Source organism: Kogia breviceps, chromosome 6, assembly GCF_026419965.1.
Source record: "Kogia breviceps isolate mKogBre1 chromosome 6, mKogBre1 haplotype 1, whole genome shotgun sequence".
Classification (NCBI taxonomy): domain Eukaryota; kingdom Metazoa; phylum Chordata; class Mammalia; order Artiodactyla; family Physeteridae; genus Kogia; species Kogia breviceps.
In genome coordinates this window covers 72,048,087-72,336,444 of record NC_081315.1, presented here as the reverse complement: position 1 = coordinate 72,336,444, position 288,358 = coordinate 72,048,087, and the positions used below count along the sequence as shown (strand labels likewise).

At 35.7% G+C, this 288,358-nt stretch overlaps 1 protein-coding gene across 2 annotated transcripts; it reads left to right on the top strand.

Moving 5' to 3' along the window:
- The first annotated feature begins 119,701 nt into the window (after positions 1-119,701).
- On the top strand, positions 119,702-258,186 carry GABRA2 (gamma-aminobutyric acid type A receptor subunit alpha2). 2 transcript variants are annotated; one of them, XM_067036042.1, is made up of 11 exons: positions 119,702-120,196; positions 121,186-121,263; positions 124,008-124,123; positions 181,577-181,644; positions 201,417-201,637; positions 203,682-203,764; positions 208,279-208,422; positions 209,456-209,608; positions 241,028-241,230; positions 246,806-246,985; positions 251,387-258,180. In XM_067036042.1, the coding sequence occupies exons 2-11, from the start codon at positions 121,193-121,195 to the stop codon at positions 251,681-251,683; spliced, it is 1,536 nt and encodes a 511-aa protein (XP_066892143.1). In that variant the 5' UTR covers positions 119,702-120,196; positions 121,186-121,192; the 3' UTR covers positions 251,684-258,180. The 2 variants fall into 2 exon arrangements, with proteins under 2 accessions (XP_066892143.1, XP_058922292.1); XM_059066309.2 differs by lacking the exon at positions 246,806-246,985 and having other exon boundaries at positions 119,707-120,196; positions 251,387-258,186.
- The last annotated feature ends 30,172 nt before the right edge of the window (positions 258,187-288,358 follow it).

Genomic DNA, 288,358 nt, shown 5'->3' with positions numbered 1-288,358 from the left:
AGGCCCTGGTTTCTTTTGCTCAATGTTGTATTTGTAGGATCTTGGCATTATAAATCCATCTCCAATGCATCTTCATTTTCTATCTTATTAATGCATCTTATCATTAGTATTTTCCCTCTATATTCTTTTAAGTTTTCTTTTTAATGTCAGAAGGTCTATTTCCTTTTCTCTCTCATTCCTAAAGTGTAGTCCTTTTGGATCCTGAACTAAATCCTGGAGCGCCTATCACAGCCTCTCATCCTTAGTGGGCTCTGGAGTCCAAGTTTTGTCCTTGCTGTACATGAACCTGTCAAATGCTCTGCTTGGCTTCTCAGTCTCTCAGTAATCTCCTCTCTAATTGTCATTTGCCCCTGGGAAATACATAGCCCCATAGTCTGGGCTTATCTCCATAGTACTTCCTTTTCTTCTCTCCTAGATCTTGGCCTTGCAATTCCTCTCTATCTTGGGAACTCTTTGGTATCACCAAACAGATTATTTTTTTGTTCCAAATTTTCTCATTCTCCTTAACGAGAATGTAGATATGAACAAGTGGGTTCACCTTTACCACCATATTTTGATAAAGTTTTGATCATTTTTTAAGGTAGCTAATATTCTGAATGCCTTGAATTTACTGTAATTATTGTAATCAATTTAAAATTCTATAGATTATTTTAAAATGGAAACCTCTTCATTCACAAATGTAGTAGCCCTACCAAACAATTAAAAACTAAACAAAGAATAAATTATAAAGGTTTATTTCACTAATTCTTTTCCAGAAAAGCTCTAGGAAATCACATATAGGATTTTTAAATGCTGAATTTAAAATTATATTTCCTTGAAAAGAAATGCAGACTTTTAGCATAATTACTGCAAAGTATTTTTTATCACTCAGAAAGAAACCAGATACTCTAAAGCAATGTGACTTGAAGAAAGGTAAATCTTATACCCTAAGAACTGAGAAAAGATCTTGGAGAAATTACTCCAATTTAGATGAATTGTGTTTGCAATGTTATTTTACTTCCATTATTAAAATTTTTTCTAACTTCATAACTAAAGGAAGATAAGTGACTTCCCCATCTCACACAGCAAACAAGTAACAGAGACGGACCTCAAACTCTCCTTCCTGCTATAAGTGTTCTCAAGTGTCTCACACCTTCCCCAGCCCTTCTTTAACTCTTAGTTCATGTCTAGTTACTATGTTCTCCCCTCCCTATATTTCCTAACAAAATTTCTTGAAAGTGAAATAACAACAATTATTTTTGAACTTCTTCAATCCCTGTGTTCACAGTCTGAATGACTAAGGATTGTTCATATTTCCAAGTTTTTGGAATTTTGTAAAACTAAACAAACTAATAATAAATAACTTAAGTCAATGGGTCAAGATATTAAAAAATGAATTTCTATATTAGCTGAATGGTTGTATGGAATTACTTCAAAATTACCTTCCAAGTTCACTACTGTGAAATGTTATAACTATCTTCAAATTGTCTTATTATTTAAAAACAACTTAAAAAATAATTTTAAAACATTCAAAATATTTTTATAATAGTGACTATTTTATTCAAAAATATGTAATGTTAATGTGAAAACTACTGTCAAACCTTTTTCAAGATGAATATAAAGACACCACAAAGCTCTATGACTAGTGTCTCTATTTGTCACTTACATTTCTCTTTCAAAATATATGTAATTTGTTTTTCTATAAATAGTCCATCTTTTGAGTCCAGCCAATATGGTATCTAACAATGGCTCTCTGACATCAATCAGCAGTGCATTTCTCTGAAGGAAATGATGTAGTCTATGTGCAATGCCTATTGTCTCTTTGTGGTGCATAGTGTATATGTGGTAATTAAAGCAAGCAGCTAGTGTAATCATGGGTTATTAGGAGGAAATGCTTGTGACTAGAATAAAAGATGATTGTTGTATTAATATTTCAGGTGGCAGAATCTGTCTGAAAGGAAGCTATTTCTGGAAGGATTCTGGGACTCCGCATTTTAGATGCATATGCTAATCCCAAACCCCGTGACTAAAAACCAGACTATATTTATCCAGTATGAACCTGAATGACTTTTCCTACAGACTACTTGAGACTCATTGAATATTGAGAGAAGAAGGAGAAAGGGTAGAGTATGATACTGTAAGAGGAGCATCGGATCAATCAAATAAATACTGAACCCTTCTCACTATACACAAAGCAACATACTAGATGCTATTTGATATAGACAGAGATATTGAAAGCTCTGTCTGACCTCAGTGGGCCTGTATTAGCAAGGAGGCAAGACTATGCATATGTTTTTAAATTGAATATCACAGTATAATGCTGTATTAGTTTTCTAATGCTGCTGTGACAAATTACCACCAACAGTGGCTTAAAACAACACTAATATATTATCTTACAGGTCTGTAGCTTTGAAGTCTCAACAGACTAAAATAAAGAAATCTCCAAGGCTGCATTCATTTTTGGAAGTTCTAGTGTAGAATTTGTTTCCTTGCTTTTTCCAGTTTTCAAAGCTGTCCATATTCATCTGCTGGGAGCAACGTTAATCTATCTTCAAAGTTTACAACATTGGATTTCTCTCTCACCCTTCCCCCATCATTGCATTTCCATCTGCCATCAGAGGAGAAAGGTTCTTCACTTTTAAGGACTCATGTGGTAAAATTGCACTCACCTGGATAATCCAAAGTAATCTTTCTCAATGTTCTTAACCTTTATTATAATTGCAAAGTCCCTTTTGCTGTGTATGGTGACATATTCACAAGTTTTGGGGGTTAGTTCATGGACATCTTTGGGGACCATTATTCTGCCTACCATAACTACTGAAAAAGTAGTTTAAAAACTAAAACTTAAATTAAGATTCAGAGAAAGAAGAGAGATTATGTGGGCAGGTGCTAAGGGAAGGGTTTATCAAGAAGGCGGGGAATAAATTGATCTTTGAAAAGTAGGTTATTTGTTTCTTGATGTTTTCTTCCAGAAAATCAATTATTTCATCAAGATTAGCCAAGTTATTTGCATAGATGATAATATTATTCATGTTATCTCAATTTATCCTCAAAACAACCTCATCAGGGAGGTATTATTATTATCCCTGTTATATAGTTGAAGAAAAATTAGGTTAAGAAAATTACCCCAAATCACATTCTTTGTATAAATTGAAACTACATGGAAACCTACATAATTGGCACCCATATCAACATTTAACCACCATACTCTATACCTCTTGTTTTATATTTTCCTTCAAATGTCTTTTGTTGTAGTATTTTCCTTCTTAAAACCAGGTTTATGTTTATATTTTACAACTGAAATTATACATTCTATACTTTTTGTTTGCTAATGTTTTGTTTGCTTTGTTTATGTTATTTTCAAATGTATTGATTTCTCCTTTCATGTTTATAATTTTCTTACTCATTTTTTCTTAAAAATATTTTTTCTTCTAACATCTTGTGTTGAATTCTTAATTATTTTCTTCAAAAAGTGTTAAGGCATGGGATTAGGTTCTAAATATAAATTTTACCATATCTCAAAAATATTGCAATTCAGTATTTTTGTTTTAATTGTTTTAAGAAAGTCAGTAATTGAGTTTTTGACAATGGTAATTCCCATGGCAGAAAAATAAAAATCAACAAAGAACTAAGAAAATAAATGATCTTTCCACCTAGACACCCAGAGATCTTGATAGTTCTGATGGTAAATAGCTTCTAAGACTCCAGGACTCTTTTATTTTTTTTGCATATATTTACAAAAATAAGTTAATAAGATGTAAAAAGTTTATAATTTTTAATTTTTCTTGTAGAAATATATTAAGGATATGTTATATCAACAAATCTATCTTTTTATGTCATCATTTTTGCTGATTGCATAGTAGGCTTTAAATGAGGATAGTATAATGTATTTGTCTAATCCTCTATAGTGAGGCTGTTTTTTTCCCAATTTTGGACTACTATAAACAACACAGCAATGAACATCTATATACTTCTAGCTCAACTATCTATCTATCAGTCTGTCTACGTGTTTATCTGTTCTCTCCATATATCTTATTCGCCTGTTTGATTATATCCTTTGTAAGGGAACATAGTATATATTGTTAAGTATGTGAGTTTTGGTCTCAGTTTTCCTGGAACTGAATCTCTCTCCACAACTTATTATGTGAGTTTTGGCTAGTTGTTTAACCCCACTGTGACTCAGTTTTCTCATGTATGGCCAAATAATAGGCTTGACCTCTTTTTTGGATTTCCTTCCCATTTAGGTCATCACAGTGCATTGAGTAGAGTTCCCTGTGCTATACAGTATGTTCTCATTAGTTACCTATTTTATACATAGTATCAATAGTGTATATGTGTCAATCCCAACCTCCCAATTTCTCTCATCCCCTCCTTCCCCCTTGGTATCCATATATTTGTTCTCTACATCTGTACCTCTATTTTTGCTTTGCAAATAAGGTCATCTATACCATTTTTCTAGATTTCACATATATGTGTTAATATATGATATTTGTTTTTCTCTTTCTGACTTCCTTCACTCTGTATGACACTCTCTAGGTTCATCCATGTCTCTACAAATGACCCATTTTCAGTCCTTTTTATGGTTGAGTAATATTCCATTGTATATATGTACCACATCTTCTTTATCCATTTCTCTGTTGATGGACATTTAGGTTGCTTCCATGGGACAATCACCTCTGAGCATCTCATTTGAACTGAATGGGTTCCAACCATGTTCTGGTTATTACGTTTTCATTAAAAAATGTGTCAGTGCTTAAAAGCTTGAAAAACATTTTATCATGCTTATGGATTCTGCATGTCAGGAATCCAGACAGAGGCCCTCACATTGAGACCCTAGCTGGAAAGTCTTAACAATAGTTTGAGGCACTCTATATCTGGGTGCTGAAATTATTGGCAGGCACCTTTATTATCAACTGACAGTTGCTGTCAGCTGTAGTCTGGGACCTCAGCTGGGCTTGTCAACTGAAGCATTTTCACAAGTTCTCTCCATGATGGCCTCAGGGTGGTCATAATTTTCATGTGGCCACTCAACGTGCCATAACATATGTCTCAAGGAAAAAGGCAGAAGTTTCACTGCTTTTCGGGACCTAGTAGTATATGACCTAGGAGTCAGATAACATCATCTCTGCCATATTCTATTGATTGAGTTAGTCACAAGGTCATTCAGCTTCAAGGGGAAAAGATAAAGACTCCATTTCTCAAAGGTAGGGTGGCAGCATTAACTATTTATTTATTTATTTTTTTATTTTTTATTTTTTTTTAAATTTTTTTTTTGTGGTACGTGGGCCTCTCACTGCTGCGGCCTCCCCCGCTGCAGAGCACAGGCTCCGGACGCGCAGGCCCAGCGGCCATGGCTCACGGGCCCAGCCGCTCCACGACACGTGGGATCCTCCCGGACCGGGGCATGAACCCGTGTCCCCTGCATCAGCAGGCGGACTCTCAACCACTGCGCCACCAGGGAAGCCCAGCATTAACTATTAATGTAGATGACCATGTGGATTGGGAGATGTTATAGTTACCTTTGGAAAATATTTTCTGTCAAATTTTCCTATTTATATGCAAGCACATATTTGACTCCAGGGGACATCTGAATGGATAGGTCTTATTTCTATATTTCTGACTGGGATCTCACCTTCTTCACCAGGAAGAAAGTACCTTGTGGAGAAGAGGGAAGAAGATGCATCTAAGGGAAATTGTTACTGGATGAAATACCAAAGAAGAAAGTTGGAGTCTAATGTGACTTATGGTATCATAAATGTCACAGCAGCAGGCAATATAGATCAGGGGCAGTGACTCTAAGAATGCCATAAGATTTCTTAAAACTTTGAATGTCTCTGTGTTTGTTGTTATGTTCTTCTGACTGTTTCCCCAGAAGGATTTGAAGTAAGAACCTTAAAACCAAAGAGGCAAGTATTTATCTTTGAACATACCAAGAAAACGTTGAACTGGAGAAATGATAAACCACTGAGGAGGCAAATGTGGGAAGGAAAGAAGCCCCAAGAGAAAGGCTGTGTAGCATCAGCTGCTAAAGAGGAAAAAAAAAAAAAAAAAAAAAAAAACCAGGCTGGGTCCACAGAGACTACACGGGGGAAAAGAAAAGCACAGGAAACTGGCCTTCACCTTAGGTGTGGCCCAGGGGATTTTACAATCTGAAATCCCTAGAAAGTTGATAGCAAACCTGCTGTTAACTATGCCAGCTAAATCAAGACGATCCAAAATTTTAAAAATGAAAAATACCAGGATGTAAACAAGAAACTGTTTGCAACGGCCAAAATTGATTATGATTCTTTTCTCTTGGGTTCTTCCATTGGTTTTATTTTCTCCGTTCCCTCTCTCTTTTCTAAACCCCTCACTATTTTTGTTTAGTCTTAAGTCATTTTTACTACCTGCTCTCCTTTTACACTTAGTGACGGTAGAAAGAAAAAGGAAAATATTAAAGATCATCTAATTCAACACTCTAACTTTAACAGAAAAAAGCAGCCCCAGGGAGGCAGTGACAGGCTCAGAGTCAACATGGATTATTGGTAGCAGCAGAGTTGTGGCTGCAAGCAGCTCTACTGACCCTTCATGTGTTTCTCTGTATATGAGACTGCCTCTCTGGCCTAGCTTGAGGCTGAAGTCCCAGACAAGGAAAACTGTCCCTGTGTCAATTTTAGTTCTCTGGAAAGCTGATGCCAAGACACAATGAAAAGGGCAAGGGATTTTTGAGGGGAGGTGCCATGAAGAATGAATAAGAATAAATGAGGGGGGTGTTGTTTGGATCACAGTGTCAACCTGGCACTGTGAAGGAGAGAGGGGAAAAGGAGGAAGAGACTCTGATTGCTATAGAGCTCTGGGAAAATGGCAATCAGGTTGATGGAGTGCCTTAGAGCAAAGATTAACCATTAGAGGAGTCCCACATTGGGCAGAAATGGCTCAGCTCTAATATTACCAGGCATTATTCAGCCATTGGCTGAGAACAGCCTGGGGTGACAGGGACTGGAAGAGTGGGGGTGTGTGGGGGGAGATGCGAAAGAGAAGAGTAGTGAGAGCAATGCAGTGGATCCCAAAAATGTGACAGCTGCAGGCTTTTGGTTAACTACACTCCTTTCAGCAGGTCTCTTTTTAAGCAGATCTGAGTCGTACCCTCCTATGACTGCCTCAGTTCCCTTCTATATAACTTACTTCAAATAGCACTATAGTAAGGTGGGTAGGTCAATTAGTTGTCTATTGCTGTGTAACAAATTACCACAAACAGTGGCTTAAAACAGCATGTATTTATATCTCATAGTTTCTGTGGGTTAGGAGTCTGTGCACAACTTACTTTGATCATCTGCAAGGCTGCAATCCAAGTGTTGGCTTGGGCTGGGTTCTCATCTGAGGCTCAAATGGGGAAAGACCTGCTTCCAAGTTCATATGATTGTTGGAAGAATCTAAATTCTTACAGGTTGTCAGAGTGAAAGCTTCATTTTCTTGCTGGCTGTTGACTGAAGACTATACCCTCAGGTCCTTCTTTGTGCCTTTTTCTACAAGGCAACTCTCAACAAGTCAGCTCACCTTTTCAAAGTTAGCAAGGGAGAAATTCTTGCAGCAAGATGGACGTTACAATCTTATATAAAGTAATGATGTACATATAATCACACATATTCCATTATCTTTGTTGTATTCTGGTCAGAAGCAAGTCACAGGTCCCACTCATACTCAAGGGGAGGGATACAGGAGGGCATGCGTATCAGGAGGTGGGGATAGTTGGGGCCATCTTAGAATCTTTCTGCTACAGTTGGAGGCTCTATCTATTGGGCCCAAAGGGCTGTTGAATATTTATATACATGAGCATTTGGGTTCTGTCCCAGAAGACTTAAACATTGAGAAATTCAAACATAGAGGTGTTCATGATCTCAAATTACTTTAAACATTCCTGTATAGGACTAGTTCATTCATATATATATATATATATATATATATATATGGAGGTTGGGAGACACTGAGTATGTCTGTCTGCTAAAGACTGAACATAGTTTTTCCAGACTGCAAGATACTCTTTCACTTAGATTCATCCAAACTTGAGCATGTCACTTAATGTTCCTTTTTATTTTTTTATTATTTTTTAATTTTTTTGCAGTACACGGGCCGCACACTGCTGTGACCTCTCCTGTTGCGGAGCACAGGCCCTGGATGCGCAGGCTCAGCGGCCATGGCTTATGAGCCCAGCTGCTCTGTGGCATGTGGATTCCTCCTGGACTGGGGCACGAACCTGTGTCCCCTGCATCGGCAGGCAGACTCTCAACCACTGCGCCATCAGGGAAGCCCTCCTTTTTATTTTTTTTAATGGTTTGGTTTGGGCCATGTCATCAGAAACACAAGCAATTTTAAGATGAAGTCACCTAAAAACGTGTCCTCCCTGAAGCTAACCATCAATAATCAGTCTCAACAGAGATGATATTTTTTTGAGTTTTATTTTACTTATTTTTTTATACAGCAGGTTCTTATTAGTCATCCATTTTATAAACATCAGTGTATACATGTCAATCTCAATCTCCCAATTCATCCCCCCCCCACCCCCACCTGCCACTGCTTTCCACCCTTGGTGTCCATACGTTTGTTCTCTACATCTGTGTCTCAATTTCTGCCCTGCAAAAAGGTTCATCTGTACCATTTTTCTAGAGTCCACATATATGCGTTAATATACAATATTTGTTTTTCTCTTTCTGACTTACTTCACTTTGTATGAAAGTCTCTAGATTCATCCATGTCTCTACAAATAAACGAATTTCATTACTTTTTATGGCTGAGTAATATTCCATTGAATATATGTACCACGTCTTCTTTATCCATTCATCTGTCGATGGGCATTTAGGATGTTTCCATGACCTGGCTATTGTAAATAGTGATGTAATGAACATTGGGGTAAATGTGTCTTTTTGAATTATGGTTTTCTCTGGGTATATGCCCAGTAGTGGGACTGCTGGGTCATATGGTAATTCTAGTGTTAGTTTTTTTAAGGAACCTCCATACTGTTCTCCATAGTGGCTGTATCAATTTACATTCCCACAAACAGTGCAACAGGATTCCCTTTTCTCCACACTCTCTCCAGCATTTGATGTTTGTAGATTTTCTGATGATGCCTATTCTAACTGGTGTGAGGTGATACCTCATTGTAGTTTTGATTTGCATTTCTCTAATAATTAGTGATGTAGAGCAGCTTTTCATGTGCTTCTTGGCCATCTGTAGGTCCTCTTTGGAGAAATGTTTATTTAGGTCTTGTGCCGAATTTTGGATTGGGTTGTTTGTTTTTTTAGTATTGAGCTGCATGACCTGTTTATATATTTTGGATTACTCCTTTGTCTGTTGATTCATTTGCAAATATTTTTTCCCATTCTCAGCATTGTCTTTTCGTCTTGCTTTTAGTTTCCTTTGCTTTGCAAAAGCTTTTAAGTTTCATTAGGTCCCATTTGTTTATTTTTGTTTTTATTTCCATTACTCTAGGAGGTGGATCAAAAAAGATCTTGCTGTGATTTATGTCAGAGTGTCCTTCTTATGTGTTCCTCTAAGAGTTTTATGGTGTCCGGTCTTACATATAGGTCACTAATCCATTTTGAGTTTATTTTTGTGTACAGTGTTAGGGAGTGTTCTAATTTCATTCTTTTACATGTAGCTGTCCAGTTTTCCCAGCACCACTTATTGAAGAGACTGTCTTTTCTCCATTGTACACCCTTGCCCCCTTTGTCATAGATTAGTTGACCATAGGTGTGTGGGTTTATCTCTGGACTTTCTATCCTGTTCCATTGATCTATGTTTCTGTTTTTGTGCCAGTACCATATTGTCTTGATTACTGTAACTTTGTAGTATAGTCTGAAGTCAGGGAGTCTGATTCCTCCAGCTCCATTTTTTTCCCTCAAGACTGCTTTGGCTATTCGGGGCCTTTTGTGTCTCTATATATATTTTAAGATTTTTTTACAGAACTCTTGATGAGTTCTGTATAAAATGCCATTGGTAATTTGATAGGAATTGCATTGAATCTGTAGATTGCTTTGGGTAGTATAGTCATTTTCACAATATTTATTCTTCCAATCCAAGAACATGGTATATCTCTCCATCTGTTGATGTCATCTTTAATTTCTTTCAGAGTGTCTTACAGTTTTCTGCATACAGGTCTTTTGTCTCCCTAGGTAGGTTTATTCCTAGGTATTTTATTCTTTTTGTTACAATGGTAAATGGGAGTGTTTCCTTAATTTCTCTTTCAAATTTTTCATCATTAGTGTACTGGAATGCAAGAGATTTCTGTGCATTAATTTTGTATCCTGGAACTTTACCAAATTCATTGATTAGCTCTAGTAGTTTTCTGGTGGCATCGTTAAGATTCTCTGTGTATAGTATAATGTCATCTGGAAACAGTGACAGTTTTACCTCTTCTTTTCCAATTGGTATTCCTTTTATTTCTTTTTCTTCTCTGATTGCCATGGCTAGGACTTCCAAAACTATGCTGAGTAATAGTGGCGAGATTCGACATCGTTGTCTTTTTCCTGAGCTTAGAGGAAATGCTTTCAGTTTTTCACCATTGAGAATGATGATTGCTGTGGATTTGTCATATATGGCCTTTATTAAGTTGAGGTAGGTTCCCTCTATGCCCACTTTCTGCAGAATTTTTATCATAAATGGGTGTTGAATTTTGTCAAAAGCTTTTTCGGCATCTATTGAGATGATCATATGGTTTTTATTCTTCAGTTTGTTAATATGGTGTATCACATTGATTGATTTGCATATATTGAAGAATCCTTGCATTCCTTGGATAAACCCCACTTGATCGTCATGGTGTATTATCATTTTAATGCGTTATTGGATTCTGTTTGCTAATTTGTTGTTGAGAATTTTTGCATCTATATTCATCAGTGATATTGGTCTGTAATTTTCTTTTTTTCTAGTATCTTTGTCTGGTTTTGGTATCAGGGTGAAGGAGGACTCATTGAATGAGTTTGGGAGTGTTCCTTCCTCTGCAATTTTTTGGAAGAGTTTAAGAAGGATGAGTGGGGCTTCCCTGGTGGTGCAGTGGTTGAGAATTCGCCTGCCAATGCAGGGGACACGGGTTCGTGCCCCGGTCCAGGAATATCCCGCATGCCGTGGAGTGGCTGAGCCTGTGAGACATGGCCGCTGAGCCTGTGCGTCCGGAGCCTGTGCTCTGCAATGGGAGAGGCCACAACAGTGAGAGGCTGGCATACCAAAAGAAAAAAAGAAGGATGGGTGTTAGCTCTTCTCTAAATGTTTGATTGAATTCACCTGTGAAGCCTGGACTTTTATTTTTTGGAAACTTTTTGATCACAGTTTCATTTTCATTACTTGTGATTGGTCTGTTCATATTTTCTTTTTCTTCCTGGTTCAGTTTTGGAAGGTTATACCTTTCTAAGAATTTGTCCATTTCTTCCAGGTTGTCCATTTTATTGGCATAGAGTTGCTTGTAGTAGTCTCTTAGGATGCTTTGTATTTCTGTGGTGTCTGTTGTAATTTCTCCTTTTTCATTTCTAATTTTATTGATTTGAGTCCTCTCCCTCTGTTTCTTGATAAGTCTGGCTAATGGTTTACCAATTTTATTTCTCAAAGAACCAGCTTTTAGTTTTATTGATCTTTGCTATTGTATTTTTGCTTCTATTTCATTTATTTCTGCTCTGATCTTTATGATTTCTTTCCTTCTTCTAACTTTGGGTTCTGTTTGTTCTTCTTTCTCTACTTCCTTTAGGTGTAAGGTTAGATTGTTTATTTGAGATTTTTTGTTGTTTCTTGAGGTAGGCTTGTATAGCTATAAACTTCCCTTTTAGAACTGCTTTTGCTGTATCCCATAGGTTTTGAAATATCGAGATTTCATTATCATTTGTGTCTAGGTATTTTTTGATTTCCTCTTTGATTTCTTCAGTGAGGTCTTGGCTATTTAGTAATGTATTGTTTAACCTCCATGTGTTTGTTTTTTTTACGTTTTTTTCCCTGTAACTGTTTTCTCATCTCATAGCGCTGTGGTCAGAAAAGATGCTTGATATGATTTCAATTTTCTTAAATTTACTGAGGCTTTATTTGTGACCCAAGATGTGATCTATCCTGGAGAATGTTCCGTGCACACTTGAGAAGAAAGTGTAATCTGCTGTTTTTGATGGCATGTCCTATAAATATCATTTAAGTCTATCTGGTCTATTGTGTCATTTAAAACTTGTGTTTCCCTATTAATTTTCTCTTTGGATGATATGTCCACTGGTGTAAGTAAGGTGTTAAAGTCCCCCACTATTATTGTGTTACTGTTGATTTCCTCTTTCGAGCTGTGAGCAGTTGCCTTATGTATTGAGGTACTCCTATGTTGGGTGCATATATATTTACAATTGTTATATCTTCTTCTTGGATTGATCCCTTGATCATTATGTAATGTCCTTCCTTGTCTCTTGTAACATTCTTTATTTTATTTTTTTTTTTAATTTTTTTTTTTTTTTTTGCGGTATGCGGGCCTCTCACTGTTGTGGCCTCTCCCGTTGCGGAGCACAGGCTCCGGACACGCAGGCCTAGCGGCCATGGCTCATGGGCTTAGTTGCTCCGCGGCATGTGGGATCTTCCCGGACCAGGGCACGAACCCGTGTCTCCTGCATCGGCAGGCGGACTCTCAACCACTGCGCCACCAGGGAAGCCCACATTCTTTATTTTAAAGTCTATTTTATCTTATATGAGTATTGCTACACCAGCTTTCTTTTGATTTCCATTTGGATGGAATATCTTTTTCCATCCCCTCACTTTCAGTCTGTATGTGTCCCTAGGTCTGAAGTGGGTCTATTGGAGACAGGATATACATGGGTCTTGTTTTTGTATCCATTCAGCAAGCCTGTGTCTTTTGGTTGGAGCATCTAATCCATTCATGTTTAAGGTAATTATCAATATGTATGTTCCTATTACCATTTTCTTAATTGTTTTAGGTTTCTTTTTGTAGGTCCTTTTCTTCTCTTGTGTTTCCCACTTAGAGAAATTCCTTTAGCATTTGTTGTAGAGCTGGTATTCTCTTAGCTTTTGCTTGTCTGTAAACCTTTTGATTTCTCCATCGAATCTGAATGAGATCCTTGTTAGTAGAGTGATCTTGGTTGTCGGTTCTTCCCTTTTATCACTTTAAATATATCATGTCACTCCCTTCTGGCTTGTAGAATTTCTGCTGAGAAATCAGCTGTTAACTTTATGGGAGTTCCCTTGTATGTTATTTGTTGTTTTTCCCTTGCTGCTTTCAATAATTTTTCTCTGTCTTTACTTTTTGCCAATTTGATTACTATGTGTCTCAACGTGTTTCTCCTTGGGTTTATCTTGTGTTGGACTTGCTGCACTTCCTGGACTTGGCTGGCTATTTCCTTTCCCATATTAGGGAAATTTTTGACTCCAATCTCTTCAGATATTTTTTCTGGTCCTTTCTCTCTCTCTTCTCCATCTGGGACCCCTATAATGCAAATGTTGTTACATTTAATGTTGTCCTAGAGGTCTCTTAGGCTGTCTTCATTTCTTTTCATTCTTTATCTAATTCTGTTCTGCAGCAGTGAATTCCACCATTCTGTTCTCCAGGTCACTTATCCATTCTTCTGCCTCAGTTATTCTGCTATTGATTCTCTCTAGTGTGTTTTTCATTTCAGTTATTGAGTTGTTCATCTCTGTTTGTTTGTTCTTTAATTCTTCTAGATCTTTATTAAACATTTCTTGCATCTTCTCGATCTTTGCCTCCATTCTTTTTCTGAAGTCCTTGATCATCTTCACTATCATTATTCTGAATTCTTTTTCTGGAAGGTTTCCTATCTGCACTTCATTTAGTTGTTTTTCTTAGCTTTATCTTACACCTTCACCTGGTACATAGCCCTCTGCTTTTTCATCTTGTCTATCTTTCTGTGAATGTCATTTTTATTCCACAGGTTGCAAGAGTGTTGTTCTTCCTGCTTTTGCTATCTGCCCTCTCCACTTAATGTTCTTGAGCTTCAGTTTCCACACTCTCATTAACTCCTGCTTCCATCTCAGGAGAATTATTCCCTGAAGTTTTTCCCTCAGCCATAAAAGATTTCCTCAGATATATGCATAACTTTGCAATCACCTTATTCAAGGCATTGCTCAAAAGGCACTTTCTCAATGAAGTGTATTCCACTAATTTATTTTAAATTGCAATCCACCCGTTCCTTTAACACTCTTTTTTAAAAATTTAAAAAAATTTTTTTATTTTTTGTGGTACACGGGCCTCTCATTGTTGTGGCCTCTCCTGTTGTGGAGCACAGGCTGCAGATGCCCAGGCTCAGTGGCCATGGCTCATGGGACGAGCCACTCTGTGGCATGTGGGATCTTCCCAGACCAGGGCACGAACCTGTGTCCCCTGCATCGGCAGGTGGACTCTCAACCACTGCGCCACCAGGGAAGGCAACACTCTTGATTCTATTTACCATGCTCAACTTTTGTTTGTTGCCATAATACCTATGGCTGAGTATACCAAATGTTACTCATTTATTAGGCTTCTTTTTTATTGTCTATCTATGCTCTAGAATATAAGCTCCACAATAGCATAGATCTTTGTCAGTTTCGTTCATTCATGTAGCTCAAGTACCTAGAGAAACAATGTCTGGAAGATAGTAGGCACTGAACAAAAATTACTCATGGAATGAATTAAAAACAACTCTCTGGGATCAGTATTATTATTACTACCTTTAGCTTGCAAGTGAGAAAACTGATGCACAAAGAGGTAAGCAATTTCCCCTTATTTTTCAATTAATAATTGACATAACTTAGGGTCAAGTGCATATAGTATGATTACAAAATCTGTGCTCAAAAAATAATGTGCAACAGTGCCTACACTGAGGAAAAGAAAAACTGATATGCAAAACTGTAACTGTCATATTACCTATAAAGACAAAGATATTTCTTAAAAATTTCAGTTTTTTATCCCATTATCAGTTTTCAAGAACCTTAAGCTCAGAATTTGTAGAAAAATGCAATATAACAGCAAATGATCCTGCCTGTCACATGGATGCATATTTTGCTTTTAAGTATTATTACATTTTCCATTCAAATTATATAAGCGATATTTCCCCTCAGAATTCTAACATTTTTTCCTTAGAAATTGAAAATCTGAATACTGGAAAGCAAGCAAATGTTATTAATAATGTTCCTTTTAATGCATCATTCTAGATGACTCCTTAGCAAGGAGAATGAGCAAATTTAAGTAAATGACTGTTCAGAGGTTCTCAGGCACTTTATAGATCTCAATATTTGTCCTGGTTCATTACATTTAATGGATCTTACTCTCTTTCACGAAAATACTCCTTTTAGTTAAGTTTGACATCAAAATCTGGGTCAAAGTTATCCAAGGTTGGGCTTCCCTGGTGGCACAGTGGTTGAGAGTCCGTCTGCCTATGCAGGGGACACGGGTTCCTGCTCTGGTCTGGGTGGATCCCACATGCTGCAGAGCAGCTGGGCCCGTGAGCCATGGCTGCTGAGTCTGCATGTCCAGAAAATGTGCTCTGCATCAGGAGAGGCCACAGCAGTGAGAGGCCAGTGTAGTGCAAAAAAACAAACAAACAAACAAAAAATATCCAAGATTGACCTTGAAGAAAACCATAAAAAGAATTGACATGATCTAATCAGGGAATTCCTGAGTAAGTTGGTTGCCATTATGAAAGCTTTCAATAAAAATGTTTCACAGCATAGTTTTCATAAACCTGAGAAATCATGATAGTCACAACAGAAGAATCCTGGGTTAGGAGACAAGACACCCAGTCCTGGAGCTGCTATTGTCTTGTAATGTGGCCTTATGTAAATAATTTTCCTCCCTGGGCCTCTGATATTTCATCTATTGGGATGAGTTACAGTATAATCTTTACTGTGACTTCTAGCCTTAATAAGATGTATGAATTTGTGAAAAATAAGAAATCCACCTTTAATAGTGAAAGTACATGAAGCAGCATTCCTTGCTGAGACTGTGATTTGAAGTCTGCTACCCTGGAATCCTGAATCTGAGTGTGTCTGAAGAACTGGTGAGATGTCCCTAAGTGTTTATTGACTTCATTTATGTTATATGAATAATGAAAGGACCTCAAGGAGGAAAATTTTGTGCACCATCCCTACATACTGTCTCAGTTGGCCATTATCAACAATAACTCCATATAATAAAATCCCAAAATACAGTGACTTACAATAATAAACATTTATTCACATGACCACAGGTCAAGAGGTTGAATGCAGTCTGAGCTGATCTAAGCTTCTCCATTAGGTGGTCTACTTCAGGCTGTGGATAAGCTGAACCCATCTCCAGGTTATCAGTTGGGCTCAGATCTATTCCATGTGGTTTGTTCTAGGGAACAGGTTGATGGGACATCAGTTACTAGGAAAAATTCTGCTCATGGCAAATTCCCAGAGCAAAACAGACAAGCCAGACTGTGCAAGGTCATTTAAGTCTTCTGCCTCTGCTACCTATGCCAATATCACATTGACCAATGCAAGTCAAGTGGTCAAGCCTAATGTGATCAGGATAAGAAATGTACTCTGTCCACCAGGAGATGGATTTAGATGTAGTGTAGAGTAGAGGGGTATAGATATAGGCTAGTAAAGAAATGACAACAGTAGTTCGATATATCACAGGGACAAAATGAAGGGGGGGGCACAAATTTCCTGGGCCAGCCTTGTGGACTGTTCTGAATCTTATAAAAGGACAAAAATTTCCCCAATTTTTGACAAATTACACAGGATTCAGTCCTCAGTAAGGGCTGGAGGACTATAGTGCTCTTTTGTGCATGAGAAGTATTTTATCTGTCGTGGAGCTATTTTGGTGGCACAACTGTGGGCTGGCCACGTGGGACAACAGCTGTAACAATGACACTGGTGGTATGCGGTTCTCAAGTGCTTCTTTAGGTGCTAGTGCTCACTGTGGAATGCAAGAACTTGAGTAGCTTTGTTCGTAAACAGATGCCTCATTTTCCTGGGAGCTCTCAAAATTACAATGGAAAGAATAGCAGGTGCTGAGGACTAAATTATGTCCCCTAAAATCATAAGTTGAAGATGTAACCTAAGTATATCTCAAAATGTGACTGTGTTTGGAGACAGAGCCTTTAAAGGGGTAATTAAGGTTAAATGGGGTCTTACGGGTGGGGCCTCAATCCAATAACATGAGCCTTCTTATTGGTTCTCCAAGCACCCAGTGCAGGGAGAAAAGTGAAGGCTCCTCTGCTGCTCTCTTCAACCCCGCAGGGAAGGTGAGAAAACAGAGCTGCAGAGATGTTAAGAAACCTGTACCAGGTCATTCAGCTGGAGATTCAGTACCAAGAATGAAACTTCTGGGAGCTCTGTTGCCAGAGTAACCCAGCCTTGCTGTTGGTGTTGGCTCCTTCCTGTTGCAAACATACCTGTTTCCTTGTGCTGAGATCCTGAGGTGGTGCTGTGTGGCTGACAGGGTCTTGGTGCTCCAGTGAGGTGTCAGGGCTGTGCCTCTGAGGTGGGAGAGACGAGATCAGGACATTTGAGCACCAGAGACCTCCCAGCCCCACGTAACATCGGACAGAGTAAGTTCTCCCAGAGATCTCCATCTCAATGCTAAGCCCCAGCTCCATTAAACAACCAGCAAGCTACAGTGCTGGACACCCTATGCCAAACAACTAGCAAGACAGTAACACAACCCCACCCATTAGCAGAAAGGCTGCCTAAAATCATAATAAGTTCACAGACACCCCAAAACACACCACTGGACATGGTCTTGCCCACAAGAATGACAAGATCTAGCCTCATCCACCAGAACACAGGCACCAGTACCCTCCACCAGGAAGCCTACACACCCGACTGAACCAAATGTACCCACTGGGAACAGACACCAATAACAACGAGAACTAAGAACCAGCAGCCTGCAAAACGGAGACCCCAAACACTGTAAGTTAAGCAAAATGAGAAGATAGAGAAATATGCAGCAGATGAAGGAGTAAGGTAAAAACCCACCAGACCAAACAAATGGAGAGGAAATAGGCAGTCTACCTGAAAAAGAATTCAGAGTAATGATAGTAAAGATGATCCACAATCTTGGAAATGGAATGGAGAAAATACAAGAAATGTTTAACAAGGACCTAGAAGAACTAAAGAGCAAACAAACGATGATGAAGAACACAATAGATGGAATTAAAAATGCTTTAGAAGAAATCAATGGCAGAATAACTGAGGCAGAAGAATGGAGAAGTGACCTGGAAGATAAAATAGTGGAAATAACTACTGCAGAGCAGAATAAGGATAAAAGAATGAAAAGAACTGAGGACAGTCTCAGAGACCTCTGGGACAACATTAAACACACCAACATTCGAATTATAGGGTCACAGAAGAAGAAGAGAAACAAAAAGGACTGAGAAAATATTTGAAGAGATTATAGTTGAAAACTTCCCTAATATGGAAAAGGAAATAGTTAATCAAGTACAGGAAGCACAGAGAGTCCCATACAGGATAAATCCAAGGAGAAACAGGGCAAGACACATATTAATCAAACTATCAAAAGTTAAACACAAAGAAAACATATTAAAAGCAGCAAGGGAAAAACAACAAATAACACACAAGGGAATCCCCATAAGGTTAACATCTGATCTTTCGGCAGAAACTCTGCAAGCCAGAAGGAAGTGGCAGGAAATATTTAAAGTGATGAAGGAGAAAAACCTACAACCAAGCTTACTCTACCCAGCAAGGATCTCATTCAGATTTGATGGAGAAATTAAAAACTTTACAGACAAGCAAAAGCTGAGAGAGTTCAGCACCACCAAACCAGCTTTACAACAAATGCTAAAAGAACTTCTCTAGGCAAGAAACACAAGAGAAGGAAAAGACCTACATGAACAAACTTGAAACAATTAAGTAAATAGTAATAGGAACATACATATCGATAATTACCTTAAATGTAAATGGATTAAATGCTCCCACCAAAAGACACCGACTGGCTGAATGGATACAAAAACAGGACCCATATATATGTTGTCTACAAGAGACCCACTTCAGACCTAGGGACACTTACAGACTGAAAGTGAGGGGATGGAAAAAGATATTCCATTCAAATGGAAATCAAAAGAAAGCTGGAGTAGCACTTCTCATATCAGACAAAATAGACTTTAAAATAAAAACTATTACAAGAGACAAAGAAGGACACTACATAATGATCAAGGGATCGATCCATGAAGAAGATATAACATTTGTAAATATTTATGCACCCAACATAGAAGCACCTCAATACATAAGGCAAATACTAACAGCCATAAAAGGGGAAATTAACAGTAACACAATCATAATAGGGGACCTTAACACCCCACTGTCACCAATGGACAAATCATCCAAAATGAAAATAAAGAAGGAAATACAAGTTTTAAATGATACATTAAACAAGATAGATTAATTGATATTTATAGAACATTGCATTCAAAAACAACAGAATAAAAATTCTTCTCAAGTGCTCATGGAACATTCTCCAGGATAGGTCATATCTTGGGTCACAAATCTAGCTTTGGTAAATTTAAGAAAATTGAAATCATATTAAGTATCTTTTCTGACCACAATGCTATGAGCCTAGATATCAATTACAGGAAAAGATTTGTAAAATATACAAACACATGGAGGCTAAACAATATACTACTTAATAACGAAGTGATCACTGAAGAAATCAAAGAGGAAATCAAAAAATACTTAGAAACAAATGACAATGGAGACACGACGACCCTAAAACTATGGGATACAGCAAAAGCAGTTCTTAGAGGGAAGTTTATAGCAATACAATCCTACCTTAAGAAACAGGAAACATCTCGAATAAACAACCTAAACTTGCACCTAAAGCAATTAGAGAAGGAAGAACAAAAAAACCCCAAATTTAGCAGAAGGAAAGAAATCATAAAGATCAGATCAGAAATAAATGAAAAAGAAATGAAGGAAATGATAGAAAAGATCAATAAAACTAAAAGCTGGTTCTTTGAGAAGATAAATAAAATTGATAAACCATTAGCCAGACTCATCAAGAAAAAAAAGGGAGAAGACTCAAATCAATAGAATTAGAAATGAAAAAGGAGATGTAACAACTGACACTGCAGAAATACAAAAGATTGTTAGAGATTACTACGAGCAACTGTATGCCAATAAAATGGACAACCTGGAAGAAATGGACAAATTCTTAGAAATGCACAAGTTGCCAAGACTGAACCAGGAAGAAATAGAAAATATGAACAGACCAATCACAAGCACTGAAATTGAAACTGTGATTAAAAATCTTCCAACAAACAAAAGCCCAGGACCAGATGGCTTCACAGGCGAATTCTATCAAACATTTAGAGAAGAGCTAACACCTATCCTTCTCAAACTCTTCCAAAAGATAGCAGAGGGAGGAACACTCCCAAACTCATTCTATGAGACCACCATCACCCTGATACCAAAACCAGACAAAGATGTCACAAAGAAAGAAAACTACAGACCAATATCACTGATGAACATAGATGCAAAAATCCTCAACAAAATTCTAGTAAACAGAATCCAGAAGCACATTAAAAGGATCTACAACATGATCAAGTGGGGTTTGATCAATACCCCATATACACATATATACGCATATCAATCAATGTGATACACCACATCAACAAACTGAAAGAGAAAAACCATATGATCATCTCAATAGATTCAGAGAAAGCTTTTGACAAAATTCAACACCCATTTATGATAAAAATCCTGCAGAAAGTAGTCATAGAGGGAACTTTCCTCAACATAATAAAGACCATATATGACAAACCCACAGCCAATATCTTTCTCAATGGTGAAAAACTGAACCTATTTCCACTAGGATCAGGAACAAGATAAAGTTGCCCACTCTCACCACTTTTTTTTTTTTTTTTTTTTTTTTTTTTTTTGTGGTACACGGGCCTCTCACTGTTGTGGCCTCTCCTGTTGTGGAGCACAGGCTCAGAGGCCATGGCTTATGGGCCCAGCCACTCTGTGGCATGTGGGATCTTCCAGACCGGGGCATGAACCCGTGTCCCCTGCTTCGGCAGGTGGACTCTCAATAACTGTGCCACCAGGGAAGCCCTCTCACCACTTTTATTCAACATAGTTTTGGAAGTTTTAGCCATAGCAATCAGAGAAGAAAAAGGAATAAAAGGAATACAAAGTGGAGAAGAAGACGTAAAACTGTCACTGCAGATGACATTATACTATACATAGAGAATCCTAAAGAGGCTACCAGAAACCTACTAGAGCTAATCATTTAATCTGGTAAAGTAGCAGGATACAAAATTAATACACAGAAATCTCTTGCATTCCTATACACTAATGATGAAAAATCTGAAACAGAAATTAAGGAAGCACTCCCATTTACCACTGCAACAAAAAGAAATAAAATAACTAAGAATAAACCTACCTAAGGAGACAAAAGAACTGTATGCATAAAACTATAAGACACTGATGAAAGAAATTAAAGATGATACAAACAGATGGAGAGATATACCATGTTCTTGGACTGGAAGAACCAACATTGTGAAAATGACTATACTACCCAAAGCAATCTACTGATTCAATACAATCTCTATGACTTACCAAGGGCATTTTTCACAAAACTAGAACAAAAAATTTCACAATTTGTTTGGAAACACAAAAGACCCCAAATAGCCACAGCAACCTTGAGAAAGAAAAATGGAGCTGGAGGAATAGGGGACCGGGACTTCAGAGTATACTACAAAGCTACAGTAATCAAGACAGTATGGTACTGGCACAAAAACAGAAATATAGATCAATGGAACAGTATAGAAAACCCAGAGTTAAACCCATGCATATATGGTCACCTTATCTTTGATAAAGGAGGCAAGAATATACAATGGGGAAAAGATAACCTCTTCAATAAGTGGTGCTGGGAAAATTGGACAGCTACATATAAGAGAATGAAATTAGAACACTCCCTAAAACCATACAGAAAAATAAACTGAAAATGGATTAAAGACCTAAATGTAAGGCCAGACAGTATAAAACTCTTAGAGGAAAATATAGGCAGAACACTCCATGACATAAATCATAGCAAGATCCTTTTTGACCCACCTCCTAGAGAAATGGAAATAAAAACGAAAATTAAAAAATGGGACCTAATGAAACTTAAAAGGTTTTGCACAACAAAGGAAACCACAAACAAAACAAAAAGACAACCCTCAGAATGGGAGATAATATTTGCAAATGAAACAACTGACTAAGGATTAATCCCCCAAATATACAGGCAACTCATGTTGCTCCATTTCAAATAAACAAACAATCCAATCCAAAAATGGGCAGAAGACCTAAACAGACATTTCTCCAAAGAAGATATACAGATTGCCAACAAACACATGAAAGGATGCTGAATATCACTAATCATTAGAGAAATGCAAATCAAAACTATAATGAGGTATCACCTCACACCAGTCAGAATGGCCATCATCAAAATCTCTACAAAGAATAAATGCTGGAGAGGGTGTGGAGAAAAGGGAACCGTCTTGCACTGTTGGTGGGAATGTAAATTGATACAGCCACTATGGAGAAGATTATGGCAGTACCTTAAAAAACTAAAAATAGAAGGACCAAATGACTCAGCAATCCCACTGCTGGGCATATACCCTGAGAAAACCATAATTCAAAAAGAGTCATGTACCACAATGTTCATTGCAGCTCTATTTACAACAGCCAGGACATGGAAGCAACCTAAGTGTCCATCAACAGATGAATGCATAAAGAAGATGTGGCACATATATACAATGCAATATTACTCAGCCATAAAGAGAAATTAAATTGAATTATTTGTAGTGAGGTGGATGGACCTAGAGTCTGTCATACAGAGTGAGGTGAGTCAGAAGGAGAAAAACTGATATCATATGCTATCACATACATATGGAATCTAAAAAAAAAAAAAAAAAAGGGTTCTGAAGAACCTAGGGGCAGGACAGGAATACAGATGTAGACATAGAGAATGGGCTTGAGGACTTAGGGAGGGGGAAGGGTAAGCTTGGACAAAGTGAGAGAGTGGCATGGACATACGTACACTATCACCTCCAAATTAGATAACAAGTGGGAAGCAGCTGCATAGCACAGGGAGATCAGCTCGGTGCTTTGTGACCACCTAGAGAGGTGGGATAGGGAAGGTGAGGGAGGAGACAATGTGATGTATGTACATGTATAACTGATTCACTTTGTTATACAGCCTCAACTAACACACTATTGTAAAGCAATTATACTCCAATAAAGATGTTAAAAAAGAATAAAAATAAAGCAGCTGAGACATCAATGATATACATACACAGAACAAGGCCATGTGAAGACACAGCAAGAAATTACCATCTACAAACCAGGAAGAAAGGCGTCAGGTGAAATCCAACCTGCTGACACCTTGATCTTACACTTTCAGCCTCCAGAACTAAGAGAAAATAAATTTCTGTTTTTTAAGCCACTCAGTCTGTGGCATTTTGTTATGGCAACCCTAGCAAACTAATACAAATTTTGGTATCTAGAAGTGGGTGTTGCTGTAACAAATACCTAACAGTGTGAAAGTGACTTTGTGGAAAAATGGGTAATGGGCAAAGGCTGGAAGAGTTTGGAGGTGCGTGTTAGAAAAAGCCTAGTAGAAATAAGAAATATGTTTTTGGAAACTGGAGAAAAGGTGATCTTGTTATAAAGTGGCAAAGTCCTTGGATGAATTGCATTTTAGTGTTTTGTGGAAAGTAGAGCCTATTTGAGATGAACTGGGATATTTACCTGAGGAAATTTCTAAGTAAAATGTTGAACATACAAGCTTGGGTTCTCCTTATTGTTTATAGTAAATGCAAGAGGAGAGAGATGAATTGAAGAAGGAATTGTTAAGCCTAAAGGAAACAGAATATGAATATTCAGAAAATTCTCAGCCTATCCATATTTAAGAATGCTAGAAAACACGTTCTGGAGAAAACATCAAGGATGTGGCTGAAAAAATCCTTTGGTGAAAAGATAATGAATATGACTCTTGGCCACAAAGATAGGAATGAGTGGCACCAGAATTTGAACGTAGCAATCCCAGGTCTAGTGACTCTTGGCCACAAAGATAGGAATGAGTGGCACCAGAATTTGAACGTAGCAATCCCAGGTCTAGAGTTTGAGTCCTTAACTCCAAGTCTCCCATAATTAGTATTTTAAAGACTTTGATAAGTTCTTTTGAAATCGTTTCATTTTTGTTTAAAATCTTCTCAAATTTATTTAAGTATCACACATTGTTATTCACAGAATGCATAAATATCTAATTCTATGGGATGCATACATGGGAACTTACCAACAGATTTTGGAAGACAGGACATGTGAAGTTTTTATGAGAAGTTACAAGATTATAAAATTAATAATACTAGTGCTAGGGGTGACTCATGTTGGAGGGACACTTTGTCAGCATTAAAATGTATCTACAGTCATAATGTGGAAGGGTTTGGTATCTTGTGTTTCCTGGAATGAGTCGAGCAGTAACTTATATTTGGTAAAAAGAAGAGAGAGGTCTCCATGTCCCATTGTGAAAATTCCACAAGAGTTTTAATGCATAGAAACTGAGTATCGTTGGAAAATACTGCAGATGTCTGAAATTAATTGAAAACTGGGAAGAAACCTTTGTTTTTGTCAGTAGTAAGCTCATTGGCAGCTAAGAAAGGCATTTTAGTAGAGTGGTAAGAAAGTTCCAGCTTATTATAGCCATGCTTTAAGAAAATGTACTCTTGCCAGATTTTCCTTTTATGGTTTGGTTTTGTTTTTGCTTTTTGAGATTTCATGCATCTGAATTTTTATGTAAATTGCCATTTTTTTAATGTTGGGAAGTACTTAAAAATTAAGCACCATAAAAGAAAAGAAAAATGCCTATGCATTGAATTAAGACCCAAGACCTCTAGTTTGCAATCTCTAGTCTGACAGTCAGTGAGGAAAATATTTAAAAAGAATAAGCAACAGTCTCATTATGGGCCAGCTAAGGCTGGGTAGCAGAAACCTTCAGTGTAGCCAAAAAACTTGGCCATATTTAGCAATATTGGAGGAAATATTGGAGGAAAGGAAACAGATAGCTCTAGCTAACATAGAAGTTTTGTTCTGTGGGTTTGGCAGGAGATCAAAAGAGGGAAAGGAATCCGTATACAGAAGGAGGGGCCTTCATGAAGTATATGGTTAACAAGTTGAGAGAACCTAGAGAGGCCCCTTTTGCTCCTTCGAAGATAGGTTTATAGAAAAAATAAATAGATCAATCACCAGAGCCACTAGGGCGAGACAAGTGACACCCCTGGAGTACAAAATTCAAGGGCGCATTCATTCCCAGCACCATGCGGGTTCAGGTTTGGGGTTTGCACCAGCCTGGGACTGAGTGTCTTCTTACACTGTGTGCCTTAGATGCCTCATTCACCTCACCCAAGTGCTGCTTCTGGTGCCGGCATTATTTCAAAAACATTTATGTATTCTTTTCTTATGTGATATAGCTATATTTCAGGTTTGAGGATAGTAAATCTCAATAAAATATAGTAAAAAGTGGTAAAAAGAAAAAAAATACTTGGACACCAGTGACCCATTTTGTGATGATAGAATTTGCAATCATATTTGTGTTTTGTCCCTGCAAATCGCTTTTTATTTTACACGATAGATTTTCAATTGTACCCTCAACCTATGTTACAATTTCATTTTCCTGGTTTATATATTTATTCAAAAATATTTATTGAGTGCTTAACCTAGTGTGCCAGTCATTGTACTAAGAAATGATTACATATTTGTGAATAAAACAGAAACAATCACCTCTCTCTTAGAGTTTATGGTAAGTGAAGAAGAAAGAGACCATTGACATGTATGTAAGTAAATAAATATATACTTATCATTGTGGTAGGACAGACAAAATGATGAAGTATCTACTGTGATTGGTTCATATGAAGTAGGACAGTCAAGGATCACCTCCAAGACCTGAATAATGGGGGAGATCAGTCATGTACAAAAAGTTTGGGGGTTGCAATGTGGTTGGAGAGCATTCCTGCTACAGGCCTTGGGAGACTTGAAGAAGTAAACTATGTAACATCTTTTCCTATTAAATATTAAAAATTAAATTAAATAATTCATGTATGCTGCAAAAAATTGGAAATTAATTTTTAAGTATATAGAATGAAAACCAAACACATATAATCATATCACTAAGATACTACTGTTAAAGATATTTTTATTTATTTCTAGTTTTTTTCCCATGTCAACACTAATAAAATACTTGTTACTCTGATTATTCCTTTCTCCTTCTTTTCCTCCTCCTCCTTTTTATTCTTATACATTTAGGATTTATCTAATTTTAACTTTAATTTTTTTCTCATTTAAACTACTCTTGGATACTTTGTTTTTGTTGCTGTTGTGAGCAATGTCTCATCTCTATATTTTGTTTTCATAATTTTCACCATCTACGTAGTCTAAATGTTTCACTGTGGAGAAATTTTAAAAACAGAGACAATTCTAAAGAAGGAAAAATCACACACAATGTGATATCGGGTTGATGTTTTCAGTATAATTTTCCAGGTCCATGTCTACATATATAAAATAGCATATTTTTGTTGGGCATATGTAATGAATATATTTTGCAGTTATTATTTACTTTATAAAAGAAAGCATGTATTTTTCTATATGTAGCTTGCATATGACATTATCCTATTTTACTTAATAGCTAAGATTTTATAATCAAATGCTTTATCTTCATTTATTGAAATAATCGTTATTTTTATATTCTACCAACTGATTAATACCAGAGTAGATTTATAGATTTTCTGAAACAGAAACGGCTTTGAGTTTCTGGGACAGAATTGATCTATTCTTGGTAGGTTATTTCTATTTAGTTTATGTAAATTTACATAGATACTTAAAATTTACAATTGCAAATTCCATATGCATTATATGCCAAAACACTGTTCTTCTTTAATTATGAGTGAATCTTCTGGTAGAACCTAATAATTCGTCTATTTTTGCTACTTTCATTCAAATACTATTATTTCTTTGACCTTTCAAAATTTCACTCTAAAGTCCATTTGTTTAAAATTAAAAACATAATTTTATATTTTTAGTTACATTAATAGTGGAATTGTATAGAATTTACTGTGTAGTGATGTGCTGGCAAATGTTTATCAACCGACTCCCCAGAAGGAAAAAAATCCCATAATTTGTAACATTTGCTCGTTTCCATGGTGCAAATACTCCCACCATGGCTGTTTTCAAACTACCAGTGTGACATCACTGAACATGGACTTGGGAAGCGATGCACATAATTGACTTTCATGAACTTGTAGGATCCAGCTCCAGCACAGTCCTGAAATTGATGGTGCAGGAATTAGTCATTGAGAGGCTGAATACAAGAAAAGTCTTAATATCTATAAATGGAAATGGCCTTATGCAATAAGACAGGATTGTCCATATTTTATATGAATAATTCAAGAAGCTTTTGAAGGCTTACTCATCCAACATATTGCAGTAGAAAAGTACTGAAACAGGAGCAGGAGACCAAGACAACAATTTGAGATTTACCACTGACTACTTGTGAAGTACCTGAGCAAGCAACATAAATTTTCTGGGTCTCTGTACTGGGGTGGGGCGGGGAATTGTGTATGTATATATCCTTAACTCCAAGTTTCTGTGAGTGAGACACAAATGTCTTTATTACTTCATAAATTATATAAAAGTACATTTTCCCAGCTGTTTATAGAAATTGTAACTACCTTTCAAGATCATAATTGAGTTCCTAAGTCCTTTATCAAGCCTTTCCTGACTATATTAAATTTTCATCTTTATCCATTTTCTTCTTTAATTCTGGTACATTCATTCTCTCTACCACACAATGCAACATGTGTATATCTAAGATTTGCATCATTCACACCTTCATGTTCTCTGATCTTTCCCTTTCAGATAGATGCAAATCCCTTAATGATTAGAATTGCAATGCACCCAAATATTTAGTGTATTGCCACACATATAGCAGTTGTCCAATTAATAACTGTTCACTAAATATAAAAATAAAATGTAACTGTGAACTTAAAAGAGCAAGAAAATTAAGACAAATCCTTATGCAGTGATAATTTAGACCTGTGTTGGTATTTTTGAACTTGAATAGTTGCCATGTTTATTGTTGATTGCTTAACGTAACAGTGTCTGGCAAATTATTATGGGCTTACTAAATGCCAAGAACCCTACTAGGAACTTTTATTATCTTCTCTCATCCTTACAATAACTCTAACTAGATAGGTCACTTCATCCCTTATTTCTGAAACAAAGAAAATGTGCCTTAGCAATAGTAACACTGTCAAGATTATGAAGCTTAAATGATAGATCCAGGAATCAAATCCAGGTGTGTCTGACTCCAAAGTCCATGTCTTAAAGTATTGCATTATAAATGCTAAAAGTATTTTCAGAAGTTAACATAGAAATTAAGAACATATTCAAATATATGGAAAAGAAAAATGAAATGCTCTGGATCTAAATAATACTAATGGTTGGTCATACAGGAAATCACAAGACAGCTACTTAAATTTAACCTTACCCTAGAAAGAACTCTAATTCTAGCCAGCAAAATTGAATCAGTCATTAATAATACAAGATTATGTGCAGAGACTCTATGCCCATAAAAGTGATTCATTCACCCTCTTTCCGGAAACAACATTCCATTGGGGCAAATCAATGCCACAAGCTGCTACTGAACACAGTATCTACACGAGCCAAAAATCACTGAGCATCACTTTTATTCTTTGATTGTGATTCTAAAAGGTATTTGGCAAATATTGCAGGATGTTCTGTGCAAGAAGGCAAATGGTAATACTTGGGGAGAATTGGGTATAGTACATGAATGGACTTCTGAAGGATCCCTGACATTGTTTTTCTTTTTATTCCCTTTTATAAATTTTAATTGAGGGTTAACAATAAAACATTTTATGGTAAAAAAAAAAGGCTTTTAATTCTAAACAAAAATACCTGGAAGAAAGATAAAATAAGAATTATAATAAGATACACATATAAAACAAAAACTTAAAACATTTAGATCTATATTAATGTTTAATTCCTTTGCATAAACAGAGATTTCCCTTACACATAAGATTAGCATTGAGATTTGTTGTTCCCAATTTTTGATAAAAATTTTGAGCTAACAGAAAGGATAGGGCCAGATTCACATTTGCAAGTCACTCAAGTTGCATACACCTATTAGTTATTCAATATGTATTTGTTAAATGAATAAATGTATTGGATTGGCAAAAAAGTTCGTTCGGGTTTTGGTAGGGGCATACCAAAAACCCGAACGAACTTTTTGGCCATTCCAATATATACACATATTTACATATATCTATGTATATATATATTTTCCCAGGAAGAGTTATAATCATACATATACTCCCAGGAGGGTATATACATATATATTGATATACAGAGAGACATATATAGATATATACACAGGCATAAATATATATATGTCTCTATGTGTACCTGTTATTAAAATATAGAACCTAAGTCAGAAGTATTCTAAACACTTGGCCACTGTGCTCCATGCTATAGGGGAAGAACAGATTTTATAGGCAAGCACACCTGGTTTTGAATCCTTGTTCTACCGTTACCCACTCTTTAACCTTGGGCAATTTATCCATTTCTATGTCCCAGTAGTTGTCTGTCAGTTCACATTATTGCCTACCGTTTCAGATTTGTTGAGATGAATGCAGCAGATAAGCCTAGCACAGTGTCTGATGCAGAAAAGTAAATACAAATAGCATTTTCCTTTTTTTCTTTCCCCCCTTTCATCATATAAGAAAACTACTCAGTACAATCTATCACATTTTAAATACATCAGTTTGATAATCCAGTTCTTCAAATAGCTAACTCACATTTTATCCTTTATACAAATTTGTAAATACTGCTTAATATCATCTCTACACTGAAGTATGCTAACATTCTATGAACATTTCCTGTTTATTTTTATACTGGAGACATCATTTATGCCTTTCCAATAACCAGGGAAGTAGATACTCTCATACCTGCCAAGTTAAATTTTCAACTTTTTCAAGGTCCATCTCAAATGTTATTTCAACTCAACATGACCAAAACATCTTTCTTTAAATTAATCCTCTCAGCATTGTGTCTCTACCTGGTTCTATATAAACTTCTAGTGTATTTTGGTGGTCTCTATATCTGGTAATTTTTTAATACATTTTGTTCCCCCATTTATCTAAGCTCATTCATCTAAGCTCTTCAAGGAGTTGAATGTGATCTTAAACTTCTTCAACACTCCTTAGAACCTAGGGGAATGCCATAATATGTGCAAAGAAACAAAATAAATAAGCAAAACACTCTCTTGACAATAACTGAGAACTTTGATAATGCATGGAATAAGTTTGCTCAAGCAGATACTTTCTAATTTCTTGGGTGCAGTCATCTCACACCTGCTGTCCTGGAACATGTGACTTTCAACCATCAGCTATGTCACTGCATCAGCCTAGCTGGGACTGAGGTGCAGAGGACACCCAGTGAGATTTTATTCTAACTGTTAGATTAGGGACTGACCCCTGAACTTGATCATTTAACACATATTCCTAAAACAATGTATGCCGTGAGCAAAATGTCTGTCATATGGGAAGAATTCAGTACATGTTATGAATTTTAGCTTTAATAAACTTTGGGCGATGATCTACACTCAGCATTTATGCTTCCCTTTTGTCACAACAAAAGAATTTCAAATATGAAATATAAAAGAATCCAGATGATCCCAACATTTTAATGTTATATGGTCTTGCATCTTTCAAGAAGGATATGGTGTTGTGTGATTCTTCCTATAATGGTATTTTTAATGAAACAAATATAATATCATGATGACAAGAAAAAGACAAATCCTGAATAGATCAATATAACTGAAATGTTATCTTCACTTCAGAATTTCAAACATAGATTATCACTTTATGGCCTAGATTTATATTGTTTGTGTTAATATACACAAACTCACTTGCTTGGTTCTTTGGTTTGCACACAACCCAGTAAGTTCAGATGCAATATCCTTTTTTAATATTCACGAATTAATTAAGTTGTTTTTCTTCTAGAGTTTAGGCTGCCTTTATTTTATTTTATAATAGAGTGTGATTCCAGACATTCTATTCAATTAAATGGATTTGGAGAGAAACCAAATGTATAATTCAATGGGAAAACAAATCTTTAAAGATAATGTAATAAGATCTTAGAATTTTACAAATAAGTAGCAGACGTTTAGAACCAATAAGTACCTACCATGATTTCCATTATAGAAAATTGGAAATAATATAATATAAAAATTAATTTTAATTTTAATTGGGCAGTAATAATTTTCTTTATCTCTTATTATGAATAAAGATAGCATTTATGAAGATCTGGTTCTCATCATATTTAATGAATCATTTCCAAGTGTATGTACAGTTTTCGTAAAATTTCTAATTCCAAAGTAGTAGACAGCATTCATGTTGCATTCTTCCCCACCCCCCATACCTTTCAAACTCAGAAACAATAGAACTATTATAAAAATAATTATGTATTAAACTGAAAGTAAGACAAGGGAAGTATCAATAAACAAGAAACTGAAATGAATCTCTGGCAAAAAGATAAAGTAGAAGAGAAGTAACATCTGTACTTCTTGACTACCATTAGAAAAAGACAACCAGTACAGGTAGATGATGTCACCTGGTGCTGCTTCAGAAAGCTGCAGTTCAAAAACTGTAGAAGATGCTGCAAAAATACGTTGCAATAAACTTAATCACCATATATTTAAGAAAATCCAAATTTATGAAAGAATAACAAATTCAACAAGTAGAATTTGCACTTGAAGAAACAGAGTTAATAGAACAATTAGACCCTGCCTTTACAACTAGTACATTTAATGTGTTAGTGAAATAAAGCGAGGATTTACACTCTTGGAAATAAAAACACGTGTGTAAAACATCGAAAAGATATATTCTGGTAAAGAAGTCAAGTCAGTGCATGTGTATAATTTTTGAAATGAATTCTTATTAGTTTTGAAGGAAATGTCACAGGAAATCATGGTAACTAGGCTTCATTCTCTTTCTTTTTATCCTTCTTCTAAATTCCATGTGCCTTTTTGTTATTTTGGTTTTGGGTTTTTTTTTTAAATTTTCATTATTATTTTTGCCTGAAACTTAAATCCTTTTTATTCATTCATTAGGGGATTCCATAAATTTGCATGATTACTTTGTCTCTGACAGTTATACAGATTTTGGCTCTGTTATTCTATATTCTGAATGTATAAATAAACAAATGCTAAATATAGAAAATTAAACTCAGATGCTTTAGGTTGAACATTCTACTTCCTGTGACTACAACACAATCATCTAACTCTTTGAGGTCAGCCTCAATTTTAGTAGTCATTATGTTTCTCTATTTCCTCCCCTTTGCTCTCCTGTGGACACTGCTTCCTCTGCAGTCCCATTAAGCAAGTAATTTACAAAACACAGACACCACTTCCGACTAATTCTCACCTGTGAGCTTGTGAAATCTTTTTCTATTTTCCTAGCTCAATGGCCTGAGAGACCTCCTTTTGGATAGTATTAACTCATCTTGTGGAATCCACATTCAGTGCAGACTTTGGTGCCTGGTCCCCAGGATCTTCCATTCCTACTGCATCTTCTCCAGTATCACTCATCCATCTAATCATACCCCCATACAGTCACACTGTGGCCTTGCAGTCACCCCAACTCACCCATTTCCAAAATTATTCATTGAAACGTCCCATTCTCCAGCCCATACTGCTTGCCTTCCAGACTATTCGTTTAACCATTTCCATAACAACTTTTCTTTCTTTGACCTTATTGGAAGTTTAAACTCTGATTTCTCAACTTTCTTATCACCCATCATTACCTCCTTTCTTCACTGCCTTCTGTTTTAGATTGCATCTTCCTCTACCTCAGTCAATCTTTTCCAAACCTGAAACTCTTTGCCTACATCATAATGATCCCAATGACTCTCTGCATCTCCACCTGGGCAAGTGAGCATTGCCAAAGGAATCTACACACTCAGATTGGAATGATACTATTGTCAATTTTTTTTCAACAATATAAACACTGCTTAAACATCAAAGGACATTTTCCTATTCAGGGAATTGTCTTGCTTTCCACAATAACAATTTCAGATCTTTCTATTCCACCCAGACTTCCAGCCTCTTCTGCTTCACCACAATCAGCAGAGTTTCAGAAGTCTCTTACTTCCTATAGAAAATAAAAGTCAGTATTTTGGAACTCCTTCAACCTCCCACCACTAAACATAAATACCTCCCTGAATGCTCAGCCATGCTCCTTTTTCCCATGTTTAAAATAGAGGAAAATTTTTTTTTCTCAAGAGCTGCCTAGAGCTTCCATTTTCTTCATATTTCCTGATTCTTTAACCCACTCCAGTCCAATTTAATGAATTGAAAGTGCCAGAGCCACTTCTGTAAAACTATGATGCCCGAGGAAACCTATGGGATCTCAATTCACTAAGTTAATTTTTCAACAGTATACGAGCGTTTGCTTTATAATACACTCCTCTTGGTTTTCTTCTTACATTTCTTTTCTACTCAGCCTTGTCTCTTGGCTCTTTTTTCCTTCAAGACCTAAGTATTTTCCTCTTCTCTTCTCAGCCTAGCAGCCTCATATGATCACATTGATTTCCAGGACTTTAGTCAATATCCACACGCTGAACATTTTTATATTTATATATCCAGGCAAGACTTTTTTCTGAGTTATAGATCCATACAATTATTTGCTTACTTGGCATTTATGCTTGGATTTTTCAGAAAGTTTCAAGTTTCACATGGCCAGAACTGAACTTAATGCTTCTTGCTTTCCACATTCTCCTGTTACCTCCAAACAGGTCCTTAAGTCAGAATTATGGAAGTCTTTCTTGATACTAATTCCCCAAACAACATTATTATGTCTCATCTCTTTTACTTCTCTTATCACTCACTGGAAGTCATCATGTCTCCCCATTTCCACCTTACTCATGTATCTTCTGAACTACTGCAATAGCCTTCCAACTAGCCTAGCTTCATTTACATATCTGTTCAATTAATGACTTAATAATTGAAAGAATGAATGAGTTCCAATTTTCCCTGTTGAAACAATTTACTCCCTACCTAGAAATTAACTCCTACTCTAAGATCTGGGACCAATTTATTTCTTCGAATGCTTAACAGATATTATCGCCTTAGGTCCTTCTTTTCTTCATATTATATATCCCTTGGGACCCCTTCTAGATTGATTCATGAAATTCTCTCTCATAACTTCACACAGTCTTTACAGTGTGAAATAAAGACCTTGAAAATATCCGTAGTACTAGGATGGGGGCATTTAATGCTTATCAAGGTCCACTGATCTAAACTTGAGAATAACCTCTTCTTATTTCAGAGAAGTGAGTTCTAAGACCAAGATTAGTGAATAGGTCTAGTGGAAATTGTTTAAGTGGAGCAAATAATATCCTCCCATATAAGTGCCAGTTTTCTCATCACTTCCAGGGTTTTTCTACATAGGTATATGGAACTCACGTTACTTATATTTTCTGTAGAGATTCGAATATGCTCGGTTAGAACATGATCCTGCCATTTGGTGATTTGGGATTTGTCTATCTCTAACAACTTGGAATTTATAAATGTTCTTCTCCTTCTCCATGCCCAGCTCCTATTACTGTCTGATTTTATTTTTTCCATCTTGATTGGGGTATGGTGTTGTGAGGTAATTCTTGAGACAAGGGACCTGCTTACCTAGTCCTCCCTCTCTCTGAGAAATGGAGTCATCTCGGAGACCCATTCTTGGTGTTGTGTCCGTGATTCCTGCTGCACCCTTCGGACACTAAGCTCTTGGTAGGCTGTTTTTATGTTCCACCATACTGCCTGATTTCTCTGCCTTTATTTACTGCTGGAAGCTTGCTTGAAACTTTTTTCCGGACCCAGGGAAGTTAATTTTGTTCCTTTCATCACTGAGCCCAGGTTCCAACATGCAGAGCCCATGTCATTTTATGTTTGTTTATTCTGATCAGATTAAGAAGATAATACTTATCTGATACAGAAAATTGTAAGGCCTAGAAAAACATTCAATCACAAGTCACACAACACAAATACACACATACTCACAGTCACTTGTTAAAGAACTAGCATTGAACTGAAGTCAAATTGTCAAAATCTTGTATTTTAAGAAGATTTTTGAATCACCTGATGCTTTGATACACTTTGAATATACTGACACACAGTCTGACACCTCATTATTATGGCTGTATATTGATCAAATGAATACTACGGTAGTAATTTAGTAGTAGTAATAAAGACTCACTTGGTGACCTAGTTAGTTAATAGATGGGATTATAGGGCTTCCCTGGTGGCGCAGTGGTTGAGAATCTGCCTGCCAATGCAGGGGACACGGGTTCAAGCACTGGTCTTGAACCCGAAGGTCCCACATGCTGCGGAGCAACTAGGCCCGTGAGCCACACTATTGCGCCTGCGTGTCTGGAGCTTGCGCTCCGCAACAAGAGAGACTGCGACAGTGAGAGGCCCACGTACCGCGATGAAGAGTGGGCCCCGCTCCTCGCAACTAGAAAAGCCCTCGCACAGAAACAAAGACCCAACACAGCCATAAATAAATAAATAAAATTTTTTTAAAAGAGAAAAGAAACTTATTTTAAAAAAATAGATGGGATTATAAAATTAGCACAAATATTGATTGTTTTATTTTATTCAAATATTTTTCAACGTTTTATTGTTTTTTCTTTTTGACTGAATACAAAAAAATCTATATCTTACAAAGATGGGCTTAATAGAGTATATATCAATAGAGTACAAAATTTAAGATGCATATAAAACAGAATAATAAAATCCAAAATGAAATAATACAGTGCCATATATACAAATTCAAATGATACAAATGTACGGTATGTGAAAGAGTCTAGCCAACATGTTGATATTGTGTTGTTATTTAAAGAATGAAATGATATTTTAACTGAATCCTGTGGTGGCATTTTAGGAAGAACTTTATGTTAAAATGGAATATTTGGTATTTGGAGAACTTATTTAAGGCCAAGGTTTATTTACTGAAAGAATGTTGATTCTCTTTTCAGTGCTGTCATATTCCTTAACTGACATGGCAAAAAATTACTGGTTTATTCCCTGCATTTTCCTATGGAGTAGAGAATCCATTTTTTATCCCACAAGGTTAGATTGCAAGTAGGTATCAGAGTCTAAGTGATGAAAAAGTCTGCTTTCTCATAGATGCAGCACATATTTTAGCAATCTAGCTTCTATTATATTTTTCTTCCAAGATCCTGCTTCCTCAAAATATTTTCTGGAACACTCTACTACTATATCTGCTCTACTTAAAATGACTCACCTATTTCTTGGGGTAAATTATATTGCCTTTCTCACTTCACAGATGAGAATAACTGAACAATGAGTAAAATATCCCAAATGGAGCTTTCAACTTGAACATTGCTTTGGAATTATGCCAGCTCTTCCTGAGTATTAACTGTTCTATTAATGGTTGTTTAATTCTTTAAATTGCCATTTGAGTTCTGGCTATTTTAGATCCACAGATGGAAAGATTCAGATGTTTCACAGGAATTTGGAGAATTAATTTTTCATGCTAATATGATTTGCTATGTCCTAGAAAAGGAAATAAGTGAATTATCATGTGTGGTTTAATAAAACTCAAAGAAGGGAAAGGGAATGAGTATCTTTATATTTACACAGAAACTTCTTATAATAGTCATTAAAAATGTGCTTTGATCCATTTTTGGATCCATGCCAAAAATGTAATTTTATCAATAGTTCAATTTGCCTTATCTTGCTTCCACTCACCATAAGAGTAATGTCTAATTCATTGGAGTTTGTCTTTGGGACCTGTTTAGTGGTGGGGAGAAAACACCAGCTCTGTCATCCCTGTGAATCTCAGAACAGCTTCATTTGAATTCAGTAATGGTTCCAAGTTCATTTTATTTCTTTAAGACATAGAGTACAATATAAAACGGGGCCATGCCTCTCTCTCAATGGAATTTTTAGCAGATAGTTTAAATACCACACTAATTTGAGTTTTCTTTCTACCCTTGGAGGAATGACCTAAGAACAGGGAAGAATCTGTAACTTGATCTCATTAAGTCCTGGAGAAGAGCTCATCATTGACTTCATCTTTCTTCTTTTTTTTTTTTTTTTTTTTTTTTTTTTGTTTTGTTTTGTTTTTTTTTGGCTCTCTGCTGATGCTCTGTGGATGAGTAGAGAGGTGCCAGCATTAAGTATGTTTTTAGACTTCATTTTCACTAATGGCTTAATTTCCCTATTTAAAAAAGTAACCAAATTGCTAGAAAAAAAACAAAAAAGTGCTGACCAAGATTTGTAGTATATTCAGCAAACTTTTCATTGATGTATGATAACATATGAAAGATGCTGAGTACATAAACCTGCATATTTCCTTTTTTGTAATGATAATATTAAACTTTAGTCAGACAGAGCATTTTCTTTCAAGAGCACTCAATGTGAACCTCACCTCTTCCCAGAAGCTCCATGCAGAGAAAGCCATTTTTCTAACTATCTTTCAGTTGCCTAACAGGCTACATATTTAAATAGGGTGACCATGTGATTTATTGCCAAAATATGGACACTTTGGAGAGGAAAACAGGATGCTATTAATAATTAAACCAAGTATAAATAAGGATGCCTCAAGAAAGGCAAGACTTAAAATGACACTAGAAATTGGGATAAAGTAGGACAAATAAATGACTGAACTTGGCTTTTGGTAAGTGAAACCTGACTTTTATGATTACCGCAACTCTGTATAGATTAGCTACATGAAGCCCCAATTTTACCATTCCACACTTTTGACCAATAAAAACTGTATTCTGAAGCTGTCAAGGAACATACCATACTTTTGCTTGACTCTCACGGGTTTCTCCATGCTCTTTTCCAATAAGTTTCTTTGTTCTGTTTGTTTGTTTTAAATCAGAATTGTGGAGATATAATTTACTTACAGGTAAATATATCCTTTTTAGGTATACAGTTGTATAAAGTTTCCCACCAACATCATCAAGATATAGAATATATCCATCACCCACAAAATTTTTTTATGCCCTTTTGTAGTCACTTTCCTCTGCCTAAAGTCAGAAGCTGACAACTACTTAGCTAAATTTCATAGAAATTAAATTTTACAGTATGCAACTTTTTGAGTCTGGCTTCTTTCTCTTTGTATAATGCATTTAAGATTTGTCTATATTGCATGGATCAGTAGTTTGTTGCTTTTTATTGATCTTTTTGCTAAGCAGTATTCCACTGTATAGTGGTACCACAGTTCACCATTCACCAATTAAAGGGTATTTGTGTTTTGGATAATTATGATTACAACCAGTATAACTCTTCCATACAAATCATTGAGTGCACACTGTTTTTGTTGTGTCAGATAAATACTTAGGAGCAGCATCATTGGGTTGGATGGTAAATGTATACTTGATTTTACAAGAACTACCAATTTGTTTTCCAGTTTGACTGTACTGTGCTTCATTCCCATCAGCAATGTATGAAAACTGCAGTTTTTCTGTACCCTCACAGCAACTGATACTGCCATTAAAATTTTTTTTTATCCATTCTTATAGATGTGTAGTGGTACTTTATCATGGTTTTAACTTGCTTTCTCTGTTGGTAGTAATGTTGAGCATCTTTGCATGTGCTTTTTTTTATCATGCATATATCTTCTTTTGTGACACATCTGTCTGAACCTTTTGCCTATTTTCCAGTTGTGACCTTATTTTCTTATTGTTGAATTAAGAGATTCTGTATATATTTTGGACACCAATCCTCTATAAGAGATGTGTTTTGCAAATATTTTCTTCCAGTCTATAGTTCGTCTTTTTATTTTCTTAATAGTGCCTTTTGAAGGGCAGGAACGTTAGCTTTGATGAAGTCTAATTTATTATTTTTTTCTTTATGATTCATGCTTGTGGTATCTTATCTACGAAATCTTAGCTTAACCCAAGGTTGAAAAAGTTTTTCTCATTATTTCTCAAGAAACCTTAGATTTTTACCTTTTACTTTTATGTCTATTTTCCAATGTATGTTAATTTTTGTATGTGGTACGAGGTATGAGTTGAAGTGGGTTGTTTTGCTACTGATGTCCAATTGGTCCAGCACCATTTGTTGAAAATACTATCTTTTCTCCATTTACTTGCCTTGGAATTTTAATCAAAAGTTAATTGACCATATATGTATCTATTTTTTGGACTCTCCTGTTCTTTTGATATATGAGTCTATGCTTTTGCCAGTACTACAATCCCTTACTTATAGTTAGTCTTAAAGTTAGGTAGTGTGGTTCTTCCTTCAACTTTATTTTTCTTCTCCTCTCCATCTTCTTTCTTCTTCTCCTCTTCCTCCTTTTTCTCCTCCTCCTTCTTCTGGCTATTCTAGTTCCTTTGCTTCTCCATATACATCTTAATGTCAGCTTAATTGATTTCTCCAAACCAACAAACCAAACAAAACTTTTGCTTGTGTTTCATTTAGAATTTTATTGAATTGTGTAAATAAATTTGGGGAGAACTGAAACATTAACAGCAATGAATCTTCCAGTTTTTGAACACAGTACATTTCTCCGTTTATCTATGTCTTTGATTTCTCTTCAACATTTTCAGGGTTTTAGCACTCAAGTCTTGAATATATTGCATAAATATATTTAGATGTGAAAGATACATCTAAGTGATTTTGGTGCCATTGTAAATGATAATTGCTATTCAATTTTTAATTCCCATTATTTATATGTGAAATAAAATCAATTTTTGCATATTGCCACTATACCTTGTTATACATGAATTCACTTATGGGCACTAGTTGCAGCTTTTCTGTAGTCTTTATGAGATATTTCTATGTAGACCACCATGTTGTATGTAAATGTAGTCACTTTTCTTTTTCTTTCTTTCCCTCTCTTCTTCCTTCCCCTCCTTCTTTCCTTTCTTCCTTCCTTCCCTCTTTCTTTCTCTTTCTTCTTTATATTTTTTGCGTTACTGCACTGGCTAGGACCACTAATATGATGATTAGGAGTGGTAAGAGAAGAAACTCTTGCTTTGGTCCTGATGTAAGAGGGGAAGCCCTTACACATTTACCATGAAGTATGATTTAGCTGTAGTTTGTTGTTTTTGTTGTTGTTGTTTGTTTTTGTTTTTATAGTTCCCTGTTATGAGGTTGAGAAAGTTTTTTTCTTTTCTTAGTTTGTGAAGATATTTTTATCAGAAATGAATTCTTGAAGTATATCAAAGATATTATCTGTTTCCATCCATATGGTTATATGTTTTTCTTCTTCACTTTATTAAAGGACAAATTTAATTGATTTACATATTTTTGAATGTGGAAGAGCCCTGAATTCCTGAGATAATGCCCACTTATGATGTTAATATATTTCTGGATTTGATTTGTAGTATTTTCAAAAACTTTTTATGTCTATATTCATGAGAGATGTTGGTCTGTAGTTTTCTTTTCTTGCAGTATCTTTGTCTGGCTTATGTATCAGTGTAATCATGTACTTGTAAAATGCATTGAGACTTTTTCTCTACACCTCTACTTTCTGGAGTAGTTTATAATGTAGATGTTATGTTTTTTAAATGTTTGGTATAATCCACTGGGCCTAAAATCATTTCTGGTTGTTTTGTTGTTGTTGTTGGCTGTTGTGGTAGAAAATTATTAACTAACAATTCAATTTCTTTAATAAATACTGGATTATTCTGCTAATGTATATCTTCTGGTAACATATATGTTCTTAAGTAATCTTTGGTAGATTGTATCATTTAATAAATTTGTCTATTTTATCTAAATTTCAGAATTTATTGTCATGAAATGATTCATAATATTCCCTTATTAATTTATTAATATTAGGGTGACCTGTAGGAATATCACACTCTTTCTGCTAATACTGATATTTTTGCATTCTTTTTTTCTTAAGCAATGTGTCTAATGTTTATTAATTATATTGAAATTTTAAAAAATAATCAACATTTGGTTTCATTAATTTTATATGCTGCTTTTCTGTTTTCAACTTCATTGTTTCTACTTTTGTCTTAATACTATCTTCCTTTTGTTTGGTTTGAGTTTTGTTTGCTCTTCTCATTCCAGTTTAAGATGGAAGTTAATATCATTGTTTTGAAACTTATAATACCAGCTTTTAATAGTATAGTTTTAAAATTTATTAGCCATATTAAATAAATTTGGATATAGTATGGTTTTATTTTCAATAAAACACTAAAAATATTTTCAGACCTTTGGAATCTAATCAAAACCCAGTAGTCCCCAGTGAAACGTTTTATCAAGAAAACCCAGCTGAATCTCAGTTAAGAACAGTGAGTTTTGTGGTGTTTTAACATACTCTGGTCCCATCCCCTGCTCCCTAACTCAGAAGTGGCCCTAAAGAAAACAACCATAAGTTATGGTGCTGAAGAAAGTAGAATAGACCTCATTTGCAAAGAAATGTGTTTAGTTTTTGTTTCTCTTCTTGTTGCTGTTGTGTTGACTTGTCTGGTGGTTTCCTGAAGGAGCAGTTCAAAGGGCTTGCTTTTAACTTAGAATTAAACTCATTAACTCACCTAACTTAGAATTCCTACAGTGCTGAGGCAGTTACCCAGGGGAAATTTGTGAAAAACATTTACAGGTAATTATATTAATTGCTCTTGCCTTGGGAAATGGTTGATGTTGGAGCAAACAATGGACTAACCAAAATTTGGAAGGAAAGGCAGGTGATTGGGATGCTTTGAGCCCCAGGGCCTTGAGAAAATCTGACATATTCCTGGAAATCTAGAAGGCCACACACATACTCATGGCTGGATGTACACTGAGGCAAGACGTGGGAAGGACCAAAGCTCTCACCTCTGGTTGACCTTTGGGTCTCTATATGTAGGTGAAAGAAAAACATAAAGGCCACATATTGTATGATTCCATTATATAAAATATCTAGAATATACAATCTGTAAAGGCAAAAAACAGACGAATAGTTGCCAGGGGCTGAGAGAAGTGGGGTGACTGTTTATTGGGTATAGAGTATCATTTTGGTGTGATGAAAATGTTCTAGAATGAGCTAGTGGTTATAGCTGCACAATATTATGAATATAATAAAAAGCCACTGAATTGAATACTTTAAAATGTTTAAAATGGTGAATTTTATGCTATGTGAATTTTACCTTAATAAAAAATATTTCTATGGCAGTGCTGTTATTCTGTGGTTGAAACAACAATGGGTCACTGGTGAAGGATTTTTCTCAAAGTCTGTGTTCCCCTCCCAGTTTCGTCCTCACTGAAAGCCTGAAGTTCTTTATACCACACCTGTCCCTCCTCTAGTGTTAGACTCTTATGGCTGGTACTTTGTTCTTGTCCAACTGATGTTGGGCTAGTTCACCATCAAGTCTTATGTAGTCTCTGTGTGACCTCAGGGGTAGGTTTCTCTTGGTGTTCTTGCTTCTCCTCCCATAGTAGGCAGCCTACAAAAGACATTCAGAGAGTGGAAGGAGGATCTGTGTCTCTATATACATTTTTATTTCAATATAAAAATGTTGAAATTTAAAAATAATGGATTTATATGGATTGACTTCTCCACATTCTTCTCACTTGACACTTTTGGACAATTTTCACCGCCAACCTCTATTCTCCTTACAATAGAAGAATTTTTATCATGAAACAGCAAGACTTAAAATTACATGCCAGTATATAGGTGCATAAATCTCAGATTATCACCTTCGATTACTTTCCTTTTTGTTATGCTATTATTTATTGAATTATTTCTTAATTCCTGTCCTTTACTCCATCCAAGCATTTATTTAAATGTTCACCTTTTCAGGAGGCTATTCTTGACTTATCCAATCTAAAATAATAGCCACCTTCCCTAACATCACATCTGTTCTTCTACGTGGTTCTTTGGTTTTCCTCAGGACATATTACAACATGACATTATATGTATGTATATATATATATATATATATATATATATATATATATATATATATATGTATATATATATATTTTTTTTCCACCAAGCAGTGTGAAATATGTTTATTTTTAACATGATCTCTATACACCAGAAGTAAGAGAGTAATCCTTTTTACAAATGGAACTGATTACAAGAAACAATGGCAAAACAAACTGGTATTTAATGTGAATCTATGGGAGCTGAAATTTTAACTCAGGTTTGTTACAATCTCTTTCAGCTTTGCATCTGATCCTTCTGAAATCTTTCCTTCAGTTCAAGTTCAACTGCACTGGGTGTTGGCAGACGGCATGAGTCAAGAAAGCATTCTTAAACACTGGGTTCTTGCCAGACTCCAGTTTGTCAAGATACCTCCACCAGCATAGATGACAGCCACTTATCCTTGACCAGCCATGGGATGATGCTGTGTTGGCTTAAGGAACTTGGTCAGAGACACACTAAGGCTCAAGAGTTGTGAGTGGCAGCATCGAAGTCAGAAACGAATTGGACAAAAGTAGCGACTTCATGATACTGAGGCAATTTGTGGTATTTGCTACCTGTTTCATAGCCCCAGTTTGGGTAGCAGACTTAACGTGTACAGTGGACAAACTGACGTTAATGAAAGGGTGGGTACTTTTTTTTTTTGGTACGCGGGCCTCTCACTGTTGTGGCCTCTCCGGTTGCGGAGCACAGGCTCTGAACACGCAGGCTCGGCGGCCATGACTCACGGGCCCAGCCGTTCCGCGGCATGTGGGATCTTCCCGGACCGGGGCACGAACCCGTGTCCCCTGCATCGGCAGGTGGACTCTCAACCACTGCGCCACCAGGGAAGCCCAGGGTGGGTACTTTTGAAGAAAAATTATTTCTTAAAGGATTAAATTAAAAGAGGGATGGGATTTTCTTGTGCACATGATGTACTCTTTTGCTGGAAGAGTACCTGGTAGACAAGCAGATTTTTTTAAGCAGATGCTTAAAAAGTATTAGCTGAATGAATGAAATCAGGTACAATTCTTAGCCAAATGCATAGCATTAAGAACCTTATTTTTAAAATGTTTAAGAGCATTAAACCATCATCTGACGTATGAATCTAATGAGTCCCTTTTCTATACAAATAATTTCCAGCATTTTAAATTTTCTTCATTTTGCTCATCACAGGTGAAGATGTGCCAGTTTCCTTCTTATGCTCTTCTTAAGTTTTCTTTTCTTCTAATCCAACAGGGACATAAGTGAATCACTTAAATTCCTATCTTTTAGGTATTGATATCTGAAATTTCTGGCCTGTATTCTTGATTCCTCTGAAACACATGAATTCTGTCAGAAAAAACCTAAGAGAAAAGGGGACAAAATCTTAGATACTTTTTTCTTCATTTTTACTTTAAGTTACATAATACATGAATTGCCTAGCCAAAAAAATTAATAATTAACTATGTTTTTCTTCTCCTCACACCATGGTTTTCTCTCCTTCCCTTTAAACAGTTTGCCTGGAAAAGTGGACTTCATCTTCTTCCTCTGAGTTTTGTTCTTCCAAAAGAATTTGCTAATCTACTACTTGGCACTGTAGCATGCCATCCCTACTTCTATAGACAGTCTGTACATAAACCATTGCCGTGTTGTGCCTCATCTATTTACATTGCATTTTACATTGCTAAATGAAATAAACCATGATTTGGGGGGTAAAATCTGGGTATATAAACCATCGATATTGAAAAAAAATAAGAATCACCACTCCTGCTATTGGGTTCAAGTACCTATTAAAATTGCACCCTAAAAGACGAGTAAACTGAAAATGAGATTTACATGAACTCCTCTCACCTCGATTGAAATAGCAATGAAATTAAGCCAGGATCTTGAAATTGCTTTGGAAAAAGTCTTCAGTTATGTTCTAAATGTCAAATATAATCAACTCTTTTAACTCTTATTTCCATTTACTCCAACGTATAAAAACTTTGCTCATCATTTTCTCTTTCTTTGTAATGACTTTTAATTGTAGAAATAAGATTTGGTCATTTAGAAAATGTGGAGAATACACAAATTGTTCTTAAAGATGAAAATAAAGGAATTGGTTTAAAAAACACCATATAGGAGTAATTAATTAACTTTTGTATACACACATAGTGTGCATTATACATATGTACATGGTATATGTGATTAATATAATAAGCATGTATAAAGCAAATTATAGAAATTGATATGTGTATATAAATGATTGATTTTTTAACTTTAACATGATAGCTTTTTTCAAGCGTTATGAAAAAAATCACAAAAATAAATGTGTTCATGCAGAAATTCTTTTTTAACATGTCATTTTATTCTTACAAATATTTAAAAATAGAGATATTGGATTAAAGGTTAAATACATTTTAAGGCTGGACATATTTTACCCAGGTTACTTTCCCAAGCAGCTGTATTTCTGTATTCTTTCATCAACAATGAATAGGAATACCTATTTCACAGTTCCGAATAATGCCATGTTTTAGAAACAATGTTAAAGTGATGAGGAAAAGTTATTACTGATTATTATTTTTATTGATATCTTTCATTATTACTGAAGATTAATATTTTTTCATATGATTATTAGCCTTTTGCATTTCTTCTCTTGTGAATAGACTGTTTATGTCCTTTGTCCTTTTTTTTTTTTCTTTCTGCTAAACACTATCTACTTGAAACTAACTTCTGCCTTGGTTTCCATAAAAATCACTTGTATTGATTTTTCCTCCCAGTCCTTAAAAACTTACTTGTCAAGCTCAGCATGGCTTGGCCTTCCTGGGTGGGAGACAGTAGTAAATTCTGCTATTTTGTGTATTTTGGGTCTGAGAGAAGATGCTCGAATATCAACCAAAGTTTTCTCCCAAACTCACCTTCCACATTTCCCTGGAACATGATACCTTCCCCAATTCCAACATCTCAAGAAGAATTCATATTTTTATAACAGGAATGCTTTTGAGTTTCAAAAATGACATTTGAAAAGCACGGCTTTTTGATTTGTGAGAATTAAGCTTTTAGAATTGAAAGTGCCTCAAATTCTAAAATTTTCCTTTTGTTTGTCAATCATTAAGTTTTCAGGAATCAGAGTACAAGGCACATGCCATGAACAGTGGTAGCAGAGGGACAAGATAACACTGGCCAAGCTGCCTGAAATGGGAAGTGGAAACATTAGCGAGATGGGGAGCTGCTGGTGTATGACTCTCAGAAGGGGTCCTGTATTCTTCCTCCCCGCTGTGGGAGCCCAAGAAAACTCTAAATAAGGTTGAAGAATCTGGGACTGAAGGAAATGTGTTCCTCACTTTCCAAAGTATAGCTGAGGATAAAGGTGAACTTGGAGTACAGTCCTTGGCGAAATAGGACACCGTACCAGGAGAGCATCAGTGGTGGCCTTGAGCCTCACAGAATTCTATTCACTTCAGATTTTTGGAGGGAGCAGCAGAAATATCTCCTACCCTGAAATATGGACAGACATCAATGCGGGGAGAGATAAAAGCTCATGCTAGGGCTTCCCTGGTGGCGCAGTAGTTGAGAGTCCGCCTGCCGATGCAGGGGACGCGGGTTCATGCCTCGATTGGGGAAGATCCCACATGCCGCAGAGCGGCTGGGCCCGTGAGCCATGGCCGCTGAGCCTGCGCTTCCGGAGCCTGTGCTCCGCAACGGGAGGGACCACAACAATGAGAGGCCCGCGTACTGAAAAAAAAAAAAAAAAAAAAGCTCATGCTAGGACATCTTAATGGTGTTGTAGCCTTCCTTTCCTAGAATGCCCCTTCTAACATTGCCAATCTGGTTTCCTGCCCACACTTAGATCACAGCACTTAAAGTTTTATTTCAGTGATTGTTCTTGTTTGCTGTACACTAAGCTCATTGAGAACAGAGCTGAATTTCATTATTTTTAATCCACCATGAGTTAAATCATGTCTGCAACATTGAAAGCATTTAAAGGAGTAATCTCTTAACAAACCCAATGCAATTTTCAGGCAAGTTCTTAAGGGGAAGAGACCTCTGAGTTGATTTCTTTCTTCTCCCATGAACAGCTTTCGAGGTTCTAGCCTGACTTCATGGTGGAGATAGATTGGAAGGCAAGAAGCAGAGGATGTGTTCCTGCCCTTCGATCTCAACTACTATTAAAAAAAAATTTTTTTTAATTGAAGTATGGTTGATTTACAATGTTGTGTTAGTTTCAGGTGTACAGCAAAGTGATTCAGTTATACATATATATAATTTTTTCAGATTCTTTTCCATTATAGGTTTTTACAAGATATTGAATATAGTTTCCTGTGCTATACAGTAGACCCTTGTTGTTTGTCTATTTTATATATAATAGTGTGTATCTGTTAATCAAAGACTCCTAATTTATCCCTCTCTTCCCTCCTTTCCCTTCAACTACTATTAATATGATCCAATGAGCAGCTTAAAAATCTCACCAGTTGAACTGGCAACTTCTCTTCCGGAAAAGAATTGGAAAAGGAGCAGGCAGACTAGGACTAATAGGAAAAGGTTCAGAAGTGTCCTTTCCCCTTTCAATATTACTACTCCTATTTTATAGCTTAGAAGGCAGAAGATAGGATATTGTTATTTTATCAAGAGCATAGAGCTATGGAATAGCAAAGTCAAAATGCAGACCCTGGCTTATCTGGTCAAAACAACATACTCTTTCCCCTACATCAGCACTTCCTAATAAGTGCACGAATACATTAAAGGTGAAATGTTATGCTGATTCTCTCAGTCCTGTAGTTAGCAGACATGGCCTGGGGCCACTGGAATCCCTGGCTTATTGCCTCTGACACAAGCAGTCTCATTAAATGATCCTAGAATATACAAAGATTATCTTTTTCTAAGTGTACCTTGATATGAAAATGGCTGAGAGGCATCACATCATTCGACATTCCCAATGAATTTTTTAAGGGAAGGAACTGGAGAAGCAAAATCTGGCTGCAAAGTATAAACTAATAGATAACAAGAGAAGAGATGGGTTGTAGACATAACATAATGAGAGCAGGTGTATATTTCAGAGATACAAAGAAGATGGATGTCAGGTTACCAGACAGCAACATATATAAATTGAGTGAGCAGAGCACAGTGAGAGGTTGGCTAGATGAGTCTAGAATGATGAAATGAGAAGTCTGGGATGAACATTTGCTAAGGGATCAGGTAATAGTGATAATATTTGGTGAGGCAAGAATAAGATTTTAGCCAGCCTATAACTAACATCAGCATCCCTAATTTCTATGTATATATTACTGTTATAAGTGTTAAATATTCACATTAAAACCTTATTTACACTATTAATTTGCCTTGCAGAGTTTTCACCATCTATGTATACAATTAAAAACCACAGACTTTTTAGTGTTACACATTTCAGATGACGAAGTCTCAGCAAATGAAATGTTAATTCATCTAATAATAAGCTACTTTTTCCACATAAATTCAGCCTCCTTATTATACTCTGGCTTCCAGTGATACACAAAGAAGAAAGTCTGGCTTACAGATCTCTGGGAAACTTTATATGTCCCATGAATCCTGGAGGCCCCTGCAAACAGGCTGGCTGTGGATTCAGGTCTGACATGAAGAATGAGATTTTCATTAAGATAACAATGAGCTTCAGGCCGCCATTACGATACTGTATCCAGGCTCCAGCACTTACTCTGCTCCTAGTTTTAAAATAATCCTTATCCCTTGGAAAGCCATTTTGCATAGTGGTCAATGCACAGACTCTAACTGCTTGGATTAGATCCTGGCTGAATAACCCTGACTGGATTACTTAATCTTTCTGTGCTTCAGTTTCTCATCTCAAAAGAATAATAACAATACATCCCTCATAGTGCTATTATAAGGATTAAATGGGTTAATGCATGCAATGTGCTGAGAATTGGTCCTGACACATGGTAAACCTTCAACGAATGTTAGCTATTATTAGTATCACTTTTATAAGAAGCAGCAAGAGTCCTTAACCAAAAGGCTGACTTTTAATGTTGAACCCTTGGAGAGTGTTACTTTTTTATTAGCATTTCAGAATAGAAAGTACTAGCAATTAATTTACAGCCTGCAATCTTCCCAGACTGCTTGGCATCTCATAATATTTAAAGTCCATATATATTTTCCCAATGTGTAATATGCACACACAAAAACTCTTCAGTTATAGACCAGCATGATAACTTTTTCACTTCTCATATGCCTTGTCCATGTGAGATGCTAAACTAGAAAGTCCCCAGACCATCTCTTAAAATGTGGCAATACCCAGAACATAGTAGAAGGCATTATATATATGTATGTGTGTGTGTATATATATATATATATATATATATATATATATATAGTAGAGAGCAGAATAAAACTAAACTAAGGAATGTCATTCAGACATAACAAAACTGTAGGAAACATGAGCTTTATGAAGATTCCAAGTTGGAATGAAGAAGAGGGATACAATTTAGAGTCAAAATCCAACTACCTTTCAATGCATTTCACTCTAAATTCTATTGAATAGTATGGCACCAACTGTCAATATTAGGTCTTTGCACTATTAATAATTCTTAACACCTATATCACACAGGATTGTGTGGGGAGATATTTTCCTTTGCTATCTACATGGCAATAAGTGACTTCTTGAGGAAGTCATCAATCCCCCTTGTCCAAAAGCATCTCTCTCACCAACAAAACCAAAGATAGTTACTTCTACAGTCTTCTCTCTTTTCTAAGTTCATGCAAGTGCAGAGAGACAAAAGAACTTCAAGGCATACTTGCTTACTTCATGGCTTTATCTATGCATGACTTTAATAATTTTAATGAAGTTTTCTGTACTACAAACTCAAAACAGTTGATCATGTCACCTCAGGTATTCTCATGACACCTTGGAACAGTGAAGGGAAGAGCATATTTTTTCTGATCTACAAATAGAGCCCTAGATAAAGTTATTACGGGTTTCAAAGTCACATAATAGGGCGAAGGCCAGACAGGTACTAGGACAACTCTCTGTTGGTGTTTTACTGAATGCTCCAAGGACTTCCCTGGGCCAATAATGTTTCCATAATAGATACACAAAGTCTAAGCCTATAAAAGACATATGAAGTCAAGAAAATATCCATATGGCCATGGCTGCACTTAAGTAACTGTGAATGTCAACCTATTGGATGAACCCTCATACTCTTGGTTAAATACAAAATTCTTATAAAGTTGTTACTGCAACACCTTTGGTGGACCTGCTTATCCTTGTAAAGTGTTAGCCTGAATCAAACAGTCCTTATTACTGTATTTTTAATAATTTGTCCCAATTGCTGTTACATGCATAATAATGCATTTTTTGGAAACACTGATAAGAGTCAGTCTCCCTAAATCAAGAAGTTTACAAATTCTTTGGAGAGATAATGTTAAATACATAAAATAATATCAGAATGTCTAAAGTAAATATATAAAAAGTATTAGTACTTCACAAATTCATAAAATGGTAGTTTGAAATAATTATTTCATAAAAAAGGAAAGTCAGTATGCTTTGGAAATGATAGGAGAACAGTGGACTAGGAAGCTGCTTTGAAGGAGTAGATTCAGGGTCTGATTAAGAACACACTTCCTGGGCTTCCCTGGTGGCGCAGTGGTTGAGAATCCGCCTGCCGATGCAGGGGATACGGGTTCATGCCCCGGTCCGGGAAGATCCCACATGCCGCGGAGCAGCTGGGCCCGTGAGCCATGGCCGCTGAGCCTGCGCGTCCGGAGCCTGTGCCCCGCAACGGGAGAGGCCACAACAGTGAGAGGCCCGCGTACCACAAAAAATAAAAATAAATAAAAAAATAAATAAAAAGAACACACTTCCTCTCCTGAATAACATGCCTCAGAAGTCCCTCTAGCAACTTTAGAGCATGACTGTCAACCCATCACTGCCATGTGCCAGCTATCCTTGTCCTTTCTGAATGTGAATATTTGCTAGGTTTGTTGGTTAGTTATGTTGTGGGCTTTTAATTTGTCTTTTTAGTTCATAAATATATAATTCAAGAGGAATTATATCCTGACCTGATATAGATATAGAATATCATCAGGTCAGTTTTTGGTCTCACATGTTTTGTGCTGAGTTGTTTCCCTTGGAGAGGGAATGAGTATATTTTGCAGGCAGAAAGGAGGAAAGTAAATATTTGTGACAGAGAGCGGACTGTAGTAGACTTCATAAATTTTCAAAATATTAGCTGCTCCTCTTTATGGATGTATTATACATCCGGTTCTTTTGGCATCAGGCTTAGCCATGGGATTTTCTGTGCCTCTCTCTCCATCTGAGGAAAAGATTCATCCCCACCCGACTGACATCAAGCTTCACCAAGTGACCTACTTTGTCTAGTGAAATATGAATAGATGTGAAATTTTACAATTCTGAGAAAAAGCTTTAATAGCCTCTACCATGTTGATTTTTTTGCCCTCTACAACAAAAATCTGTAGATTGATACAGACTGGTAGGATCTGTATTGGTGGAAGGAGAGACACATCCTCATATAACAATAGCAGATGTGAGTAAAGAAAGTAAAGTAAAGAAAAAATACAAGATGTTTTTGAGTACCAATGAAAGGCAGCCCTGAATAGAACATAAGTGTTACAAAGAAGTGAGATATGAACATTTGTATGTCGTTCTTTTCTTTGGTGATGGGAAGTCTGAACACTAGTCATAGAAGTTTAGACTTGATGTAGTAACATTGGTGAACATTTAGGCTTTTAGGTAGGGGGTCACAAGACGAAAATCCATGTAATGATAATTAATTTGCCTAAGTCAGAAAAATTAATTGAGTGAGGAAGGAACAGCAATTCTGGAAAAGCTAAAGAAAGTGTCGTAATAGTCATTTAATTGTGAGGGAAATGTGGTCCATAATGGTGGAGATAGGAAGAAGGTTAATAACAAAATAATTCTTTACAAGTAAAAATATGGAGGTCTAGATCATTTACAGACTATAGAGAATAAAGTAGAGGAATGAGTCAAAGAAGACTGTGCAGTTCCAAATCTGAAGAGCTGGGGCGATGGAAATACCATGGACAGAGGTAGGTAGACTAGAAAGGAGGGCTAATTTTGAGTGAAAACTTTATGTTTGGAGTAGTTATGTTAGTTTTTTATACTTGACAAGAGCCATTCAGTGAAAAGTTAGAGATTTCCTGCCTGGATTAGAGATCAGATCGCATGATAGAAATTTGTGAGTCATCTGCACTGGGGTTATCACTAAAGCCAAGAAAATGAATGCATCCTCTGAGACAAAACATACAGTGAAAATGAAAGAAATTTAAGAAAGAAGCCATGGTTAAGGGGCCAGGAGGATGCAAGTAGCTATAGAATCATGAAGTTAGATATGCATATATACTAGACATATGTATTATTACTAAATTGATATTTTTTTTCCCAAAGATAGCTCCTTTAGAATTATCTGAGGCATGAGAGAGAGCAAGAATAGGGAGGATGGAAAAAGTTCATTCTTAGGGTCTGTCTAAAGAGTCATTTAGTGATAAAGAGAATTGAGAAGATTTGTGAGGTTTATAGATGGCACACAGTAAGCAATGGAAATCAAAGATTTTCAAGAAAAAAAAGTGTGGGGGGGAATAAGTGTAAAAAGAAACAAGGTCATTCACAAACCAGAAGTAGATGGAATTAGATACAGGTAAAGGGATCTCTAGGTGAGATAAGTGTTTCTACTTTATTTGACCCTGTGGTCTGGGGTGAAGATAATAAAAATAGCCACATAGATTGAGTCCTGGTTATGTGTGAAGCACTGAACTGAGAACTTGACATACACTATGTCATTTAATCCTCCAAATAACCTTATTGGTTAAGAAGTGTTATTATTTTTCCCATTTATAGAGAAAAAAACCCAAAGGCAATGAAAAGTAAAATGAATTAACATAGGTCATTAGTATCAGAATTGAGAGTCAAACTCTTAAGTTTAGATTCAGAACCAGTACCCTAAACCACTATATTTGGGATGAAAGTGATAAGAGTTGAATTTGAAACAAGGAAAACTAGGTATGGCCATTATAACAAGCAAATTGAGGAGAATAGCAGGCTTTTTAAAAAGTCACTAAATACATATATCTGTTCTATTACCTACTATTTCAAATATTAGGACATTTCAGAATAAAATAAATACTTATAAAATCCAGTAACTGATTTAGCATAACTCTTCATAAATTATGATTCACCTATAGTATCTCATTTGATTCTTATAGGAAATTACATAATAAGTAATATTGGTTTTCTTTCTTTCCTTCCCTTTCCCCTTCCTTCCTTCCTTCCTTCCTTCCTTCCTCTCTTCCTTCCTTCCTCTCTCTCTCTCTCTTTCTTCCTTCCTTTCTTTCTTCTTTCTTTCTTTCTTTCTTTCTTTCTTTCTTTCTTTCTTTCTTTCTTTCTTTCTTTCTTTCTTTCTTTCTTTCTTTCTTTTCTTTCCTTCCTTCTTTCTCTCTCTCTCTTTCTTTCTTATAGATGACAAAAACTAAGGAGTAGAGGAAAAAGATGTTAAATTTATCAAAGGTGCCCTGTTAGAATATGACAGGCCTGAAGTTCAAAGCCAGGTCTATCTTTTTACTCCAAACTCAGTGTTCTTGCCACTTTCTTAACTGATCTTTTACCAAGCACATACACTCTTTTGTAAATAACAGCATATATACATGCATAGCATTTGATAAAGTCTTTTAAGTTTCTCTAATTATTCCTGAAGAGAGCATAATATAGGAATCAGAGAAATCTAACTCTCCAACCTGGACTGGCTTCCTGGCTTCCTCATTCCTACCCAAAGTCCACTTATTGCCTTGAACACAGAAGTATTGATAGTTTGTTCATAAGGGATGCTTCAGGCTTCTTTATTACTTTTGAGAAACATTTCCCTGAGGCAGTAAAGAAGTGCCTGTGTAGCCCTTTCATCATTCCATCCAAAATACAAAGTATTCTTTTAGCTTTGAAATTGAGCATTGCTGGGGCTGGAAGGGCATAATTCATCCCATGTTCCTATGAGTCACATATTTTAACAAAGCTCAAGTTTTGTCGCAATGTTGTAAAAGCTTTTGTTTGGTATTGTTCTTGTTCTTGCTTAAGTTATTAGGAATAAATTAAGCTATAATTAAAAATAAAATTTTAGGTCCCATTCTTCAAGTAGGCACTTTACAAATTATTTTTGTTTACTTCAGTCCAGCACTGTGAAATTACCACCAAATGTTTGGATTTTGGTCAAAACAAGATAAATTATTTATTAGGTAAAAAATACAAAAAAATGAAATTCATTGCCATTGTTATTAGTTGTTTTCTTTTCCCTAAGACTAGCTAAATAATTTGGCTTCATAAACTACCACAATTCACATTGAAAAAGCAGTCTTAGTTTGTTTAATTGAAACTAGATGTTTGGGTTTCATGATTAGCAATATATAAAAGCAAACATCCATAAGCAGATGAGGCTTAGCATCTTGTACAGAGGTCTGCTTTGACCATAGTCCAGTTCTCCAGACTTTAGCTCACTTCCCAGGAGATGGCATATGAAACTCTAGCAGCATCCTATTGAAACAGTTGATTGGAACCCAAAACAGTCCATACCTGCATAGCATAACCCCTGGGAGAATAAAATAATCTAGGTAGAGGGGAAGTTGAGAAAAGCTTATAAAATCTGGAATTATCTCAGTCTATCTAGAGCCAGCTGTGAAGAGACAATGTGGTACATGTAGTTCTTAGGCTTCTGGATCTATAACTTGGGAGTATGCAGGAAGATGAGCTATTTCATTTCGCTTCTATCCCCCAATAGCTCCTTTCACTTAGATAACAAAATCTTACCAACAGAAACTACTCTTCCAGTTTCATTTGGATTTACATGTCATCTTTTAAAATGCACATATACTGGACCAATTAAGGGGTTAATGACTTAGTTGGAAAAATCTTTCAATCAGATTACTTTTTTTCCTAACAGTGAACAAAATCCATCCACTCTGAGGACAGTTAAAGACCAGACTTCTTAGGATCGTGAAAGTCAAGCAGTCTTTGTACTGGATGTATTAGGCAACAACTACATTTCTTTGTGCAAGTGTTAAAAAATACTGTTTAAGGAAAACTAGTCAATAAGATGTTTGGGGTATGGTTTAGACCATTACAAAATAATAAACAAGCATGATTTCAGACCCATGAGTCAGTGGACTTTCCCTATTCTCTGTTCTGTAACAAACCTACTATATTATCATGAACAATTCAACTTATGTTTCTTAGTTTTGGTTTTATCATTCTAAAATGAGTGTGTTACATTAGATTTTTTTTTTAGGTTTGTATATATGCACTGATTTTTAAAATTGAAATAGAACTGACCTATAACATTATATTAGTTTTAGGTGTACAACATAATGATTCCAAAAATGTATATATTACAAAATGATCACCACAATAAGTCAACATTCATCATTATACACAATAACAATTTTTTTCTTGTAAGGAGAACTTTTAAGATCTACTCTCTTAGCAACTTTCCAAAATACAACACAGTATTATTAACTATAGTCACCCTGCTGCCCATAATGCGGTATTGCCTCACACTTGTTAGAATGGCTATTATAAAAAAGACAAGAAATAAGTGTTGGCAAGTGGGGAGAAAAGTTAGATTGCTCTAAGGTTCCTTGTAGCTCAGATTAAAAATTAAAACAATCATCAGAGTGGAATCATAAAACCACAGACACTTAAAGTTAGAAGAGACCTCAGCAATCACTTCACCTTCTATCCATTTCAGGAATTCTTTTTTAATATCACTGATTAAATAACCTGTAGCTGAAGATTAACCCTGAGAAGGAGCTCTCCATCTTATAAAGCAGGTTCTTCTACTAAACAGATGGAAGAGTGCCATGGATTACAGTTGGAACTCTAGAGTTATACTCATCTGAGTTTGAATTCCTGCTCACTAGCTGAGTGACTTTGGGAAGGTTACTTCATTTCATCATTTATTACAAAAATATTATGACTACTATTAGTATTACTATTATTGAGAGACTGTATCCTTGACTGAATTTTAGTTAGGCTCCTTTAAGCCCTCCTCTCCACTAGGTTTCCATGTCCATCCTTGCCAATCCCAGTCTTAGCAAGAATTCTGCTAAGTCAGTTTAGTGAGAATCTCCCACCCTTGATATCTGATCACCCTTGATAGCTGATCAAATTCCTCATCCCCATTCATGATATATAATCTCTCTGGCCTATCTTCAGTAAAAATCCTAAGTAATTTTAGTAAGAATCTCCTTATTCCTGATGTCCCCTCTTAGCAATTTTCTATACACTGATGCCCCTCACTCTTCTCATTGGCTATAAATCCTCAGCTGTCTTTGCTATATTTGGATTTGAACCCAGTATCTCTCCCCTGTTGTAACAGTCTTGAATAAAATCTTCCCTACCATTTTAACAAGTGTCAGAATAATTTTCCTTTAACATTATCTCTAATTATTAGAAAGTTCTCCTTCATGTTGAGCTGAGAACGTATCTTTTATCAATTCCTCCCCCTGGTCCTAACACTTTCCTTTTGGAGACATAAATAACATTTCTATTCCCTCTTTCACATGAAAAATTTTAAATACATGAAAAAAGTGATCATATATCTCAATTTTCTTTCCTTCGGGTTAAATATTCTCATTTTCTTCAGAGTTCCATATTATTATTATTTTGGTCCCTCTTATATGAATGTTTAAATACATCATTGTGACACTTAGTTATAATACTTCAAAAGTAATCATAAAATCTTGGGACCCAATGACACCATTATCTTCCTTGGTCTAGGCCCTACAATTCTATGAAGTTGACCTAAGAAGTAGCCCACAGATGCATTACTTTTTGACAGGTGCATTACAATTTTGACACACAAATACTGATAGGAAACTGGGTTTTCTCTGACCTGAAATTTTTGCAGTTGATTCTTTTTAAAACTAAGTGCAGAATTTAATAATAGGATGTGAATACTCAAGATAGTCTTCCAAAAAAAAGGCATTTCCAGTTGACTCATGAAACAGTGATGGACATGTGTCTTGTGAACTGAAGCCTGAAAGACGATGAACACTGTAATAATGCAAAGTGAATATTTTCTAATGGCAGGATGGAAGAAAGAAATGAATGGAGATAGGAATTAGCAAAAGGCATGCAGGTTAGAAGGATGCAAAGCACTGAGTAACGGTAAGTCAGCTTTTAGCTGAGATACTACTTTCTTTGAGAAATATTCCTTGCACTCTTTCTTTCAATATTGGTGGATTTATCTCCAGAGCAGCTTAGACCACAACTATACCAGTTTCAAACTGTAGTGCTTTTTTTTTTTTCGGTACGTGGGCCTCTCACCGTTGTGGTCTCCCCCGTTGCGGAGCACAGGCTCCGGATGCGCAGGCTCAGCGGCCATGGCTCACCGGCCCAGCCGCTCCGTGGCATGTGGGATCTTCCTGGACTGGGGCACGAACACGCGTCCCCTGCATTGGCAGGCGGACTCTCAACAACTGCGCCACCAGGGAAGCCCCAAACTATAGTTTTTGACATGTATTATTATTTTTGTTTTCTGGAACAAAAAAGCAGTTTATTAGAGAAAATGTTGGAAGCATAGAAAAGCACGTTTGATCTTATCTATCTACTTATGTCACAGAATTACATATATATTTATCTAACAATACACTATATATAAATATATATATAAATAATTTAAAAATTTTCCCTTTTTCCCTGCCATTTCCACTTCTGAGACATAACCATCACAATTTATTTGTCTGTGTCCTTCCCCCTTTTGTTGTAAGTTCCTTGAATATGTAAGGTAATATCAGTGCTTCAAAACACTTTTATATCAAGGTTATAAAACCCATGATAAAAGATGAAGCCTGTGAAGATAAAATCCTTTAAGTATTAAATCCTACCAGGCAGCACCTCAACATGCAGTCAGTATTTCACATTATATAAAAATACCTGAGGATGCAAAGGAGAATTCTACCCATAACACAATTGCCAGGTAAATGAGAATATATTTTGTCTGGAAAAATCTTAGCACAAGCTAAGCAATCCTGATGCCATTTAGACTTTAAAAAATTACTATGGGAAATAAACTTCAGTTGCACCCTGATAGAGAAATTTTGCCTAAAGACAGTGTTGTTAACCTTTTGTGCATCTTAGCTTCATGCAACAGCACTAAAAATGAAAATTGGATTTAACTATAGCAACAAACATTGTCACATAGAGTAGGCAGAACAAAAGTAACCAGGAGAACAAGCTTTAGAGATCATAAAAGCTCAGTATCTTGGCAACCTTTTGTGTTGGGTTATTTTTTAAAAATGGATAACACTGTGTTTCTAATTTATTCAGCCACTTGCTGAGTGATAGCAACGTTATAACTACAGAAACTGTATGTCATCTTGACATTTTGAATATTTTTGAAATACAGTAATATTTGTTTTATTTTTTTCTTGTTTAGTTTTGCTGCAGTGAGAAGAAATCTTTAAAGTGGCCTGTAACTTGATTAGCTCAACTATGCTGTTTGGCTGACACGTTACTATTTTGTCCAATCAAATTTTTTTTTTTAATTTTGAGAAAATTTTCTTAATGTTTCTATTAGAGAAAGATTTGTGAAGCCCACCTACCTCCCTCTATTCCCCAAGTGCAACTTATGGGTTGAGTCAGAATCTTGAAAACCCTCCTCTCAAATTTGTGAAACTCACATCAGACGTTTTTCACATGAGGCTGTAACAAATGTGTAGTGCCCAAATTGTCTTGCTGTAGATTCTTATCCTGCCACAATCACAATCAAGCATATCATCATTTAATATAAGGCCAACGAAAGTGTGTGGTGCTCATCAATCTCTTTTTCTAGGAAATTTATTTTTTCTGTGTAATTTCTTTTCCCTGTTGGTTCTTCTTTTAACTATTTCTTAATGCTTAGCACAGTAAATATTTGTCAAATCTATAAATAAATGAATAAACGAATGAATGAATGATATTCCACTCTTTCTGCTCCCCCTTGAGAGCATTTCCCACCTTTGTTTGCTCTCTTTGCTATTTGCTTTTAATAATGTCCCATAAACACTGTAGCTCTGACTGGATGTCATCCTGTCTCTCTCCTCCATAGCCGAGTGGCTCCAAATACCCTCCCTCACGTCGAGTTGTTTTTTCTCCTCTTCTCACATTTCTCATGCTTAGGAGATGTTTTTTGTGTTTTCATTTTTTTTCTTTTTGCAAAATATTCCATATCACAATGATTTCTAGTAACTACATAGAAACATTTCTAAAACTCTCCATTTCAAATTCTTCAAATTTGTTTCATTACAGTCTCCCTTGGTACCCACAGGGTATTGGTTCTAGAACCCCCCTTGGACACCAGGGATGACATCCAGGGATGCTCAAGTACCTTAAATAAAATGGCGTAGTTAAGCCAGCCTTCGCTGTCCATGGGTCCACAGCTGCTAATTCAACCATCGGCGGATATATGGTTGGTTGAATCCACAAATGCAGACGGGCGATGTAGAAGACCTATTGTATTTCAATGTCCCTCCAGCACCACCCTGAGCCTTTAGCTCTAAAACTGCTACCTCTACTAAAATTTACCACAGTATTTGAGTGCCTATGTGTTAAGCACTTTACATAATGACTACATTTAATTTCCACTATAACCTTGGAATACTGATACACAACTGTTTTACTCATTTTACATGTGAAAAGAAAACAGACTCCATTTGGGTAACTGGTCCAGCCTTACAGCTGATGATTTAAAAGCCTGATGTCAAAGAGCTCCGAGCCTGCCAAAGCTGGTGCTTTCCCGCTGTGCTGTGCTTGTGCTTCATCATCTCCCAGTTTTTGCCACCTTCTGCCTTCATGTATTTGAAAGACAAAAATGTTGACTGATAAAATACTTTGACATTGATCATTTCATCCTCTCGTGAGAAATAAAGAGCCTCCTGTCAAGTTTTTTTTTGCCCTTGTTCTATAAGGATGTTAAAATGACTCATCAATGAAGGAGCTGCATGCAGTTCGTGGGAGCTGTAATGTGCAAATACGATTTGGCACTTGGCAAAGCTTAATTATATGTATCCTGCATTCTAATACTTTTCAAATCCCTTATGTTTATTTTTAATTTTCTGTGCTGTTATTTTTATTGCCCTAATGTCATTTTGCATCTTCCACCTGTCCAAAGCAAATTAAGCATTGCCAGTGGCCCAGCCAGCACTTTGATATCTTCAATATTATCATGTCTCTCTTTGCCTCATTTTATAGCACTGTGCCTCTTGCTTCAGCTTTCTGGGAGTACCCATAATAGATTTTAAATATTCTTATCTTTGGTTTGTCTGCATTGTCAAGAGGATGTTATCTGCATAAGGTACCTAGGCTTATTAACCTAGGATAGCATCTCTTTTAAAAATCTTTTTCATTTGTCTTTTCTCCAGTTTATTTCTGTTGTCTTTTGAGAGGGTCTACAGAGCACACATGAAAATATAGGACCATGTGGGTACACTTATTTGCCTCACTCTTCTTGTCACATTAATTTGTTTCTTCCCCCACCCATTGAGCATTGAATGTGGATCACTTTGATACATAACATCCTCACTTATTTCAGCAGCTAATCTGGCAAATGCTATTTTGGATCTAAATTTAGAAAAAGAATTATAGTTAACAATCAAAGCCATATTTTTAATAAACTAATTAATAATCTTCCCACCTCTCTATTTTTGTCTGTTTTCAGATTGCCTCTGAAATTCACAATCAGCTGTTTCTGGATGTCTGGCATACCATTTGCCCTGTGAGTCCTGCCTTCTGCTAAGCTTGCCAACCCTTGCAGCAAGATGTCTACATAAGTCTTGTGATCAGTATTCAGTAAGGTTAGTGGTCTCTAGATTCTAATGCTTTTCCTCTCTCCTTAATAATTATTATTGGTAATTTCCTTTGTACTGGCCTTTGCACTTTTTATTCATATACTTTTAATGCAAAGCTTTTTTGGATTTCTTTTTTAAAGGGCTGTAAAACTCAGCAGAAAACCATCAAATATCAAACCCAAAAGAAATACAGATTCTACCTTAATCACTCTGCACGGTTTTTGAGTTGATTTGTTTGCTGTAGAATAATTTTTAACCTCTAATTCTTCGGTATTGGCACACATTTCTTTTATGTGACTTCTAATATTTTGTCTTAAAGGACATTTCCTTGATTTCTAATTTCTGTATCGTCTTATTGTCTATTTTTAATACCTGAAAACCAATCTGAACCTTCTCTTCTTTTTATATTCTGTTTTCTATCTGATAGTTTACTCTTGTCTGACATTTTATTTATGCTTTTTACCTTGATGGGATAAACAATTTCTCTCACTTATATTTTGAATCTTGCTATTTTAGCTTTAATTTATGTTTTTTTTTTTTTTAATACTCTTGCTCTCTCCACCAAATGTTTCTGTAGCCCTATGGAATATTGACTTTCTTCTTGAAAGCCTTGTTTTTATTCAGAGCCTTTTAAAATCATTCTTCACATCACTTTTAACTTTCCAATCACTCTCTGACATCATAAAAGGGCATCTACACTTCACTCCCTTAATCAATCCTCCTATAAGTTCTTCCTGTTCTAACATCTCATCCTCTATTTACCATTATAAGTTAATTCCTCTAGCTCTACAATCATCCTACGAAAACCTTTATAGACTCTTTTCAAAGAAAAGATTGTCTGCTATTGATTCTAAGAGAAGTCAGTCAGGAGAATTTGCCAGAAGGCAAAGGGCTGAGGTAGAGAGGCAGGCTTCCCATTAAATCTGCCTGGAATGGTTCTGCCTGGCAAAGTAGTAGCCCACTCATATATGCATGCACTTTTTATTACAAGTACAGCTTTGGAAGGTGAGTCAGACATCATCTCTTTGTCAAGACCTAAATGAAAAGGATGGAACCTGCAGCTCTAGCATCTTGACTGTTTTCTGCAATCACTGGCTCATCCTCATCACCCTTTCCTCCAGGTCTAGTGAAGTTTACTTCATTTCTCAAATGGACCAGATCTTATCCTCCCTCACCTCAGGGACTTCATAATGTTTCCTTTCCCTGGAACATTTGGACCTCCCAACATCCAATTAGTTCACTTTCTGCATCAGGCTTCCATTTACATGAGCTCTTGCCTGCTCTGATTCCCTGGGTTGGACACTTCTCCTATGTGCTCTCACAATACTTTATAAGTACCCCTGTACAGCTCTGTCACACTTTCTTATAGCTATTTATAATTATAAATTGTTTATATTAGCAATACACCAGTCTATAAGTTTTCTGAGAACACCAGATCAACTCAGAAGCATGTCCAGCATGGTGGCTAAGGGGACAGTCTGGAGTCATGCCAGCTGTGACATTTACAAGCTTATGGACTAGGGAGAGTTGCTCACCTCTCTGTGCCTCATTTATTCATCTGTAAATCATGGATATTATTACTACTTGCTTTGTAGTTTTTTGTTTGTGAGAATCAAATGCTTAGAACAATCCCCAGCGTGACTCACAGTAAATACACTGTAAGTTTTCTATAAAGTATGCTATAATAACTATTATTATCATTATTATTAGTCACAAACACATTCCCAGGATATCTAGCACAATGCTCTCATAAAAGAGTGCTCAGTCAATGCTTGTTGAATAAATGTTTGTTGAACTAATGAAAGAATGAATGATTTTGAAAATAATACACTCAGATGAATAATCTCACACCGCAAGAGAATATATATATAGATACTGGAATATGTAAGAATGGGAACTTTCCAGAGGCTGGATTGCTCTCTCTTTTTTTCTTCCCCCTTCTGACTGGCAGATATACCTAGAAAGGGACAGAATTTCCAGAGGAAACTTCACCTAAAAATAGCTGGGCACTGATAATTAGCATGCACTTGAGTGATATCCTTTGTTATCGCACAAAACTTCCTTTCTGGCCTCTTCCCAAATTATAGTTCGGCCAAATTTCTCAGTTTATGATAAATTTCTGCTTTTCTATGACATTGTAGGAAAAGGGAACTTCTTTTGTATTTTACAAGCTAAATTCCTTCTTACACACAAATCCTATCAGCTCTGTCACATCTTTTTTATTGAATTTGTTGCAGAGTGTTAGCATCGGCGTGCAAATAAACACCTTGCAATCCTGTGCCATTTCAGATCATTTCTAGCTATCTCTTGTATGGATCACTTGTTGTTGCTCTTATTGCCCTCATCCTTATCACCTTTATGGGCAGGCAGCCAAAATCCTCTCAACTGGTTGTACGCAGAAAAAAACAGGGTGTTTCTACACTCCTCATTCTTTCTTTTTCTTTTTGAAATATATATACATTCATGTGACCAATCACACCTCAAAATTTCCTTTAAATGACTCTATATCCAAATATTAATTTTCCACAATTCATCTTTGCATTTCACATTCATTAACTTGATATCTATTGAAAACTTACAATGTACTATAAAGAAGGCATAGGCAAGATGGCTTTTTAAGAAGTGTGTAGTCTTTATAATGTTAAATAGTTTTATAGTGGTTTGTGTGTAATAATTCTAGTAAAAGTTAACATTTATTTAGCCTTTCCCATGTGCCAGGCTTTGTTCTGAGCACTTTACATACATAAACTCATTTAGTTTTCACAATAAGCCTGTAAATACTATTGGGTTGGCCAAAAAGTTCATTCGGGTTTTTCTGTACCATATAATGGAAAAACCCGAATGAACTTTTTGGCCAACCCAATATTAGTCACTCCACTTTATATAGTAGGACACTGAGAAACAGAGATCCCAACAATGCTATTGAACATTTGTTAAATAAAAAGATGTAAAAAGAAATTTTTAATTAAGCAGTATATTATTATGAATCCAATGAGGTAAAAATATCTGACTTTTAATACAATAGTTTATACAAGTTCCAAGGAGTGAAAGAGAGTTATGATGTGCGGTGGCCAGAAGTAAATTTTGAATTATGGTTAGTTTGGGCATTGAAGGGTAGATAAGGTTTGAAGTGGTTATGAGGAGAAAGGAAGAATAAATAATCAAAATTCTTTGGGTGGGAACTTTGCATTTGACGATGCCCAAATATTTTCCACTGATTATTTTCAAATTATTTTGTTTTCAAAGTATGAGGTAGTTCATATTATGGTGTCCATTTTATAGGAGAGGAAATTGAGGTTCAGAGTGGGTCAGTATATTGCTAATGTCACAGACTAAGTGATAGAGGAAGATTCAAACCAGGCAGTCTGACTCGAAAACTCCACTCAACCACTGCAAACAGCTCCTTTGCTGAGGAAGAATATTTCAGTTAACTGAGGACCATAGGTAAGAGAAGAATGGGCACAACACACACACACACACACACACACACACACACACACACACACACACACACACACCCCAAAACGGAAGGGAGAAATACCACGTTCAAATAGTTAAGAAAGTTGAAAAGTACAGACACCAAAACCAATAACAGTAACCTCTGCAACTTTCGATGTTGTTATTGGATATCACAAAATAATAAAATTGAACTTTGAAACATATTTCTAAAATTCTCTGTTTTTAGCTAGTGTTTCTAGATCCTTTTGTAGGTAACCTTTGGTAGAAATATATAACCGGTTGTCAGAAGGATAAAGGAAGGATTTCAGAGGGCAAGGAGTCAGCAGGTCACTTTCATAGTGGCCCAGTTGAGAGTACTTTATCCTGAAGTAGAACTTCTGTTGTGAACAAGTTGGGACTTGAATTTACCTGGCAGGGGTTCCCTAGGCACCTCTCTCTTTCTTTATGACATATCACTGAGATTAAAGTCCCTGAACCAGTCTAACTGGATTACAGGGTATAGACACCCCAGAACCTCAAAATTCTCATTGTATTTCTTACTAAAAACATACTTTAACAGACACTCATAGCTTTTTAAAGAGCTCTTTGTTTTTCATAGGTACATAAGCTATTTCTGACACCCTTCTTGTTTTCTTGCTCTTATAAAAATAGCTCTCATTTTGGTATCTATAACTTCCAGTGGATCAAATACTGTATTAGTTTCCTACTGCTGCTGTAATGTTACCACCAACTTAGTGGCTGAAAACAACACAGATTTATTATCTTGCAGTTCTGGAGGTTAGAAGTCTGAAATAGACCTTCGAAGGAGAAAACTGAGTTGTGAGTAGAGCTGCGTCTTTCTACAGGCTCTAGAGAAGAATTTGTTGCTTGCCTTTTCCAGCTTCTGGAGGCTGTCTATATTCTTTGACTAGTGGCCACATCACTATGACCTCTGTTTCCATCAGCACATCTCTTTCTCATACTCTGCATCTACTGCCTCCCTCTTATGAGGACCCTTGTGATTACATTAGTCCCACCTGGATAATCCAAATAATCTCCCCATCTCAATATTCTTAACTTCTTCACATCTGCAAAGTCTCTTTTGCCATCTAAGATAACACGTTCACAGGTTTGTGGATTAAGACATGGACAACTTTAAGAGGGCATATTCTATCTCTCACAAATGGTAAAAATAAAACTACAAAAGAACGAGAAACAATACTAGTAGATATGAATCTGTCTTCAGATGGGGAAGAATATTATAAGCATAAAAGTGAATGAAGAAATCATAAAAAAGAGACTTAACAGTCTTAAACCAAGTTTAAAAATCTATATACATGGGGACAATATACCACATTAAGTAAAGTAACAGGCAAATGAAAACCTAGAATAATAGTTGCAGCAGATATGGCAAAGGGTAAATAAAATAACATTATTGATTAAAAAATAATATTATCAATAAGTAAGAAACAGATGAATACCTTGGTAGAAGAAGGAAAAAAGGACCTGAAAAAACTTTTAATAAAAAAGGAAACTCAAGAGACCAATAAAAATATGGAAAGAATTCAACCTTTCTAGTTAAGAAATGCAAACTAGTCTGAAGAAATACTATTTTCTTATCTAATCAAGCAAGATGTAAAAAGCCATACTGACCAGTGGTAATAAAATGATTGTAGAATATATATGGCCAGCAGGAGTTTTAAATGTCACAAATTGTATGATGAATAATTTGTGCCTATATATCAATGGTCCTTAAAATATTCAGTACTTTATCTCAATGGTCCTTAAAATATTCAGTACTTTATCTCAGTGACTACATTTCCAGAATTCATAAATAAATAAGAATAAAATATAAATATTTATCTACAAATCATTTTTACTACAGCTGAGTTCATATTGGGCAAAAATCAGAAAAGAACTCAAGTCTGAAAAGTGATTAAAGGGTTGGTTATGCACATTATAGTGGACTCATGTAAGGAACCATTATCTTTCCATAAACATGTTGTTTTCAAAGTTGATTTTTCAGAATATATTATTAAAGGCTAAAATTCAGATACAAATAACATTGTGTTAGATTAGGACCTGCTGCAAGAAAGCTCAGAGGCTTAAAGTATAAAGATTCATTTCTCATTCATGCAACATCTGCTGTGCAAGTGGTGACCCAGGGCCTCATCTACTTTTATGTGGTGGTCCTGCCAGCTCAATCTGAGACATCAGGGTTTACCCCCAATTTTCAATACCTCACCCAGTAAACTCAACTAGCCATATGGTTCTGGGTAACTGCTAAAGAGGTGGAAAATGTATTCCTTTCACCTGCCATAGAATGAGAAAAAAATTAGTGAGAATTAAAAGTTTCTAAAACAGATAATATCTTTTGGTCTTATTTTTTAAAATTAGTTGTTTATACCATGCATATATATGTAGACAGATGTTTATAACTGTGTCTACATCTATGTGCCTAAACTAAGGGCTGGCTTAATATGGCCCTCGTCAAATCTGGCCGGCTGCCTGTCTTTTGTACAACCAGCCAGCTAAAAATGCTCTTTAGAATATTTACAAGGTTGAATAATATTTGTTGACACATGAAAATTGTATGAAATTCAAATTTAAGCATCCATAAATAAAACTGTATTGAAGACACAGTGATGATCCTTCATTTACATTTGTCTTTGGCTGATTTCAGATACAACAGCAGAGCTGAGTAGTCATGACAGGAATCATATGACTCACAAAGCCTAAAATATTTACTCTTTAAGTCTTTATGAAAAAAGTTTTAAACTTTTATTTCTACTCTAAATAACTAGGAAAACTAAAACTAAAGCTAAAATCGTCATAGTAGTTAATTGTAGCTTTTGGATTTAAGATCATTTTTAGCTTTTATACTTTCTTGTATTTTCTAAAATTTCTAAATGAATAGATATGGTAGCCATATTTGTGTAAAATTAATTAAAATAAAAATAACTCATATGTAGAATACCTAAGAATATTCTTACATCATTAGTTCCAGATAAGTGCTTTCTCTCTGGAGGCCTCCAACCTAGCACAAGACCAGGGAATTGTTGCTAAAGATGAAATGATGGTGAAAGATTTGTGTGTGTGTGTGTGTGTGTGTGTGTGTGTGTATACACACACTGAATGAATAAAACTCATTTTGATTATAACATTAATGTGTAATGCTATATACACATTGACATCTTACACAATCCCAATGAAAAGCCAAATCTTTCTGCTGGGGAAAGTCTCTCTAGCTCAGCAAAATCCCTAACTTTATGTTAGTCATCTATCGACACTTGAACTTTTAATCTAACTGTGCCAGTGACAATAAAATGTTAGTAGTTCTTACAATTGACATGATTTATTGCTGATTGAAGGTAAATGTGGCACACTAAGCAAATATAGTGAAAATAATTAAGAATTTCCTTGCAAAATCATGTGATTTCTGCGTATACTTATAATGCTATTTTTCTGACAACATACTGATGATAGAAGGACAAAATATATGTGTTTATGCCTAATCAGTACCAACAACACACATTTATTAGACATCTAATTTTTGTGTAAAGATAAATGAAAATGTTACTGCTTTCAAGAAATCTTTAGAAAATGAGGGAGAAAGACAGGTAAACATAACTGTTACAAAGATAACATTTGTTGTCAACATACATTTAAGATATTGAAATATCTTATGTTATGAGAATAATATGCCCAATTCCTTTTTTTTTCTCCACTCATGATCCCATTTATCTTACAGCTCCATAATGCTCCCATGGGCATTTATAACGTACTTGTAGCTGCCTCAACCAAAGCACATGAAATCTATTCCATGAGGTTTTCAGGATTCTTTCCAATCCTGATCTCTGCTCTGTCTGGGGTGGGGTCGTCCTTCTGCAGCCTGTGGCTTTTTTTAAAGAGTGTGATCTTTATTTATATTTTTAAATTTTTACTTTATATTGGACTGTAGTTGATTTACAATGCTGTGTTAGTTTCAGGTGTACAATATTCTCAATTCTTAACTGCTAATGGGAGAAAGCTACATATTCTTGAAGCAAAACTAAAATTAAGTTTTTGCAACTTAACCTTTTGCCTATGGCATTTCTGAACTTTCTTTACATTTAAGAGGAGGACAGATAAGATTCCATGTCTTCATCAAAGAGTAAGTTTCCTATAATGCATTATTCCTAAGGAGTAAGATCTGATTTTCTTTCTCAAGTTATAGTCTTCGGAATATTGTCTCTGGCTCTTGTGTATTTTTTTCTATACTATTTTTTTACATAACATTTAAAAATATATAAAACCAGCTATGGTCAGAAATTATTTTACTAGATTTAAGACATTGAGAAAAATAAGAATATATAGAAGGATGCAAACTCCGTATTGTGCAGGTCGGCTACAGAATTTTGCCCCTTTTCTAAAAGTCTTCATCTGTCACATGCCCTTGCATTTCTTTCAACTCTTCACCATTCTTATTTATTTATTTGCAATCACTTAGATTCAACATAAATCTCTTTTAAGTGTTTAACTTAGAGATTACAATTTTGTATCAGTGTCAGTTAAATAACACTCCCATGAAACGCAAATAATTGGTGGAGGAGGAATACACTACTTGTCAAGAAGCAGAAAATACCTTATTTAAGGAGAGGCAGCAACTGTGACTTGCTTTCCTTGAAAAACGTTTAGATGCTTAGTGCAATGGGAATGACCTTGGTCTGCCTTGGTCTGTTATATGGAAAAAAAACATCTCAAAAACTGTTTTTGATTCTTGGCCATGCCTTGCAGCATGCAGGATCTTAGTTCCCTGACCATGGATCAAACCCATGTGCCCTGCAGTGGAAGCACAGAGTTCTAACCACTGGACCGCCAGGGAATTCCCCTCACAAACTGTTATTGACTGTCCAAAGATGTATTAACTCCCAACAGTGTGGTCACAGAGAGATATTTAAAGTCCTACCTTTACTGCTTTTACAGATAAAATGTTTTTGTCTATAATATTCATGAATGTCTCTCAAAAATGGCATTCATCATACAATTTAACATAATGATTTTTATAAACCAAATGCTATGGTTTCCCTTCCAACTCTGTCACAAAGTCAGTTATTTCCATCAAAACCCTATTTTCTATTCCTCCTGGAGACAAAATAGACAATCATGCTCTACTCCCTGTCTTCACTGTACTCAGATGGAGATGGATGACTATGTTTTTCACTGGGAGGGGAATGAAAGTTATGCGGCCACTTCAAGGCCTGGACCATTGACACCTTCACCTTTCCAGACACCAACTGGTTGTTGATCTGGGCTGCAGGTTTAGCTATCTTCAATGCATTGCTCCCAGTGTCTCTGGTCCATGAATGAGCTATCAAGCAGGGTAGCTCTCATTCCTTCCACTGCCTGTAAAGTTCACCTGAGTATAAAAAAATAGACCACCTTTCTGTTAAGTCACTGGAGTTTCAGAGATTATGTTTTATCATTGTGGCTAATTACATTAAATAATATAAAAAGTCTGCAACAGTATGTCTAACAATACTGCTGTCCAGCTTTTCTCCATGGCCATAGTTAACTTTCTGAATTGCCCAAATGGACTTTGAGTAGTATAATAGAGGAGAAAAAAATACCCATTCACCTCTTCAATAACTATTAGTCGATTATCTCCCTCATGCTAAACACTGTGTCTAGACACACAAAGATACTGTCAATACACTGATACAATACACTTAAGTGCTTGTGTGTCTTATAGCTAAGGCTGTGTGCTTCTCAAGCCAGGAGCTGTAGTATCAGTTTGCTGGCTCTGCAGGCAGCACTTTTATGGTGTAGTAGCAGCATGCCTTTTGACTTCCTATTTCTATAGTGTCTGGGAATCATTCCGACAGGACCATATTTCTTTTGACTTCCTAGGGATTCCAAAAATCATTTGATGATTCTCTATACTACATTGTTTCCTGCTTAAACATGCTTCAGGGTATTCTGCTCTCTGAAACTGAAACCTGAACCCCAAGTATTCAGCATTCCAAGAATATATCTACAGATGTCTCAGTTTGGGACTTCAGTTAGAAGTATTGCATTTAATATTAAATGTTATTACTTTAGGGTCTCACTTAGGAAATAATGTGTGACTGCAAATTTAAATTCCAAAGCAGGACTTGAAATGTATCAGTATTCAATTATAAGATGATCATTCAGATAATTCAGAAGAGGTATATTGCTTATTAACAAAATGGCATAGAAAAATTTTTAAATAGTACTGTATAAACTTACAGACACAAGATGCTACATTTGATCCAAGGTTGAAAAATCCTGCTGTAAAGCAGATAACTACATAGCTCTTGTCCCAGTAATGAGAAAGCACTCAGTCAACTGTTTGTAATTTTAAACATAATGTTATTGTTAAACACCAAATGAGATAACAACATGGAGAACTTTGTAAAGTGGTAAAATTCTTTACATATTGGTGATAATGTCATCTACATAAACACCTCACATTTCCTAGTGCCATAATTACAATGACCCAGTGTCACATTATTGTAACTGGAGGACAATACACTGTATATTTTATCTACCAAAGGCATAGAAAAAAAATTTCATAAAGTACCCTTCACTCTACAGACAAGATTCAAGTTAAGTAGCATTAGTGTAAACAAAAAAAGAGTCCAATAATGGAATGTCTGCAGTGATTCTCTCTCGGTCAAGGTAGAGGAATACGTGTAGAACACTTTAAATTACTGCTTCTCATGTTCTACTTTACTTCCAGAATCTCAAGCTGCCATTATAACACCTTTCACCAGACTGAACTTGCAACTGAAAATAAATCAATCTCGAAAGTGATTGAAATTACTATTGCCTGACTTCTCTTACTGTGTCATTCCACAGGACACCAGTATAGGCAGTGGATAGAGAATCTATTTTTTCCTTTCATTTTGTTGCATCACAGGCTTTAAGAAAAATTAATTGTAATGTCATTTTCTCCTATGAACACAAACTCATGAATTATAAATTTTAGTATATGTTTCCCATATTTATTTTATGTATATTTTTCTGTTTATATGTCCTTTAACTCAACATTACAATCTCCTTTGAGTTCCAGTCTTTACAGTTCAAAAACATAAAAATATTGTTAAACATACTATTAATATATGTGTGTATACAATCACCCTTTTGTATCCATGGGGAATTAGTTCCAGGACCACCCCACCCCAATGATACTAAAATTTGTGGATACTTGAGTCCCTTATATAGAATGGCATAGTATTTGTGTATAAATAATACACAGACTCCTGTATACTTTGAATCATCTGTATTACTTATAATACCTAACACAATGCAAATGATTTGTAAATAGTTTCAGGACACCTGGAAAATTTAAGCTTTGTGTTTTGAAACGTTCTGGTAATTTTTTTTCCTGAATGTTTTTGATCTGTGGTTTGTTGAATCTGCAGATGCAGAATACTTGGCTATAGAAAATTGACTGTATATACTACATATATATCTATACATACATATATAATATACATAAAATACAGAAAAGGTGAACTTAGGTATATGTAAATAGTGCATATATATATACATATATGTATATATATATAATGGATGATCCAACTTTCATGGATCATCTTCTTGAATTAATTTCCTATTTAACTATATTCCACTTTCTTTGAATTTATTAATTCTACTTTTATTCTGCATAGCATCTACATATTCACTCATAGAACTTTATTTTTGCCCCCACTGACTTCTTAATCCCTTTCTGCCTTTTAAAGACAATCAAGAGAAAAAGCTAGTAAGATTTTACTAACAAGAGCCAGTTTTTGTCCCTCTCTTTTGTTCATTACTTTATATCCAAGCAATCAATATGTTCTTTTCCTTTGCCTCCTTGTATCATAAATTGCACTTTTTCTTATTTCCCCTGTCCTGTGAGGGTCTCATCCTTGTTGCCTCAAACCTGCACTAGGGCACTGGACACCCTGCCAATTTCCTGATACAATTCCCTTTTCCCCTCTCCACCTCCACACATTTCCTCCACCAGATTCCAGATTCTGAAGGATGATTTTTACCATTATGCAAACTTGTTCACGAATCTGTACACATTCCCACCACCCTTTGCAAATTTTACCAAACCAAAAAGAAAAATATGAATCATCTGAAAAGTTCAGTGTCTTAAGTGAACAAATGTGAAGACATTTCTTTGCTACACAACCCCATAGAACTACAATATGGTAAAACTGTAAATTGCCATGAAGGCATAGAGTAGGTAGCAGTGCCCAAGTAGAATAGTTTATTATTTTGGAGGGGAAGGGAGGTAGCATTAATATCTGCAATAACACCAATGTTTTACAAAACACCATTAAAGGAAAGCTAATCTGTGAAAAATCATTTTTAAAAGCCTATTGTTAAAGTCTATTAAGCAGCTCACTCATTTTTCAAATCTCCTCCTCACCTCATGATCCGTAGTCTAGGTGGTCTTGTGATATGGCCTACACCAAGCTTATTCATTTCTACTGAGTGACTGTGTATGCTGTGTTCTCAGCAAAGAATATCTCCATTTTTTTCTTCACCAATTTTTGCCCATGATCACTGTGATTTGGGTCTAAATCCCACTCTCCCAGAAAGCCTTTCTTAATTATCTCTATTTTAGACTATTATGCTTTTATCTTAGAACCATAGTAGACATGCACATTTTTTTATTCTTCCATCTAAAGTTTATATCTTCTTATATGTCAATCTTTTTTTCTGTTTAAAATGTAAACTTCTTTTGGGGGTGTGACATTTTTAATTCTTTATTTGCTTAATTCTTACTGTTTATGTTTATGTGTTTAGAATGACTTAGTAGTTGTACTATCTTTATGTGATATTTTCCTCATATATTATTTGTTTGTATCTACAAACATAAAATATCCTTCTGACTGCTATACTGAGTAAGCATGCTGTCAATATCCCTGGATGCATTTTAAACAGACAGTAGCAGCATAGTGAGTCAACAGCTGACAGTGACAGTATGGCAACAGACACTCAGTACTTTTGTATAGATGAACGCTATTTCTGACAGCTTATGCATGACTCAAGAAAACAACTTGCAGTATACTATAAATGAGAGAAGGGACTAAAGGGTTTTACCAGCGACTTTATAATGTTAAATAATCTAAGGGACAATATATGCATTTATCGTACATATAACATAAATTACATAAATCTAAATATCAAGGAATTCAAGTATTTAAGAATGAAATACACTAAATTTTAACATTTGTTAATTCTGAGTGATGGAAATGTGAAGGATTATTGTGTCCTCTGTAAGTTTCTATATATTCATATTTTTCATAAAAATGGAAATGGCAAAAACACTTCTTCATAATTTACAGGAATTTTTGTGAAATCAATAACAATTTGTACCTTGATGTCATTTTATTTGAATCCCATAGATTATCTTGCTTCAAGTCTATATTTTCTAAGAAGCTTTCTGATTATAATTGCGTGCTTTAGTAGCCTAAGTGTACCGCCTTGCATGAGTTACAGTTTTCATTTTAATGAATACTTTAGCATTTTGTTATATATGTTGCTTTCTGTCCACTTGGGTGACAAACATCTGATCCAGACTGATAGATCCATACTTGTACTTATATATTTTCATCTTTCTCAGTCTGTGAGGATGAGTCAGACTCTAAAGCAATTTCTCAAAGTGTAGTCGCCAGAATCATCTGGGTGAGGGTCCTGCATTTAGGTCTGGTGAATGGGGGTCTTCATGCATGAATCCCAAGCATCTGTGCCCCATATTCACATAAAGGAACATTGTCCTTAGACCATTGAGTACATGTCATCTTCTAAGTTGCCTTACTACAGGCAACTCTATAAAAACTCACTACTCCATGGACAAATTGATGCAAAATTTCCTATCCAATTTATTATCAAATATTAAAAATAGAAAGCTCTGCTATTGAGAGCATAATTCTGAAATTATAAATCATAATTTTATAGGGAATACTTTATTCCTTATTATTAATCTAGTGGTATAATAATTTCTTTATAAGTTTTATACTTAAGTAAATCCCAAATCCGTGCAAGTCAATATATTCACTGTATAAATGCATTCTCTTTATTTAGTGAATAATTTCACTGAAATTATTCAGAGGCCTATTAGCAAGTGTGTTTTTGATTGTAAGAAAGGAGATAATAAAAGTATTAATAACCTAAGGATTAAAACACATACAACTTTGCCTCAATGCCATAGATTTTATATATTTATCAAGACATTGGTTTAAATTTGTTTCTTCCCTGAAAATGAGTTGGCACAATATAAAATTCTAAATTTTTAATATGTTTTTTAAAGGAATATTATTCAAGGTATGTTCTGTGGACAGTGAGTGATCTCTCTACACTCTAAAAGAGGATATTTAAGATTTCATTTTTTTTTACCATCTTTATTGGAGTATAATTGCTTTACAATGGTGTGTTAGTTTCTGCTTTGTAACAAAGTGAATCAGTTATACATATACATATGTCCCCATATCTCTTCCCTCTTGCGTCTCCCTCCCTTCCACCCTTCCTATCCCACCACTCTAAGTGGTCAGAAAGCACCGAGCTGATCTCCCTGTGCTATGCGGCTGCTTCCCACTAGCTATCCACCCTACGTTTGGTGGTGTATATATGTCCATGCCACTCTCTCACTTCGTCACAGCTTACCCTTCCCCCTTCCCATATCCTCAAGTCCATGCTCTAGCAGGTCTGTGTTTTATTCTTGTAAGATTTCATTTTGACTAACATGTGAAAACCAGTGAGCATAGCTCATTGTTCTAAGGTTTTGTCTCCTAGATGTTCTGTGCTAAAAAGGCAGCATAGATAAAAGCTATGATGGAAACTCTTCTCAGAAATATTCTACTACTCTGCCTGTATACATAGTCCTTTTCTGCTAAAGAACATACCTTATATAATGTTAAGTAAAGTAGAAATCTAGGAGGTTTATTTCTATAAATGTAATAAATCAGGTAATTTTGTCAATAGGAAAATGTAGATCATGGATATTTGGCTTTAAAAATCTCTTCATAGAGATATAAAAATAGCATCATTATTATATTTTACATAAAATGCATTATTTTTTGTTCAAACTAATCTTAAATCAATCCCACCAATCTGATTGCCAAGATATCTTGCTTTCCTCATTATAAATAACAGAATGCCACTAAAACTTCTGAGTTAAAGGGAAGTATTTCCATCTTAAAGCTTTGGTGGGATTTCAAAATATTTTATCTAAGTAAAAGTGATCCTTTATGATGGAATCTATACATTTCACTCTCTAGTTTAAATTGCATGTTAGAAGACATCATTTTTTTTTTGCTCAATAAAATTGATGTACATCATTGTTTAGAGGAGGCTGAACTAATAGTTGCTAGTCTATCTTCTGTATATGCAGTCTAGGGAAAAGTAGAAGATAAGTGCCAATGCGACTAAAATAGCTGTGCAAATTAAAGAAGACCATACTTTGACTGTGCTGTATCACTCACACCTAGCAGTAACATGAATAGCCAGAAAGAGAGAGAGAGAGAGAGAGAGAGAGAGAGAGAGAGAGAGAGAGAGAGAGAGAGAGAGAGAGAGAAACTATATATACTCTATAAAAACAGGTACAGTTGCCCCTTGAATAGTGTGAGGGTTGCGGTGCTAACCCTCAAGGAGTCAGAAATCTGTGTATAACTTATAGTCCACTCTCCACCATTCTTCCATGTCTACGGGTTCAACCAATACCAATCGTGTAGTACTGTAATATTTACTATTGAAATAATTTGCATTATAAGTGGACCCATGTATTTCAAACTCTTTTTGTTCAAGGGTCAACTGTACTTACTGTCTTTACTCACATATGGATATGTTATTTTTATTTATTTTTCTTGGTGCCTACAAACAAGTTGAATGTATTCTTGTTGCTGTTTGTTTTTTATTTTCCCTCTCCCTTCCCAATTTCTCAGGAATGAGAGGTTAATTAAATCATAATTCTCAGGCTGTGGTGCAGAGTTATCACTGGTCAGTGCAAGGTCCCACCCGTTTTACACTCCCTCCACCCTTGAACCTCATTCACTTCCTTCTCTCCTTTTCCAAAAGTATCTTCTACAATGCATTTGATATATTTTCCTGACTATATCAAGTGACCAAAATTTATTTTCATTTTTAAACTCCAATTTTATGAAGGAGTTAGAGAAATAAATGGCTATGTTTAAACCGAAAATTAATTTGACTATTTTGATGAAACTAGATGTTAACATCCAGTTTAGCATGTACCAAGACCTTACTCAAGGAAATACAAGAACCACCATGTGCTGACCCCCTTCCAGACCATGTTTGAAGCACTTTCCAGAAATTTTCTCATTTAATTTTCACTATCATTATAATTCATTTTGATTATCCACATTTTAGAGATGAGAAAACGGATGCTCAGCATGGTTGAGTAACTCTAGCTTAAAACAGGAAAAGGATGTGCTAATGCTGAATAATTTTATGATAATAAATCCTTTTGTATGAATAAAATAATGCCTATATGCACGAGTAGATGAATTAATATGACACATTCTGCCCTTAATAAGCTTATATTTACCATCTGGGGAGTATTTACTATCTGTGGAAAGAAGAACAACTGTGAAACAACCGGAAAATTCGAATCTGACTAATAGTAAAAGCTAAACGTATTATTTAGATTAACTCGGCTATATGAAATCAGGAGAGGTGAGATCAATGTGAACTATTTTGCAGGTCGCAAATGTATAGACAGTTGTGAATTTGTGAATGAAGGCTATGAGGCTAGGTTAAAAAAGCACAGACAATGTTAGAGAAAAGTCATGCTTCTTTCTTGTTTGCTTTTTGCTTTATTCAACATGCACAAAGCAAATATCTGCTGATTGAAGCTCACTTATGCCTAAGTCAATAAAATGGATGTCAGGACAGCAAACAAAGCCTTTAGGGTTCACAATGCCAATTTCATAATCAATAACAGTGACTGGCATTGACTATTAAGATGTGCTGAAATGAACCAGGGAGGCTGTTTTCTATACCTTGGTCCTATTTTCTCTCCGTCACACAGCCATGGCCTCATGAAGTAGGTTCATTCACTATTGGTCTGGGTGGATTTAATCTGTAATAACCATCTAATTTTTAAAAATTTCTATGAAGTGATTTACCAAGACAAAAATCTGTGCACTGGACTCTGTTATGGATAAAATTTAGTCCATTTATAAACTTTTTAACAACAAGCTTTCTACACAACTTCTGTATACTACTATGTTTGTATACATCTTTATCTAAAAAATTAAATAATATTGGTTTTGCTACATTAGAGTTGAATAAATTATTTAGCCAATTTATATAAAATGAGAATATGCAGTGAATAAACTGCATTTATGTAAATATATAATTGTTTATATGTTGATCTTCACATACATGTTTAAACCTCTGTGGACATGCTTTTATACCATCATTTTCACCTATATTTTAATTTCTATTAATGGCCCCATAACCTTTGTTAAATTGAAGCACTCCTCTTTTAGAGATGCTCAGTATCATGCTAGTTTAGAGAAGGAGTCTGGCATCAGACAAACCTGGGACTGAATCCTGACTATGTTATTTACTAGTTGTGTAGAACATGCTATATTATTTATTTGTTTTTTCACATGCAAAAAAAAGGATAATCATAATAAGAAGTTCATATGTTTTTCTTTTAGGTTTAAAAGAGATAATGCATGTAAAGACACTTTCCAAAGTAGCTGGCATAAGGAAACACTTATGGAAACATATAAGGAAAAATGATAGCTATCAAGGCTATTGCTATTATTTTTCTTATCTATTAAACCTAGCTTATTCACAACTAATAATCAAGTCACAGTTTACAAAGTGATGTTTGAAATTGAAACTGAAGTACTGGCAAAAGAAAATCAACTGCTTATTTCAATGTACTGGCTGAGACATGGGCTAACTTAGTTAAGATGCAGTCAGATAGACAGACAAAAAAAAAAGTGCATTTATAGAACAATTACCACCCTGGTTTTGTATTATTCATTCTTCCTCATTTGTTCTTTAGCACTTGACATGCCTTTAATGCATTTTTAGTTGGGCATTTTATTAATTAAAATTTCAATTAATCTAAAGTTACTCAGGAAGATTGGAAGCTGCCAAATTTGTTTTTTTTTCTTTGAAAACTACATTGTGCAGTAATATTCATAGCTACACCCACTCTCTAGCAATTTTGAGTTATGTGGAATGAGTCATACAGACATATGCATGTGTATTTTTATCTGGCTAGAAAATGTCATGCCCATCAAATTCTTGGTCTTCCAACTACATGCACTTCTGGGCTTCAGACTTCTTTCTCACATGCATGGAATGCAAGAGAGGGACTGCTATTCTGATGTATATAAGTTACTTTTTAATTGCCCAATAGAAGGTATTTGGTGCTTTGAAAGTGTTCTTTTAATGAAACTGTGAAAATGAGTAAAGGAAACCTCATTTAAAATGGAGTCGGGAAGCCCCTGAAGGGGGAGCTCTCAGGGCTGAATCCTTCACCACAGCTAACAGACCCTAGCAGGAAGAAAAGACTGCTCTGACCCAACAACAAGCTGCCGACTGCCTGCAACCAATGTAGAACCAACATAGCCCTCCACAATTTCCTTCTTCCCTCTGTAAAAGCAAGACCCTTTCATCTGTTCTCTGGACTTGTCTATGGTTCCCTATAGTTTGCTTGTCCCAAATTGCAATTTCTCTGTTATTCCTGAAAAGAACTCATTTTGTTGGTAAAATAACTGGCTCTTTTGCTTTTGTAAAGTCAACAAAACCTACCATTGTGTTTATAATATTTTAAAAATTGTTTTTATAAAACCTAAAAGAAAACTAGTCATTTTTTTAGAATACAAAATGTGAGGCTGCCTATTGAGATATTTTGATTTTTGTTTGATTTCATATCCTATATAATAACACATATGTGCAAAGATAGACCTCTTATGTTTGGATTTTTCTAAGAAAGTGAAGATTTCTAAGAAAGTTGAGTGAAGATTTTGATCAGGTTGATCAAAAACATTTTTGAATAATAAGACATTTTAAAGTTATATTTCCAAATTGTTTAATGAAATTATCTGCTAATTATCCACTACCATATTGTGTGCCCTATAATAGGTTGGTTTGGCTATTAGATTTCATCAAAGCAACTACTTCTAGGTTAGTCTTTATTTCTTACTTTTATCTTTTGTACATAATTATGTATTGTTAGCTTTTGTTTAAAGTTCTTTTGACATTTTTCTCACCCTGCTACTTCTTCAAATCTTGAGAAAATCAAATACTTTGGTGCAAGACGGTCTCTTAGCCCACATCAACCGTAGAGCTACTTGAAGCAAACTAATCTAACTGATCTTGCTATACATTCTAATATCCTTAACCATGTTGATGTAAACCCAAAATAGAGATAGCTGTTTCTTCAGAGAATACCATCAAAACCTTGTAAGAACAGACACTGTGCCCCCAAATTTACACTCCTTCCACTCACCCCCACCTCTACCAATAGTCAAGCCCATTTGACTCCAGGCCAAAAGTCAAACTTAATTGCATGAGACTCAAATTCCCTTGCAGTCTAGCCACCACCATGTTTCTAGCCTAGTCCCTACTACCCTGAAGGAAAGACTTCTCCTTTCCTCAAACACTCAGCTCTTTCCAGATTTTGCCTGTGCATAGTCCCCTGAGGAAAAGACATACTGTTAATTCACCTGGAATATTGGTTGTATGGCTGGAAATGGGGGAAGATGGGGCTGGAGGGATGAATTGGATCCAAAGTTTGAAAGTTTTGACCCTTTGGCTGTCAAATTTGTGTTGCTTTTATTAAGCCATGGAAATATGTTTATGATATCTTAGTAAGCAAGTGCTGTAGAAAGATCAGCTAGGCAGTGGTATATGAGAAACTTCAGAAGGAATAAAACAGCACTAAAACACTGAATGAGAAGAATGTATTTGCATGGAAAGGAGGTGAAGGAGACAGTATATTAGTAAGAGCATAAATTCATATCCTAGCTCCCCTGCTTACCAGTTGCATGGATTTGGACAAATTGCTCAATTGTTCCACAGTTTACATCATTTTACCAATGAGGATAACAAAGCTACTGCTTATAGATTAGTATGAGGATAAGAATTTGATGAAACAATACATGCAAAATTTTAGCATAGAGACTGAATCATAGTCAGTGCTCAAGAAAGGTTGCCCATTTAATTATTATTATTGCAAAATCAAATGAATTTGACAGCATATTGGCTATGAATGTCAAGACAAAAGAAAGAATAGAAAATCATTCTGAGACTTCTAGCTTGAATGCCTGGCATACGGATGATATCAACAGAATTTGAGAATACAGGAAGCAAAAAAGCTAGAGAAGGGAAGATAATAAACTAATGTTTTGTTATATCTTTTATTTGAAGGGTTGACGGGATGTCCAGGCAGCACTTACTCAGTAGGCAGAGCTGTACCCCTAGTGCTTAGGAATAAGCTGCCAACTCACCATGTTATAAATAGTTAGACTATGACAAGATCTGATCAGATAACTATTTTTAATTTTGCTTTTTGTCCAGTGGATAGTTTTCATTAAACTGATCATTATGATCATACAGAAATCTAAGTGTATATTTAATAAAATCTAATCAAAGAGATAAACCATTTCAAAAATAAGACTTTCAATCTCATGGATACAGATTCTGAGTCATTTCCTACACTTATATAATCATATTGTATGTTTATTCAGAAGAGAAATGCAGGCAAAATTTTGTACATTTTAAACTGTAGAAAAATGTTTCAGTTACCTTAGTAACACTAAAGATGACTCAGGGAATCTCCCCATAATCAGTTCAGGGAATTTCCCCAGTGTCGATGACTACCAGAACTGAACTGTGCTATTTGGCTCTAGCTGGGTTCTCAATGAAAATTACATTATTCATGTCTTGGTAATTTGGCAACACATTCACTGTTAGCAATTATTTTAAATATTGTCTTTTTATCCACTTCCCCATTCCATTCTTTTACCTGTCTCTTTCAGATTATCACATTTCCTTTTCCTTTGGAAATTAAAGTGGATTTCTCAATCTTGCCTATTTTATGTAAGAGAATTGGTGTGATCTCTCTCATCTTCTGCAGTCTTTACCCTGCTTTAAGATAATTCACTTTACGATTTTCTCTTCTGTCCATTTATAAGGTACATGTTTTGAAAATGTGCCACTCCAGAACAACTCCAAGATCTGGTCCTCTAGTTATCTTTTCATTTTTACATCTTCAGTCTCACTGCTTCTACTCTTAACATATCTGGTCTATAATTTCTGAATCATATTATGCAATGAAATGCATAACATGTGCATTTCACACACATAATATGTGCATTTTTTATTATGAGACACATGTGTATAATGTGTCTCATAATAAAAAATAGTAAATTATTTCCCCCCAAAGATTAAAATGCAGAAGATAACTCAGTAATGAAGCAACACAAATAAAAAGTTATTTACATTAGCCTTCATCCCTACCCTCAGGAAAAAAGTGTTTCTTCTTCCCTTTAACATCTTTATTTTCTATGTGCCTCATAAGGTGCTGGTCCTACAATGCCTTGTGTTGGATTTATTTTAAGTTTCCTGTCTGGCTGCACAGCAATCATCTTGAAATTTGACTTCACTTTTCATGCATTCTTGTATAAGTATTGATCATAAGATAAGGATTAAAAGAAATGTATTTGAAGTGGAGTTGCATTAAGATCCTTATTTTAAAAATAGAGCTTATGGCAACTCTATTTTCAGTTTTTTAAGGAAACTCTGACGATTTATGTGTTGATGAACACTTAGGTTGCTTCCATGTCCTGGCTATTGTAAATAGTGCTGCAATGAACATTGGTGAACGTGTGTTGTTTTGAAGTATGGTTCTTTCTGTGTATGTGCCCAGTAGTGAGATTGCTGGCTCATATGATAGTTCTATTTTTAATGTTTTAAGGAACCTTCATACTGTTTTCCATAGTGTCTGTACCAAGTTACATTCCCACCAGCAGTGTAGAAGCGTTCCCTTTTCTCCACACCCCCTCCAGCATTTATTATTTGTAGGTGTTTTAATGATGGCCATCTGGCCAATGTGAGGAGGTACCTCATTGTAGTTTTGATTTGCATTTCTCTAATGCTTAGCGATGTTGAGCAACCTTTCATGCGCCTCTTGTGCCATATGTGTGTCTTGAAAAGAAAGTTTATAAAAATGAAGGCTATATATAAGGTAATAGCTGATCTTTTAAGTGAACAAAAAGCACAGCAACTCCCATCATCGTGGTATTTTCAGACCTGCTAAGGGAAGAGAAAGAGAATTCACTTTATTGCATTCATTATTCTTGTTGAGGTCTGTCATCTGATTACATATACTATTGGATTTAATCATTCTATAAACACATTAAGGTGGGGCTGGGAATTTGCCTGTTGTTCCTATCTCCTTAGTAAATTGAATTTTTACCATTAAAAATAATTTGTTTCTGAGGGGAGGGAAGATGGGGAAATTTCTGTTCAATGGGTATAGAGTTTCATTCACACAAGATGGAAAAGTTCTAGAGATCTGCTGTACCACACTGGACTTATATGTAACAATACTGTACTGTGCACTTAACAATGTGTTCAGAGTGTACATCTCATGTTATGTGTTTTTTACCACAATAAAAAAAAATAGCTTCTCTGAAACATGTGGGCCTTTCAATCTTCACCAACTCCCTTATAAAACAAAATGCCCATAGAAGAGAATGCATTGTATCTCCAGAATCCTTTAATATGATTCTCAAAGTGTGGTCTAAAAACTGCTGCAGGTCTCTGAACTATTTTTACTGATTTTGAGTAAGTATAAAAATTGAGAGTATGCACTTAGACATTTCTACAGAAATATGACATTGCTGCACTTAAAAATTTTATTTTACAACAGTGTACCTCTGCAACAGATCAGAGGGAAGAAGAAAAAACAGATCTTTTCTTACGGGTAATTTGTGGAGCAATGCCATACAGTGCTTCTCACTGGGGACTTGTTCCCAAGATTCTGTAATGCTAGAACTTGTGGATGTAGCTTGATACTTGAAGGATTTTTTTAGTACAAGAAAATATAAATAATTACTTTCTATAATGGAGAGTATCCTTGTGGAATTCAATGCCCCAGAAGATACCATAAGCTGAAAACCTAAATAGGTAAAAAAGACATGTAAATCATTTTAAAGTTGCTGGAAAATTATGCTTTATCCATAGTTATAGTAAAAGATGGCCCAGAATTATCATTAAGTTTTACAGCAAATTTTGGGGGGGTCAAAGACTCCTTTGAAAATCTGATGAAAAATACTTTTTCTTCTTGAGAAAAAGTTTAAAAGGTGGATATAGACAGATATTTGCATATAATTTTGGGATGTTTGTGGTTTAAGTTGGAGGTAGTCTGATTAAAATTAATACATAATAAGAGGCTAGATCTTAAAATTTTTCATTACAAGAAAAAAATTGTAACTATGTGTGGCAGTGGATGTTCATTAGGTTTATTCTGGTGATCATTTCACAAATATACAAATAGTGAAGCATTATGTTGTACATCTGAAATGAATATATGTTAATACATTTCGGTTTTCAAAAAAAGTAATACATAGAAAGACTTTGAGCATTCAGATTTATACCCAATGGGAGTTTGTTTTAACCTTGAACCATAGTCACTTTCTCATTCATTATATGGTGAACACCATGAAGTATGCCTTTGGTTGCCGGGGCTTGGTGAGACACAGAGGTTGTTGCTTGGGGAACGAAACACAGAGAAAAATGGGGAGAAAGCAGCAAGCCCCTGCAAACTGAGAGAAAATACCCCTGCAACAAAAATAATGAACAGATTCCTTGGAAAGGACTGTCCTCCCTCCATAGCCTTGCCTCTTAAATTTCCCCGTCTCCACCCATCAGTTAGAGCTTCTGTACATCTGCCTGCGATTGTAACGGAAAGCGGAGGCCTGCTGCTTGCTGCTCAAAAGCCAAAAAAGAGGCAAAGTTGGTGCAAAGGAAAGTTTGCTTTATTTTGGATGCCAACAATGGGGTGGGGGGTTGGGGGCAGACTTCTGTCCAAAGGTCAACTGTCCCCTACTGACAAGCAGGAGGCAAGAGCTTTTATAGACAGAGGGAGGGGCTACATGCAGAAGCAGCACAGTCAGCTCTGACTGTCATCTGGAAATTGGTCATGCAGTGGTCTGACCAGTGCCATCTTGATTGTTTTAAGTACAATTAATCTTCAGTTCCAGGGTCAGTTTGTTCCCATTCCTTTGAGGACATTTCTCGAAATTGTGGCAGCCAATGTCATGACTGTAGTCTGGCCATCATTCAGTTAACTTCTTCCATCTGGTGTGGGGTTTCAGTATCTACAAGGTAGCTCACAGCATATGGCTGTAGTCCATGAAGAGGAGCTAAATGTAATGACTAAACTATTATTGTTTTGTCCTGTTTGACTGCTTTTCTTTGCTTCTGCATTTTCTCACTTCTCTGGTTAAACTTATGCTTTGGCTCGAGTTTTTCCACAGGCAAAAGGCAGGCGGGGACTTGGGGGCAAAGGACCATAGGGTCTTGCTCCATTTCACAATAACATTTCCCTTCCTTATGCTTCATTTTCCTAGGTGAGCCGTACTCATTTTTCATGACTCAGCATAATAGTTATGATAATTATGATGACAATAACAATAATATAATAATGATTGCTAACATCATTGAGTGTTTGATTTATTAGGTGGCAGTCTTTATAAACACACACACACACATACACACACGTATATGAATGAAATTTACTCTTTCAATAGCCCCATAAATGATGTACCATTGTACAGATGAAGACAGTGATGTCGAGAGGTTACTTAATTTGCCCAAGATGACACAGCTGTTAAGTGTTAGAAATAGAACAGAGATATCATCTTTGCTGTGACTTCTAGGATAGGTTCATTTCCTTTCCTGTGTGCTTTCAAAGAAGTATTGATCACATCATAAAGCTTACAGTTGTAGGTTATAGTAGCTTATAGTTCATGGGAGCCTTCTCCAACTAGACTATGGCCTCCAAAGGGGGATGAGACTATCTTGTTTATGTTTTAAATATCTCTAGTAATGGTCACTGAACAGCTAGCACAGAAGAGGTGCTCAATAAATATTTGTGGAATACAAGTATAAATGAATGAATAAATGAATAATTAAAGACTGTATAATCAAAGGCTGAATAAATAAATCTCCTAATTAAAGACAGTAAGTAGTAACAAAAAATCTTGTTAGGAAGAAGTGACATCCCTGTTTTCCAACTTGGCTAATGAAGGTTATTACTGTTGTTTATGGAATAATGGAGCTGCATTTCCCTTGACTACTCTGGGCAGATCCTACAATCACGAATTAACAGCAACAATGGAATGAGAGACAATATGCCACTGATCTCCATTTCTCTCTTTGTATCAACTGGAAACTCCTACATTGAACATGAAGCTCTATCAAAATAATGATAGTTTCCAAAAGAGAAAAATTCATTCAATATCTTGTTATTAACCTCCATAGTATCAAATACCTTGCACCAGGTTTCCTTGAGATTGAATTGTCAATCTCATTCAAGTCAATTTTGTTCTAAGTGACAACGTTGCCTAATGATGTGAATTATGAGCATAGCTTTTCCTCACAAGAAGAGACTTTTGCAATGGCCTATTCGCTGATATTCTGCTCTCAATTCTTCACTTCCAATCCTTTACCCAGACACCAGACTTTCTCTTTTCACCAAGGTACTTCCCTGCTGAAACCTCCAATGATTTTCTCACCAACAGGGTCAAGGTCAGATTTCTTAGCCTGATGTTCAAGGCTTCCAGAGTGTGTCCAAACTGGCTTCTTTTATTTCTGACTCTTTTACATCATCTTTCTGTGTCATGTTCTCTAGACATACCTTGCTCAATCCAATAAGGTACCATGCACAAAGAATAACACTGAAAAATATTTCCTCTTACTTCCTGAATCTCCCTATTCTACTTGTCTAACTATAAACTCCATCGACTCTATTGAGTGCTTCAGATTATGTTAATTTTCTCTTTTCAGTTTGTGGGATTTATTTTTGATACCATTTATTTAACATTTGGTTTTATACTATCTGTGACATCCATTTCTTGTATTTTTTTTACTTATTCATGCCTTCTTCCCTTAACTCGATGGTCAGCATCCTGAGAGCAAAGCCCATGTCTTAAACTTCTGCTATATTCTGTATTATCCCTAGTTTCAATAATGAGTGTCTAATAAATATCTGTCGAATGCACATACTTATGCTCCTGGGGTGATTGTTTGATGAGAGGTACTCAGAGCAGCACATAATTCCAGACAGGAAACGTGCCAGGCTGAGTCATTCAGCAGCTGCAACATGTTTGCAATGCATTTCCTTATCTGGGTGTGAGAATTAGGAATAAGGAAATCTCAGTTTGAGTGTAGTGAATAAACTTGGGTTTTGTGCCTTGTAATTTAATAATGCATTTTTAGAACTATTGCTGTGCATGATTCTTCCCTTTGATTCCATACAGATAACATGATTTTGGGTGCAAGTAACAAAAATGGCTTCAATAATAAGGAAACAATCATACCAAAAGAAAAAAAAAAAAAGGAAAAGTTCAGAGATAGAATGGTTTCAGATTTAGTTAATTTTGTAAATCAGTGATGTTATCTGGGGCAAAATTTCTTCTATCTTTCTGTTCTCACGCCTCCTACTATACTAGTGGAATTCCCTCAGGCTGAGTCTCTTTTTAATTGCAAAATGGCTGTTACAGATTCATCTCTTTGTTGAAGATACCACAAGTGTTCAGTGGGAGAAACAGAATCATTTCTTCTTTGGTGACTCTATTTGGGAGTGAAGAAGGCTTTTCCAGAAGCCCCTAGCAGATTTCTTCTTGTGTCTTATTAGTTGAAACTGGATTACATGCCCTCCTCTAAAGCAATAAATGGAAGAAAGGATAATACTACTACATTTATCTTGGCTCCAAAAGAATTCTGGTCATATGAGATGAATGGATGGATAGCAGAACAGAACTGAGGCTTTTCAGTATGTTCAAAGTGAAAATGTCTGCTAGCCAAAAAACCAACCGTTGGTCTTAGATCCAAGCACAATATTAGCAATGACCCCTCTCAAAAAGGTAAGCAATGCACCTACCTCTCTTATACGTTTTCAAAGGATCGACTAGGCTAATGTATTTTCTGACTCTGGGGGATACCAACCAGCTCATCAGTGGTTGGAATCCTCTGCCAGAACATTTTAGTAGTCTTAATGACCATAAATTATATATATATTGTTTGCATTAAAATATTGGCTATGACTAAGCCCTGAGGTTTCTCTAGGGCACTTTTTTTTTTTTTTTTTTTTTTTTTTTTTTGCGGTACGCGGGCCTCTCACTGTTGTGGCCTCTCCCGTTGCGGAGCACAGGCTCCGGACGCGCAGGCTCAGCGGCCATGGCTCACGGGCCCAGCCGCTCCGCAGCATGTGGGATCTTCCCGGACCGGGGCACGAACCCATGTCCCCTGTATCGGCAGGCGGACTCTCAACCACTGTGCCACCAGGGAAGACCCTAGGGCACCTTTTTAAAGTAATACATTTTAGACTAGATGCCTTCCTTAGCCAACTTATAAAACAGATCTTATGCACAGTTATCCTCACTTCTTCCTTTTGTTCCTTTTTTTCACCCACCCAGCTGACTTCAAACCTTCCAGAGGCCCAAAGCTATGTCAAAAACTGCTCTTAGAAGTGTTCTAATGCTAGTCAGATATGCTGGAGGGTGAGTTTGAACATGTGTTCCTCTACCTGGAATATATGAATGAAAAATTAATTTCTAATGGTAGAAAGAAGCATTTCTGCTTTTACATGTCAAAATTGTAGTTATCAGCTAAGATAGCGTGTACAAGAACTTGAGATTTTAGGAGTTTTCTGGCACACTAAACTACTCAATATAACATTAAAGCTATTGCAAACATTTAAATTAACCAGGTAAAATATTTGTGTGTGTGTGTGTGTGTGTGTGTGTGTGTGTGTGTGTATGTGTGTGTGTGAGAGAGAGACAGAGACAGAGAGAGACACACAGAGAGAGATAGAGAGAGAGACAGAGAGGGAGAGGGAGAAAGAGAGAGGTGGACTGGAAGAAACAGTTCAAAATGCATGTTTTATATTGTGATCCTAATTAGGTTTATATATACTATCTCCATCCATCAGTTTATACTTTTCCTTCAAATGCATAGACAAAGTAATTAAGGTGAATATATACGAACAACAACACAGGATGGTGTTCTAATGCTACTTGGAAATAATTTTGTTTGTGATAGACTGCTTCTCAAAAATAGTTTCTCAAAGATTATAGAAAGGTAATGTCACCAAAATATTTTCACCGTTCATTTTTTCCTTCTTAAAATCTCTTTCAACCTATACCATCTGCTTAATTGAGCTGAGTGCTACACATACAACATCCAAATTCACTGAACTATTCAGATGCCTAATGAGTTTTGTGCAAACATTAAAAAAAAATTTAACCCAGAATATGTCAGATTTCTGACACGTATTGTGCCTCACTAATTACATTATTCTTTTTCTATATTTCCTTTGGATAGACCAACATGAAAAACTATCTGTCTCTAATGTGTCAAGGAGAAGGAATACTAATTAGGATAAAGTTTTCAACAGAATAATTTATAATTTCTAAAAATAAATTATTATTCTTCATCAAGTCACTTTTTTGAGAAGTTAAAAGGCATACTTTATATACAGAGTTTTAGCTAACAGACTAATTTAGTGCAAGAATCCTTTGTGAAGTCTTCTCCAACTCAGCTGTAACTGGCTTGGTATAAGCCCTTCCCAATTTGGACCCTTACGAAACATTTATAGGGCTATATTTCTACTGTTTTACTTACCACAGTGCATTGTATTTATTTGTATATTTTCCTCAACAACAAACCTTTGGAACCCAGGAAGCATTTCTAAATAATCTCTGAGTGCCCAATATTCAGCCAAGTGTCCAGCTCACACTAGGCGCTCAATGTCCATTAGAAAAGCCTCACTCATTTTTGGCTCCTTAATTTGGACCACTCTGGTACTTGGTTAGAATTGGAGTTCTGCTGGAGCCTCCATGAAAGGGGATATCAGTAGGAAACCAAGCCCACCTTGTTTCTGATTTTTCCTCTTTTTAGTCTAAATTAGGCACTCTTAGAGTGCTCTTACATTCTGCCCTTATCTCTGGATTCATTCATTCAAAATATATTTATCTGAAGCAGTGACTGGCAGTCTATGCCAGTCACTGCTTCAGACTCTGGGATTCATCTGTGAATGAAGCAGACAAAACCCTGCTCCCGTGGAGAAATAATCAAATAGATATATAACATAATGCCAGGTAATGAAAAGTGTCATGAAGAAAAGTATAGAAGATAAAGGGACAGAAAGTTTCAAGAGATGCCATGTTTAGATAAAGTGATCATATTTCCAAGGTGGTAATTGTTGATCAGAGACAGTTAATGTCTGGGGAAGGAATGTTCTTGGCAAAGACAAGAGCCTGAGACAGAGTATGTGTGGTGTGGCTGACAAGTAGCAAGAAAAATCATGTGGCTTTTGCTCAGTAAGCAGAAGGAATCATGGTAGGAAGTGAGGTGAGAGTAGTCATGGACATCTGAGATTGTAGGGTCTTGAAGGCAGTAGTAAGGGTCCTGGATATTACTCTGATATATACACATATATACATACATGAATATATTTGGACACTATTTTAATATGGGAAGCCACTTATGGTTTTGAACAGAGGATTGACTAAATATGATTTATTTTTAAAAGAATTACTCTGACTTCTCTGTAAATTATAAACTGGAGGAAGACAAAAGTAAAAACAGACAGACTAATTCAAAGGCAAATAAGTGTAATCCAGGCATAGAATGATGGTAGTTTGGACTAGGAGATTAATAGTAGAATGAGTGAGGGATGGTTGGTTTCTAGGTATATTCTGAAGGTGAGCCAATGGGAAATACGGAGGGATGAGATCAAGGCTGAGAAAAAGAGAAAGTAAAGGATGGCTTCATGAGTTTTGGCCTGAGCAGTTGGGAGAATGATAATATTATTTAGTGAGATAGGTAGCCCTGTGGAATGGGAAGAAGGAAGGCAGACAGGAGCTGGTTTTGAAGTAGAGCGGGAATCATGAATTCATCATGGGACACGTTAAGTTTATGATGATTATTAGACACCGAAATGGAATTTCCTAGATTTTGGGGACATGGGCAAGGCTGGTGGTTTAAATTTGGGAGTTATTAGTGTCTTTAAGCCATGAAATCAATTCTACTTGCCTAGGGATTAACTACAGAAAAAGAAGTGGAAACATAAGACAGCTGAGATGTGAGGTACTCCAACATTTACAGGTCAGGAAGAGGAAGGTAACCTAGCAAAGGAGATTGAGAGGAAGCAGCTATTGAAGATAATCAGGAGTAGGTGATGTCAGAGAAGTAGGGGGAAAAAAGATAGTAATATCTAGTAATAACCATTTTTTTGGTTTGAATATTTTCTTCCCATTTTCTATAAACCTCAAAAAAATGAGATTGATCTTGTGATCTAAACTATGTATTAGAAATACCCAATCTGGAACTCACACTTTCAATCTCCCCAACCTGTAAAGTGATATCTGAATAGTCCATTGTGGGAAATGCTGTTCCAGCTTCCATCAGTTGTTAGCTAACTTACCTACACTTAGCTGACCTTACAACATAGGTAAGGAGCTATACCATGGATGGCCCAGATGCTTGGACTGTGTGTTAGCTTTATTAAAATCAGTCTCTGAAGAATATTTTATCTATTAAGGTCAATTTTGCTAAAAATTTATAAATGCTTTGAAAGTAATTACAGAAAATTCCTTCTTATTTGGCTTCTTAACAACTGGCTTGAGTGTTTCCTATTCTCTCCTTAAAATGCACTGACTCATGACCCTAGTCAGCAATTGCTCCCAGCCATAGGCTTCTCTTTATGATGTCTGTGCCCTTCTGCTCCTTCTTGGATTAAGATGCTTCTCAAGATAGCATTTATTCTTAACCTGTATGTGCCAATTGTATTTATCAGGGCAATAGCTAACTTGAAATATTTGTAAATTGATATAGTATGAAAACAGAATATACTGCATTGCTAAGTGTTGATGAATGTGGGTTGCTACATTTGATGTTGGAGAGATTGAAACCAAGTCCCCCTAGACTGAGTTCCTTTGCCGAGTTTATGATTAACCTCTCTACCCGAAACTTTATTCCCTTTCTTGTCTCACCCCTGTTCCCATTAGGATTGAGGAGTAATAAAGAAAAGAGAGGATTGAAACTGAACAGGACCTTGCTGGGCTCTCTCAGGTACAAAGATCCCTCTGTGTCCCTCGTTTCTTGTAGAAAAAGGCTTTAATCTCCTAAACCATCCCTGAGTTCCAAAGAGCAGTTTCAATCAGTTACTAATTAGGGAAGTGAGGGACCAAAGAAACAAAGGAAAAGCAGTCAAGCAATCAAAGTAATGATAGCTTAAACAATAGTTCAGGGATAAAACAGAGTCCTAGTTTCTCTTCAAGAGATAGACATAATTTGATGCATATCTTTGAGTTGCTCAGAAGAAACTAAGACTCCCACCCAGCTGGAGGATGGTGACTACATGCTGACCATGAACATGTAGACTCCAGACTGGTTGGAACAAGAAGGTTGATGATTAAGATCTCAAAACATTACCCTGTTACCTCACCACCAACCAATGAGAAGAAAGTCTGTGAGCTGTAACTCTCACTCCATATGTTGCCTTTAAAAATCCTTCCCTGAAAGCCACTGGGGAGTTCAGGTCTTCTGAGCATTAGTTACGCATTCTCCTTTCTTGGCACCCTGCAATAAACACTGTACTTTCTTTCACCAAAACCAGGAGATTGGTGTCAGTACATTGGCTTTGCTGTGCACAGGCAAGCAGACCAAGTTCAGTTCAGTAACAAGGTAACTAAAAACTATGGTGAAAATATAAAGATTAATGAAGGATTATACCCAAGTCCTGAATGGTAATCAAGTTTTGAATCCAATTGCTTTACCTGCCTCTTCAAGCTCTCATTATATTGGAAGGAAGGAAAAGAGGGAAGTAAGGAGGGATGCAAAATGAAATCTGTAAAGAAAGAAAAATAAATGAATTAAAAAGAAATAAGTTGGAACTGTAAATGGTGTATTTGGGATATAATTCATATTAGAGGTATAATATAAAACTTTACATTCAGAGAAAATGCCACATCAGCCTCTCTATATCAAAATATTGGCAAGTAAATGTACATGTATTTTTTTAAGTTAAAATGTTTAAGAATTGTATGTATCTTTTTAATTAGATGCACTATAAAACTGACTTTTATATCTACTACTGATTTTCTTATTATAGTGGTGTTTTTGTGTATGTATATATTTGTGGTTTAGAATAACTGATTATTTTTATTTTAAAAGGGCAATGTTGCTGCAAAACAACCCAGGCAAAAATAGCTTATTATGATGAAAGAGTTTAAAAATCTGTTGACCCGTATTTTTCCAAACCTTTCATCCTATTCTTGTCATTATATATTTATTTAACAAAAGTTTTAAAACATATATGGTACACTTTACAAATTTGGCTTTAACTGTATAAAATCAATAATATTTATGTTCCTTATTTTAATTTTGAAAAACATAATATAAATAATTTAATTTAAACTGCTTATTTGGTAAACACAAAATGAAACTGCTGAGTTTTCTTAAAAAAAAAAAAAGAGTGAGGGAGAAAATCTACTCAGAAGAAGAGAGAAACAGCAGAAAGAACTACAAAGAAAAATAAATGGCCCCTGTTTCATTTTCAAATTCTCAAAATGAAATGTATTTGTGTCTAGTCATGTAGAGAATTTTTTTTAATTTGAAAATCTGTTAGCCAACTTTTATGTGATTTAGTGAAAAGAGAGTAGTTCAGCTCTAAGCTGAGCTTTATCATGAGTCTCCTGTAGAGTAGTTAGCATCTTTGAATATTTACTCTAAGCCAGGCACTATACTAATCCCATTTAATCCTCCTATCAATCCTTCCAGGTAGATATCCTGCACTGTCTCACTACATCTTTTCATGTCTCAATTTCTTCCTCTGTAAACTGGGAGTAAATTTATCTGTCCTCCCTAGAGTAGGTCAAATGAAATAAAAAATGAAAGAAAAAAAAATTCTGGTGCTTTGCAAATGTCAGGTAGTGTTTATTGTTATTATCATTTTTCCAAAAAAGTTGGAGAAGAGTTGGAGAAAAACTGAGTAGAGGAGCTTGTCCTGGAGAAATGGAGTCATGTTCAGCTTTCAGTCCTGGCCAATGGCTCCAGTCTGTCCTGTCTTGTCATGGCCCATGCTACCAGCAAGGGCTTCATTGGGCTGAACAAGGTGATATGAATTTTTCTGCTGCTTTTCTGTGGGTCAGAGAATTATCAGATTAACTTTCCTAACAACTTTCTTTTGTAAAAGGGAAGAGTTACAGGTTGCATAAGTCCCAATTAGATATTAACAGGGGCCAATGACCAGCTACCAGCAAGAATGGCTGTTTCCTCTCCCTCCTAAGATCAGGAGAAATTCCTGATGAAAAGTAATGATAAAATGAACACTGCAAAGAGTCATTTTACAGTCTATTAGGTAAGAGGTAGGTACACTATTTTGAAAATACATCTGAATACATGTCTGGTTTTATTAAAGTGTGGCCTCTTTGAGGAGATACATATAGCATTCCTGAAAACAAACATACAAAACCAAAACCTGGATTTCTATAGAAAAAAAAATCCTGAGTGAGAGATAACAAAATTTTAGTATCTTTTTCAATAATGTTGAATAAATTAGTTTTAAAAATTTGTCACTGAACTCAAAAGTTCTTGATTTTATTGGCAGCAAAAAACCACCAGGAAGAAATAAAAGGAATCCAAATTGGGAAAGAAGAAGTAAAGCTGTCACTGTTTGCAGATGACATGATACTATACATAGAGAATCCTAAAGATGTTACCAGAAAACTACTAGAGCTAATCAATTAATTTGGTAAAGTAGCAGGAAACAAAATTTATGCAAAGAACTCTGGCATTCCTATACATTAATGATGAAAAATCTGAAAGTGAAATCAAGAAAACACTCCCTTTTACCATTGCAACAAAAAGAATAAAATATCTAGGAATAAACCTACCTAAGGAGACAAAAGACCTGTATGCAGAAAACTATAAGACACTGATGGAAGAAATTAAAGATGATACAAATAGATGGAGAGATATACCATGTTCTTGGATTGGAAGAAACAACATTGTGAAAATGACTCTACTACCTAAAGCAATCTACAGATTCAATGCAATCCCTATCAAACTACCACTGACATTTTTCACAGAACTAGAACAAAATATTTCACAATTTGTATGGAAACACAAAAGACCCCGAATAGCCAAAGCAATCTTGTGAAAGAAAAATGGAGCTGGAGAAATCAGGCTCCTGGGCTTCAGACTATATTACAATACTACAGTAATCAAGAAAGTATGGTACTGGCAGAAAAACATAAATATAGATCAATGGAACAGGATAGAAATCCCAGAGATAAACCCACACACATACGGTCACCTTATCTTTGATAAAGGAGGCAAGAATATACAGTGGAGAAAAGACAGCCTCTTCAATAAGTGGTGCTGGGAAAACTGGACAGGTACATGTAAAAGTATGAGATTAGAACACTCCCTAACACCATACACAAAAATAAACTCAAAATGGATTAAAGACCTAAATGTAAGGCCAGAAACTATCAAAATCTTAGAGGAAAACATAGGCAGAACACTCTATGACATAAATCACAGCAAGATCCTTTTTGACCCACCTCCTAGAGAAATGGAAATAAAAACAAAAATAAACCAATGGGACATAATGAAACTTAAAAGCTTTTGCACAGCAAAGGATACCATAAACAAGACCAAAAGACAACCTTCAGAATGGGAGAAAATATTTGCATATGAAGCAACTGACAAAGAATTAATCTCCAAAATTTATAAGCAGCTCATGCAGCTCAATATCAAAAATAAATAAATAAATAAATAAACAATCCAATCCAAAAATTGGCAGAAGACCTAAAAAGACATTTCTCCAAAGAAGATATACAGGTTGCCAACAAACACATGAAAGGATGTTCAATATCACTAATCATTAGAGAAATGCAAATCAAAACTACAATGAGGTATCATGTCACACAGGTCAGAATGGCCATCCTCAAAAATCTACAAACAATAAATGTTGGAGAGGGTGTGGAGAAAGGGGAACACTCTTGCACTGCTTGTGGGAATGTAAATTGATACAGCCACTATAGTGAACAGTATGGAGGTTCCTTAAAAAACTACAAATACAACTACCATATTACCCAGCAATTCCACTACTGGGCATATACCCTGAGAGAACCATAATTCAAAAAGAGTTATGTACCAAAATGTTCATTGCAGCTCTATTTACAATAACCAGGAAATGGAAGCAACCTAAGTGTCCATCATCAGATGAATGGCTAAAGAAGATGTGGCACATATATACAATGGAATATTACTCAGCCATAAAAAGAAACGAAATTGAGCTATTTGTAGTGAGGTGGATGGACCTAGAGTCTGCCATACAGAGTGAAGTAAGTCAGAAAGAGAAAAACAAATACCGTATGTAACACATGTATATGAAATCTAAGAAAAAAAAAAAAGAAAGGTTATGAATAACCCAGGGGTAAGATGGGAATAAAGACACAGACCTACTAGAGAATGGACTTGAGGATATGGGGAGGGGGAAGGGTAAGGTGTGACAAAGTGAGAGAGTGGCATGGACATATATACACTGCCAAACGTAAAACAGATAGCTAGTGGGAAGCAGCCACATAGCACAGGGAGATCAGCTTGGTGCCTTGTGACCACCTAGATGGGTGGGATAGGGAGGGTGGGAGGGAGAGAGATGCAAGAGATATGGGAACATATGTATATGTATAACTGATTCACTTTGTTATAAAGCAGAAACTAACACACCATTGTAAAGCAATTATACTCCAATAAAAATATTAAAAAACAAAACAAAACAAAACAGAACAAAACAAAACAAAAAAACCACTAGGGATTAGAAGTTAAAATGAATGGCCGGATAGAATTGTCTTAAGGGTAATTAAAACTGACATTTTACTGAGCAGCACTGAAGATGGGGGACCCCAGGAGTGAGTTTTAGGGCAGCCAGTGTGAACAGCAATAGGATGTAAGTGCTTCCTGAGAAGATACTTATGACATTTGTCCAGAGAAGATCCTTCAAGATACTCACTAATAAAGTAAATCTTCATAACCATTTTTTATTTCAAACCTAACATGCTAGCTTTGACTTGATACCTCATCAAACAGAGGGGCTATAGGAAGGTAGGAGAGAGATAAGAAATATATTAAATAAATCATTTTTTAAGAAAGAAAATGTTCAAATTCCCATCCTGGGTGCCTGATTTCACAATGTCAACAAATGGTGTTTCTTCTAGTTTCCCACAGTGTCCTAAATGAGAAAGTTTTTCAAGATACTTAGCTGGAAAAAAAAAAAAAAAATCCAGAGCTTTTCAATCTAAAATGCAAGCCAAATCACAAGAGAAAATAAAAACAATATTTAGAGGTGAACTTTTATTATGTTCCTGGGTTTGTTACAACAGCTAACGTATGACTTAACTAATGTCAGTTAGTGAAAAATCCAAGTTTCAAATCCAGGTCTTTTCATAACAAAGTTGTGTTCCTTTAAATGCTATGTTGCCTACCAGCCAGATACTAATCTGGGTTGGCCAGGCAGTTATTGATGGAAGAGCTTCTTCTCCCTGAAGTCTTGAATTTAGTATCTTGTATTTGTGAAGCTGGTTTGATAACTCAACACGAGAATGGCAATTTAAATAATGATAGTAGTAAGGTTATCATGCATTTTTAGTTCTATGTACTTGATAGAGTATTTGCTTATATAGCTCATTTAATCCTCATAATAACCCAGCATGATATGTAGACAATTGTCCTAACTCTTTGTTACAGGTGATGAAATGAAACTTAAATAAATATTTTTCTCAAAAATCCTATCAATCAGTGTAGAACTGATTAGGAGAATAAGGACTCCAGCAGGGAGGTCTTTAGGAGAAAAAAAAGTGTTAAGGGGAGGGACACTTACAGGAAAATGGTCAAAAGGTTCAAACTTCCAGTTATAAAGTAGATAAGTACTAGGGATATAATGTACAACATGACAACTACAGTTAACACCACCATATGATATATAAGAAAGTTATTAAGAGAGTAGATCCTAAGAGCTCTCATCACAAGGAGAAACTTGTTTCTTTTCTTTCTACTGTATCTATATGAGATGATGGATGTTAACTAAATTTATTATGGCAATCATTTCACAACACATGTAAATCAAACCATCATGCTCTCCACCTTAAACTTATACAGTGATGTGTGTTATTTCTCAATAAAACTGGAAACACCTAAAAATTAAAAAAAAAAAAAGTAAAGAGAGAGATGACTTCAGTAGAATTTCTGACACGAGTGATTGAAAAAACATTTCAGGATATAGTCAAGAACATGTAAGATAATTGAAACTTTAGGGAAAAAGAAAATACTGTAAAAGAAATAAAATGGAGTAAGAATTACTCTACCCGGTGCTCTAGGGCAAAATATTTACCCAGCCATAATCATGTATGCAATATTTATTCATTCAACTAGAAATAGTGATAAAACTAAATAGGACCCTCCCCCCAAAAAAACAAAAACCAAAATAGGACCAGTGAGATAGAAAGTTGGGTTGAGTTTTAAGAGACTTGAATCATCAGAGCGGGATCTCTGTAGATAATATTTGAAATCAAATAACCAGGAAATATGAATCTATGCATTTTTCCTGAATATAAAGGAATATTAACTGTTAGAGAAATCAGTTAAAGGGTTAAACATTTTTGCCTTTGAGATGGAGCAACTTAGGGGTGAGAAGCAGAGTTTAAATTTTCAGTACAGATCTCTTTAATATTGGGGTTTTTAATATGTATATATTACTCTGGCTGGAAATACCATTTATTTTGAGTGACTTTAGAAAAAATGAAAAATGCTGAAAACTGGTCAGAATGAGATATATATATATATAGAGAGAGATCTGGGGTCCACTCCTTATCCCTTGAGGGATAGTTGTACAATTAGCTTAGCTTCCAAGTGCCTGGGAGGAAAGACAAAAAACCTCTTACACAGAGATGTGGGTGTGTAGGGAATAGCCTGTAGAGAGGCCAGGATAGATGTAGAGAGAACACTTATCAGCAATTTTCAGAGTCCGAGTAACAGAGTTTAGTTTGGACTAAACAATAGAGCTAGTGAACATGGGAAGAATTCTAGATATTTTCAGGGTAAGAATAGAAGTTTTGCAGATAGATTGGGTAAAAGAGAGGAGGCAACAAGGACTCTGCAGTTTGGATCTGAACAATGTAAAGAATGAACTTGCCATTTATGGAGCTGGAGAGAACTATGTGAAGAACATGTCTGGGGGATGAATACCAGGAGTTCAGTATTGGATGTGATCAACTTTTCATGTAATGTAAAGACCTTACATTTAGGTCTTTAATGCCATGATCAACTAAATATCCAAACGGAAATGTTAAGTAAGCACATAGATATATGAGTCTGGAATTCAGGAATTGTTCTAAGGTAGAAACATAGACTGGAGGTTCAGTGTATGTATAGATGGTATTTAAAACCATGAATGGATGAGGTTACCTACAGAGTGAGCACAGAGAGCAAGGAAATACAATCTGAGGATGGAGTCTTGGCAACTCTGAAGTTTGAAGGTCGAGAAGATGAGAAGCATTCATCAAAGGAGACAAAGAAATGATGGCCAGAGAAGTAGGAGAATAACTGGACAAAGTGGTGTCCAAGAGTGAAGTAAATATAGTATTTCAAGGAGACAGTTGTGAGCCACTGTTTCAAATGCTGTTGAGGAAGGAAGTGAGTTCTGAGAAGTAAGTGATCTTTACAAATGGTGACATGCAGGCCATTGGTGTCATTAACATGAGCTTTTTGTAACTGGGGCCAAAATGAGTCCAAGAAAAAAAACAAACTGGAAGACAAATAGTGGAAAATTTGAATATAGAATTTTTTCTGAGGAATATTGCTAAAAGAGAAGCAAATTGATTAGGCAGTAGCTATAGGAGAATACAGGTTCAAGAGAAGGATTTTGGCTATTTGTTTATTTTTAACAAAGTATATTATAGTATGTTTGTCTGCTAATGGGAATGAGCCTGCAGTCATGGAAAAATTCATACTGTGAATCAAATGGGGAAAATGAGTGTAGTTGTGTCCTTGAGGAGACAGGATGGAACAGAGGCCAGTGTACAAGTAGAAGACATGAGTACACATAGGATTTTAGATTTGTTGGTGGGAGCATGTAAAATCTCCCTGTTATCTTTTTGCTTCTATTTTCCCTGAGAAGCAAAATAATCAGCAGAGAGAAAGGCAGGAGGAGTTGTGGATGTCTGAGGAGAGATAAAAAGGTATGAAATATGATTTCTTTTGCTGTGCAAAAGCTTTTAAGTTTAATTAGGTCCCATTTGTTTATCTTTGTTTTTATTTTCATTTCTCTAGGAGGTGGGTCAAAAAGATCTTGCTGCAATTTACGTCAAAGAGTGTCTGCCTATGTTTTCCTCTAAGAGTTTTATAGTGTCTGGCCTTATATTTAGGTCTCTAATCCATTTTGAAGTTATTTTTGTGTATGGTGTTAAGGAGTGTTCTAATTTCATTCTCTAACATGTAGCTGTCCAGTTTTCCCAGCAACACTTATTGAAGTCTGTCTTTTCTCCATGTATATTCTTGCCCCCTTTGTCATAGATTAGGTGACCAGAGATGCATGGGCTTATCTTTGGGCTTTCTATCTTGTTCTATTGATCTATAGTTCTGTTTTTGTGCCAGTACCATGCTGTTTTGATTACTGTAGCTTTGCAGTATAGTCTGAAGTCAGGGAGCCTGATTCCTCCAGCTTCATTTTTCTTTCTCAAGACTGTTTTGGCTATTCAGTGTCTTTTGTGTTTCCATACAAGTTATAAGTTTTTTCTGTTCTAGTTCTGTGAAAAATGCCATTCATAATTTGATAGGGATTGCACTGAATCTGTAGATTGCTTTGGGTAGTATAGTCATTTTCACAATATTGATTCTTCCAATCCAAGAACATGGTATATCTCTCCATCTGTTTGTGTCTTTGATTTCTTTCATCAATGTCTTATAGTTTTCTGCATACAGATCTTTTGCCTCCTTAGGTAGATTTATTCCTAGGTATTTTGTTCTTTTTGTTGCAATGGTGAATGGAATTGTTTCTTTAATTTCTTTTTCTGATCTTTCATTGTTAGTGTATAGGAATGCAGGAGATTTCTGTGTATTAATTTTGTATCCTGCAACTTTACTAAATTCATTGATTACCTCTAGTAGTTTCCTGGTGGCATCTTTAGGACTTTCTATGTATAATATCACATCTTCTGCAAACAGTGACAGATTTACTTCTTTTCCAATTTGGATTCCTTTTAGGAAACCATAAACAAGATGAAAAGGTAACCCTCAGAATGGAAGAAAATATTTGCAAATGAAGGAACTGATAAAGGATTAATCTCCAAAATATATAAGCAATTCATGCAGCTCAATATTAAAAAAAAAACAATGAACACAATAAAAAAATTGGCAGAAGACCTAAATAGACATTTCTCCAAAGAAGACGTACAGATGGCCAAGAGGCACATGAGAAGGTGCTCAACATCACAAATTATTAGAGAAATGCAAATCAAAACTACAATGAGGTATCACCTCACACTGGTCAAAATGGCCATCATCAAAAAGTCTACAAACAATAAATGCTGGAGAGGGTGTTGAGAAAAGGGAACCCTTTTGCACTGTTGGTGAGAATGTAAATTGATACAACCACTATGGAGAACAGTATGGCTGTTCCTTAAAAAACTAAAAATAGAAATACTGTATGACCGCACAATCCCATTACTGGGCATATATCCAGAAAAAAACATAATTCAAAAAAACACATGTGACCCAATGTTCACTGCAGCACTATTTATGATAGACAGGATATGGAAGCAACCTAAATGCCCATTGATAAGTGAATGGATAAAGAAGATATGGTACAGATATGGGAACATATGTATATGTATAACTGATTCACTTTGTAATAAAGCAGAAGCTAACACACCATTGTAAAGCAATTATACTCCAATAAAAATGTTAAAAAAATAATAAAATAAAAGAAAAAAAAGAAGATATAGTATGTCAATATAATGGACTATTACTCAGCAATAAAAAGGAGCAAAATTGGCTCATTTGTAGAGATGTGGATGGACTTAGAGATTTTCATACAGAGTGAAGTAAGTCACAAAGAGAAAAACAAATATTGTATATAAATGCATATATGTGGAATCTAAAAAAATGGTATAGATGATCTTATTTGCAAAGCAGAAATAGAGACACGGACATAAGGAACAAACATATGGATACCCAGGGGGAAGAGGGGGTGGGATGAATTGGGAGATGTGGATTGAGACATATACACTATTGATACTATGTATAAGATAGGTAACTAATGAGAACCTACTGTATAGCATAGGGAACTCTACTCAGTGCTCTGTGGTGACCTAAATGGGAAGGAAATCCAAAAAAGAGGGGATATATGTATACTTATAGCTGATTAATTTTGCTGCACAGTAGAAACTAACATCATATAACAACTATACTCCAATAAAATTTTTGAAAAAAAAGGTATGAAATAATCATGCAGCAGAGTGAGAGAAAGTTGTCTAAAGAAATACAATAGGATTATCCTGGTGCACTATGGGCCCACTTGAGGGTTTTGATCATGACATTTTGTGTTTCTCTCTAGGCACATGCAACTACTCAGTAGCCGGCACCAAATAAGTCTGTCGAGAGTTGGATTCAAAGAGGATTGGGGTTTTCCCAAATTAGTTCAACAAAGTAAGAAAGGGGTAAATGATGGGGTCTAGGTAGGGCAATGAATATGACGATGCATCATGGAATCTGAGTCAGGTAAGAAAAGTCAAGAGTGTGGTCGGTGAAATGGTTCCAGTGTCAATAGGTCTTACCTACCTACAGAATGATGGGAATTGAGGTACTAATAAAAGGGGGTGAAAGGTAGGAAATATTAGCAGCAAAAGTGGGTAAGAGGCTGCATACTGAAGACAGTGGCTTCAAAGAAGCTGGGTGTTTTTGATAGTAGGGAAGAGAATGGTCTGGATGTTGCAATGAGTACCAAATAGGAGTCCTATCCACCTCCAAGCTGAGTGGTACATGGGATATAACAGAAAACAATGCCCACAGTTTACAAGGGCTTTAGGCAATTTAGCCTTCTCTGTGGGTGGACAGATTTCAGACTGCCTGACAAGAGAAAGAATGACAATGTATCCTAGAATTTCTTTTAGAATTTTTAAAGAGTATGGGATAATAAACATAACCACATATATGTGTGTTTATATATATTTTTTTTTCTAGGAATAAAGATTTCCAATGTTTTTCTAAGCTTTTTCTGCAAAGTAGAAAAAGTGCAATTTATATAATATGTGTATTTTTATGTATGCATTTGTTCTCTTCTTATTTAACAAGAAAGTAATAAAAGGAAAACAGGTACCAAGAAATATTAAGTATACCATTTCCTGATTGTGAAGCATACTTTTTCTCTGAATTTCCTTATTTAAATTAAATCTTAATATACATTAGCACAAGTTTAACATATTCCTTTTGTCACTTGAATATTCACCACTCAGCATTTTGCAAATGACTTCATAGTATTTTGTTAGCAATAACTTCCTTTGAATGCTTTGCCAAGTAGTTGATATCCAGATGCTCATAAGCACAATAATGTGTTGGCATAAACTAATTATCTGCCATGTGCAACTATTTATACATCCTCACTACATTAGTAAGATATGAAAGCGATTTACAATTCCCTTTAAATAGCCACATGCACCTGCAGGCAGTTTTGGTTCAATAACACAGAAATGAATGTTAAAGATAGGTTAAGCATCTTTGTTCTTTATGGCTTGAAGAGTTCAAGTGATTATGAACAAAACATTTCCTTTCACTTTGCAGCATTACAAATGCGGTGACAATTTTCTTTGTACATTCCCAAACTAATTCTGGAGTGTTCTATCTTGGAAGAGAAGAAACTGGAATTCTACAAACTCATAGAATTTAGCCTAAGCCTGTTACATTAATATACATTTTTTTTTTTAAGTTTGGGAGAAGTGGAAAAGAAGGTGACGTTGGTGATTTAGGATGTAGCTTTTTAACTTACTCCATAGATCTGAGTTTGAATCCCGTGTCTGCAGGGCCAACTTACTTCTTAGGCACAGTAGACATGGTGTCTATTTTAATTTTAAATTCTCTTGAAATCAGAAAGAAACAACTTAATATAAGAATAATAAACATGTAACAGTGAATCCAGCCTGGGTAAAAATTGTCTTTATATTTATTCAATTAACAAAATATTCTTTTATTTTAATTTATTATTATTATTAAATTTTTTTTTTTTTTTTTTTTTTTTTTTTTTTTTTTTTTTTTTTTTTTTTTTTACAGAGGAAGGGAACCACAAAGGAAAAAATGTCTAGTGCTTCTGAAAGTCATGACACAGCTCTGAGTGGCCCTGTCACCTTGAATGAATAACTTAACCAGGTTGAACCTGATTCTCCTAATCTTTGAAGCAGAGCTAATATCTGAAAGGGCTGTTATGAAAGACTGGTGAGATTCTGTATCTGAAGTTCTCTGAGTAGTGTCATGCACAGTGTAGAGGTTTGATAAATGTGAGTTATTATTAAGTTTTACTAAAAATGGAGAACTTGCTTCCATTACTGCAGCCAAAATGAATTAAGGATCTCTCTCTCTCATTTTCTTTCACTTTCTTTTAACAATGCTTACTACATCGCTACTGCATGAAGCTGATTGAGAGGTTTGTCAAATTCAGTAAGAAAAGTTCTTTGTAAAGATAGTTGATAATGTAATAAATTCACTGCTTATTTTAATTATTTAGCCAATAAATGGAAATATCTTGGGCTATACAGCCAGGTTCCTTGGCTTATGCAGAGCCCATATACTACAAGGACTAGGTTTCCATTTACATTTTATTTTTAATTTGGATGATTTATAAATGAGTGAAAAATTATTTTTCCCCAAATTCTATAAATGTGACTATAGACTACTTCTTTAACTTGAAAAAAGACTTTATAAACTCTTTACTTCTACCATATTAAATGTGATAGAACTCTTATGAAAAGTAATTGACTAAGGAAAATAAAGTCTGTCATGGTAGCTCCCCTTGCCTGGCACCCAGTGGTTGCGGGCAGGGTTTCAGCCAAAAAGAAAGAAGCAGAAGCATTTCTTTTTTTAATCTGCTACTTTTTGAGAAAGAGAAGATGGGGAATGAGGGGAGAGAGGGGACTGGACGTTAATTTTCTCCAAATAGGCTCTGATATAAATGTCAATCTGTGAGTAGGGGCTGTATAGACCTTTCCAAGGCCAGATGGTATAAGGCTGTTCTTGGTTTCCTGTTCTTGCAATGTTCTAGCCTTCCCAACGCTGGTTATTAACTCATTAATCATGCCCTCCCCCTAGTAGAGAATCTAATAGAATCTAATGACTTTTTTGGCTAGTTTTAGATGTGCTAAACTTTCATCTTTCTCTTGAGCTCTGACCATGGCTATAAATCGGTAATCTTTCCATTCCAGTCGTACCCATGCTAGCATGTGCCATGAGGTGCTTTCTTTGGGGAAGGAAGCTAAGACCTAAAATATCTCTGGCTCTGATTTATATACCAACAACCATGTTCAAGGGTTGCTTTCCACTATCAATAAGCGTTCTAGAAATAAGGCATTTTTGCTGCCCCAAGCTCTCCTACCTATAGTATAAGTTTCTTTTCCCAGGGAGGCCTTGCCCAAGTTCAAGAGTCTAGGCTCAGATGTGAATAAGCTTTCTGTACCCATTCCAGCCAAACTGTGTCACTATTGCTACCTTTAACCCTATGCCAAGTATAAAGCCCTTGCAACATTTTATTTTAATATCAGCTGCTCACTCCTTGTTTTATCATTTTCAAACTCTACAGTTCCTGTGAACAGTTTCAAATCACCCAAGTGTGCCAAAACCAATTTGGTCCTTTAGTAAAGTCAGGTTCTTTTGGCAAACATCAGTAACCACCCCTGGTTAGAGGCAGCCCCTACCCTGCAACCTCTCTATCAGGTATTAAGTTACAATGAAAGTAATTCTTAAGCCAAAATCTGCCCCAAATAAAAGGTATTCATTAATAAGCAGGCACAGTCATAGAACTCCTTTTAGTTCAATTCAGAGAGGTTTATTCTTTTGCCCACAGGTTCACAGTCCAGCATCATCTATGAAAAACATTCATTCTGAAGGGGACACAAGAAGTTCCGATGGCAGGATCTGCAGTATTTGTAAGTGGATCTAGTGGCGAGGTGTCTCCAGGTCAAAGGATTTAGACATGGCCTGCTGCACCATGGGCACTGGTTGCTGCTGAGCTTCTTGTATCTTGTTCATGCAAGGACATTAGATCCTCTTAAACTCCTCTTAACTTTTCACATATCTCATATCCCATTGCTATCACCAACAAAAGTTATTTTTCATAAGGCTTATGCAAATCAATCAACCCAAAGGGGTTGATTCATATTGAGACATTTCTTAGGCTAATTAACTTCTTCTAGAATGTTAGTTAATTTAACTTGTCCAACACGTAGGTCATACCACTGATACTGAAACATTTAAAGTTAATTACAACCAGAAAATATAATGAACAAACCAGCTTCTGGGGTGGTGGTAATGAGAGGATTCTTCCCTGATTTCCTAGATGACTTAATAAATAAAATCAATGGGATCTTGAAGTTATTCAGCTTTATAGATCAGTCGTGGTCCTAGGTAGAAGGGGATGGGAGGATAGAGGGCATTTAAGTTCCCTTGTGAACCCTTGAGTCTATGATTCTCTAAGTCAGAACACTTCTTTATCCATTAAACTTTGTCAGCCTTCTCCAGGATCATGCTGTTTAAGGGGCCAGGTCCTTTTTCACTGTTAGATAGAACCCTAAGAAAATGTAAAGGAAGAGAATAAACAAGGAAATGAGACAGAGCTAGAGGGACACAGAGTTCACAACTGTGATTGAGGTCCCAGGAAGATTAGGAGAAATGAAAAAGTAACTGATTATTTAAAGAGAGGGGATATTAAAGATGGAATCAGAGCAGGAGTCAGGTGTGGAAGAATTAAGTGCCATGCCACTTACCAAAAACAAGAATTGGTTGGAACTTAATCTCAACCAAAGGACTCTGTTACTACAACTATAAAGACAGACAGAATGGAACCCCAACAAGACTGACTAGAGGTCTTGTAATTAAACTGGTTCCAGGAGACTCTACATTATTTTGTTCTAGATATTTTCAGAGCTTAGAGTGGGATCCATCCTTGGGAGCAGTTATAACCAACAAAAAATATTACAGGAACAAAATGGCACCGTTTTGCTTTATTTTCCTCCAAAGTTTTGTTCATTCTGAACTAGTGTTAAGAATAGTTAAGTCATTGCACTGATATTTTCACGCAGTAAATCAATGTCCCTACTGTACATATAAATGAGATCTCTCTCTCTTCCCAGAGCCACCTCCATGTTTTGTTCAGATACCCATAATTTCTACCAAGTAATAGTACAAAAGTCAATGCCCAAGAGTTCACAATCATCTGTAGAGAGACCAATATGTTAGAATTTGATTTTGTAGACAATTGCTTGATCATTGGCAGGCAATGATACCTGAATAAAGAATCCAATCTCTTCTTAATTAAGTTCAATTTCATTTTATCTCTGCTTTCAGGTATTTTGATAAAACTTCAATGGATGTAAGTTGTGGTTGTTACGTGTGGTTGTTTAGTTCAGTACATTTTGTGAGTTAAATAGTAGAAATGTTTAGGACAATCCTGCAACATAAACTGTGCTGATGCACTGGGAAATTCCTCTGCTAAATAACAAGAACAGGTAACATCGACATGAGTGTTCATAGAATCATCAGTAATAAGGTGTTTATTTCCACAAAACACATTTTCACCTCTCCAGCTCAACCTGCTTCAGTATCTTATGACCAATCACTGGTATAATCATGCAGAATAACAATGTTTATTTGACGTAGCCATCTATCCATATTTCATTTTATCATTTCTTTCAACAAGTTTTTATTGAGAACTCATTACTGCGCTACCCAGAAGGCGGTACAGAAATACATCATTAGCTCCTATCCTCAAGGAGTTCACATTCCACTTGTGGATAAAGGTGAACATATTTTTGCAATATAGTGTGAGCAAGCAGAGGATGGTATGGGAGCACAGGGGAAGAACACTCACCAAAATGGAAGATGCACACAGGACCTCTTATTTTTGGTGCATATCTCACATTCTTTTATCAAACTGTTTCTTGAAGATGTTCACATTGTTCTTTTCTGTTTTGTTTTTAAGAATCTATTTTTAAAAAATTATTTATTTATTTTTGGCCGCATTGGGTCTTCGTTGCTGCACATAGACTTTCTCTAGTTGCAGTGAGAGGGGGCTACTCTTCGTTGTGGTGAGCAGGCTTCTCATTGCCGTGGCTTCTCTTGTTTCAGAGCACAGGGTCTAGGCGTGCGGGCTTCAGGAGTTGTGGCACGCAGTCTCAGTAGTTGTGGTGCATGGGCTTAGTTGCTCCGCAGCATGTGGGATCTTCCCGGACCAGGGCTTGAACCCTTGTCCCCTGCATTGGCAGGCAGATTCTTAACCACTGTGCCACCAGGGAAGTCCCACCTTTTTCTGGTTTTAATCTTAAATAGGACCTAGGATAGTGCTTTACATTCTATAAATTGTATATTAAAATATCTTTCAATTCTTTCAGAAAAAAAATAACTATTTGATTCACCAAGGCATTTTTTTCATACTAATTGAACATATTCCCATAGGAGCTAGAAAAGTGCCTCCCAAATAGAAATTATTTAAGGAAGGGATGTAAGAACCATCCTGTTATGTGGCCCAATTTTTCTAAATTGCTGCTCAGATCATATGTGCAACTCTGACTTAGTTCAGAGGTTGGAAAACCTTTTGTCTTAAAGGATCAGATAGAAATGTTTTAAGTTTTGCAGACCACATAGACTCTGTTGAACTACTCCATCTACCATTGTAGCACAAAAGCAGCTCTTAGACAATACCTAAACAAATGGGCATGGCTATGACCCAGTAAACTTTTATATATGAAAACAGGTGGCAGGGCAGATTTGTGCAACAGCTGATTAATTTACTGACCCCTGAGTCTTAATTCATTAGTTCAGATTGTGCTATATATATATATATGTGCAAATTTTAATTTCATTTTATATTTATATTATGTAAAATACACTTCTCTGAGCATACACTTGGATTTATAGGGCTATGGGACAGATAAACAGTTCATTTGACTTAAGAGCGTAAGAGTTAGGAATAACTGATACAAAAAGAAAATTCCCATTTCTAATAAAATTCCTAGAGAAATTATTCTGTTAGTAGATATGGAGAGTTTTCAAGATATATGAATATATAAGAAATAAAAGGTATCTTATATTCCATCCACTACAACTCCTATATGGCAAAAATCCTTTTAGAATACTTATAGATCCCACATCCAGATAGTTCATATGGGGCTGCTAATTAGTCCTGCATTCAAACTAAATAAGGATAAATCATCCCATTCCAGGCAGAATATACTAAGGTCAGATAAATTGAGATGATGAATTCATGAAGACTGGAACCTAGGTATTCCACATTCTTTGATGTCTTCTTCTTTGATGTAAGGAATCCACTGGCTTCCACCATTACCGAATGCTACTGGATGAGCAGAAACAGCTTTCCTCATTGTGAACCAACACACCATTATCTTTCTTATCGCCTCCTCTTTCTGGCCTGCCTTGGTTGAATTAATTCTCCTAGCCACCCCACTTCCCCTCTCAGTCCCAACACTGTGTCCCTTCTCATTTTTCATAAATGAAGAGAGGCTGTGACCTGATGTTCAGCTATTAGTTCTCCATGGACTCTTTATGAATGTGGCAACAATCCAAGTTACTGAACTGCAGATTTATATATAAGGATATGAGATGCTAGTTTTGAAAGCAACATTCATACATGTAATCCTGTGTTGTTACACATTTGTTTATCCCTTTATTTGTTTCAACAACTATCTCTGTCAGGCAGTGTACTAATTGCAGGGGGTACAATGTTAAGTAAAAATAAGCATGGCTCCTGAGCTCATGGAATATACAGCATGACTGGTTAATAGATTTTAACCAAATAGTGACACACAATCATATATCAATAAAAAAACTGAGGCAAGTTCTCTAAGAGAGAGCATATGTAACAAAGGAACCTAACAGAGACAAGTGGGGAGGATATGTCAGAGAAGGCTTCTTGAGGAAGAGCTTCCTATTTTTTTATGTATGAATATGAATTGGTGCAAATCAGGTGAGTGGAAGGGGTAAGAACTTTCCAACAGAGGAGGTAGGTACTACAGTGACCTATGGCAGGAAGAGAGATAGCAGTAGGAAGCCTGGTACATTCCAAGAACTGAAGAAGGCTGTGGTTGATGAAGCAAAGGAAACAATGGTTCAAGGCCAGGCAGGAGTCAAGGCATCTGGGACTAACTTTGGCCATGATAAGGATTTTGGTCTTGACCTAATGAGAAATAGGAAATATGTGAAGGAATTTAAGTTAGGCAGTGACATGAACAGATCTGTATTTTGGACAGACAACTCAGACTACTGCATGGAGACCAGGCTGGTGAGGGTCAAAATGGATCAGGGGAGAACAGATGAGCTACAGTGAACAACATATATGAATTCCTTGACACACCCTTACATGCTTCTATTAACACTTACAGAGCATCTACAATATGAGAAACACAGTGAGTGATAAAAAAAGAGATAAATCATAGTTTCTGGGTCTTTCAAGAGCTTTTTCAAGACAAGTATATTTTTCTTCTCATGTTACCTTTTTGCAATGGTTTGTACTTGAATGAAGTTGATTGACTAGTTAAAGTAAATTTGAATCTAGAAATGTTTGCTCCTGTGAATTGTATAATGACAACAATAGAATTAAAGTTCGTGACTAACTTGCCTTTTCTACCTTGTTGGAAATCTCTGCAAATGGCTTTAAAATTTTCTCACTATATTTAGGTCAGCATCAATTTCTTTTGTTTTTTCTTTATGTAGTAGAGACACAGAGACATATTCCTAACATGAATTCCTCATCAGAACCAGTTTTCCTATCCATATCTCATTCACTTTAACATCTAACAGTTGTTGTCCCAGTCATCCTCTTTTTCTTATCCCTTCTCTTTTTGTCATTTTTCCATCCCATTTCTGGAACCTGACAGATGTTTTGGTTATCAGAGCTCCTGCTGGAATTCACTGAATACCATGCTCTGTCCTCATCAGCACCACATCCAGTGTCTGGATGTACCACATCCAGTGTCTGTGCTGTTGTGGGGCAGGACGAAGCAGAGGTTCAGAGAAGCTGTTTGTCAGGAACCACCTTAGACTTTGTGTCAATCCCTCTGGGTGTTTAGGTGGAGAAAGAAAGAGAAGAACCGTTAAGAGATGGAAATAAAGAGCAAGCGTTACACAAAGTTAAAGAAATCCATTGTTTCAGACATCAGTAAGCAGCTATTTATATGCTGTGATTTCAGGATGTTTAAGAAAGTCTCCCTGCCAGAAAGTATTTTGTATGCCACTCCATCATTCAATATTTCATATTAAAAAGAAAACACAACAAACCCTCACACTGTTGATAGGAATGTAAATCGGTACAGCCACTATGGAGAACAGGATGGATGTTCCTTAAAAAACTATGAACAGAACTACCATATGACCCAGCAATCCCACTCCTGGGCATACATCTGGAGAAAACCATGATTTGAAAAGATACATGCACCCCAATGTTCATTGCAGCTGTATTTACAATAGCCGGGACATGGAAGCAACCTAAGTGTCCATCGACAGATGAATGGATAAGGAAGATGTGGTACATATATACAATGGAATATTACTCAGCCATAAAAAAGAACAAAATAATGTCATTTGCAGCAACATGGATGTACCTAGAGATTGTCATACTGAGTGAAGGAAGTCAGACACAGAAAGACAAATATCACATGATATCGCTTATATGTGGAATTAAAAAGAAGGTACAAATGAACTTATTTACAAAATGGAAGTAGTCACAGATGGATGTAAAAAACAAACTTATGGTTACCAGGAGATAAGGTGGGGGAGGGATAGATTGGGAGATTGGAATTGACATATATACACTACTGTATATAAAATAGATAACTAATAAGAATCTGCTGTATGGTACAAGGGACTCTATTCAATACTCTGTAATGGCCTATATGGGAAAAGGATCTGAAAACAAGAGTGGATATATGTATATGTATAACTGATTCACTTTGCTGTACACCTGAAACTAATACTGCACTGTAAATCAACTATACTCCAATAAAAATTAAAAGAAAAAGAAAACACACCAAAACTTCCTTTTCTCTTCATCCTTCAGTGGTCAGGAGAGGCCAAGTTAAACACCATCCTAAATTTTAGAGGCTTAAAACAACAAATATTTATTTCTGTTTCATTCTGTATGTCCATAGCAGGTCAGCTAGGAGCTCTGATCTTTGTTGCCCTCGTCAAGGAGCCACTGAGGTACCATTGGGAGCATCCCTGGCTACGACCAGATAATGGAGGAGACAGCAGGGTGAATGAACACAGGCTCACCCAGCCTCCATATGGAAATGGCCTGTGTCCCTTTTGCTCAACTTTCATTGGTCAGAGAAAATTCCATTGTCACCTCTAATTTCAAGGAAAGTAATGACATTCTGTCTATTCATACATCTATGCTGGAAACTGACCCTATTTGCCAGACAGCATTAATGTCTGTCATAGCCACATTTACAATAGCTCCCCTCAAAAAATATTCTTTAAAGATAATTTGTTAATGTCTAACTCCTAATACAAAAATGTCTCTTACTTTTTTCTCTTCCAACTGAGTAGCATGAGAATATTAGAGACCTGGAAGTCACAAAAAAGGAATAGCAACTTGTAATCATATTTTAATCTAGGGTATGACTGGCAAGGTGGCTGAAAACTTCTCCATTGATTAGTGTCTTTGGCTCTCTGGATGTTACAGATATGGGCCTCTTTTAAACAAATGATCCAACATGTGGCAATTTCTTTATTGCAGGAAAACCAGTAGTCAGTTCAAAAGAGAAAATCACTTGACTTTTCTATTCAGTTCCTATAATGAATCACACAATACACTTGAATAATTTAATAGCATGGTTTATAGAGAGACTGACAGACAGAAACACAGACAGGGTTGCCCATACATTTGTATCAGAGACACTCACATTCCCACTGGATGGAATAGACACTTCCCTGCCTGTATGCACTCTTATAAACACACCTTCATCCATATGCTAGACAAGTGTGTGCACAAAAGCAGACTTATGCTATATATAAATATCAAGAAAGAGGGAGGAAAAGGGGACATTAGGGAACTAACAAAAGATGGAAATGCAGGCCAAGCTGGAATAAAAAGGAGGGCATGGTATACTAAAAGGAGGACAGGAAAAAAAAAGAGCAGAAAAAAAAGAGAGAATGAGGGAAACCATGTATTCAGAAGAACAAAAATAAGGTAACATAAGAGAATGTAGGTATATGAGGAGGGCTCTGACTGATTATTCTGTGAAGGTGGGAACCTGAATGTTAGTGAGAAAAAGTGGACGGGAACATACAATGGAAAGATAAGACTAAAAAATTCAATAAATTCAAGGGTGAGGAGTGTAGCTTCATCTCACCTACTAAATGCCGAGGCAGTGAACTAAGGGCTTTCAAACATGTCAGTAATACAGCAAACACTGCAGTGTTTCTGTGATCCAGCTGTTATTCTGTGCACGTGTGTCAGCTCAGAGCACTCACACAGACCTGTGAAGTTGGTTTTACAATTACCCTTATTCAATAGGTAAGAAAACTAAAGCACAGTGAGGCTAAGGAATGTATTCATGGTTGCATAGTGATTAAGCAGGAGAAGTAGGGTTTGAACCTAAAGGCTTAGCACCAGAGTCTGAGCACTTAACCACTACTCTCTTGCATCTCATTTCCTCTGAAGAAAGTATTATCTCTCATATACGTATGAAGGCACAGATGCTCATGTGTTCTTTCATTTATTCATCAGGTTGTTCATTCATTCACTGATTCATTCTTTCATTAATTCCTCAAGAATTTCCTGAATGATTATATATGCCTGGTTTTATGCTAGGCACCAGGAAGGTAAAGATGATTAAGATGAGGCTTACAGGTGTGAGATAGAAAAGTTAATAAATAAGATAAATGGGATATTCCAGGTTTCATGTTAAATGCCTGCGGTGAGTTCAGTAGGAGCACAAAAGGACAATATGAACAATTGTATCTGGATGGGTAAGAAACAGTTTATAGTGCTAAGGTGTGACGTGCTCACCAGGTAGACAATGTGAAGATGGCATTCCGGTTGAAGAGGCAATGATAACCAAAATCATAGAGACATGAAATTACTGGCTGTTGGGAGAAACAGAAATGGAAACACTTTCCTTTGTAGAGAGTGTAGAGAACAGGATGATGTTGAGAAATGAATGCTAATTATGGATACGTGTGTGTGTGTGTGTGTGTGTGTGTGTACGTGCCAGCATGTGCATGACAAGGTGTCCGTGGAAAGATCACAGTTGAGGCTGGAGATATAAACAGGGATCATATGTGATGCGTAAAAGAGTTTGCACCTTATACTTTTATCAACAAAAGATTTTAAATGATTGACAAACACTATTGAATTGGTTTTGGAAGACTCTTTTCTTGGTCCTGTAGAAAACAAACTGAAAAAAACTGAGAATGGAGGTAGAGAAACCAGTTGGCTACTATGTATTGGCATTGCAGTAGTCCAAGTGAGGACACAGCTCAAGCAATGGGACTGGTAATTGGTAGAATGTGTCAGATGATGTGGATAGATAGGAGGTATTTTCTCAGCAACAGTAAATGCGTGTGTGTTTGGGGAATCCAGTTTTCAGAATTTTGGTGGGAGGATGGTTGTAAGATAGAGGACACCAGAGAAGAGACCTTTTGAGGAAAGAAGGTGACTTCCAGTGATGTACAGGGAATGGTGAGAGATGGTGAGAGCTTCAAGAGTTACCATATATCACAGCTGTGACTGCCAAAGGTCATGACATTTTAAACTCTGGAACCAAGGCTCCCACTTTGTGTTCCAAAGTGCTTAACTCTACAAAGAAATCAGCAATTATTTACTGGGCATCTATGAGCAGGTCACTCTGGCAAATAAAAGAGGTCTCTAGAAAGTAGAAATGGTCTACATGTTATTATTTAAAATTATTTGGTATCCATATTTAATTTGCCATGGTATTATTCATTTTTTCTTAGAAATAATTGGTTTCTATTTTCTCTTTCATGTCTCTCTGACTGACCATGAAATACTCATAGCCTGATTGTATTTCACTTATTTCTTCACAATATATATATTCTCTCTTCCTCTCACGATGGAAGAGCTTTGATGCTAAAAATAATGATATTGGAATAATCCTTCGTTGAGACCAATATTATCCTACCTGAGATGTATGTAAATACGCTCAAATTAGGTCCTGGACTTCCTCTGTCCTCTGATTTTGTTGTTGTTATTGTTAGTGGTTTCTTCTGCATGATTTTTCCTGATGAGGTGTTATTATTCAGAAAATATCCCCATAAAATAGATTATTTTTTATTCTGGATATAAAATTTTCTTGGTCCTAGGGGCTTCCTAAGTGTTTTTTTTTGTTTCATAGAAGGTACTTAATCATGTTCTTAATAATAAGAATCCATTTATTAATTGTTACATGGTAACATCTAGATTTGTAAATTATTAAAGGAAACACTCCCTATGTTGCATTCTTTTTCTTATGCTGTATGTTACTCCTTAGTAAAAGTAGTATTGTTTTAGAAACAAAGTTTTTAGAGTACATGTATAGGCTTCAGTCGTTAATTTGTTTACAATTAACAACATACATTATTTTATGCCTTTTCAATTTGATGTAAGCTCCCATGAGGGTAGGGACCATGCCTTAATCATAATTATATCTTTAGTAGTGGTATCTAATGGGGTCTTGTACATACACAGCAGACACTAAATAAGACTTGTTAAATGAATATATGGCTGTTATTAACAGACTTACACTACTCAGACGACACCAAGACATCAACAGTTAAATGTTTTGTCCAAAGTTTCAATGGTGAGACTACACATGAGAAGCTAAAATTTGGGCTGTCAAGGAATAATAATTAAACATGGAGACTCTGGAACCATATTTCTTGGGCTCTACTCCTGGCTCCCCAACTGGAATACCTGAGCTAGCTTAACCTTTCTGTACCTCAAGTTTTGCATCAGCGAAATAGGAATAATAATAACCTCTTGCTTGTGAAGATTAATTAAATAAATACAAAGTATTTAGAATGGGGTCTAAGCTTTTATACTAATGAAGATGTTGTAAGTTTACATTTATAATTTTCATTACAATGATTATAATTTAGGGAACATGCCTCACAGGCAAAAGCTGCCAATCATGTAGCAGCTTATCCTTCAATGAAATGCACAGTGTATTTTTCAACGAGGGAGTTTTTGGTTTGCATTACTGAAATGTTCTCTTTGATTTAGGAAGCAACTGAATAACGTGAAAATATTCTGTCTATAATTTCACGAAGGGATAGCAAAAGGATTTCCTTTCAAATTACTTTGTATATGTGTTTGATGTAAGTAGTTTTTAAAATCTTAGAAATCACTAGGATTTTAGTTTTTAAGCTTTTAATATCTTAGAAATGCACTAGAATGCATGATATATTTGATTTACAAGTTGGATAAGGGTTTGTAAAATTATTTTATAAACAGAGAGTTATTCTGTTTGAAGAAGGTAATGTGCATTAGTGTATCCAAGTTAGTGTATGTGATATATTTAGCTGTAATGAAATGTGACCTAGATACATTAATGTAACAGAGTAGTTTTGGAATTATTTGTTTATAAGGCTAGTTACTCCCACTTTCCAGCTGTCTCTTCTTGCAAAATCTTGGAGTCTCGTGGACATATTAGAACTATCTATCTAAATTCAACTTACAGGGAAAAATGGAGCTTCACCAAGCCATGGTTTCCACTTGAGAATTACCAAATGGGTATTTGCTCCAGTTTTTTTTTTTTTTTTGAATGATAATGTGGTGAATATGTGAGAACAGACTTGCACTCCAAGCACACTTTGAAATTAATAAAGTATTCTGGGGAAATGTACAGAATAATATTTAATTCTGTGAAAACAGGATAACCTATGCTTTAGTTTCTATTTTTTCACAAATATATATTCTCATTTGAATGAATGACTCATAAGAATGTAAAGTGTATATAAATTTATTATATGAAATATATGCTGATATTTAAAAATTTGTAAATATGGTGAGATGCTATTCTTGTTGAAGTAATTCTGGTACTTCTCTTCAAGGTATGTAAACATCACTAAGACCAAATTATATGGCAGTGAGACTGAAAGCATTTTGTAGAAATGTATTATATAAATGCTATTCTCATTACAATCCTTATGCCTATTTTATTAGTTCAGGTATCTATCTTTCTACAGATAAATATCTGTATATCTGTATGCATGTATGTATGTATATAATATATATGTACATATATTATATATACCTATATACACATCTTATAGAACCTAAAGATTCATGAGGTCCCCTATATATAGATTATGGAGTAGTAGTTCCCTGGAGCAATAGTGCCAAGTCTCAATATAGCTGAGCCCTAAAAAAGGAAGCTCTACAAAATATCTGCTAAAAAACATGAACAGTTTTGTGAATTTTAAATTTAAAATGAATTTTAAAACTATACAATATTGTGAGATATCAGGAAACAAAATCAGACAAAATCATGATCTCCCAATTCTTCATTTTCTTTTTTTCTTGGTCCTCATGTGGAAATCTCCTTAGGGACTTGGTTGTTAGGGATGGGAACTATATAAGAAGTGACCCCCGTCCCCCAAATCCAATTTGTGGGAGAGTAACTCAAACATGTTCAAACAGAAGGTTTTGCACTGCTTTAGCCTGGGCGGGAGACTAGTTGTCAGTTCTACAGGATTGGTTGCCTTAGGACCTGCTCTACAAGGAGTGGGTAGGAAGAGCTTAGTCATGACCTACACAGGCTGGCTCTCAAATCACAGGCAGTTCGCTGCACTCCATCACAGAGAGGAAAGAAGGATATCAGGGTGGATTTTTCAGATACTTGTGGAAGCTGGACAATCCTAGAAGAAATTTGACTGGACTAGTAACACAGCGAAATATCAGTGAAGAAATAGCAATAAAAGTAGAGGTCCGCTGCTTGCAATCGGCTTTTCTGATTTCCATTTCCCTTAATGTACTTTGAAGTTTAAATCACAGCTATCCGGCTTCAATAAAATTGCAGAGAATTTTGTGGGGAAGAACTAAAAATCATGGTTTTATAATGAATTTTTTGAATCTAACTTTTACTGAGTCTCTCTCAAGTAAGTGTATATCCAAATCTATAGATTGTTCTAACATAGTTTTTTTAAAAAGCAAATGGTGAAAATCATCCAAAACAGCTTGAATTTTGTGAACTTCCACATAAATGAGTCATACGGCAGTGAGATTACAAATTTATTAAGGGTGCTAATGGTAGAGGTTATTTTTTTTAGAAAAAATTCCAATAAATACAAATTTTGAGATAAAACAATTAAAGCTACAATCCATAATTCGTCATTAGCACCCAAGGAAAAGACTATAGTGGTTAAGTAAGAAAATAATCTATGAAGATATTTACAAATATTGTACATCCATGAAAGAGAAATTTTGTAGCATAGCAATTAAGGTTGGGAAAAACCATGGGCTGTTCAACTTTCATTATCAAAATATAAACAATTTAGTAGTAATATAAATGGCTAAGTGATAGAGATATTAATAAAGATTGACTCATAGAAATGGAAAATAGGAAAATACAGTAGGAAGTGAAGTGTTCACACTAAGAAGATGTTTAGATTCCCTAGTTGCAAGGTTTTAAATGACATGCCTTTACCTTTGTGAATTTCAATTAGACTCTGCAGTGGGCAAGTCAGGAAGGGAATATTAATGATGGAGGAGAAAGCTGGGTGGTGTTCCATTCTTCACAGAGGCAGCTAAGTAGAGCAAATGTTTGTTTAGGTTGTAGCTTATTAAATGCTCATTTAGAAACCAGTGATTAATAGGTTAAAAAGAACAGCTTGAAAAATTTGCAATGTAAAGGTTTTATTCTCCCCACATAATCTTCAAAGCAAAGCTAAAATTTACCGGCGATTAGAAGTGCCTGTTGTTATGAAAACTGTACCATCTAGGAAAAACATCTGAATTTTAGGTTCATATCTAACAAAATTGAAGTGTTTGGCATATATTGACTCTGAATGCAAAAGGACAGAAACATATCAGCATACTTATCATTTTTTTTCGTTTAAAATGTCTACCATTTATTACAACTTCTTGAAGAAACAAACACCCGCTCTGCTTTGCTTTAGAAGGATGTGCATAACGTTCTGTCTTACCTGCAGTACCAAGAGGAAAATGTCTCTCTTTTTGTTGTTGTTCAAGTTGCACGTCTGGATTTTATCGCCTCAGATAAAGTAAAAGAGAAATGAGACAAATTAAACACAAGGCTGAAAGTGTACGTTGGGACTGAAATTACAACAGGTCTCTACACCAGCCAAAACCCCTAAAGGGGGGAAACCTCAAAACATGTTACCTACCCCCCCACCCCGCCCCGCTGCGGAAAGAATTTGCAGAGGTAGTAGAAGCACAGCAGGTCCCTTTTTGCTGGGGGTGGAGGTGGGTAAGGTGGGGAGTACGTAAACTTTTTTGGAGCGGTTGATTGAGTTTGATCACCAGGTAGGGAGGACGTTTGTGAAAAGATATTGGGGAAAAGAATTGCTGAGAGTGAGCGGGTTTCCCAATAATCTGCAGATGACTTGACTGACCAGCTCCAGGGAAGTCTCCAGCCCTCAGAGCTTTGAAGGGAAGTTGGTCCTGATTGCAGGAGTGTGAAGGAAATGAGTGGTACATCAAAAGGGCTCGGGAAATCAAAGAAACTTCCTGCTGTCTGATTCCACGCAACATGCCTCGAACTTGGTCCTGCGTGGATGCGCTGATGACCAACAAGTACAGGCGTGATGAGTGCCCTCGCCTTCCAGCGGGAGCTGTACCTCTCCTCGGCAGCCACGTCGCTCCGGAGCCAGGGCACGTTGGGGGGCGGGCGGCAGGGCGAGGTCCTGGGGATCTAGGGCCGCGCAAACACACTGCGTCCCCGACGCCGCACCAGCACCCACCAGCAGCCCCCTGGAACCTCGGGGCCTCCAGGGAGTCCCTGAGGGCGGTCGCGGGGCGCAGTCCCGGGCGGCGAGCGGGCTCCGCTCCTCCGGCGCGGCGTGGGCGAGGGGAGAGGCGCTCGGGGGTCCCCCGGGCGCTCGCCGCCGCTTGGGGCTGTGCCTGGGCAGGTGCCCGGCGGGCGGCGGGCAGTGGGCGGTTACCCGGTATTTGGGCGGGGGTAAGGGGGTGTCCCTGCGTTGCCGAGAACCTCGTTAACCCTCCTTTCGGGCCTGGCTCCTCCCCTTCCAGGCGTGGGGCTCGTGCCCGCCGCTGCCTGCGCGCACCGCGCCTCTGCTCGCGTCTCCCCCCACCCAGCCAGCTCCTGCCAACGCTTCCCCCTCCTCCTCTTCCTCCTCCTCCGCCCATCACCGCCACTACGGACGCCTTCGCCTCGTTCTACTCCTCGCGCCGCCGCCACTCCTCGCGCTCTCCTTCGGCTGCTACCAGCCCGTCGCTCCCTGCTCGCCGGGCTGCTGCAGTCTGTCTGTCTGTCTGTCTCTCTCTCAAGTTTCCTATCTCCTTAAGATCAGGGCAAAGGGAGGAAAACACCCAATTCTGCTTGCCGTTTCAGGTAAGGTCGCGCACGTTGGTCCCAATAGGGACCCTTGCTTCCCCATTTACCTTTGCCTCCCGTGCATGGCTCATCTGCCCCCATTCACTCTCCGATGGTCCCTGGAAACCGAAGCGGCTCGGGTCGTCCCCTCCTCCCCAGCATGTTTAAAAAATAATTTCGATACTCTTCACCAGAAGCCTATTTGCAACTACAATAAGATCCGAGACGCCCGCCCGGCAGCACGTTAGCCTGGCTCTTCTATAGTCTTTTAACTTTGCACACTGCGATCGCCGCTGCCTGCCTGCCTCCGCTGGATCACGGAGCCTCAACGCCCCTGCTCGGATTGCGGTCCTCGGCTCCGGAACAGCTGTCAAACGCGTTGTTTCGCAGCAGTTAATCCGAACCCGGCTGCCTCCAAGACGTGGTCTTGGGCAACTGTGGATGGGCAGGGAGGGAGGTGATTTTATTTTATTTTAAAAGGAGTGAAGTAGTGAAGACGTGAGGACTGCAGATCACTGTAATGAACGAAGAATAATCGAAAAAAGTGGGCTGGCTGCCCCTTGCTTTTCCCGCTGTGGTCGCGGAGGCGGTCTTGGTTGAGGGGATGTGGCACGAAATACCCGTTTCTCCTCCCCTTTTTCACTCTCCCCTCCAACCCATTCTTTTCTCTAGCTCAAATGTCAGTGCAGGGTCCCGTGTGTTCTTAATACGTGTGTGTGTCCACAAAACAGTGTTTGCTGACGATGTGGCTGAGGGAAGTTCCTGGCAGAGCAAAGTCTGATTATTTGGTCATCATTCTGTTAAGAGAAAAAACAGAAAGGAAAAAAAAAAAAAGAAAAGAAAAAACCTTCCTCCAGTCATCACACCCTACACACACTCCACTGGGAATAATCTCTATATCTTTAACTCCAATTCCCAGTTGAAATGACATTCTTTGGGGCTATTTGGATGGTGGGACTGAATGTAATTTTAAGTGTATTTTGTTTTTCTTCCATGACTTTACAAAGAGTGGTGATGAAGATGAAACTGAACATCTGCAACATGCAGTTGCTGCTTCTTGTTTTCTTGGTGTGGGACCCAGCCAGGTGAGACAATTATTTACCGTATTTGCCATTTTAAATTCAGGGTAAAGGTGTGTTTCTTGAATGTTATCAATGCAGAGGTGGCTTTTCAGAAGCTGAAGTATTTTGAAGAATCATTTCTAATGAAAAAATATTGTACCAAGAAACAGAGCTATTAAGTGACAGAGACTATTAAAAGTTCACTGCTTCTTTTTAGTGATAAAATACAAAAGTGAATACAAACATTTTCTAAAAAAATAAATCACGGAAGAAAAGAGTGCCCTTTGGATGGCATATTTTTGCAAGAAATTGAAGTGGTTGTTATGTGCGATTATAATAACACCAAAGTTCAGGAAAGAAACCATCAGTTTTCCTTTAAGCCAAACAGAAAAACAAACTAAAATGATTTGAGTGTTAATTTTTTTCTTTTTTTTTTCTTTTTCTTTCTGTCTTTCCTTTTATTCTTAAATGGTCTTGGCCCTTTCCGTCAACATAGAAAACCTAAATGATATGTGGATCTGAAACCTCTAGGTGGAGGTACTATACAACTTCACAATCACAAAAAAAATAAAACAAAAGCTTGATTTATTAATCAACTTTTCATATTATTGATTTAGAAATTTTTACTTCTAAAATGGTACTGTCATAAAAAGTACTTCTTTGAAAAAGTAACAAATTCTGTTTTGCCTGCCTTCTACAAATACCAAATTTAATTTCTGTTGTTTTCAATAGCATCATCTTAATTGTAGTCTTTTCTGATTTTTTTTTTATCATAAATGGGCAGCTTTTATTAATTTCCTAAATTTAGGGTATGGTTTTCAAAATGCCAGAGAACTTAAAATATGATTCATAATAATGCCCATGTAACTATTCCTTAAAAAAATTAGTGTTTATGATTTTATGATACCTTTATTTCCCTTTAAAATTTTCATTTTCCTGTCTCAGTGATTGTCAAAGTTTGAAAATACTTTCTAGAATTGAGAAGAAATCTCTTTATGAAGTCTTATTTTTAATTGGAAAATAGCTCCTCATTTAATATCTTAATATTGAGTTTAGAAAGAAAATGTAACATGTGATTAAAAAACGCTTTCCCCCTAGAGGGGTGGGATAGGGAGGGTGGGAGAGAGGGTGATGCAAGAGGGAAGAGATATGGGAACATATGTATATGTATAACTGATTCAGTTTGTTGTAAAGGAAAAACTAACACACTATTGTAAAACAATTATACTCCAATAAAGATGTTTAAAAAAAAAACAAAAAATGCTTTCCAGTGAAAATCTCTAAGTGGAACTTCATGACCATCTTAGTGATTGGTTTTAAAGTTAGTTTAAGGCAACATAAAAACTTTTGAGGCTTGAGGTATGAACTAATTTGCTTACATAATTTAAAAAATGTTTATCTTTATATCAATATTTTAATATTTTCTTTTCTCCCGAGGATATTTGCTTGAAGTTGGTTACCAATTTTTCGATGTATTGACTATATTTAGCTACTAGCTGTGTAATCATTTAAATGCAAATGAATTCTGTCAATGATATTTCACACAATACACCTTGATCAGAATGCAATTACATATAATCGTTGATTTTAGAGGAGTGAACAAACTGTGGTCCATTAATAATCATTGAAAATCCTCAGTACTTAACCATATTTTCTTCTACTAGTTTTCTGTTCTATATTTGACCAGTAGCGCTCATGCCAGTATTTTATTCTATTATATAAATGATTCTTTTTCTGGACCAGTAATTTAAATCTCTGAATCATTCTGGGGAAAAAAATGGCAGTGAAAAGGGACATTCTGTTTTATACATCCAGTTGCTTCTGCACCAAATTGCTGGATGTCACAAAACCAGGTGTCTGGCTTTCTGATGGAGAAATAATGGAGAAAATCACTGTTTCTAACCCTCTTCTGCTGATATTTTAAGACCACTTATTCTTTCTGCAAATTTCTCTCTCTCTCTCTCTCTCTCTCTCTCTCTCTCTCTCACACACACACACACACACACACACACACACACACACACAAAGTAGCTGGGCATTTTAATCTTTGGATGACCTCTATTGCTCTCCTCAGAGACCAGTCAGGAGGGGTACTCCTCCAAGGCTCTCTGCAGCTGCGTGTGTGCTGCTGATGCTTTCAGAGCCCACCTCCACCTCCTGACTTCAGTGGAGTCTGGAACACGGCCAGCGGAGTTTCCCTGATGTCTGTATTGCACTTGGCCATTGGGTGGAGGTATACCCAAAGTTAGAAAATCATCTTGGCTTAAAAGAGAAAAAGACATAAAAAGAAAAGATATTTCTGAGAAAGATGGAAAAATTCTGTGCCTCCAAGGAGGCAATTTATTTTCCAATTAATATTCAAATCACTGAAGAATTCTTTCAGTAGTCCCTTTGGTTTTTGTACCTTTCCAAATGCAGAACAACATTACTAATAGTATCTGCATGTGATAATCTACTATCATAATATATTCTAGGGAGTGGATTTTAGAAAAATTGAATAGGTCACACAAAATGCGAAGTGGTAGAAATCTGAAATAATTTTGGCATCAAACTTTCTGATAAGCTAATATTTATTATCTATTTCCAACAGCATATTTACCTTCCCCATAGACATACTGGCATTTAAAGAAGTGGAAAAAAAAAAGGAGGAAAACGGGTAACACTAATAGCTTAGGGAGCCTTAGAATTCAAATCAAGGAGGAAGAGCATGTTGGCACTTGCAAAACACACGTATGTATATATATCAGCTTGTAAAATTATCTGTTTAGGTTGGTGCTGGCTAACATCCAAGAAGATGAGGCTAAAAATAACATTACCATCTTTACAAGAATTCTAGACAGACTTCTGGATGGTTACGATAATCGGCTTAGACCAGGACTGGGAGGTAAAAATAGTTTTCCTTTTCTTAAATGCTCACAAAATAATGCCTTTAAAAGTTAAGGGTAATATTTATATTTTAATATATTTTATACATGAATGTATTGTCACATATTAAAAAAACATAGGTAATAGAAAATAAGGTATATGAAATAAACATTATCTCTGATTCCTTTTATACAGACAGAATGTATTTAACATACCTTTTATAGACTACCTGAAGTCATATAGAGCTCAGACTTTGTGCATGAATAGTTTTTAAATTAGTTTATTTATAATGGCTAAGTTTTTCAAACTTAGACTATGTGAAAGCGTGATATTATTGGGCAGATATGCTTGTATAGTATCTTTCATTTCCTTCATTGAATTTTGCAGATGCCTATTTTCACACTAGTACAGATATGTAGAAACGAGAAACATAAAAATATAAAAGAGTATCTGGGTTGAATTTTAGCAACCAGATAAATTTTAGCAATCATCACAGGATTCTGTGATGCTATTTCTTTACACGTGCATGCGACGTTTCTAAAATACAGCACCGGTTTGGCATTCTTGAAACTTTCAAAGACATTTTGGATATATTTTAGCTGTAGGCCTAATTTATTGGCCTGTGGCACAGTTTGATTTCAAATTTAAACATTCATTTTCAACTCAGAAAAACAAATCTATTTTTATCCATAAAGGTAAAGGAAACTAGGCTTGGCTGATGTGTTAAATTTTAATTATCCTTTAGCATAGATGGGTGATACTAAGGAGATTAGGTATAACTAGGGTAGGTGTGTAATTCCTAAAAGGATTCTGAGTCAAAATATTGTTACTCATTAATTCTAACATGAGATATATATATATATATATATATATATATATATATATATCTGCATGCATACATTTATCAAATGTATGTTATACTTATTAGGATGTTCAGTTTAATAACTAATTCAAAGTGAAGACGAATTATTTGAATGCTTGCTACTGACTGAAGGTTTATATAGTTAGCCTGATTATTACCAGGTTGGCAACTTTGCAATATTAAATTGCTTGAAAAGATGTGTAATGACTAAATGCCTGGATGTTTATTTATGTCAATACTGTCTTTGAAAAATGTAGGTGGTTGTTAATTCTATGCATATTTGACAATTGTATGGTTTGCATTGCCCAGGAGTCAGAAAAGGTTGGAAAAGACCCAACTTGTTTTTAAATAATATGCCATTTAATTGATAGTGGTTTTGGACTTGAATCCTGAGTGGTACCTTGCAATTCAAGAGAGAAGTGATGGGGAAGAATAATGCTCAGAAATATGATACATTGTATCTCTCAGAGATAATTCAATTGTTTAATATACACTTAGTCTACTAAAAGAAAAAACTCTCAAGTTTATGAGTCTGTTTCCATTTTGTAAATAAGTTCTTTACTCCAATATAAAATAAGCTAAAAGAAAAGTTAAAATAAGGAAAAACTAAAGGAAAAGAATATTTTCGAAGTAGTTAACATTTCTAATGACCATGAATAGAAGGCATTACTGTCCATGTTAGCATATATAGCAAGGAGCTAATGTCAAACTCATACAACAGAAGTATGCCTAGCATGAGGCTGTCATAATTCATGATTGTGATTTGAGAGGTAGATTGCACTAAGGCAGATATTTTCCCAAGGCTTAGATTTTATTATTTTTTAATAAATCATGTGGTGTCAAAAAAATTTAAGATATTTAAGCTAGATCTTAGATTTTGTCTATGAGATTTTAGGAGAAATGTTTACACTGTGGGTGTATAGTTGGGAAGTAAAAACTACCTGTTGAAGGACATGGATATTGCCATTTATCTCTTCATATTTCTTTCTAAATATCTCTTCCATTCTTTTTACTTCAGTCATCAGCATTCAAATATAGATCCTTGTCACTCATTCTGTAGGTTAATGCAATAGACAAAGTGGCTCTTCTTGCCTAGTGTCTTCCTTCCCCAATCCTTCTCTGATAGTGGACATGTGCTAATAGTTCACAGTCAGATTAGTCTTCTTTTAGTCAATACTTTTCATATATTACTCTCTTGTCTTGATCAAATACCTTTGTTAGCTCCCCATTGCTTTCTGTAGATGGTGATGAGGGGGTAGTGGAAGGAATATAGGCCTTGCATGCAGATGAATCTAGATTAGAATTTCTGCTCCATCTACACACCCAAAGCTGTGCCTTGGCCAGGTAATCTCTGTTTCCTTTCATTTAAAATGGTCATGATGGGGATTCCCTTGTGTGTTATTTGTTGCTTTTCCCTTGATGCTTTTAATATTTTTTCTTTGTATTTAATTTTTGTTAGTTCAGTGAATATGTGTCTCAGCATGTTTCTCCTTGGGTTTATCCTGTATAGGACTCTTGTGCTTCCTGGACTTGGGTGACTATTTCCTTTCCCATGTAAGAGGGTACAAATGAACTTATCTACAAAACAGAAATAGAGTTACAGATGTAGAAAATAAACTTACGGTTACCAGGGAGTAAAGGGGGGATAAATTGGAAGATTGGGATTGACATATACACACTACCATATATAAAATAGATAACTAACAAAGACCTACTGTATAGCACAGGGAACTCTACTCAGTACTCTCTAATGGTCTATATGGGAAAAGAATTTAAAAGAGTGGATATACGTATATGTATAACAGATTCACTTTGCTGTACACCTGAAACTAACACAACATTGTAGATCAACTATACCCCCCCCAAATTAAAATAAATAAATAAATAAAATGGCCATGATGTATTTCTACTTTATAGTGTTGTTGAGATGATTACATAAACTGCAGTGTACACACAGTATACTAGCAGTTAAACACAATCAATTCCTTCCCTCCTCCCATAGGATCTGAACATGACAATCAAGGTTTTTACAATTTACTTCTCTGGCTTAATTTTTACTTTGCCACCAATCTATCCTGTACTTCAAACACATCTATTCATTTTCTCTTGATAATCCATTCACATTTGCTCCCTTAGCATTTGAGGGGAAAATATTCCCCTCTCACTGGAATTATTCTTCCTCATTCTCTCTGCTGATCTAAACTTTTCCTGTGAAGACCAGCTCAGTGTGGGTCCTTTTCAGTAATGAAACCTTTCTTAACTTAATTGAAGCACCCAGATTCAATTTTCCCTCTGTTGAATTTCTTTAGCTGTTGTTGGCTTTGTATCTCACTTGGTATACATATTATGTGCTATCTTGGATTATTTATTACCTTTTTATGTGTCTCTTGTTACCTTAACAAGATCTTAAACTTACTGAAGCAAGGTACTGTATCATAAATCCTCTGTACTCTCACTAACTAAATATTGATTTGCATATGGTGACCATAAAAAATATTTTGATTACTTGATTAACTTTTCTATGACTAGTTAATCATCTGGAAAATGGAGCTACTCACATCGGGCTGACCTTTTAGTTGGGAATGTTGAGGTGATACTTTGTGCATCCTGCTGCAGGAAGGTGGTGTGGCTGAGTGAAGAGAACCTAACTTTAAACTGTGATGATTTAGGTAAAATTCTAGATGGGGTACTGAGCAGTCTTGTGACCTTTCAGTATTTTACCTCTCTGGAGCTACATCTGTCATCTGTAAAATGGGATTACTATTACTATTCTTAGGGTTTTTGATGAATATTAAATACAATGATATATGCAAAGGATTTACCACAGTGACTGGCATATGGTAGAGAGTTAATACATAACAATAACTAGAAGACTTTGAAAACCTTTGTAAATACACTGTTGTAAATTTCAGTTATTATTACGGTTTCTTCTCTGTCCAAAATTCTCAGCCTGAATGTTCATATGTCATTTCAAATAGAAAGTTCAGGGAAATTATTTGTATCATTATGTCCCAGAAATTAATAATAAGGGGAAAAATGGGTTTGATTCAATTGAATATATCAAACTGAACATCTCTATTGATGGATAATCTGAATAATTAATCTCAATTATTATTATTTTTCCTTTGTAACGTTAGTGTAAATGAGTACATAGGAAAGAGCAATCAGTTTTGTATTAAGTGTTAGAAAAATTATTCTTTTCACCTGGCTCTTCAACTTACTAGATCTTATCCCAGACAAGTTACTTAGACATTCTGAGCCTTGATATCTTCTTAGGGAAAATGGGAATATTAGCATTTTATTCTGAGAGGAGGAGGATAAATTGGGACTTCTATACATGATAAGGATAGTACAATAGATCGAATGATAAAATTTTAAGGTATTTAATAATTAATTATGGGTTTTCTTTTTTTTCTTCCAGTTTTATTAAGGTATAGTTGACATATAGCACTGTAAACATTTAAGGTGTACAGAACTATGGGTCCTCTTTAAACTGAGGGCCTGATCACACTACTCAACTGCTCAAAATCCTACAGTGGTTTCTACTTCAATCAGAATAAAACATAGATTTCTTTCGATGGTCTCCAAAGTCCTGCATAATCTGTTTTCCTATTCTTCTTTGGCCTCACCTCACACAACTCTCCTTCTTGCTAAGACTGCTGCAGTCACATTGGCTTCTTTTCTGTTCCATGAAAACACCAGTATACACATACACTCCTTGGAGCTTTTCCCCGACTGTTCCCTCTCCCCTGGATACCCATTGAGGTCACCTTCTCAATGAGGCCTACTCTGACCAATCTGATAAATACTAGGTGTTCATCCTTTAGCAATACTCCTCCTTCTTACCACTTTTTTTCTGTTTTTACTTAGCACTTACTATTTTTTAATATACAAGATAATTTTTAAATCATTAGGTCAATTGCTTACTTTTGTCTTTTTTGCTAGAACGCAGGCTAATTGAGGTTAGGGATTTTTGTCTGTTTTGTTGCCTGGTTCTCAAGCATCTAGAACAGTGCCTGGCACATAGTAAGCATGGAATGAAATATTTCTTGAATGAATTCGATTTTATTCATTTATTTTATTTTATGTTATTTAGTATGCTCCCATGAAAAGAATCGACTATAGAACTTACCTAACCTTAAAATTATCAGAGCAATTATCATTTAATTACTGTAGTGGCCTTTCACTGTTAGCACCGGCGTATTAGGCTGACTTCTTGGTGAATGGAAACAATCACTACAATTATTCCAACTCTTGGCTTATGTTAGCTGTGATTCTGCCTTGAACTAACTGTGTGATTTGGGGGATTTGGGGCGATTCATTTATCCCATCTGTGATGTCATTTACTTACCTGTGAAATTGGAGGGGAGGTTCTACTTTCCCTGTCTGTCTCACAATGATATGGTATGGTTTAAGTAAATAAGAAAGCATAATGTGGCATGCATTGATAGGTATTAGGATCGTTAGGAATAGCAGAGGAGAGTTCTTCAAGGAGAACATCATCATAGAAGGTAGTATCCTTGAAAACATGCCAAGAACATACTGGTAGGTCTTGTGCATTTGGTTGGCTTAGTCCCTTGTAAGTCTGGAAATATATTTACCAAGACCATATGTTCAGCTTAGCTAGAACTTATAACTGAATCAATTTTTCCTTTAGTCTCCCTTTTAGTCATTGGAGCTAACAACTCAGGTACCACCTATGGATTTTGATGTTCCATAAGAGGCTTTCAAATTGTTAACTGAATAAAAGGAGCAACATTTGTGTTTCAGACTGTGTTTAGAGGGTCAATGAAAAAAAGGAAAGTGTAGACAGGCCTTGTATATTTATAACAGCTAACATTCACAATGCTCAACAGTGACAACTATTAGAAATGACAAGCCTTGGTATCTAAATTGTAGATTCAGTCTGGAAAATCTAGATAGAGTACTGTGCTTAACTGCATTTTGAAAAGCTCTTTCAAGGAGCTTGTCTAGATAGAATTGGTACATAGTGCTCTTGTTTTGTCCTCTAAAAACTTGAAGCAGCTTTATGCTTAAAGCCATGAAAAACATGATGTCAGATTATAGACTTAGGGTCTGAGGGTCAGTTTCCAACTTCACTCTTGGATATTTTTCCTCAGACTGTAGAGAGATGATTGATAACATGTTTCTATGAATTTTACTCTTCTTTTTTTTTTTTTTTTTTTTTTTTGCGGTATGCAGGCCTCTCGCTGTTGTGGCCTCTCCCGTTGCGGAGCACAGGCTCCGGACGCGCAGGCTCAGCGGCCATGGCTCACGGGCCCAGCCGCTCCGCGGCACGTGGGATCTTCCCAGACCGGGGCACGAACCCGTGTCCCCTGCATCGGCAGGCGGACTCTCAACCACTGCGCCACCAGGGAAGCCCTACTCTCAATTTTATAAAAATAAAATATAGGATATTCGGTGGGCAAAAATTAGTACAAAAAATCTGGTCTCTCCCAGAACCTAAGAGGGAGTCTGACCTCAAAATAGCATCGTATTATTTTATAAAGAAGTGGTTAAGATCAGTGCCTCTGAATACCAGCATCTTTGAAGTTGAATTCTGTTGCCATACTATATGAACGACAAACTTTTCACTCAACCTCTCCTTGCTTTGGTTTCTTTATTTGTAAAATGGGGGGCTAAAAGTATGTGACTTATTGGTTTGTTAAGTATTTAATTTAAAAAAAAAATTGTTGGAAAGTCCAGCAAACAGAGTAGGAACTCAATACTTGTAGACATTATTGCTGTTATTGTTGATTCTACTACTACTTCTACTATGACTGCAATAGAGTCCATCACTCAATGTTTTCTTGAATTTGTAAAAGCTGTGACTTCTAAAACAGGATAAATGTGTGGCACAGAGAAAAGATATATTTGTATGTTTCTCATGCTATTAGTTTCATTTTGTAGCACACTTTTGTATATGTACAGAATCTCTGGAAACAAAACCAATCACAAAACAAAATGTCAGATAACATATAACAATTGGGCATCATCAGTTCGTGATACTGAATTTGCCTATAAGAACAAAATCATATTTACAGAATGAAAACCTCACTATGAGATGCAGATGATGATTTTAGGGACATGAAACTGAGCATGTCCACCATCCTAGCCTGGGATGTGCCAGGAACTTGAATGGCACGAGCTCTGGGTCTTGCAGGTAGCGGGTGCGTGCCTGATGCTTGACAGCATCTTAGGAGGTGAGGGGTGGTAGAGGCATCAGGAAGGAGATAATACACCGAGAATGATCTGAAATCTCTATATGGAATTGAAAGGGGCAGGGGACAAGTGGGTTGCGTGCTGAGCAGAAAGGAAGCGGCTGAGCCCTCAAGAAGTTTTTGTCTCAGGTGGAGGTGGGGTAAACTTCAGGTACTGGTCCTCCGCTTAACAGCTCTGATGTTCGGCATTCTCCTCATTCAGCAGCTGTGATTGGGGCTGATGGTCCTGAAGAGGCAGGAGGCAGCAGAGAATCTAGTCTCCCTTCCCTCCTGACTAGGTCTTCTGAGATCCCCCAGTGTGCCTGGAGTGGGATAACCTTCTTAGGCATAAGAAGATTTCAGAGCCTTTTTCACTCTCTGCCACCAGATCTTCTCCACCCACTTGCATTTATGAAAAGGTCACAGGAAACACTGAGTTTGATTATTTCATGAGCGAGAAAATAAAAATAAATTAGGATGACTTCACAGAAGTGTGTAAATAGCTTTGGGTAAATATGTAAATAATGGATATCAAGTTTTTTTTCATTTCTCTTTACTGAAAATTATTTTGTGGGAGGCATGAAACAGAACGCAGAAAGGTACTAGGTGCCTGAAGTGGGATGCTGTTTGAGAGGCTGGAAACTCTGGACATGGGTTTCCTTCATAGTATGGGCTTCCTCACAGTGCATGCTAGCTAAAACTAGAAAAACAGTAATGTTATGTGCAGACTTTTGGATTCTTTTTAGTATTACAAGCTGACTAAGAAACATCTTAGCATTTCTGTGCACCCTCACTCTAAAGCTGTGTGTTGCTTGCCTACCCTCTCAGGGAATGGTGCTAAGACAGACTTCTTCAGAAATGGTTAGAGTGAGGTTTTGCAGAACTCTTTCTCAGTTTGATGTTTTAACTATATGCATAGCTTGTGATTATTTTATAGGAAAGGCAGACTGAGTGCGTACACGGCAGCAATGGGTTGCTTTGGATTGGATGGTGGCACTTTCTTCCCAAACAGCATCTCCTGCAAAATTCAAGGGAGCGTCACTTAAGTGAGTGACCCGGAGAATACTGTCCATGTTTCAATGAACTAACGCTAAGGCTTTTTTTTTTTTCACCTTAAAACAGTTTTGGTTAATAGCAGCTTCTTCTCTCAACCATTGCTGCTAGAGAGGCATTGCCCTTAGTCATAATTTTGAGGGATTGTTATTTTTGCTCTTTTCGGTCACAAGCACACCCCACTCACTCTGTTGTTTTCTTGCCAGCTTTTAAGCTCAGGTGCAATCAACATTTTTCTTTTTTTCATTCCTTAATACACAGTGGATAAATTGGACTATAGGTATGACTGATCCATTTGTGTTAGTGTTATTTTTTGATTGCTACAGCTCCACATATTGTAGAAATCTATATTGGTAGTGGAGATGGCCAAGTGAACAACTTGGCCACCAGCAATTCATTACTTTTTGATGTGTTAACATGAAAAGAGTCAAATGAAGTTATTCTAGTAGTTTGTTCCCTAGCACATGTGTATTGAAGGCTTATGATGTGCCAGACACTCTGCAGGATATAAAGATATACAAGGTGTAGTGTTGGTCTCCAGGGGATGAAGTCCCTTGGAGGGCCAATAAAGTAGGTACAGTGTGATTCTCAAAATGAATCGAAACAGTACAATGCATGTTCCATTATAAGAACATGCTACTGAAATAAAGAAAAGAAATCACTTTTACTTGCGTCACACAACTGGAATTAGCCAACTTCCATCTCTATAAGCCTAGTTCATTCATTCCATTGTTTCTTTCTAAGGGCCAAGGATTTGCTGGGTCCTGCTGTAAATGCTGCAAATACTGTGCCGAACAGGACTGAATCTTTGCAGAAATTCATATCATGTCATAGTTTGGCTCTTTCTGCCTTTCAACTATCTTAACAGTGGTTTCTTCTTTCTCTCCTTAATTAAGAATATTGTATAATTATTGTATGTTTTTCTTTATTAAAGTGTAAGTCTTTTCTCATAAAAAGAAGAGTGATTTCTGATATATTTACTGTCAGGCTGAGAACTGTGATATCTACAGAAGAGTATAACATCCAGAGGGCATGTCTTTCTGTGTCTGTAGCAGGGGTGTTGAGAGTATTTATGGTAAAAGTGGCATTCCTAGAGGTAGAAAGGTAAGTGTTTATTCCAGTCAAAACTTCTGGATACTCCTCAGTTCTCTTTCTAAGGAAAACTTATTTTCTGCCTTATCTTAATTTGTTTTGAGCTACAGATGAGTTAAATAATAACTAGACATGAACTGTGAAATAAAAAAATAAATTATATGAGTTGTAATATCATGAGGATTTAGTTTATTTCCTTTGAGTTTTAATGTTTCTGACCCAACACGGAATTCTGAAAACTTGTTTCTAACTTGAAATACCCTCATTCCTCAAGGTCTAGATCTTCTCGCTTAGGAATAAGTTATCATAAGAATAAAATTAATGTTTAAATCTAAAGGGATTTCATATAGAAACTCATTAAATTAAGGATACCAACTTATAAGATACATATAGATCCCTTCAAATTCTCCATTGGGTTTTTGCATTTTAAGTAACTTACATTAGGGTAGATTTGATATCTCTGTATGTTATTATTATACCTTTTAACAAATGAAAAAGCTAGCATATGGAAAAGTGTGACTCCATCTCCATCTTAATTTAATATGAATTAAGTTATGTCAATTTTTATTTTTTTAAATTTTTGTTTTAATATTTAAAACATGCACATTAAGAATATAAAAAATGGTTTTGCATAAAATTCAAAAATACAGTACTCTGTTATAAGAGCATTATTTTTATAAATATCTTTGTTAAAATTCAGGATGGTAGCTCCTTTTTAGGGGAATAAGTGCAAAATGTAGCACAAAGGTTGTCCCAGTAGTATGTGTGGCATTATTCTTTCTGTATTAAAGTATTGTAGGTTTCTTAGAGGACATGCTCAGTCGGAATATTACTAAGTTGATTTAAAACATAATAAAAGAAAAGGTAAGGTTTTCTTCTTCTGATGTAGTATCCAGAGGAATAATATGTCAAAAAGAAGATATTGCTATCTTCAGCTATTTTGTGGAGATGGTTAATAATTCATAAATTCTGTGAATATTTGAGGAATATCATATATTGAGTAGTACAATTGGATCTTGTCTATTGAGTAGAGGAATAGAGTTATGCCACAAAGTTAAGGAAGGTTGAAGAGAGGATAAAAATCATAAATGCCTCCTAAGAGCATTCCCCAACCCATTGTTTAGGTTATGTTTTGTAGTGGTACATAAGTATTTTAGTAAGTACTGGGAAGGCATTTGACTTCCATTAAGAACATAAAAGGATCAGCTGCTTTTAGAATGGTGTGTGTGTGTGTGTTTGTGTGTTTGTGTGTGTGTGTTAAAAACTTCCCTGGATGAAGAGAGCTCCAGACTTAAATTGGAGGAGTGGTTTGGAGGAGGAAGACAAACGTCATGGAATGTTTTAGAAAAAGATGAGAGGCTTCCGTTTTACTCCTATTTACTCGTGGGAAGATTTTAGATTTTGAAGCAAAAATGATGAGTTACTACTCATATATATACGTTGGAGGGTCCACAGTTTTTCAATTATATGAATTTTTTGAAGCCTTTACAAGAGAAATAAGCAAATCGGCCATAGGCAGAGAATTAGGGTAAATGGAACAAATTCATTTTTGCTGCATGATTGCATAAACTCTGCAATTTCTCAAGAAAGGAAATAGTGAGCTAAAATGCTAGCCAGGTTTACAAGGAAGATTAAAGTTTTGGATACCAAGAGAGAGGAAGTCTTAATTAAAAGAAAATGGAATTTCATGGCTGGTGTTCAGGTCGGGTAGAGGGGAATATGGGAGGGTAGATTTAATTAGTTATCTAGGGCATGTGAGAGGATAATCATCGAAGCAAAAAATGTGAAGCTGATGACTGTGCTTTGGAGAATAGCAAAGGAATCATCCAACAGCTATTAGAGGAAGAGAAACTCTAGAGTCTTAAGCGAGTGAATGGGTGGGTTTAGGTGGTGAAAATGTTATAATGGAATGGGGGTGAGTGTAGAGCCATTTTAAAGGGAGTTGCCATTAGAGCATTACTAAGAGAACAAAGTCCCTTGATAACAAAAACCTAAAACTGAGTATCCATTTATCATTCTGAGTAGCTTTTGCTTTAGTAATGATTACAAAATTACAGGATCAAAGAGAACTAACAGGAAAGCTATACACCGAGCTGTACGATCAGTAGTGCTTATATTACAGTGTGTTGCCATTTAATATAGATTAAATATCAAAAATTGACTTGTTAAAACATATAAATCTGAATAATAGTGTCTGAATTCTTAAAGGAGAACACCAAGCAGATGAAGAAGTGAGGAGAATATCTCTGTAGCAGAAGAATTCCTTTCCACTCTCATTCTTTCAAGCTCCCCAGATAATCTGCAGAACTCCTGGAGGTGTTTTTGGCTGCCACCAAACTGATGATCTGACTCATAGCATTAGCAGGGAGGGTCGTTGAGCATTTCCATTATTATCTGTGAAATACGGGGGTGATGAGAAGTCCCGTGGGGCCCAGTTGCTGACTCAGGATGGAGATATTTATGTGTAGATGGAGGTCTGCTTGTTACACGGATGTTGCCTGCCTTTGTCACTCTCCTTTAGCTGCTGCCACACCCAATTTAGTCTTTGTCATTTCTGGTGACAGCTTCTAATACAAGAATTTCACTCTCAGACATCTGACTGCTACCATTTGTAGGGGCAGCTGCAATCTTTGCCACTGTTGCCGCCGCTTTGGAACAGCTGGGAGGTTAAGCAAAATCTATCAGCAGATAAGGAAAAGTGCTCAGGTTCATGTTTAAGTGAGTGGATATGAAGGTTAGTGGGGCGGAAAGTGACTCTTCATCAAATCCTTTCCCTTTAGGGAACTGTTTTGCAGCCTGTCATTTCTGTAATTTCCCCCATCCGCTCAGAGAGGGTGATGTGACACTTTACATACTTCTGTCTGAAGAAGACATTAGCAGAGGATATCATAATCCCCAGTGGATTTTTATAGTGTAAATTTAATGCCAGTTGGAACAAAGGAAACCTTGCTCCATAACTTTGGAATAAAATAATAAAACATAGATGAAAGAAGAATATCATGGTAGCTTTTTTTTAAAAAAAATATTTATTTATTTATGGCTGTGTTGGGTCTTCGTTTCTGTGCGAGGGCTTTCTCTAGTTGTGGCAAGTGGGGCCCACTCTTCATCGCGGTGCACGGGTGTCTCACTATTGCGGCCTCTCTTGTTGCAGAGCACAGGCTCCAGATGCGCAGGCTCAGTAATTGTGGCTCACGGGCCCAGTTGCTCCGCGGCATGTGGGATCTTCCCAGACCAGGACTTGAACCCGTGTTGCCTGCATTAGCAGGCAGATTCTCAACCACTGCACCACCAGGGGAGCCCCCTCATGGTAGCTTTTATCAGTTAAGGATGCGTTTGTCTGAAAGCAACAGAAAAATCTATCTGCAGTGACTTCAGTGGGGAGTCAGTTTTTCTCACAAGAAGTCTAGAGGTAGGTGGCTCCTAGTACTGAGTTCTTAAGTGATGGCATCAAGAACATCAAGAACCGAGACTTTTTAAATTTTTCCACTTCCTCTTCCTTAGTGTGACTTCAGTCCTTTATGCTGTTACCTCCTGATCCCAAGATGGCTGCTGCAGCTCCAGCTATCATATCCATGGTTAAGGCTGGAATGAAATGAAGGGATGGTGCCAGTTCCATTAGTTCCCTTTATCAGAAAAATAAACCTTTCCAGCACTTGCAGCTGATTTCCATATTTGTCTCATAGTTATTACAAGCTAGCAGAGCATCTGGGAAAATGAGTGCCCTGCCTGGGGTTGGGCACATTTCTGCTCTTATAAAACTGAGGATTTATTAGAAAGAAGGAAGATGTGTTGGATATTCAGTAGGCTACTTGGCAATGCCTGCCACATTTACTAATGTTAATAAAAGTTACTTAATTATTTTGTGCCTCAATTTTCTATTCTGTAAAATAGAAAATATTAATTCCAATGATGGGTCAATATACCTAAAGTACTTAATACTTTAATTTGCATACAAATAACCTGGATGGTGATTGTTAAAATGCAGATTTTGATTCAATATATCTCTGTGGATCTCAAGATGTTGGGTTTCTAACAGGCCCTCAAGTGATGCCAATGCTGCTGGTCTTTGGGCCACATTTTTAGTAGCAAGAAAGTACTCAGCTAGGGCTGCCATGCTGTACAACCTCAGGGAGCATTCATACAGAATATAATGCAATGACAAGAAGAGGCTAAGTGTTCACTTATTATTATTATTATCATCATTACTGCCTCTGGTTTACTCTGATAATTAGGAATTCATAATTTATGTTTCTAAAGGTTGTAATGATAAATCTTATTTTTATCAGAGTATAATCACAGATAAATTTATTCCTAATGATACACTTTTACAAAATTGCCAGTAAATACTAGATTGACTGTTAAAGTCTATGGTGTATGTTAAATACAATTTCTCTATCCAGCTATCAGTACACTCTAATTCTGTCGCATTCTATATAAATAAAAACATATCCCTATCTTTTAAAAAATTAAAACTAAGTTGTGATAAAGCCATGATGATATTTGAACTCTGCTTCAAAAGATTTGTTGGATATTACAGTTAGCTAGTTGTGGGAAAGAAAATATTGACATGAAGCTTGTGAATTAATCCAGTATAAATAATTGATTATACAATTTGATTAATTGATTATAAAATTATAAAACAATTGATTATAAAACTAATTTAATTCTGAATATTGTGTTGTGGTAAATAAAATTTTACCACATATGTAATCTTGAGGACTGAAAAATAATAGAGCTCTCTCTTTAAATTATTTTATGTTCTATTTAAGTTGCTCCAAAATTTTCTTTTTGGACAGATGAAAATTGTAATTTCCTTTTAAAAATATTATACATGGTTTGTATGAGAGTGCCTGACAGAGACCAGATTATAAACCTGGAGGATCCAAGTTCTTAAAGAACTGATTAACTTTTTATTTTTAAGACACGAAGAGGGGAAAGGGCCTTTGCTTTGATCAGAAGAGGCTGTGAGGGCAAAGCAGTGTATGAGAGCATTAAAAAAAAACACTAGTTTATCTATGAAAAACCCCTTTCTTTTTATAAAAGGCCAATTATTATCTCTGTGCCTCAGTTTCCAAAACATGAAGGTAAGGAGACTGTAGCAATGACTTGCAATGCCCTTTCCATCTAAAATTTCTCCCATCCTTTTGTGAATTGTTTCAAGGCAAATAGAGTGGAAAATAAGGTTCTTGGAACAGAAATCTGAAGCCAATTTTTTCTTCATTGTAGAAAAATAGAGTATGGGCCTGAATACAAGCTAGCAGAATAAGGCTGCTAGGCCTCTATAAAGTATGGCCAGCTAAGAGAATAAAGGCTGTTTGGTCTTCCAACTCCTAGCAATTAGGAGTTTGTACAAAAGTAGGTACTCCTAGTGCACAAAAATGCCAATTAAGAGCTTCTCTTAAAGCCAAGCAAGGTTGATTAGGAAGTGGTTGGTACAAGTGAGGTAGTGATAAATGTGCCAAATTATAATTGCCCATGTTCTAGACATTGCTGGACACTCTCTCTCTCTCTCTGTGATGTAAATGGCTACATCTCTTCGAAGCTCACCCTCTTTGACTTCTCTGCTCTGTTTGATAACATAGATTTACCACCTCTTTCCTGATTCTTGGTCTCTCCACATTTCTTCATCTGTTTCAGTCCTTGGTCCCGCTTTATTTTCTCTCTTCTTGAATATGGGTGCTCTCCAATATTCTGTCATTTTAACTCTTATTGCTTTTCACTTTCATGATTTTCCCAGAAGAATTTCATTCAATTCCATAGCCTCAAATATTAACCTATATGTAGATTCTCTCTCATCCTGATGCTGTTTTCTGATGTAAATTTGCTTGTTATTGCCCAGATGAACTCTCTTTATGACCACCCACTACTTTCAGGATCAAGTCCAGAGCATTTAACGTAGCAGACTTTAAAGTCTCTGGCCTCTGTTCACTTTTCTGGCCTCATTCCTCACTATTTATCACTATCTTGCATGAAGTGGTTTAGATTCACTGACCTTGTTTCAGTTTTTATTTTTTAATGCATTTGGCTTTCTCTAACCTGTGGGCCTTTATACAGGCTGTTGAGTCTACTGGGAACACATTTGCCTTTCTTTAGGTTCCAGCTTAGACGTCATACTTTCTAGTAACCTTACATGACTATCATCCCCTCACACACACATCTCTGTTGAACAAATCACCCATTAGTATACTTGGAATAAAATTAACATACTTTCTTGTAACTCCCATTTTACCTATTGGCATCTAAGGTCTCCTAAAGTCAGAGATTTATGACTCCTTGTCTGTTGTTCTAGCCCCTGTTCTTTGTGTAATGCTTCTAGAAGGTAGATAGTAATCATAATATTTGTTGAATAGATGAATAGACTACTGATGAGCTATGCTGTTTCATATATACATTTCTCAAACTTCTAGAAACTGAATTCATAATTTTGCTACCTGAAAATGCTTTTTTTCCCTGTGGTTCTCTTGCATGGTTAATTAATGGTAATCTACATTTGTCAAGCTACAAGAGCTAAAAATCCATCAGAGAATGAGTTTTCAAATTCTCTTTACTCTTTTCCAGTCTCCTGACTCCAATTCTGTGATCCTCAAGTATACAGATATTAACCTGATTGTTTAACTTATTTTTGTTTTTAAATAAATAATTGGCTTAAAACATTTAAAAATTAGGACATTTCCAATAAAAGCATGAATTTCTTTCTCTTTCAAAAATGGCAGATTTGGTGATCCTAGGCCAAAATTCCTGATGCCAGAAATTAAAACTGAGTTGATGACAGCAATTGAAACTAAGTAATGTCTTTCCCTACTACAGGAGGTGTGTCCTCCACATTTAGCCAGAGATCTCATTCAGCTCATGTCACTCAGTTAAGTTACCTGCCTTGCAAGTAAATAATGTGCTGCCCCCCAAAACACTTGTGTATATAAATCTAGCCCTACCCTGTTCTCTATATAGCCAGATTTTTACTTTTTAATGAGATTTGGTTGTGTAATTCTTTTGCTCAATACTCTCCAATGGCTTTCTTTTTTTCCCACTTTCCAGAGCATAACCTCCAGTCCGTATAACATAGCTTCCAAAAACCAGAATAAGGGAACCCAAACCCTAATGTTTTCTTGGGCAGGTCAGGTAAAAAATGGGTTGACATTATGACAACTGAAGAACCGGAGCAGGTACATTCCTTGTTTAAAGAGTGTTAAGTTTTATCTGATTATTGCTGTATAAGTGTTTGAGATTAGAGTTGCTAGATACTCCAATTATTTTTCACAAGTTGTTGGAAATATCAGTTTTCATGGGAAGTTTCTTAATTTTAAAGACAAACCAATTCTAATGCTAATCAAAACAAAATCTTGTGTAACGCAAACACACACCTGAGTATTATTAGTTTGCAGGCCTTAGTCCTAAACCAAGATTTTTCATGAAGTGTGTGAAGGAATCAGTAGGAGAATTTGTTAAATGCAAATTTAACACATTCTCAAAAATTCAATCAGTTTTGGTTTGAGCCCAGAAATCTGCATTTCATCAAATGTTCTTGATTCTGATGCAGGTGGTCCCAGTGCTGGACTGAATTATCTATCTATTTAAGTTTCTGGTTAAAAATGATGCTGTTTTCCTCTTTTGTCTCATAAGACTTTATTTGTAACCTTTTAATTAAAAAGGAAAACTAAATGTGTATAGTAAGATCAGTCTGTCTCCAGATGATTCTGGCTAGCATTTTCCTCAATAACTTCAAAGAGGAGCTTTTGAGCACTACTGTTCTGAGATGGCTGTCAATTTTATAGGGTCAGAGACCTACTTTTCTTTACTAAAGTATTAGTCTGAATTAACTGGTTTATGCTGCAGTAACAACTCTCAGCTTAAAATATGTTTTATTTCTCCCTTATTTATCTTGTTCATGGCACAACACTGTCAACTGAGGTGCCACGGGTATGTAAGGGTTGGGCTCACCTACACATCATCACCCCTTAGGGTCTCAGGCTGATGGACCTCCACCAACTAAAATATCGCTGGTCACCGTGTCAGGGAAAAGACATATGATCAGGAGTAGTTGTCACTTAAAGTTCTGCCCACATGTGACACAATGTCACTGCTCAGATTCTTTGCTCAAAGGAAGGCATATAGACATGCTTAACTTCAAGGGGGCAGAGAAGTACAACTCTACCATTAACTCCGGAGTAGAAGAATTGGAGATATTTGGCAGCTTAATAACTACCATTCTTAATAAGAAGTACCCATTTCTCAGGGTTTAACTCATCTTCAGTAGTGACAAATAATATGCACTGCTTGGTGATACAGTCATATCTTATTTCAAGATATAATTCAGGAACTATGTTTTGTGGGTAACATGCTTAGTGTGTTTATGAGTTAATTGTTATGCTCTTTTGACAGATTGATATGATACAGCTTCAAAACCTACTTCCCCAACTCCCAGGCATAAAGAGCTTTGTCATTTGGGCTGGGAAGCCAGAGCTCAAATTGGAGGGATTTAAGAGGAGATAGTCTGAGGTGTTAGCCTGCAATCTCAAACCTCTGTGACAGTAATTGCCAGGAACAGTGGAATTAAATGGATGAGGAACGGAGACCATGTCTTTCTAGTTTGCTACTGTGTCCACAGTGCCTGGCAGAATACCTAGAATTCACTATCAGTCAATTGACTATGTATGTGAATCCAATGCTCATATACATAAAAATACATAGACTTGTTGGTACTTTGGATAGCTCCTTATTGGGGGTTCTCATATACATTTGAGGCATTTAACAATGAGTTTTACCTTTATTTTTTTATCAATAATTTAAAGATTTCAAATAATTGATAATTAGCCTTAATATTAAATAGTGTGATTGGAGGTAGTTTTTTAAATTATTTTTTAAAAATTTTAATTTAATTTTATTTATTTTTTTATACAGCAGGTTCTTATTAGTCATCAATTTTATAAACATCAGTGTATACATGTCAATCCCAATCTCCCAATTCATACCACCACCACCATCCCCACCCCAGCCCTGCCACTTTCCCCCTTGGTGTCCATACGTTTGTTCTTTACATCTGTATCTCGATTTCTGCCCTGCAAACTGGTTCATCTGTACCATTTTTCTAGGTTCCACATATATGTGTTAATATACAATATTTGTTTTTCTCTTTCTGAGTTACTTCACTCTGTATGACAGTCTCTAGATCCATCCATGTCTCAACAAATGACCCAATTTCATTCCTTTTTATGGCCGAGTAATATTCCATTGTATATATGTACCACATCTTCTTTATCTATTCATCTGTCAATGGGCATTTAGGCTGCTTCCATGACCTAGCTATTGTAAAAGGTGCTGCAATGAAAATAGGGGTGCATGTGTCTTTTGAATTATGGTTTTCTCTGGGTATATGCCCAATAGTGGGATTGCTGGATCATATGGTAATTCTATTTTTAGTTTTTTAAGGAACCTCCATACTGTTCTCCATAGTGGCTGTATCAATTTACATTCCCACCAACAGTGCAAAAGGGGTCCCTTTCCTCCACACCCTATCCAGCATTTGTTGTTTGTAGATTTTCTGATGATGCCCATTCTAACCGGTGTGAGGTGATACCTCATTGTAGTTTTGATTTGCATTTCTCTAATAATTAGTGATGTTGAACAGCTTTTCATGTGCTTCTTGGACATCTGTATGTCTTCTTTGGAGAAATGTCTATTTAGGTTTTCTGCCAATTTTTGGATTTGGTTGTTTGTTTTTTTAATATTGAGCTGCATGAGCTGTTTATATATTTTGGAGATTAATCCTTTGTCTGTTGATTCATTTGCAAATATTTTCTCCCATTCTGAGGGTTGTCTTTTCATCTTGTTTATGGTTTCCTTTGTTGTGCAAAAGCTTTTAAGTTTCATTAGGTCCTGTTGGTTTATTTTTGTTTTTATTTCCATTACTCTAGGAGGTGGATCAAAAAAGATCTTTCTGTGATTTATGTCAAAGAGTGTTCTTCCTATGTGTTCCTCTAAGAGTTTTATAGTGTCCAGTCTTACATTTAGGTCTCTAATCCATTTTGAGTTTATTTTTGTGTATGGTGTTAGGGAATGTTCTAATTTCATTCTTTTACATGTAGCTGTTCAGTTTTCCCAGCACCACTTACTGAAGAGACTGTCTTTCCTCCATTGTATATCCTTGCCTCCTTTGTCATAGATTAGTTGACCATAGGTGCATGACTTTACCTCTGGGCTTTCTATCTTGTTCCATTGATCTATATTTCTGTTTTTGTGCCAGTACCATATTGTCTTGATTACTGTAGCTTTGTAGTATAGTTTGAAGTCAGGGAGTCTATTTCCTCCAGCTCCATTTTTCGTTCTCAAGATTGCTTTGGCTATTCGGGGTCTTTTGTGTCTCCATACAAATTTTAAGATTTTTCGTTCTAGTTCTGTAAAAAGATGCCATTGGTAATTTGATAGGGATTGCTTTGAATCTGTAGATTGCTTTGGGTAGTATAGTCATTTTCACAATATTGATTCTTCCAATCCAAGGACATGGTATCTCTCCAACTGTTGGTATCATCTTTAATTCCTTTCATTAGTGTCTTATGGTTTTCTGCATATGGGTTTTTTGTCTCCCTAGGTAGGTTTATTCCTAGGTATTTTATTCTTTCTTTTACAATGGTAAATGGGAGTGTTTCCTTTATTTCTTTTTCAGATTTTTCATCATTAGTGTACAGGAATGTAAGAGATTTCTGTGCATTAATTTTGTATCCTGCAACTTTACCAAATTCTTTGATTAGCTCTAGTAGTTTTCTGGTGGCATCTTTAGGGTTCTCTATGTATAGTATCATGTCATCTGCAAAAAGTGACAGTTTTACTTCTTCTTTTCCAGTTTGTATTCCTTTTATTTCTTTTTCTTCTCTGATTGCTGTGGCTAGGACTTCCAAAACTATGTTGAATAAAAGTGGTGAGAGTGGACATCCTTGTCTTTTTCCTGGTCTTAGAGGAAAGGCTTTCAGTTTTTCACCATTGAGAATGATGTTTGCTGTGGGTTTGTCATATATGGCCTTTATTAGGTTGAGGTAGGTTCCCTCTATGCCCACACTCTGAAGAGTTTTTATAATAAATGGGTTTTGAATTTTGTCAAAAGCTTTCTGCATCTTTTGAGATGATCATATGGTTTTTATTCTTCAATTTGTTAATATGGTGTATCACATTGATTGATTTGTGTATACTGAAGAATCCTTGCATCCCTGGGATAAATCCCACTTGATCATGGTATGATCCTTTTAATGTGTTGTTGGATTCTGTTTGCTAGTATTTTGTTGAGGATTTTTGCATCTATATTCATCAGCGATATTGGTCTGTAATTTTCTTTTTTTCTAGTATCTTTGTATGGTTTTGGTATTGGTGCTACTCATAGAATGAGTTTGGGAGTGTTCCTTTCTCCAGAATTTTTTGGAAGAGTTTGAGAAGGATGGGTGTTAGCTCTTCTCTAAATGTTTGATAGAAGTCACCTGTGAAGCCATCTGGTCCTGGGCTTTTTTTTGTTGGAAGATTTTTAATCACAATTTCAATTTCATTACTTGTGATTGGCCTGTACATATTTTCTGTTTCTTCCTGGTGCATTCTTGGAAGCTTATACCTTTCTAAGAATTTATCCATTTCTTCCAGGTTGCCCATTTTATTGGCATAGAGTTGCTTGTAGTAGTCTCTTAGAATGCTTTGTATTTCTGCAGTGTCTGTTGTAACTCCTCCTTTTTCATTTCTAATTTTATTGATTTGAGTCCTCTCCCTCTTTTTCTTGATGAGTCTGGCTAATGGTTTATCAATTTTGTTTATCTTCTCAAAGAACCAGCTTTTAGTTTTATTGTTCTTTGCTATTGTTTTCTTTGTTTCTATTTCATTTATTTCTGATCTGATCTTTATGATTTATTTCCTTCTGCTAACTTTGGGTTTTGTTTGTTCTTCTTTCTCTAGGTCCTGTAGGTGTAAGGTTAGATTGTTTATTTGAGATTTTTCTTGTTTCTTGAGGTAGGTTTGTATAGCTATAAACTTCCCTCTTAGAACTGCTTTTGCTGCATCCCATAGGTTTTGGATTGTCGTATTTTCATTGTTATTTGTCTCTAGGTATTTTTTGATATCCTCTTTGATTTCTTCAGTGATCTCTTGGTTATTTAGTAATGTATTGTTTAGCCTCCATGTGTTCGTGTTTTTTACGTTTTTTTGTCTGTAATTCATTTCTAATCTCATAACGTTGTGGTCAGAAACGATGCATGATTTCAATTTTCTTAAATTTACTGAGGCTTGATTTTTGACCCAAGATGTGATCTATCCTGGAGAATGTTCTGTGTGCACTTGAGAAGAAAGTGTAATCTGGTGTTTTTGGATGGAATGTCCTATAAATATCAATTAAATCTATCTGGTCTATTGTATCATTTAAAGCTTCTGTTTCTTTATTTATTTTCATTTTGGATGATCTGTCCATTGGTGTAAGTGCGGTGTTAAAGTCTCCCACTATTATTGTGTTACTGTCGATTTCCTCTTTTATAGTTGTTAGCAGTTGCCTTGTGTATTGAGGTGCTCCTATGTTGGGTGCATATATATTTATAATTGTTATATCTCCTTTTGGATCGATCCCTTGATTATTATGTAGTGTCCTTCCTTGTCTCTTGTAACAATCTTTATTTTAAAGTCTATTTTATTTGATATGAGTATTGCTACTCCAGCTTTCTTTTGATTTCCATTTGCATGGAATATGTTTTTCCATCCCCTCACTTTCTGTCTGTATGTGGCCCTAGGTCTGAAGTGGGTCTCCTGTAGACAGAATATATATGGGTCTTGTTTTTGTATCCATTCAGCAAGCCTGTGTCTTTTGGTTGGAGCATTTAATCCACTCATGTTTAAGGTAATTATCGATATGTATGTTCTTATTACCATTTTCTTAACTGTAATGGATTTGTTTTTGTAAGTCCTTTTCTTCTCTGTGTTTCCCTCTTAGAGAAGTTCCTTTAGCATTTGTTGTAGAGCTGGTTTGGTGGTGCTGATTTCTCTTAGCTTTTGCTTGTCTGTAAAGCTTTTGATTTCTCTGTCGAATCTGAATGAGATCCTTGCTGGGTGGAGTAGTCTTGGTTGTAGTTTCTTCCCTTTCATCACTTTAATTATATCATGCCACTCCCTTCTGGCTGGTAGACTTTCAGCTGAGAAATCAGCTGTTAACCTTATGGGAGTTTCCTTGTATGTTATTTGTTATTTTTCCCTTGCTGCTTTCAATAATTTTTCTTTGTCTTTAATTTTTGCCAATTTGATTACTATGTGTCTTGAGTTGTTTCTCCTTGGGTTTAGCCTGTGTTGGACTCACTGCACTTCCTGGACTTGGGTGGCTATTTCCTTTCCATATTAGGGAAGTTTTCAACTCCAATCTTTTCAGATATTTTCTCTGGTCCTTTCTCTCTCTCTTCTCCTTCTGGGACCCCTATAATGTGAATGTTGTTGTGTTTAATGTTGTCCCAGAGGTCTCTTAGGCTGTCTTCATTTCTTTTCATTCTTTTTTCTTTATTCTGTTACACAGCTGTGAATTCCACCATTCTGTCTTCCAGGTCACTTATCCCTTCTTCTGCCTCAGTTATCTGCTATTGATTCCTTCTAGTGTAGTTTTCATTTCAGTTATTGTATTCTTTATCTCTGTTTGTTTGTTCTTTAATTCTTCTAGGTCTTTGTTAAACATTTCTTGTATCTTCTCGATCTTTGCCTCCATTCTTTTTCCAAGGTCTTGGATCATCTTCACTATCATTATTCCAAATTCATTTTCTGGAAGGTTGCCTATCTCCACTTCATTTAGTTGTTTTTCTGGGGTTTTATCTTGTTCCTTCATCTGGTACATAGCTCTCTGTGTTTTCATCTTGTCTATCTTTCTGTGAATGTGGTTTTTGTTCCACAGGCTGAAGTATCTTAGTTCTTCTTGCTTCTGCTGTCTGCTCTCTGGTGGATGAGGGTATCTCGAGTTTTATCTTTAAATATTAGTGATTTTGACCTCCAGCATTTCTTCCAATGGGTCACTGTTCTTAGAAACACTGTTGATTGACATATAGGTTCAGTTGCTGTGCTGGACCTTAAATTCAATAGCACATAGAATTAGAACCATTAGGATGAGTTTGGATTTAATATAGTAAAAGAACTAATTCTGTGGCCTTCACTGTTGCTTCATTGGGTGAACCATATGAGTGATGATTGTGAACCAAAAGCCCCATGGGTTCTGTTGTCTGTAGGGCATTCAGCACCGCATTCTAACTCTGAAACAGAAGCACTGGAAGAGCCACTAGTTGCATGTGATAGAAACAAAAACAAAACTAAAAAAATATATTTCAAAAGCCCGAGTAGCATAAGTCTAAATGTTTTTCTATGTTGAAATTATTAAGAACCATTATTAGTTTCATATGGACAACTGAAAATTTTCCGTTGTCTGTCAGAGGCTCTCTTATAAGTCTACAGAGGCCTTGCAGTTATCTTGCAGAGGCTACATTATAAAATGATGCTGATCATAATAAACTACTACTAATAATATCCAACATGTTTTGAGTGCCAGGTAATATGCTAAGCAGTTCACCTATGATTTAGTACTCATTATTAGTCCCACAAGGTAGTAATTTGATGATCTCCACTTTTTTCTCTCTTTAAGAAAATGAGAGCAAGAGACCACTTATTTGCCCTTTATCACATAATTATGTTGTGATAGAATGTGCATTCTGACCCATGCATGTTTCTCCAGAGCTTTTATCGGATAAATCAGGAATTAAGAACCCCCAAATGCAACAGAGATAGTGGATATCAATGAGAATATGTCTGCTTTGGGAGCCTCTGGGTAAATACCTCTGGAAGGTGAAGGATGGTTTGCAATCCCACTCATTTATTTGATTAGGGGGTCTCCTTATCACATTTCTTGGTCAACCTTGACTTTGACATATACCCTGGACTTGGACCTGGGTTCAGATATGAAGAGACAGAAAGGACATTGATTAGTAGTACAATCTCTTAAGGTATATTGGTGAATTAAAGCCAGAATCTTTGCCTCTCACTCTGCTGGTTTTACCCCTTACTTGATGTGAATCACAGCTTTTGCTGTTATTATGCTCAAGAATAGCTAATGAGAAGGACACAAGAAGACCATGTCATTTAGGTAGATCATTTCAGCATTGCTTTATTAGTACTTAGATTATTTGTGGAATTAATAATGCAATGATGCAATCAGTCTTATAAATTTCAGCTTTGATTGGCTTGTTGTAAATCACATTTGAAGAATATGGCACATGAAAGAAGGATAAGTCGATAAAAACCAAAGAAATGAAGGAATATTAAATGCAAGAACCCTGTCTCCTAGATGCATTTTCCTTTGTGCCCATTTGGCCCACGTTAGTCTTACCAGGCCGTATACTGTACCCAGGAAAGAGATTAGGCTTTGGAGTCTGTTAAATCTAGGTTTGTATTCTGGCATTAACACGTTCTAGTTATATGGTTTTTGCAAATATTAGTTACCTTGCCTGAGCCTCAGGTTCTTCACAGGTAAAATAGGTATAAAATAACCAACATTCTTAAGAATGTTAAAAAGATTAAATGAAATTATGTGTGTAATGTTACCATAAAAGTACCTGGCATATGGTAGGTGTTTATTAGTAGCCAGCCTCCCAATTGCCCTTTGATTCTTGCTAATATGTCATAATTTGGAGATTTGTTCACAGTTTAGGAAATAATGAGTTTAAATGAGAGTTCCTTTAAAAACAGGACATGAGTAATTATTTTTTCTAAGAGAATTCATGGAATTGGATGATCTTTAACTACTTACCCTAGGGTTAACTATGATTAAACTTTTCCTTTTGTGGATGCCTTTCCAGTAGAAGCTTGTTGCAGAATCAAACTTCAGAAGTTTGTCAGAATCTGTGAATTGCATGGTGTTTTTTGTCACACATTGGAATTAAATGAAAGGGAATTTCTGGTTTTCAAGGTTACGTTTATTGAAGTACAGAACAAAACAGGGGAATAAGGTGTTTCTGAGAAAGTATGAGTAGGCAAGTAAATGATAATCTACTTTCTTCTAGATTTTCTTTAGCAATTCAAACTCCCATAAATATGTTGTATCTCCTGTGTGTAAATATAGTTAAACATTAATGGTATAACAACTGAAGGGATTTTATGAGGTTTCTAATCATAATTACTTATGATTTCTTCAAACTTTAAAAAACATAAGTTTTTAAAATGATTGAAAGTGTTATACAGTAGACAAATATTAAGACTGTTGCCACAATGCTGTGGTAGATAGAATTCTGAGATATCTCCCACGATTCCTGCTGCATGTTTTAGAAGTCCTTTGTAATCCCTGGGACTGTGAATGCATCAATCCCATAATTAGGTTTTGTTATATGGCACTTTGCCTTAAGGAAAGGAAGTTATCCAGGAGGGACTGACATAATTATATAAGTCCTTTAAATCTGGTTCTGGAGGTTGGAGATGGTCAGAAATAGAAAATTCAGGGAGATTTGAAACAGGAAAGGGATTTGACCTGGAGATTCTCCACTGCTGGAGAGGGCTATGTAGAAAGGAATGTTGACAGCCTCAAGGAGATGAGACAGGGCAGCCAGCAGGAAATGGGGACCTTAGTTTTACAGCTGTAAGGTCAACAATTTGAATGCGCTTGGAAGCTGATCCTTCCCCGAGAGTCTCCAGAACGGAACACAGCCCAGCTGACACCGTGATTTCTGCCTCAGACCCTGAGCAGAGAACCCACATAAGCCAAACTGGACTTCCTAAATGGATGCTGTTTCAAACTGTTAAGTTTGTAATAACTTGTTAAACAATATAAAACTAATATAATTTCTATTACCAACTTAAAATATACCCCCTTTTTTTTTTTTTTTACTATTTAGCCTGTGCCAAGCTCAGTGCACTTTACAGACATCATTTCATTTAATTTTACAAGAACATCATCAGATGAGCATTCTGAGCCCCATCTGTAAGAAAACTGCAGCACGATTTAAGACATGTGCACAGGGCCACAAGATTATTGGTATATAACTCAGATTTGAATTTATATTTCTCTAATTCCAAGTTTGGGCATCTTACATGCCCCTTAATTGGGTAGGAATGAGCATTTCACGGAGGTGATGACAAGCCATCTACAGGATGATATGACATTGATGTGATGCTTGATCTACAGAATATCTTATTTATGAACCCTTAGCAAGGGATAAAGAAATTTCATTTTAGTTTTTATGTGACAAGATTACCAGCTGTGGGTATTGTAGTTTTAAACCATTGTATGTGAATGCATTTTTTCCCTTACAGTTGTCCTGGAAAAGTTGAATTATATTCAACAATGCATTTTAGATGTCAGTTATGGCTCAAAATTGCCATTAATATAAAAAATTATACATTCTAAAATGACTGACTTTTAAAGTGCATTATTAATACTTTCAAAACATTTAATTTTATTTTTATCACCCTTGTCTATATTGAATAGATGTCTTTTTAAACCATTTTAGGGTTGTTAAAGTTCTTGATATCTTTATTAAATGTCTTATGAAGTATTCTCAGAATACTAACTTTATAGCTGAAATGCTAAACTATTACACATTAGAACTTCTATATAATAAAGTTAATTTTTTCTTTAAGCCTTCCATTGCTAAATTGTTCTTTAAATTAGTTTTATGTCATTATATATTTTCAAATAGGCCATTATCTTGTCATATTTTTTCATTAGTATTAGTGTGTTTCTGCCTCTTTTCTCTCTGATGATCTATTTTCTTTCTCCTTTAATACATGGAAATATTTCTTGCTTACATTTTCATTCCTGATGGTGGTCTCATCTTTCCCCAGGAGTTCAGCTGCCCTTGTGTGCATTTTTCTAAAGTCTTTTCTTAGATTAGGGACCTCATGCCCGCTCTACCTCTGCAGGTGTAAACATCTCCTAGCTCTGTCTGTTAACACTTACTGAATAGTTATCTCCACTAATTCTTCTTTTTTAAGTGAAATATAGTTAATTTACAATGTTGTAGTAGTTTCGAGTGTACGGCAAAGTGATTCAGTTATACATAAGTACATATATATATAAGTACTCACATATATATTATCTATATACTTATATATAATAATATATAAGTACTTATATATATATACTTATATATAATATATATATTATACTTATTATATATATATATATTCTTTTTCAGATTCTTTTCCATTATAGGTTATTGTAAGATGTTGCATATAGTTCTCTGTGGTATACAGTAGGTCCTTGTTGTTTATCTCTTTTATATATAATAGTGTGTATCCACTAATTCTTAATACTCCCCCTGCCACTTATCTCCTCTCTGTCTTGTTGAAATATTTTACTTTTCATTCCCTACGTTTATTATCCATCCCTTATCATCTGCCTTATCTATTGCAGCTTTATTCATTTTTTAAAAAACATCTGTTTTTGGATATGTCTTGCAGGTAGTGGAAATAAAACCTGTTAGACCAGATGAGGTGAGAGAAGACGGAAAATCAGGGATATCTCAAAAGTTTTTGACTTAGGCAAATGGGTGCAAACTGATTAATTTTACTTAAATAGGGATGATCTGAATTACCATGACTTCTGTGCATGCCTTAGCTTCCTGAGTAGATTATGAATTTCTTGAATATAGGAACTAAGTCATCTTGTTTGTTTAATCTGCACAGAACTTAACACAGCATCCTGCATAGAGTGTCACTCAGTAAATGTTTAATAATCGAATAAACCAGTTTAACTTTATCATCTTTCGTCCTTTTGCAAACCACTGCTTTACTGCATGTAAGTCTGCTAAGGCTTAAATTCTCTCCTCTTAATAATGACCAGCCACTATATGGCAGACGCTTACAACCAATCATTAAAACTTTAGAGACAATTCTAAATCTTTTACTCAGTAGCTTTTTATGGTTTATTATAATGATTTCATCTACATTTTAAAAAATTCTAGTCTGTTTTCCAAACTGTGCTTTTCTTGTTGGATGGAATGTAAGTTAACCTGTACCATGCAAAGCAGTGTTTGTTTTTTTTAATGAAGTTTCTTTTTTCAAGCTTTAAGGAGTGTTGTCTTTATTATGTTTGGAGTTCCTGAACAAATCAGATTCTCAAGGAATCATAAGGCATTTTATCTGGTTTCACTGCTCCCAGAGCTAGCAGGACAGGAGAAGGGAATCTTCTTTTCATCATTTGATGTTCTTCTTTCTGCCTCTCTCTTTTCAAGGATGTGAGTGAAGCTCCCACTGCTCTTATATATCTTTCATGCTCTCATTTATCACTGTATTGTAATATAAAAATAAAAATCACTATATGAGGGGTCCTTCCTTGTTGAAAGTAATTATTTTTTAAAAAAATAGAGTTCTAAACAATTAGAGAACTTACCAAAAGTTTTTAAAAATATTACTTGGTACATTAAAAATATATTAGAAACAGGCAATTGTAGATGTGTTGTTTTAGCAACACATTACTGAGTAAAAAAAGGTATGACACCTTTCAATCATCTGATAATTGACGGAGCTTACAGTGCCATTTCTACAGTGATTGTCATGGATATCATGAGTGTCCACAATTGAAGGTGAGCCCTAAATTGTCAGAGAATGTTAAGCCCAATTAAGATTTATTTTAAGGGCTTCCCTGGTGGCACAGTGGTTGAGAGTCTGCCTGCCGATGCAGGGGACGCAGGTTCGTGCCCCGGTCCGGGAATATCCCACATGCCGCGGAGTGGCTGGGCCTGTGAGCCGTGGGCTGCTAGACCTGCGTGTCTGGAGCCTGTGCTCCGCAACGGGACAAAAAAAAAAAAAAAAGATTTATTTTAAGATTATCTCTTTAAATTTGGAGTGAGTGATTTGCATTAGATTTTACAACAGTAGTAAAGAGAATATGCCTGAGAATGTCAAATCCCATAAGGATTTTGTTTCAGAATATCTCCTTAAATTTGCAGTGAGTGACTTTTATTAGACTCTACAACATAAATGGGCAAATTTTGGTCAACTTTTGCAAACCAGTGTTTATAGTTTGATAGACTTTGTCAGGAGGAAAATATTTAGTTAATGCCTTTACTCTTTATTATCGTTATGACCCCATGTACTCTATAATATTTAAGTTCTCCAGGCTTTCATTTCCTGTTTCAAAATGAAGACAGAATTGCAGATCACAGCATTTGTAAATAATAGACATGTTTTTTGATAGTTAAATGAATGTATTAAGACAAGGACCTGTGTTTGAGAGTTATCAATTACCTGTGAAAACAATTCATCATCAGTCCTTACGTAGAGAACATTAATGTGGCTAAGATAAATGGATCTGTCACGTATTTTTAGGTAGGAATTAAAATGGACAATTCTAACAAGTAACCAAGCTAGTACGTAAGATCCTCATAACTGGCATGGCATGCAGATGAAAGAATTCTATTAGAAGAGTGTGTAGAGAGTTCCCTCTAAGTTGAATCTAGATCAGTTGCGTTGCAGAAGGTAGTTACGCATGGACATAGTGGTAAGAGTGTGCTAGTGTAGTCACATCTATACTAGAACCAATCCAGCAAACATGCATACCTGGAATTCCTAATTAGCCAGTGTGTGAAACTGAGAAATGGTTAGAATATTCTTAAAGAATTGGCAGTTCTGTTTTGTCCACATTCTCGTCGACTTCATAGATGTATTTATTTAGCAGTGTCCTACTGCCACATTGAAGACCATGAGAAAATGTTTTCAATGTTGTCTACCACAATCAAGTTGAAAGTACAATATGCAAAGCATGTTTTACTTGAATGTTGCAAAACAAAACACAGACAAAAATGAAACCCCTGTACTTTCAAAGTCAGAAAAATTCAATTCCTCCTGACATAGCATAGCATATTAAATAACAGTATCCTCTAAGGAGCTAAATGGTTTGAGAGTGGAGTTTAGAAAACAGAATTTATGACTTTTTTTTGGTGAGAATCTCAATGAATCATGGGGCATCTTGAATGAAGCTCAGAGACAATCACAGAGAAAGAACTGCATTAATAGCAAGAGTTAGAGTTGGCTTTGCTTCCCTAAAGGCAGCAAAGATCATCACCATCATCATCATCACCATCACTTATTGAGTGCTTACTAATTGATGAAAGCTTACTATGCTCTGGGTAGCACTGTAAGTACATCTTATATACCAATTCATTTAATTCTTAGACTGACCTTATGTTGTAGAACTCTTTCAATTTTACAGAATGAAAGCTCCATGAATGCATTTTATTCTGTTTGTGTGCGAGCACATTGTGTGTCCTCAGATCCTAGAACAGTATCTGGCACAGACCATGTGCTCATTAAATGTTACTTGAATCCACAACTGAGGAAACTGAGGCACTGAGAGATTAAATAACTTGCCTCATGTTATAAAGATAGTAAATGACAGAATTCAGATTCAAGTTGAGGGCTTTAAACTTCACACAGTCCTAATCAACTGAAAGTCAACAGTTTGGGTGAAAGACATGTGTAATTCCTTCTCTTTAGCTGTTGAAGGTCTATGAGGCCAGTAATAAGACTCCTTTGGGAACATATGTATATGTATAACTGATTCACTTTTTTGTAAAGCAGAAACTAACACACCATTGTAAAACAGTTATACTCCAGTAAAGATGTTTTAAAAAAAAAGACTCCTTTATTCCCCTCCTAAACTTACAGAAAATGTAGACGTAGGAAGCAGACATATGAAGATTAGAATATCAGTTTTATTTCTGACCAAGCTGGATTGGAGAATGTGGCTTACATGTGTGATCATGGTCAGGCTTCCTAATACTTCACCCCAGGAATATTGGGACCTGCAGATAGACACACATACTCGTAGTCACTGTTTCATATGTATGGAACCCCAGTAGTGTAGCCAGAAAGGGACACTTTCAGCTCTGTCTCTGGATGAAAAGCTTATGCTTGATATTGCATGCTTATCACAGGAAGCAAGAACACAGGACACAGCTCTCCTGGTTCAGGTAGATCTTAACCCAACAAAGTGTTCAGTTCCTTCTCCCAATCTCACTTGCCACAGTTCTTTTTCAGGGAGGCATGAATGAGTGGGGAATGGGGCTAGAAGTATTATTTCAATACTGTTCCCAGGAAAAGGTGAGGACTGGGGAATAAGGGCTCCCCCTAACACTAGATTAAACCTCCACAGGGCGGCAGTTCCTTTTGCCTCTCTAGGAAAATAGAATATGCCAACTCTGAAACTATTAAATTTGTTCCTGATTTTCCTGTAACAATCTCTGTAGACCCAGGGCTTATGTGAGTCTCAGAAGTGATTTTGATATGCAGACTCTAGATTCCTCAAAGACTTACTTACTTGTGGCTGCCATGAATCCCGTAACTGCTTGATAAACTTCAAGTAGAGGAGCTGTTAGATGCCATAAATTTGGGAAGCTGGAAAGCAGTGGCCACTATCTTCTCAGTGAGTTTGCCTCACCTCCCAAGTAATTGCCATGCTGATTTGTGCCTGGGTCAGAGTGTGAAGAGGTGGAGGCAAGTGGGTTCTTGAATGGGAGATTTCCAGAAAGTCAAAAAATCAACAAGTAGATTGACTTTGGCAAATCCATAGAGGGACTGGACAGGAGGATAAAATTAGAAGTCTTAGGAGAAGAGATTACAAGCAGAGTAGTAGAAAGCTGATTTTGATTTTCTGAGAACTCCAGAATTATTAAGGTTTTCTGAGGCACACAGTAGAGCAGTGGTTGAAGAAAGCGATTTTCGGAGTTTAAAGGATGAATTTGAGGGAAATGGTGTTCTTTCACGAGGCGTGATGTGGGTGCGAGAACTGAGTGCCGTGATCCAACTAACAATTAACAGGGATATGATCTTGGCCCCTGATGTGCAGCAAGAGATGTCACATTTCAGCAGGTTCAATGAAGACAGAGATGAGGGCTCTTGACTCTTGGAACAGGTAATAATACATCACCATTATGAGAACAACGGATGAGGAATGTAAACAAAACTATTGTAACCACATTTAGCTCCAGTGGTCTAATAAGCTGATGAAGTGTATATTTAAAAAGAGCCTGTAAGAGTCTTACAACTGAACTTCCATTCTAACTGAACTAGTCGTATTTGAAAATAATGCAGAAAAATATAAATAAATAAAAACAAGACAGAAAACGTGTAGCATATTAGACTGTAATGTATTTTCTTCCAATCATGCTCTGGTAGTGCTGTGCCTAACATAGTCCTGATTATTTGAAGGTTCTTGTGCCCTGGGGGGATCTTTGGCAATGAGAGTATCAGGAATCCTACACATTTAAATGAGCTATCCTGCAGGAAGTGCTAAAGTGAATGCTTTGTGCACATAAAAATTCTTCTCTTGTTTTCTTTGATTTAATAATAAGAAATTTGAGAATCCATTTAAGGAAAGTTATTTGCAGTTAAAAGGTCTACAGGGGCGAAAATGGAGCATCCCCTGACCCCAAAGGATATATTATCTCTTCACTGAGCTTGCAAAGAGAGGGACAACCGCTGTTTAAGGCACCATTTAGAAAGACAATCTGTTGGAGTATTTTTAAAGCATGATGGATGTTTAATTCTAAAAAATATTGTTCAACACATTGAAATGCTAGGACTCTATTGATTACTACACATTCCTCCATGTTTATACTGTAAGAAGTGAACAATTGCATTTATAAGGACTATTCAGGTTAAGAGAATACTGGCCAAAAACAAAATAAGAAATTGGGATTGAAACATTTAATATAAATTGCCAGCACTGATATGACTCACCAGGCAAATGAGAAAGTGAAGTGTTGGTGTGGGTGGAGGGTGCCTCAGAAGGGAGTAGACTAGGATATTTTTATCAGAATGTGCATATTAGGAGTCTAGTCAGTTCATGGCTGCCTGTACGGAGTGTATAAAATGAGTTAGCATGTATAATTATATCCAGGCCTCATCCCAATGAATTTTGGAATCTGAGGTACAGGTGGTGCCAAGTCTGACATACACAGGGCAAGACTAGATGACAGATTCATATCTGAAATAAGATAATGTGCACAAGAGTATACACTGGTGCCATAAGTCAGGGAAGTTAAAGGATTACCGTGCTTCACCAAGATGGGAACAAGTGTCTTCATTCTTGAGACCATAACTGAATTCAAGAGAAACCACTGAGAGCAGCTGCGGTTCCCCACTGGTTGGTTGCTTTGCATTATTCCAAACAAGCAGTTTGAATGATTTTTTAAAAGTCACCTAGTTTATTTGAAAATGCTGAATTTACCAAATGGTTTGGGTATTGTGTTAATCAAAGGTCCAGAAGAGAGTTCAAGTATTAGAGAAACTTAGGAGTAATTCCCAGGAAGAATTGAGAATCAGGATATGATGAAATGAAATAAAAGAGCACATTAAAATTCACACATGTTCCCTCTGTTTTTCTTTCCTTTTTCTATAGAAATTATGAACCAGTATCTTTGAGAATTTTTCAAATTAGAATTAGACTCTGGAATAACAAAGCTCTTGACAATTACTTTCTGCTTCCCAATCTAGGAAGCTTAAATTCTTTTCTACACATAACAGAATTTAGGATTATGCAGAACTATGTAGTGAAACAGGAGTTTACTTGCAACATGTCATGGTGGTTAATATTCCAAGTTTTAGTTGGACGTGAGTTTCTATCCAGGCTCTGTCACTTATCTGCTTTGTAACCTTGGACAAGTAACACATTTTTTTCCAAATGTCAGCTTCTGCATTTGGAGTAATACCTAGCTCACAGTGTTTTATGAGAGAAGATAAGATAATATATGCAAAACACATAGCAAAGTCCTGGCATGTAGTATACACGTGGTAAAAGCTGTTTTTATTCATTCTTTCATAAATGTATTTATTTTTTAATAACCATTCATTGAATGCCAAGTATGTGTCAACAATAGTTCTAATCCATTGTAATATTATAAGTGTACAAAACAGATTCTTGCCCCTAAGTTTACATCTTTGTGAACAGAGCAGAAATAAATACACATAGTGAAGTACATTATGTAGTATGACAGTAAATGATGAATGCTATGGTGAAAATAAAAATAAATAAATAAAAGTAGAGCATGGAAGTGAGTATTGGGAAAACTGAAGGCAAGATGAGATGTTGACATTTCTTTGAGGATTTAAAGAAGGAGTCACATATATGGATGGCTGGGAAAATAGCATTCTAGGACGGGGAGAGGTGCAGTCAGTTCAATGGCTTTAAGGTGGGAGTATGTCTAGAACAAGGAGGCCAAGTTGATAGAGAGAGATGAAGTTAGATATATAATAGAGAGGATGGCTTACATCACTTAAGGCTTTGTTGGCCATTATAGGAGCTTTCGTTTTACTCTGAGTGAAATGGGGATTTTTTTCAGAATTCCAAGTGGTGGTATGGCATGATTCCATTTTCTCATGTTTTATAAGACCCACTCTCAGTGATATAATGAAAATAGACTGTATGAGGGCAGAGGTGGAAGCTGGGAGACCATTGTTATCTAGGTGAGAGATGGTGGTGGCTTAGACCAAGGTGGTAGCAGTAAAGATCTTGACAGGTAGCAGGATTTTGGATATATTATAGAACCAAAAGTTTTCCTGATGGATTGGATGTGGGTGTGAAAGAGAAAAGACAAAGATAATTACAAGGTTTTAGCCCAAGCATCAGCAAGCATTGTAATAAATGTAATGAGTATTATTATTTTCCAATTTGTGGCTTTTTGTTTTATGCACTTAAAAAAGAACAGTGAACTCCCTTATAATTCTTTGTAACCTCCACAGCACTGTGAAAATGATATGCACCCAGCTGGTGCTGAATAAGTGATTGTTGAACCTTTGAGGGCTATGGGGACAACTTTAATGGTCAAAGAAAATAGTAAGGCATGAAAAGATAATATGACCTTTCAGAGAAAAACTTCTTTTAATTTACAGCTTGATCTAGGTCTGACTCTGCCTATGCATTCCCCATTAAATTCTCTGATCCAGGCACTCTGCTCCAGCCATTCTCCAAAATCAATATGGATGCCCACAGCCTTCTTGATTGCAGAAAATTGTCTCCCTTGTTTGGGAGTCTTAGTAGTGATCTGGCTTCATTGTTCTCTGGCCACACAGAGACAAGTACTGTGCAGTCAATGGAAATGGACAATGGATGAAATTACCTGACTAAATAAGTCTAAAAAGTCTGTCTAAAATTCTTCTTACGTGGGCAAAAGGCAGTCTCAGTTCTTCTCTTTCTGTGGTGATATATTCTTAGAAACTAAAGAGAACTGCCACAATATTTTCTGGAAATGATGTATTTCATTTCTGTATTAGATTTATATTCTTGCGAACATTTACAGATGGGATTCATAAAAACTTTCACACTGAGAAAAGAAGCAAACATTATTATTTCTGGGAGGACCAAAGGAAAAATCAATTATGTAGCTTACTTACTATTTCTGTTTTTTCATCATAATCGGTGAGTCACGACTAAAAGCAAACTACCAAGACCCAATAGTTCAGACAAATAGTGTCAGCTCCTTACAAACAGGAGAGCTGGGGGTGAGACGTATTGGGCACAAGTGAAATACCTTGATTTAGCTATAACTGTCCCTGTGACTATAAACTGGATGTGTTTTCCTTGCATGAGGTATAAAGGCTCATTTATCAACGTTTCTCTGCCATTATAGCAAAAGGCTGAGAGTTCCATGTTCTGAGCTCAGTGAAGGCAAACATGGGGTGAATCTCTTTGATCTATTAGCTGGGGTTGTACAACAGCTGCCTTTTAAAACTGCCTGGAGAGCTTAAATAGCAGTTTAAAAGTCTACCAGGAATGGCAGGAACAAGTAAGGGTGGACAAAGTGGGAATCATTTTCTGGTAAAACCCCAAATATATCAACCTACAAGTTTATATAACGAATACTGTTATAGGACGTGGTGCTGGAAATTGAATTTAGGACAGTGGGGAAAAATCAAATGCTCATAACGTGTATTAGAGCAAAGAAAGAAAAATGATAAAATTTAAATGCAAATCAAAAAAGGAATGAAGCAACGTGATTATTTGCATTGAAATATTTTATGGAAGATATACAATCAGAGCTGAGAAATTAAAAGTATACTATAGATTAATAAAGAGTAAATTTAACACCATTGTAAAGCAATTATGCTCTAATAAAGGAGTTTAAAAAAGTAAATTTAATTTTTTATTTCAAATACAGTCTGTAATCACTATCCTTGAAAGGATGGTTTTTCATGCATGAGTCTTACCCATATATATTTTTTTTTTTTCAAATATTCTGACTAAAAATTTTGACTGTAAAAAATTTTTCTCGTATCTCTACTTCTTATACAGTAGTAAATGTCTAAAATAAAAATATTTTAATGTTCTGAAAAATATATAGACATAATTAGGATTCAGGGACAGATCTAGAAAAAAGTAAAATAATGTTGTGAATCACAAAGGAGAGTGAGTTTGGGAACTTTCATTAAACTGAGTATTTTCTGACCAGATCTAGGTGTAGCATCCAAAACAATTTTAAAAGACCACCGAAGAATTCTACTATCACTTTAATTTCACAGTTATCTTTTTTTTTTTTTTCAACCTTTCATTTATCTCCTGCATCTAGTGAATCTTTTCTGTTAAGTTCCTTCTGCTGTGTTTCTGCCTTCACCTTCAGGTCCAAACCCTATGCTGTAATCTACTTTCTTAAGATTTCTCCCTAATTAGAAGTCTGGGTCTCCTAAAATTGCATCGAAGGGGCCTATCATAAGAATTAATAATCAGTACAGTTAATGGCTAGCTAGCTCTTTCTCCCTTCCTCCCTCCCTCCCTCCCTCCCTCCCTCCCTCCCTCTCTCTCTTTCTTTCTTTCAACTATGAGACCATGTTATCAAATGAGTTGAAATGATAGAAGGGAAAGGTTCTGAGAGCAAATCAAAACAACTTCTAAATGTTTAGAAAATTTTTAAAGAAGCATGCATTATAAATAAAAGCATGGCTTGAGAAGCCTTCTCTGACACCCCAGTTTTGGTTCAGAGTCACTCCTCTTCTTACCATCAGCCACCTCCTGCCTCCTGATATCACCGATTGATTATTTTTACCATTTACACATGCTTTGTAGACAGTCATATATTTACTTGTTTCTTTCCCCTCAAAACCATGGTGGCTACATATTATGTTCTTTATTTGTCTTTTATCTAAGTGTATTACATAGTGTAACAACCAGTCCCTCAATTATCATGTTTTTGAAGGAAAAAAAAAAACAAGAGGAAAGAAAGGAGGAAAGAAAGAAAATTTATTTATCCATTTATCAGTATCTTTCTTCATGTAGTCCTCTTCAGAAGTTCCAGATTTAAGATAGAGTCATATAGGCTTTTGATTTAAATATGGGGCAGTTCAACACCAAAATTTATATATTGGTATGTGTATACACATACACACAAATATATACATAAAATCACATTATATATATGTATACACACACAGTATATAATACATATATAAACAAAACCATATACACACATACATATATATATATTTAGGTGTATATAATATATACTAATATGTAACATATACATATTACATCATGTATATGATGGAATGAAAAGTTGAAATGACATCATGTTTTATAAAACCAGCACTATTTAACTGGACTGTAGGTTTCTTTATTATTATTTCTACATTATTTTATGTGCATGGCAAGTGTGTAATAAATATATATATGATGTGATTATACTGGTACTAAAGATACCAAATAATCTTAAACTAAATGAAAAATTCTTCCAATGGTTGTGTTTTTAAATGACATTTTATTATTGAAATAGTTATTAGCATGGGATTTTTAAGTCACAAAAAAATGTTTCAGTACAGCTCTCTAAGTAGCTGTTGAATTTGGATGAGATAAAATGCATATAATTATGCACAGTTCACAGGGTGATCATGAAATTTTATATAAAAATTTAACCCAGTCCATGCATATAGTAAATGCTTAATAGGCAATAAGTTCCTTTTATTATTACACAATGGGAATTCAACAGATAAGACAAGTACTTAAGGGTTGCTACATAAAGTTTCTAAAAGTTCCTAATTACATGTTAGGTGTAAAGTAATTATAACATTTTCCAATGTACACACTGTCAGGAAACAGCATCCAGTGATGGGTGATAAAGTTAGTTACCTTAGGAGATTTCTTTTTTCCTTTTATACTAATTTGGGCCAAATTTATTTTTAAGAAGAAATTGATACTATCATCAGATTAGAATATCAGTTAGCTCCATTTTATAAGTACAGAATTTCTTTTTGAAGCTGATCCAAGAGATTCAGGGAAAGATAGCAAGGGTTTGTAATATTGCCAATGAGGCTCTTCACGCATTTACCTTTAGGATGTTGTAGATGACAAATGTTGGATTGTTGAATATGAGAACTGAATTTTATTAGAAATAAAGGCAAATGATCTTATGCTTTTAGCATCTGAATCTAAAACTGTGCCTTAAATTTTTTCCCTATATGTTTAATGTAATTCAGCACTTTACCATCATATTTTTGCTACATGTAATTTATTACAGGTTATCCATAGGTGTAAAGATAATACTTTATCTCATATTTGAGTGTGACAGGATTGATTATGGCCTTATCCTTGACCATAATCTTCTGTGATTATCATTCTGTGATAATCTGTGTTGCTCCATATTATGCACATAGAACAAAGTCCTGGGTGCTGTTGAGTGGTGAGTAGAGTGGGGAAACACACAACCATTTAACAACTCCTCATGCATTAGAAGTTACAATATGATTTGATTATTTCATTGAAGAAGTAAACATTTCTGGAACCAACAGAAAGACTAATTAAATACCCAGGGATGGCAAGGACAACTTCAAAGAGGAAGTGTTATTTGAACTTATTTTTTAAGAACAAGGATTAAATGAGAGGGCACTTTATGTAGAGGAAAGAGAAAGCACTGCCCCCCCCACCTGAAAAAGAATGGAGAGTAACATGGAGTTGGGTATGGCTAAGATATACAGTGTGGGACAACACTGGATCAGGATGGAAAGGAGACAAAGACCATGAAGAGTCTGATGTGCTATGCTATGATCTTCGAACTTGATCTTTAGGCAAAGGAGAGTCATTGAGAAAAATTTGGTCAGAGAAGAGACATCACATGATTTATTATTAGCAGTGTCATGGAGGGTATAAAGGAGTTGGTGAGACTAGAAGCAGGAAAACTAAAAGAGGCCATTCCAGAGGTCATTGCCAGTGAGGACTGAGAGAGAAGGGAAAGTCAAGAATGATGTAGGAAATATAATCAACAGAACCCAGTCAACAATTAAAATGCTGGATATCAGTAAGAAGTTCAGCCTGAGACTAAAAGTTTGACAACTGACAAAATTATGGTGGTTTTTACCAAGACTAGAAACAGAGGAGGCAGAAATTTGAATATTTGAATCCATGGCCTATATGAGCTTTTGAAATTTAGTGTTTTCAATGTCTATACTTCTATTACATTTAAATGCTTTCCTTCTACAAAATAGAAAAGAAAGAACTGAAAAATTATTTTGCAAAGTAAATTGAAATATTGCTGTCCACAGCAGTATTTTGTGAGGATGGTGAAAAGGTCATAAAAGAAAAAGTCAATTAGCAAGCTTTAACTTATGCACCTTTTTTATAAGAAAGAAAATTAATATAGTGGAATTTTTTCAATCCTTTGTATAAGTAATATATATACACACACACATATATATGTGAATTGTAGTTCTTAGTGCATTAAGAATGCTCAATTTATGTTGATTTATAAAATAATTCATTATCTTAAAAAGGTAAAAGCTTATCCTTATTATATATATTGGACATGAGAATCATTTTTATTAATATGTATTTGGGGAGTAAAATGTAAATTTATATCAGCATAGTTTTTATTTTTAAATTCTCATAACTTAGTTGTTAAGCTGGTTTCTATCAGTACTTAGACAACAGCATAGGATTTCAGGTTGGTGATTAATAAGCTCCAAGTTTCTAACTAACCCAGGCATACTAGGTATGTAATAGTCTGTGCTCAGACTAAACTTTGAACTCTTAGTGTTCTAGGGTATCCCCCCCCCCCGTGTGCTCTGGATGCAATCTTTAACAACTTGAAATGGGATGGGGTCACTAGAATCTCCTCAAAAGAGAATCTAACCTGTGATAGTAAAAATGAGATCTTTGAGAACATCTTCATTCTTTCCCCTGTCAGAGTCCCACACTGAGCATGTAGCAACGTCTTGATGAAACATTACCTTGAGGAACATAAATTGCTGCTGGCATCACTAACAGCTTCCCTTTGAAAACATTCTCTCCCTTGTCTGTCAGGCAGGGGATGTCTCTGGACAATACTTAGTAAACTCTTAGTAGCTATTTGTTAACTGAACCAAACGGTCCCACTAAATCCATGGGAATCAATGTGCATTCAGTCTCCTCTTCCCTTTCCTAGTTGATTTCCTTTACTAGTGCTTTGGGGAGAGAGGTGTGTCTTTAGCTTCCTCACCAGAGCAAGCTGAATCATTAGGTACTGAAGAAAGACATTTCAAAGAAAGAGAAGGCGCTACAATTCTTCTACCTGGTTATGGTTCTAAGGGCCAGAACAGTCCCAAAACTTATTGGGGGATAGATAGACCCTCCAGTGATTTCAAAGTCAGATTCATTTGTAACCCATAATCAGTTACTGTCATGATGGGGTATGTTTAGTTTATCCTTTTAGGACTTTGTGTTCTGTCCATAAACATAGAGCCATCTTGATTCTTGTTTCGGATCCCCAAATGTGCTATACTTTTTAAATCAATGCATTTTCATTAGTAGGAAAAAAATCAAAGTAAATAAAGAAAACTACAAGAACAAACAGTATATAAAGGTTCAAAAATTTAAAAGCACCAGGAGTCTTACACTGAGGAAATTTCATGTATTCAATATATGATTATATTTCATGTTTCCAAATCATTGCAAAGAATCAAAGACCAAAACTTAGAACTATCATGAAAAATGATTGTAAGAAAACACAATTCATATTGGTTTTATTATTGGTCTTAACTCTTCCTGATTTTATGGGCACTATATTTATCAAATACGTGTTAAGTGTCTACTGGGAGGAAGATATTGGATAAGGAGCAGCAATTCTTTTTTTTTTTTTTTTTTTTTTGCGGTATGCGGGCCTCTCACTGTTGTGGCCTCTCCCGTTGCGGAGCACAGGCTCCGGACGCGCAGGCCTAGCGGCCATGGCTCACGGGCTTAGTTGCTCCGCGGCATGTGGGATCTTCCCGGACCGGGGCACGAACCCGTGTCTCCTGCATCGGCAGGCGGATTCTCAACCACTGCGCCACCAGGGAAGCCCAAGGAGCAGCAATTCTTTTGTGGTAGAATGGTGACAAATTATATGATCACATTCCAAGTTTTCAACTTTTAATAGGGAACACTAAGTGCCATATACACAAAAGTTGGTTAAGTATTTGTTGACTTTACTGAACTTGACTGATGACAAATGGCACATGTAGGTGTTAACAGAAATCATCCCAGGAAGCAAAATGTCTTTGTTGCTGCTGAGAGAGTAAAGCAAAACAGCAATGGCTAACTTGTCTTAAAATATGTGCATGACATCCTATTTATGATACATGGTGAGCAAAATTATTAGCATCCTCATCTTCTTGAAGGGATGTCATTTACAGTTTGATTTTACTCTCCATCTTATGAGTGTGTGCCCTTATTAGTATTAGTGTTATATCTAAATTACAGGGGTGAAAACGATATAGCTTATTGCTTGGATGGTTAGCTGCAATTAATTAATATCTTTTAATACAATTAATATCTTTTAATACAGTTAATATTTTTCCTGACTCCTTAATTATTATCTTTTTTTTCTTCTTAGAGTATGTGAATGATGTTTGTAGTTGGCTTTGGCTTCTCACAGAAGCAGACTCTAAGATACACAATCATTTGGGAAGGGATATCAGGCGGCACTAGCTGAGGGAGGTCAAAGTGATACAGGGAAGAGAGGACAGCCAAAACAGGGTACCATGGTGAGCAGGTTACTGCTGAGGACAGGTGTAGTTTCCTCCCACTGAAGTCATTGGGGAAATGGTGTAGAGCATGCCTTAGAGTTGTCTCCACTGAGAGGGAGAGAAAGCTGAGTTATAGTTCCGCCAACTCTCATCCATCGTTGGTTGATGGCTGTTCCCAGGACCACAAACTTTTCTGCAATCACACTCTGCCCTGCACAGCCAGGAAAAGCCCTCAGGCAGAGAATCTCAGGAGCTTTCAGCAGAACATCCCAGCATGTAGAGCAGCTGTCCCCAACCTTTTTGGCACCAGGGACCGGTTTCATGGAAGACAGTTTTTCCATGGACTGGTGAGGGGTTGCTTCAGGAGGTAATGCGAGCAATGGGGAGCGATGGGGAACGGCAGATGAAGCTTCGCTCGCTCACCCGCCGTTCAACTCCTGCTGTGTGGCCTGGCTCCTAACAGGCTGCAGACCGATACCTGTCCACGGCCCAGGGGTTGGGGACCCCTGATGTAGAGGAATCATGATTGTCAAGGGGCTATGGACAAAGAGCTGGCAGCAGATGCTACGTTGGTCTTCTATGGATGTATACTATTGTAAATGTTATTAATATAATTATACTATCACATTTTTGACTTGGAATCATCATCTATTATAATAAAAATAATGCACAGATATTTTGCATGTAACTCAGAATTTCTCTCCTCTCCAGGAACTTTCCTGCCACTAGACCTAAAAACCTACTTCCATTTATTTCAACATTCTATCTTCTCACCCTGACATAATTAAGGATATTCCCTCCTCCTTTTTCCCTCCATGTATATATTGTCAGTTTCTTTTAATGAATGCACTACATGCTTACTCAGGAATATTCCTCTTTCACTGATCTTGTCTCCTGAATGTTCAGCAGCTCCCTTAGTCCCTTCCATCTGCATTGCCAGATCCTTGACTATCTTCCACCTTAAACAAGCAAACCAAAACCATCTCTTTTCCCCCACCTTCCCCTGTTGCTGGAGTCCTCTTTCCCTTCACAGTTGAACTTCTCAAAGTTTGTTTTAAATCACTCTAGGCTCTTCCTCTTCTCTCACTTCCCTCACTTCAAGCTGGCCTCTGCATACATTATTTTACTAACGGCTCCCAGGTCTCTAAATTCAGTAAATATTCCAGACTTCAGATTACTGGATCTCTCAGCAGCAGTGACTGTACGCAGCTCACTTCTTCACAGGGGTGTAAGCTGCCTTTGTAACACTATAATCTCTAGTGTTTTTTTTTTTTTTTTTTTTTTTTGCGGTATGCGGGCCTCTCACTGTTGTGGCCTCTCCCGTTGCGGAGCACAGGCTCCGGACGCACAGGCTCAGTGGCCATGGCTCACGGGCTTAGTTGCTCCGCGGCATGTGGGATCTTCCCGGACCAGGGCACGAACCCGTGTCTCCTGCATGGGCAGGCGGATTCTCAACCACTGCGCCACCAGGGAAGCCCTATAATCTCTAGTTTTAAGGACACTTTATTTTCCTCTACTTTTTCTGAACATGCATAGCAGGAGAATATTCCTTGAAATGCATACATTCTTTAACTGTGTTTATGAAGTCCATAAACTTTGAAATTATTTTCTTTAAGGTAACTTTGCATATCTCTGTTCTGTCTTGAGGTGTTGCTCTTACTGTTTAGAGATTTGAAGGTAATTTTATTTTTCTCTCTTTAGATTCTTAGTTGGCACCTCATTGCAGCCACTAGGATGACCATATTCTCCTTTACTCTTTACTTGCTATTTGGTGTGTAAGTGTATATTCTTCATGTCCTTAGCATGAATATATTCATGTATTTTTATCAACTCTCTTTTCTAACTTTACAACTCCAGATTAAGGAGAGTAAATTCCATTTGCCTCTATTTGGGTGAAGACTACCATAACAGTTTAATTTCTCTCTGTTGGAACATTTTAAACCAATATCTATAGTGACTAACATTTTATTCAATTGTTTATTGAATAAATGTGAGAGCATGATTGATTTTGTATGAGTAAGAGGAAAACAACATGTATAATTCAGATCCAGGACCAGCTACCTAATTTGTGAGGCCCAGTCCAGTATGAAAATGCATGGCCCTTTATGCAAAACATAAGGAAGAATTTCAAGGGAGCCAAAACAGAACATTAGACCAGGCATGGGACTTTTCTGATCACAGGGACCTATGTGACTGCACAAATTGTATAGCTATGAAGTAGACCCTGTGCATGTGTTTGGGGGCAGGTGGCAGCTGAGAATTAACTTTACAAATGAGTTTCAAATGAGTTTTATAACAAAATTTCACGAATACCATTTTTTGGAATAAAATAGTATATAAAATAACAAAGTTGAAGTAATATATTTATTTGGAACACCATAAGTGTGCTTTTGGCACAAAGTATTGTGGTGAATAGAAATATGTAGTTAATAAGATAACACTTTTAGTTTTAAATTTATTCTTGACTGTGGTACAGTGCTTTGTTTACCCTGAGGGCTCAGGAGCCAGAGTGCTTGGGTTCTAAAACCTGACTCTATCCACTCAATGGAGTGTGGGTCGTGGGGCACATTTCCTTAACTTTTTGTACATCAGTGTACACATATATTGGGATGATAACAGATAATCTATCTCATAGATTTCTCATGTAGATTATTACAATTCAAGTCTTTTTAAGAGTAAGCATTCAGTCTACTCTGTTATTTAAAAATCCTTTTACTTTTTATTTTTGCTGTAGTGGATACAATATTCCAGACTCAGCTTACTGTCTCTTTCATGGTTGTGAATTAATGTTCAGTATAATATTAAAATATTTCATGATATTGTTTGTGTAGAATTACAAATTTGACACTTAGCAGTGAAGGCATTAAGTTCTTTTTTTTCATTTTATTTATTTTAATTTATTTTTAACATCTTTATTTGAGTATAACTGTTTTACAATAGTGTGTTAGTTTCTCCTTTACAACAAAGTGAATCAGTTATACATATACATTTGTTCCCATATCCCTTCCCTCTTGTGTCACCCTCCCTCCCACCCTCTCTATCCCACCCCTCTAGGTGGTCACAAAGCACAAAGGTGAACTCCCTGTGCTATGCGGCAGCTTCCCACTAGCTATCTAATTTACATTTGGTAGTGTGTATATGTCCCTGCCACTCTCTCACATCGTCACAGCTTACCCTTCACTCTGCCCATATCCTCAAGTCCATGCTCTAGTAGGTCGGTGTTTTATTCCCATCCTACCACTAATCTCTTCATGACATTTTTTTGTCTTAGATTCCACATATATGTGTTAGCATACGGTATTTGTTTTTCTCCTTCTGACTTACTTCACTCTGTATGACAGACTCTAGGTCTATCCACCTCATTACAAATAACTCAGTTTCATTTCTTTTTATGGCTGAGTAATATTCCATTGTATATATGTGCCACATCTTCTTTATCCATTCATCTGTTGATGGACACTTAGGTTGCTTCCATGTCCTGGCTATCGTAAATAGAGCTGCAATAAACATTTTGGTACATGACTCTTTTTGAATTATGGTTTTCTCAGGGTATATGCCCAGGAGTGGGATTGTGGGGTCATATGGTAGTTCTATTTATAGTTTTTGAAGGAACCTCCATACTGTTCTACATAGTGGCTGTATCAATTAACATTCCAACCAGCAGTGCAAGAGTGTTCCCTTTTCTCCACACCCTCTACAGAATTTACTGTTTCTAGAGTTTTTGATGACGGCCAATCTGACCGGTGGGAGATGATATCTCATTGTAGTTTTGATTTGCATTTCTCTAATGATTAATGATGTTGAGCATTCTTTCATGTGTTTGTTGCCAATCTGTATATCTTCTTTGGAGAAATGTCTATTTAATTCTTCTGCCCATTTTTGGATTTGGTTGTTTGTTTTTTTTTTTTGTTATTGAGCTGCATGAGTTGCTTATAAATTTTGGATATAAATCCTTTGTCAGTTTCTTCATTTGCAAATATTTTCTCCCATTCTGAAGGTTGTCTTTTGGTCTTGTTTATGGTATCTATTGCTGTGCAAAAGCTTTTAAGTTTCATTAGATCCCATTTGTTTATTTTTGTTTTTATTTCCATTTCTCTAGGAGATAGGTCAAAAAGGATCTTGCTGTGATTGATGTCATAGAGTGTTCTGCCTATGTTTTCCTCTAAGAGTTTGATAGTGTCTGGCCTTACATTTAGGTCTTTATCCCATTTTGAGTTTATTTTTGTGTGTGATGTTAGGGAGAGTTCTAATTTCATACTTTTACAGGTAGATGTCCACTTTTCCCAGCACCACTTATTGAAGAGGCTGTCTTTTCTCCACTGTATATGCTTCCCTCCTTTATCAAAGATAAGGTGACCATATGTGTGTGGGTTTATCTCTGGGCTTTCTATCCTGTTCCATTGATCTATATTTCTGTTTTTGTGCCAGTACCATACTGTCCTGATTACTGTAGCCTTGTAGTATAGTCTGAAGTCAGGGAGTGTGATTCCTCCAGCTCCATTTTTTGTTCTCAAGATTGCTTTGGCTATTCGGGGTCTTTTGTGTTTCCATACAAATTGTGAAATTTTTTGTTCTAGTTCTGTAAAAAATGCCAGTGGTAATTTGATAGGGATAGCATTGAATCTGTAGATTGCTTTGGGTAATACAGTCATTTTCACAATGTTGATTCTTCAAATCCAAGAACATGGTATATTTTTCCACCTATTTGTATCATCGTTAATTTCTTTCATCAGTGTCTTACAGTTTTCTGCATACAAGTCTTTTGTCTCCTTAGGTAGGTTTTTCCTAGATATTTTATTCATTTTGTTGCAATGGTAAATGGGAGTGTTTTCTTAATTTCACTCTCAGATTTTTCATCATTAGTGTATAAGAATGCCAGAGATTTCTGTGCATTAATTTTGTATCCTGCTACTTTACCAAATTCATTGATTAGCTCTAGTAGTTTTCTGGTAGCATCCTTAGTATTCTCTATGTATAGTATCATATTATCTGCAAACAGTGACAGCTTTACTTCTTCTTTTCCTATTTGGATTCCTTTTATTTCTTTTTTTTCTCTGATTGCTGTGGCTAGAACTTCCAAAACTAGGTTGAATAAGAGTGGTGAGAGTGGGCAACCTTGTCTTCTTCCTGATCTTAGTGGAAATGGTTTCAGTTTTTCACCATTGAGAACAATGCTGGCTGTGGGTTTGTCATATATGGCCTTTATTATGTTGAGGAAAGTTCCCTCTATGCTTACTTTCTGCAGGGTTTTTATCATAAATGGGTGTTGAATTTTGTCAAAAGCTTTCTCTGCATCTATTGAGATGATCATATGGTTTTTCTCCTTCAGTTTGTTGATATGGTGTATCACGTTGATTGATTTGCGTATATTGAAGAATCCTTGCATTCCTGACATAAACCCCACTTGATCATGGTGTATGATCCTTTTAATGTGCTGTTGGATTCTGTTTGCTAGTATTTTGTTGAGGATTTTTGCATCTATGTTCACCAGTGATATTGGCCTATAGTTTTCTTTCTTTGTGACGTCTTTGTCAGGTTTTGGTATCAGGGTGATGGTGGCCTCATAGAATGAGTTTGGGAGTGTTCCTCCCTCTACTATCTTTTGGAAGAGTTTGAGAAGGATAGGTGTTAGCTCTTCTCTAAATGTTTGATAGAATTCGCCTGTGAAGCCATCTGGTCCTGGGCTTTTGTTTGTTGGAAGATGTTTAATCACAGTTTCAATTTCAGTGCTTGTGATTGGTCTGTTCATATTTTCTATTTCTTCCTGGTTCAGTCTCGGCAGCTTGTGCATTTCTAAGAATTTGTCCATTTCTTCCAGGTTGTCCATTTTATTGGCATAGAGTTGCTTGTAGTAATCTCTAATAATCTTTTGTATTTCTGCAGAGTCAGTTGTTACATCTCCTTTTTCATTTCTAATTCTATTGATTTGAGTCTTTTCCGTTTTTTTCTTGATGAGTCTGGCTAATGGTTTATCAATTTTATTTATCTTCTCAAAGAACCAGCTTTTACTTTTATTGATCTTTGCTATTGTTTCCTTCATTTCTTTTTCATTTATTTCTGATCTGATCTTTATGATTTCTTTCCTTCTGCTAAATTTGGGGTTTCTTTGTTCTTCCTTCTCTAATTGCTTTAGGTGCAAAGTTAGGTTGTTTATTCGAGATGTTTCCTGTTTCTTAAGGTATGATTGTATTGCTATAAACTTCCCTCTTAGAACTGCTTTTGCTGTATCCCATAGGTTTTGGGTCGTCGTGTCTCCATTGTCATTTGTTTCTAAGTACTTTTTGATTTCCTCTTTGATTTCTTCAGTGATCACTTTGTTATTAAGTAGTGTATTGTTTAGCCTCTATGTGTTTGTATTTTTTACAGCTCTTTTCCTGTAATTGATAGCTAGTCTCATAGCGTTGTGGTCAGAAAAGATACTTGATACGATTTCAATTTTCTTAAATTTGCCAAGGCTAGATTTGTGACCCAAGATATGATCTATCCTGGAGAATGTTCCATGAGCACTTGAGAAAAATGTGTATTCTGTTGTTTTTGGATGGAATGTCCTATAAATATCAAGTAAATCCATCTTGTGTAATGTATCACGTAAAGTTTGTGTTTCCTTATTTATTTACATTTTGGATGATCTGTCCATTGGTGACAGTGGGGTGTTAAAGTCCCCTACTATGATTGTGTTACTGTCGATTTCCCCTTTTATGGCTGTTAGTATTTTCCTTATGTATTGAGGTGCTCCTATATTGGGTGCAAAAATATTTACAATTGTTATATTTTCTTCATGGATCGATCCCTTGATCATTATGTAGTGTCCTTCTTTGTCTCTTGTAATGGTTTTTATTTTAAAGTCTATTTTGTCTGATATGAGAATTGCTACTCCAGCTTTCTTCTGCTTTCCATTTGCATGGCATATCTTTTTCCATCCCCTCACTTTCAGTCTGTAAGTGTCCCTAGGTCTGAAGTGGGTCTCTTGTAGACAGCATATATATGGGTCCTGTTTTTGTATCCATTCAGCCAGTCTGTGTCTTTTGGTGGGAGCATTTAATGCATTTACTTTTAAGGTAATTATTAATATGTGTATTCCTATTACCATTTACTTAATTGTTTCGGGTTGTTCCTGTAGGTCTTTCCCTTCTCTTGTGTTTCTTTTTTTTTTTTTTAACATCTTTATTTGAGTATAACTGTTTTACAATAGTGTGTTAGTTTCTCCTTTACAACAAAGTGAATCAGTTATACATATACATATGTTCCCATAACTCTTCCCTCTTTAGTCACCCTCCCTCCCACCCTCGCTATCCCACCCCTCTAGGTGGTCACAAAGCACAGAGGTGCACTCCCTGTGCTATGCTGCAGCTTCCCACTAGCTATCTAATTTACATTTGGTAGTGTGTATATGTCCCTGCCACTCTCTCACATTGTCACAGCTTACCCTTCCCCCTCCCCATATCCTCAAGTCCATGCTCTAGTAGGTCTGTGTTTTATTCCCATCCTACCACTAATCTCTTCATGACATTTTTTTTTTTTTTTTTTTTTTAGATTCCATATATATGTGTTAGCATACGGTATTTGTTTTTCTCCTTCTGACTTACTTCACTCTGTATGACAGATTCCAGGTCTATCCACCTCATTACAAATAACTCAGTTTCATTTCTTTTTATGGCTGAGTAATATTCCATTGTATATATGTGCCACATCTTCTTTATCCATTCATCTGTTGATGGACACTTAGGTTGCTTCCATGTCCTGGCTATCGTAAATAGAACTGCAATAAACATTTTGGTACATGACTCTTTTTGAATTATGGTTTTCTCAGGGTATATGCCCAGTAGTGGGATTGCTGGGTCATATGGTAGTTCTATTTGTAGTTTTTGAAGGAACCTCCATACTGTTCTACATAGTGGCTGTATCATTTTACATTCCCAGCAACAGTGCAAGAGTGTTCCCTTTTCTCCACACCCTCTCCAGCATTTATTGTTTCTAGAGTTTTTGATGATGGCCAATCTGGCCGGTGTGAGATGATATCTCATTGTAGTTTTGATTTGTATTTCTCTAATGATTAATGATGTTGAGCATTCTTTCATATGTTCGTTGGCTATCTGTATATCTTCTTTGGAGAAATGTCTATTTAGTTCTTCTGCCCATTTTTGGATTGGGTTGTTTGTTTTTTTGTTATTGAGCTGCACGAGTTGATTATAAATTTTGGAGATTAATCCTTTGTCAGTTGCTTCATTTGCAAATATTTTCTCCCATTCTGAGGGTTGTCTTTTGGTCTTGTTTATGGTATCCTTTGCTGTGCAAAAGCTTTTAAGATTCATTAGATCCCATTTGTTTATTTTTGTTTTTATTTCCATTTCTCTAGGAGATGGGTCAAAAAGGATCTTGCTGTGATTGATGTCATAGAGTGTTCTGCCTATATTTTCCTCTAAGAGTTTGATAGTGTCTGGCCTTACATTTAGGTCTTTAACCCATTTTGAGTTTATTTTTGTGTATGGTGTTAGGGAGTGTTCTAATTTCATACTTCTACAGGTAGCTGTCCACTTTTCCCAGCACCATTTATTGAAGAGGCTGTCTTTTCTCCACTGTGTTTCCTTCCCTCCTTTATCAAAGATAAGGTGACCATATGTCTGTGGGTTTATCTCTGGGCTTTCTATCCTGTTCCATTGATCTATATTTCTGTTTTTGTGCCAGTACCATACTGTCTTGATTACTGTGGCCTTGTAGTATAGTCTGAAGTCAGGGAGCCTGATTCCTCCAGCTCCATTTTTCGTTCTCAAGATTGCTTTGGCTATTCGGGGTTTTTTGTGTTTCCATACAAATTGTGAACTTCTTTGTTCCAGTTTTGTAAAAAATGCCAGTGGTAATTTGATAGGGATTGCATTGAATCTGTAGATTGCTTTGGGTAATAGAGTCATTTTCACTATGTTGATTCTTCCAATCCATGAACATGGTATATTTCTCCACCTATTTGTATCATCTTTAATTTCTTTCATCAATGTCTTATAGTTTTCTGCATACAAGTCTTTTGTCTCCTTAGGTAGGTTTATTCCTAGATATTTTATTCTTTTTGTTGCAATGGTAAATGGGAGTGTTTTCTTAATTTCATTCGCAGAGTTTTCATCATTAGTGTATAAGAATGCCAGAGATTTCTGTGCATTAATTTTGTATCCTGCTACTTTACCAAATTCATTGATTAGTTCTAGTAGTTTTCTGGTAGCATCCTTAGTATTCTCTATGTATAGTATCATGTCATCTGCAAACAGTGACAGCTTTACTTCTTCTTTTCATATTTGAATTCCTTTTATTTCTTTATTTTCTCTAATTGCTGTGGCTAGAACTTCCAAAACTAGGTTGAATAAGAGTGGTGAGCGTGGGCAACCTTGTCTTGTTCCTGATCTTAGTGGAAATGGTTTCAGTTTTTCACCATTGAGAACAATGCTGGCTGTGGGTTTGTCATATATGGCCTTTATTATATTGAGGAAAGTTCCCTCTATGCCTACTTTCTGCAGGGTTTTTATCATAAATGGGTGTTGAATTTTGTCAAAAGCTTTCTCTACATCTATTGAGATGATCATATGGTTTTTCTCCTTCAGTTTGTTGATATGGTGTATCACGTTGATTGATTTGCGTATATTGAAGAATCCTTGCATTCCTGACATAAACCCCACTTGATCATGGTGTATGATCCTTTTAATGTACTGTTGGATTCTGTTTGCTTGTATTTTGTTGAGGATTTTTGCATCTATGTTCATCAGTGATATTGGCCTATAGTTTTCTTTCTTTGTGACGTCTTTGTCAGGTTTTGGTATCAGGGTGATGGTGGCCTCATAGAATGAGTTTGGGAGTGTTCCTCCCTCTACTATCTTTTGGAAGAGTTTGAGAAGGATAGGTGTTAGCTCTTCTCTAAATGTTTGATAGAATTCGCCTGTGAAGCCATCTGGTCCTGGGCTTTTGTTTGTTGGAAGATGTTTAATCACAGTTTCAATTTCAGTGCTTGTGATTGGTCTGTTCATATTTTCTATTTCTTCCTGGTTCAGTCTCGGCAGCTTGTGCATTTCTAAGAATTTGTCCATTTCTTCCAGGTTGTCCATTTTATTGGCATAGAGTTGCTTGTAGTAATCTCTAATAATCTTTTGTATTTCTGCAGTCAGTTGTTACATCTCCTTTTTCATTTCTAATTCTATTGATTTGAGTCTTTTCCGTTTTTTTCTTGATGAGTCTGGCTAATGGTTTATCAATTTTATTTATCTTCTCAAAGAACCAGCTTTTACTTTTTATTGATCTTTGCTATTGTTTCCTTCATTTCTTTTTCATTTATTTCTGATCTGATCTTTATGATTTCTTTCCTTCTGCTAAATTTGGGGGTTTTTTGTTCTTCCTTCTCTAATTGCTTTAGGTGCAAAGTTAGGTTGTTTATTCGAGATGTTTCCTGTTTCTTAAGGTATGATTGTATTGCTATAAACTTCCCTCTTAGAACTGCTTTTGCTGTATCCCATAGGTTTTGGGTCGTCGTGTCTCCATTGTCATTTGTTTCTAAGTACTTTTTGATTTCCTCTTTGATTTCTTCAGTGATCACTTTGTTATTAAGTAGTGTATTGTTTAGCCTCTATGTGTTTGTATTTTTTACAGCTCTTTTCCTGTAATTGATAGCTAGTCTCATAGCGTTGTGGTCAGAAAAGATACTTGATACGATTTCAATTTTCTTAAATTTGCCAAGGCTAGATTTGTGACCCAAGATATGATCTATCCTGGAGAATGTTCCATGAGCACTTGAGAAAAATGTGTATTCTGTTGTTTTTGGATGGAATGTCCTATAAATATCAAGTAAATCCATCTTGTGTAATGTATCACGTAAAGCTTGTGTTTCCTTATTTATTTACATTTTGGATGATCTGTCCATTGGTGACAGTGGGGTGTTAAAGTCCCCTACTATGATTGTGTTACTGTCGATTTCCCCTTTTATGGCTGTTAGTATTTTCCTTATGTATTGAGGTGCTCCTATATTGGGTGCAAAAATATTTACAATTGTTATATTTTCTTCATGGATCGATCCCTTGATCATTATGTAGTGTCCTTCTATGTCTCTTGTAATGGTTTTTATTTTAAAGTCTATTTTGTCTGATATGAGAATTGCGACTCTAGCTTTCTTCTGATTTCCATTTGCATGGAATATCTTTTTCCATCCCCTCACTTTCAGTCTGTAAGTGTCCCTAGGTCTGAAGTGGGTCTCTTGTAGACAGCATAGATATGGGTCATGTTTTTGTATCCATTCAGCCAGTCTGTGTCTTTTGGTGGGAGCATTTAATGCATTTACTTTTAAGGTAATTATTAATATGTGTATTCCTATTACCATTTACTTAATTGTTTCGGGTTCTTCTTGTAGGTCTTTTCCTTCTCTTATGTTTCTTGCTTAGAGAAGTTCCTTTAGCATTTGTTGTAAAGCGGGTTTGGTGGTGCTGAACTCTCTCAGCTTTTGCTTGTCTGTAAAGGTTTTAATTTCTCCATCAAATCTGAATGAGATCCTTGCTGGGTAGAGTAATCTTGGTTGTAGGTTTTTTTCCTCCATCACTTTAAATATGTCCTGCCACTCCCTTCTGGCTTGTAGAGTTTCTGCTGAAAGATCAGCTGTTAACCTTATGGGGATTCCCTTGTGTGTTATTTGTTGTTTTTCCCTTGCTGCTTTTAATATGTTTTCTTTGTATTTAATTTTTGACTGTTTGATTATTATGTGTCTCGGCGTTTTTATCCTTGGGTTTATCCTGTATGGGCCTCTCTGTGCTTCCTGGACTTGGTTGACTATTTCCTTTCCTATATTAGGGAAGTTTTCAACTATAATCTCTTCAAATATTTTCTCAGTCCCTTTCTTTTTCTCTTCTTCTTCTGGGACCCCTATGATTCGAATGTTGGTGCGTTAAATGTTGTCCCAGAGGTCTCTGAGACTGTCCTCAGTTCTTTTCATTCTTTTTTCTTTCTTCTGCTCTGCAGTAGTTATTTCCACTATTTTATCTTCCAGGTCACTTATCCATCCTTCTGCCTCAGTTATTCTGCTATTGATCCCATCTAGAGTATTTTTCATTTCATTTATTGTGTTGCTCATCGTTACTTGCTTCCTCTTTATTTCTTCTAGGTCCTTGTTAACTGTTTCTTGCAATTTGTCTATTCTATTTCCAAGATTTTGAATCATCTTTACTATCATTATTCTGAATACTTTTTCAGGTAGACTGGCTATTACCTCTTCATTTGTTAGGTCTGGTGTGTTTTTATCTTGCTCCTTCATCTGCTGTGTGTTTTTCTGTCTTCTCCTTTTGCTTAGCTTACTGTGTTTGGGGTCTCCTTTTTGCAGGCTGCAGGCTTGTAGTTCCCTCTGTTTTTGGTGGCTGTCCCCAGTGGCTGAGGTTGGTTCAGTGGGTTGAGCAGGTTTCCTGGTTGGGGGGACTAGTGCCTCTGTTCTGGTGGATGAGGCTGGATCTTGTCTTTCTGGTGGGTAGATCCACGTCTGGTGGTGTATATGGGGATGTTGGTAGCCTTATTATGATTTTAGGCAGCCTCTCTGCTAATAGATGGGGCTGTAGACCTGTCTTGCTCTTTGTTGGGCATAGGGTGTCCAGCACTGTTCGTTGCTGGTCCTTGAGTGAAGCTGGGTCTTGGTGTTGAGATGGAGATCTCTGGGAGATTTTCGCCGTTTGATATTACATGGAGCTGGGAGGTCTCTTGTGGACCAGTGTCCTGAGGTTGGTTCTCCCACCTCAGAGACACAGCCTTGACATCTGGCTGGAGTGCCAAGAGCCTTTAATCCACATGGCTCAAAATAAAAGGGAGAGAAAAATAGAAAGGAAGGAAGGAAGGAAGGAGGAAGGGAGGGAAGGAAGGAAGAAAGGAAGGGAGGGAGGAAGAAAGGAAGGGAGGAAGGGAGAAAAGGAAAGGAGGAAGGAAGGGAGGAAGGAGGGAAGGAAGGAAGGAGGGAAGTAGGAAAGAAAGGAGGGAAGAAAGGAAGAAAAGGGAGAAGACAAAATATAGTTATTAAAATAAAAGATAATTATTAAGAAGAAAAATTTCTATTAAAGAAAAAAAAAAACGGGTCAGTCTAACCCTCGGACAAATGGTGAAAACAAAGCTATACAGACAAAATCTTACACAGCAGCACACACATACACACTCACAAAAAGAAAAACGGGTCAAATAATAGTATATCTTGCTCCAAAAGTCCACCTCCTCAACTTGGGATATTTCACTGTCTATTCAGGTTTTTCACAGATGCAGGGCACTTCAAGTTGACTGTGGAGCTTTAATCCGCTGCTTCTGAGGCTGCTGGGAGAGACCTCCCCCTCTCCTCTTTGTTCGCACAGCTCCAGGGGTTCAGCTTTGGACTTGGCCCCGCCTCTGCGTTTAGGTCGTCCGAGGGTGTCTGCCCTTCGCTCAGACAGGATGGTGATAAAGGAGCAGCTGATTCGGGGGCTCTGGCACAGACCAGGGGGGAGAGAGGGGCACGGATGCGGGGCGAGCCTGCGAAGTCAGAGGCCGGCGTGACGCTTCACCAGCCCGAGGTGCGCCGCACGTTTTCTCGGGGAATCTGTCCCTGGATCCCGGGACCCCGGCAGTGGCGGGCTGCACAGGCTCCCGGGAAGGGCGGTGTGGAGAGTGATCTGTGCTCGCACACAGGCCTCTTGGTGGCGGCTGTAGCAACCCTAGCGTCCCACACCCGTCTCTGTTGTCAGTGCCGACAGCCGCGGCTCGTGCCCGTTTCTGGAGCTCCTTTATGCGGTGCCCTTCATCCCCTCTCCTCGCGCCCCAGGAAGCGAAGAGGCAAGAAAAAGTCTCTTGTCTCTTCGGCAGCTCCGCGCCCGTTTCTGGAGCTCCTTTAAGCGGCGCTGTTAAACCCCTCTCCTCGCGCACCAAAGGCAAAGAGGGAAGAAAATGTCTCTTGCCTCTTGGGCAGCTCCAGACTTCTCCCAGACTCCCTCCCGGCCAGCCGTGGTGCACTAACCCCTTCAGGCTGTTTTCACTCTGCCAACTCCAGACCTTTCCCTGGGATCCGACTGAAGCCCGAGGCTCAGCTCCCGGCCCTGCCTGCCCTGGCGGGTGAGCAGACAAGCCTCTCGGGCTGGTGAGTGCTGGTCGGCACCTATCCTCTGTGGAATCTCTTCGCTTTGCCCTCCGCATGCTGTTGCTGGGCTCTCCTCCGCGGCTCCGAAGCTTCCTCCCTCCGCCACCCGCAGTCTCCGCCCGCGAAGGGGCTTCTAGTGTATGGGAACCTTTCCTCCTTCACGGCTCCCTCTCACGGGTGCAGGTCCCGTCCCTATTCTTTTGTCTGTGTTTATTCTTTTTTCTTTTGCCCTACGCAGGTACGTGGGGAGTTTCTTGCCTTTTGGGAGGTCTGAGGTCTTCTGCCAGCGTTCGGTGGGTGTTCTATAGGAGAAGTTCCACGTGTAGATGTATTTCTGATGTATCTGTGAGGAGGAAGGTGATCCCCGCGTCTTACTCTTCCGCCATCTTCTCGCCTCCCAGGCATTAAGTTCTTGATGGTAGAAATTAATGCTGTACTTTTTTCTTATAAGAACACTGAAAGGGTTTTAGTTTTAAATTTTTCCTTGGAGCTTTCCCCCCATTGCCATTGGGCTCATTTAAAATCAAAGATCTAAATCACCTGGTTAATAAAGCAAACCAGTTAGTTGTGCTACACTTTATAAGTTACATAACTTTCAAATCTAATTCAATTTAATCTTCACAGTTTAGGCATTCTTAGATACATGTAAAGGCAAGCTTGTTTGGAAGTAATCCTTGTGATTAATGAATGTTATTTGCTTTTATTTTTATGTTACTGAATGATAAAGCTTTTTATAAAATATGAATTATGTTTATTTATAATGATTAACAATGTGTGCTTTATTGAGAAGATACACTAATTTACAATCTACAAACTAAATCTCTACCATCATGAACTACCATTTGAAATATTTGGTTTAATGGTCAATTACAGGACTGTATCAAACAGTAACCATACTAACTGTACTTTATTTTCCGTACTGGTGGAACATTTAAGATAGTTTCTAAGAAACTATTCATTCTGAGCAGTGTGCTGAAAACGAAATGCTCTAGTCAGGTATAGTTTCCAAATAAGAATGTCATAATCCTTCTAAGCATTTAGCATTTAGGATTGTAAGACCCTATGAAGTAATTAAGCAACACAGCTATTTTTGTTGGTTGTGAATGTTGAAAAGAAAGCAAAAAAGAAATATTCCCAAATATCACAGAACTTTCTAACCATGCCATGTACTTGACCCCTTCTCTCTCCTGTGGTTCTCATTATATAATATGTATATTCAATCTCTTTTTCTTACACCAGACAGTATTACTGAAGTCTTCACTAACATCTATGTGACCAGTTTTGGCCCCGTCTCAGATACAGATATGGTGAGTTTTTCATTAAAAAGTATTTTTGCTTCATATAATGGGAAGTCTGGGGGGTAATTTAGAATAAACACGTATTTTTAGTGTTATAGATTCTGGCTCTGTCTCATGCCTATTTAGTCTGCCCAAATACATGGAGAGTTAAGGCTGTTAAACTGCTTATATCTGTGTGCACCATTCTAACTTGAGTGTTCAGATTAACCCTTTATATTTTATATTATTTTCAAAATTTTCTACACAGCTGCAGTGTGGCAAACAATTGTTTAATTAAAAATGATGATATTACTGAGAACCATTTTTTAAGATTAAGACCCCTGCTTGACTTCCATACATCTGGGGCAGTTTCATAGGTAACTGCTTCTTACAGGTTGTGGTTATGGTCAGTGTTACGAATGGAAACCTTCATTGAGTAAGTTGGATTTCTTGTCATCCTAGCTACATAAATACACTACATACACTCATACATATAAATTAATCTAAAGAAAACTAGAATCTTAACATTCTTGAATTCTATGGAATTGGTCTTTATTTTTCTTTAAAATGAGATCAGTAGAAGAGGGCAATTAGTCTGTTGGCTTAGAAATCAGTGGACTAGATACATAATCGATAAATCCTTGGTTAAGCATAAGAATTTTAGTAATCCGTCTTCCACTTACTGCTATCTACAGTGCTCTATTATAGAAGTTTTTTTTGCAAAAATTACTTTTCATCCACCTTCCTTATGGTCAGGGAATGAGAATTAGAGGAGATGCCCTTGTCCCTGCTTTGCCTGCCCTTTCTCCATCATGTCATCTCTTCCCAATTTCTTCCCTTTATCTGATACCCCAAGGGGAAGGATAAGTGTGCAGTTTTCCACCTGGATAAGCACACAAAAACTAAAGGTTTTCCTTTTTTGCAGATGCTTATTAACTATATTAGCCAATTTTTTTAAATTGAAATATAGTTGATTTACAATATTGTGTTAGTTTCAGGTGTACAGCATAGTGATTCAGTTATTTTGTTTTCAGATTATTTTCCATTATAGGTTATTACAAGATATTGAATACAGTTCCCTGTGCTATACAGTAAATCTTTATAGCTTATCTATTTTATGTATAGTAGTTTGTATCTGTTAATCCCATATTCCTAATTTACCCCTCCTCCCCTGCCCACCCCAGCCTTTGGTGACCTTAAGTTTGTTTTCTATGTCTGTGAGTCTATATCTGTTTTGTATATAGATTCATTTGCATTATTTTTTAGATTCCATATGTAAGTAATATCATACATCATTTGTTTTTCTCTGTCTCAGTTACTTCACTAAGTATAAATTCTCTAGGTCCATCCATGTTGCTGTAAATGGCAATATTTCATTCTTTTTTATGGCTGAATAATATTCCACTGTATACTGTATACTGATATACCACATCTTCTTAAGCCAATTTTCTATTGACAGACACTTGGGTTGTTTCCATGTCTTGGCTATTCTAAATAATGCTGTTATGAACACTGGAGTGCATGTGTCTTTTAAAATTAGATTTTTTGTTTTTTTCCAGTTATACACCCAGGAATGGGATGGCTGTACCATATGGCAACTCTACTTTTAGTTTTTTGAAGAACCTCCATGCTGTTTTCATTAGTGGCTGTACCAATTTACATTCCCATAATTATCCATTTTATTGGGACCTCCTTACCTTTCCTTTAGGGAGCAGATATGCTGGTTTTATCACTAAAAAATCAGTTTTTCTTCCACCCAGAGCCATTTCTCTGACCTCATAGTTCTTTTTTTACATTGACTTGGATGGCTGAAGATGTAAAGTGGAAGAGGGGTGATGAGCCCCAATTTTGGGGAGGTGGTTGATACCAAACACTACTGACCTTTGAAGTTCTTTCAAATTAGAATGTGAAGATTTAAGTGCTTTTTTCCCCCAACTTCAGGCATTAGCTACAATTCTGCAACAACAGGAAAAATACCACTTTTCAACATAACTCTCCTCATCCCTTGCAGTATCCTATATCGTGATCTGAAATATTAATCCTCCTCTTTCCATAGGTTAATTTCAGTGTACACAAACTTGAAAAGATCACAAAGACATATTTTTAGTAAGAGTGTGTATCCCAAACATTATTGGTTGGCAGTAAATATAATGTTTCTGTGAAGCTTGTCTTAATAAATGCTTCCTATCTTAGAGACACAGTGAGAAGGAGCACCTAACCTCTATGTGGAGTCAAGTGCAGAGAGTCAGAATTTTGTCAAGCACTACATTGAAAAATTAACAGAATATTATATAAATTATGTTTCTTATATGGTTAGCTATGGTGTTTTATCACAAGCCCAAACAGAAAGGCAAATTATATAGGACCCCAAAATATCAAAGTTTTCAATGTTTTAGATTTTGTGTAGTGAATATTAATACTAACAGTTACTATGACAAAGTTTTTTTGTTTGTTCATTTTGCAGAGTGAATTCTTTTAACTGAAAAAATCAAAATTAAACATATCTTCTTATATGCCTTTTCTAGACATGCAAATGTTTGTTATTTGAGGGATTTAGATAAACAGTTCTATCTTTGGCAAATTATATGAAAAGACTTTTTTCCACTGGTGATAATGGATTAAACTAATCCTCCTCTTCTTTGTTCTGACCATTCTTTGGGATCACTGAAAAATGTATAAAGCAGGTAGCTTCAACTCAAAATGGATTAAAGACTTGAATGTAACACCTGAAAGCATAAAACTCATAGAAGAAAATATAGGGAATAAGCTCTTTGACATTGGTCTTGGCGATGATTTTTTTTAAATTTGACATCAAAAGCAAAAATAAACCAGTAGGACTGACTATATCAAACTGAAAGCTTCTGCAAAAAAGCAAAAAACCATCAATGAAATGAAAAGGCAATCTACAGAATGGGAAAAAAATATTTGCAAATTATTTATCTGATAAGGGGGTAGCATCCAAACTATATAAAGAACTGGTACAACTCAATAGTAAAAAAAAAGCAAAAACAAAAACCACAATCCAATTTAAATAAGAAATAAAAACTGAATAGACATTTCTTCAAAGAAAACATACAAATGACCAAGAGGTACATGAAAATATACTCAACATCAATAATCATTATGGAAAAGTAAATCAAAATCACAATGAGATCTCTCCTCACACCTGTTTAGAATGGTTATCAACAAAAAGACAAGATATTCTGTATGATATCACTTATCCAATTATATGTGAAATCTGGAAAATAAAATAAACTAGTGAATAAAACAAAAAAGAAACAGACTCAGAGACAGAGCAAACAAACTAGTGGTTACTGGTGGGGAAAAGGAAGGGAGGAGAGGCAAGATAGGGGTACAAGATTAAGAAGTGCAAACTACTATGTGTAAAATAAATAAGCTATATTGTAGAGCACATCACGGGGGTTATAGCCAATACTTTATAATAACTATAAATGGAGTATACCTTTAAAACTGTGAATCACTATGTTGTATACCTGAAACATATAATATTGTACATCAACTACACCTCAATAAAAATAGTTTTTAAAAAAGGCAAGAGATAAATGTCAATGATGTGGAGAAAAGGGGACCTTTGTGCAGTTAGCAGCCATGTAAATTGATGTAATCAGTATAGAAAACAGTATAGAGATTTCTCTATAAATTAAAAATAGAAATATCATATTATTCAGTAATCCACTTCTGGTATATATATTCTAAATGAAAATAGGATCCCCAAGAGAAATCTGCACTACTGTTTTTTTTTTTTTTTTTGGCTGTGCTGCATAGCTTGTGGGATCTTTAGTTCCCTGACACAAGAGATTGAACCTGGACCCCCGAAGTGAAAGCACCGAGTCCTAACCACTGGACCACCAGGGAATTCCCTGCATTCCTTTTTTTATTCACCATTGCCAAGATATGGAAGTATGATGTGATATATATATATATCACATGAGAGAGCAAAATCCCAGCATTTTTGACAACATGGATGGACCTCAAGGGTATTTATGTTAAGTGAATAAACAAGACAAATATTGCATTGTATCACAAATATTGCATTGTATCATCATAAAGAGTGATGTTAGATAAGTGGTTGCCAGCTGCTGAAGGGTGGGGACAATAGGGAAAGTTCGGTGAAAGGTTATAAACTTTCAGCTACAAGATGAATAAGTTCAGAGGATATAATGTAAGGCATGGTGACTATAGTTGATAACACTGTATTGTATAATTGAAATTCACTAAGAGAGTAGAACTTAAATCTTCTTGCCAAAAACAAACAAATAATAAATAAATAGATATGAGGCAATGGATATGTTAATTAACTAGACAGAGGGAATCCTTTCACTATGTATATCAAATCACCACTATGATTGCTTCAAATACCTTAAAATTTTTTTCGTCAATTATACTTCAATAAAGCTGATTTTTTTTTAAAAAAAAAAAAGGAAAATAAAAAGAAACTGTGATTGTTTAGTTAGTGTTTCCATGTAGGAATTTCTTCCAGGCATTTGATGGGAAATTTATATATTTTTACAAATCCTAAATTCTGGGAAAAGTCAAATAAGAAAATGGGAAAAAGCATTATAATTCTCCTGCAAGAATTAAAGCTTAGCATACGGAATCTATGGATGTCAAGTTGCAGCCCAGAGCAGGGAATGCTGATGTGTGAAGCTGAACACTCAAGGTTAAGGACAAGTCTCAGAACTGGGACAGGACTGTGTCTGAGTGAAGCAGTCACGATCAGGCAATAATGCATCTAGCAGTTGTGTGTTCTGTCTGCTGCTGTCATTTTGAAATAAATTTGAAATAAATATTAATAAGCTATATGCAAAAATAAATATATAAAAATAAAAAGGTGGGAGCTCATGTTAGGTGTATAGTCGTTGTCAATAGAGCAAATTTAAACTCATCTGTGAACTGAATTCAGAATGTTGCTGTCTTTGGTGACTTTAGCCCAAGAATTTAAAGAAATTTTAACAGGCTCAAGATAGGCTTTCTTATTTGGGGGGACACTACCACACATTATATTAAATATGAAAATGCACTCATATTCCAAACCATATAGGTTGAATTAAGTTGAGTAGAATTGTGTTTGGCAACATTTAAATATTTAAAAATCACTTATTTTAATTTTTTAAGTTTTCTTTATGTATTTTGGATTATGTGTGTGTATGTATGTGAGCACATGCACTTGTATATTGAGAAATTCTCTAAAATGAAATACATATTTAACATCTCTTAGGCTCTTGAGATGCTTGAAGGCCCTAGACGTTTTTTCCTAATACACATTTTCTTTGAATCACCTAGCCTAACATAGTCCTATAGAATTCTCTTTGGTCATGTAAAATTTTCTACTTTATTTCCATCTTTATGCACCTTGTTTACTCAGTCTTACCAATAGTTGGGTTGGGGAGAGTCTAATTAATTGCAAGACCACTAACTGGGTTACTTTTTCAGAGTCCAGTTAGAGAAAAGGATCCATAATGGTAATTAGAACAGGGAAAATCTCATAGAATGAATTATAGATTAGTACAAGATGGTTAAATAAAAATGTAAAAGAAGGCTCTAAGCAATATAGATTTAGCAGATGCAGACGGCAGCATCTGCTTCTGGGGTGAAGCATCATGAACAAGGAAGGAACTCAGGACTTGTAAAGGAGTCCTTCCCCTAAGACCAAGACTTAGAGCTCACTGGAGAGGACTTTATGGTTAGAGGAGTATGCACCTCCTGCTGGTGAAGAAACATATGAGGGTACATGCTGGTCAGAGGAATATCCTGCCTGCTGGCTGACAACTCACAGCTCAGCAGTCCTTTGAAGCTATGTCAGAGAATGACAGGGCACCTGAACTAGGAAGAGAAGCAGAAAGAAAAGCCCTCTCCCCTTGCTATGACATGGCAGTATCCCTCCAGCACCTTCTAATGGCAAAGCCTAATATTGTGTGAGCGGGTGAAGGAGCACTGTTTACAGAGCCCTTCTCCTGTGTCACAAAGAAGGGGAAAGGAGGGTGGACTTGGAGCTGAGAGGCAATTCACTAATAATAGGTGTACATAATAATGTGTGATATCAGGAGGATTTTGAGAGAGAGTCAAGAGGTAGTTTGACCATGCAACAGCTGCTGTTTGATATGTGTCCAAATCTAGAGAAGAAAATGAAAGCTGAGTAATTTATATACACATGTAACACAGATACACACAAATACACACTCTTACTCATATTATAAATATATTAGGGAAGATAGAGCTCAATTTAAAAACATGTATGCATTTTATGAAGAGAAATGACTTGGACCTCACGGTGCTCACATGGAGTGATTTCTAATCTTGATATTACTTTTGTTGGAAAGCAAAACAAATAATGAGGAAAAGTTTGAATATATGTTAGTATGAATGGCCAGGTCAAGAAATGAAACTTATATGTGTGACTCTAAAGAGAAAGCAATTTAGTATGATGCAGAGGTACAAGATACCCACATTATTATTACCCATACATAAAGGTGGATATGAAGATATCTAATTCATGTCTTACAGAAGCAATTTATTAATGGGAAAACAGTAAAGAATAAATTTAATTTCACTTTTGGTAGCTTAGCTAATACTCTTATTTCTATGCAGTGTGCATACTCAGTAGCAAGACTTAAACTCCTAAGTCCTCCTGTGCAGGTCAGTGATGTAGATTTGTTATGACATTAGCCTGAGAGGAAAAAGCAGCCTAGCAAAAAGAATTAAGAAGCAAAAGAGCAAACACACACACACACACTGCTGTCTCAGAATCATTAACTAGTGTAACTGTCCAAAGAAAGTTGTAGATATAAATTATAATTAAAGATTCTAATTACAGCACTTGCAATTAAGTACAGTTTTTTAAAAATTTCAACATTTAAAAAAATTCATGAGTAAGAAGGTAAACTTGGGGATGTAATAGCAGCTAATTGACAAAGTTGGTAGTAGCTGACTGCACCTTTAAGCGATTTATAGCTCTTCTGTGTGTATTTTTTACTTTTTTATTTGGTCTATATAGGGGGTCTTTTCCCACTCTAGTAAGCGTTTTCACTGTGTGGGCATATTCTTCAGACATAAGTGGTGTAGCCACCAACTATTGCACTGAAACCTAGACTAAGAACCTCAGCCCAAATGCTTATCTCTTGCACTGCTAAGTGTTAGCGTTAGATCTTGAACAATGAACACTTTGAAATCTCAAGATTTCTGATCTAGAGTTTACCATTAGGCTATTAAGAAACAGTCAGCCAGGTAAGTGGTGACCTTGGTTTATTGATCATAACAATCCCCTTAGTTAATACTTGTCTATCTTATGAAAACACAGAGTGCATTAACTCTTAGAAACCCCAGAAGCTATTGGGATATTATGTAGTTCAGTAGTTAACATCATAGGGAGCTTTAGAGAATTATTAGATCTTGATATCTGGCCAAAAATTAACACTGGGTTTAAGCTGTCAACACTTATCAGAAGTTGCCAACTGTTAATGTTTCCTCACTTTAAAGTCAGAATGTAGAAGTTGATTACTGGACAGTTATTGATATTTTGGAAGGATAGGAATTAGACTTAGCTAATATTCAGCCAATATTTTTCAGTACCCTCCTAGAATTTTTAATAATGTTCCTCAAAATGAGAATCATAGAAACTTGTGTTGGGATCAGTTGGAGTATTTATTTAGAAAGCGATTTCCTAGGTTCCTTCTATTATCTGTGGAATCATAATTGCTTGTTGTGGGACATGACAGCCTGCCTTTTAACAGGATTGAGGTATTTGACTTTATGCTGAGGGCAGCCAAAAACCATCGTAGGATTGGTGGACGATTGGGGTAATACAGAAGGAATGTGAAGAGTCAGATTATCTGCAATCCAGTAATTTATATTAGAGGACAAGGAAAGGAAAATATTGTTTGAAAACAGATATATGCCAGCCAAGAAATGATTGTAGACTGGGTCATGATGGGTAGAGGGACTACTACCCTTAAAGAAAGAACTGAAAAGATTTAAAAGATGTGGGCTTCCCTAGTGGCGCAGTGGTTGAGAATCTGCCTGCCAATGCAGGGGACATGGGTTCGTTCCCTGGTCTGGGAAGATCCCACATGCCGCGAAGCAACTGGGCCCGTGAGCCACAACTACTGAGCCTGCGCGTCTGGAGCCTGTGCTCCGCAACAAGAGAGGCCGAGATAGTGAGAGGCCCTCGCACCGCGATGAAGAGTGGCCCCCGCTCGCCGCAACTAGAGAAAGCCCTTGCACAGAAACGAAGGCCCAACACAGCCAAAAATAAATAAATAAATAAATTTATTTATTAAAAAAAAGATTTAAAAGATGTGATAGAAATGATAAGCTTTTGTGATCTGTTGGAAGTAGAGGTTGAATGAGATGTATAGGATGAAGGCTTGGGGGCATTGGGTGGATGGTGGTACCATTCACTGGGATATGGAACACAGGAAGAAAAGTTTTGTTTGCTTTTGTTTTGGTGTCTAGGGGATGAGTATTTGCGTTTTGGATGTACTGAGTTGGGGTCTTTGTGAGAGATTTAATTGGAGATGTCTAGGTAGCAGGAATAGACCTAGAGCTCAAGAGAACTTAGAATGCAGATGGCTTGGGAGCCATCTAATGGTAGTTGAAGGCATACATGAACTTGCACAAGGAAAGAGATTAGGATGAGATGGTAATCATACCCTGACAGAAACTCTAGACGAGAAGAGGATAAAAAAGATTGCAGAGGAATCTGAGAAGGAGCAACCATGGATGTCTGTCCAAATGGAGGTGCATTCCCTTCTCTGACTAGACTGTGCTCTGCTCTTTAAGAACTAACATCAGAGACCACTGCCTTTCCCTCCTTATCAGATGCAACAATGTTCAGTAGTCAGGTGTCTGTATAATTTATGGCCCTCTGTCCATGTAGGATTCTGTATTCTGAAGGAAGTATGATTCATTTAGTAATGGGATGAACCCATAGGTTTTGCCCACAGTGAGTCTCACCTAGGGAGTGGGGTAACAGTTCCAGAAAAGAGTGTAGATAAAGGTAGTTTAACTAGTTTGACTCAATCCATTACCTTTCTGCAGGAGGGCGGCTTGTAAGAATTACATATATCTAGTCATAGCTCACTTGGCTGCCTCAGAGGAGGGCATTCCTTACCAGTCCCCCATTCTTTTGTAAAAACTGAATAACAAACAGCTAGGATTTCTGAACATGAAGTGATTTTTAAAATAAAAATTGCAGAAGTTGCAAGTTCTTTCCCCAGGTTACAAAGGTGGGACCTGTCTTTTGGGGAAAACTATGCAGAACTTGTATGCCTTGAGGAGGAATAATAGAAATCTTCCACCGGTGTTACTCCCATACATTCTCCAGGAAATACCATTACGTGTAGATTATTGTCAGACACAGGAGGTCTCAGGTCCCATGATGCGCATTTTCCCGAGAGTTAACTACAACACCAGGAGAATGTGGTTTTAGTGCCAACGCAGGAGAGCATTACAAAAGTAGGGAGAAAACAACGGTGTCATATATTATGGTAAAGCCAAGAAAATGATTTAAATGTGTCATTAGATTAAGAACAGGGAGATATTTGTTGATCATGGTAAAAGCAACCAGATTGCAGTGGGCTGAAGCATGTGGGAGGTGAGGAAATGGAGAAAGAGTGGAGGCAACATTTTTAAGCAGTGTGGTCGAGGAGAGAAGGCAAGGTGGGGGGCAGTAGCTGCAAGGCATTATAACTATCAGACAGGCTTTTATTTTTAAAGATTGCATTGAACTTCTCACTGTTCTTGGAACCTGCCATTATCTTTAACAACTCTCTGGCCTTGCGAATGTTTTTCCCTGTTCTTGTTATGCCTACCCTCCTCCTTGGCCAACTGGAGAGCATTCATTTATTCAAAGCCAAGCTCCATTTCATCTTCCCTGATGTTTTTCTAGGCTACTCCAAGTAGAGTCAGTCCTTCTTGTCCCTATGCCCCACCACATGGCTTTCACACGTTTTAATGACTTTGCATGCTAGATTATAAAAATCTGAACATGTTTTTCTTCTGTACTGCTGTCTGAGCTACTAGAAGGCATGTGTTGTGTTTGTTCTTTTCAACCAGATTTGCTTAGTACATACTCTGTCTGTCACAGTGTTGGAAGCTGAAATACTTAAGTATAACCCAGTGCTGCCCTTATGTTCTTCACAGTGTAGTGGGGGAACAGCTAAGGAAAAAAAAAACAACTTTACAACAGTGTGGTCATGTTTTTATTGAAGTATTTATGGAATAATATGGTGGCAGAGGAGATGTGGATAGAGAATATCTATATCTGAGAAGGTTTCTAGGAAAAGAAGTTAGTGGAGGACAAACAAGGACTGGCTGGCTATGTAATGGGAAAAGTGTTTTAGCACAAAGTGAAAAAGCTTGTTGAATTTAGTAAAATGTAAAAAAGTTCAGAGTGACCGCAGCCTAGAATACTCTTAGAGATTTGGGGGGAGATGAAGCTAGAAAATAACTTAGAATCAGATCATGAAGGGCGTTATAGCCAAATGCCCCCAAACACCATAAAAGCATCTCCAAATATAACTTAAAACATAGTAGGTTTCTGTTACCATAGATCTTGTTATAGCCTGACTTTTTTATATGTGTCAATATATTTTTAAAAATAAATATTATATAAAAGAAAAGCCTACTGTGATTCATTTAATATAGTTACACAGACACACACACACATAAACATATACACTTCATACTTGTGAATTTAAGGATTAGGGTATTGCATGCAGGGGACTGAGATAAGATATCTGAGAGCTTTTCTACCGTCTGCCTCTGCTGATGCCTTTCTCGTTGTGCACCATTTGAGCTATTATGGCCCAGAATCCTTGTTACTATATTTAATTTCCAGTGGCTCCTCTTATTCATGGACTAATTATTGCTTTTTTCCTATGTTCTGGGCAGCTAGATACTGTTGATACATTGAAGGAGGTGGTCTTTGTACTTGTTCTCAATGTGGAGTAAAAGTTGCCAAATGTAGGGGTTGACAGGGAAGAGAGACTACAAGGGAGATCAATGAGTTTGGGTAGTAAGGTGAAGCATGACACATCAGAGGCCCTGCAGTATCACTATTGCTATAGGCAGCATATATGGAGAATTGCTAAGCATGAGACCAGAGAGGTAAGGGAGGGAGGGGTCATTGCAGGGCTTTGGAATCTGTGAGAAAGCATTTGGGCTTCATCCCAAGGGCTTTAGAAATTCAATTGATCAAACTCAGCAGCACTTCACTCTTTGGATCTTCTTTTGCCATATCATGACAATATCTGGGTACATCTTGTAGCTTTCTGTTCACTTTAAAATATCAAAGAGCCCAGTCCAGTCCAATTTTAACTTCAATCTCGTATGCCATTTAGAGCTTCTCTCCTTTTCTTAGCTGTGGTCACAGGTAAGGGGTGCACAGTGGATGAGAGTACATGATCTACTCTTCCTCTCCTCTTTCTGGGTCTTCCAGAGTTGAGGCAAGAAAAAGGGAGATTATTAAAAGGGGGGGAAATTCCTTTTTACTTAGCTTATTCTGTTGGTTCTCTCTTGGCAATCAATGACATTTGAATGGCCGGTAGATAAATACAGGACCTCTCATGGGGCACACGTGATTTCCTCTCAATGACCTCTTTATTATCCAAAACACCAAAAGCACAGCTGACTTATTCTTTCATGGACCTCTTGTGGCATCCTACTTAGCTCCTGCCCCTGCTCCTGCCCACTTTACTTTGTGCCCTTTTGCTTCTGGGTGTCCCTCTCTTGCCAGGCCACCTTCTTCTTGAGTACGGGGAATGGGGGGAGAAGGACACTTTGAAGGTGATTCATACCAGGCTACCTTCTTTGATGTCCAAATTGTTTCTAAGAACTTTACGTGTATTATACCATTTCATCCTTAAAGGAAGTAAGTTGTATAATTATCACCATTTTACAGATACGTCAGCTGAAATAGAGATTAAGTGACCTGCTAAAGGTCCAGTACCCTATTCTATCTGAGTTAAGATTGCATGCACTTAACATCTATTTCACATTACTCAACTTATTATTATTGCTGTTATCCTTCAATCTTGTGTCTGAGTCAGTTTTAAATGTGGAAAGAAGACTTTGACAGAGATTCCAAAACTTCAGTCTCAGCCTGCCTGCAACTTTCCATAATACATGACTAGTGTCTGTTTTTTAGTCTATACAGAAGGAAATTTCCCTTTAATGTCCCACCTCCAAGGATTGTTTTTACATATGGTACAATGAAAAAACATGATGTTGGGAAACATAAGGTTTGAGTTCAACTTTTGGCTTTCTCTCTTTTTTCTTAATGAATATGTGAAATGGGAATAGTTCTCTATATTTAATAAGGTTATTATGAATTTTAAATAATAAATTGTATCAAAGTGAATTGCAATTAACATATTCTATTAATCATTTTACGTATTTTGATTAGATATATATTTTAATAATTTACTGCTAGAATCTGAACCTTTAGTATCAGTTTCTAATTTGTTTGTAATCCTGCCAGGCATCTAGTTCCAAAGAGAAAGCCCAGGCATCTTGCCTGCACAATAGTCCGAACATGCAGTAGCTGTGGTGGTCTGAAGTCTGTTTGTGTGAGCGTCTTTGCATAATAAGATTTTATGAACTGCACTAATTGGGTTTACTGACACTGCTGATCTGTTCTTAAGCTTTTCACTTTTTGAAATTTTTGCAATGCTAATACTGGGCTAAATTCCTGGTTCACACCCCTTTGAGTACCAACTGAAACTGTTAGATCTTACCCATTCTTGTATAGTCTCAGAGTGTTATTTCTTCAGTTGCTACATACATGCTTCATAAACCACATTTTTCTTCGTTATTGAAGAAACACACTGATAGGAACTTACTCAGAGGAGACTAACCTTTAATAGCAAAAGGGTATAATGAAATAAATTCTGGTACTTTAAAATACACTCAGTAGGGAATTCCCTGGCAGTCCAGTGGTGAGGACTGTGCTTTCACTGCTGAGGGTTCGGGTTCAATCCCCGGTCGGGGAACTGAGAGCCCACAGGCCGCACGGCACAGCCAAAATAAAATTAAATTAAATTAAAAAAAAATACACTCAGTAAATCAAAGTAAATGAGAAATAACCCCAAGAGCAGTCCTGCAATTTGGTTATGTTTTAGTGAGTAGATATAATTCTACAGAAATTGGCTACAAGCACTGACTTATAATTAATGTAGCCAGGCACTAAAAAATATGCTGTCTTCACTAAATTAATGTGTCCTTGAAATCATGTTTATTCAATAAACTGTGCAATAGAGAGTGATTTCCTTGTTAGCATTACATTTTATGGAAATAACACTTAGTGGTAGTAAAGACATTAGGCTGGAAATCACATCCTTGTCTGGGTTCTGCCCCTTACAAGCTTGGAAACAGGGCAGTCACTAAATTTATCTATAATCCCATCTATAAAAAGGAGAAGTTGGATTAAATTTCCCATAAAGAGTTTTTCAAATCTTGAAGTGTATGGATTCTTCAACTTTTCAGTCTCAGTTAACAGCCTCATGTGTCCTATACACAGGCCAGAGGATAGCTGCATGCTGATATGTCCTTATGAATTTTTTTTGTTTCTTTCTAAATGTGCTCCTTGGTTGTTTGTGTATTGTCTGAGAGATTTTGTAGTTGATCTTGGTATTATTTATTTCTTTTAGAACTTCGGTTCAAGGGACTAGGTCTTATTTGTATGAAGAAGTTGCATTGTTTTGTACTTTCTGGCAATTTTCTTGTAACACACAAATCAAGTAATTACTATACTAGTATATAGTCTCATGACAAATTTGGGTTTTATTTTAAGAAACCTTTCAAAAATATTCTTTTCAAGTACTGAGAATGTGTGTTATATATGCATTTAAAAGAATCACATGCAAATAATCTGTCTGGAAATTCTGTAGTAACTTAGTGGATATGAAATGAATATTATTTCATTGAAATGTCTCCTTTCCCTGTTATTTTAATCTTGAAAGCAAAACCACAAAAACTAGTGAGTCAACTGTATTTATTTGTTTATGTATCTATATGTCTGTATCTATATGCTTTTGTACGAATATATTGAGGTATTCTGAGAAGCACAAAAGCAGAAATTGGAATTAGATAAAGTTAGAATACATATTATTTTCAGGAATAATTATTGTGTCATTATTAAAATAGATTTATTTTTACTCATATGTAAGATTTCTATTCCTGAGCATATTTTAGCATTTAATATGTTTAAATTGTGCTTTATTATTTCTAAATATCTTTCTTTAATATTTTATAATATAGCAACCAAAAGTCTGATTCTAAATTTATATTATTCTAATACTTGTCTTAATGATTGCCATAATGAAAAAGATATGCAAATTCAAATTTAAGAAGTGCATCATTGGCTACTGATTACTGAACCATCATGCCAATTTTTAAAAAACCCATCCACCAAGTATAGATGTTCATCTTCATGTTCTGGATATTTGGTTTTCAAAACAACTTACTATTTGCAATGTCCTTATGCTATCATTAACCAGTATTTCATGGCACAACATGTGCTTCAGATGAAGCTCATAATTAAATGTAGTGGGTATAAACCCATATTTTAAGTAGCCTTATTGAAAATTATGAATTTGCTTTTGCATATTTCTTTGTAGAGTTGATTAGTTCATCATTCTTTATGTGGCTTATGAAGAACTCATATTAGGCATAGAAGTCATAGCCCCTTTTCTTATTTTTCACTTGTGCTTGTGTAATTATTAGTGTTTTCTTCAATCCATGGTGTCATTTAGCAATAATTTTAAAGTCAATTGTCTATTTTCACTAGAGTTAGTTTAATCAAAACTAGTTATTATAACTTGAAAATTCACCTGAGGACAAATCACAGTACACTGAATGCAAATGAATTCAGCATCACTTGACCATTCCCTGTTGTGGCTTCTTCTCTTCCCATAGCATGCCTTTCATGCATGACCATCACCTACTACTTATGGACATAGTGAGAGTGCCAATATCATTCCATATATTATTAGCAAAGCTTAATTTACTTCTTATATTTAGGTAAGAATTCTATATGAACATAAAGATTCTAATATTTTCTTTCTACACCCAAGTGGATGTACACACCCCACTTTGTAAGCTATTGTTCTAAGCTGATAGTCTTGTTTCTACTCACGGGCCTTCACTTAATTGAGGTACAATACAGTTGATTACAGGTATACTTACTAACTTAAAACCAACCTGCCCCCCAATATTAGACCCATGTAACTTTCACTGGAGTCACCTGATGAAGTTTCAGATGTTCTCAAACATCTCATTTCATTCACAAAATTCTTTTATTTTTCTCTCACAGAGGGCTAGTGTGATAGGCTGCAATGATGGCACCCATTCTTCACCCCTTTCAATATCAACATCTTTTTTCATTAACTTTGTAATGCCCTCCCACTGAGAGTGAGGTGACCTGCTAAAGTATTTGTAACTCAACTCAATTATAGACAAAAGCTATTGTCTTTATACCAACAGCTAAATGGTATAAATTAGTCTCTAGATTTTACTGGTTAAACTCTGATTTCCCTTAATGGCTTTTACAAAATCAGGAGTGGCAAAGAGTACCTTATACTTTACTTTTCCCCGCTTGTATGCTCTGTTCACTCCTCAACCCATTGCATTTTGGTTTCTGAACTCTTTTTTTCTACTAATCGTTCAAGATCTTTCACCACTATTTGACACTGTTAATCTCTATATGCTTTTAAAAATTTCTTTTCTCTTAGTTTGATGCTTTTCTCTCCCTCTACTTCTTGTGTATGTGTGTATGTATCTGTGTTCTTTTATGAATCCTCTTCCATAATTTTCTAGAGTTCTTATTTATTTTTATCAGTTAATCATGAAACATCTAAATATGTTATCCCATCTATCCTCATCATTTTGTCACTGCTAAAAACAATATAGCCTGGGGACATATCCAATATATTAGTAATCACGTTAAATGTAAATGGACTGAATTGTCTTACCATTAAAAGATGGAAATGGTCAGGTTCAACAAAAATTTTTCTTAAACTATTGTAAGTACATTGAAAATTATTGCTATCTTCAGAGCATAATCTCTTATCATAAAGCAGTAAAATTAAACATCAATGACAAAAATATAAGTAAAAGAAACCAATATATTTGGAATCATAAAAACATACTTCACAATATCTCCCACATAAATAAAAAAAAAACTCATAATAGGAAGTGTAAAATGTCTTCGACTGAAAAATAAACAGATACAGATCCCTGCCTATATAAACACTAGACACATGAAAGAAATGCCATAGTTGAGCTGTGGGGAAAGATAGGCCAGTCAATAAATGCTACCAGAAAGTTGTTTTCCATTTGAAAAAAAAAATTGGATCTGTGTCTCATATGATACACAGTAATTCCAGGACCTAAAAGTTAAAAGCAGAACATTGACATGTTTAAGAGAAACATACAGGGTATATTTATGATCTTTTGTATACCTTTATGATCTTTATTATAATTCTTAGTGAGTTCTGTATTTTCTAAAATATTTGTATATAGAAATTATGAAGAATTTCTATAACTCAATAAGAAAAGGACAACCTAAAAGGAAACTGAGTAAATGACATGAACAAACAATCCATAAAAGAGAAAAGTAGAGCATTTAATAAACAAATGAAAATGTGTTAAATTTTACTAGTTAATAGAAAAAGCCAAATGGTAGCTTTGTGAACCATTTCACACCAACCATAATGGTTAAAATGAAATATTCTGTCTATACCAAGTTGTATAGAACCTAGTGGGGATATAAATGTATACATCTCTTAGGATTTCAACTTGACAATATCTTGTTATTTTTGAAGATTTGACAGTATCTTGTTATTTATTGCAATGTATACACCTCTTACAATTTCATTTTGACAATATCGTGTTATTGATTGCACATATAATAAATTTTGTATCCCCACTTGTCCATTTACTCTAGAGCAGTGGTGGATATACCATGATCCACGGGCAAAATCCTGTTGACCAACTTTTCTTGTAAACACAAATTTATTGCAGTATAGCCACTCTGACCCATTTAAGTGTTATCTGTGTCAGACTACAATAGCAGAGCTGAGTAGTTGTGAAACTGACCGTATGGCCAGCAAAGCCTAGAACACCTACTAACCGGCCCCTGATGGAAAAAGTTTGCCGACCTCTGGTCTAAAGTAACTCTTACACCTTAAAGCATTGTATGATAATGTTCATAATAGTATTGCTTACAATAGTGACAAAGGAAATAGAAAAAATATTAAAGAACACGGAAAAAGGAGGAATACTGTAAAACATTCTTACAAGGTAATGCTAGGTAGCAATGAAAATGAACCAAAGTACTAGATATATTGCTATGAATAAATCTCAACAATGTAACTAAAAAAAAATTTCAGAAAAGTATATACAGTATGATCTCATTTATAGAAATGTTAAAAATGTGACACAGAACACATACATTTATATAGTAAATATGTAAGCCCATGTATGGGAATGATAAACACCAAATTCAAGATGATTATTTCCTCATAGAGTAGGGGAATGTGATTGAGGAGGGATATACAGGAGAGAGAATGCTTCTAATAATATTTGTGATTCTTGCTGGTGATGGTTACAAAGTGTTTGTAGTATTCTTTACACTCTCTTATGTCTCTGAAAACAAAGTAAAATAATGCATAATGAAAGCCATAGTGCCTTTTGTGAAGATCTGCTAGAAGATCTAGCAGATCTAGCAGAAGGCAGAGGAACAAAGGTATAATTGCAGTATCCGATCTTTAGTAATAGAAGGCTATATTATGAGTAGTAAAGATACAGACAGCTGACTGTTTCTTCCAGATGTTCAAGGAACTGGGAGCATGGCTGTGAGTACAGTTCTTGGCCCAGGCAAGTAGGGAACTTGCTTTATCTGATGAATAGCGAGGATGCGGATTGTTAAAATTGCCTAGAGCAGAACATGAATGTACCTGGTTGCGGAGAGGGGGAGAAAAAGGCACAGGTCACTCTGCAGAAGTTGGCAGAGCATACCTGGGACACTGCGAAGGTTCAAAAACAGTATTCTTAAAAATACTTTTTAAAAAGAGCTCACCTGTAATTTATTGTTTGGAAACCTTGAGTATCTCCTATGTGATGGGTCTGTAGGAAATATTTGCTGCTATAGCAAGAGCTTCTGAAACAGATAAAACATCCCATAATTTTATAGAAATGGAAAAATTGAATTTGAAGTTTTACAGAAAGTTGTAAAATATATTCAGTGTGCCTGAACAAGTAAATGCCCAATGTGTTCACATCAGTCTTGGATTTGGGAGAACCACATTTGGAAGAAACATTTGCATAAAAATGCAAAACCTCATCTCTTAATCCAGCTTCTTTTTAAAAATTGAGTTACACTTATATAGAATTGAACTTAAAAAAAAATGACTAAACCACAGAGAGTGAGGGTGGATTAGATGATGATATTTTCTTCTAAGTATTAGGAGCCCAGAGCCACTCTTTACTTCCTGTCCATATGTCATTACCTGTGGCCATTTCTTATTATCTTCATCCATTCAACTTTTTAATTTTTTTTTCCATTAAACTTTTGAAGGATTGCTGGGAATCATTTACTTTCATTTACTTGAGTAAGGTTTGTATAAATGATTTGTTATTGTCATAAGTATGTGACCTTTTTAATGTACTTTTTTAAACACATAATGTTAGTTGAGTGAAATTGCCAGTTGCTAAGGTGTTTATTTTCAAACATGTGATGGCTATGGCTTTATGCACAAAGGACAATTTCTGAATTTCCAATCTCAGGTGCATAAATGAACATTTTAGTTATTTATCATGGAAGTGTCTGCACAAACATACACTGATCAAAATTTTTAATATCCAAAAATTGTCATTATCCATCATAATTGTGAATTGTACATCTCATCTAAAATGTATACCTTCTCTTATCCTAAGAAAGAGAGAGAGAGAATGAAAAAAGAGGGGAGGTGGGGAACGAGAAAAGAGAGAGAGAGGGTGAGAGAGAGAGAGATTGAATAAACTAACTTTTAAAGTATTGGAGGATGATAATAGGGAAATTGATCACTAGCTGGTCTGTACGAATATTTAAAAGTACATTTTAACCTGAGGGTGTTTGTTTGCAAAATATTCATATTTTAAGTATTCTAATACCTTGTCAAAGTATTTTATTACAATTTCATTAAATAAACTTTATTGAAATCATCTTCCCCAATACATTCTTGTTAACAGTATGACATCTCACCATTTTTTTAGGATTAAGAAAGCAATAAGATTTTTTTTAAATAGTTTCTTTGGCAACAGGAGATGTCATATAGATCCCACAATGTGTGTGTTTAATAGTTGTTTCTTTTCCTTTCTTCTTTTTTTTTCTACTGAGAATCAGGCTGCCTGCTTGCCTCCTTATTCATTCTTGAGATGAATGATTTGGGACAATCCACCCAGACCCGATCCAAGCATGCCCCCTTTCTGAGTGGTTCTAAACTATACAATGTAGTAAAGCAGTTTGCCTAAGACCTTGTTCAACTGAAAGACGCCAGAAAAAGTAAATTTATTATTTTCTTTTCATAATAATATGTAGCTAATTGTGCAAATATACATGCTTTATCCCATTGTAAGTGGCAACATTTATTGATAAGATAAAGGAATGATCTTTCAAAATTCACTTCTCAAACTAGCTTTCTCTCTTTTAAAACTATTTATATTATTATTTTTGTTGAAATTTTATAGTGTCTTTGTATCTAAAACATTTATTATTTTCAAAATAATTCTATTTTATATTTCAGGAATATACAATAGATGTTTTCTTTCGACAAAAATGGAAAGATGAACGGTTAAAATTTAAAGGTCCTATGAACATCCTTCGACTTAACAATTTAATGGCCAGCAAAATCTGGACGCCAGATACCTTCTTCCACAACGGGAAAAAATCAGTAGCACATAATATGACAATGCCAAACAAGCTTCTTCGAATCCAGGATGATGGGACTCTGCTATACACAATGAGGTGTGTGTTCAGGTTTGATATGTTGCCGTTAAATACTGAGGAATCTGTGTATTAACCAACCAGCCAACCTAGCTGTCAAGTATTAGCAAGTTGAACATTTTCATAACAGATTATTGAGGTAACCATAATATGCTTTTTTTTTTTTTTTTTTTTTTTTGTGGTACGTGGGCCTCTCACTGCTGTGGCCTCTCCCATTGTGGAGCACAGGCTCTGGACGCACAGGCTCAGCGGCCATGGCTCACAGGCCCAGCCGCTCCGCGGCATGTGGGATCTTCCCGGACCGGGGCACGAACCCGTGTCCCCTGCATTGGCAGGCGGACTCTCAACCACTGCGCCACCAGGGAAGCCCCATAATATGCTTTATAAATGCTTTGATATTTAAAAAATAAAGGTTATGAGTTTGACACTCATCTTTGTGTGTTAAAGCTTAAAAATTGCCTTAGCTGTTAAGAATTGATTTTTTTTGGCAGTTTACTTTACATACTACATTTTAGTTAGGTACAACTTTAATAGTATGATTTAAATTTTTATTTATATAAGCACATAATTTTATTTTTAATATCTCATGAAATATCCCATCAAATTTTTAAGTTATTTTTAAGCAAGTTTCACTTAATTTAATATTTTAATCCTTCTTATGAAGGGAGAAAAATACTTTTATAACCTCAGAGATATCATGTGACATCAAGTTCAGATGATTCAATCTTAAAAAATTATCCAAAGAAATATACAGTTCTTGAATCTAATCACTGTTCCATTTGAACTCTTCTCATGAATTAATCTTTTAAAAATAAGTTACGTATATTACATAACAAAGAAAACAATCACAAATCTAATAAAATGGTGTATAATCTAAAAGGTATATGTTTGATAAAGACTTTAAAACATAGATAACTGTCATCAGCATTGTATATAGACAGATGTGTATTCCAAGAGTTTGATGTATTATTTCATATGAAATGTTAAGTGTTGATTTCAATTGTGAAAGTTATTTAAGAAAGGACAATAATACAGTCCTGATCTTTAAAGAAAAAACTCTTGAGTTCTCATTGCTAAATGATCATTGCCTAAAATGGAAGTTAGCTATTCTTTCGGCTTCTCTCTCTGAATCTTGCAATATAGATGCCGTATCCCCCTTGATTTTACATGCTAATTAGTCCTGTGAATTAATACAATGATTGGAAATTTGGGGTTTGGAAAAATATTGTGTAGGGTTCTACTTAAATACTTTCTTGGAAGTATATAAGCTATAATTAAATTATTGGTTACATTTGTTTTGCTCATTGTCAGAGATTCTTCCGTAAGTTCAGTTTAGTCCCTATTTTATATAATTTACCTTTGTCTGAAATGGAATAGTTGATAATTTTCTTTAAAACAGATTTGCTATGATTACTCTTTAATATACAAAAAAATATATTTTTATGTATACAAAAAATATTTCTTTAACATTCATAACCTGTGCCCATAATTTGAATAGTCTAGTCTCAACAAGATATTTCTAGGAGATATATCTATATATGTAACTATGTCTATATTTATGTATATGTATCTATATATAGTATATGATATTCATTTACAATTTACATAATTTTGAAGGGTGCTTCTCTGAGGCATTATTGGATTCCTATATCAATTTTGCTATATGGTTATTGATGGAATGTTGGGAGAAAATAGCATTCTTTTTATGACAGAGGTTTTTTTTCATTTTTTTCTTTAAGATTTCAAATGTTAATACTGAAGTTAATGGGATAATAACCGTCAAAAATGTGTACGTAACTTCTTCTTAACTAACCATATAGTACAAAATCCTTAAAGTATATTTTTAAATAAATATTGTTACTTGAGCTCAGATTTTGTAGGTGCAAATGTCTTCTGAAGGATTGCCTAAATGTGAAAGAACAAAAGCATATTTAAATGTAAATTAGCCTAATCAGATGCCCTAATGAGGGTCCTACCTCATCATTAATTCTGTTGACCACAATAAGTAGTGATTTATCTTGACTTGCAAATTTACATAAACAAAGAGTGGAATTTTGACTTTTAGGCTTACAGTTCAAGCTGAATGTCCAATGCACTTGGAGGATTTTCCAATGGATGCCCACTCATGTCCTCTGAAATTTGGCAGCTGTAAGTATGGGGATGAAGGTACATGTTTTGGGTCAATAAAATCAGGGATAGTCAGCAACACAACTTAATTGTATACTTTCTTATCATATGATGGGATGCTTAATACTTGCCCAATAAGATGCAGAAATAAAAAACATACTGATTTCCCTCAAGTAATCAATTGGCTAGCCCTATTGTACTCCCAAATATCATATCTTAATCATTGTGTTTAATTGTCATTTGCTTTACTGCTAATAAAGAACACTGTGTTTTTATCAATGTGAAAAAGTAGACTTGGAGCTCCTTGAAGGTCAGGACTATGTCATTTACCTTCTTTTTCAAGTGCTAACCCATTAAAAATGCAAAATAAATGGCTTTTTTTCAACTAAGAATGAAATGTCAAGGATAGATTCTATTGTTTGTTAAAGTAGCGATCAGCCTGTTGCAAATGGTAACAGAATAGGTGGGAAAAAAAAGCTGGATCTCTAATTACCTTTCTACTTTCTAATAATGGAAGCAAAGTTTCTTTCTAAAATAAATTTGAAGGAGATGATGTAACTCGATTGCTACATGTGGGCGCTTTCTGTGTACATAAAATATTTCAGAAAAGGTTCTGTGCGTTTGGCTGTTCTTTAGGTCACTGAGGTTGTATCTTATATGTCAAGCACAAGCATTAGCTCTCCCAGAATAATTGAAAAGAGGGAAGGTCAAATCATCTCCCTAGGCCCACAAGGCATTCAGGGCAGGTTCAGGATAAATTCATGGGCACAGCTTAGCAGCTTTTCTCTTTTGTGAGTGTGTTCCATAGCCTGACCTTTTCAGAAACCTCTGCTCTTCCTGGCACCTCCATCTCTGTCCATTCTGGGCAGTTTTGACTTTTCATTCTCTTGCATAGAAATGCAGTTCTCTCACCTGATATAAATATGTATGACTGAATAATGTGCCTTCTCCCCACAGACTTTATCAAGTGAAAGAAAAGAGAAGAATGGTGGCTAATATGAATTCAAAACCCTCTAATTTTATTGATGGCCATAGTTTTGTGGAATGAGAAGTTCAATCTTGTTTGTTCTGTTCAATCTTACGAAAGGTGTCAGCTCTCTATTTTCTTTGAGAATCTCCTCTTTGTTTAACTATAAAGCCTTTTTTCTTTTCACGGAAACTATCACTTCAAAACTGGCACTTCTTCGAAGATTATTTAAGATAGTCAATCATGTTATACAAAGTAAACATGATGCTGGAAAAACTACAGCAGATGCAGCGGAGAAAAACTCATTTGCATTGCATGAATGGCATTAAATAGAAAACTGAAAAGGCTTCATACCAAAGAAAGGGTTTATTCAAGATGCAGTAATGGTCCAAGAAGGAAAGACATTTTTCAGTGGACAAATTAATGCCATTAAGACACCAAATAGAAATGACGTATGATGTCTCAATTCTGAATTTGAAATAAATACACCTGAAAATATTTTAAATGAAATTTTAAAATCCCTTAGAGTGCATCTTCAGACTAGTGTAATATTGTACATTTGAGAATGTGGTTTTCTGTATCTAGAAGTGTTGCAGGCAACACACAGGACTTACGGTTAGGCATTTTCTATTGAAGTAATTGTTTTTATTTAGTTCTCTCTATATTTATTTTCTGACACTTTGAGTAATAAAGTTGTATATTCTTTTATTTATCCTTGCCAATAGTAGGTACTCTAGACATAGTGTTAATAGTATGGACATGAGCATGGTGTATAGACTAACAAGCCAACCCAAAATTTAAAATGCTGGCATAACAAATTTTAGCAGAAGCAGCCATGACTTTTTCTTCTAGTCATTTACTCCTCACTTATTTAAAAAACTCCCTTTTGTCCACACAAATGGTTGAATTTCTGGAACTTTTTATCATTGTTCTCAAATAAAAGAAGCATCTTTTCTACTAATTTAAATTTTGAATTCAGTTTCGTTTTGCGTTATTTCCGTTACCTCACATCTTTATATAATTCCTTGCTGTTTAATTTGATTTAAAACTGCCTGAATGGAAATCTAAGAGTATTCTGGGCATTATCCCAAAAGAAATTATACATTTTCTTTTTGGATAAAAATGATTTGGGGATTGTTTTGGTTATCAAATATTAAGAATCGGTCAGTATGCATTTGATGTTTAATGCAGATTAGGACTCAAAATGGATTGCTGCATAAAATTAAATAAAATTATTTAATGGAAACCTAATCTAGATATGGAATTTATAAAGAAATTTGTCTTTCTCTCCTTTTATACTTCACTGAAAAATCACAATGGTCTCCAAGTTTATATGTGTGTTGGTAGGCCAGGAAATGCCTCTAATCTGCATTGCATAACTTTCTGCTCTCTCTTCTCTCACCAGACCCCCCAATCTAAAAAACATTCCTGCCTAAAAAATGAAAGTAAATAATTGCTTTTTTATAAAAGACATGGGCAGGATCAGTCATTTTCTTTAACATATTCTTAGGCTTCTATCCAGATTTCCATCTTTCATAACAGTAAATAACAATTAAAATATTATGAGTTTGTTGATTAATCTAGCAAGAATGAAGTAAGAACATTTTCCTCGTGACAGGCATCGTGCCAGGTACAAGAAGTATAGATATGAGTAAGACAGAGTCCCTCCCATTAGTCTCTTACTAGTTTCTTTAAAATGTCACCTATGTTTGTAGAGTTTCATCTTCTCTTATTTATGTTTAAAGGTAAACGTCAAAATTCAAAAGTGGAATTATTATAATTGCTTAAAATAAAACCTCATAATTTATTAAGATCCACAACTACTGAGTATTCTGAGGCCTTCTGATATGAACTGGAGCATGTGATGTCTTTTTGGTTTATTAAATTCTGTGTCATTTGAAATTTTATTGAAGAGAAGGCCATTTGATGATCTGCAAATGCATTGCTAGTTATACACATTACTAATGTTACTTATTTATACATAACAGCAGAATCGTCAATGATTAACTAATTGAAATTTATTAATAAAAATTTAGACGTTAGGGTAACTGAATTCATTCATATGCAAGCTTAGGAATAGATCTGTTATTAAAACAAATACATATATATATACATATAATGATATGAAGTATGTATAATGATATACATACATATATACTTTTTAGAATGCTATTTCAAAAATTGTTTCACATAATATAATTATTTGTGGATGTAGGTGTATACATGTATTTCACTGATATTAACATTTACTAGTAACATTCTGAAAACCAGACAACACTGTAGTATGTCATTAAAAGACCACACAGTGAATAAGACACAAAATTCACTTTATTGTAACTAATGCTTAAGTGGGAATGGATTTGTGATCACAGACTTTAGATCAAGGTAAATACCAGAACCACCCCAGAACAATGGTATTAACCTAGAAAACCTATTAGATGGCAGGTAAATGAGCTTTTCCAGTGTCCTGGACAGCTAGAGGCAGAGATATTGCTGGAGACAGATGGTTCTTTCTCTCCCTCAATTGAAAATGTGACTGTGATGCTGAGTTTTGCTCAAGAACCAGGAGTAACTAATATTTCTAAACATTCCCTTGAGCAAAAGTGCATAGAAGTTCTTTGAAAGGTCAGTAGTACAGCTGGAATTGTCTGGTTATTCAACTGTGGAGAGACTCTGCCCTCATGGAGAGGTCAGCTGTTCCCCTTACAGGCGCAAGGAAAATGCCAGGGCCAGAGAAGTACTGAGACAAGATAGGCTGCCTGCCCTCCAGCGTTAGAGTCATCTCACTTCTGCTTAGTTCTGTATCATTGGCCAAATAAATCCAAAAATTATACTTGTTCTGTATGTGATTTGTCCCCTCCTACCAATCCATAGCTTAATTAGGATGCTATGCAAGTATAGTTCAGTGAGATCTGTGTGCATTCATTAATTTTAAAATGAACAGATTTTAAAAAGTGTTTTCAACTTACGAACCTATAGCATTCTGAATTATTTTGCATATTCTGCAAAATTCTCATTCTTCTAATGATATGTGTTGTATTATGATAGTTAAGTCACTTAATTCTTAACTAGGTGAATGTTTTGAAGAAAAACCTACAAAACTAACTACGAAAATAATACCTAAAATAAACACAATACATGTCATCATTATTCTCACATGGACATAAGTTTTTCATGAGTGATTATTATTTCTAAATTAACTGGTTAAATGGGCCTTGGGCATTCATAACCTGTTTACTGCAATGCCGTCATCTACTACCTTGTGAATATGGAGGAGGTTTTAACCTTCTCAGGTCCCAGTGATTTTTGCAGGCTCCAAAGAGAAATTTGCTCTTCATCTCTCAAAGTGGTTACAGTGAAAATACTCTTGTGGTCATGGTTGTCTCTCTTGGTCTGCTTCACACCCTTCATACTGAAGTTGTAAATTTCAAAGACACTTTTTTGCCCTAAAAAATATCAATTTTTATAGTAAACAATAATTCTATGAAATATGCAACCTTTGATGCTGGATGTTATTGATAGTTCTTACTGAAATGCTTAAAAAGATTCTTTTCCTGATTTCCTACAGACGCATATACAACCTCGGAGGTCACTTACATTTGGACATACAATGCATCTGATTCTGTACAAGTTGCTCCTGATGGCTCTAGGTTAAATCAGTATGATCTGCTGGGCCAATCAATTGGGAAGGAGACAATTAAATCCAGTACAGGTTAGTAAAATGAGTGTAAAGAAAAGCTAGTTCCTAAGAAGATTAATGGGTTAACGTCATTGGAAATGTGTCAGTTTGCTTAAAACCTTTTGTGCCCCAGGTCTAAGAAGGAGCAGCAGACTGTGCTTGGGAGCTTTTTAGAAATTCAGAATCTCAGGCATGACTCCTTACTAAGTCAGAATCTGCATTTTAACAAGATTTCAAGGAGATACCAAGGTGTGCATTAAAGTTTAAAAAACACTAGTTTAACTTAAGCTCCCAATTCAAAACATGTGTGTCTTTTGAGACAAGCCAATTATACCTTCACACAGTGTTACAATTTCCCTCACTTTCTAATTCTTTTCCCCCATTCTGGATAAGCTATGACTATTCAACTCTTGATTATGGATAATTACCATTGGTCTGTGTGGGAAAGCTAAAGCCCTTTCTAAGAAAAAGCAACTGTATGAACGAATGATCTCACATCTGGTAGATGTAAACCCAGAGAGCAGAAAGGAAGGTAGCTATGAGTGTCAGATATAACTGACCCCACTATATTAGAGCAGACATTAACACATAAATTCAAAATTGATGACAAGATTAAAAGTAGAACATCTGGGCCAGGAGATCAGTCTTGGAGATGTGGCCAGAGATCAATACTTTAAAGAGCTGGAGAGGACTGGACTGGAAACAGTCAAAACAGAGGCTTGAGGTTGGGACCAAAGAGGATGAGAACCTGAGCAAGTAAGATAATCCATGGTCAGAGCATTTATGAATCCTCTATCCCTTGGTCAGTAAGCATGACCTAGAGAGAAAAACAAATTCCACATGATACACATGCCATTCAAATTTTTTGGTCATATGAAAATTTTCTTTTAAATACTCTTGCTATGCTAAGTGGGCATTTTAATGTTATGTACTTTCCATGTCATATATGGGGCAAATTCTTTCCTTTTTTAAATCAGGGAATGTTCTTTGCCTAATCCCTTCCATTTCCGAATGTTCAAACTATTGACTATTACAGTTTCTTAAGCTTCTTAAATTTTTCTTCTAGGTGAATATACCGTAATGACAGCTCATTTCCACTTGAAAAGAAAAATTGGGTATTTTGTGATTCAGACATATCTGCCTTGCATCATGACTGTCATTCTCTCCCAAGTGTCATTCTGGCTTAACAGAGAATCTGTGCCTGCAAGAACTGTGTTTGGTGAGTGAATAACTACATACTTTGCTGTACAGCACATTTTGTTTCATGGTTTTCTTTCAAAAGTATTATCTCTCTTGATCTTCACCCCAGTAGTTTGTGGTGTGCAGAGCAGGGAGTATTCATTTTGCCTTATAGATGAGGAAACTGAGGCTCAGAGAGGTACAATACAGAGTCAGTGTCACACTCTTAAAAAGGAATATAAGAAGTTCTCAAATCTTCTGAATTACATTGTCTTCTTTCTGTTAAATCATTTTGCTTATCAACGTTTCTTTCCATGTTAGTATAAGGAGAATATTCTTAGAGGTTTTAATGTAAAATATAGCAGTACCATATTTCTAAGCTATATTTATTTTATTTTATTTCATTTCATTTCATTTTTTTGTTTGGTTTTTAGATGAACAAAAATGACCTTAGTACTTTAAGTGAGAGAGAATAAGGGAGGAAGGGAAAAAGAGGGAGAAAAAGACCCCCTCATTAGCTACCAGTAGTGTGTTTAATAACAAAGTTAATTTTCTTGATTTAAACCATGCAGGGAAATTCGGTTACTGTTTTTTGGATGTATGAACTAGGATGAGTACATTTTGTGACAAAGTAGATCACCTTTGTGTATTTGGTCCACTTATTCATCTAGGAAAGCTTTATTGAGAATCTACTACATTGGATATGGCATCAGGCCCTAAAGGTACAAAAACATATAAAATACAGTCCCTGCATTCAACTATCTCTGTACAGTGGAGGGCACCAGAATAAACAGGAAAGATAATGGCAACACAAGTTGAAATCATTATAAAAGAGGCACATACAAGCCATTTAAAAAGACAGCAGCATGGATCCTCCCTAAAAGGACTGATTAAGTAGCTGAGTCAACATTCGAGCTAATTCTTGAAGGATAAGTAGGAGTTTCCCAGACAGATGATATGGGACAAGAATCCTAGCCTAAAAAAGGGTAAAGTGTGCAGTGACATTGAAGGATGAAAGAACATAGTGTATTCAGTGACAGTGAGCTGTTTCAGTGTCATTTGATATACATACAGATAGAAGTATAGCTTGAGGCCTAATGGGAAGTCCTTGTAGGCCATGCTAAGATAGTGTACCTTTATCTTATATAGTGTTTTGAGACTATAGACATGCTTAAGCTCTTAGAACAATGCCTGGCATTTAATATGTGCTATATAACTGTTGGCTATTCTTATTATCAATGGAGAAAAATCAATTTTATTCTCAATACTAACAAAGAATAATTCGAAAAGAAATTTAAAAAATAATTTCATTTATAGTGGTATCCAAGATAGTAAAATACCTAGAGACAAATTTGACCACATAGGTGAAAGACTTGTCCACTAAAATCTATAAAACTTTGTTGAAAGAAATTAAAGAAGACCTAATTAAATGGAAAGACATCTCATGTTTTTTGAGAGGAAGACAATACTGTTAAGCTGGGAATTATCCCCAAAGCAATCTATAGATTGAATTCAATACCTGTAACAAATCCAGTGGCTTTTTTTTTTTTTTTTTGCAGAAATTCCAATCCTCAAATTCATATGAAATTGCAAGGGGCTCCAAATAGCCAAAACAATATTGAAAAAGAAAAAAAAAAAATCGCTGGACTCATACTTCCCTGCTTCAAAACCTAGTACAAAGCTACATTATTCAAAACAGTGTGGTAGTGGCATAAGAATGGACATATAGACCAATGGAATAAAATTGAGAGTCCACAAACAAACAAACAACTATGGCCAATGGATTTTCAACAAGGGTGCCAAGACCATTCTGTGGGGAAATAGTAGTCTCTTCACCAAATGGTGCTGGGACAGCTGGATGACCACCATGTGCAAAGGAATGAAGCTGGACCCCTACCTCACTCCAGATACAACAATTAACTCAAATTGATACAAAGCATTAATGTAAAATCTAGAAGTATAAAACTATTAGAAGAAAATATAGGATAAATCTTTATGACTGGATCTAGCCATGGATTCTTAGGTTTGTCATCAAAAGCATGAGCAACAAAGAAAAAATAGATAAATTGGATTTCACTAAAATTGAAAACTTTTGTATCTCAAATAAAATTATCAATAATGTCAAAAGACAACTTATGTATGGGAGAATATATTTGCAAATTATATATCTGATAAGCATTTAATATCCTGAAAAAATAAAGAATTCTTACAACTCAAAGACAAAAAGACCAAAAACCTGATTTTAAAAAATGGGCAAAGAACTTGAACGGACTTTTTTCTAAAGAAAATATACAAATAACAAACAAGCACAAGAAATGATGTATATCATTGTATCTTAAGGAAACACAAATCAAAATGACATTAAAGTACATTATATGCATACTAGGATGGCCATAATAATTAACAAAACAAAAGGACATACATATTGATGAGAATGTGGAGCAATAGAAACATTCATATTGCTGGGGGAATATAAAATGGTACAGCTTCTGTGGACAACAGTTCAGCAGTTCCTCAAAAGGTTAAACATAGAATTACCATATCATCCAACAATTCCATCTCTAGGTATTACCTAAGACTAATGAAAACATACGTTTACATGGAAACTTGTACACAGGTATTTATGGCAGCATCATTTCTAATAGTCAAAAGATGGAAACAACCCAAATATCCTTCTGTGGATGAATGGATAAGCAAAATGTAGTATATACTTACAGTAGAATATTATTCATCTATAGAAAGGATTAAATACTGATAACATGCTACAACATGTATGAATCTCGAAAACATCATTCTAAGTAAAAGAAGGCAGATGAAAAGGGTCACATATTGTATGATTCCTTTCATATGAATTATCCAGAATAGGCAAATCCATAGAGACAGGCAGCAGACAGTGGATGGATGCAGGGGAAAATGGGAAGTAATTTTGTAGTAATAACAGGGTGTTTTAGGGTGATAAAAAAGTTTTGAAACTAGAGAGAGATGATGGTTGCATAACACTGTGAATGCATAAATGCCACTGAATTGTACACTTTTTTTTTGAATTGTACACTTTAAAATAATGCATTGCATATTATGTGAATTTCATCTCTGTAAAATAATTTTTAAGTCACAAGTTAAATAAAAAAAAAACATTGATGAGCACACCAAGGATTTCCCAGGATTTAGGAATTTTCTTACATATCTATTTCAAAATTTGCAAATTATTGAATCAAAGACAAAAAAAACCCTGATATAGCTAAAAATATGAGAAAACTTCCATTCAAATGACTTGAAAAATAAGGTTATATGATTTTCAGAGAACAAATAATACAGAAAATAAAGTTTTAGGGAAAATTACATAATAATAACAGAAAGGAAATGATTAGGACAGAGTTGATATTCCGGAAAGATCTAAATTTATATATAAATATACAGCATATCAGATAAAATTAAATGATGATGAAGTATTTGCTTAATAAAGGTTGTAAGGAAAACAAAATATTGCATTGAGGTAAATAAAGACAGATTTTATAGCATAAATCATATAGAGGAATATGTTTTAAAAAAACCAAGTATAAGGAGAGATAAATAGATGGATAAATAATTAACAGTGAATCAATAGAATATGTTAGTATCTAGGCTGCTAGGTTCAACTCTAACAAATGTACAAAAGTTTCTAAAGACTGATTATAAAAATAACACATACAAAGCTAAAAATCTAGGCTATATTGAATGTGTAAATTCATTTGTGTATGAATGATTTACAATACAGATTTAAGGACCCAAAAGTCATATTGTCATGTAAATTTAAACTGTTAGGTGGTAAAGGCATTCTTAGTATTATCTCTACAAGTTATTCTGTGTAAAGTTTGTAATAAATATAATTCCATGTGAGTGTATGTGTATATGTGTGTGAAAGTAAAAGCTAAAAATCTTACATCCCGTGTGGAATGAGATTTGAAACCTGCCCAGCCTCTTTGTTCTCCACCCCCATTCTATCTTTCACTGTTTTCTGCCTCCTTAACATCATTCTCTGACCGATGCACAGCAGTTACCTAAGCAAAGTGTCTACCCTCTCCAAACTTCTCTCCCTGAATCCACAGTCAGGTCTACAAGCTGATTACCATTAAATCAGGTCTACAAGATATCATTAAATCACCTGCCCTCCTCCTGCCTCAGAGGCTTCCTGTGGTGGGTAACCCCCCAAGTTAAAACAACAACAACAACAACAACAATGATTACAGTTAAGAAATTAATATGCCCTGGGACACAGATGCCAAATTTCTCAGCATTTGAGGTCTGACTTCATGCTGTCAATAGAATAAGAAAACAGAGCAAATAAGACAGCAGGCAGAGGGGTTGAAATTAGAATGTGCACCCCTTTGATATTAGAAACTTTGTTCCATTGTATTGGGTTTTATCTATTCAGTTTTTTTTTTAATATTGCATTTATTTTGTGTTTGTAGGGGCAGCTTGATATTTTTCAAAGATATTTTCAAAGGGGCTGCCTACATATCTTACAATGATAGATGAGGAAAACCTCCTTTGACTTTCTCTGAGTGCTCACGTCGAGTTCATTCAACACCAACAAATATTTACTGAGCTCCTACTTATCACATGGTTCTAGATGCTTGGGATATGTCCTTGAACAAAAGGTAGTTGTTCTCTGTTGCCAACGGTACAAGAAAGCACTTGGGAAACTTCTAACCTTAAACCTCAGTTTTTGTGCTTTCAAGCCTCCTGTGACTAAACAATGTATTTGCAATGTACAAACCTCATTTTGTGTTTGTATAAACATATAGCTTATTTTTTGAAATTGTGGCTTACGGTTATTTTTAGTTGCTTAACATCCTTCAGAACTTCCTATAAATAAGAATAGTGATAACGAGTTTGCCAATTATTGTTTGTATATTTGAAGCCAAATCATTTTTCAAATTTATGAGTAAGTTTACCTATGAATATATTACTGCACATTAATATATGAACATATGAGTATATGAATAAGTTTATATATAAGAAATATGTACTGTATTTCTGTCTTAATATTATATTCAGTATGGAATAGAGAGTTTTTTCTATTAAGAACTAAAACCAAATAACAAACATCTATTAGGGTATATGTTTGTCTGGTAAAAGAGTACAGGGAGTTCAAATGCCTTATACTGCAAAGTTTGTACATACAAAGTTCATTGCATTTGCAAGTGTCTTACCTGCTTGTCTTATATTTTTGGAGTAATTAAAACTCCAGAGGCATATGTTTGGATTGCTCATTTTTCTACTTAGATCACAGATTTCCATGATTCAGTTTGACTGCTTATGTTAGGAAATCCAAAAGATAGTGGCTTGATTATATGAGGTGTTTCTTTTTTTTCATGTGAAAAAAATCCTCAACTAGATCCTCCAAGACTAATATGATAATATCATGGGCATCAGGCAGTCTGTCTCTTTTCATCTTTCTTCTTTTATATCCCTAGCATGGAGTTTTGCTTCATTGTCCAAAAAGGCTGTTGGTGCTCCACACATCACATTCATATCCAGGAACAGGAAGGAGTAAGCAAAAAGGGCAAAATAACTCTTCCAGCTCTGTGTTTGCCATTAATGAGCTTTCCCAGAAGTCCCTTCCAGCAATCTCTATTTATATATTATTAGCCTAACTTGGTCTCATAACCGGAGAGTCTGAGAAATTGCCACCCTGAATAAATTCGGTGTTCCAATATTACGATTGACTAAATATTGGATTGGCAGCTAGTGGTTTCTACTACAATAAGAAAAAAAACAAACAAAAAATAGCAGTTTGCTATGAAGGTCATGAAATGATTAGGAGCACATATTCTGGAATCAGCACAGGCATACCTTGTTTTACTGTACTTTATTGCACTTTGCAGATGTTGCATTTTTTTACAAATTGAAGGTTTGTGGCAACCTTGCATCAAGCAAGTCTATTGGTGACATTTTTCCAACAGCATTTGCTCACTTCATGTCTCTGTGTCACATTTTGGTAATTCTCACCATATTTCAAACTTTATTATTATTATTATATTTCTTTTGGTGATCTGTGACTAGTGACCTTTGATGTTACTGCTGGAAAAGGATTACAATTTACTGAGGGCTCAAATGATGCTTAGCATTTTTTTAAGCAATAAAGTATTTTTAAATTAAGACAATACTATTTCTCATTTAATACAGTATAGTATAGTATAAACATAACTTTTATATGCACTGGGAAACCAAAATTTCCATGTGACTTGCTTTATTTTGATATTCACTTTATTGTGGTGGTCTGGAACCAAACTTGTAATATCTCCAAGGTATGTTTGTATCTTGGCTCAAAATCTGGCTCTTCTATGATCAAATTAGGTAAGCTATGGAAAGTCTTTTTAACCTCTTTGTACCTTAGTTTCATCCCTCTGTAAAACTGGGATTATAATATCTACCTCATGAGATATGTTAGGGAATCAACACACACACATACATTCATAGACACATGGAACACTTAGAACAATTCCGGCACATAGTAAATTCTATGTAAACGATTGCTATTATTATTACTATTCATTATCTAATACTTAATTCTCTCCTTCTTATCAATAAATAGGTAAAGAGTGGTCAGATCTTGTTTTAGTTTAGGTTGGATATCCCAAGATGGCATATTTTGGGAGTTATGAACTCTATAAACCTCTAGGTAAGATGTACCTGGGCAGTTATCCAGCTTCTTTGATATTCATATAATCAGCGTTCAATTGTTTGAAGGGAATTTCAGAATTTTTGATATTCCTGTATTTAAGTGAAATATGCCAGTGTGTGTTCAGTTTTTAATCGAGTCTCCTTTATCATGTCAAATGAAGCTCAAGTCCAGCAGACTTAAGCCTCTTTGTTAACTTTTTTCTTAATTAATCATGAGCTTCTATAGATATCCATAAGAAACAACATCTTAGATGTGCATCCCATCTCAAAGTCCCATAATTGATTCTTATTGGTTAGACATGGGTCACATTCTTATCCCTGATACAGTCATCGTGGACAGGTTCACACCCCTCTTATGACCTCCCTTCCCCTAGCATCCACTCAGGCCTCTTTCTTATTTCATGAATATACTAGCCATTCAGCTCTAAGGTTTGTCTTTTCCCTCTTGCTTGGGTTTCTCTTTTCCCAGGTATCTGTGTGGCTAACTCCTTCATTTCCTTCAGGCTTTTCTAAAATGTCATCTCCTTGAAAAGACCTACCTGACAATCTAACTTAAAATTGTGAACTGCTTCTCAATCCTGAATCTTCTGCTCCTGCTGGTCCTATTCTATGTTTTTTATTTCCATTGCACATATCATCTTCCAATATTTTAAAGAAAAAATATATATTTTTGTTTAATTTGCCTCTCTGACAAGAATTTAAATTTCAAGAGGGCAGTTCTTTTTAAGCTGATGGCCAATTAAATAGGTTAAACTGAGGCAATAAGTAAATGGAAAATGATTTTAGATAGATGATAGATAGATAGTATAGATAAGCACATTTGTGAGTTCAATGAGAGGTTAGCAAAATTATAGAGACTAAAAGTGTCAAGTGGGGTACTTTTCTAATTTTTAAAATTAGGGAATCAGTGCTGTTTCCAAAAGAAGGTTGCATGGATACAGGGGAAAAAGTAAGCAAATAGGGCTTCCCTGGTGGCGCAGTGGTTGAGAGTCTGCCTGCCGATGCAGGGGACACGGGTTCGTGCCCCGGTCCGGGAAGATCCCACATGCCGCGGAGCGGCTGGGCCCGTGAGCCATGGCCGCTGAGCCTGCGCGTCCGGAGCCTGCGCTCCGCAGCGGGAGAGACCACAACAGTGAGAGGCCGGCGTACCGCAAAAAAATAAAATAAAATAAAAATAAAAATAAGCAAATAAAACTTATTATTTGCAACAGGTTAGCCAACTCTGAAGTTTAGAAGGAACACAGGGCAGAGGGCTGCAAATCCCTCTGACACTAACTGTAAGTTCAGGGAGTTCACAAAACCACTTTCAGAGTTGATAATTCACTAAAAGAACTCATAGAACACATTGAAAGCTGTTACACTCACAGGTATGGTTTATTACAGGGAAAAGATACAGATTAGAGCCAGCCACAGGAAGAAGCACATAGAGTAGAGTCCAGGCAAAGTACCAAATGCAGAGCTTTCATTGGCCTCTCTCCATGGAGTCAGGGACAGCAGTACTTTCCTGGCATTGATATATGACAGCACATATTGCCAAGCAGGAAACTAACCTGCACCTTGGTGTCCAGAGGCTTTACTGGGGTTCTGTCACATGGGCATGGTTGATTGGTCTTGTGGCTGATCTCAGTTTCCAGCTGCTCAGGAGGTAGAGCCGATATGGCATGTTCCCAAACTCCCACCCTAAATTCAACTGTCACTATTGGGCTGCACCAAAGCCCCCAGGCAAAGCCACTCTTATCAAGTGTGACATCCCAGAAGCTGAGAGCAAAGGCCTGACCTCTCTTTGGGTGTGGTTAAAATTCTAATATTATGTAAACTGTATACATTATAAAACCAAATATTAGGGCTTCCCTGGTGGCGCAGTGGTTGAGAGTCCGCCTGCGGATGCAGGAGACACGGGTTCGTGCCCCGGTCCGGGAGGATCCCACATGCCGCGGAGCGACTGGGCCCGTGAGCCATGGCCGCGGAGCCTGTGCGTCCGGAGCCTGTGCTCCGCAGCGGGAGAGGCCACAGCAGTGAGAGGCCCGCATACCGCAAAAAAAAAAAAAAAAAAAAAAAAAAAAAACCAAATATTAAATATCTAATTATTAGACTATCATTTTGAGTTACCAATATATCTGCTTTCTTCATACCTTTCTCAATATTGTCACTAGTCTTCTTCCTCCCTTCCCTCAAGCTTACCTTCTCTTTATCCTGTTGCCCTCATCATTGTCTAATTCCCTATAGGTCTCAACATTAGTCCTACTCTGGAGCATTTCTCCCCTCCACCAGCATGTCCGGCAAGTTATTTAATATTAGAAATATCTTTTTTACAGTGGAATTGGTGAGTGAAAAACATGCTTCTTCATTTAGTTCAGGAAAGCTATATAATAAGTGGGCTCTGTGTACCTGTTACATGAAACACATACTATAGGTGATCATAAAAATGGCAGATAAGAAGAACATTCCATTTCAACTTTTGAGAAACCAGTCACCTACTGGGCAGAAAGTCTCTTAATAACGAGGTTATTGTAGTTTAATAAAGAGATAATCAAGATCTGAAGTAACAAATATAATAATAATAAAAAAACTAATAATAATAAATAAAATTATTAAATAAAACAGCAAATAATGTTGAGTGCTTAACTACATGTTTGAAAGAATATTGCACCAAGAATGAAGAGAGCATCTGTCAGGTTCTGATTCCACTTGTAGATTAAGCAAACATGTAACCTCTATAAAGTCTAGATTTTCTCCACTATGAATAGATGTAAAACTTATGCTGTCCACCTCATTGGGATGCTGAGAGAATCCCTGAAACAATATGTGTACAGGTTTTATTAAATCTTAAAGTAAACATACACTTTTATTGTCTTATATATTCAACAAATAGCAAGTCTGAGTATTTTCTGAGAACCAAGGATACTGTAGAATGTTCTATGAATCCAAGTGGTCTATGGATGAAGGCATGAAGAGATAGGAAAGAGCATTGCATAAGAATTGAGCACAAAATCCAAGCAAAGAGAAAGTTGAACTCATAGAAACAGAGAATAGAATTTCAGTTGCCAGTGGCTGGGTGTGCAGGATTAGGGAGAGGCTGATAGAAGGTTTCAAATTTTCAGTTATAAGATGGATAAGGTCTGAGGATCTAATGTATAACATGGTAACTATAGTTGATAATGCTGTACTGTCTAATTGACATTTGCTAAGGGAATAGAACTTGTGTCTTCACCAAAAAGAAAGAAAAAAGGTAAATATGTGAGATGAGGTTAAGTAACTCTACGGTGGTGATCCTTTCGTAATGTATATCAATTCATCACACTGTACACTTTAAATATATTACAATTTTATTTGCCAATTATACCTCAGTCAAGCTGAAAAGAACTTTAAAAAGAGAGAGAAAATCAGAAAATCACCTGGATACAGCTTCAGCCTATCTAGGCGAAAGAATTGAGGCAGTCTTAGAAGGAGAAATGGACGATTTTAATTGGAAAGTATGGAGAAAGTGCCAGCAGGAGTAGAATGTCTGGGTGGTAGCAGGATATGAAACCAATGAACAGAAAGCCTGTGCAGGGCAAAAACAGTCTCTGCAAACCTCGTTCCAAATCCCTGTCTTCCACAAGGCATGGGCTGCATAGAACTAACAGTCTGCACACCTGGCATCCCAGAATTGACTTTGGCACAAGGCAGCACACACTAATCAGCAAGCTGCCAGCCCACCAGCCACACTCCTCCCTGCTGGTAGACTCATCCCAGTCAGCCACTGCCAAATAGTAAAGTGACTGAAGCAAGATACGTTAATAAGCCATGGCAAGGAAGATTAGAAGGCTTTGCTGGTCCAAGTCTAGGGGCAGGTTTAGAAGTTGTTTCAGGAACATAGGTGGCCTGCGTAAGCTTGATTGAGGAGAATGGATTATTAGTAAGGGCATAGGAAGATAATTAAAAGTGTATGCTGTTATTTTGTCAGTGATTTTCTTTGTGTTTTAGATTCTTTTCAGGACATGCAAATATCACTTCAATACAGTTAGGAGGGCAGATTGTCCAATCTCATTTCCTACACTGAAATCTATGTGATCATAGTGATGAGAAAAAAAAAAATTTAAGTGCGTTTTGGAGCACCTTTATGGGTTATATACTGTGTTAGAAACTTCAAATTTAATCATTATTTAATTCTGAAAAATATATATATCCCCAGTTAGGAAAGTAATTATCCCCCCTTTTCAGAAAAGAATTTTGAAGCCCGAAAGTATTAAGAGACTACTCCATTATCAGACAGCAGGTCAGTAACAAAGAAAGAATTTGACCTTACACTCTCTGACTCTAATCTTTTCACTTTTTCTACTGCACCATTATGCCATCAAACTACTGTTTTGTTTTGTTTTGTTTTCTTTTCTTTTCTTTAGAGCTTGAAATCAGAAATCTCCTGGGTGATTGCTTCAAACATAGGTAATTTCTGTTTGAGAGTCAGGCTTACTAAACATAGATCAGAACTAGAGGTGAATGTTCAGACTTGAACAATAGTTAACTTTTGGCATTAGCAGCTGCTTATTGAAGTATTTCAGATTCCTTGCCCTATTTCCTGCCCAGAAGTTGATACTATCACATCATGGTATAGTAATTAATGCATTAAATGACTTTTCAAAGTTCTCTCCTGTCCTGGTGTCATATTCTGCATTTTTAAGCAAAATTAACATAGTTAATCCAGGTCTTTAAAAGTATAGGTACTTATAATAGATTCACCTTAGTCATTAGAAACTTCTGTTTAATTTTAATCTGAGGTGGAGAATTCTATGACTACTTTTGACTGCATTCTGTAAAACCATTTCTTATAATGTACTTTGTCTTGGAACTCATCTGTGAAAGCTTGATAACCTTATAGAATATATAAGGGAGATTTTAGGTGTTTCAAGAGAAGGGTTTTTTGTTACTGTTGTTGTTTTGTTCTGATTTTTTTCTTTTTTTTTTTTTAGTTTTTGTTTTTAGATGTTTTTTTTTTCTTCACTTACGCCTTGAAATAAAAAAGTGGAAAATAATAGATTTTTCTACTCTGATTATTTTACTATTTAAACAGGCTTAGATCATTAAATATTTCTTTTCACTATAGCAAAATTTTGAGTGCATATTTATTCTTAGTTTTTAAACTCTCAAAAAAATTAAAACTATTGTTTATTTTCAAATACCTCCTAGTCTTTCAAGGAAATGATTTCTACTTGGGTGATTTTTTTCTGATAAAAATTATTTAATAATGCATTATTTATCACAAATAACATAATATCTCCCTAGTTAGATCACCTCAGGGAGCTATAAGAAATCACCAAAACTATTAATATTTGAACAGTCACCTTGCATTTTATGACAGTACAATTACAAGACTGAAATAATAAAGATTCGATAACAGTAGGGAGTTTATACAAGATAGTGTTTTCTGTGGTCTGTTCTTTTATTGCCTTATTGTCGTCATACTGAATATATTATTTTCTTTTAAACTTATGAAATCAGAATATTACTGTTTTAGTTTAAGCTACTTTAACACAGTACCATAGATTCGGTGGTTAATAGACAACAGAAATTTCTTTCTCACAGTTTTGGAGGCGGAAAGTTGGATATCAGGATACCTGCATGGTGGGGTTCTGGTGAGAGGCCTCTCCTTCATTATAGGTTGCTGACTTTGTGTCCTCACGTGGCAGAAAGGGAGTGAGCTAACTCTCTGGCCTCTTCTTATAAGGGGGTTAATCTTATTAATGAGGGCCCCAACTTCATGACCACATGACACCTCCATCACATCAAGGATTAGATTTCAACATATGAATCTGGGGGGAACACAGACATACAGTTAGTTCATAACAATCACTGTGGTATTTAGCAGTTACGCTGGATTGAACTTTCCTGGGTAATGGAGCAGAGGTGCAGGGATCCCAGAAAGGCTGTTTTCAACCATTTTTAGATCTAGCCTTACCTTAACCAGAACTTCCACCTCATTTCTGATATCATTTGAGATTAGATGTAAACCATATGCTAGACTTCTTGGAAGTCACTTCTCAAATGTAATAGATTTTGACTGATGAGTGTTCTTGTGAGAGATTGGTCTTAAGTCATAACGACACTGCTGAATCCATATGATAGCATTAGGCTATCAAATCATGCCTAACTGAGGAGCTGAATCACATCCTTTTAGAAATCTAGGAATAGAGTAGTTCAGCAATGAAGATAATGAGTTTAACAAGACCAGAAATCTGTGGATACATTCTGAATAGATTTTGGACATTCTTGGAACAATGGAAGAACAGAGAAGAATCCAGTTCAAGGCTTTCCTTTCTCTTTCCCTGTGAGCCACATTAGATTATTTCTCAAGGTGGGAAATGAATAAAACAAAATAGCCCAAGGCTTTCTAGGCAACCATTTAAGCAGTATAATCCTTAGGTGTCTTGATTTTTTTCTTAAACCACCACTAGATGGGACTCTTGCATCCTTGGTTTGGAGTCTTAGCCGCTTTATCTACGTATCAGGGGCCTAAACAACTCAGAGATAACAGGGAAGCTATAGCACTTTTTATTTGACATGTTCCAAATGGGACATGTGCGTGTATCATTTAATGTTCAAGTATATAAAATACTATATTATAATATATCATAATTCCCATTTTAGAGATAAAGTGACTGAGGCTGAGAGAGAGAAGGTGGCAGGGAGAGGGAGAGAGAAAGGAGGATAATTTAACATTTGTTGGACAATTCTATGTACCAGGCATACATGCTCATACTCTATCCTCTCAACAATCCCCCTCCCACCAAAAAAAATCATTTTCATTTTACAGATGGAAATGAAGCTTAGCAAGGTCACGTAGCTGCTGTGGCAGAAGCAGAATCCAAATCCATGCCTGATTTTACTGCACATTTTCTCTATGCATAGCCACTTCTCAAGCAATCATAACACTTTAATACATAATATAACTTTAAAATGTGTAAAGAGCTTAGGGGCTGAAGTGTTAGATTCATGATTTTGAAAAATACACTATATGGACATATAATTGGCTTTGAAATAGAAGACCATTTATAGACTAGGCAATACAATTTAGTGAAGAGTGTAGACTTTTGAGGCAGACTGACTGGGTTTGTATTCTACCTCTACTACTTGCTAACAGTGTGATCTTCAGTAAGGTCATCAGCCTCACTTAGCCTCAGATTCCTCAACTGTAAATGAGGATGATAATAATACCAAACTCACAGGGTTGTTATGAGAATTAAATTAATACATGAAAAGTTCTTATAATAAGATGTGGCATATAGTAGGTGCTCCTAAATGATACTTTTTAAATCCTATCTGGAGTAATGTAAGAATATGCGATTTAAGTGGAAAAGGCATCAATTTACACTATTTTTATACTCCATTTATATTAAAATGTTGTGATTAAACCTCTGTTTCATTCTAAAGCTTATTAGCTTCTTAACCTGTATGTTCCTTCTTATAGAATTTGTGAATATGGTCTCCCAGTGTTACTGTTCACAGGTTTTTAAATTAATTATTTCATTTGATGAACCAACAGCAAATAAGGATTTACTCTTGCCAGAATCTGAATGAGGTGGTAGCATTTCCACGTGCCTATAGGCTGCTCAGAGTATGGAGGAGTGAGAGATACATGTAAATAAATAAGTGATATAGAGGATCATAGGTGCTGGGAGAGAAATATTCCAAAATAAGGTAAGAGCAAAAAGAAGGAAGCAGTTAAATCTGAGGAAGTCAGAGAAGCCCCAAGGGAAGAAGAATCGACTCAAGCCTTGCAAATTAGCATAATGGAAAAGACCATATTCTAAGCAGAGGGTGCACAATTATCAAAAGCCACATGGAGCATATGAAGAACAGCAGATTATTGCTCAGTGTATCTCAGGCATGGGATTCATTTGTTTGTAAGGATGGTTAGACAGGGGCCAGTTTGTGTACAGCCTTACATTCCATGCTAAAGCCATGGAAACTGCTTGAAGGGTATTTAATGAGGGAGTAAACTGGAGGCATTTGAGTTTAGGGGAAGACTATTATGGGAAATATTGTATAAATAGATTGAAATGGTATTAGTGATGGAGGGTGACTAGTTAAGAGACAATTGATATTATCTGGGTGAGAAATAATGAAAGCCTGAATAGGACAATGAATATTGGTGGAGGAAGAGTTATAGATCTGAGAGAAGCTAGGGAGGAAGAATACGCAGGGCATAGTGAATCTGAAGGGGAGAGAAATTAGGCATTGCAGAATACTCCCAGATTTCTACTTGAGTGACTAGATAAATGTAACATCATTCCCTACAATAGAGAATTATGGGAGATGTGGTAGGTTTTGGCTTAGACTATAGATTCAGTTGTGAAAGCTTAAAATTTGAGATTTCTATGGGATTTAACAGTGTGGGATTATTATAAAAGGTTTCTCTGATCTCTGTCCTTAGTCTTACTATTCTTCATTCCATTCTGCACAGTGTGGCAAGAGTGATCTTTCTAAAACTCAAATCTAGTCACATAACCCTCTCCTGCATGAAACTTTTCCATGACTCTATGTTACAGCCATTGACTGAAACACTTACTATGTTTATGCGGCCTTCGTGGGCCTCCCTAACCTAGCCTGTTGTGAGGGTACCTTTTGCTACACTGACCTACATTAGACCCAGGAACATGTTTTTTCTTCATTGAACATATTCCTCAGACTCTTCAAATTTCCTTTTATATATCACTTCCTGTAGGAAGCCTTCTCTGATCCCAAAATTTTGTACTTTTTAGGCAGTTTCAGAGCACCCCATGTTTTCTCTGTTATTTATTACATCATCTGTGAAATTTGCCTATTGATTATCTGCATCTTCCAGTAGATTATATTCTTCCTGAGCATATAATTCATATTTTTGTATACTTATGTATACAAAGTGCAGATGTGTAGTAGACTGGATAGATTTTTAATTAAAAAACTAATGTCGGGCTTCCCTGGTGGCGCAGTGGTTAAGAATCCTCCTGCTAATGCAGGGGACACAGGTTGGAGCCCTAGTCCGGGAAGATCCCACATGCTGTGGAGCAACTAAGCCCATGAGCCACAACTACTGAGCCCACATGACACAACTACTGAAGCCCGTGTGCCTAGAGCCCGTGATCTGTAACAAGAGAAGCCACCGCTATGAGAAGCCTGTGTACTGCAACAAAGAGTAGCTCCTGCTTGCCGCAACTAGAGAAAGTCCATGTGCAGCAATGAAGACCCATTGTAGCCAAAAATAAAAATTAATTAATTAATTAATTTTTAAAAATCTAAAAAAAAAAATTAATGTCATATAGGAAGCTCAATAAACTTTTATTGAGCTCATTAGAGCTATCCAGAAAATGGCCGGAGTGAGCTATGTGGCACTGGAGTTCATAAGATATATCCTTAAAGATATTTGTCATGTGGGAACAGGTTAGGAAATGAGAGCAAATTATATTGCCCAGAGAGAACAGTAAAGTAAGAGGAGTAGAAGAGCAATTATGTTACCTCGTGGAATCTGAACAATCGAGCTACAAGTGGTAACGAACAGCCTACAGAGAGAACTAAAGAAGAGAGTCGTCAAAAGACAGAATGTGCATGGAATAGTAGGTCTAGAATCTCTATTTCGATAGGACCAAACTATTGGGAAGTGGGCCTTGGGACTGTCTCAAAGCTGCATTTGCAAAGCAAGCCCATTGGAATGACTTGCAGAAAGCCAGTGTACGTAGGTATGTAGAGTTTTGCTTTAGTAGGTAGTTTGATACGTTAGAGGGTTAATATAAAACACACCTTTCTTTCTTTCCCAATTTTTCAGATAATTTATATAGTCTGTGCCTAGAGCATCACAGGCCTCCATCTGTCAGAGATGATTAGTTATTCCCTAATAACTTACAGAACATTAGAAGTCTCAATTCTAGCTGTGTACATCAAGTGAAGACTACACTGACTTGATGTACATACCCACTCATTTCCCTGCCTCCCTTACTGCTAGATGTGGCCATATGACTAAGTTCTCAAAGACATATGTACCTGATTTATTCAATCAGCTTGCCTAATATTTGTTCCCCCACTAACTGGCTTGATTATATTTTTGGCAAAAATATTACTTGTAAAATCTGGCCAAATTATTTAATGCTTCACTACAAGTATAAGCAAAATCATATTTGAAGATTGAAAGTAAGAAGAAAATTCATACAGTAATGTTACTGACCCTAATTTAACATATATGCACACTAGTTGTTAAATTAATAAGATATTAAGAACCTAAATATTTTATGTGCCCCTCCTTCTCCCTCCCCTCTTGTTTGCTGGAATGCAGGCCAAGTGCTGGCAAGCCCTCTTCAACCTCAAGGACATGGGCACTACCCTAAAAATGGCAGAGAAACAAGAAAGAGGAAGCCTAGGTCTCTGATACCACAACAATCATACCCTTGGATGTCTTCCACCATAATTGTTAAATGAGAGAGAGGATGAGGTGGTACTTTCATTTTTTCTTGTCTGCTTTCCTACTTGCTCACTCCAGAGAGCAGTCTTTAGTTGGTGCTTAGCTTAATAACTTTTCTAAGAACTAACCATAATATTAGTATATTTAAGTAATTTTATATATGTATATGTTACATGTATAACTATATATGTTATATATATACACATTATATATTAGTATATAGTACACCATATACTATGTACACACTATTTTGTGTATATATATATGTGTATATATATGTATATAAAATGTTACATATATAATATTTTGATTAGACTTATGGAGCACATAAAATATTTACTTAAAACTTTTTAAATGATGGGACATCTCTTAATCCCAAATCTTCCAGGGCACCCACTTCCCTATCATTGAATTCTGTGAAAAAAATAGCTAGTATCAGACTGTTTCTGTGTATTTATGTATTTAACCCCAAACACACACAAACGTACCCACTCATTTATAATATATGTCTATATCCACACAAATAGGTGTATTTGCTTCAAAACTATATTTATTAATCCATTCAGTTAGAAAATGTGCCAGACACTTTGCTAGACCTTAGCAACACAAGGTAAACAAAAAAGATGTTATTCCTACACTCAAAGAGTTTACACAGTCTGTTTGAGGAGAAGGGAAGGTAAACAATGGTTTATATTATGATATGTTATGTTCTGGGAATAGTCAGGGTGCTCTCTGATTACCTGGAAGGGGCACTCAACACAGACTTGGTATATTAATTGATCCTCATAGCTTGAGGCTCCACCACTGATGCCCCAAAGTTCCTGAATATTCATATGCATGTATGTATATGTACTTTCACATACACTGATTGCAAATAAATTGCAGTCTGTATCCATGAAGGTTCTTAATATCTTATAATTTAACAACTAGTGTGCATAGATATTAAATTGGGGTCAGTAGCATTACTGTATGAATTTTCTTCTTACTTTCAATCTTAAAATATTATTTTTCTTATGCTTGTAGTGAAGCATTAAATAATTTGGCCAGATTTTACAAGTAATATTTTTGCCAAAAATATAATCAAGCCAGTTAGTGGGGGAACAAATATTAGGCAAGCTGATTGAAAAAATCAGGTACATATGATTAAAAACTTGGTTGGGGCTTCCCTGGTGGCGCAGTGGTTGAGAGTCCGCCTGCCGACGCAGGGGACGCGGGTTCGTGTCCCGGTCCGGGAAGATCCCACATGCCGCGGAGTGTCTGGGCCCATGAGCCATGGCCGCTGAGCCTGCGCTCCGCAACAGGAGAGGCCACAACAGTGAGAAAAAAACTTGGTTGATTTCTTGAATTTTCCTGTTTTTAACAAGTTATTTTTAAATGATGTCGATATAGTGATATAACAATACTCTGACCTTATATTATAATTCATTTTAATTCATTTTAATATGTCTTCAAAGTTCTTGTTTTAAGATGCAGTTAACAAGAACACAGTGAACTGTTAGAGCATCTGTTTCAAATGTAATTGTGCTGGCCAAATGCAGAGATTTATGAATTTGCCTTGTTGACTATCAGTCATCTGCTGATATCAGTTCATTCTTTACTTCCAGAAGGTTGTCTATGTTATATTGATTCATTACCTTGCTAAATGTTACCTAGCTTTTCTGATTAACTGTCAAACTCAACTACCCAGACACAACCAGAAACCCAGAAGAGAAAAAATATACGTATGACTAATAACATGGGAAGTTATAAAAAATCATGTATTAAAATCAAGGTGCTGAGCTTCAGGTTTTAGCACTGACATGTGAAGAGCTTGCAAGCTGTCACTTCCATCCTTACAATAAGAAAAAGCTAAACAAATGAAAATTAAGGACTTTTACTGCATTCATACAAGAAATAAGGTGACAGGCAAACTGCCATCCCACATTGTGACGAGGCAGACACACTGAGAGACACAGCTAAGATTTTCTTTTTACGTGAAAGAGATGCTGCTTAAGCATCTGGTAGAGGCACTTGAATGGTCATTGTCATGAATTGTTAGAAACTGAGCGTGTACTCATGTGAAAGTAAGAAACTCCTAAGGCCACAGTCTTATGGGGGATCCCCACATATTCGTGAGATTTACCTCCCCAGAACCCCACTAGATTCTCAAGGGAAAGATATGAGAAATATCCATTCTTGACAATGGCAGAGGAAAGGGCAAGGGAGAAGAAGCTTTTTGAAATATAACCAGAGCCTTCTCCATAGCCAAAGCCCGTGTCCAGTGGAAGGGACTTGGCCAGAGCCTCATCCCAGCTTACAGAAGGCCAGTCCTACCACTCCAGGCCCTCTAGTCTTACTCTCTCACCTAAGGAGGTTTGAGGAAATGAAATACTATCAACAGAGATCAGAGCATCAAGGAAATAGATTGGGCATGCTACAGCCACTGCAAGGAGTAAGCAGAATGAGGAAGAAAGCTGTACAAGTGGAGAAACACTTGTGAAGCTACAGTCTGAGACACGGGCTACCTAAAAGCCTGAGATCTAATCAGAAGATTATAGACCAGTCTCCCTCTGGTACACCTTACCACCACGCCAAGGTGACGCCCATAGAATAGCAGCAGCTTACAACAGAAAGAGCTGAAGACACAGACTCCCTGGGAGGAGGAGTAGCTAGGGAAGTCCAAAGTCAAAAGGAGAAGCCACAGCAAGAACACAAAAAACCTTGAATCCTGCGGCACCTATAATGACAGCAAACATTAAACACAGCCAACCTCTAGCTAAGTTAACATAAATCCTACCCTTAAGGTCTATTTATCTCAGTTCCTATTACCCAAATCAACATGATCAGCTTTCAACAAAAATTTATCAGTGATGCATGCCAATTATATCTTAATAAAACTTGGGGAAAAATTTGAAGGCATGCCAAAAGGAAAAATAAAAAACAAAACACAGTTGGAAAAGAAAAAGCAAACAACAGAGCCAGACTCAGACATGCCAGGGATGTTGGAATTATTAGGCAAGGAATTTAAAATAACTATGACTAATATGTTAACGTCTCTAATGGAAAAAAGAAACAACATCCAAGAAGAAATCAGTTATATAAACAGAGAGATGGAAACTCTAAGAATCAAAAGGAATGATAGAAATTTAAAAAAAAAAACAACACAATAACAGAAATGCCTTTAGTAGCCTCATCAATCAACTCAATAAGGCTGAAGAATGAATCACTGAGCTTGTCTGTAGATCATTAGAAACCTCACAGACTGAAATTCAAACAGGAAAAGAAAATTGAATAAACAACAACAAAAACAAAACAACAAAGCATTCAGGAACTGTGCTACCATTTTAACAGGTGTAACATAGTCATAATTGGAATATCAGAAGAAGAAGACAGTAAGAACAGAAGAAATATTTGACGTTAACAGGTTGAAACTTGCCAAATCTTAATGACCAAACCATAGGTCCAAAAGCTCAGAGAACACCAAGAAGGATAAATACAAAACAATCAAAACAAACAATAAACAGACCTAGTCATATCGTATTCAAACTACAGTAAACAAAAGGCAAACAGAAAATGTTGGAAAAAAATAAAGAAAAAAGCAACCACCTTAACTATAGAGGAACAATAGCCAGAGTAATCTTTTAAACAAGAAATACTGACCATGTCACTAACCAGTTTAAAATGGACTCTATAAAGCTTTCCCATTGCTCTTGAAAAGAATTTATATCACTTGAACACCATCAAACAGGCCCTGGATAGTCTGGCTCTTGCCTCCCCCCCTCTCCTCCTCTTCACAAAACCCTTCTCTTCTGCTTTCCCACCTTGCAGGATTCTCTCCATGCCTCACAATGCTGTGTTTTCCCATGTCTCTGGGCTGGGTCCTGTGCATATTCTTTCCTCAGTCTAGTATTATCTTCCATTGTCTGGTGACCATTTTAACTTATCTCTTCATTTCCTTGGGGAAGTCTAACCCCAATTCCCGTCTAGGTAGGTCACCCTGTTACAGTTCATCATAGACCCTGCCCAGTTGTGATGTTATGTTACTTTGTGCTCTTTTGAAAAAATGTCTCGTAGAGAACTGATTTGGTTTGGCTCGCATTCCATTCACAGCTCCACAGAACCCAGCACAGAATGGGAACTCAATGCCTACTTGCTTTATAAAAGAAGGAAGAGATTTCTTGCCATTATCCTAATAAATAAAGGCTTATCAGTTACAGATCATTGGGGGAGTAGTTTCAATTAAAAAACTATTTAACGACCTCCTGCATTCTGCTATGCACTATTTATTTAAAAACTATTTAATATAAAAACTATTTAATGATCTCCTACCCTCTGTTATGCACACTTTTACATTTTGGGGAGAAGACAAACAAACTCTAATCCATATAGTTTATTAGGGATATACAGTCATGTAAACCAATAGAAAATTTAAAAAGGACACGACCCATGGAGGTATGCATAGGAGCAGATCATAGGTGCCTATTTTTTTTCCTTTATGGATGAAATCCTGCAGAAAGAATAAGTTGACCTGTGTGTACTGCAGCATTAGTCCAATGTGCATTCTTTAGGTGCAGGAATCTCTGCTATTTTGTTCATTGGTATGTTCCCAGTGCCTACAAAAAGTACCTGCAGTAAGTAGGTACTCAATAATTTAAGAGAAGGAATAGGATTTAGCTAGGTTAAAAAAAAGAATGTGTGACAAGGAAAAGATTCTAGGGAGAGGAAACCATGTGTTGCCCAAACTGACAGAATACGAAAATGACTTCATTCTGATTGCAGAGGCCTTTCATTGAGAAAGGGACATCAATAAACATAGGGTTTGTGGAAAGGGATATGAGTTTTGGATTTATTAAATCCATGATGTATTCAGATAAGCATAAAGAAAACTTTGTAATCCCTCACAGTGTTGTCTACATTATAATTAACCTTTCAATCATGTTCTTCTAGATTATAATCAATAGTTCACAAATTTTAAATTAGTGGAATTTGAGATAATTAGGTTTTAGGACAATGATATGCTATCCAAGTTCTAATTTCTGTCTCTAACACATAGAAGTTTCAACTTTTTTGTTATTCAGATGTAGTACAGTTATGCGTTAAAATTTCAACCTTAAAAATAAATTAAAATTGCAACCTTTCATACTGCACTTATACTGTATTTGTAAATGTTATTATTATCATTTTTTGGGGGAAGGGGTGATTATTACTTTGTCCATTGGGCTGAAGGGGCAGGCAGGGGTGGGGTGGGGAATCCACCATTTTGTTTCCAGGTTGTTGTTTCTGCCATTTCTAGCAGTAACCAGCAGGTGGTATGAAACAATTTTACATTTCTGTTCTATTGCAGTTTTTGTGCCTGTTTGGTTTCTGACACTTCTTCCTAACTTCCCACACCCTAACCACAAACAAGCATTTGATGGGGATAAAGATCTCAAGGAGTATTTTACTTTATTTTTCTGATTTAAATATGTCCTGACTTTGCTTTCAGAGTGATGTCCCCCCACCCCCGCCTTACACACTGAGGTGTCTTTTTTATAACAGAGGCATTGCTTTACATGCAGTAACTTATTTGGTTGCTATAACAACAGGATGGGAAAACACTATCCCTAATCCCCACTTTACAAATGAGGAAATTCTGGAACGAAGAGGTTGGGAATTTCCCTAAGGTCACAAAATTAGAATTCAGGCATCTGGCCATGGAGCCCACAGTCTCAGTCTCTGTTCTGAAATAATTTCCCCTGATTTGATTTTCTCCTTTCAGCATATATTTTCACTCAATACTTAGCATTTCTTTACTTTGACACCATTTTCTCAGCTACTATGAGTTGAGGTTTTTGGCACCTACACCTTGAAATAAATATTACACAGAGTAAAATCAGAATATAAAATAGCTATACATTAGCTATTGTCTGTGTATGGGGAATGGTCACATATTTTTCACATATATGCATAGAATTTTAGTGCTGAAAGCACTTTAAAATACCTGCCTTTTATTTTACTGAAAAAGAAACTTAGGCTTCCCAAAGAAGCATTGGGATTCAGTGGTCACACAGAGGTGATAAGGGAAGACAGAAGTCTGTTAAAGTAATGTGGGAACATTCATTTATGGAGGCCCTACTAGGTATAGAAAAATGCCCATTGTTGGGAGATGGGCTTGTGGAAGGTTTGTGAGGTTTCTAGCTAAGTTCAGCTCTTTAATTCTTAGCTCTTCTATCTACAGTGTAATGGGACCAGGCTAGACTCAATTAGCAGGCAGAAAAGCTGATGTATGAGAATCTTACCCCTCCAGTAAAAGGAAAAAAGGGAAGGAAGGGAGGGAAGGAGGAAGGAGCTTATAGTCCATGTTAACAATTTTAATGTCAAGTTTCCACAATCAGATGAAAGAAAATAAAATTTAAATATAGGGAATATTTGAATATGGTGGAAAAGAACCTCATAGTAAATTCATATTGAAATTGCTATAATGTTTTATTGGCTTGAATGACTAGACTCAAATCTAATTTTAAGCTAGCAGTATAGACTTAGAATCATAGTTAAATTTATAGTTGGCCATAATTTGAACATGCATTTTTTGTAGATTTTCTTTAAGTTAGTCAACACTAATGTATCTATCGGTCGTTCCAAGAATTCACACTTGAATTAGAAAAGATTAAAAGTCATTAAGTATCTCTTGTTTAAATCAAAAATTTTGTATTTTTTTCTTATCACAGAAGCAAAGCAGGTTCACTCCAGGAAAAATTTTTAAAAATGACTTTCCTTCAATGTTAATTCCCCAAAGTAACTAATATTATTGTCTTAGATTGTATCCTTAGAGATTTTGTCCTTTTATATTTACCTGATAGAATACCAAAAAAAGTAAAAGAATGAAAAATCAGTCACAAGTCCAGTTCTGTTTCATCATTCCAAACCATGTGCTATCTTCTCCCCTAAAGTTACCAAAGTGGTAACTTAAGAAGAGTGTCTTTTCTGATTTTTTCTTTTTACTAAGTTCATGCAGTATATCTATACTGATGCACAAATCCATGTGTGTATATTTTCATGAATCTTGAATCATGAAACATTTTTAAGCAAAATGTATTGTAGATTTTTTGCTGTCAATGTATAGCCCAGCTTTATTCTTTTCAATATTGTATTGGTATTACTTATGTAGGTATTCAACAATTTATTAAACTATTTCCCAAACTCTATGCCACTTTTGCCACTTTCTTACTTTTATAAGCAGTGTTCATGTAAAGGGCCTTGTGTATCATTTACCTTTAAATATTTTTCTGCTATCATTTAAGTAAAGTAGATTTCTGATAGATGTAATAGTAATAACAATGAAAAAGAGAAGTAAAATAAGTAACATTTAATAAATTCCTACTATGTTCCAGGCTTTGTGGTAAATGCATACTTAACCTCCACAACGTTCTTCTGAAGTAGATATAGTCTAAAATTCTATTTTGAAGATGAAGATAATGAGAATAGTTGAGAAACTTGTTCAAAATCACACAGGCAGCAAGTAATGGAGCCAGAATTCAAACCCAAGCCATCTGATGATAAGGCCTTCTGAGGAAATATCTATACTGTTATCCAGTAGTTTATACTGCCCTGGCTTATCTAGAAAGATAACTCCTAGGTGTCAGGGTACACCCTCAAAATGTTAGAAGTGACATCACCAAAAACTGTGGAATAAGAAATACTAAAATCCCACATCTTCGTAAAAGCAATAAGAAACTGGTAAAACTGTTAAAATCAGCTTTTTCAGAATTTTGAAAACTAGCCAACAACTTGCAACCCTGAGTACATGTATTCAAGAAAAATGGTAGAATCTTGGTAAAGAATAGTAATCTTTATGGTGTTGCAACTTACACTAGTCCTATACCCACTCCCTACCTAAGTGGCAGTCTTGAAAATAAAGCCTGAATTCCTGGTACCAGAAGGAGGAAAATGGAGCTCATCCAAAAAGAATTATCATTACTTCATCTGTATGATGCCTCCCTGGAAGATCTTCTCAAAATGCTTGTTTTTATTTCACTTGACTCAGAATTCCCCCAGTGCCAGAGCTACCACCTGAAGGATGCATACTGAAAGCATTTCCAGGCAAATATTTTAGCTGCTTTTGCCTGAGGCAGTGGATAGCATCTGGGACAAACAATGGGCTAACCAAAAGGTTTGAAAGGAAAAGCTGGTGAATGAATTGTACATAATTGATTTGTAAAGCACTGACATATTTCCTGGAATCTAGAAGGCCACATGCATACATAGAGCTATGTGAATACACAAAAAAAGACTGAGGAAGCCCAAAGCTCTCCCCTCTTGTTGACCTTGAGCCTCTACACAAGCAGGAAGTAGATGCGAAGGCAGAGTTGTAAACTGCCTGGTTGAATGATGAAGACATATCCCAACCTGCACACAGAATCACCTGACAAAGACTGAAAGTTTTTTTTGGTTTCAAGTGTTTCAGAAAAACTCTATGCAACCATTAGATGACTACTAAGCTAAGAAAACAGACTTAAGTGGTCCCAAATGAAATGAATACAGACTTTACAGAATTAGTTAAGAAAAGTCACTAAACAAACAGAGACAATATATACAACAAGCAGCAATTGACAAAAGACCCTGGAGAGGGCCAGAATATGATTTCCAGAATTGCCACATTACAGTATTCAAAGTCCAGTTTACAGAAAAAATATAAGTTCTGCAAATTAAAAAAAAGTTATAGCCCATTTACAAAAAAAAATAAAAAGATTCATTAGAAACTGTACCTAAGCAAGCCCATGTGTTGGGCTAAGTAGACAAAGACTTTAAATAAGCTACATTAGTTAAAATAGAAGAGCTAAAGAAAACCATGTCTAAAGAATGAAAGAAGAGTATAATAATGATGTCTCACCAGAGAATATCAAATCAATAGATAGAAATTATAAAAAGTAAACAAGTAGAAATTCTGTAATTCAAAAGTACCATAACTGAAAAGAAAAATTTACTAGAAGAGCTTAATATTAGATTTAAGCAGTCAGAAGAAGGAATCAATGAATTCAGAGAGAGGTCAATTAAGATTCTTAAGTATGAGGAACTGAAAGGAAAAAAATGAGGAAAAATAATCAGTGCCCAAGACACTTGAGGCATATTATCAAGCATGTCAGTATATGTATAATGGTAATCACAGAAGGAAAGGAGAGAGATAAAGGTTTTAAAAATATTTGAAGAAATAGTGGCCAAAAACTTTCAAATTTAATGAAAAACACAAATCAACACATTCATGAATCTCAGTAAACCAGCAGTAGAATAAATTTAAAGAGACCCACAAATAGATACATCATAATCAAACTGGAAAAAAAGAGAATCTTGAAACCATTTAGAGAAAAGTGATGCCTCATGTAAAGAGAACTCTCAAAATGATTAACAGCTAACAAATCATCAGAAAGCATGGAGGCCTGGAGACAGTAAGATATCTTATTCAAAGTGTCAAAAGAAAAAGATTCTCAAACAAGAACTCTATATCCATCAAAACTACACTTCAAAAATTAAGATATTCCCAGATTAACAAAAACTGAGTGAGTTTTGTCAATGGCAGAACTGTCACACAAGAAATGCTAAAGAAAGCCATTAAGGCTGAAATGAAAGGACAGTAACTCAAATCCACAGAAATAAATAAATAACAGGTGAATATAAAAGACAGTATAAATATGTATTTTTTTGTTTGTAAGTCCTTATTTCTGATTTGAAAGACAACTGCACAAAGCAAGAATCTATATTGTGTGTGCCCATCTATATTGATGGGCACACAATGTAAAAATGTAATTTGTACTAATAACAGCATAAAGATGGGCATGGAGTTATAAAGGAGCAATTTTTAGTATACCCTTGTTATTTAGTTGGTATTAATTCAAATTAGACATTTTAATCCCCAAGGGCAAACACTAAGAGAATAACTCAAACACATATATAAAAGAAATAGCAAGGGAATTAAAATGGTACATTAAAAAATATCTAACACAAGATAAGGAAGTAATGAAGGAACTAAAAAACAAAAATATAAAATACCTATAGAAAATGGCAGAAGTAACTTTTCTCTTACCAGAAATTATGTTATATGTGAATAGATTAAATCCATCAGTTAAAATGCAGAAATTGGCTTAATGGATAAAAAACAAAAAATAAAAAATGATCCTACTATATGCTGTCTACAAGAGACTAACTTTAAATTCAAAAATACAAATAAGGGTAAAATAAAAGGATGAAAATAGTATATAACCAAAAAAAGAGCTTGATTGTTCACACTGATAACAGACAAAATGGATTTTGAAGCAATAAACTTTCCCAGAGGCATATAAGAGTATAAAATAATGATAAAAGAGTCAATCAAGAAGTTATAACAATTATAAATATATATGCACCCCCAAAAAAGCCTAAAATACATGAATATAAATTGACAAAATTGAAGGGAGAAATTAACAGTCCAAAAATAATAGTTGAAGAGTTCAATGCCCCACTTTCAATAGTGGCTAGAACTAGAAGATAGAAGACCTGAATATCAGTATAAGCCAGCCATATCTAGCAGACATCTATAGAATACTCCACCCAAAAAAAGCAGAATGTACATTCTTCTTAAGTGTACATGGAACATTCTTCAGGAAGATAATGCATTAGTCCACAAACAATTCTCAATAAATTTAAAGATTGAAATCATACAATGCATGGCCTCTGATCACAATGGAATGAAATTAGAAATAGATAAAAATTTGAAAATTTACAAATATGTAGAAATTAAATAAGAAACTTCTAAATAACCATTGGGTCAAAGAAGAAATGACAGAGATAGTAGAAAATACTTTAGAATAAATGGAAATGAAAATACAACATACCATAACTTGTGGGATACAACAAAGGCATTTCTCAAAGATAATTTTATGGTTGTAAACATCTACATTATTTTTTTTTAGATCTCAAATTAATATCCTGACTTTCCACCTTAAAATCTAAAAAAAAAAATTGCATATGCAACCCAAAGCAAGAAGCAGGGAATTAATAAAAATTAGAACAGAGATAAATGGAATAGAGAATAGAAATAACAATAGAGAAAATCAACATAGAACCATAAGTTGGTTTTTGAAAATGTCAACAAAATTGTCAAGTCTTTAGCTAGACTGATCAAGAAAAAAAACAGAAGACTCAAAATTTTAAAATCAGGATATAAGAGGGCACATTACAACTGACCTTGTAGAAATAAAAAGAATTATAAGGGAATCTGTGAACAACTGTATGCCAAAAAAGTATATTACCTGGACGAATTCCTCAAATCAGAAAGTTACCAAAGCTGACTGAAGAATCTGAATAAATCTATAACAAGTAAAGCCATGAAGTGGGTAATCAAAAAAATCAATAAAAGCCTAAGGCCAATGGCTTTCCTGGTTAATTCTACCAAATATTGAAAGAATTAACACCATTCTTTCTCAAACTCTTTGAAAAAATAGATGAGGGAACTTCTTGACTCATTCTATGGAGCCATTTTGCCAAGATACCAAAACCAGACAAAGAAATCACAAGGGAAATAAAAAAAAACCTGCAGATCAATATCCCTTATGAATAAAGATGTTAATGTCCTCAACAAGAAACTAACAAACTGAAACCAGCCACATATAAAAAGGATTGCACACTGTGACTAAGTAGAATTTATCTCAGGAATGTAAGGTTGGTTCAACATACAAAAAGCAATCAATGTAATACCAAACATATTTATGAAATGTGGAAAAACACAAAATCATCTCAGTAGATTCTGAAAAACAAAATGAAACATCTTTCATGATAAAAACAGTCAACAAACTGGCACTAGAAAAGGACTTTTTTAACCCAACAAAGGATCAAAGAAAAGCCCACAGCTAACATCACACTTAGAGGTGAAAGATTAAAAGTCTTTGCTCTAACATCAGGAACAAGACAAGGATGTCTGCTTCCACTTATTGTATTCAACATCATACTTCAGGCTTTAGTTAGGGCAGTTAGGCAAGAAAAACAAATAAAAGGCATCCAATTTGGAAAGGAAGAAGTAAAACTCTATTTTCAGATCACATGATCACGTTCTTATACATAGAAAACTTTTATTAAACCACATAAAAACTATTAGATCTAATACATTCAGCAAAGTTTCAGGGTACAAGCTCAACATTAAAAAAATCAGTTTTGTTTGTATACACTAGCAATGACCAATCTGAAAAGGAAATTAAGAAGAAGCTATTTTTATTTATGTAACAGCCAAATGAATAAAATGCTTATAAATTTAAGTTTAAAGATGAAAAACTTGTATACTGAGGACTATAAAATGTTGCTGAAAGAAATTAAAGTTCTAAATAAATGGAGATGATATATGTATGTGATTAAAATGGATAGATATGTATCCCATGTTTGGGAATTGGAAGACTTAATGTAGTTAAGATGGTAACACTTCCCCAAACAAGGGATTCAATGCAGTACCTATCAGAACTCCAATGACCATTTTTGAAAAAATGAGCAACTGACCATAAAATCATAGGAAAGTGTAAGGGACCCTAAAAAGCTAAAACAATCTTAAAAAAGAATGAGAAATTTGGAGCACTCCTGCTTCCCAATTTCAGCACTTACTCTAAAGCTATAAGTTATCAAACTGTGAAATTTGCATAAGGACAGACATGTAGATTAATGGAATAGAATTAAAAGTCCAGAGTAAACCTATATATCTATGATCAATTTATTTCATCAACAGTGCTAAGATCATTTAATGGGGAAAGAAAAGTCTTTTTAGCAAATGTTGCTGGGCCCACTGGCTATCCACGTGAGAAAGAATGAATTTGGACATCTACCATACACAAAAATCACCTCAAAAAGGACCAAAGACCTAAATGTAAGAACTAAAACTATAAAACTCAAAAGAAAATATAGACCTAAATCTTTATGACCTCAGATTAGACAACAGTCTCTTAGATATTTGTAATCTCTATTAAAGAGAATGTCAATTGCTCCACATCCTCTTCAATGCCAGGATAGTATCAATCTTTTAAAGTTTTGCTAACATTTTGCTGACAATATTGTTTTGAAAAGCTATCTCATTATTGCTTTTTTTTCCCTTGACTGCTGGTGAAGTTAAATATATCTTCATATATTGATTCTTCATTTGCATTGCCATGTATATATATATATATATATGTGTGTGTGTGTGTGTGTACAGGTGGATATGGTTGTGTTCATGGGTATGTGTGGGTGTATCTGGCTTGTGTTCTATTTAATTTTTCTCCTCTACCAAATTCTCGAAAGAAGACACCATCTAAAACCTTTCACAGTTTAATGCATGCAAACACAATGTATTTCTGTAAATGTGTTTTTTAATATTGAGTCAGCAGCAGGTGAGCTAAATTTATTTTTCTACCTTTTATCCCTACTACTACTATCATATTCCCAGATGCATTCACTCATGACTAAATAGAATTATTGCTATTTTGAACTTCTAACTCTATGGTAAGTGAGAAAAAAGGCTGTTTTATTTATCCTAAGGGAAAGTAAAAAATAAAATATAAAAAATTTCAGTATATGAATGAACATTTCTTTAACATTTCAATTGTTTTTTTAATTTAATGTACCCCCTATGTACATAACTAATCCTCTCTTGAATCTCTGACAAAACAGGTAATTGTAGACATTTTGACCTGCTGATACTGTGACTGGCTTCTGAGTTATTGCTTTCTTTTTACTTAACCATTGTGACTTCTCTGACTATAGGTAGTTTAGCTTTACAATGCAAGGAACGAAATTATATTTTAAACCAACAAAGGTATAAAATATACCTTTTTAGTGATTTAAATTTTAAGGTTTGGGATTTAGATGCTTGATTTATTTTCTGCAGATTCTAAGCTTCATTATGAAAGAAATTATGTCCTCACAATGCTAGGCAATCCAGAATTAATTTCATACTTAGGTAGCTATATTTAGAATGAAGAACTTCTTAATCATAGTTCTATTGTGACTACCAGTGTGGATGATTGGTCGTCTGCTCAGAATGATTCAAATAAATGATGAACAAATTACTGTGAGGCTTTGTGAAAGATTTTTTAAAAATTAATGTTAATGGACAATGGGTCAATTTCAAGTCCTTCTTTCCTCATAGGAAATTCTACTTCAGTTTCACCAGTCTTTCTAACCTCAATGGTACTTAAGAGAAAAAGGAGATTCATACATACAAAAATGAAAAATGAAAGCATTTCAGAGTCATCAATTCAAAAAGTATAATAGCCATTTACAATAGTTAACTTTGCATTGTTTTCTTTCTGAAGATTTTTGTTTGCTTTTTTAGTGGCTAGAGGTGGCACTGAAAGTACCTTTGGGGGAAAAAAAAAAAAAGTATTTCCAATGCTGTCCTGCTGGTATTTGTTGATGTTTTTGCTTCCTATCTTTCTGCAGGAGTAACAACTGTTCTAACAATGACAACTCTAAGCATCAGTGCTCGGAATTCTCTCCCCAAAGTGGCTTATGCAACTGCCATGGACTGGTTTATTGCTGTTTGTTATGCGTTTGTGTTCTCTGCCCTAATTGAATTTGCAACTGTTAATTACTTCACCAAAAGAGGATGGGCTTGGGATGGAAAGAGTGTAGTAAACGACAAGGTAAGTGAGAACTTCCTTCTCACCGTGATTAAGAGAATCCCCCAACGGATTTAGCTTGCAACAGATACTGTTCCTGAAAACTGACATTAAGAACATTCAAACATAAAAGATTTCTTTCAAAGTACGCTCTTGCCTGAAATCCTTTAGGAGGGCTGGTAGTATTATTTCTGTTAAAACCACTTCCTAGCATCTTTTGAGCTCTGTGTGTCAGGCACTGTGCTAAGTTTTTTATATCTGTTCTCTCATGTAATCTTTACAACTTTATAACTAGGGTTTCTTTTTAATTCTCATTTTTTTCTGATGAAGAAGCTATGGATGGCTTAGTGAAGTTATTTACTTGCTCAAGCTCACACAAGTTAATAAGTATACTTAAAACCAGATCTGACTGACCACTAAATTCATGCTCTTAACCACGCTGGTTTATAGGAAAAAGATTTGGAAAAGAAAAGTGGGCATTAACTTTACCAGTTATAGAATTTTAGGCCCTATCAAGTGGGCTGAGTTACTCTTCACCTACCCCCATCTCTGTTGCTTGGATGTAAAAGACTGGCAGCATCGTAATCTCTCCCATGTTGTATGGAATAAGTAACTAGGTAGGAATGCCTAGACATTTTAAGTTGCTCCTGCAGTCTATAAGAGAAAAAGTATTTGTTTTGAAGATTAACTTCTTTGGTAATTATTTCAGGTGTCTATTTTTAGGTTTCAAGTACTGAAGGAAGTGAGAGTTTTGTACATTGATAAATAGCCATTTCCTTTCTTAGTCTATAAATTATTATTCATCTGTTTTAAGATGAGCCTTTGTATATATCACAATGAGATATAAAGTAGTTTAATAATAGTAAAATGTTCTACTTGGAGGGCTCCTTTTTAATAAAATATCTACCTGAATACCCTTCCATTAAATTTGGAATAACATACTTGCTGATTTTCCTTTTCAGTTATTTGAATACAAATTATTTTTTTCAAATTTCTATGACAATATTGCAGTTAAAGTGTACCAACAGTTGATGTTATAGTTTAAAAGTCTTGCTCTTATTCCCTAATTTTGTAAACTGTAAAAGTTCTCATAAGAGTGCTGGTTTATTTCATTTTATAAGCTATATTTTATATACTAATAGCAAATTAGTAAATATTAAAGGGAATCTGATTAATTTTCCATGCTTAACTTGTAGGTTATTTTACCATTTCCATTGCATTTTACTGTTTGTTGATTGATGTTTTCATTCCCCATAAAATATACTGCTTTTCCATTGCTATCTATGCAATTACTTCTTTTTATATTAGTTACACATGCCTTTCATACTAACATTTTTTGAAGATAAAATGCTTTGTAAATATGTCACAAAAGATAAATAGTGGTTTGTAGTGTAAATGCCCTGTGTAGAAATATACTGATATATTATTTTTTAATGCAATGAGGGTGTCAATCAAATTGATATTGTGATTTGGCATATCAAATAATATGCCTTCTCACCCCCTGAACTTGGAAAAGAGAAGTACCTACAAATGCGAAAAACACATTCTTGATAATGCATTCTAAAAGCAATAACCTACTACTGATGAATACTGGATTTAACTCCACCCACATAGCAGATCACACATAGTGAAGCTAAATCTAGGTTGAAATCATTTATGTTCCAACCTAATTTGCAGGAAAACAACTAACAAATTTGTATTATTTCAGTAATAAGTGGTTCAAGTTCAGTGGATAAGTTAAAGGGAACATTATATCAGGCACCTTGCTTGTTCTTAATCACTTTTCCACAGCTAGAGTGCCAAGCACAGTGTCAGTCACTTACTAGGCACTTCAGAAAGTTTCGTTGAATAAAAGAATAAATAAGTTTCTGATATTAAATCTGGCAATGTAATACCAATGAGAAGAATTCTTTGCCTTCATGGAAAGTCTTTTAAACCTTTACAGTGGTGAATTTATCAATGGGTACTCAATCCATTTTCATGATTGAAATGAATCTGGGGAGGTATTTCCTAAACCCACCTTGGAAGTAACCAGGTCCTGAGAACTGAAAGGAAATCTAGTAGAGTGCCCCAAACTAGCACATCTGCCTAAAAAAAATATTTCAGTGCAATTTACCTCTGCTTTAGTTATCCTTAGATTTAATTAAGTGGAGAACAATAATTTTTCTGAAATACAAAGTTTTTATCCATCGGCCAAACTGGCATCCTTTCAGTTTAACCAGACTGGAGGAAGTCCTCTTTTTTGAAGTTAGTAAACATGAGTAAATGCACTTAAATTATCTGTCAATCCAAAGAGTATATAAAAAGTTATTAAAGGTTTGTTAACTGGCAAGTATTAATTTGTCTCATAAGAATAATCATGCAGAGATTCATATTAATATTATATGTTTGAAAGAAAGAGATATGTATTTGACATACAATTTTCATGTAGATTGTGCTCTGTTGATCTTTAAGGTTAGTTTTTGCAAATAAATAAATAAATCCACTCACTTCATATTCAAGACACATTTGAGCCCTCTATTAGAAGACAAAGCCTACCTTGCTCTGTGATCTTGCACAAGTGTGTACACTATACCTTTAGCCTCAGGTGTGAAATTAGTCAACAAAATTTTATCATTCTAAAAATGTAGTGGTGGATCAAATAATCCAACTTATATGGAAGGGCAAATATTTATGCCCTTCCATATAAGAAAATATCCACTTATGCAACCTCCCAAGTTCTTCTGGAACCTTCTCTTACACTCAGTGTTCTTCCACTTCCTCAAGACTTCCACCCCATCTCTTGATTCTTTTCTTTTTGTTCCTTTTTCAATCTTGAAGCATCAGTTCTTATTTTCTTCTCCTACTTCTTCAAAGCTATCTTTTCCTTTTCAATTGTCTCCTTGCTTTAAGTTTCTGAAGATGCTTAATATGTTTAATTTACCATAAAGGCAAAACCAAAACTCTCTCCAGATTGTATGTCACCCATTCCCCCATTATCAGATTCCACCCTCTTTTTCTCCATTCAAGCTTTTTGAAAACATTGCTTATAATGTGTATGTTCTCACTTCTAGTTTAATTCTCAGCTCTCTGTAATTCTTTCCATTCATTGTCCTATAACTGAAGGACAGCAACGACCTCTACATTTTCAGGTAAGATAATTTTCCATTTTTCTTAAGGATCCCCATTGAACCCATTGAATACTGTAATACACCAAGATTCCATTTCAGGCCCAAGTCAGCAACTTTTTCTCTTCTGCTAGGTCTTTAAAACAGGCCTTAGAATATCAACTTCCTTCCTCAAATCTTGGCAGCTACCACTATTCATTCTGTTCTTTGAGATTCTTTGCCTGAGTTCAGAGTAGATCCAATCTTCTTAGCATCTGCTGTTGTTTATCCCCAAAGATAGTAATTTACATTTATTTTATGTTTTTGTTTTTACTATTCATATGTGATTCTCACTTTAAGGATTTTACTGACAATACTTGTAGGAATGTCAGCAACACCAAGCACACTGTTCATTATTTATTATATCCAAATAGGTAAAACCTACTCATCTTCAGCACATATACCAATCCTCAGGAAATTTCTGAACACTTGCTCCCCACACCCCTGAATAATTAGATCACTTTATAAGTGTGTATAGTATCCTGCTCTTTTGCATTTAATTCTTTACCACAGTTTGTAATTGCATGTTTATATCCCGCCTCCTTCACTGATCATGATAACAATCACCATGTTTATTTTAATAAATCATTTATCCTTGTCCGTTTGCACAGGGCCTAGTATATGTTAGTTGCTCAATAAATATGGTATGAATTAATGAAGTATAACCAAATCACAACTATAGCCAACACCTTTATCTTACCTTCCACAGTTATTATCTACAGGTACACCCCATACTTTTCTTTTAAGTTCCAAGCTCATATATCCAACCTGTTCCCTAGGCATTTCTACACGAATATGACATTTCAGTCTTTACATATCTTTTAAAACGTGAAAGAAACAACAAACAAACAAAAAATCTCCTAAATGCCTATTTTTTTTTCATGTATACCTCAGTTCATGGCAAAACCAACAACTTGGAAGTTACCCTTAAGACCTAATCAGTCATTGAATGGTGTCCATTCTCCTACCTATATGTCATAGACCATGTCCTTGCCATGTCTCATTATTTTGAGACTCTTTATTCCTCATTATCTCTAAATCATGTCTCCCTTTCATCCATCCTCTACAGTAGTGACAGAGTTATCTTTCTAAAGCAGAAATCTGTTCATTTAATTTTTAAGCTCTTTAATGAATTTTTGAAAGCAATTCTTCAAGCAGCTCAGCTGATTTGGTCCAAATATATAGCCTTCTCATATATTTGTTTACATGATGAATAATAAGAAATTTTGTGTGTGTGTTATTTATTGTGCACTTACTACTATGTGCCTGGGAATATCTCCATGTTAGAAATGAGGAAATATAAGATTGGTCAAGTAAAATTACTTGCTCAGGATCACACATCAAATAAGTGGTGAATCCAAGATTGAACACAAATCTAAAGTCCATGCTCATATGCTTCCTCTAGCCATTAAAAACATCTCCCAATTCCATGCCCCTACACATCTCCATGGTATTAGATGTGTTCATCCCTCTTGCTAAAATGCTCTCTCCTTTCTCTTCTAACTGATGAACTACTTATTCCTTCAAATCTATCCAATTGTATCTAATTGCCATCCCCCCATTATCTTTCTACAGTACCTGGCATGAATTTCTTTTATGTAACCTCATTAAAATTATACTTTTATTATAAACAAATCTGTTTCTAACTGTAGGTTACCTGATCTAAGAGGATAATAGTTTTGTCTTATTCATTATTTCTCTGCCAGTACCTACAGAGCAATTAACACATAGTTTATTTGAATTAAAATTTTAAAAATACCTTTTGTCTCTTGAGAGTGTTTTTATTTCTAAATCTGAGTCAGTGGTTCTACACTGGCCAAGAAAAGCATATTCTCTGGAAATACACTATATATTAAATTACTTGAAATATAGGCATAGCACCATAATATCCAAACTAACATGAAATGTGCCATTGTTTTGTGATTCACTCCATGCAATTCATAGAAAACATCGTATTTCAAGTGTTTTTATTCATTTATATGCATTTTTAAACATCATGCCTTGTTCCAAAAGCATTTCAGGCAGTTTACCAAAATAATGCATGTACTTAAATTATTATAAATAAAAATAAATAAATAGAAAATAAAAATAAATAAATAAATAATAAAATAAATAAATAGAAGTAGAAAATCAGAATGAAGGAAAATAGACTGCAAATATGTCCACCATTTGGGCCAGACATTAACTGTTGTTCATAGCTAGAGTATGCTGAGATTCAAATCTTGAGCTTCTTGGCTATGAGAGTAAACCATTGGGGAAACTTATCTTTCTTTAACCAAAAAAATGGATGTATAAATTTCCTCAGAAAGAACGATTGTCCTATACTAAAAAATCTCTTTTTTTAAATAATATCATATGGGTTTTATATTAGGGAAAGTTGGGTGCTATTGCAAGTAATGTCAACATTTTCCCAATAAAAGCAGTAATGAATTTCATATTGATGTTTCTTGTAGTCCCCTTCAATAAAAGCTGAAGGCATTATATTAATATACAACTCAGTGAAGGCAATTCTTCAAGGAGCTAAGTTAATATGGTCCAAGTATATAGCTTTATCATGGCCCAGTTTAATCCAAGGAAAGACTTTAGAGTACTTAGAGAAGTGGATGGACTGTATAACCTTCAAACACTCTTCTGTAAGTATCACTTTTCTCAGTCAGGATGGTTAGCAGTTAACAATAGCATTATCTGACAAGGGAGCATGTTCTTGTTTTACAAGTAATGGGCTTTCTAGTAGCCACAATGACTGTAAAAAAGCAACATGGTATGTAGAAAGAGCATAAATTGGCCACTTTGTAAACCTGGGGTTTTCTCCAAATACTGTTGTATTTAGTGTTGTATTTATGAGAGCTCCATTTCCTTATTCAGTCTCTGAGATTCTTTCCAACTCTGAAACTATGGGATTGTTATTCTCATTTATATCCTAGGTCACTTCACTACTAGGTGTCTTTTCTTTTTTTTTTTTTTTTTTTTTTTTTTGCGGTACGCGGGCCTCTCACTGCTGTGGCCTCTCCCGTTGCGGAGCACAGGCTCCGGACGCGCAGGCTCAGCGGCCATGGCTCACGGGACCAGCCACTCCGCGGCATGTGGGATCTTCCCGGACCGGCTCACGAACTCGTGTCCCCTGCATCGGCAGGCGGACTCTCAACCACTGCGCCACCAGGGAAGCCCTAGGTGTCTATATTTTAGCTAGAGCATTTGCTCAATTTACTAACACTTCTTTTTATCTAATACTCCAAGAAAGCCAAAACTGGTTTGCCACGATGTGTAAGATGTTTTGATTTCTGTAATCAGGAATTTTCCAGACTTAAAATTTTAATTATATATTTAGACACTCTAATAAAGTAATAACCTCAGAATATTCTGATTCGGGCTTCCCTGGTGGCGCAGTGGTTGAGAGTCCTGCCGATGCAGGGGACACGGGTTCGTGCTCCGGTCTGGGAAGATCCCACATGCCGCGGAGCGGCTGGGCCCGGGAGCCATGGCCACTGAGCCTGCGCGTCCGGAGCCTGTGCTCCGCAATGGGAGAGGCCGCAACAGTGAGAGGCCCGCGTACCACGAAAAAAAAAAAAAATATTCTGATTCTTATAAAACATCATTTAAAAAATAGAAAGTTTAATTAGTATGGGTTATATTCCCTTTTCATTCCACTTAAGTAACAGCATCCACTGATTCTAATGCAGCATAATTTACTTTTTTCACCAAGTAATGTATAAAAATAAATCATTTGCTGTTTTAGTGTATAGTCATATTTTCCCACTTCCCTCTTATATGTCTCAATCAGAAGTGAAACAGTTTCCACAAACGTGGAAGTTCCGCAGCACTGTTTTTCAGTTGAGCTTATTTTATTATTTCTCAGTCTCCTACACCTATAGATGGTGAAATTGAGGACTTCCGGGATAACTACATAATAGAATTGCAGAACACACTATTAGAATCTATTTCTATTTATCTAATAAATGGTTACTGTATTCTATAAAATACATTATATGCTTATATATATTATATATACCTATATACACATATTATCACAGTAATCATTCTAGTAGATGTCATTTATTTATCATGAAGCAAACATTTTTTGAGCCTGCCCTGTGCCAGGAACTTTACTAGGAATTCTGCATTGCCCAATCTCTGCAATTCGGTATCAGTTTAAGTGATGTTTAGGTATAATTGAAATAATAATATAAACACTATATGTCAGAACTTTATGGATTAAAAAGTCCTTTTAGAAGGTTGACCTAGTAATATAAACTTCAATTGGAAAATCTTGAGAAAAAGATATTCACAAGCTTCCTCAGAGGTAAAGTCACGAGGCATGCTGTTTAAAGCAGAGGTTTGGAAGCCACACACATTTGAGTTTGTGTGCTTTTTTAGCCACTTAGTAGACAGGAGACCTGGTCATGTCACAAAACCTCTTTAGCTTCTGTTTCTGATTTTGTAACTTGGGGTTACAACATAGAACTTATTCTTATCCAGTAGTGAATTTTGTCACCAATGACACCCTTAGGCTTAACACTCAACCTGACACATCCTAGGGCTCACAAGGTGTTAGTTATCATTGCTACCAGTTATATGCTTGAGGATTACCCTCCATGTGTAACATGGGAAAAGCTGTTTTATAGCTTTCATAAAGCTACAAATGGTAATCCCTCACCCCTTTTCCTTTTATGCTCCAGCCAGGTCTGGAAGAATGCCTTATCAGCAAGGGAAAGAGGTGAGGGAGAAACCCAGTGCCAGTGAAGAACAGGAAATGTGGGCCTGTTTACAGATCCTCCTGGGCTTTCAGAGGCCCTTTTTTATCTTATTTTACCTGGACATTTTGAGAATTCTTATTCAAAATACTGATACTTGAAATTCTGTTCTAGGTCAATTGGTCCTATAAATCTGTTGATTTACCCAATTCACTATTTTGGATAATTCATTGCTGGCTCAAATTTGTTTGCATTTAGATAACTAGCAATGACTTTGTATTAGTACAGAAGTGCAGTTAAATAGTTTTCCAGGTTTCATTAAATATTATTATTTAATGTTGAGTAAATATTTTCAGGTTTCATTAATTTGGCTACATATTACATGCCTACCTCATGGAAGGAATCATGCTAAGGTTATAATGGTGAACAAGACAGAAATAGCACCAGCCTTCACTGAACTTAGATTCTAATAGGAAAGGAAGATGTCAGTCAAATAATCATACAACTAAAGAAAGAATTTACTCATTTTGAAAAATGACATGATGGAAGTTACTGGGTGCTCTAAAAGAGTATAGATGGGGAGCCAGGATGACATTAGATAGAGTGGTTAGGAAGTACTTTCTGAGGAAGTGACACTTCAACCAAGACCACAATATGAGAGGGTATATTGATCACGTGGAAAATGGGATGGAGGGACGCCATTCCAGAATGAGGAAGTGAAACCACTAGGTGGCATTTCAGGGGACTCCGAGTTCAGGTTCTTTATGTCTCAGTGCAGAAAGAATTAAGTGAGAGACAAAGAGATAGATAAGAAGTGATGTATTAGAATAGGATGCTTGTGAGGCTTACAGGTAGGCAGGCCAGAGGGTGCTGTGCCCCAAGAACTTAGCGGGCAACAGTTTTATAATCAAAGGAACAGTGCAAGGGGGAAATAACCCCATTCTTCCTCATTCTTGATTAGATGTCATGCTTCTATCATCAATTCCTCCTCCACGTCAGGCAGGGGAGTTTTCTTGTCCCTACATGGTCAAGCTGGGACAGTCATGCCTCAATGGAAATGAGCAAAAAGGTGGTAACTTATGCTAAAAATGTGAAATCATCTCAGGTTTCAGTATGTCACTTTTCCTTATATTTTTGTTTTTAGTGTGCATATAGGAACGTGTCCTAGGAAACATTAACTTCTGAGCTCACTGGGAAGGATGTGGGTCTCATGCCACCATTGTTTTATTGTTTTGGGGCATGTCTCATGCTTCTGTTTCATGGTTTTGTTGCTAAGCAAGCCTGCTTGGTTTTGTGGCTAAGCAAACCTGCTTTCTAGAGTGTTCATTAACTTACAGGAGTATCCCATACTTTTTTCTTTACTTACAGTCCCCTAGTGGGATTAATTATTTAATTACCTACTTTGTCCCTTTACTCTGGCCCTACCAGAAGTAGCATAGCCAAAGGCATCAAACAAATAAGTCCTCCAAATGAAAGGTATTTCAGTGAGACTGGTATATAATGAACAAAAAAAGACACCATGGCAGGAAGTGTTGATTTTATTCTAAGTTCCATGAGATGGTATTTAAGAGATTCAAACAGACAAGTGACCCCATCCAATTTATGTCTTTAAAAAGTCCCCATGGCGGTTGTAGTTTGACTAATGATTGGATGAGGTCAAGCCAAGTGGAAGAGTACAAAGAAATGCTGCTTGCTCCAGGCAGGAGAAAACTGTGACCCAGACTAAAGTGGGTGAGAACTGAACTGGGAAGTATAAGGAGAAACATGTTGTGGATGAGCTAGGCAGAAATCCAAAGGTTTATATTTCATCTTCCTTCTATGTTCTTAGTATTTATTACACTAACATCTGTATATGGATACAATTTCCTACCATCTGAGTAAAACATGATTTTGACATGAAGGGGAGAAATCCTGTTATCAAGTTAAAGAAATTAAATTATTAATTCAAAATTTGAGATCATTCACTGTAGATGATCATTCCTCGTGTTAAATTATGTCTACATTTCATTTATTCATTCACACATTCATTCAACCAATATTTGAGTGACTTGTAAGAGTCAGAAATGTGTCATTTGTTAAAGTTGTATTTTTGATTGTCAGTGTTCCATGTAAACAACAAGAAAATGGTTCTCCGGGAAAATGATATCATTGATTTACTCTGGGGGTTTCCTCTCCTTCATGGTTTTAGGACTTAATAAACTACATTTATTTCCCTAAATTCCTTGTTTCTAATGGATAATGATGCTTATCAAGATACTTTTCTTCAGAATTTGAATTGGAGTTTGGAAAATGTTAAGAAGCAGTCTCAACCCACATTCTGTTAATTCTTGTATTTTTCAATAGAAAAAAGAAAAAGCCTCTGTCATGATACAGAACAATGCTTATGCAGTGGCAGTTGCCAATTATGCCCCGAATCTTTCAAAAGACCCAGTTCTCTCCACCATCTCCAAGAGTGCAACCACGCCAGAACCCAACAAGAAGCCGGAAAACAAGCCAGCCGAAGCCAAGAAAACCTTCAACAGTGTTAGCAAAATTGACAGAATGTCCAGAATAGTTTTCCCAGTTTTGTTTGGTACATTTAATTTAGTTTACTGGGCTACATACTTAAATAGAGAACCTGTATTAGGGGTCAGTCCTTGAATCTAGACACAGGTTGTCTTTGGGATGTATAGCAACATTAAACCTGGTTTGTTTTGCCATGTACAGTCTGACTAATAACTGCTAATTTGTGAACCAACATGTACAGTATGTATATAGCAACATAGCTTATAGACCTCTAATAGAGACACGCATTTGCTAACTTGTGGTACTGCAGGCAGAAAGCACCCCATGCCCAAAAAGCCATTGCCTTTTTAAAAGATTTACCCTAGGAACTGGTTTAAAGTGGATTTCAGATGACCTGATTTATTTTCTCTTTTCCTAACAGTGATGAAAATGGAGATCCTATACCACATTTTATGGACCCTTTTGATTTAGGTCTTACATAGGAGTATTTTCTACTGTTGCATAACTATAATGTAAATATTGTCGTTCCAAGATGAATTCCTCTAAATAACAGAACCTCATATCTGCAACATCAGTTCCCTTCCTGAGTGCTCAGAATCCCTGCTAGTATAATTGGAAGCTTAGTACACATCAGAAGAAAAACTAGAGATTTGAAATCAGCTTTTAATTACTCTGTATAGTGTCTATAGCCATGTACATATTACAGCATGACAAATTCAAATAATTATGAGTCACCCTGACAGGATGTTCATTATGCCTAGAATTTAATAACTATTGGAATGTCATGGTCATCACACTTTTAGCATCAGAGTTTATTTGAAAGTAATAATTGAAATCCTACAGATTATTTTAATCATTGAAAACTACCTTAAATTTTAAAAAAAGACAATAAATAGGTCTTACTCTTTCCAGTATGTGTTGTATTGAAATTGATCAGCTAAATTTTCTTGGTGCTGGAGACTGGAAAAAACATCCAGTTTGGCTGCTGTGGAGCAACATTCATACTGGATTAGAAAATTGTGCCAAAAACTCCCATCAATGAGAATTCATAGGTGTCACAGAATATATATAAGCACTTATACGATTCTCTCCTTTCCTGTTTACTGCAAATTCTGCCTTAAGGCTTCTTTTCATCAGGACTCAGAAGCCACTAATTACAAAGGAAAGGGCAGTTAATTGGCACATTTTTCTGTCTTGAAAGCAGCTCTTTCAGATAAGAATTAATGTAAATCTGCTTTTGTAAATTGCAACTTTAAATTTCTCTGACTCAAATTTGCAGCTTTGTATACCTGAAGAGGTTTTGGTAGGAGTTGAACATTTTTAAACTGAAACTTTAAAGCATCACCAACAGATTGCGGATTAGTTCACATGCACAGACACACACACAGACACACACACACACACTCACGCACACACATGCACACACAATTAGCTCAATTAGGATACACACACAAACATGTAGCTAAATTAGAAACCACAATTTTCAATTTTATATAATTACTAATTATTAATGAGTAAAATTCATTTTCCTTTCAGTATTTAAAAAATACTCTTTATGTCCCTGAAATATGTTAATAGAAATTAATAGTTGTGTCTCATGCCTAGATTCAACATTTTGGGCAAACTTAAAATCCTTTTGACTCACATATACATTAGCAGTTATTAGCTGACCTTTACTAATAGATACACCTATATGATGGTGTTTTTGTAGAAACGTAAGTAGTCAAATAGTGGCATTTCTTGCAGTTTTGTACAGTATTTCAGTATAGTGCATAAAAAGGTATGTTCATAAAATCAATAAAAGGAGTATCTTATGGAAATAAGCAAAATAACAACAAAAACTGCTATTTCTTTGCCTTGTTTAAATTTTATTTTTTTCATTTTCTTTGTTTCAGTGTGATTCTGTTATGTGATTTGCATGATTGTATTAATACCAAGGTCACAAATTCATCTTATTAACAGAATTTGCGGTGAAGACAGCCTTGACATTAAAAATTCCCTCATGACAAGTAATCCATAATCCTTAATAAAATAAATTTGTTACATGAGCCAATAAATGTATTTATTTAATTCCCTTCCAATAGCACCTTCTTTGTCATCTAAATTGTTTTTAAAAGTGCACTTTATTCATACACTGGAACGGAAGATATCCTATTTTCTTACACATTTAAATATAGCATAGCTCTTCTGGGCTGTTTAGGGAAGGGTGTGGTAGTCTAAGACAGTACACAATGCCTGAAGACAAGCAATAAAAAATGCTGTGTACCGTATGTATTGTTAGACACTTTAAATATTGTTCTTATGAGTTCTGCATTTCCCCCTTAATGTGTGACTATACATTATAAATTTATAAATATGTACATATGTAAAAGTATTTGTGAATAGCAGTTTCTGTAGGATAACAGGAAAGACTCATCTATACCTTTGGCAAAAGGCTGTACCTACATTGATGATACCTGTTTTATTAAAAGTTATGGTAGATTGACCAGAAAAGTTATCATTATTGTTATCTTTATTTTTTCTTTCAACTGTTAAAATCTAATTTGAGCCTCATGATATCCTGACGGTAGAGAAATTCCAATAATGTGGATCAGGATTTTCTATTACTTCTCTTACTTTTGTGGAATTTTGTTTTACACACTTCTTAATCTTTTAAAGTTTAGATAAATAAAAAGGAGCTTTTAGTCTTGCTGGAGAGAGGGAGGATGCTCCATGGAAAAGGATTTTAAATTATAGAAGCAGAGTCTTTACAATTATTCTCCCTTCCATAAATCATTTTCAAAACACAAAAAAGTGACATGGATTTATTAAAATAAGATTAATTTGGGGGGAAACATTTTTAATAAACTAACAATGGTCTCTTTGACCCATAATATTATGATTATTTTATGCAGCTGTATATTGACATAAAGAGTTATGGTATGTACTAAATGTAGATAAATACATGTACATATATAGAGATATAATCTCATTATTGTATAGTTACTGCTCTGATTAAGCTAATATTTGTTCAACAAATATTTTTTACCTCCTACTATTAGCCATGCCATCTGTATAGTGTCACTACCACTCACATCACATCCACATAATTCAGTTGAAAATCAAAGTGCATCTCATTCTTGTAAAGGCTTTAAATAAAAGACCAAATGTAATACATAACTTAATTTAGCACTGAGAGTTGTTTATTGAGCTATGAGATCACGAGTGTGCTAAGATGGTGACTGTTTTGCTCTTTTCTTCTATTTATGTTTCTATTTGTTTGAATATAAAATGGAACTAATATAGAACCATCTAATAATTTTTTTTAAACTTCAGTGATTTTTAAAGTGCCAATCTTCATGTTTAGCAATCTTTTCAGGGATCTCACTATTTCGGATTTATCTCAGGTTTGGACAAATGATCCCCTTGAGCCACATTTCCAATTTTTTGGAATAGCTCATAGTTTGTTTAAAAAGAGCACAAAAGCTATTACTTCACTCACAGTTTTTGGTATATATACATATATGTGGCTCTTTTCATATTGCTGGTTGAAGGAACTCAACTCTGCCATAATATCATAGGTTCTAAAAAGGCAGAGAAGCTCTATGGAGCCTATGGATATTGTACTTTGACAGAACCTGTCATCATTCAATGGGAGGATAAGGGAAGTAGCTCAGGTCCACCTTCTGCAAAGTCATGGTTCTTCATTATCTATTAAGAATTTGTTTTCAAATGCTTCATACTTGTTACCCACAGACAATGCCTGTGAAACATCAACATTTTTATGACTTATTTTGAAATTTGGGACCATATTAATAGCTTTATTATACTGGTGTTCTTGTTATTAGTTCTCTGGCATTCCTATATCCATCTGCATATGTTTGAAGTAATTCTCAGATTTTTTTTCTATAAAAAGATTCAGAATTTCAAGAGAATTATGAGTTGACTGATTGCTACCATGTAGTGCACTTATTTTCTTTTTAATTGAGGTCTTATGGGAAGCTTGGGCTTACCTTTTCTTAATCCAAAGTATCCAGAAGCATAAAATTAAAACTGGGGTGGGGTGTGGTTATTTTCAACACTTGCATGCTTAGGAACCAGAGACACTGAATCAAAATCATAACAGTGTGAACAAGACAAATTATGATATTTTTTCTATTGAATTCATGCTTTAAGAAATGAAATTCAGCATTTAATAAAATTCTTAATATCCATAATCTTGTGTTATCAACATTTATATGAAAGATACTAATCTTTTCCATTAATATTTATGCACTCATATTTTCATCAAATTCAAAAACAAATTCAAGGCCTCAAAAACAGGGGAAAAAAAATCAAAGAGAAAATCCCACTTGAAAAAGATCTGTTGCTAGTTAAACCTAGTGAGGCATTTCCCCTTTTTAATTTCTAAGAAAGGTGAGAAATTATACATACATAAGTATATACAGAGATATTTAACAGTCATGATTCTATCAAGGTAAGCATCATGATTAAAATGCTAAGATAGATTAAGTTCATGTGAAAGGCATTTGGGAAAGGTAATGAAAATCTATTTCTTATAAGAATTTTATATCGTTTTTCTCAAAAATTCTTAATTATCCAACATATTTAGACCACAGTTTTCAACCTTATTTAGGTAAAATATTGTATTTTTGCCTGTTTTTATGAAGAACTTTAAAAAATACATGTAATTATATACCCCACTTCAAACCACTTTACGTTGAAGTTAGTACATAACATCAGTTAATATTTGCCAGTAGGGAAGAACGAAGAACAGGTTTGTGTGTCAGTTTAAAGTAATACTCTCAAAGAACCTTTAATAAGGTCTTAGCTTTGATTAGAAGTAGGTGTGTGTGTGTGTGTGTGTGTGTGTGTGTGTGTGTGTATATGTGTGTATTTTCCAGGTATAAAAGAATATTTTGAGAAATTTATGAAATCTAAACAATTTATTTTATAATGGATCTAATTCCAAACATAGCTCTTTTTAAACTAGTGATTAATTTAGTCAATAGAATAGTTTTTTTCAATAGATCCAACCAACTTATTCATTGGAATTTAGTCTTGAGCCCTATATATTCTTAAAAAATATCCTTCCTACAAAGGTGTAAACATTTTTCTGTTGTATTTCTGGTTGGCTCTTTTGAGCCATTAAATTCAAAATGATATCACAATTGTGCTGGTAAGGTAAGATAGAAAAATCTTTGAATTGCAAGTTTCTCAATGGAGGTTTGTTAAAGCCTCCATTAAATTTAATATCCTGTTGATCATTTGCAAATACCAAGTTATCTACTATATTTGTCTCTGGTTAATTTTATATCTTTTTGAATTGTACAGCAACCAAGAATCCCTTTTTGTAAAACTAGGTATTCACTAATATTGTTTACAATTTAGTTTCTGGGAATATATTACATTTTTCTTCTTTGGTCCATAGGTATAATAACGTATAAAAAATGATTACAGTTGATTAAGCACACAAAATAATAAGCACTTCCCTCTTTATTTTATTTTTCTTCTTTTTAAAAAAATTTTTTTGACAGTTTTGTGTTAGGGGTTGGAGAGATTTTGTTTTTATTTGCCATATTGTTTGTTTTATGACTTTTAAAACATGAACTTCAAGGATTATGTATTGATTTCATTAGTTTGTTACAAATTACTGTTTATAGAAAGAAGTCTAATCTGACACCATATAAATACCAGTATTGGCACTGTAAGTGTTAAATTAGCTTACTTGGTGTAAAAATTTGTTTTTTATGTTTTGTTTTAGAAGACTTATTTTACCACAACAAGTTGCCAAATGCAAGCCTATATTATTGGATAGATAAACGTAACTCCAACAAAATTGATTTATGAAAACAAATGGTTTTAGGAAAGCAAAACAAAGGTGTTAGACACAGACTTACTTTAGGGATAATGGCTTAAAGATTTGTTCCCAACTATTTATTTTTAAATATTCAACACAGTAGTTGAAGCAGTTGGCTGTGTTTTAAACCCAGCATAATATGTGAACAAGTTTAATGTATGATTGGAAAGGCCTAAATGAAACTGAACTTTGAGTTACAGTTTTCATGAATTAAACATTACCATCCATGGATAAGTCCTTGATTGTTGATCTTGGGTGCCTGCTCCATAATTGATTTCAGGTTTACTGGTATCTCATTTTTTTCAAGATTCTCTTGAGCAGATACAAATTCAGGATTTAGGGTGCTCCAAACAGAGGAATGTGACCTTTCATGAAATATTCCCTTTAGAGGTCAGATGCATGGAAACTTAAGAAAGCTTCATACTTGTTGCTAAATTAGAAAAGCAAAAAACAAAAAGGAAAGGAATGTTTTCCTCTTGCTACACATTAATAATACAATCACATGCATAGAGAATGCATGATAAAGCTCCAAAACTAAACTTTGAGTATTCATTAATTTTAAATTTTCAGGGTGACAGTACGCTTGTATGGTAAGTTTTCTTGTTTGAAAAATCATTCTGAAGCTAATTATATTTGTAATTTGTGACCTTGCTGTAATTGGGAAAAGTCATTTTTTATGTATGTAAGATAACTTGACCTTTATTGAATGTGTCAGTATGCTTGCTATTTAAACATTCTTAATTAATCACATGCAGATTAATGCTAAACATTATCTTTTTGTACTTATTAAAATTAATTTAAATATATTTGATCTGAAAATTGTGTTTTTTATACTCTAATTATTCGTTACAAGTTTGCTTACAAGAATTGAATTTATTGTAAATGTGACTTTTAAAATATTGGGATATAACACTAACATTCTGTAATAGTGATTTTAAATTTTATTGGTTTCTTAAATTTCTTTTTAAAATAAAAAGGTTATAGGGTGAGAGGAAAAGTCCAAACCTACCCTGAAATTTTAGGGGGAGTTAATGTTAATCTCTTTAATGTTGATTAAAGAGAATTGTTAATGTTGATCTCTTTAACACTTTAAGAAAGTGGTGCTATGGAAAATATAAAAGTTCACCCAGAAAATTAGCTCCCTCCTATCATAAAAAGTGTCACATTTACATGAAACTTCTAAATAAAATAAATAAGATTTTCATTTTTTTAGATAGACTCAAGTTCATCATTCTATTTATTATGCAGAAATCTTGCAGTTTTCTTGTTGGATTATTCTCTTAATTTAATGCAATATAGTTGACATGAGTTCCTTTGCTATTATTGCTAATATCACTGAAATTAAATGCTTTTGGATGTCAAAAAGGTATAATAACAAGGCAATTTTTTATCAACATGGTAAGTTCTCATACAGTATTTTGCAACCCTAGGCACAGTTTATAACTACCTAAAAACTTTTCAAAAATATTCATCCTACCCTAGTCAGAATCTTGAGAGAGGAGGGGTTATGAGAAATTTTTTAAACTCCCCAAATAATTCTACTCTATAGCCATGTGTCAACATGTTTCATTTTATAAACCTATCATGGACTCTATCTAATCTGTTTCTTTCTTGGAGACTTCTGCTTGCTTTTCCTATAGCTCTTAGTTTAGTCTATAGTTTAGTCTTAGTAAAGAAAAAAAGAAACAAACATAAAATTAAATGAATGTAACAAATTAGTTTTTTTACAAAATATAGTGAATTTAAGTGAAGCTATCAAACTTATGTAATAAAGTGTGCATTCTTGAAATTTTACTATTTAATCAATTAATTAAAATTACTCTTACTCTTAATGTTTACCCTATAGACCTGCACTTAATTATGAACAATGTGAGTATATGTATTAAAAACGTACACTTTAATTGTCATTTTCAGCCTACACTTTTTAATCAAATATTTAAAAAATTATTTATTCTAACATTTCTTAAACTATTTGCCTAGAGGGAAGTATATTCCACTTAAATAATGAGGTGAATATTTATCACTTCAAATTCACATCTCAGTTAGATTATAGCCACAAAGCCACATTCTTCAACACCATTCAGCTAGTTTCCCCAATATCAATTTATAGTCCAGGCTTTGTCAAATTCATGTAAATGAAAGCATGGCTATAAATGGAAGCATTTATGTCATCTTTGCACTGAAGAATTCAGAAAGGGAGGAATGGAGGTTTCAAATGGTTTTCTACGGCATTAGAAGTTTGGCCTCATCTTTAAATTGTAAAACTAAGGAAACTGCTGAGAAAGCAGTAAGGCTCAAAAATGGTAATTCTTGAAGACTGTTGCACTGCCAAATGGAAAAGGTTTTATATTTTTGGGCCAATATTAACTCTTGGAAGTTCTCAGATACAGATAGAAAACTAGAAAATGGGAAACCAGATGCAAGTAGTAAAAATAGCACTAAATCCCTCAATTGCCTCTTGAGAAAATGTTGAATTATATCCAGTGTTCTGGTTTAAGAAATCAGGGAAATGGGTATTTTTAAAATTTAATTAAAAATTGGAGCTTAATTACTTAGGGTTCATTTACCTGGAAAATTCACTCCTGTGGAACAGCTTATTCCATAAGTGGCTTGAAATGTTATAACATTTCTTCCATGAATCAATAAAAATAATCTTATGGAGAATTTCTAAATCATGTCTTAAGGTGTAGAATAATGAAAAAATGTAAACTAATAATTGAAGCATATCAGTTTTGAATTGCTCTTGAACTTACTGTTTAAAAGCTAGTTTTACTTTCTAACTAAAATACGCATGGAATGCCAGATAAATAGAAAAATGAAAGAGTTGATCAATATTTTAAAGTCATTATGCCTGTCCCCTAAACCAGCTTATAGGAAGATTTCACAATGAGTGTGTATAGGGTCACCCTAAGGCTTCTCTCAAAGTCCAATCCATTCCAGACAACTGAATCTGTACCAGAGGAGAAAAATGTTTATAATTCTCTAATTTTTAAAAACTTTACCTCATATTAATCATTGCATTCCTCTTTTTCATTTTCTGGTATCCTATCCAGTAATTACATTGAACTTTTTCTAGGTAAGTAGGTAGTTTCAAAGTTAAGACAGAGTATTTTACTGAAAATTGTATCTTGCTTACTGACAGTCAGTATGTTAGCCACAATTTCTTTGACTAAGAACAAGAGCAACTTCCAACTAGTCTGAGCACAGAAGGAACACAGGGAAAGGATATAAGATGTCCCACAGTGAGCAATAAAGCCCCTGAACTCAGGAAAGTTAGGACCAGCTTTTGGATTTTACCAATGCACTGGAGTAACAAGACTCACTGCCTATGTAGTTTAATTCAAATTCTTGAGTAAAATAATTTGATAGGATCAGTTTCATCCAGTCAATTATATGATCTAGAGTAAAAAAGATAATAAGCACAGTTGCTGGGCCCACCTCTCTGCAGGAAAAGAGGCTGTGCCCATTGAAGAGAGGCAAAGCTTCAGCATATACCTCAAAACATTGGCTATTACATTTAAGCTAGATTTTTTTTTTTTTACTTTGAAAATCTCCAAAAATGAAAATAAAATTTAAAAATATACAAAAAATAGGGGAAAAAAGACTATCACATTCAATACTCATGTAAGTGACTGTATTTTCCAATTGATAGAATTCAACTACTAAAGGATGATATAATTTATAATTGAACTGTTAGTATTTATAGGTCTGCATAGTGTATATAACATAAAAATACAAAAAAACATAAAAATACAAACTAACATGTAGAAGCACAAAGAGCACATGTATTTCATATATTTTATTATATACATCTTTATCATCAAAGTTACTCATGTCTAGTTTACACTGAGCTGACAGGCCATCTACTTTACTACATTTGCAATTGCCCCATCAGCACAGTGACTCAATAAGTATGGAGGTAGTTTGATTGGTGGCTCAGGTAAATGTGTCATGACTGACAAGTTAGGTCCTCCTAGAGGACAAAATGTTTTTTTATCACCAAAGGAATTTATTAGAATTTATATTCTGATAGAAAAATATATGTAACACAAAATTTACTATCTTAACCACTTTTAAGTGTACCATTGAGTGGTATTAAGTATATTCACACTGTTGTGCAGTCGTCACCACCATCCATCTCCAGAACTCCTTTCATCTTGCAAAACTGAAACTCTGGATCCATTAAACAATAACTCCCCATGACTCCTCCCCCCCCACCCCTGGCAACCATCACTCTTATTTGTCTTAGCTCCCCTTTTCCACCATGTCCCAGCCTCTGGTAACCCCCATTCTATTCTCTATTACCATAAGTTCAGCTTTTACATTTTTATTTTATTTTTTTTTTAGATTCCAAATATAAGACAATTTTCATGTCACCTTTGCTCTAACAGATTCAGAAATGGAGGAACTGAGGTTTCAAAGGATGTTCTATGGAGTTAGAAGTTTTACTTTTTCTGTTTCCTATCTTAAATGATCCAGGACTGGAAGGAGACTGAGGATTAATGTCAAACAGAAATTATTCTGGCAAATAATATTACAAATAATAATATTACAAACAATCAACAGATTCAAAACTGTAGGAACAAGGTCAAAACAAAAGTGTGAAGAGATGAGCAGAACTGATGTGGAATTGGAACATGTGTTATAAATGATGGAAATCAAGTCCCTGTTGATGACCAAGAATGGAACTAGAATATCTTCCTACCTTCATTACCCGTTATGCTCATAATGCATGCTGGGTAACAGTAGTAATAGGTATAATAGACAAAAATGAAATAAAGTTGGAATTTGAGAAAAGATAAGTAGCAATCAAGATTGGAAGATTTGGTCTTCCCTGTTTCCACAAACTAGGACTTGCCATTTACCCTTAATATAAATTTTACAGCTAAATGTGTATTTGGTATATTACTGCTTCTTTATTCAAAGATTATAATTAGGGTGCTCTTTATACCATATAAGAAATTTTGATACAGGAATAGTGATCACATCCTACATGTTTAATATAAGCTTAATTTATCTGATTAGCATATTTCAAGGTAGTACAGCACTAATTTCTGAAAGAATGATTTTATAATTTCACTTTCTGCACAAAAGAATGAAGTTCTATTTATACAGGATGTCACTATTAACGACTTGTTATTGAACATACATTATTATAATTTCTATAATATTGAACTTCAGTACTTTAAATTTGATGGAGTTATAGCTAATTTTGTAATAACAATAGAACTGAAACACTAGATAATAATTTTTAATTTATTATTTGATTTGAGCAAAGCATAGACAAACTTTGATAACACTTTGTAAACCTATATTGAGCAAAATTAGGCTCCACATCATTTCTTGTATGCCTTTCTCAGCTATCCCACTAATAGGCATTGCACTGGAGGAGAGAAGTCCTGTTTCATAACCAACTCTTTATCTAGTGAAGCTAGTACTATTTCCACATCCTTCCCACTGACCTAGACTCTGCATGAAAATCTGAGTCACCTTTGTGGAAAACCTGTGCCTGATTGCATGCCCTGTCAAATCTGTGGATTGTTTCTTTTATCAGTGCTGAAAACTTTTAAATCATTCTCTCTTTAAATAACATTCTTTCTCTTCTATTCTCTTTCCCCTCTCATTCTGGGGCGTCCATTAGACATATGTTAGATTTTCCCACTTTATCCTCCATGTTCTTTAGCCTCCCTTTTATGTTTTCCATGCCTTTAATTCTCTGTGCTGCATTCTGGATAATTTCTTTTGGGCTAAGGTTAAATAACTTTCCTAAAACCACATTTATAATATTTTGAATTTCAAATTCCATAGTCTTTTCATTAAATTCTATAATTATCTTGCCTTGAAAGGAATTAATATGAGTATAAATTACTTAGGTATTTAGTAAGACTTCACAAAAATCACGTGTTAATCCACTGGGAAGTTCCAGGATGAAACTCCATGCTCTGTGGCAGAGCAGTAGGGAAGGAACCCCAGGAATCTGAATCGAATAGATGCCTTAGATCCTACCCCTGAGGTTTTGTTTGATTAATTTTCTGCATGTAGTCTCAGTCATATAAAACAGCATGGGAAAGTGAGTGTCACCATTTCAAAATAATGTTCTGGTAATTGCTTTTCCTGTGCTCTATTGCAGACTTCAGTTTTCTGTATATACTAAATGTTCAATACATGTATAACAGATTTCCTGACTGAATGAGTTTCTAAAAAGAAAATCTGGCAATTGATTTCAGCCAAATTTTACTTGAAAGCTCAAAGGGGAATGACTTCATCTTGATAATGTGGTGACAATATTCAATCTTCCATCATTGTCCGTGATAATTGTATCTTCTATTATTCAACTGAATAATAAAACAGAATCACCTTATTAAAGAGATAAGTGCCTAGAAAATATCTTAAGATTGCATACATCAAGATGCAGCTGTGGCTATCATATTAGTATTTGCTATTAAAAAAATATTTGTAATTAACTACTCATGGAAAAACTGTGTCTCTGTAAACATTGTGCCCACTTCTGAAATAAGAAACTATTAGAAAAAAAAAATCCAGTGCCTGAATAATACAGTAACTCAAAGCAGTCAAATGTAAACAGATTGATTTTGATTTTAGGTCCGAAGGAATTAGAATGACTACAGATTACTTTATAAGAAAATATATAGAAACATGAAGGAATTTACCTTATATGAGTTGTGTTCATAATTTATAGGGCATTAAAGCTGTCTACTTCATTAAAAAATAATTATTTTTATAGAGTAAACCTACGGTACTATATCAATCAGATTTCAGTTGCAGAAAACAGCCCACTATACCCATGTTAAGCAGGAAATAATTTATTACAGAATTTTAAAAAGAGCCTACAGAATTGTTAGGAAGGTTAATAAAATAGAATATGGAATGAATTTACAGGAAAATATCTTCACTGAGGACCAGGCCAGCAAGGCTGTTCTCTCTTCTATAATTAAGAAATGACTGGTCCAAGATCTGTAACACCACAACCACATGGACATATATATTCTACCAAATGTAAAATAGATAGCCAGTGGGAAGCAGCTGCATAGCACAGGGAGATCATCTTGGTGCTTTGTGACCACCTAGAGGGGTGGGATAGGGCGGATGGAAGGGAGAGGCAAGAGGGAGGAGATATGAGGATATATGTATATGTATAGCAGATTCACTTTGTTATAAAGAAAGTGAATATATACTAACACATAAAGAAAGTGAATATATACTAACACACCACTTTAAAGCAATTATACTCCAATAAAGATGTTAAAAAAAAAAAAAGAAGACCCCCAATCAGAAAGCTAGTATGATGTTCCTCGGTCCTGAACCACATTGTGCCACATACAGTCTTTAATGGAAGATTCATGCTGTGTCCTTCTTCTTAACATCTATGAGGTTAGTGACTGGAATGTTTGCTAATGCTGCCAAAGTAAAATCAACTGCCATTACGACTCTTACCAGCAGAAACAGCTGAAACAACAGAAGCACAGTCTTCAGATTGCATCGGTCTTCCAAATCTCACAGAATAGCATCTGATTGGTCAAACAAAAATCAGCCAGAAATTGAAATATATATTTATCTTTCAAGCTTCCAAAATATAAGAAATCACCCTACTGTCAGTTTACCCATTTGACTACTCTATTTCCACAAGTACCCTTCTCTCCATACTTAAATTTACAAAAAAAAAAAGAAAAATCTCACAACAGAAATAACAATAAGCTAATATTAAACATAATTAAACCATCACTGAACAGTAAAAATATTTTCAGCAACTCTCCAAAAGGAAAACAAAAACAAATTCTAGCAGGCATAGAATCTTTCTCTAGGAGGTGTTCAGTCTCAATATTCATTAGTATAATCACAATTCTGTGTTGACATTCTATGATGACATAAAGCTTATGCCTACAACCATAGGCTATGGGAAGTATGGACAAAAGGAAGAGAAAAAAAGCAAAAAAGTCCATATATAATAGGGCAAGGGAGAAATTATGAGTAAATACTTCTGTCCATTGTTTTCCAACTGATGATGAAGCTATGTTTCATAATTATATCTTTTCTCCTCCTCTAACAATTTCATGTTTTTCCTCTTCTCAGCCACAGTGGAAACATTGCAACATGTGCCCCTCAATTTATATAGGTCCCAGTTGAAGGGCCCTGATAATTCCAAATAACACTTTCTTTTCAAAGGGAACAAATGTGCTTCAGGACTGTAATTCTTGCATGGAAACCAGACACTAACTTCCTTTCCTGCTTGAAACATGGTGAATTGCACTTTAGAGACTTTCAAGTATTTAAGTGACCATTGCCAGTATTCGTCCTCAGATTATAGAGCTCTTTGCAAAATAAGGTTATCCTTGATTATTCAGGGGGACTTCCTGGAGGGATAACTGACTCATTATTTATAGATATCCTGAGGACAGTTTATCCCTGTAATGGGAGTCATGCAATTAGAAAAAGTGGTAGGAATTTTTTTTCCTGACTTTATCTGAAATGGTAAATGACACTACCTTGACCCATGAAAACATTCAGATAATCTTCAACTCACTGGCCAGAGATGTTAGAATGATAGAACCATCCTAGATTTCCTCCTTGAGGGCTAGGCCATTGTCTGTGTGATTGTTAATACACTCTGTTTTACATAGATTAAGGGCTCAGGACAAGGGGAAACGTTAGTACAAAGATTTACAGAGAAAAATTCCTGGCTTCTTAAGTTAGGCCTTGGTGTTTTATGGGATTTGTTCAGCTGGATATGTGTGAGAACCTCAGAGACCATGGTTATGGTCAATAGTGCAGTTTGTTTCATCCTCCGTCTTGGAGTAGGAATTGATGATAGCCCTAGTTAAATGATGTACGTACGAGACAAGCTGAACAGATATAATCCAAGCCTCGATCAGTCAGATTTATCAGAAGAATCAATAAAGTGGCATATACTCATGGAAAAATTCACCAGAAGCCAAAATGGCATAGAAATAAGAGGTAGATCTTTTTGAAACAATTCTCCATGAGTTGCTCAAATTTCTGTACATCTCATCAGCAAAGGCACTGGCTGCCTTTGTCCCAGACTCTTTTCAAATACATTTGTATAACAAACAGCCTTGGAAGACAGTAGCAAAGTCTAGTTGTTTACAATCCAGTATGATAATGATAATGTCTTTCACTGAGGCATAAGTCAGGTCGTTTTATTGCCCATTATAAAAAATTCAGGTTCTCTAAGCTTGAAGTTCCTCTCTTATAATGTAACCCATTGTGCAGGTGTTTTTTGAAACTCTTTGTTGTTCTGTAGGAATTGGGGCTCAAGAAATATATGCAAACATCATGATATGCTGGCTCTTGCTATTGCTTTGAGTAAAAAAGTTGTCTCTGACCCAGGAATCTCATGTCTCCTGCCATTATTCAGAAAACCTGGCTGGCTAACTTGTTAGCTTACATGTAGGGTATAATCTTAGACTTCACAGTTCTTGACAAATAACAGCCACCAAAAATGATAATAATGATAATACTTACAAATAACAACAAAGCACTCCCTTCCAGACATCTTTCTAGACATTTTAGATTGATATATATATAATCTGCATACAAAGTTTTAAGTTAGTACTATCATACAGATGAGGAAATTGATGCAGATAAATTAAATAACTTGCCAAAGACCACATGGCTAATTGTATGGTAGAACCTGAATTCAATCATAAACCATAAATCTCTAAAGTCTATGACCTCAACCAATCTCATAAACTATCTCTCATAATTCAAGTAATCCATTTAACATTGCATGCCACAGACTACCCATAGCCCATCTCATGTTAGTAGAAATATTGCCAACTTAAAACTAAACCAGGTCACCTAATCAACTCCAATTTTTCATTCCCTTAAGAATCTTTTACTTTCAAACAATCTTGCCATCAGTTATTTTAACAGTCATCATTAAGATGCAGACCAAAGAAAACAAGAATGGATTTCTTATAGCATATGGATTGTATAGAGACTCATTGGAAGACTGTAGAAAGAAGCTCTAGGTTAGGAAATTTTCTCAAAGATGTGCTGCAGAACAGCTGTAAAGGGAGTTGTTACCTCTTGTATAATCAGAGAGTTACAGGTGCCAGAACTAACAGCACTACCACAATCAACCATCATAACCAAGTAACTGCCATTATCATTCATTATCACTATCATTATCATTATCAGGAAAATACCTGTGCCCTGCTTTCAAGTCCTGTGGAGATGGAAGAGTGGGACTACTGCTAATATTACTGTAGAAAACTCCACATCTCCTAGACTGTGCTTCACTGGACTAAAGAGCAGAGCCAGAAGATGCCTTTCATTCTTTTGGTTTTCACTTTTCAATTCTTCTGTGAGTTTATCTGTTTGTCTGAATCTAAATCAAACCTAGAACTCTAGCTGCAGGTGAGTCTGAAAATGAAGATGCTCAGAAGATAATAGAGTAGATGCTGAGAACCATTCCACCAAATTCTTTTTTTTTTTTTTTTTTTTTTTTTTTTTTTGCGGTACGCGGGCCTCTCACTGCTGCGGCCTCTCATGTTGCAGAGCACAGGCTCCGGACGCGCAGGCTCAACGGCCGTGGCTCACGGGCCCAGCCGCTGCGCGGCACGCGGGATCCTCCCGGACCGGGGCACGAACCCGTGTCCCCTGCATCGGCAGGCGGACTCTCAACCACTGCTCCACCAGGGAAGCCCCCAAATTTTTGATAAAGCATTAATTTTTAATATAGTATAAAGTCTGCTCCAAATAAAACATGACATTAAAAAATCACAATTACATGCAAATAGGTCTTTTTTTAAATTAAAAGCTGGTAAGCAGCAGAAAAAGGATTTCACTTACATCTCTACTAATTTCCTGATGCCTTCCTGCTACTCCTAATGTAGATGGGTGAGTTTGGCACTGCCTTTTGAACTCTTTAATGTAAACTGGTATGAAAAAGAAAGTGATTTGAGATGATGTATGCCAATTCTTTAAGGCAGGGACAAGAACTTGTATCTGCCACAGTGTGAAAAGACTAGGAAAGAAAGGATAATAGCAGGAAGTGGAATCTATTTGGTGAAAAAAAAGTAATGTACTGGATATTAAAATATGACAATGTCAGGAATCAGTAGTATTTCAAATTGGCTTTGTCATTAGTAGTTATGTAGATCTAGAATAAAGAGGGGATTGGGAACTCTGGGCTAGAGGTTTTTTTAAAAAATATAAATTGTCTATACACAGACCATGGTTGAATTTCTATAAAACTCTTGAAATTGTAGACATGTTTGTAGAACTGAGTTATGAAGTACTTTAGAAGAGTACACTGGGAAAATATGGGGGAAAAAGCTCAAAAGACATCAGCAATGAAATGCTGTACATACTAGATAAATTTCCAGCCTGTTATGTGATGATTTTGTGGGTAGTGAAGAGAGAAATCAAGGGCATGGTACAAGCTGTCCCTTAGAAGATGCACTGTGAAATGCTCTCATGAGGATGAAAAGGGAATAATGAATTCATGAGAAGGGAGTAGTTTGTGAATCAAAATATTGATGAATAAAGAATGGACAACTATTGGGAAAAGAAACAAAGCCATGGAAGACAGGTGATTTTTAAATCTCAAGTTGTTTCTTATTGAAATATAGGAGAGAATAAATGTGAAGCAACTCTTAAATTATAATTATTGGGACCTCTATAACAATCACTCTTGCAAACACCTCTAAAAATGACAGTGGGAAATATTTTTAAATAAATAATTTTCAGGTCTATTGAAAAGATAATGAAGTGTGTAGTTCTCTCTTGGCACAAACAACAGCTCACTCAGTCCAGAAAATTATAGGGCAAGCAATACAGAACACTTGGGTTTCACTAAGAAGAGCACAGCACTCTGCTGACTGGAAAACAAGTAGCTACTCGAACAGAAAGCCCGGAAAGGCATCCGCATCTTGCCTATTTGCCATTTCATTCAAATATTGTTGTAAATGTTTAAAATTATTCTCTCATCTCATTCTGGGTGGAAGAAAGAGAAAGTTCTGTTCTTGTAATGAATCCAGCTGTTCGTGCAGGTTAAGAATAATGGGATGAATGGGTATGCATATTTAAAGCTAATGTACAGAGAAAGAGAAGTTATTTATGGTATGACAATTGTAGACTGAAAGTCAAGATAAATGGGATTTGTCTTGCTAAGCTTCTAAGGAAGCAGATCACAGCTGCATGTGTTTTCACTTTTTATGTGACTGTAATTATTATTCTTAGGCTATTCTAAGAATTGCATAGTAAACTCACATATGGCACAATAAACTTCTCAGTTGAAAGGCATATTACTAATCAGATGATTGAGTTAATATTCTATTTTAGGTCCAGATTTTTCTGCATCAAAAATTTAAAAACCCAATTAGGTATGTATTAGGTATGTATGCCAACTTCTTAGATACTACAAATCAAAGAATTAAATTTTCTCTCTGAGAATTAAACCCTAAAGTCAAAAAGGAAGTTTCAAGTTCATATTTAGCAGACAAAATACCTTCCAGGTCATATGGACAAGATTATAACTTGATTACAAATTTTAACATTTCAAAATAATAAATGTCAATCAGAGTGTAGTTGGTTGGCAACAGAAGCCTAACAAAAGTAGATCCTTAGAAGCAAGCATCTACAGTGCCCATCCTAGTTCTGCCCCAAAACAGAGAGACTTAGCAAATACATCAGAATACCCTGGTCCTTGAGTATGGACAAAATCATCCCCACTGTCAGATGGTTGCATCAGGCGAAGTAAGCCTAATTTAGGTTAATATCAATTTATCATATTCCTTTGTTCTGATTACTTATTAAATTGGGTGTTTTGGTACCAGTTCCAAATTGTGAAATTGTGTGCTAGTGGTGGCGTGGTTTCACTACACACCCTCAAGCAATGCTTGGTACACCAGCCGGTGTTGTCCTATAATTCAACTCAATTCTGACACTATTTACCCAGAGATAGTTTCAGATTCCCCAGGTTAAGTGCTCAGTCCTACAAGACTACCCCCTCACCCAGTCCCCATATTTCAGATGCCAATCACAAGCTCTGGTTATCTCCTGTACTTCTGGCAGACCAGCTCTAGATTGGAGTTTCCAATGACTCCCTCCTTGGACTTCAGAGGCCAGTTCCAAGTCCATTTTTTATCTACATTTCTGATCAACTGACTATAAACCAGAGGTTCCCAGGACCTCCTTTACATAGTCCATTAATTTTCTAGAACAGCTCAAAGAACTCAAAGAAACATTTTACTTACTAGATTATCAGTTTTATTATAAAGGAATATAGCTCAGGAACATCCAGATGTAAGAGATGCACAAAGCAAGTTATGAGGAAAGGGCGGGGACCTTCCATGCTCTCTCCTAGGGCATCACTCTCCCCAAATCTCCATGTGTTTACCAAGCCTGAAGCTCTCTGAACCTTCTCCTTTGGGTTTTTTTGGAGGCTTCATTATATAGGCATTACTGATTACAGCTTTGGCCATTGGCAATCAATTCACTCTGGCCCACATTCCCCCCCTGGAGCTCAGGGAGATGACTGAAAGCTTCAACCCTCTAATCACAGGGTTGGCGCCCCTGGCAACCAGCCCTCATCCTTAGGTGGGGTCCAAAGTCACCTCATTTACATAACAAAAGACACATTTGTAGCGCACAGCACTAATGAAACTCTAAGGGTTTTGGGTTGTGAGTCAGGAACCATGGGAAAAGACCAAATATATGTGAGAAATATATTTTGGTCATCTGAAGACCAAACATATATTTTTCTTTTCTTCTTTTTTTTTTTTTGTGCTAGGCGGGCCTCTCACTGTTGTGGCCTCTCCCGTTGCGGAGCACAGGCTCCGGACTCGCAGGCTCAGCGGCCATGGCTCACGGGCCCAGCACTCCACGGCATGTGGGATCTTCCCAGACCGGGGCACGAATCCGTGTCCCCTGAATCAGCAGGCGGATTCTCAACCACTGTGCCACCAGGGAAGCCTTATATTTTTCTTATACATCACAATATCACACTTACACACTGAGCTAACTCTTCATCAGTATTTGGCTTCTCATTTAGGTCTTCCTACAGTGAGACAATGTGCTGGGTGTATGGACTAGGAATATTCTTGCCTCTATAGTTTTTGTTGTTACAGATTAGCATCATGGTTGTTCTGATTTTATAAATCACTTGCACATTTATATTACTATGAGTCTGTCACCAAGAGAAGAACTTCCAATGATTTGCTGAAATGTCTTATTTCTGAATCAGACATTAGATATAGGTAAATTATGAAATTTGCATGTGGAAATCCTGAGTCCTTTCTGGAGGAAAGCCCACTGGACTTCCCCCACCTCTATATCACTGTATCAGGAAGAGAACAGTCACACATTTATTTTCTCCCAGGTTGGGATTAACCACAATACCATTACTTCTTCCTTGTACTTCCTCAGTACATTTAATCCAGTTTATATTCATTACCATATGCTCCCTGAATTAGGTAACATACAGTGCTCAGTACATATTGACTGCTCAATAAATGTTAGAAATCACTGGCAATGTTATGGTTATTGTTATTATTTTAAATCCAATCACCAGAAGGGACAGTTACAACAGGTATTTTTCTCTTCATCCACAACTCTTAAGTTTTGGAAATTAAGTTTTTCAAGGTGCAATGTACAAGTGTCATTGCCATTTCCCAGTTTCCAACCAACTTTCTGGGGAGTTCCTCTACAGACAGATAATATTAGTATAGACTTTCTATCTCTAAGTCAGAGGAGATATCAGTGGTAGAGGAAAGAATGGTCTTGCTTTCAGGTGGCAGGCAGACTTGTGTAAATGGTCCGTGTTTTATTTTAAAATAAAGTTCTATCATCCTTGCAATTAGCAAAAATACCTTTTAAAAACTAACAACAGGTTAATTGTTAGACCTTTTTCTATTGTGATAAAATTTCCTTATTTATTTATTTTGTACTGTGTTTAAATGTGTTGATATCCAAATTGAAAAGTGGAGAACTGTGTCAGACCCTGCAAATCACAACCATGTGTAACAGAAGTGAGGCGTCTACTGCTGACTTGGCTCATGCTCATAGGGAAATCTATCTGCTCATCTCTAGTCCTACTTCGATCACAGGATGAAGTTGATCCAATGTACCATGATCCTCTACCAGAATCATGCACTGATCAGAAGTGTTTGGGGGTATCTTCCATCATCACATGGTTGGCTATCCACAGGATCCGATTTCCAGGCTCTGGTTTGGTAATGAGTTCCTCAAGCAACTGGCCCTGAGTAGACTTCCTATTCTGCTCTCAGGTAGTATTGATAGAGAGGTCTTCCTGGTCTAATAGGAAGTTATCCATTCCATTATTTGCTTTTTAGTCTATCTCATTTTCTCTTCCTTTCTCTGTAGTTCAATACTTATCAATAGTAGCTAACATTTATTTAACTTGATTCACTCTGGCAGTCACTTATACAAAGAATTTCCTATGAATGTACTTATTTAATTATCATAGAAAATATGAGCCAAATACTAATATTATGCCCATTTTACCAGTAGGAAGCCTGAGGCACAGTGAAGTTAAATAGCTTCCCAGTGTCACACGACCAAGAAGAGGTAAAGAAAGGGACCTCAGCACCAGCTCTACCATCATGCAGCACTGACTGATTATTTTCTGAGGGTGGTGGAAAATCTTGGATTTTCTGTACACAGATTTCTGTACACATGGATTTCAATCTTTGTGACTGCATGTGAAGTGAATATATAAACTCTACTAATATATAAAGGGTACAAGGGAAAATGCTTGAGAGAAAGGATGCACAGAAAATACTAGGATAAATATTTCAAGTTAAAACTCAATCACAACTTAATATACTAGATTCTTACAACCACATATTGTACTAAATTCTTTATTGAATAATTTTAATATATAAAATATTCTGAGTTTTACTGATTTGCCTAAGTTCCTGATTAATGTATAATCTTTGTTGTGTCTTCCTTTTTAATAAATATTTAACAAAGTGCTCCTGTTCTATGGGACTAACTCATTTAGCTGTACACTGGAAGTTGTTTTAAAAATAGTGATGTTATTAAAATGCTTTTCCTCTTAGAAAAAGCATTTTCGTAGACTCTCAAGATTTATTTGCACACATATATGGAGGTTAAGGAAACCTGGGAACAAATGCAAATATGATGATCTAATTTTGTGTTTTATATTCATGAATATCATCTTACAGTATAAAGAGAGAAAAATTCCAGTACACAATAAAAATCATTTTTAAGTTACAAGGACACAATTGCTTATAAAGCAATGACTAATAAGCTAAGGGTATTTGTGGTTCTCTTCAGGTGTATGATTCACCCATTAGACATCTCCTTCTCAAGGGTTATTTCCATTACTCTGTAGCACTATCATTTTGGTAATTTCCAGAGTTCATGTAATGGGTGAAGATCATAAAATAATGAGCTGATTTGTGGTTTTGTGAAGATGGTGGCAATAATTGATCTGACATCTTGATTTTGGATCAGTAAACTTTGATATGGATTACATGAGGTACTTTATTTACAAGTCAACCCAAAAATGTCCATCTCCAGCGTGGTCACTAATAAATGCCAGGTGAATAGTGCCAAACTCACTGAGGAGAAACATTTCAGAAGACTGTTGGTTCTCTCATAAGTATATGCACCTTAGTAGTCTCTGGAAGATGTGGTCTGTATAACTTATGTGATCAATCCCCAATATTTTATACCCAGGTGAGTGTTTTAGAAATATTTTTGTTAATAAGTAATAGTGGTGGAGTTTAGAGGGAAAATCGTGTATATTAAAGTTCTCTATATTTATAGCCAATGTCTCCATTTAACAAAATAGATATGCCTGAACAACATATGATTGACTGCCAGGGTTTGCCAGTGAATGTAAGTGATTTTTTATTCATTCTATTTCTCCCCAGTTAGTTTTATTGTTCTGTTTTGTTTTGTTTCATTTTGTTATCTGTTAAGAAGCCATTTCAAAGAGAATGGCATCTGAAAGCCTCTGTGGAAACATATGCATTAACACTTTCACGTCCAGGAAAATTCTTATACTAACCACCATACAAATACCTGTGGGGTTCTACTCAGAAAGGTATCTGAGGTACTGATCTACTGACAGTCTGGGAGGCCACACCCACACTACTGGTCAAAAGGGACTGCTTTTAGTCACTGTTGTTTCTGTTTTATTCCCCACCCTCATGTTCAAACCTTCATCAGTTCTTGTCAATAAAAAGTATCCTGGGTCCGGTTGAAAAGAATTGTTGCTTCTTTGCTGAAGTGCCCCTCGGACCTTCCCCTTTCTTCACCCTTAATGCTGCGGCCTTCACTTAGGCCTCTCCTTCCTTTGGCTCTTGAACAAATTCCATGCCTTGTCTCTCTCCATTTCTATTCACACTGCATCTCCTCAGCAGAGGTTTCTTTCCAAAATCCAAATCTAATCACATCAGGGTACTGTTTAGTAGCTAAACACTTCAAGGAAAAATTCAAAGCATAGAAGGTCCTTCATAATATGACCATATCCTAAATTACAGACCCTATTCGTTTTTACTATTTTTCTTTGCTCTTTCCTTTGAGCACTTTATCCTCTGTCTGTAGTGGAGTATTTCCTGACCTCCAAATGGGTTGTATGTACTCCTTCTTTGTGACTTTGTATGTGATTCCTTTTCCCCTGCCATGCACCTATTGAAACCCTTTTCAGACTTCAAGACAGTTTTGCCTGTAGCCTCTTTTGTGAATTACTTTTACATTTTCCCAGAGTTACTTTTGTCTTTGAGTCTCATTAGAACTTTAAATTAAATAAGTTATTATGTTTAAAAGGCATAGAACTATGCCTATTGATGTGAAGTATATTCAGTTTGTGTCTGACTACGGTTTATGATATTTTTTTAAAAAAACATCTTTATTGGAGTAAAATTGCTTTACAATGGTATGCTAGTTTCTTCTTTATAACAAAGTGAATCAGCTATACATATACATATATCCCCATATCTCCTCCCTCTTGTGTCTCTCTTTCACCCTCCCTATACCACCCCTCTAGGTGGTCACAAACCACCGAGCTGATCTCCCTATGCTATGTGGCTGCTGCCCACTAGCTATCTATTTTATATTTGATAGCATATATTAGTCCATGCCACTCTCTCACTTTGTCCCATCTTACACTTCCCCCTCCCTGTGTCCTCAAGTCCATTCTGTACATCTGAGTCTTTATTCCTGTCCTGCCCCTAGGTTCTCCAGAACCATTTTTTTTTCTATTTTTTTTTTTTAGATTCCATATATATGTGTTAGCATACGGTATTTGTTTTTCTCTTTCTGACTTACTTCACTGTGTATGACAGACTCTAGGTCCAACCACCTCACTACAAATAACTCGATTTCGTTTCTTTTCATGGCTGAGTAATATTTCATTGTATATATGTGCCACATCTTCTTTATCCATTCATCTGTTGATGGACACATAGGTTGCTTCCATGTCCTGGCTATTGTAAATAGAGCTGCAATGAACATTGTGGTACATGACCCTTTTTGAATTATGGTTTTCTCAGGGTATATGCCCAGTAATGGGATTTCTGGGTCTATATGGTAGTTCTATTTTTAGTTTTTTAAGGAATCTCCAAACTGCTCTCCATAGTGGCTGTATCAATTTACATTCCCACCAGCAGTGCAAGAGGGTTCCCTTTTCTCCACACCCTCTCCAGCATTTATTGTTTCTAGATTTTTTGATGATGGCCATTCTAACTTGTGTGAGATGATATCTCATTGTAGTTTTGAGTTGCATTTCTCTCATGATTAGTGATGTTGAACATTCTTTCATGTGTTTGTTGGCTATCTATATATCTTCTTTGGAGAAATGTCTAAGTCTTCTGCCCATTTTTGCATTGGGTTGTTTGTTTTTTTGTTACTGAGCTGCATGAGCTGCTTGTAAATTTTAGAGATTAATCATTTGTCAATTGCTTCATTTGCAAATATTTTCTCCCATTCTGAGGGTTGTCTTCTCATCTTGTTTATGGTTTCCTTTGCTGTGCAAAAACTTTTAAGTTTCATTAGGTCTCATTTGTTTATTTTTGTTTTTATTTCCATTCCTCTAGGAGGTGGGTCGAAAAGGATCTTGCTGTGATTTATGTCATAGAGTGTTCTGTGTATGTTTTCCTCTAAGAGTTTTATAGTGTCTGGCCTTACATTTAGGTCTTTAATCCATTTTGAGTTTATTTTTGTGTATAGTGTGTTCACTCTCATTCTTTTACATGTAGTGTCCAGTTTTCCCAGCACTACTTATTGAAGAGGCTGTCTTTCTGCATTGTATATTCTTGCCTTCTTTATCAAAAATAAGGTGACCATATGTGCATGGATTTACCTCTGGGCTTTCTATCCTGTTCCACAGATCTATATTTCTGTTTTTGTGCCAGTACCATACTGTCTTGATTACTGTAGCTTTGCAGTATAGTTTGAAGTCAGGGAGCCTGATTCCTCCAGCTCCATTTTTTCCTTCTCAAGATTGCCTTGGCTATTCAGGTCTTTTGTGTTTCCATACAAATTGTGAAATGTTTTGGTCTATTTCTGTGAAAAATGCCATTGGTAGTTTGATAGTAATTGCATTGAATCTGTAGATTGCTTTGGGTAGTATAGTCATTTTCACAATGTTGAATCTTCCAATCCAAGAACATGGGATATCTCTCCAGCTATTTGTATCATCTTTAATTTCTTTCATCAGTGTCTTATAGCTTTCTGCATACAGGTCTTTTGTCTCCTTAGGTAGGTTTATTCCTAGATATTTTATTCTTTTTGTTGCAGTGGTAAATGGGAGTGTTTCCTTAATTTCTATTTCAGATTTTTCATCATTCCTGTATAGGAATGAAAGATATTTCTGTGTATTAATTTTGTATCCTGCTACTTTATCAAATTCTTTGATTAGCTCTAGTAGTTTTCTGGTACAGTCTTTAGAATTCTCTATGTATAGTATCATGTCAACTGCAAACAGTGACAGCTTTACTTCTTTTTTCCTGATTTGGATTCCTTTTATTTCTTTTTCTTCTCTGATTGCTGTGGCTAAAACTTCCAAAACTATGTTGAATAATAGCGGTGAGAGTGGGCAACCTTGTCTTGTTCCTGATCTTAGTGGAAATGGTTTCAGTTTTTCACCATGGAGAACAATGTTGACTGTGGGTTTTTTATATATGGCCTTTATTATGTTGAGGTAAGTTCCCTCTATGCCTACTTTCTGGAGGGTTTTTATTATAAATGGGTGTTGAATTTTGTCAAAAGCTTTTTCTGAATCTATTGAAATGATCATATGATTTTTCTCCTTCAGTTTGTTAATATGGTATATCACATTGATTGATTTGCATATATTGAAGAATCCTTGCTTTAGTGGGATAAACTCCACTTGATCATGGCGTTAAGATCCTTTTAATGTGCTGTTGGATTCTGTTTGCTAGTATTTTGTTGAGGATTTTTGCATCTGTGTTCATCAGTGTTATCGGCCTGTGGTTTATATTTTAGGCTCTGTCTAATGTTTCCAAGGCTAAGAGCCTATGGATGCCTGTGATTTCTGTAGCTAGTTTTATTTTTTTTTTATTTTTATTTTTTTCTTTTTCCTTTTGTGGTATGCGGGCCTCACTGTTGGGGCCTCTCCCGTTGCGGAGCATAGGCTCCGGACGTGCAGGCTCAGCGGCCATGGCTCACGGGCCCAGCCGCTCCACGGCATGTGGGATCTTCCCAGACCGGGGCACGAACCTGCGTCCCCTGCATCAGCAGGCGGATTCTCAACCACTGCGCCACCAGGGAAGCCCTCTGTAGCTAGTTTTAAATCATGCCTTTAATAAATTATTAAAGTCCATAATTCTTCATGATCTATACATTATAGTGATGTGGCTTTTTTTTTTTAACTTCTCTTTTTAACGAAAATAACAAAAGGTTAAAGCTTATGTGTGTTTCAAGAATCCTAATTCCACTTGGAATGAAATTAACTCCCACAATCATATATTACAATTTATGATCTTCCTTTGCCGACTTTCAACCCTCTGAAATTATGCTCATTATAACCTTTCCAATTTAAATCACTGGTAATGCTAATGAACCCCACCTGGGAAATACAAAAGAGACCCATTAATAGTAGCAAACTCAGCCAAGCCTGACCACCTCTGCACATTGAACACCACTCTTTGAATATGACTTCTGACATATGTGGCTATTTGAAATCTGATGAGCTGTTTTGCATGAAAAAATTTCAGAAACAGATTTTTATGTATTTTTCATGTTTTTTTCAGATTGCCTTTTTAAAAAAACCCAAATGAAGAATATAAGTGAAATGGCTTAAAAAGTTTTGAGGAGGCAGAAAACTTTTAAGACTGAAGCCAGCAGGATATCACTGAATTAATCAGGTATAAGAAATGGAGCAGTGACAAAATACTGTGGGAACAATGTTAAAATCTTTTATAAAGTTTATTAATAATACAGTACAAAATATTTGGAATAAAAAATTTAGATTGAAGATTGAAAAACAAATGTAACATATATACCTAAGTGGATTCCCTTACTACGAGGTTATATTTGGTTCTCCATTTCAAATATTAAGGAGAGTTCAAGTAGTAAGAATTTAGATAGTAAGGGATATGGTTTTCTCCACAAGAATCTGAAAAAGTACATTGAAATCTATTGGGTTTGTTAGTTCACCTAACGAGAGTTTGGATAATGAGAATGCCTAGATTTGTATTAGCATTTTGTATGCTCATACTAATTTCTAGGATAATTCTTCCGGCACGAGTGGTTCTATACCTCATGAAGATCTTATATATAGCCATTGGAAATGGGGTTCTCTGAAGACCATTTTCTTTCTTTCTCTTTTTTTTTTTTGAAATGTTTAAAATTTTCTCATTAAACATTTCTTTTACCTGTAACTGCATAAGGCAATTATTCCCAACTTTCATCCAGTCCTGTTTTTACCAGTTACAGTGGAGAAAAAAGGCCTTTGAACTGAACACTTGGAGAGAAGTTAGAGCATCTTGAATGAAATAATTTCACTCTCAGACAATGAACTTCAAAACTTCTATATCTCTTCCTGAGTTATCTACAAAATTCTTAAACTGCATTAAGATCCATCATTTCCCCATTTTTCACTTATTTTTTCTTTTGACTGATCTAGGTCGTGTGCCCCATTTATTATAATAAATATCTGTCAAACACCCTAACTTTTTGCCTTAATATTCTCCTGGTAAAACCCATACCTGGTTCTTTCCAACTATCACCCTTCTCTGTACTTCAACCCAAATATTTGAAACATCTTGGAGAAAAGTTATACTACTTGGCAAATTGGTACAATTTTAAATCACTGTCACCACTACCAGGGTGACAATACTAACTTGTTTCCTGATAGGCTTACTTTCTGAAATGATTATTTATCCTCTCTGATCACAACTTCAACTTCATCCCCCTAACCCAATTAATTCTCAATTAATGATTCACCTTATTTTAATCGAAAAAAATAGAAGGTGTCTCATGTGAGAGTCTTTTCCTCCTGCAAAATTCTATCTTTTTCAGCAAATTAGCAGTGACTAAAAATAACGGTGGCTCAAGTGAGATAGAAATATATTAATTTACTTCTGTTTAGGTCTGAAGGCAGGTAGATCAGCACAGATATAAGGGCTTTGCTCCCCAAGTCTATAGGCATTCATCCCCTTCTAGTTCATTATTCACTCCTCTGTCTCCACTCCCAAAAGCACTTCACAGATTAAGAACTCTCCTTCATCCCCAGCCATCAAGTTTCCATCCAGCCCAAGGAAGGCAAAAAGGAGAAAGAAAAAGGATGTGGCTCGTGCCTTATAAGGAAGATTCTGCTTTCGTCTAATTGATCAGAACTTAATCACATGGGCAAAATAGCTGCCAGAGACGTTGAAAAATGTAGCAGTTATTCTAGGCAACCAAGTCCCGAGCCAGTAATGAGGATTCTAATATGATAGAAATCTAACTAGGAGTTTTCTAATTTTATTAATATTTTATGAGAACAAATACCTTTTGGCTTTGGAGAAGATATCTCTTTATATGCATATACCTACAGTTGTCCCTCCATATCTGGGGTTCCACATCTGCCGAAACTGGAGGGTCGACTATATTTCTTTTTTTTTTGGTAATTTCTGTATTATCTTCATTATTTTTTCCAGTGATTCTCAGGTTTTATTCTTTTGTTCTTTTGTTACCTTCCTCATTTAAACATTGGACTCTTTAATTTTAAGGTTTTCCACTCTTTTAATATAAACATTGATGGTCATATATTACCTTCAAAATATAGCTTTTACTGAAGTTCACAAATTTTCTGTATAATAATTTTATTATTCCATTATAATTAATTTAAAATTTCCCTTAGGATGATTTCTTTCTTTACTCATAATTACTAAGAAGGATACTTTTTAAAAATTTACAAAATAATGGGGAATGGTTTCTAACAAGTTAAGGAAAGATATATTATGTTTAATACAGATTTCTTTTTAATTTGTTGATACTTGCTTTATGACTTAGTGTGTCAGAAGAATTTTGTTATTTAAATACTGGGTGGGGAGTTCAACCTTTTCAAACAAAACTGTTACTCGTATTATTCAAAATTTATAAATATTTATAAAAAATTTTCTCTGCCTGATCTAAGAATAAGTGAGAAAATTATCACTGTGCATTTATAATTTTTCCCTTTAGTTTTACCAATTTTTCTCTCTGTAATTGAGATTATTTTATTAGAGGCATATGGATTTAGAATTATTGTATCTTCTTGGTGAAATAAGCATCAGATAACTTTGTAATGATCCTATGTATCCCTAATAAAGATATTTTTAAATATGTTAACTGAATTTAATATAATTTTGTGTTAATATTTTTCCTGATTTAATTTTCTTCTTTTTACTTTATACTTTAAACTATCCTTATGTTTTAAATAAGTTGCTTTTAAACAGCAGGTAGCTGGATATTTTAAATCTGTTTTGTTAATTTGTTCTTAAATATTAAACTTAATTCATTTTTGTTTATTGAGAGCTTTAAAAATATATTTGGAGTTATTTCTATGTGAGTTCTTTTGATTCCTCTTTGTCCTTCCCTTTTTGTGCTTTTTTTTTTACCCTTTTTTTTTGGCAATACCTGAAATTTTCTTTTTTCATATTTTTTTCTTTTTTATATGTTTAGAGGTTATACCTTTTATTTTCTTACACATTCTATTTTTTATTCTTTTAGTGGATATCTATCCTTTCTATCTATGTATCTCCCATCTTCTCCTCCAAATTCATTTCCTCTTTTTCTACATTTTGTAGAATGTCTTTTCATATATTTCTGTTAGTAGTAACTTTTCCAAAAGTATACTTATATCACCTTTACTCTAATAGTATATATTCTTTCCTTAAAAGAAGTTTCTCAAACCCTTTATAATCTTTCCTGTGTTCTCTGGCTTACATTCTTTCTGGTAAGAAGTCTGACTTCAGTATTATTTATTTCTCTAGGATCAATTCTTTGTACTTAATGTTCTATGGTTTATACAGGTTTTATATGTTTTTTGTTTTCACCCTGTTTAGAATATCTTATGCTATGTCAGTGGATTCTTACACTTCACAATCACCAGAGTTTACTCAGTTATCTTCTCTTTAAATTTCAGATTTCTCCCATTTTCTCTAATCTCATTCTAATAGGCTGATTAGATATACATTAGAATACCATACTCTATTCTTTATATTGATTCTTTTATTTTCCCTTCATAATTTCCTCTCTTAACCTCTCTGCATTGCATTCTGGGTAATTTCCTCAGATCTTTCAGTTCACTACATCCTTCTTCAACTGTATCAGTTTAACTCACCTATTAATATTTTTATATCAATATTTATGGGTTATGATTTTCAAATTCTCATTTCATTTTTATATCTCTGGGAATTTTTTATACTTACTAGTTTCCTACTTTTTTGTGTGATTTTTATCTTTTATTTTTAAAATGTTTTCTATATAATTACTTTTATTACTTATTTTATATTCTGTTATCTGAAGTGTTATAGAAGATATAAATTAATTAGGAATATTTCTTCAATTTGTTTCTCTGACCCTGATAGTTCCATGTTCTCTTATGTTTGGTGATCTTGTTTATGAGTTCAACAATTTTTATTTTAATCTGTGGAAATCCAGAGAACACATGTTGGATATCCTTATTCCCAGAGAAAATTTGTATTTGGTCCTGCAGGCCTCCAAGTGTACTACTTTCCTGCGATAACCTTGGTCCTATTAAAGAGGTTAAATAGAAGATACATAGGTTCAATATCATCACTTTAGCTCAGATTCAAGTTGAATCTCTGAGTTTGTATTTCTTCTAGGCTACCTCACCTTTTAGCTCACTGGGTTTTGTTTATTTGTGTTTGCTTTTCAAGTAGGGAAGATGTTACATAGGGATTTTCTTCCTTCTTGGGAGCCCAGGCACACATTAAAAAAATATTTTATGTAAGATCTAGTTATATTAAGATTCCCTTCAGATTTCCTAGCCTATCATATTCCCAGGCAACTTTGTCCCATATTGAATTGGTTGTCTTTTGTGAATGATTTCTTTATTAAAGTCTTTATTTCTATTTGAGCAAAGTTTGTAGTTTTAGCATCTAGAAACATTCAACAATAACTTAAAATATATTACAGTCTATAGTGGTACAAGTCATATATATACATAAATAACTTCCTGTGTACAGTGCAGAATATTGAACATTGGCTGCTTATTTATTAAATTATGAATGGCAGTTTAATACTGGAACAGCATGTGTACTTTAACACTCATTGACAGTGAGAATGACATTTGAATCTTCATATCATAAAGAATTGTTTTTAACCAGAGAAACTGAATTTAAAGTGAATCTTTCACTGAGAAGATAAACTTTCAGGCTGCTATGACTCATAGTACATTTAATTAATGTTTTATATTATAATATAAATATTGAAATATTTAATAATACAAATGATTATATCAATGTGCATGTGTAAAGCTCTGCAAAATGTATTACCTCATTTAATCATCACAGCAAATTTGTATAAACAGTTAATGTGATTTTATAGATAAGGATACTTCTGCTCGGAATATTTAAGTAACCTGCCAAAGCTCAAACACATGCTGTGCCCAAATTTATATTTCTCTTCCAAGTTAAGTGGACTTCCCACTGAATCTCCAGGAAGCACTTCATTTTTAGTTCATAAAATATTAATTTGTTTTAACAACACCAATCAAAGTAGGTAATTAACCTTCATTTTCTTGTATTGTTTGTATGCCTGTATTGTTTAGTTCTTTTATAATTTTTCAGACAGTCTTACATAGGAATGAGGAAATTATCTGAAGTCATTTTTAATTTTTTTCTGAGTTAATAACTTGCCAAATGAAGCAAAACATTGGAGTATTATTGCTGATTTAAAATTAATAATCCTTTGTCATATTTGTCCATATCAGTGTCAACTGGGATTTGATGAAATAATTTAAATTGGTCATGATTTTGATAAATTGCCTAAATGCCATGCAATATTAGATATCTAGATTAGGTGACAAGAGTTGTTTCTTGATGAAGGTTAATTTTAATTATCTCAAAAACTATTTCTATCTAAATATCTCAGATTGCAAGTGATAACATATTTCCTTTCTATCCTTAAGGAGCAAATGTAATTGGTCTATCCAATTAAGGTAAGAAAATGTAATTGTTTTTATTTCTAACTTACTATAACTTATCCAAAGAATGTAAATTTTTTTGATGTAGTTCAGCAAAATTTAAATACTATAAACATTGCAAGAATAAATTTGAAAATGAAGCTATATGAAATAGTTTAAAAATGTATAAGAAGTCAGTATTGTATTAAGAAACACATATATGTGCTATTTGACTATATTTGAAAATATTATATCCCTCTTTTTATTTTCTCTATTTACAAAAGTTACAAGGTAACTTCTGCTTCTGTTGAAACTGGAGTAACAGGGATGTGATTTGCTCCCATATCTGAAAGGTCCAAAAAAAATCATACAAAATACATAAAGCAACATTTTTTTAAACACATTCGGCATTAGGCAATGGAGGACAGTAATCCCTGAGAAACGAGAAGCAAATGAGGTGAGCTCTATAGTTTTGAGAGAGTTTACAGGCCGTAGTACAGGAGGCACCACCAAAGCTGAGCCTGGAGGATTCTGTGAATTGAGGAGAAAGAGCTGAGATTCCAGAGAAACCAAGCTAACTATAGTTCTTGGATAGACTACCAGAAATGAGAGAGCTGCACAGAGGGAGAGTATTCTGGAAATCTGCAGAGGGTAGTCTGGTGTATTCTGAGAATTACTCATCAGAGTAAATGTGTGAGGAATCTACTCAAGTCTAGGGACAGAACCATTCAAATAAACAAAGGGAACACTTCCCAGCTTTCACACAGGGATGATCTCAATGTCTATTCTCAGGAGGTGGACTAAAGAAACTCATAATTCACAGAACATTGAATAGAGAACTCAGGAAGTTCTTGCTTCAGTACTTGGGGATAATTAGCCATAGGCTGATCTCTGCTCAGGACCTACCTAACAAATCATAGAAGTGAGACCTGAAATGATTAAACTGTTTCCAAATAAATTAACTACAACGCAGAACAAAGCTTAAGATTTACAGGAATATAAAAAATCCAGCACTCTACAAGGTAAAATTTAGACAGATTGAAATCATAATGGAGTAATCATGGTTCAGGCATACAAAATGGAGTTGGATGGTGGTTGAGGGTCTGGTCTCAGACATGTCCCTGCACCACTAAGAACTCGAACTTTCTGAGAACTGTACCAAACTCAAGGACACGACCAACCATTTTAAAAAGAATATCTGCTAGCTTCGATCTTGTGGCCTCAAGGCTTTTGCCTCTTATAGCTATGCAACCATTTAAGCCCCAGTCAATCCTTGCTTAACAAGCACTCTTACTTCTTGCTAGTTCCAATCACAATTCTTTATAAACAACTCAAGTAACTAACTGTGACCTTAGGGTTTTTGCTTTTATAAGCTTTCTCCATTTTGTAGTCCAGCAGAACATAATTCAAATGTTTCTTGAATCCATGTCTCTCAGGCTGTAGTCCTTACAAACCCCAAATAAATGCCTCTTTATTTTGATCAGGTCTTTGATTCTGAAATTTTGATTAACAACTTCATAATGTCTGGCATTCAATCAACTATTACTCAAGGCAATAAAACACAGCCTACAATGAGGAGAATAATCAACTAATAAAAACTGAAATGAATTTTAGATCAGCAGAAAGGGACATTATATCTATGCTACATACTGTCAAATAGTTAAACAGGGACACAGAAGGTATAAACAAAATCCAAATCAAACGTCTAGATATAAAAACTGCAATGACTGAGATGAAAGATACACTGAATGGGATTAAGGGCATTAATGGATAACAGGGATTAATTAGGCATGGCAGAAAAAAGCTTAGCAAAATTAAAGACCTAGCAGTAGAAACTATGCAAAATAGAACATACAGAGAAAAAAGAATTAAAAATTAAAAGAGCAGAAGAGCTATGGGATAACTTCAGAGAGGGTCCAAAAAAAAAAAAACCTGAAGACATAATGACTGAAAACTTTCCAAATTTGATGAAAATTGTAAATTCAGAGGTCCCAAATCTCAGGATATATTTTGAAGGTACAGCTAAAGTAGATTTCCTGATAGGTTGGTTGTGGGATTTGAGAGAAATGGAGTTAAGGACCATATGATCCAGCAATTCCACTTCTTTCTGTTTTTTTTTCCAAAAGGATCAAAATCAAGATTTCAAAGAAATATTAACTTTCCCATGGTCATTGCAGCACTATTCACAATATCCAAGATGTGGAAACAACCTAAATGTCCATCAACATCTGAAGAAAATGTGATATTTACATACAATGGAATGTATACATTCATCCTTAAAAAGAAGGCGATTCTGTAAGTACTGACAATCCGGATGAATTTTGAGGATGTTTTGCTAAGTGAAATAAGCTAGTCACAGAAAACAAACATTGTATGATTCCAGTTAGATGAAGTATCAAAAATAGTTAAATTTATAGAATCAAAGAGTAGAATGAAAATTTCTAGGGGCTGAGAGAGGAGGGAAATTGGAAGTTACTAATAAATAGACATAAAGTTTCAGTTAAGCACAATGAGCTCCAGACATTTGCTGCACAACATTGTACCTATAGTCAACAATAAACACACTGATAAAATACACTCAGAGTAAATCTTATGTTGTGTTCTTAACATAATAAAATAAATACCAAAAAAATTTTAAAAGAATGGAATTAATCTGACCCTGAGATTTTTTTATCTGAGCAACTGAAGGATATAATTCCTCTCACCTGATATAGAAATTAAGGAGGGTATCACTGTTTTTGAGTTGTAGGTATGTTGAGTTTGAAAAGCCATGAGATGTCTCAGTAAAGATAATGAAGTTTTATATGATCTGGCATCCAGGGGAGAGGTCTAGACTGGAAATATTAAGTTGGGTGTTGTCAGCATATAAATGATGAGGTTAGATGGGATATCCAAAGGACTGAATTTAGATAGAAAAGATAATGCTCCCAAACTAAGCCCTGGGGCATTCAACCATTAAGTGACTGATAAGAAGGAGAACAAACAACAAAAGAGAATTAGAAGAAATAATGTTGGGGGCAGTAGAAAAATCAAGAGTGTGTCCTGAGAGCCAGGTGTGCATAGAAAATTCATTTAGAAAAGGAGTACATTTCTCTTTAAATGCTACAGATTGGTATAATATGGTGACGACTGGAACTTTACCACTGAATTTAGCCAAGTGAAGGTCATGGTCAACCTGAATAAGAGTAGTTTCTGAAGAGTGGAAAAGTCAGAGCTGGATAAATAAATTTAGGAGAGAAACATTAAAGAAGAAATTGGATACAAGGAGTATCTTCAGAGTTTTGTTTCAAAAAAAGTACCAATAAATGAGGCATCAACTAATCGGAAATGATGGGAGAAATTTCATCATTTTATATGCTGATAGGAATGTGTTCAGCTGCACAAGCTAAGGAGTAGAGCAGGTGGAGGGTTGGATTTAACTAGGCTGTGGATTCCCAAGTAAGTGTGTCAAAGTAATGACAGAAAAGAGGGACATTCTTTAAAACTGTATTTTTTTCCTTTATAAACTTCCCTAATTTGGAATTGTCAATCTACCATAGTAATTTAGATCTTTTATTCAGACAGTTATTGGTTTGAATCTATGCTTACTGCTAAAGTCCTCTAATGTTGAACAAATTCATTAACCTCTCTGTTCCTCAGATTCCTCCTCTACAAAATAGGGTTAATAATGATATCTATCCTCATGGGATTATTGGAAGAATTAAATGAAGTAATGTGTGTAAAGCATAATGCACAGTACTCCAGCATAGCATATGCCAAAAATTTCAATCTTTGCTGCCTATTTTACATATTAAATATATTTATGGTATATTAATTATTCATTCTTTATATAACTATATTGTTCTTACTAATTTGAATGACACATTTATGATTTAAAAATTGACCTTTTGCCTGCTATTTGTGTTCTAAATATTTTTCCCTGGTTTATTTTGTTTTAAAATTTTTATCCCTTTTTTATCACCTTTTTATTACTTTTTTCAAGCAAGGATACTGAAATTCAAATGAATTAAAAGTTACTTACTGCATTCATAGCACTAGTAAATATTGAAGTTGGAATTTAAACCAATCTGGCAAATAATAGCTAGAACTTAACATCTCTGCCTATATATATATATATATATATATATATATATATATATATATATATATTTCCTCAAGTAATTCAACCTTAATGATATTTGATTCACTTTAAATAATCATATAAGCGTTCTATTACCTGGTATGTTGAAAAAAATGGTGACTCCTCTTTATCAAAATCTTACTTTATGATAAAACTGAATTCAAGTTGCAGAAAGATTTTTCTTTTCTTTAGCTATATTCAATTTACAGTAAATTTAGGCAGTCATTTTAATCCCTT

Bases quoted from the DNA above. Each gene is read 5' to 3' on its own strand.
- GABRA2 (XM_067036042.1), top strand. From the start codon at position 121,193: ATGAAGATGAAACTGAACATCTGCAACATGCAGTTGCTGCTTCTTGTT. The intron at 241,231-246,805 runs GTAAGTGAGAAC...TGTTTCTTGTAG, and splicing joins AGAGTGTAGTAAACGACAAG to TCCCCTTCAATAAAAGCTGA. The intron at 246,986-251,386 runs GTAAGTATCACT...ATTTTTCAATAG, and splicing joins TAACCTTCAAACACTCTTCT to AAAAAAGAAAAAGCCTCTGT.